Raw genomic sequence first — 274,667 nt, forward strand, 5'->3', positions numbered from 1 at the left:
TAATTCAGAATAGTCTCCCCATCTCAAGATTCTTAATTTAATCACACCTGCAAAGTTCTTTTTTGTTATGAAAGGTAACATATTCACAGGCTCCAGGGTTTAGGAGAATGTGGACTTACTGGGCGATAAGTATTCTGCCATTGCACTTATTAATTCATTTTAAAACAACAATTATAAGGACTTCTCTGGCAGTCCAGTGGTTAAGAATCTGTGCTTCCACTGCAGGGGCACAGGTTTGATCCCTGATAGGGGAACTAAGATCCCGCATGCTGGCGTGGTGCAGAAAAAAAAAAAAAAAAAAAGACCTATTACATATTAACACAGATATTTTTATTAAAAATAACTATTTCAAAATTTAAAAAAATTAGCGAGAAGAGTGGCATTGTTTAACCTTTTTGCAAATCTCTAAGGTCTGGCTTAATAGAAAGCTGGATTCTAAAATTTGCTTATGCATTCAATTTGTTGTGGTATCACTTGTCATGTAGTCTCTGGGAAAACTCTACAATTATGTATAATGAGTAAAAACAGCAAATAATATCTTAATATTACAAAGGTTGTTTTGATTTTTAAAAATATATTTATTTGGCTGTGTCGGGTCTTAGTTGCAGCACGCAGGATGTTCTTTGTGGCAAGCAGGATCTTTTAGCTGCGACCCGTTGGCTCTCTAGTTGTGTCCTGCGGGCTCTAGAGCGCACATGGGTTCAGTTGCCCCGTGGCATGTGGGATCTTAGTGCAGTGCCCCAACCAGGGATCAACGCATCCCTTGCATTGGAAGGAGGATTCTTAACCACTGGACCACCAGGGAAGTCCCATATGAAGGTTGTTTTGATTTTATGGACCCTCTGAAAGGGTCTCAGGCTCACCAGGGGTCCCATACCACACTTTGAGAACCACTGAGTTGGTTCTATTTCAGTTTCTCCGAGTTTTAGGGTAGACAAGTGGGTGATGAGCTTGAACCACTATTGTTGCTATCTTGATCTCCCATCTATGGTGGCCACTTTGAGCCATAAAACATGCACACAGGCTGGAAAAGTGCTCTGAGATGTTTCTTAAGGGTCTTTGAATTGCCAGTGGGAGTCACTGCCATGTGGCATGTTTTTGAACAAGAGAGTGATTTAAACTTCTGAGTTACTTTAGGAGAGTCCATTTTAAAGCAAAAGCAAAAAAAAAAATCTTAAACCGCACGTGGAAGATGAGGATTAAGGACTTGGTCAAACGAGAGGTCAGGAAACTACAGAAATTAATTTTGGAGTTTGAAATCTTGAAGCTGGAGAAGTTGCTAATGCTGTTCAGGTTCAAGGCATACATGGCTGGAGAGACTGAAAATGTTCACTGGCCTTGAAAGGTTTATGGTCAAGGTTTTTGAAAAGTCATCACCCAGCATGACAGCAGTGGGCAGGGATGAGATGGGGGGTAGGGAGACTGCAGTTCAATAATTAAAATTACTAAAAAAGATGGGAGACTGTTCTGAAGGCTGTTAAGCGATGGCGATATGAAATACAGAGTGTAATGTAATTACAAAATACCCTGAAAAGCACTGAACCTATATAAACATAAGTAATTATTTCATTTTAGATAATTTCAAACCTATTTCTCTACTTAACAAGTGGGATTTAGTAGCATTGTGTACCTCTAGGGAGAACACCATACTACAATAGAGTACCTAGTTGAGACTTGAAAGTACTCCGCAAACGCAAGAGACACACAAGTTATTTAGTTTCTACGATATATTGACGGTAAGATCATTATTAGTACTTAATAGCATTGAATACGGTGTTCAGTATTTAACGTGTGTTACCTTGATTACAGACTCAGTGGAATACTTTGAAACAGTGTTTCTGCACTGACCTCATCTTCCCATCCATCCCACAGATTGCGACCAAAATTATCTTCCTAAAATAAAAACTTGATGAAGAAAGCGGTGTGGTTTAATATGGAAGGAGTAGAAGCTGTGGCACCCGAAGAATCAGGGTTTCTATTCCTGCTGTGCTATTTATTAGATTCGTGAACGACACATTCTGCACAAAAATCTCCCCAATGTTCTTTCACCCCGTCTCCCATAAGCAGGATGACTCCCGGAAGGGCTGCCAAACGAACAGAACGCGCAAACCGAGACAACACCATTGTTTACGTAACTCTGGGCAAATCCATTCCTTTCTACGAAATATCCAGCTGACAGAAACAGCTGAGGTGCTTTCTTGCTTGAATTCTCCGGAGTCACACCTGCCCGGTTTCCGCGCGGACCAGAGCCCGAGGTCCTGAGGCACTGCTACGCCTCTCTAACATCTAGAAACCCGAGCTTGGGGTAACAGCCAAGAACCCCGAGCGCGACCCGGAAGGAGAAATCGCCCTTTCCGGCTAAGCAGGGCCCACCCTCTCCCAGCGGCCTGGACTCAGGCGAGAGGGAGCTGCGCGTGCGCAGTGGCGTTGGCTGCCCTTCCGGTACGCCCGGCGCGGGGAGGCGGCACGGACGCAAGCACGCACGGACGCAAGGTTTTCCCTACTTGCGCTGCCGCCCTAGCTCCCACTTACACCTGCAGCGCGGTCAGTCCTGCAGAGATGCTGCGAGCCTGTCAGATATCCGGCGTGACCTCCACCGCCCAGGTGAGGACGCGGGCGCCGGGAGAGAGCGCGTGGTGAAACTGACTCTCGGCAACCGGCGGAAAATAAGGGAGGCTTTGGCTCTGCCTAGGCCAGGGGACAGAGGCGTGTCTCAGGGCCGCCCTTATCGCCAGAGTCCCGGGTGAGCCCTAGAGGCAGTTAATTCGGTAGTTCGATGGACTGGGATGACTTGAGGGTTATTGCTGAATAGGGATGGGGCGTGGAGAAGAGAAGGTGGCGGGGAGGCGGGCGTAGGACGGGAGGCACGGCTTCGGGGACATGCCATCCAATCAGCCCCGTGCAGCCCCAGTCTAGGACCAATTGAGGCTCCTGGCGCCCGGGTCGCCGGTTGGGCGCTTGATAGGTTTCGCGCAGCCAGTGGTTGAAGGTCGACGGGGGAAAACTGCAGTTCCCAGCAGGACGTGCATAGCCTTGGCTTGTTGCATCTTAATAAGGAGGTTCCTGGACTGCTAGAGTCCGCGTTTTAGGGGGTCAAGGTTGTAATTAATCAGGAGGGGCTGCCTTTTCGTAGCGGAGAACACTTCTTGAGCTATTCTTACTCTGAACAAAAATGAAAGATTGTTATTTATGGAGCTCGAACACCTGGTACTGGAGGAAGGTTAGGCGTCATGACCTTGTGCTCATTTCTGAGATTAGCCTGAGGATGTGTGTCTTTAGGTGCTGGGACAACTTTGGCAGACATTCAAGGAGCCCAGACACCCAGTTATTTTTATTCCTGCATAATTATCAAAGTAATTTTCTGAAATTAAAAATATAAAAGGAAACCTATTCCCATTGCTCACAATTTAAAGAAAATTGGTATTTTGGCAAAATGTGGTATTTGCAAAACAAGGACTGTGACTCAGGCAATTGAGCAGAATCCCTGGACACAGCGAGTTAGAAATAAAAGTCAAGCTTTTTTTTTTTTTCAAGTTTGCTTATCTCCCCTTTCGTTTCCAGGGTAGGAGAAGCAGCCTCTTCTGTAGGAAACTGCGGGGTAGTGTTAGTTTTCTATTGCTTTATAACAGGTGCCACAGATTGAGTAGCTTAAAACAACACATTATCTTACTGTTTCTGGACATGAATGGTCGGGGTTCTCTGCTCGCTGTCACACAAGGATGCAAAGTGTTTTCCCTGCTGTGGTTCTCATTTGTAGCTTCTCTTCTAAGCTCCTTCAGTTTGTTGGCAGAATTCAGTCCCTTGCAGCTGTAGGGCTGAAGTCCCTGTTTTCTTGCTAGCTCTCACCTCACCCTTCCTGGGGGCTGCCTGAAGTTCCTTGCTGCAAGGCCCTCAGAGGCAGTTTGTAACACAGATGTTTACTTTCTTGCAGGCTACCAGGAGCTTGTCTCTCAGACTTCAAAATCTCTCTTAACTTCCCCGTTTATTATCTCCAGACCCAGATTTAAACGGCTTATGTGATTAGGCCAGGCCCACCTGGGTTAACTCCCTTTTGATCAATTCAAGTCAACTGATTAGAAATCTAATTACATCTGCAAAATCCCTTTTGCCATACAACGCTAATCATGGGCTTAACGGCAGGGGGCAGAGATCATGGGAGCCGTCATAGAATCTGGCCTATCATACTGCCCAGGTGAGGCTAGGAGGTTGGAGGAAGCATAACTGCCTTTCAGGGCAGAACTGGTGAGGTATGTTTTTGGACCCCTCCTTTCAGGCCCAGTCTTGTCACATCATGGTTGTCTTTGTCTGCCCTGAATTCCAAAATTACTTTTTCCTTCCTTGCCTTTATCAAAATATTTTCCACTTAATGGGATCCCAATTAGGAAATTAGGAGAAAACTGGTTAAAACTTCACATTAAAATATGAACCCTTTTCTAGCCTGCAACCAAGATTTCTTACCTTCCTAAAACTGCTGTCTTGAAAAATTCATTGGTTTATTCTTATCTCCTCATTCATTCTATAGTATTTGCTCCTGTTACTTTGTGAAACTCTTTTTGCTCTTCTCATGTAGTATCTTGGTCCCATTTTACCCTTCATCTCTTTTATTTTCCTTCGTTGAGTCGACGACTTATTGTACCTCTAGGAACTCTAGTACCCCAATGAGCTTTCCCCCTCTTCCCCTTTCTCTTTTCATTTAAGACATTTTTTCAGAGCAGTTTTAGATTCACAGCAAACTGGAGGGCATTCCCCATATACCCTGTGCCTCCCTCTGTATTAACATCTGCCACCGGAGTGTTACATTTGTTACAATTGATGAACCTACATTGACATATCATAATCACCCAACATCCATTGTTGGGATGACACTAGCATTCACTTTTGATGTTGTACGTTCTGTGGATTAAGACACATGTATGATGATATGTATCCATCACTATGGTATCATATAGAGTATTTTCACTGTCCGAGAAACCCTCTGTGCTCCACCTCTTCATCACTTGCCTATCCCCACCTCCTGGCAACCACCAATCTCTTTACTCTCTCCATAGTTTTGCTTTTTTCAGAATGTCATATAGATGGAATCATACAGAATGTAGCCTTTTCAGATTGGTTTCTTTCACTTAGTATATTTAAGGTTCCTCCATGTGTTTTCATGAGCACAGGCTCCGGACGCGCAGGCTCAGCGGCCACGGCTCACGGGCCCAGCCGGTCCGCAGCATGTGGGATCTTCCTGGACCGGGGCACGAGCCCGTGTCCCCTGCATCGGCAGGCGGACTCCCAACCACTGCGCCACCAGAGAAGCCCCAGACCATTTTGAAATACATTTTACATCATAACTTAGAACAGTAGATTGAGAGTATATAGGTAATATACATTTTCACACATATATGCACAGAAAACTAGAGAAATACCACCTTCCTGTTTTTGCCATATTGATGAATATCTGCTATTTCCTTGTCATAACTGAAGAGCACTTTTTCTCCTATAGAATATGTTTTTACTGGGAAATAATACTGCTTTCATGCCACACTTAATTGGATTTGTGTATGTGATATATTTTTAACCTTAATGCATGATGCCTATAAAATATTTTTAGTCAACTATAGAAAGAGTTGTTGGATAGTAATCTGTAATTCAGATGTAGAACTTGCCATTAACTTCTGGATACCTTTTGTTTGTGTGGGAGGAATCCTTATGACAAATCTCAAAACCTAAATGTCAGTTACAGCAAACAGCCACATCTAGAAGGGAAACCTGCAACCTCCAGATAGGGTTCATATGAGGGGACTAGTATTATAGTCTCTGTTTGCAGGATTGTGGTTTCTTTTTATATGTTTACTTTAATTTGGAAGAGCTAAGGAATAAGTGGTCTTTGCAAGAACATTACATGGGAATTGTGTGTTTTAACTCGCTTTTTGGGGTTTTGTTTGTTAAAATCATGTTTCTATAGGTTGGAAGCAGCAATGCTAACCTTATAACATTTATTACAAGGCTATATGTCAAGGCAAATTGTTTTGAAACAGTATTGTCTTTTCTGCATTGTTGGTTATTATTAATAAAAAGGTATTCCAGAACTAAGAAGTGTCCAATATTTTGTGTGTTAAAGTTAAGACGTTTAGTTTATATAAATAAAGAGAGAGTTTAGTTTGGTGCTTAAGAAAGAGAGTTCTGAAGGTAGACCTTGGATTTGGCAGTGGTTTCTTACACGTGACACCAAAAGACTCAAGATAAATTGGATTTCACAAAATTAAAAAATGTTTTGGGGCTTCCCTGGTGGTGCAGTGGTTAAGAATCCACCTGCCAATGTAGAGCCAGAAAGTAGATAGTGGCTGACAGGAGCTGGGGAGAAGGGGAAATGGGGAGACTGCTTAGTTGGTACAGGAATTTCCTTTTGGAGTGATGAAACTGTTCTGGAACTAGATAGTGGTGATGGTTGTACAGCGTTGTGGCTGTACTAGATGCCACTGAATGTACACTTTAAAATGGTGAATTTTATAAGCAAATTTTACCACACAGAAAAAAACAAAACACTTAACAACAGGCAGTTGTAGATGGCCTGATATATACAGAGCTAGACTTAAATATATATATAAAATTAAAGTAATATAAAATAATATATAATAAACTTGAAGTAGCATCCATTAGCCAAAAATGGGACAATTTGAGTTTTCAAAGGATAACAGTTGCAACTGGTTTAAGTTCATCAAAAGTGTTTAAATCCATGAGTTGATAAAGACCCTGTTTTGGTTTGCTAAGGCACGTTGAGCTTGGGATAAGAGATTTATGTACTGCCTCCCTCAGTTCTGGGGGTTTCCTGGCCTCAGCTGGGCATTTTGTGTCCCTCGTGAGGTCGTAGTCAGGCCGTGGCTGGGGCTAGAGTCATCTCAAAGGCTTCCTCACTCCCGTGTCTGGCAGTTGATACTGGCTGCAGCTGAGACCTCAGCTGGGACCGTTGGCTGGAACACCTACATGTGTGTCTGGGTTTCCTCCCAGTTTGGTGACTGTGCTCCAAGAGCAAGTGTGATGAGAGGCAGAGCCAGGCAGAAGCCGTATTCCCTTTATGTCTTGGTCTCAGAAGTCACAGAGCCTCACTTTCACTGCCCTCTATTAGTAAATCAGTAACTAAGGTGTGCCCTTGTTCCACGGAAGGGCTCAGTTTGCTGGAGGAGTAGCAAGTTTCTGGAAGAGCATGTGTTACAGGAAATACTGTTGTAGTCAGTTTTGGACAATACAGTCTGCCTTGTAGCCACAACAACTTGTGTTCCTCCCACATGTAAATACATTCACAGCCTTCCTCATAACCCTCCAAACCCTCATCCCATCACAGCATCAGGCTTGGACTAATGGACCGACCGGGATCTTGCCATCAAATCAGATCCCTTTGCAGGTAAGATATCTTGAATGTGGTCTGTTGGGTACAGTTCCTTAAGTGCTTTTCCTTTCAGTCTAAAGACCTGTGAACTAAAGAGACAAGTTATCTGTTCCCCATATACCGTACACACAATATAGTGTGACACTCCCATCCAGAGAGGCACACAGCAGTCGCTGTTGATAACAAATGTCAAATCCAACTTGCACGTGTTGCTGCTTGCTTAATTAGGACTTAGTCCTCTTGCTTGGGAATGTTTCTCCATAGCTCTTTTTTTTTGGCTGCACTGCGCAGCGTGCGGGATCTTAGTTCCCCAAACCCGAGCCCCCTGCCGTGGAAGCGCTTAGTATTAACCACTGGACCGCCAGGGAAGTCCCTCTCCGCAGCTCTTGGTTCTACCCTCTGGGCTTCAGGTTTCACCCTTTGAATCATCCTTCCTTTTCTTTTTTAAATTAATTAATTAATTTTTGGCCACGCTGGGTCTTGGTTGCTGTGCGCGGACTTTCTCTAGTTGCTGTTAGTGGGGGCTACTCTTCACTGTGGTACGTGGGCTTCTCAATTGCGGCGGCTTCTCTTGTTGCAGAGCACGGGCTCTAGGCGCGTGGGCTCAGTAGTTGTGGCTCGCGGGCTCTAGAGCGCAGGCTCAGTAGTTGTGGCGCACGGGCTTAGTTGCTCCGTGGCATGTGGGATCTTCCCGGACCAGGGCTCGAGCCCATGTCTCCTGCATTGGCAGGTGGATTCTTAACCACTGTGCTACCACGGAAGCCCCATCCTTCCTTTTCCAGATATGTCGCCTGTTGGCAGCTGAATCGTTTTCTCAGATTGCTTTCTGTCTGTAGAAGTTCTAGAGGCCCCAAACCTCTATTTGTTTTATACTCTTCACCTTTAAATACAGGATGGCCTGTTTTTCATCTTTGTGGGTTTTTTGTGGGTCTTACTGGGGTGTTCTCCATTAGACAAGAGCCACACCCACAAATCTGATCAGAATAAGCTCTTCTCCAATTTTGGGCTCCCTGTGAGGCTGCTGTGGTCTCAACCCCCTAAGATTCTCAGTTGCCGTGTTGTTTAATAAAAAGAATATGGGATGCATACTCTTAAGATCCTTAGTGGGCCTTTTCTCAGTATAAAAAGTTCTGTGAGGAGCACCTCCTGAGATCTTTCTGAGGTCTTAAAGGATCGTTGCTAACTGGAGAGGCTGAGAATGAGAAACAGTCTTATTTTTTAACCCACCAAGTACTGGCTCCTTTATATTTCCTTCACATTTTGCTTGGAAGCTAAACAGGTTATTTTGGTTTGTTTGTGTTTCAGAAGCTCGGCTCTATCCTTATCATACTCTGCTAAAAGGAAGCAGTTGGCACTTGTGAATGTGCTGCTTAGTACTGTCTTTAGCTAAATCCATCAGTTCATTAGGTATGGCTATACCTAATTTTCTATTTTCCATGTCTTACCACGGGTGACAATTTTGATAAACTTCTGCCACTGCATACAAAGATCCCTTTTTCCTCCAGGTTCCAAAAATATTTTTCTCACTTTTCTTAAGCCCTCGCCAAAACAGCTTCTGTGAAGGCCATTGGGCTTCTGCTAACAGTCTCCTCAAGGCCCTTCCACCTTTCACTCTCCACCCCCCAGTCCCAAAGTCATTAACACGTGCTTTATGTTTTATAGTAGCACCCTATTTCCAGGTACAAGCATCTGTTTGGTTATAGCTGTAAAACAGATCGCCCCAAACCTAGTCCTTATTTATTCTTTTACAGTAAATAATATTTATTATTATACAGATAAAAATTATATTGTATATACGTATAAGGAAATAACATAAGTAAATATCTTTCATTTCTAAGGAGGTTCCATTAGGAGGTTCTTGGGGGTCTCATGAGCTTGCAAGGTTCTGGGGAAGTGGCAAGGTTCTAGAAAAGAATGTGAGATGTGAAATATGGCAGTTTTGGGAAAATACAATCTGTCACAATTAATAAATGAAAACCAAAAAACCGCCCATTGTTCATCATAAGAGGATAACTGGATAAAAGGATAAAAAGAATCAACCATTTATCCTCCTTTCCTCTGTGAACTGTACTATTGAGTAATCAAATTGTAGATGAAGGGAAGCATCTCTTTATAAAATACGTCAAATTATAAATGAAAAATAGAATTAGAGACCCACTTTTTGCAGCTTCCAATAAATTAATGGATCTAGACATTGTACATAAGCATAGTTGATAACAGCACAAAAAAAGAGGCAAGCAGACGTTGTGTACCTCCCAATGAAAGAAAACACCACCCCCTAAAGTCTTGCCAAAGAGAGTAAACCTGAGTCTGATCAAGTGTCTGGTTCCAGCTCTAGCTTGCAGGAAATACAGAGGACAGGAATGTGTTAAATTGCACCTTGAACAAAATCCAGTCTCTGGAAAATTCTGCAGGTTGAACAAGCAGATTTCTTCAACAGAATAATTACTGGAGGGAACACCTATAGAGTAAAAGACCTATGGATTAATAGACTTAGAAGATATCCATATTTTTTAATAGGCAAGACTAAACTTTGTATCTAGGGATTCATACTTGCGTGGTAAAACCATAAAAAACTTAAATTTTTTGACTCTTAAAGCTCTGTTTGGAATATGAAATGCAACATAGACTATGACGTAGCCTAATGAATAGGATACTTAAATTTTTTAAACCAGGAGCCACTATTTCAGACAAAAGCCTGTTTATTTGCGTCAGGATACAATCAATTTTCTTTCTTTCTTTTTTTTTTTTTTTTTTTTTTTTGGCGGTACGCGGGCCTCTCACTGTTGTGGCCTCTCCCGTCTTGGAGCACAAGCTCCGGACGCGCAGGCTCAGCGGCCATGCGTTCCCTGCATCGGCAGGCGGTCTCTCAACCACTGCGCCACCAGGGAAGCCCCAATTTTCTTTTTTTTTGGTACAGAAGTATGAAACTTTTTTAAAATTAATTTTTCGGCTGCGTTGGGTCTTCATTGCTGTGAATGGGCTTTCTCTAGTTGCGGCGAGTGGAGGCTACTCTTTGTTGTAGTGCGCAGGCTTCTCATTGCGGTGCCTTCTCTTGTTGCGGGGTGTGGGCTCTAGGTGTGCAGGCTTCAGTAGTTGCAGCGCGTGGGCTCAGTAGTTGTGGCTCGCGGGCTCTAGAGCACAGACTCAGTAGTTGTGGCACATGGGCTTAGCTGCTCCACGGCATGTGGGATCTTTCTGGACCAGGGATCAAACCCCTGTCCCCTGCATTGGCAGATGAATTCTTAACCCCTGCGCCACCAGGGAAGTCCCAAGTGTGAAACCTTTTATTGCTACTATTTTTTGGTCATAAAAGATAAATTTTTTCACGTTTTATCCCTTCTTAAATCAGGGTGCATATTACAGTTGGTGCATTTTACAATTGTTTAATTGAAGGCTCAGCTTTCAGAAACAAAAACAAAAGCAAGAATATCCAGAAAAATTCTGAAAAAGAATAGTACTAGAAGAGAGGATTAGCTCTACCAGGTTAAAACCTAATTCTAAGATGCAGTAGTTAAAACATTATGGTATTAGTCTATGAATAGAAGTGTGTGAATGGGTGGAACAGTGAAACAGATTAGGAAATCTAAATGTATCAAGGAATTGAGTATATTTTAAGGTGGCATTTCAAATTGTTGGGGAAAAAAATGGATTATTCAGTCTGTGATTTAGGGATAACTGATTAGACATTTAGGAAAAAATAAAGTTGAATCCATGCCGTATACTTTACACTGGATTCAAAGATTTAAATATAAAAAAGATGAAACCATGAGAGTAAAACCATGGAAGACTTATCATCGGAGGGTGGCTTTCTAAGAATAGGAGAAAACCCAGAAATCATAAAAGATGGACACTTGGCTATAAAAGTATCACAAACTGATTAAAACCATTTGCAAGTAGCCCGGACATGGCTAATTTTTCTTCATATGTAAAGAACACTTAGAACATGAAGATGATCAATCTTATTTAAAAGTGGTCAAAGGATACACTCTGATAGTTCATAGGAAAAGAAGTAAAATAGATAATAAATATATTAAAAGATGCACAGTCATAACAAAGGAAACTGTGATTAAAACTGCACTGCAAGGCTGTTGGAGAGGCTGTGGGAACCCCCATCCCCTGCACTGGCAGGTGGACCCTTAACCGCTGTGCCACTAGGGACGCCCCTAATACAGCAATATTTACCAACATTTCAGATTTTACTTTTAGGAATACTTTTAGGAACTGACCCCAAATGATGTATGTTTCTCATTGTTTATTATAATAAAAATTTAAACAAAACCTCAGTCACCATCAAAAAGAGGCTGGTTAAATATATTAAGTGACAACTGTTGGAGGCCAGAGAGAAGGAAATGTTCCCACCAAACTGAGAGCATCTTGAGACCAAAACACAAGGCAGGCAGCTCCACATAATCAACAGATCAGTTTATTATAGGGTAACTTACAGGGTGGGATCCGGCAGGCAGTGATCCAGAAGCGTTCACAACTGCACTCCGCATGTCTGAGGGGCTATTGGGACGATTTTATAGTTAACCTAGAGTACAGGGGTACGTGCTTGGGAACAGACTGAATCAAATCCAGTAGGAAGATTTTCATGTGCTGATATAGAATGAGCTCAAGTGTATATTGTTGAGTGAACTTTAGTACAGGACTGGGTGTACATTATGGTATCATTTGTGTAAAGGGGGCGTGCCCGGAATTCTCCGTCACAAAATATCTGAATATATAAGAAACAGATAGCATTGGTTGCCTATGGAGAGGGAATCTAAGTGGCTGGAAGACAGAAGTATGAGGGAGACTTCACTCTGTATGTAACTAAACATTTTGAATTTTGATTTTGAATTTCAGATTTTAAATTTACTTAATGCTAGGAACTATAAACTTACAATCACATCAGATATATCTGTCAAAGGGAGGGAAGAGGGGCAAGGTAAAAGGAGAAGATGGATAAAGGAACAGGTTAAAAAATATATATTGCTGTGAATTACAGTGTTCTCAAATTCTAGTGTTGAATTTGGCTCTGTATTACACAGAATCAAGTATCCATTATTATGTTTGCTACTTGACATTCCAATTAGCTAATTATCCACCATTAACAGTGCCTTAATTTTTGACTCGAATACCTTTTTATACCCATTGAGGTAAAAAAATGCTTTCTTAAACAAAATACAACTTAAATGGTTTCCTAATATTTCATCCCTAAGTGAACAAAATGGAGTTGTTGATAGATGAAAATAGATGCAATTCTGTTTGAAATTTCATGCTACCTGCTTTATAGAACAGTAGAAAAACACCCATTTCTTGTAATTTCAGTTGAGAATTCTACACTAAAGGTAATAATTGAAATACTTTAAAAACACCAATTATAGCTGCTTTACACATTGTAAAACACAGTTTTTCCTCCCCCAAATGTATTAATATGTTAATTTGATGTTTACCTCTAGGCTTTGGCAAATAGAATGTAAATGCAACTATAATTCTAGAGTAAATTCATGTGCTCTCTGATCATGTGATACATTTTCTTAAAATTTAAGATACTTTTAAAAGGAAGTTTGTGTTTTTCTGTTATTCCTTAGATGCAGTTTCATCAGGGAACCTAGGGAAAACATTTTTTTTTCCCTTGCTGCTGTTTGATTTCCTACTTGGTATAAAGAAAGATTTTATTTCTGGATACAGTAAGTTTGAAGTTTCAAATTGATAGCTATGAATGGCCTTACGTTTATCAAAACCCTCCCCAAATAGTATTTAGATGCCCATTTATTTGTTTTATTTAAGGGATCTACATTTTGTTAAGACACGTTTGATGTTATGTGCTTTACTTTGATTAAAACAAATCACACAGCATTGTCTTGATCATTTGATTTTGTGTCAAGGTAGACAACTTATATGGAGATAAGTATTTACATGAACATTTATGACATTAGTAAAATTAGTTTTCTTTCTTAAAACTATTGACTTTTAGTCTAATTATACATTAGGAGAAACCAAAATGAACTTTTAGATTTAGATGAATGCCTGTTGGAATTGACTAGCCACATAATCATCGTAGAGATGGGAAACTTGGTTTTCTGGGTAGATTAAGCTAAGGTTGCATCTCTGCCCTGAGCGGATTCATATGTATCTTATAGTGCAGTGTTGTTTGCTAGACTCTGTAGGTGATTTTTCAGACGTCTGCGTTTACAAAGTGAAAAGAGATATTTTATACTTTGTTTTGTTTTTTCTTGCCAATTAAGAAAACACGGTGCTTCCCTGGTGTCGCAGTGGTTAAAAACCTGCCTGCCAACGCAGGGGACACGGGTTCAAGCCCTGGTCTGGGAAAATCCCACATGCCGCAGAGCAACTAAGCCCGTGCACCATAACTACCGAGCCTGCGCTCTAGAGCCTGCGTGCCACAACTGCTGAAGCCCGCCCGCCTAGAGCCCATGCTCCGCAACAAGAGAAGCCACCACAATGAAGAGTAGCCCCCGCTCACTGCAACTAGAGAAAGCCTACGCACAGCAACAAAGACCCAATGCGGCCAAAAATAAATAAATAAATTTATAAAAAAGAAAACATGGCAAATTGTCTCTAAGAAACAATTAGCATACATAACATTAAAAGGGCTAAATGGCACCCCAGTGTCATAGCATCAGTATTTACAATAGCCAAGAGATGGAAGCAACCTAAGTGTCCATCAACAGATGAGCGGATGAAGAAGATGTGTGTGTCTGTGTGTGTGTAAAATGGAATACTACTCAGCCATAAACAAGAATGAAATTTTGCCATTTGACCAACATGGATGGACTCGGAGGGCATTATGCTAAGTGAAATAAAGTAGACAAAGACAAGTACTGTATGATATCACTTATACGTAGAATCTAAAAAATACAACAAACTAGTGAATATAACAGAAACAGACTCACAGATACAGAGAACAAATCAGTGCTTATCAGTGGGGAGAGGGAAGTGGGGAGAGGCAGGACGGGGTAGGGGATTAAGAGATACAAACTGCCATTTGTAAAATAAGCTACAAGGATATATTGTACAACACAGGAAGTATAGCCAGTATTTTATAATAACTATAAATAGAATATAACCTTTAAAAATTGTGAATCACTGTGTTGTACACCTGAAACTTATACTGTACATCAACTATATCTCAATTTTTAAAAATGCTAATTGGGCTTCCCTGGTGGCACAGTCGTTGACAGTCTGCCTGCTAATGTGGGGGACATGGGTTTGAGCCCTGGTCTGGGGGGATCCCACATGCCGCGGAGCAACTGGGCCCGTGGACCACAACTACCGAGCCTGCGCGTCTGGAGCCTGTGCTCTGCAACAAGAGAGGCCGCAATAGTGAGAGGCCTGCGCACCGCGATGAAGAGTGGCCCCCGCTTGCCACAACTAGAGAAAGCCCTTGCACAGAAACGAAGACCGCGCACCGTGATGAAGAGTGGCCCCCGCTTGCCACAACTAGAGAAAGCCCTCGCACAGAAACGAAGACCCAGCACAGCAAAAATTAATTAATTAATGTTTTTTAAAAATGCTAATTGATCATGGTCTCATAGTCCCTTTTTTTTGAAATCTTAAAAGTAGTTTTATATGAGCCTTGGGGCACAGGAAGCATCACTGTATTTAAGGGTTTGTAAATATGTTTCATGGTAAGTTGGTTTCTGAAAGTAAAATAAATTTTTGTTTAATGAAGACGTTTGTATTTGTAATAAAAGTACTACTACTGAGTTCCCAACCCTAAAGTCCTCCCAGATTCTTATAACTATTGGTTGTGGTGTTTTCTCCTTTTTCTCTAGAGCTGTCTTTGTGGGAAGTTTGTACTCCGTCCGTTGCGACCATGCCGTAGATACTCCACTCCAGGCAGTTCTCGGTATGTAGCATGTTTCCCTGTAAATAAATAGGCTTTTAACTGTATGCTGAGGGGCGTGTGTGTGTGTGTTCGTTCTTTGGATATGAGAACATCTGCTTAAAGTCTTTTTTTTTTTAAGGGGTGCAAACACTGGAGCTTTGCCGTAATATCTTTGGAGCATTATTTATTTGTAGGCGAAAATTCGTTAGGTGCTCCTTTTGGTTCTTTGGTGACCGGATGACATCCAAGATAGACCCCCCCCACCCCTTTATGGCAAATAGATATACTTCCAGAACTCAGCATGTTGGAACTTAAAAAGTATTTGTTCTACTTGACATTTTGTTTTATTGTATTTACGGAAATGTTTAAGGGAGAGGACTGTTGAAAATTAGTGATACTTGTTTTTTGGGTTCAAAGGAAAACCTCATGATTGTGAACATGCCAAGGTTTTTTTTTTTTTTTTTTTTTTGATGTGAACCATTTTTAAAGTCTATTGAATTTGTTACAGTATTGCTTCTGTTTTATGTTTTGGTTTTTTGGCCCGGAGGCATGTGGGATCTTAGCTCCCTGACCAGGTATCAAACCTGCACCCCCTGCATTGGAAGGCGGATTCTTAACCACTGGACCGCCAGGGAAGTCCCTGAACGTGCTAAGTTTTAAGTGTTAAAGGGCAAATTGCTTTGTTCTTCCTATCCTAGATATTACTGTGTTAAAAAATTATCCACAAAGAAATACTATTTTTTGTTGTGAACATATTAAAAAACAAAGGGAAAAGTGATGTGCAGCTGTGGTGATAAACTGGGCTGCTGTGATCTGAATCAGTGGTAGAGAAGTAGAGGCTTGAGGTCTTTGAGACTCTTACATTAGTCTAGGGAAGTAGGTTTAGGAGAGCCAAAAAATAAAAATGTGTTTCCTATTTCTTTCACTTAGGTTGTCTCCTAGCAAAATTGCCGGAGCTGGCATCTTGTTTGTTGGTGGCGGTATTGGTGGCACTATCCTGTATGCCAAATGGGATTCCCATTTCCGGAAGAATGTAGAGAAAACCATACCTTACTCAGACAAACTCTTTGAGATGGTTCTTGGTTCCTCACCATATACTGTTCCATTGCCAAAGAAGCCGGTAAGAGTTTTAAGCACAATTTCAGTTTATCCTAGAGAATGCTTTGGAAAGCAGGCTGTTTTCATCTTGAAAATATTTTGCCAGGTATAGGTTTTCATTTTTTAAGAAATTGAAGTAATATTATGTAGAGCTGGATTTTTATCCCTTTGGAGTCCCGTAAGTGCTCTCATTTAGTCCACATCGTATAGAAAATAATTATGTGGCACACGAGGCTAAATGGAAGGGGCAGTTCGGGCAGAAGTAACCCCAGCTGCCCTGTGGATGGAGGGGGTTCTGTGTCAGCCTACAGCATTGCAGCTCTCAAACTCTGACTTTCGGGCTTCTCTGGTGGCGCAGTGGTTGAGAATCCGCCTGCTGATGCAGGGGACACGGGTTCGTGCCCTGGTCCGGGAGGATCCCACATGCTGCGGAGCGACTGAGCCCGTGAGCCAGGGCCGCTAGGCCTGCGCGTCCGGAGCCTGTGCTCCGCAATGGGAGAGGCCACAACAGTGAGAGGCCCGCATACCGGAAAAAAAACAAACAAAAAAAAAACAAAAAAAAAAAAAAAAAAAAAAAAAAAACAAAAACAAAAACAAAAACTCTGACTTTGAAGACTAAAAACATAAACGTAGAATGGCCATGACACAGGACCCACGTGTCATAGTTAGTAATGGCTCCTTTTAGACCTCAAAACAGCCACACAATTTTCAGCTACATACTGATTCTGTAACGGAAATACCTTCTAGTATTCCTGGAACTTTGTGCATATTCTTCAGTTTCACCCTTTTTTCCCCCATTAGGCTTACAAATTTTTTTTAAACATGTTAACATATTTCTTCTTTCAAACGGGTGCTTGAAAAAAATGTCTAAAAGAGAGCATGAATTTTTGCTGATTTGGTATTGGATATTTCTTTATGCTGTGAGGCTGGACATGGCTGACCAGTTCTTTGTTAGAAACTGGGTAGACATCTGTTCTCCAGTCTCTAACATGGTCTCGAGACCAATCCTATGACAGAGTTACTCTGTGGAAAAGCAGGTGTCCTCTGACTTCTCTCACCTCCACCTCAAATGACTCAACATGTTCTTGGTCTTCTACGTCATTTATTCTTCCATCTGAACTTTAAAATGTCCATGTGGGCTGAGGGAGGTAGTGTTGCAGCTTCAGTAGTCAAGGAGCAGAATCCTATGGCGTCATTCTAAAGTCCTGGGCCTATTTTAAGCTCCATGACCTGGGAGAAAGAGCTGGAAGCAATTTCAGGAGCATCCAGTCAGGCTGAACAGTTCAGAGTAGTGTTCTCTTCTCCCTTGACATGACTTCAGGTGTCATTCTCAATAGCCTTAGCCTCTTCTTGCTCCACTTCCCCTACCCTGCTGAACATTGCCACTTGTGAACTTTGCATGTCTGTACTCCACCACCTCAAAACTTGCACTCTTCCTGATTTGCTTTTTATGTATTAAAGATTGTACCATGCTGTCAAGTAGCTCAGTTAGAATTCTTGGATTCATCTTCACAGTTGCCCCTATTTTTGTAGCTATCCTATCTTTTTTTTTTTTTTAATGTCATTCATTTCTTTTTTTAAAGAAATTCATTTATTTATTTATTTTTTAAATTAATTTTTGGCTGCATTGGGTCTTTGTAGCTGCGCATGGGCTTTCTCTACTTGTGGCAAGCGGGGGCTACTCTTCGTTGTGGTGCGGGCTTCTCATTGCAGTGGCTTCTCTTGTTGTGGAGCACGGGCTCTAGGTGCGTGGGCTTCAGTAGTTGTGGTGTGCGGGCTCGGTAGTTGTGGCTCTCAGGTTGTAGAGTGCAGGCTCAGTAGTTGTGGCGCACAGGCTTCTTTGCTCCGCGGCATGTGGGATCTTCGCGGACCAGGGCTCAAACCCATGTCCCCTGCATTGGCAGGCGGGTTCTCAACCACTGTGCCACCAGGGAAGTCCTAGCTATCCCATCTTGTTAGATCTCTAATGTTTATTCTTTTTCTTTCCACCATCTTTATCTCATTTCTGACCTTTATCACTTTGTATTTAAATTAGCCCTGTTCCTCTCCCCTGACACACAGCCTTTCCCACTTCCTCCCAGTCTCCAACCCCCCATTCTCTCTTCCTAACGTGACCTAGGCCATCCTTATATCAGTATCAGTATCTTCTAGAATAAGTGCTGTGATGTTTTCATGATATTTTCATCATATCACTTAATCAAGAACTTTGATTCCTATTGTTTTAAAGACAGAAGAGAGATTGTCTCATGTTCTGAATAAGGAAAGTGAAGCCAGGAGTGGTTAAATGTTAACCTAGGAGCTGGCTATTGGTTCCTTTATTTCTGTAGTTTATGGCTTTTGCTGGTTCTTAAGTTGACATTTAGTACCCTTGGCATTCTGGCTCTCATTTACATTTCCAGTCTTATCTCTGTATGGTCCTGCCCATAAATACTTAGTTTTATACTTGTTTACCTTATAAATATGCCTTGTGCTTTTCATTCATTCATTTACTCAAATGTCAGTCAAGTGATTAGTATGTACCAGGCATTGTTCCAAGGTCCTTGGTAAACTAGAGAACTAAAGAGTGATCCTTTCCATTTGTACAACTCTACTCATGTTTGTCTTCTACTCAGAATGACTTCCTTTCTTTTGTCTTTCAGTGTTCTCTTCAAGGCCTGCATCCTTCACTACACAGCTGAATTCCAATAGCAATTAATTTTTTTATTTTTTAATTTGTACCATTTATTCAGCACTCTGTACTGTTGTGCATTCTTACAAACTTGTTTCTTTTAGAAACTATGCATTTTATTTCATGGTAACCCTTTTAGTGTCAACATGGTTATTTATGCATAGACAGTAAATACTGAGAGAAGATAAACCTAAAATCTTTTTGATGGACATAGAATAAGACCTGTCTAAATGGTGACACATGTTATGTTCCTGGATGGGATGTAATATAAAAATGTCATTTCTCTTAAATATGTGCATTTCTCTCAAATCTCTCTTAAATATGTATATATTTGAGAGAAATAATGTTTTTGTGATGTGTGTGTATGTGTACATAAATACACACAAAGACATCTAATATGAATTCTAATTGATTTTTCCAGAGGGTGAAGAACCAGACAAGATGATTTTAAAGTTCATGTGGAGGAATTAGTAATGTATAAGACTAGTCAAGGACATTTTTTAAAAGTGTTGGGGTAGGGAGTCAGAGGTCACTTGCTTTTCCAGATACTGACTGTTATAATCCTACTTTCATAAAACAATAAGATTTGACATAGGAATAGAAATTAGAGGAACAGAACAACGGAGTCTGGAAATAGCGCATATTTGTACACATACACACACATTTGTTGTGAGAGTGTGAGTTGCCAGAACCTTATGTGAAAGTGATAATATCTTAAAAATATTATAAGCCCTCTGACCCGGCACTCCCTCCTCTGGCAGCTGTCCTGCAGATGTCACACTGTAGTGCTTTTCAGTTGTCTGTGGACAAGAATGCTTAACAAAAATCGGGAAACAACTTGAATGCCCATAAGTAGGGGAGTAATTGACCAAATTATGGGATTTGCCACTCCATTAGGATATACAATTAAATTAGGATATTATTCAACTAAAAAGAATTTCTTGACCAGAAGTGAATGTCCATAATATGTTGTTAAATGAAAAAAAGCAGGTTACATGATAATTTGTATAATATAAAATTAACTATTTTAGTTTGTTTAAAGAAATGAACAATTGTATATGTATATGTACCTGAACTCATGGGTGGAAGGAAGATTTCAGGGCATTAGCAGTGGCTCCCTGAGAGTGCTGGAAGGAGCAATGGAGGGGCAAACTAAAACAGTGATGTATCTTGATGTATGTTATTTTGCTTGTTATATAGTGAGCATGCATTTCATTTCATGAGTTAAAAAATAACAAAATTTTAATAATAAGAAAATGGATATATTTCTGATTTCTGGTAGTGACAAAATTCAGAAGCATTTTTGTTATGTTTGGGTAGTCATCTTAGGGATATCTGAGTCCCATTGCCAAGTTCTGGCAAAAAGGGGGACAACATAGGTGGTAAATGAAAATATTTCTGATACTCAGTAATTTTCTGTGGCACATCACCGGCAGTCCTGTTAAGGAGTGGTGCCTTAAACTTAAGGCAGGTGGTTATTGAGAAAGAGAAAAACAGGCATTACTCACAATTGGATCATATATCTTACTTAGTGTGCAGGTACAGGAATCTTGGCGATTAAAGAGAAAAAAGATGAATTTTCATTTTTACTCAGAGCCTTCTAAAAAAAACATTTGTTTTTAACTGAATTTATTTAGAAGACACCATAACAGGATTTAGAATGAGAATGGAAATAGCCGCCTCATTGTTGTATATATAAAAGGAATGGTGTTTAAAGGGAAGGTCTTATATCATGTACTTTATTAATTGCCCTAAGAGAAGTCTTTGTTACTATTAAAATATAGACTAGTCATTTGGAATGACGTTTTTGGACTGCGTTTTTCTAGTACGATGGCTTCTCTTACTATGGTTAATAAAATACATTGTTTTGGCACATATATACAATGGAATATTACTCAGCCATAAAAAGAAACGAAATTGAGTTATTTGTAGTGAGGTGGATGGACCTTCACTCTGTCATACAGAGTGAAGTAAGTCAGAAAGAGAAACAAATACTGTATGCTAACACATATATATGGAATCTTAAAGCAAAAAATGGTTCTGATGAACCTAGGGGCAGGACAGGAATAAAGACGCAGACGTAGAGAATGGACTTGAGAACATGGGGAGGGGGAAGGGTAAGCTGGGACGAAGTGAGAGAGTGGCATGGACATATAGACACTACCAAATGTAAGATAGATAGCTAGTGGGAAGCAGCTGCATAGCACAGGGAGATCAGCTCGGTGCTTTGTGACCACCTAGAGGGGTGGGATAGGGAGGGTGGGAGGGAGATGCAAGAGGGAGGGGATATGGTGATATAGGTATATATGTAGCTGATTCACTTTGTCATACAGCAAAAACTAACACAACATTGTAAAGGAATTATACTCCAATGAAGAAGTTTTAAAAAAATTAAAAAATAAAATACATTGTTGTAAATTGTTGATACCTTTATGTTAAAAGCCTGAAAAACTTGACTTTTAAAATAATACAAGATACTTTGTGCTGCCTGTTTTTAAGAACACGTATCATATCTGAAATGTTAAATGTTTTTCATTTCCAAGATTCAGTCTGGTCCACTAAAAATCTCTAGTGTATCTGAGGCAATGAAAGAATCTAAACAGCCTGCTTCACAACTCCAAAAACAAAAGGGAGACACTTCAGCTTCAACAACAGGTACCTATATTTAGAATCATTCTTTTAAAATTATAGGTAAATGAATTGTTTTAATGTATTTGTACCCATGGTCAGGAGGGGGGGCCCGTCCGCATGAAGGACTCTTCCCTCACCTTGGGGAGGGAGTATTCTCACCTGTCATCTTGGCTCTCATTTTAAGGGTTGAGTGGGATGTGAAATTGGGCTTTATTGTGAACAGCTACTAAGTAATGGTAACAAGAATTATCTTGCCTGCAGCACACTTATTTTTCTGTTACTTTTTCCTTTTCTCTGACTCCTAGCTTTCCCTCTCTTTAGATTTTAAGATTTGTTCTCTTTCCACACCTCTTTCTTCTACCTGTTCACCAACTCTTTCTTCTCTCTTCTTTCTTAGTGATGAAGTGTCTTGATCTAGTTTTGATCTGCAGATTTTTTTTTCCCTTGATGATTGTAATCCCACACTAATTTATAGCACTTCCTAGTCCTAACCTGGTCTGCATGCATTTGAGTTTATTATGTTTCTCCTTTCACTTCTGTCCTTGATTAAATCACCTGAGTTTTACTCAGTAAATACTGAGTATCTACTGTGTGCCAAGTGCTGGGTGTCTTTTAGGCACTGGGGTCATAGCAGTGAACAAAACAGTAAAAACAAACACACAAATGCTGTGAAGATTCCTTAGTGGGATGAGGGGAGGGAAGTCGCGTATAAATATACCAGTTAATTATGTATAGGATGTCATACAGTGGTAAGTGTGGGAGGGAATACTGCAATTTTAAATGGAGTGGGTAAGGAAAGCTTCCTCTGGCAGGTGTCACTTGGGCAGAGACTAGAAAGAGATGAGGGAGTCGGTCATGTAAAGGGCTGGTGGGGAAGAGCACCCAGGCAGAAGGACTAGCTAGTGCAAAGGCTTGGCGTAGTCTAGCAAGGAGCAAATGAAACCCGGGTAGAGTAGGAGGAGAGTGACAGCAATAGTAGAGAGAGAGGGCGGAAAGCCTATAGTGGCAGTCTTCGGAGGCCGATGTAAGAGTTTTGTTTTCTAGTCTGAGTAAGATGGGACGCTGTTGGGAGGATTATGAGTCGGGGTTGATAGCTGACTTTTAATAAGATTACTGGCTATTGTGGAGAATAGATAAAAGGAACCAGGGACAGAGCAAGGAGACCAGTTAATGGGCTTTGTGATAATCCAACTATAACTCTTAAATGGGACCTTCAGGTTATTAAAAATTTTTTTTTTCCATTTTGTTGCTCCCCACCCCACCATCTATTCCACCTTAAGAATTACTCATTTCTCTTCCATCAACACTTTTGTTTATAATTTATAAGCTCTTGATTTTTCAACCTTCTTTTCTTTAGAAATATGTCTGTGAAGTAATTTTTTAAACTGAGTCCTGTCCTTTACTCACTCACCGTCTAAACTGTGAACTTTTCTTCTTTGTGTTTAAAATTGCCATCCTGTTCTTGCCCACACGTCTTTCATCTCTGCCACTCTTCAAAGCAATTAAAAAATAGTTTTTGGTTACTTTCTTTTATCAACCTTCTGCATTACAGGCTCTTTTCTCATTTGTTATTATTCTTCCATGTTATGTAAATCTTATGTCCCCTTCTCATGGTAAGATTTAGTACCACTTAGTACTGTTATTAGAAGGCTTGCCTGAGAATAATGGTTAAAATGCAGGTGGATGCTGACCAGACTCTTTTCTCTTGTGCTTTCCCAGCCATTGCTCATTGTGTGTGGGTTTGTGCAGTGGACAGCGCCCCTGACTGTTTGTGTGTATGAGTAGTGGCAGCACATGCGTTTGTGTCTTTAAGGAGTCAGATGTGAAGTGGGAGGTAGTAGTAGTGGATTCCTGTGTGTTTCTCTGTTAACCCAGGAGACTGTAAATACCATGTGTAACATATATTTATAGCACCCACAGAGGCAGCTCAAATTATTTCTGCAGCAGGTGACACACTGTCCGTCCCAGCGCCTGTGGTTCAGCATGAGGAATCTACAGAAACTGATCGCCCTGAAACTGGTGAAGGAAAACCCAAGCCTGCAACTTCAGGTAGTTAAATTATCTGTATTTGTGGTTATGTAAATGATATGCTCATCAAAACTATGCAATGTCTAGGCATTCCCTAAATTTCAAAGTCTGAATAAATCTTTGAAAACAAGGGGTTTAAGAGCTGACCCTTTATTTCTTCATGTTGGAATCATTGATTTTAGAATCTTTGTCACAAAAATGCCCTCAAGTTGATACATCTGGCAAGCACAAATGATGGTGTTTTTATGTCCCCATTAGCTGTTGAAATTCTGTGCTGAAATTTGGTTTCCTCTCATTTAGCTTTAGCGCGAGAGGAAGCATCCTCAACTTCTGTAAGGGAGCGGCCACCTGAAGAAGTTGCAGCTCGGCTTGCGCAACAGGAGAAGCAAGAACAAGTTAAGATTGAGTGTATGTAAACCTGACGCTTCTTAAGTACTTGGGTCATCTCTCTCGGTTGCTCTCTTCTTCAGCTGTCACACGTTTCTCATCTGTCAGCTCTTTGTGGTTTCTTTAGTGGTGTTGCTCTATTCACCATCTTTATTTTATCATTTGTGTTCTTTCCATCTAAACTTCTACCCACGTGACAAGAGCTATTCTAATACACTTAAATTCAAGTGATTCACGTACTTTGTCCTTTTGTTTTTATCATAGTTAGGGCTGAAGATTCTTTATACTCTGCGGAACAGAAATTATTTATGTTTTGGCCACTTGCCTAAGAGTCTTCTAACTGTTACACTCATACATTTATTTGTGCAGGTTGGAATGGCTCCCACTCTGGTTTATTACCTGGCCTCTGGACTCAGTCTAGCCACCCCCTTATCTGACATCATTGGGGGATGGAATGTCCCACATATTGCTGGTTTCCACCTAACCGAAGCATATTCCTTTTTAAACTTCAATTTTACGTTAGGTTTTTTGATGGCTTAAAGAAAGATGTTAGTGGGACTTCCTGGCGGTCCAGTGGTTAGGACTCTGTGCCAAGGGCCCAGGTGTGATCCCTGGTCGGGGAACTAAGAGCCCGCCTGCCACAGGGCCAAAAAAACCACAGATATTAGTTATCTAAAAATGTATTTTCCTGTCTTAAATGAGGTACCTGGAACATAATTTATTGTACTGTGCTGCAATATATTGATGTCCCTGGAGGTAGTGTGCATGTAGCTTTTTGCTGGACTAAGAGATGTTAGTTTTAAATTCTTAGGACAGCTGTTTATAGTTTTGTTTTGTTTTGTTTTGTTTTTTTGTCTCCATCACGTTTTTCTGTTGTTTTTTTTTTTGTCCTGAGTGGTTCTTGTTTTCCTTGAACTTGCTGGCTCTGTCCTACTCCTAGGAGGCAGGTTTGTTAGAATTGTGTACAGAGTAGAAGGGCCAGAATGAACACAGATGTCGGGCATTCGTTTGATTACTTGGATTTGGTTTTTGGTCTTAGCTGTGTGAGTTTATTTGGGGGCTCTTTATTCTGTTCCATGGATCCATATGTCTCTTTTTCTTTCAGTACCACACTGTTTTGATTACTGAGCTTTGTAGTGTTGCCTGAAGTCTGGGAGGGTTATCTTTTGTTCTTTTTCCTCAGGATTGTTTTGGCTATTCTGGGTCTTTTCTGGTTCCATATAAATTTTAGGATTATTTGTTCTAGTTCTGTGAATAATGTCATGGGTCTTTTGGTATGGATTGCATTAAATCTGTAGGTTGCTTTGAGTACTGTGGACATTTTAACAATGTTAATTCTTCCAGTCTAAGAACATGGGATATCTTTCCATTTCTTAGAATCATCTTCAGTTTCCTTTATCAGTGTATCGGTCTTTCACCTCCTTGGTTAGGTTTATTTGTAGGTATTTTATTTTTTGGTGTGACTTTAAATGGGAATTGTTTCTTTACTTTCTCTCTGATGTTTCATTGTTAGTGTAAATAAATGCAACAGATTTCTTTATATTAATCTTGTATCCTGTCACCTTGCTGAATTCATTTATCAGTTCTACTAGTTTTTGTGTGGAATCTTTAGGGTTTTCTATATAGAGTGTCATGTCATCTGCATATAATGACAGTTTTACCTCTTCCCTTCCAATTTGGATACTTTTAATTTTTCTTGTCTGATTCCTGTGGCTAGGACTATCCAGTACTACGTTGAATAGAAGTGGTGAGAGTGGGCATCCTTGTCTTGTTCCACAATTTAGTGGAAAGGCTTTCAGCTTTTCACTGTTGAATATTATATTGGCTGTGGGTTTGCCATAAATGGCTTTTATTATTATGTTCTCCCACATTGCTAAGAGTTTTTATCATGAATCGGTGTTGAATTTTATCAAATGCTTTTTCTGCATCTGTCAAGATGATCATGTGGTTTTTGTCTTTTCTTTTGTTGCTGTGGTGTATCACAGTGATGGATTTGCATATGTTGAACCATCCTTGTGACCCTGGAATGAATCCAACTTGATCATGGTTGATCCTTTTTATATGTTGTTGTATTCGGTTTGATAATATTTTGTTGATGATTTTGACATCTCCATTCATCAAAGATATTGGCCTGTAATTTTCCTTTTTATTTTGTAGTGTCTTTGTCTGGTTTTGGTATCAGGGTGATATTGGCTTATAGAATGACCTTGGGAGTATTCCCTCCTCTTCAGTCTTTTGGAAGAATTTGAGAAGGATAGGTATAAGTTCTTTGTATATTGTTGTAGAATTCCCCATTGAAGCCATCTGATCCTGGATTTTTGTTTGCAGGGAGTTTTTTTAAATTATAGATTCTATTTCACTTCTAGTGATCAGTCTATACAAATTATGTTTCTTCTTGATTCAGTTTTGGCCAGCTGTATGTTTCTAGAAACTTGTCCATTTCTTCAAGGTTGTCCACTTGGTTGGCATATAATTGTTCATAGTATTTTCTTCGTAATGATATCTTTTGTATTTCTGTGGTATTAGTTGTTATTTCTCCTCTTTTCATTTCTTATTTTGTTTATTTGGGTCCTCTCCTTGGTGAGCCTGCATAAGAGGTTTGTCGATTTTGTTTACCCTTTCAAAAAACCAGCTCTTGCTATGATTTTTTTTCTATTTTTAAAATCTCTGTTATTTATTTCATCTCTAATTTTTATTGTTTCCTTCCTCCTGCTGAATTTAGGTTTTGTTTGTTCTTTTTCTAATTCTTTTAGGTGGTAGGTTAGGTTATTTATTTGAGTTTTATTTTTTGTTTTTGAGGAAGGCCTTTATTGCTATCAATGTTCCTCTTAGGACTGCTTTTGTTGCCTTCCATAGATTTTTGTATGGTTGTGTTTTCATTGTTGTTTGTCTCAAGGTATTTTTTGATTTCTCTTTGATTTCCTCGTTGACCTATTATTGGTTTTTCAGTAGCATGTTGTTTAGTCCCTATGTAATAGGTTTTTTCTCATTTTTCTTTCTGTGGTTGATTTCTAGTTTCATGCCTTTATGGTTGGAAAAGATGCTTGAAATAATTACTATCTTTAATTACATCTCCTCAATTTGTTGGGCTTGTTTTGTGTTCTAGTATGTGGTCTGTCCTAGAGAATGTTCCATGCGCGCTTGAAAAGAATGTGTATTCTGGTTTTTTGGGTATAGTGTCACTGTAGATAGCAATTAAGTCTAACTGTTTTATTGCATCATTTAGGATCTCTTTTGCCTTGTTGATGTTTTGTCTGAAAGACCTGTCTGATGTCAGTGGGATGTTAGTCTCCTATTAATTTGTTCCCATCAGTTTCTCCCTTTATGTCTGTTAGTATTTGTTTTATGTGTTTAGATGCTCCTATATTGAGTGCACATAAGTTAATGAGTGTAATATCCTCTTTTTGTATTGATCCTTTTATCATTATATAGTGTCCATCTTTGTCTGTCTTGTCTTTCTCCATGGTCTTTATTTTAAAATGTATTTTTTCTGGTACGAGTATTGCTGCCCCTGCTTTCTTATTGTTTCCATTTGCATGAAATATCTTTTTCCATCCACTCATTTTTCAGTCTGTGTGTGTCTTTCGCCCTAATGTCGGTCTTTTGTAGGCAGCATATTGTAGGTTCTTGTTTTATTATCTAATCTGCCACTCTGTGTCTTTTGATTGGAGCATTTAGTCTATTGACATTTAAGGTAAATATTGATAGGTATGCATTTTTTTGCCATTTAAAGTCTTGTTAACCAATTAATGTCTTCTTTGGTCCTTTCTTCTTCTTTTTATTTTTCCTTTTGTGGTTTGTTGGTTTTCATTTGTATTATGCTTGAATTCCTTCTTTTTTGGTTTTTGTGAATCTGTAGTGTGTTTTGATTTGTGGTCACCCTTGTTTTCAAGTGTGTCAACCCGTTGTTATATCTGCTTGCTTTAGACTGGTAGTCATATAAGCTCAAACACATTGTAAAAGATCTACATTTTCTTATTCCCCTCCCCCACATTTTGTGATTTTGATGTCCTATTTTATATCTTCATGTTTATCCTTTTGCTGTTCACTGTAGTTATAATCGCTTTCACAAAATTTTTTTGATTGTTTCGTAAACTATATACTGGCTTAAGTCATCTTCAATCCTTTTATATATTTGCCTTTCCTATTGCAATTTTCCCTTTCATATAGAAAACCCAAAACATGTTTTATTTTGAAAAAATTCAGGTATACATAAAAGTAAAAATAGTGTAATGAACCCACATAGATTCACCATCTGGATTCAATAATTATTAATGTTTTATCATACTTTTAAGTGAAATTTTGATTTGCTAAATCTGTATTTTGTTTGTTTTGAGGGGAAAATGCAATGCAAGACTCAACAGGTGAAGAGGGAAAGAGTAAAGTAATTTGGCAGGAGGGATCTAGTTTTTAACTTTTTTTTTTTTTTTTTTTTTTTTTTAACTTCAGCACTAGCCAAGAGCTTAGAAGATGCTGTGAGCCAAACTGCTTGCATTACTCAGCAGGCTATTGTGGCTCAGAATGCTGCGGTCCAGGCTGTCACTGCCCACGCCAACATACTGAAAACAGCCATGGACGATTCTGAGGTGGGCCAAAGAATGTTAGACATGATTTCTTCCTTCTAAGTTGGGCTTTCTCTCACTAAGTGAAAATGAACTAGAATGATTGTCTTTTTAGAAAAACAAACAAAAATGAAAAAAAAAATTTCAGGTGCCCTTTTTAATGAATTTTATATATGGTGCTTTATCTCACAACGGTCATATGGTATAAGAATTAGTTCAGATTTGCTTTCATATCTTAGTAGTGCTTGAATATATTTGTTGTTTGCCTTTTTTCTTTTGCTTTAAAATCCCCAGCCATTTTTTAATAAACTTTTTTTGTGAGATACTTTTAGATTGACACACAGTTAAAAGAATAATACAGAGATCCCAGGTACCCCAAAACACCAGCTACTTTAAATGTTTATGTTGAGGGGGCTTCCCTGGTGGCGCAGTGGTTGAGGGCCTGCCTGCCGATGCAGGGGACACGGGTTCGTGCCCCGGACCGGGAAGATCCCACATGCCGTGGAGCCTGTGCTCCACAACGGGAGAGGCCACAACAGTGAGAGGCCTGTGTAACGCAAAAAAAAAAAAAAATGTTTATGTTGATTATTTAACTTACATTGGACACTTCAAAGAATAAAGTAATTACACTAATTAAAATGTAATACTGGGACTCAGGGCTTCCCTGGTGGCGCAGTAGTTAAGAACCCACCTGCCAGTGCAGGAGACCCGGGTTTGAGCCCTGGTCCGGGAAGATCCCACATGCCATGGAGCAACTAAGCCCATGCGCAACAACTACTGAGCCTATACTCTAGAGCCCGTGAGCCACAACTACTGAGCCCGTGTGCCACAACTACTGAAACCCGTCCACCTAGAGCCCGTGCTCCCAATGAAAGAATCCACCACAGCAAGAAGCCCGCGCACCGCAACAAAGAGGAGCCCCCACTCGCCGCAACTAGAGAAAGACTGTGCACAGCAACGAAGGCCCAATACATCCAAAAATAAATAGATAAATAAATACATTTATTTTTAAAAAAGTAATACTGGGACTTAAGAAATTTCCTTTATAATTACATTCAGTTATTCAGTATATAAAAATGTATCTTGACACCAAGTCATTTAAAGAATAAAATGAAATAGAGAACCTATAAATCTCAGGAATCAGGATCATGCATGATCCGTAAAGTTACTTTGCCACCATGAGTTTTTAAAAAATTTAAATACACTTCAGATTGCTTTAGTTGTATGTACGTGCATCACGAAGGAGTTAAATTAGACCTCTGATGCAAACAGTCAAGAAACTACAACCTTTGAAAAATTAAAAGAAAATTCTGTTTTGTTCAAAGTCCACAAGAAAAATTTAAATCTTAGTCAGAGTTCAGTCAGGAAAGTAGAAACCACACAGGAAATATTTACTATGCTGGTTATACACATGTATAGAGAAAGCTGGAAGTTGCATGATATCAGGAAGTTGAGTTCAAACCCAAGTAGGTTCTTTCCGAAGGACAGTGATTAGAAGCTTCAGATGTCCATGGTCCTGCTTTGGTGGAGGCTGCATAAGAGGGTATTTCCTCTTCCCACTGAACACATAACATGTAGTGCATGTGGATTAGACAGTATGAGATCGTTTACAATAAAGATGTTACAACTAAAGGATACTTTTTAGTAGGACAGTTAACCAGATTAGGGAATATTAGCTGGTGTTAACAAAATAATCAGAAAAATGTATTGAACACAAGTTTTGAAATGTTAAAACTTGATCCCAGCTCAGTTTCTTGTAGTAAAAGAAGCTGTAGGTGCACATGGGCTTGTTCTATAATATATACTGGGTTGATTTCTCAAAGCATTGTTTGTAAACAGTTGGACCAGGCTTCATCGTAGGGGAATCTGATGTCTGTTTTACAGGACAGCTTATCCTTGGACCTCTATAAACAGGATTACCTTTAATAGAGGGAGACACATTTTGGCCCCCAGATATGTCATTGACATTTAAATGATTCATGAGTCTATTTGGGTTAGTTATGAAGAGTTATCTTGATACACTACCAGGGTCTTGTAACAGCATATGATAACGTCTTGGAAAATTTTTTATACAGGATACTGATATGGCCCAAACCAGCAACATATTTTGATGTATTTTATTTTGCAAGATGGCTGAAGTGGCAGTTCACTGAATCTTCAACTTGATTATTCACACCATGAAATTAATTGGTTTTGTCACTTTTCAACAATCTGTAGAACATAAAAATTAGAAAAGTGAGATACAAAGATAGAAAAGAAGTACCAACTATATTTCTTCTAAAAGCAGGGGTTCTTAACCTAGCGTTGGGTCTGTGGATAGAATTCAGGGGCTCGCTGAACTTGGATAGAAAACATCTTTATTTTCCCTAGCCTCAAAAGCTTTTCCTTCAATTACGAATAGTGACAGCAAAAGCAGTAGTGTTAGTAGTATCCATAACTTTATTAACAAGAGAAAGCACAGGTATTTTCATATTACGTTATGGTACTTGCAGATCTCTTGAAGTATCATTTATGCTCATCACTACTTCTGGATTAGGGTATTTATTAGTTCTACTACTAGATCTTGGTTTCTATTTCACAAAATTTAAAAATGTATATTTTATGACCATATTTCAATGTAACTGGGCTTCTCTGAAATCTAATAGTTTCGTTTTAAGCATTTAAAAGTGTTACCCTGAGAGGCTTCCTCAGACTGCCACAGTGGTCCGGTGGCAGGGTTAAATCCTGCCTTAAGGAACTTGTTTGTTTAAACTTTCCATTGATAATGGATGCACCTTTAAAATCGAGATCACACTAGATATCAGTAGGAACATAATGTGGAGAATTGCTTGTGAATGACCCAAACCAGAGGCATTACTTTTGCTGAGCCCTGTTCCCCTTAAAGTAGCAGGTCTAGGGCTGCAGAGGCAAAACCACTTCTGTTTCTAACAAGGGAAGATAGGGGTTGGGCATCCAAGCAAGGCCCAGGACACTGCACTGAGATTGCACTCATGTTTTAGGTGTGCAGCAGCCCCTGTAGTGGCCCTCTTTGGGCGACTTGAAATATAATTATTGAACCAATTCAGTCATTTTTTTCTTTGATAAAAAATATTTCATTCTTTGGTAATTTAGTATGTTCCTATTCCTCTCTAAGGTCCTAGCATAGTATATAGTTACCCCTCAGTATCTCCAGGGGGTTGGTTTCAGGACCCGCCACGGATACCAAAATTCACGGATGCTCAAGTCCTGTAGTTGGCCCTCCTGCATCTGTGGATTCAGCCAACTTCAGATTGTGCAGTACTGTGTTGAAAAAAATCTTTGTATAAGCGGACCCATGCAGTTCAAACCTGTGTTGTTATAAGGTCAACTGTACTTTAAAGAGAAGCCATAAGGTGGTTTTTGCTTCATATCTACACATAATATACTACTTTAAACTGTATGTACTTGGCAAAAGAAAAGGGAGGGGAAAAAAGTCATTTAAAATAGTTAATAACTAATTTTAAAAATAGTTTTAGGGCTTCCCTGGTGGCGCAGTGGTTGAGAGTCCGCCTGCCGATGCAGGAGACACGGGTTCGTGCCCTGGTCCGGGAAGATCCCACATGCCGCGGAGCAACTGGGCCCGTGAGCCATGGCCGCTGGGCCTGCGCGTCCGGAGCCTGTGCTCCGCAATGGGAGAGGCCACAACAGTGAGAGGTCCGCATACCGCCAAAAAAAAAAAAAAAAAAAAAAAAAAAAAAAAATAGTTTTAAAGAGTTGAAACAGTTCCAAATAACATTCCGCTCATTGTTTATATGATGCAAAGTGAGAGGGCGATGCATGCTGGACTCGCCTATACCACGCCTTCAGTGATCGGCTTTCTTACACCTCTTTTGTGTGAGCATCTTGCTGCACTGAGTGTGATTATAGTGTTAGAGGTGGTTTTTGTCTTTGGTGTGATATATCCCCTAAGTATTAGCCAACTCCGCTCAGTTGAAGAAGTGGCAGTCAGTTCCAGTGCTGGAGCAAAACATGTTAGACCTGCCTAAAGAATTTTCAAGGGAGACATATATATATATATATATATATATATATATATATATATAAAGATAAAATTCACGTTCTGTAGAAGTCAGCTCAAGGTGGAGTGGGGTTCTTGACAGTAGTTGATTTTATCCTTAAAAATTATGGAGGGTCATTCTTTAGGGTAATGTTTTGGAGGAGTAAGGACCCTACAAATGTGTAAACTTTCTACTTATTCTTACTATGATTTCAGTAGACCTGCAAATAAGAAAATTTTAAGCATCGGTGCTTCATTGAAGAATGATTTAATCAACAAACAATTCATGACAAGTTATTGTTCTTAACTGATCTTTTCTGCTTCATATCTCCTTTTGAGACTCTGATAAAAAATATCATGTCTCCTTAGAGAATGCTTGTGCGCTGGAGCACAGTCTTTTACAGTTGTGGTGCGGGTGGTTGATGGGAGATGGTTCATGGATTTCTTTGAGCCTGTCCGTGAACATTAGATTAAGAGTTCCTCTTCCGGAGAAATAGTGTATATAACTTTTTACCTTTGACTTTCATGTCACTACTTTCTGCATTTAGTCATGTTATTGTGACAATAATAGCAGTTATTCGTGTTTACATAATTAAAACTTTTTGTTCAGATTGCAGGTGACAAGAAGTCAGCTCAGTGGCGCACAGTGGAGGGCGCATTGAAGGAACGCAGAAAGGCAGTAGATGAGGCTGCCGATGCCCTTCTCAAAGCCAAGTAATTACTCATGGACTTTAACAAGTAATTAGGGCCTCCTGGTGGCTTTCTTTGTACTGTCTGCATAGAAAGAGGAGGCAGAGAAACCCTTCCCTCCCCTCTCCGCCTGTACTGTATGGGTGATAGGAGCACGGAAGCTTAACAGGGAGAGAGGGAATAAAATATTGATATATAATCCAGCCAAAATAAACTTGGCAGAAGCCTATATAAAAGATCTTGTATAAAAATCAAGTTTTTCTTTGGATTATTATTTAGGTGATATGTGTTCTACAGATTTACTGAGGCTCTGCCATCATTTCAAGATTTCTCTGGGATGGCTTGAGCAGTTTTATTAGAAATTAAAGAGTATGTCACAGTCTCTTTTCCTTAACTACCAGAGTAGTTAGTGTATAATGAGTCTAGTTTTATGCCACCTTGACCTTTCCTGGAAGTTGGCTAAAACTAGGATCAAGCAAGCAAACCAAGTACAAGATCAGCCTCTGACAATGGGAGCCTACATTTGAATAAAGGGCTCTCATCAACATTATGGAATTGTTATTGGGCGGGCCAAAAAGTGCCTTCGGTTTTTTAAGTAAAAATGAAAAACATTTTTCATTTTCTCCAAGAACTTTATTGAACAATGTTTTCACCCTTTTGTTCCACTACCTTCTGCCATTTTTCAGGCAACTTCATAATTCCATCTTCCCAAAACTTTTTATCTTTTTGAGCAAAGAACTGTTCAAGGTGCCTTTTACAGTCTTCCCGGGAATAGAAATTTTTCCATTAAAAGAATTATGTAAAGACCAAAATAAATGAAAATCCGAAGGTGCAATCAATGTGTGGTGAATACGGTGGGTGGATCAGAACTTCCCAGCCAGGCTGTAACAGTTTTTGCCTGGGCATCAAACATGCAGTGTTGCATTATCCTGATGGAAGATTATGCGTTTTCTGTTGACTAATTCTGGACGCTTTTCGTCGAGTGCCGCTTTCAGTTGGTCTGATTGGCAGCAGTACTTGTTGGAATTAATCTTTTGGTTTTCCGGAAGGAGCTCATAATAGAGGAGTCCCTTCCAGTCCTACCAGAAACACATCACCTTCTTTGGATGAAGACCGGCCTTGGGTGTGGTTGGTGGTGGTGTATTTCTCTTGCCCCGTTATCTCTTCCATTCCACATTATTGTACAGTATCCACTTTTCATTGCCCATCACAAATTTGTTTTAAAAATGGAATGTTTTCATTACATTTCAGTAGAGAATCACAGGCGGAAATATGGTCAAGAAGGTTTTTTTCCGCTTAACTTACGTGGAACACAAACATCAAAGCAATTCACATAACCAGGCTGGGGCAAATGATTTTCAGTGCTTGATTTGGATATTTTGAGCATGTTGGCTATCTCCCATGTGGTGTAACATGGATTGTTCTCAATTATTGTTTCGATTTGATCACTATCGACTTCAACTGGTCTACCTGACCATGGAGCATCGTCCAGCGAGAAATCTCCAGCACGAAAGTTCGCAAACCACTTTTGACACGTTCGATCAGTCATAACACCTTCTCCATACACTGCACAAATCTTTTTGTGAGTTTCAGTTGCTTTTTTTTTACCTTTCTTGAAATAAAGTGTAATATGCTGAAAATGTTGCTTTTTTTCTTCCACCTTCAGTATTAAAATGGCCACACAAAAAATTCACCAATTTTGATCATTCCTTTTTTAAATGCATGCTGATACGACAGCTGTCACATACAATCTAATAAAACTGTTTAAGTGCTACTAAAGCCATCTTATGGAAAAAACCGAACAAACCTTTTGGCCCACCCAGTCAATATTTGTCATTCAAAATATTGCTGTCTTCTTAGCAAAATATTTAGAGAAAGAGAAGCCTTCTAATAAAGCCAGCATATCTTTTAGGATATTGAAGGCATTATGCTCACATCAGTAGACCATGAGTCAGGGCTCTGAGTTCTGTGTTTTGTGGCTGGGTAGCCCATAGTCCATCCAGCCTGAATCGTGAGGGCTCTTGAAGACCCAGCTATTTGCTTAGCGAGCTCTTAGGCCTCCTCCCTTGCCTTTGCTCTCCTCCAGCTCTCATTGGCAGGGGAGTCAACCTAATCCTTGCAAAAGCTGCCATTTATTGAGTGCCCCTGATGTAGCAGGCACTGTGTAAGGTACTTAGCATGAATTACCTCTACTCCCTGTATAAGAGTGAGCAGCAAAGGAGAGGCTGGTCTGGGAGCTGAATCCAAGTCTCTCTGGTTCTGAAGCCTGTGTGTTTTCCTGTACACCATGCTACTCGTCTGGTTCACTCTAAAAGTCTAGCTTCTCACCAAGGTGTTTTCAGTTGTTGGTGAGGAAAGGTTCTCTGCCTGTTGACTGAAAAAGCATTGAGTAGTATTTTCCAAATTAAATTTTTCATAGACTTAACAATTGTCATATTCTTTAATAAAGTTGATAAGGACTAATACTAAACCTTTGTTTTGTTTTATTGGTTTCCAGAGAAGAGTTAGAGAAGATGAAACGTGTAATTGAAAATGCAAAGAAAGAAGAGGTTGCTGGGGCCAAATCTTATATAACTGTTGCAGAGGGGAAACTTCACAACATGATAGTTGATCTGGATAATGTGGTCCAAAAGGTGTGTTTCTTAGATCTTGTACAAGTATTTTTTATTTTTAAATGTAATTGTTTTGTCAAAGGATTTTTAAGAATTCTGGAAAGTAGTAAGATTCCTATCATCTTTCTCTTTTCCCTTGAAAAGAATATTAGTTGTAACTAATTATAAAAATTTGCTTTGGACACAAAGTGGATTCTTCAGTATTGTTGTTACTTTTTATAATAGGTAAATATTTGCTCATGGTCATTACCACTTATGGAAATTTCACAAGTCTGCATTTGTGATGTATATGGGTAGTTTCCTGTGACCCAGGGAAAGGGACGGACGGGCACAGTGAGATGCGACAGGGCCTGTCCATGGCATTTGAATAGAATTAGAAGGAAACAAAGACAAGACTTACATTCCTTTTTCTGAGCTTGAGATTTTCTTTCTATATATTGCTTATATATTCACAACATTTTGGAATGTTTATGGTACTTTTTGTTCACTTTCACCACATACCTCTTGTATCTGTTCAGGTTAAAGCAGCTCAGTCTGAGGCTAAGGTTGTGTCTCAGTATCATGAGCTGGTAGTCCAAGCCCGGGATGACTTTAAACGAGAACTGGACAGTATTACTCCGGAAGTCTTGCCAGGGTGGAAAGGGATGAGTAAGTACAACTGAAGTGTTGGTACTTTCCCTTTTTTTTTTTTTTTTTTAACAACTGATCTAAACTTGCTTCAGCTCCATTCTCTAGTCTAAACCCCTCTGGCATGCATATCTCATCTGATATGCAGTATCATGTTTTCAACATTTTATTTCAGTCACACCTGTGACAGGTGACACACCTGGTTTAGCCATGGTGGACACAAGTTCCAGCCAGTGTAATTTGGAATCTAAGTGAGTGAAGTGACATAACCTTGACTCTGTTAGCATATTATATCTAGGTAAAATTATTCAAAACCTTTGTTACTTTAAAAATACTCATAATGAATTACTTAAGGCACTCCTTATGACTGCTCTGTGACAGCACTGTGGTTGAGAACTCACCCAGGGGTGCTGGGCGGAAAGGAAGTCTGCTGTGTGGCCTTCAACTTGCAGACAGCTCAGGCTGCATGGAACTTTGACGGCTCAACAATTACACGTTGTAACTGCAGGGAATAGTCACATTTCCCTGAAGCTCTGTGAGAGTAGTAAGAATCACGGAGATTACCAGTCTCAACAAAATCAAAACAGTACTTCTTAAATGCCAGCGTCTGTTAGAAACTGAACATCAGGTAGCACCTGAAGAACTGGCATTGTAGACCTCTCTGGGGTGAAGGTGTCAAGGCTGCATCACAGAACCGTGGCTGGTCTAAGGAGCTCAGGTAATAAAGACAGTGCAGGAATTTTACCAGCATCGTAGCCAACCAAGGAGATGTCATGGCAAGAAGTAGAGTCAAGGCGGTTATTAACTCAGATATGTAGATAGTTTTTTTTAATGTAGTTGACTCACTTAAGAGGGAGATAGATACCAGATTCTTGTCAAAGCAAAAAATAAACGCAGGATTTGTAAGAGAGGGGTAAATGGAGAATCACACAAAGTTCAGTGTGGGAACAGTGAGTCAGTCTTATTTGAACATTGTTGGTTAAACTTGTTTGAACTGCCTAGCAGCAGAGGGGACAGTGTGGACAGCGTGTCCTGGAGCAGGCTCGCTTCAGCCACATCTGTACCGTTTCCCTCACCAGAATCTTTCAAGGGCTGGGCTTCATTGAGGTTACAGCTGAGACAGATGTGATTATCCCAGAGACATCCTCCTCCACAAGTCACTCTACCACGTTACCTATTTTTTAATCCTTCTGAAATACTTACTCACTGGTTTTTGTTTGTTGTGTGTGTATCTCTGTCCATTGGATGTGAGCTCCTTGGCTTAAACCTGACGTTGGTAGATAGTAGGGAGTCTAGGTTGGCTGCAGTAAAGTAAATAAGGTTGAAAGGGCAGGTCAGGCTTTGTCTATGGAGAGTTAGTTATGAGTGCCATCCCTAGAAATTGCATTCTCTCATCTAAAATACTTGTCTTTGGTCTTCCCAGTAGGCTAAATCCTACTAATTTTTCCATGCCAGCCTGTGAAGTTTTTAGCTTAAAAAATTTGGGGGCCTGGGTCGGGGGGACTTCGTTGGTGGTCCTGTGGTCAGGACTCCGTGTTTTCACTGCCGAGGGCGCAGGTTCCATCCCTGGTCAGGGAACTAAGATCCTGCAAGCTGCGTGGTGCGGCCAAGATTAAAAAAAATAAAAAATAAAAAAATTTTTTTTTTGGCTGATGAGACAAATGCCCATTGTAAAGCATGAAAACATAAAAGCAGGTGTTCTCAGCTCAGGGCATTTTTGCCCCCAGAGAATTTGGCAGTGTCTGGAGACAGACTTGTCACATTGGGGGGGTTCTACTGGCATCTAGGGGGCCAGAGGTGCTGCTCAGCACCCTGCAGTGCACAGAACAGCCCCTCCAGCTAATAATTATCTGGCCCAGAATGTCAGTAGTACCAAGGTTGAAAAACCCAGCATTAAAGAAACGTATCATATGGAAAGGGAAAATCCTCTGCAGTGTAATCTTTGGATTATTTTTTAGAGGGAGGAAGGCAACCTCCATTTAATTTCTTATTTTTAAAATAGATTGAAAGGTACAAATGGCACCTGCTGAAGTTTTTCCCTTCCAGCCATGCCTACAGCTGCAGAGTTTTCCTGCCAGTGCTACTGATTTCTTGTGTCCCTCTGGAGATAGTGACTTATTCCATGATTACCTCAGCCCTCAATATATGTTCTCGCTTCTGAAATCTGAACTCTTTTAAGACCTATACTAAGCTCATTAGTACTGATTTGTGTTACCAGTTATTTTTCTCTTATTAGTCTTATTTCCCTAAGTTATAAGTATCCTGGTGATACTCATCTGTCTAGTACTTTTTCTGTGTTCTCCATAGCTGAGCACAGTGGCAAACATACAATATTTAGCTAACATTGTTGAGCATTATTTTACGTCTAGCACTGTGTTCTGAGTGCTTCACATGTAGTAACTTTTTAAAAATTCATAACAGTCCTTTGAGGTAAGTTTTATTATTATGCCCGTTTTATAGATGAGAAAACTGAGACACAGAGGGCTTAAGTAGTTTGTCCACGTTTGGGGTTAGGGCCAGGATCTCATTCTTACCTACTAGCCTCACTGTTCTCTGGCTGATTGATTCGTATTGGCAGCACAGGACCCCCTTTTGAGCTTTTGAGAAGAGGAGTGATGTGATTATAGTAAGTAGGAAAATTCATTTTTATGAGCTTGAGGGTGAGTTTGGCGTAAGGAGGGATGCCTCAGGGTAAGGAAGCTATTCAAAGCTGCAGGAGTAATCTGAGGGCGACGTGATATGGGTCACCCAGTGTGTATGCCAAGGGCACTGAAAATGAGGAGTAGAAAAGCGAGTTAGAAGTGATCATTCACCAATTATTTTGTTTTGTTTTTGGCTGCACCGGTGCGTCTTGTGGGATCTTAGCTCCCCAACCAGGGATCGAATCCAGGCCCCTGTCAGTGAAAGTGCCCAGTCCTAACCACTGGACTGCCAGGGAATTCCCAGCAATCGGTTTGTTGAACCATAACTTGTATCTAGTGAAGTTGACAATGTATGTACTCCCGATCCAACAGTTCAATTCCTAGGTATGAGTTCAGGAAGACTCACACACAGGTGCTCAGGAAGATTCATTAAAATGTTTATAGCAGCACTGTTTGTAAGAGCAGAAAAATCAAAGACAGTTAAATACCACACATATGGCAGTGCAAATGAATGACCCAGACCATTTCTCTTGAACATAAATGTTAAGGAAAAGCAAAAAGTTGCAGAAGAATATGTAAAATAGGACACCGCTTACATGAAGCTTAAGAACATGTAAAATGAAACTATATATTGTTTAAGGATGCATGCATATGTCAAGTATAACAAAATGAATGATAAACACTATATTCAAATAGCGGATACCACTGTGGGAGGAGGGAGGAGGAGCCTCTAGGAAGTGTGCACATGGGTGTTGCCAGGATGAGAGAATGAGGTGCAATTTGTAGGTTGTCAGTATTCCTGAGGGACATTTCCTTTATTGCTAATAGACTAGTATATATAGCCATACTTACGTGCCAATGTTGAGACTGACCTATTATCTCTTAACCTTGTCTTCTTTTTTTTTTTTTTTTTTTTTTTTTTTTTTTTTTTTTTTGTGGTACGCGGGCCTCTCACTGTTGTGGCCTCTCCCGTTGCGGAGCAGAGGCTCCGGACGCGCAGGCCCAGCGGCCACGGCTCACGGGCCCAGCCGCTGCGCGGCACGTGGGATCTTCCCGGACCGGGGCACGAACCCGCGTCCCCTGCATCGGCAGGCGGACTCTCAACCACTGCGCCACCAGGGAAGCCCTTGTCCATCTTTTGCCGGTTTTTCCTGCAGCATTGGGACAGATCCCTGTGTCTTTGGTTGAATACCAGATTAAGTAGTTGAACTTTTTAGAGCCATTTTGGATGAAAAATACTTGTCTTTGAACTTGTTGAATCCAAGGGTCATACCCAGGATGTTAAGAAGCTTATTCTGAGAGACAGGAGACTGGCTGCGGGTCCCCTGCTGTCAGGTGTTCACGCAGTGGTACTTGTGATCATGGTGGGGAGCATCATCCAAACTCTTCAGAATGTTATTATCTTTTCCTTACCGCCACGTCAGGCAGTCATAGTTCTTAGTTTAATTTGCACACATTAAGCACAAATTTAATGTGAGTTTACTGTTTTCAAATTTCCAAAGAAGAAAAATTAATTTCTTAAGTATTTGCAATGTTAGGAGAGGCGTGGTATTGAGACCACAGTCAGGACTGTGAATTTGTGAAATAGTCTATGAACTAATGCAAACGGGATAAACAAGAATTGTAGTTTCTATGTAAAAACTAAGTTGATTGCTTTACAAAAGTAGTTAGAGAAGAGTCCCCAGAAACCAAGACTACTTTAGTATCATTGACTCTCTTATTTTCTGAAATGTTAGAATTTACCTTAATTTATATAATGTTTTCTGATCCTTTAAAAAATTTTTAGGAAATAAACTCATCATTTTGCTTTCCAGTACTAAAATATGCTTTTTCTACTACTAGCTTCTGGTTCCTTCTTGCTTTCTTTTGGATATTCCTATTTAATGATTAATAACTGAAACATGTACTTACTTTTTTTCAAACTTATTCTTTTTCTTTGTAGGTATTTCTGATCTAGGTGAGTAATAATTATGTGTATTTTATGTTTAAAGGCTTTGAAGCGTTTTGAGTCTTAAAAGACTCAAGTCTTTTTGTTTTGCCTATGATTCTTAAACTCAACCGTCTAAATTAATCTAAAGTAGAATTATGTTGCATGTGATAAATCTGATTTGTATATTTTTGTCATCCATGTGCTCTCAGGAACAAAAATGTTTTCACTATGTGATTGGAAACCTGTAGATGTGATAGATATATATATTTTTTTTTAATTTTTTTTTTTTTTTTTTGTGGTACGCGGGCCTCTCACTGTTGTGGCCTCTCCCGTTGCGGAGCACAGGCTCCGGACGCGCAGGCTCAGCGGCCATGGCTCACAGGCCCAGCTGCTCCGCAGCATGTGGGATCTTCCCGGACCGGGGCACGAACCTGTGTCCCCTGCATCGGCAGGCGGATTCCCAACCACTGCGCCACCAGGGAAGCCCAGATACATATTTTTTTAAGTTTTTATTTTGTAAAATTTGAAACATTAAAAAGTAAGAAAACTATAATGAACTCCTGTTTACCCATCACCCAACTTTAGCAGTTACCAACATATGGCTGGTTTTGTCTCATTTATTCCCCCAACTTACGTTGAAGCAGATCCCAAACATTATATCCTTCAGCTGGTAAAAACTTTCAGTATGTTTTTTAAAAAATGTGATCACCATACCATTGTCCAAGATATCTCTTAAGTGTTCAAATATCCCTAATCACTTTATAGAATGAGTTTTTTTAGTTTTGTCCAAATCAGTATCCAAACGAGCTACATACACATGGTGAATTTGGTCAATAAATCTGTCATCCTCACTTCGTTTTTTGCTTTTCAATCTACGTATTGTGGAATTGAATTGTTTATCATAATATTTCCCATATTCTTTATTTTGCTGTTAGAGCCATAATTCTTAACCTGTGGTAATATATCAGAACACTTCTGGAGTGTGAGGTTGGGGAAAGAAAAGAAACATCAGAATTAGAATCTTTGGGTATGATTATTTTTAAAAGCTCTACAAGTGATTCTGATGCACAGCTCTGGCTGCAGATCACTGTCCTGGATAATATTATTTGTGTAAGAATAAGTAGAAAACTCTTATTAGGGAGAAGTCTGAGAGAATTTGGATTTGATTCAAGTTTTAGCAGAAAATGTAGAAGTGAGTACATTTGTAAACTTTGTCCTTAGAGGCAAAATTATGGTGAGTTATAAAGCCAATTTATAATCAGTTCAGATTGGAAGTACTACTAATTTGGGTTCCTGGAAAACAACTGATTCTATACTTGGAGGCCTCCCTGAATTATTTTGCTTGGGATTGAAAATGCTCAGTTGCTGGCCATGAGCTGTGAATTTCTGATTACACGGCAGCCTCTACATCTCTTTTTAAATGTCAGCTCCTCTTGGCTTTTCTTCCTAGCTTTTTAAATTACAGTCAGTTGAGGCAAGTTACCTTGTAGATGTCTGATTTTGGTGAAATCATTAACATTTTCATGTGGTTTTGTTTAGCTGACAGGCTGTCCGCCGACGACCTAAACGCCCTGATAGCTCACGCGCACCGCCGCATCGACCAGCTGAACAGAGCGCTGGCCGAACAGAAAGCCACGGAGAAGCAACACATTGCCTTAGCCTTGGAGAAACAGAAGCTGGAGGAAAAGCGGGCGTTTGACTCTGCAGTGGCAAAAGCATTAGAACATCACAGAAGTGAGATACAGGCTGAACAGGACAGAAAGGTAAAGAAATGAGCAAAACTGCCTAATGTTTAACGTGAATCTAACTTGTTTGCTTCTAGAGGTAATACCAGCAGTCACTGACTTTAAAATACTAGCTGTAAGTCAGGCCAACCCCCCTCTTGAATGGAACTTTGGCCCTTGTTCTAGTCAGAACTTCTAGGGAAGGATTGGTCTAGCAGAGAGCCTTTATGTTGAACTGATGGAGGAGTGTCAGAAAGAAACGAGCTGCTGGCATCCAAGATTATCTAGGTTGCCTTTTCCCAGTGGAGCCTCTGTCCCCTTAAGCAGTGCTGAAAGAGTCTCTTGGATTCCGAGTATATTTTTCTCCTCAAGTGTTTGTTTTGTTTCTTTGTTTGTTTATTTGGGGTTTCTTTGGATGCAACACATGGCCTGCAGGATCTAGTTCCCTGATCAGGAATTGAACCCGCGCCCCCTGCAGTGGAAGTGCTGAGCCCCAACCGCTGGACCGCCAGGGACGTCCCTCTCGGCAAGCGTTTCTAAGTAGTTAGTGGTGAAGCATGGATGAAATTGCAGTAGTCTTCTGTCTGAGCACATCATGTATTAAGTAGGTGTCTACAGGCTGATTTGGGAACCTGACTACTCATCCTACCTTTGCGTTTTCCCAGCTGCACAGTTGACCATTCCCTCCTCCTTTTTTTAAAAAAATTAATTTATTTATTTTTGGTTGCGTTGGGTCTTCGTTGCGGTGCGCGGCCTTCTCATTGCGGCGGCTTCTCTTGTTGCGGATCACGGGCTCTGGGCACGCGGGCTCAGTAGTTGTGGCGCACGGGCTTAGTTCTCTGCGGCATGTGGGATCTTCCCGGACCAGGGATTGAACCCATGTCCCCTGCACTGGCAGGTGGATTCCTAACCACTGTGCCACCAGGGAAGCCCACTTCCTCCTCCTTGAAGTTCTTTCTTCCCTAGGCTGCCAGACCCCACATTTGCTGGCCCTTCCCCCGCCTTGCTGACGCTCCTTGGCTTCCTCTGCTCAGCCTCTCAAATATCGGCGTGCTCTGGCATTGTTCTGAAACCTTTTAGCCATCTAAGCTGCCTCCAGGTGCTCTTCACTAGTCCTGTGGCCTTGAAGTTTAAATACCGTCTGTTACTGACACTTATATTGCTGGCCCTGACCTCTGCCTTGGCTTCCAGGGCTGTCCAGCAGCTGACTTGATGTCTTCAGCTGGATTTTCAGTAGTCATTTCAAACTCAACATGTTCAAAACCGATTTCTTGGTTCTCTCCAAACTCTCCCAGCCCCTCAGCTGTTTTCTCTAAGTCAACCTCCATCCACTCAGTTGATCAAGCTAGAAATCACGCTCAGTTGTTCCTCCATCAGTTTTTGCATCCAGACCATTGACAGAGTCTGCCAGCTCTGCATTCAGAATAAATCCCTAAACGTTCCACTTTTCTCTCTTTGTCACCACCACCTTAGTTCAGAGTATCATCTTAACAGGGTACCTGTTTGCATACCCCTCTTTCTATGTCTATTTACACAGGCAAGTGGTCCTTATAAAATGTATTCTCATCAGACACTATGCTGCTGAAAATTCTCCACTGACTGCCGACTGTATTTAATATAAAATCCGAATTCTTAACTTATACCAAAGAAGCCCCTTGATCTCATTCCTGTTTTCTGTGAGCCAGGCTTCCCTTACTTCCCTAATGTACCAGGTACCTTGGGGTTTTTTTGTTGTTGTTTTGGTGCCTTGACTACATCCTTTTCCCTGGGGTAGCCCTGTCCTGTTCCCTTCAATCTAGAGTCTCTGTATTACTTTCTCTCATATTGCCCTATCTATCTTCTTAAAAACAAGTGCCACAGTCTGAGATGTCCATTTTGCCTGTCACTGATCCCTCTCTTGAAATGTATGCTGCAAAAGAGCAAGAAGTTTGTCTGCCTTGAGCACCGTTGCATCCAAGCTTATAGTAGTAGGCACTGCCTGGCACAGGGCTGGCACTTCATAAATATTTATGCACTGACTGAGTGGATTCATTTATTAACTATATTGTTTCTGAGAAAGGAAGTTATGATTTCCAGGTAATTAGTATTAAATAATTTGTAATATGACCCACAGCTAATTGTTAGGCCCGACATTATAGGCTTTTCATAGTTTTGGCTTGATTTGGCCTGTGTTGAATCTAAATTCATATTAAAATAAGCAGTTTCAGAGGAGCTTTCTTTGTTGAGAGAAACCGTGTTCAGTAACTGTCAGATATTTGTTACTTTTCTTAACAGTTCTGCATGGTAGGCATTAGTATTCACAGACAAGAAAATGGAGACTTAGAAGATGAATAATTTCCCTAAGGTCACACAGATGGTTGCGGTGAAGCTGTGTTTGATCCCAAGTCTTTGTAGTTATTTCTGTGGTCTCGGATTTCTTGATTCTCAGGGGAGTACGTGATTCAGGAAATGACAGTGTTTGCCTTGTACAGGAGGCCGCGTGGTGATACGGAAGAAACTCAAGTCTGGGGGTTAGAGAGACCCCTGTTTGAAATCTGATTTCGCCACAGCCATGCGACATCATTGTTTGAGTCACCTTCCAACATTCAGCTTTCTGATTCATATGAGAATTCGAAATAAGAATGTGTTCCCATGCACGGCTCATCGTAAGGGGTTCTGGACGTGCAAGCTGCCATCATTGTGGTTACTGGTCTTTCTCTTTTGCTAAAAGCGTATGTGGAGAATTGAGAATTCCTCATTGCTGTGCTTGGCTTCACAGGTAGAGGAGGTCAGAGATGCCATGGAGAATGAAATGAGAACCCAGCTTCGCCGCCAGGCTGCTGCCCACACCGATCACTTACGAGATGTCCTTAGGGTCCAAGAACAGGAACTGAAATACGAGTTTGAGCAGGTGAGGACCTGTCGTAAAGCATCGTCTCCCCTTCAACCTCCTTTTCCCCTTTACATTACAAACAGTCTCTGCTTTCATTCTAATGTGCTCCATGTCATTCAGTCTGAGAGTGTGGAAGAATGGGGAGAGATTTCTAATGGTGCCTATCCTTGCTGGAGGGGGACTTTTGTATATTTCACATCTGCTCCTTTTTTTTTTTTTTTTTTTTTTTGCGGTATGCGGGCCTCTCACTGTTGTGGCCTCTCCCGTTGCGGAGCACAGGCTCCGGACGCGCAGGCCTAGCGGCCATGGCTCACGGGCTTAGTTGCTCCGCGGCATGTGGGATCTTCCCGGACCAGGGCACGAACCCGTGTCTCCTGCATCGGCAGGCGGATTCTCAACCACTGCGCCACCAGGGAAGCCCATATCTGCTCCTTTTTACATAAAGGTGTACCTCTGTGTTACTGATCAGATGTGTTTTGTATTTATGTCCTCGTCATTTGGAGCCTTCAAAGCTTTAAGGACGGTTGGTACAGGGGGTTTTCAGGAATGCAGGTAATAATACTTGACACATGTATCGCCTGCTTTATCTCCACAAACTCTTGTGGATTATGTGGTAGTTCTGAGATTTTTATATTTGAGGAAACATCCCGGAGAGGTTAAGTTTGGAAACTACAGCAAACCATCAGGATACCTTTAATCATAATTAGTTTCTACTCAGCAAGTCATTTATAATATATTATTATTTTGTCTCACAAGAAGGGAATGAGGTTTTCCAAGTAAGGGAATCTTCCGGAAAATTGAAATTTATACCAGTATGAAAAGGTATATTACTTTGAATTCTCTTTGATGAGTATTTTGAGAAAAATGAACTCTTAAAGTGGAAGATATTGAATACAATTTAATGTCTGGGTGGCCATACAGTTACTTTATTTTCTAAAGTTGTCATTTTCTCATTTTAATAGACTTCTTTCTTCCCCTCCTGGTCTTCTTCCTCTAATATTAGGTTCCACCAGTAAATTTGTAGAAGATGAAACATCACATATGCTTTAGGAAACTTTTGAAACCTTACACATAATGTAGGAGTTTCATGACACCTGTTTTGAGATGTTAAAGGCCCTCTTTACTTTTGGAGGCCGCAGTTACTGGAAGACTTAGTGGCCCGACAAGTGACATGCACTGAGGTAGCATCACTTTTCTCTGCACTATTTACCATTTCAGGACCTGTCTGAGAAACTCGCTGAACAAGAATTACAGTTTCGTCGGCTCAGTCAAGAGCAAGTTGACAACTATACTCTGGATATAAACACTGCCTATGCCAGACTGAGAGGAATCGAGCAGGCCGTTCAGAGTAAGCACATGGACCTCTTACAGCTGATTTCATTCAGCCCGACTTCTTAGGGTAAATTCTTGCTATGAGGATGTGGTATACATGCATTGACATTAGGGAATAAAGATGCCGAAGTCTCTCTAATAAATTTTATTCATTTCCTAGAAAATTAGCCCCAGATTTGGTAAGTTTGTAGTATAGAGAGTTGTGAGAAGAAATTTAAAAGGATCTAAAAATTAAACCTAAGTACCTTGAAGTTTTACTCCTTACGTGACCGGCACGAGATCACCATTTACCAGGCAGTTTACCCAACACGCTGTGTTGTGTCTCACGTGCCCTGCGTGGAGAAAGAGGTCAGTGTGCTGCACGTTCGCCCTCCAGGCTCTGCCGTTGGAGGGTTACCTGGAGGTGGTGATTTGCTGGTTCCACCCACCAAATGGATGGTAGTTACGCTGAGGCCTCCATGTGCCGCACTGGAAGGGAAATGTCCTGCCAGTGAGGATTTTATTAATAAAATGGGTTTCTGTGGATGCGATGGAATCTTTTTTGTCAGATAAGCATAGCAGTAAGCTAAGTACTCATGAAATTTCAGGATCCAGTAGTCTTCCGTTCCTTTGTAGAAAGTTTCTGATGTCCTTAATGTAAGTCTTGGCTTGATTTAAATATCACATTTCTTTCGCAAACATTTCTAAAGATAAATGTATCTGAATTAGATACCTTGCATTCTCCTAGATGTCACAGGAAGAAAGAAGGGAGACTCATCTGTGCACATCCACCCTCCCAGCTTTCTCCATGGCTACACTAAAAACGAGTCCTCAGCAGATTATGTCGTGCCTTGTTGCCTCATGTGAAGAGGCCAGCTAGGAAAGAACGCACCGTAAATAAGCGGTGGGATGGGCTTGGAAGAGGCTCTCTCCAGCCCCGTCTTCCACTTCTGTGGAAGGTGCACCAGTTCTCTGTGTGTATGAGGACATAGTCAGGTGGAGAAAAAAAGTCTGTCTTTGCCTTTTTTTTTTTTTTTTTTTTTTTTAATAGGTCACGCAGTTGCTGAAGAGGAGGCCAGAAAAGCCCACCAGCTCTGGCTCTCGGTGGAGGCATTAAAGTACCACATGAAGACGGCATCTGCAGACCTGCCCACTGTTCCCCTGGGTAGCGCAGTGGAGGCCATCAGAGTCAACTGTTCCGATAGTGAATTTGCCCAGGCTCTAAGCGCAGCCCTCCCTCCAGAGTCCCTGACCCGTGGGGTGTACAGTGAAGAGACCCTTAGAGTCCGTTTCTATGCCATCCAGAAGCTGGCCCACAGGGTAGCCATGATCGATGAGACCAGGAATAGCTTATACCAGTACTTCCTCTCCTACGTACAGTCCCTGCTGCTGTTCCCACCTCAGCAGCTGAAGCCACCGGCAGAGCTCTGCCCCGAGGATACAAGCACATTTAAGTTACTGTCATATGCCTCCTACTGCATTGAGCATGGTGACCTGGAGCTGGCAGCAAAGTTTGTCAATCAGCTGAAAGGGGAGTCCAGACGAGTGGCACAGGACTGGCTGAAGGAAGCCCGAATGACCCTAGAAACTAAGCAGATAGTGGAGATCCTGACAGCGTATGCCAGCGCCGTGGGAATAGGAACCACTCAGGTGCAGCAAGAGTAAGGTCTAGGAAGAGTCTTGTAAAGTCACATTTCATGTCAGAGGAAATCGGCAGTAACATATGAAGGGTTTGCAGCAGGGTCTCAGAATTGCCTAGAAATGAGCAGGTTACAGGTACTGTTCTAAATGTTAACACCTGTTGCGTTTATATTATTCCTTCTTGCTGTCATGTCAGTCAACTCCAGGAGCACTTTATTTGCAACTTGTGTAACATTTTCTGTTTTTCAGGTTTTACTGATCAGGTTTGTGAGCCAATCAAGATAATGTTTGTGATCACTGTTACTATTGGTTTTGCCCTTGGAGCAAACTGAATAAAACGGAAGTTGAAAACTGAGTAGCTTATCCGTTTTCAAAAAGTATCATTTCTAGTTTGTTGCGTATATGGAAAATTTCCTTGAGAAGCAGAAGTAGCAACTCCTGGGCGCTCAGAGTTTCCAGGCTGTGAAGCGGGTTTCAGAAGCCCTAGGCCTGTTCTTGGCTTTGAAGTTCCTAGTGAACTGATTCCTGCTGGTCAAACTCAAGAGTGATGTAAATATAAGCCAAAATGCCAATATATTTATAATTGGAGATGTATCATTCCAGTGATTCAAAGGCACTAGAAATAGTGTGTATCTCAAACTTCGATTGCTACCACAGGGAAAAATTACATTTTATACTGGGATCCAATACACCCTTATATGAATGTATACATGAAAGTTTCTGGAACCATTGCTTCTCCTTTCTACTTGTACTGTGTTCTGGTCTGTGGCATTAGAAAAATGTTGGTGTCTTGTCTACCCACAACTTAATTCCACAGCCCTCAGAAAAGTTCATGGCTCCCAGTTCTGGAACACACTGGTAGTTGACCCTTCTGGTATGTGGACTGTGAATCTCTCCATCGAAGTGGGGGTGGTGAGCCTGGAATCTTACAGGGATTCAGTAATTTTGTGGTATATTTGAACTGGATTGCTGTAAAACCCAGAGAACTTGCTTACATAGTTCACTTCTCTGAAGATTAGAACAGTTGCCATATTGGGTAAACATTAACCAGTGTTTCACCTTTCATTTTTTACTTCATGAAGTTACCGTCAACTTATTTTTTCAAAATCATGATTTTTTTATTGAGGTTTTTTTTTCTTTTTTATGAATTTATTTATCTTATTTTTGGGTGCGTTGGGTCTTCATTGCTGCGCACGGGCTTTTCTCTAGTTGGGGCGAGCGGGGGCTACTCTTTGTTGCAGCGCGCAGGCTTCTCATTGCGGTGGCTTCTCTTGTTGTGGAGCATGGGCTCTAGTGCACGGGCTTCAGTAGTTGTGGCATGCGGGCTCAGTAGTTGTGGCCCACGGGCTCTAGAGTGCAGGCTCAGTAGTTGTGGTGCTCGGGCTTAGTTGCTCTGCAGCATGTGGGATCTTCCCGGACCAGGGCTCGAACCCGTGTCCCCTGCATTGGTAGGCGGACTCTCAACCACTGCGCCACCAGGTAAGTCCTTTTTGTTGAGGTTTATGTGTTCATAAACAGATTATTGAAGAGGCATTTTTATCTGAGCAACATATCTGGAAATCATGAAAAAAAGAGGGTTGTCTATATATTTCTGCAGGCGCATCCCAGCTCCTGATTGTTACATTCAAGTCTGCATGGCACTTGACGTTGTCCTTTGATTTGGGGACCCAGTGGTTCGTTAGGCATTATTAACGGTCCTTATGTTCCTCCCTAAGTGGATTCTTAATTCAACACAATACATCTAGTTTCTCTGACTGGAACACACACGTTGCGTGATGTCCTTAATCTCTGCAGGTAGAGGTACTCTCGGCACCTGTGGCCCATTAAGCTTTTACTAGAAGATAACGAGGCTGTTCTAAATTAAGCCTTTCTTCCCTTTGGAATAGCATGACATTGTAGGATACATTAACTTGCAAAGCTGACTAACTTATTTGTCATGTTAGAAGTGTTCATAATTTTTATTTTACTCAGGAAATGTGTAAAACATTACAGATTAGAAGGAGATAAATTTCTCTAGGAGCCCAGGAGTAACTTCCTTGGGATGTGATTATGTGAGCTCACAGGAAGCAAGCAATACTGAGCGGTTGGTGTTAGCTCTCTAAATCAAAATAACAAAAGCCACTGGCTTTCAACTTTAGTATTCCTTTAGCAAACCTCCCCAACCCTCAGTGCATGTTGAGAAACAAGATGATGTTGAAAGGGGACTCTGCTTGTCCAGACCCTGATTTTTCTTCCTCGTGCCCAGTAAGATTCACATCTTCCTGAGCTATCACTCAACAACCCCTTAGGTGAAAAGGGCCTTCACTTGGGCCTAAAGAGCCTTTATGTGGGTTCTCAGTTATACCTTCAAGGAGGTGGAATCATTAAAACTGTTATTTGCCTTAATGTTGTTTAAAGTTTCTAAATCAATAAAGTAAGTAAAATGTAAACTTAGGCAGTCTCTTTTTTGAAGGCACGGTATTTCTGTGTTCCTTAGTATTGACTTAAACCCTCTGCTTTCTTAACAGGTTCTGCATAAAAGCAGTCTCCAAGTCCCAAGTTAGTTGTCCCACCACTTTTAAAGTAATTTGAACTCAGTGCAGAACAGATAATTTAACATAAATGGGAAATAAAGTGTGATTACATTTCAGGCAAATCACTCATCAGGTCCAATGGGCACCATTTACCTGAACCAGGGCTCGGCTCAGCTCCCCTGGTCTCCTCCCTGCGGGTGCATTCAGGGGCTGGGGGGTCTGAGAAAGCAGAGGGAGCGTTGAGGAGGAGGGGCTTTGCCTGGCCACTCCACCCTTTTCCACAGGGGGTGGTGCCACGGTTTCACTTGTTGGTCCCGGTTCACTGTATGGACGCTGCCCTGGGGTCTCAGGAAGAAAGAGGAGGGGCTCTGGAGGGATGGGGCACAAGCCAGCAAAGGCGCTGCTCTGCTGTCGTGGGAAAAGATGGCGCTGGTATTGGCAAAGCTTAGGCTTTCCTGGGGATGAATTCTTTTGTGACCTTCACTTCTCTCGGACGTTCTCAGTTTTCAAGAGTAAAGTCTTGCTGAGCTCTGTAAACTTGGGTTTGATCTCCAGTGTTCCTTCTAAAATCTATAAAGTCCACGGCTATGCAGGTCGGCTAGACAACTTTTTAAAAATAAATTTATTTTACTTATTGATTTTTGGCTGTGTTGGGTCTTTGTTGCTGCGTGCGGGCTTTCTCTAGTTGTGGCGAGCAGGGGCTATTCTTCGTTGTGGTGCGCGGGCTTCTCACTGCGGTGGCTTCTCGTTGTGGAGCGTGGGCTCTAGGTGCGTGGGCTTCAGTAGTTGTGGCTCGCGGGCTCAGTGCTTGTGGCGCACGAGCCTAGCCGCTCCGCAGCATGTAGGATCTTCCTGGACCAGGGCTCGAACCCATGTCCCCTGCATTGGCGGGCAGGTTCTTAACCACAGTGCCACCAGGGAAGTCCAAGGACAATATCTTGATGTTGAAGGTGATCATATGGATGATGGTTACTTTGCCCAGGGAAGGCCCTAGACAACATTCTTTTACAGGTTAGGCTCCTTCCTGGGCCAGGCTGGAGACTCCTTCACCCCCCACCCTTTGTGTACCTTACATTTGCCCGCTCCATGTCCTAGCACACTGCCTTAATCAGCCGAACAAAATATGCCCATTTCTCGGGTAAACTGCCACTCTACCACTGAGATCTAATCTAAATGATTCTGTAAATCTTGCCCTGCCCATCCACACTCCTGGTGACTGCTATCCCACAACATGTCCTTTTACGAGCAGTAAAATAATTTACATCGCCACCAGGTACACTTATACGTGTTTATCAATATGCGTGTATCTGTGGTGCTGTAAGAATGTCACAAAACTTTAACATATGCAATGTACTTAATTTTCTAATCCATTTCATTAAAATATTCTAGTCATCATCTGCAAAAGTTGACTTCAAACCCTGCAGTTTGAAAGATGTAAGACAATCCATTTGATTAAGAGTACTCAAATGTTCTATTGAACCAAAACCAAAACTGATAGGTTATTAACTTTGGCATAGATAAACAGAACACCTTATACTATTAGAGGCTAAAGAGAGAATGGAGACCAATCCTACAGGACTTCCTTAGTTTTTTTCTGAAAAGCTGGAAGCAGTTATTTTGCCCAGAATGGGAATCTGGAATGTCTGTAGCACAGAGTTAAGACCACATGGCCACAACACCACCCACTTGGAAAGTCCACTACAAACTCATGTGCCATCAGCCCAGATGGACCTTTCCCCCATCAGCGCCATAGCTGCAAAGCACGATGCCGAGGACTGTTCTCTGACAGGATTCCCTGGCAATGGAAGTGTTCTGCATCTGTAAGGACTGCACTCAATGCATACTCAGCCCAGAAGAATCAGCTGTTTCCAGGTGCTGATGAACCAGAGGGAAAGGGAGGGGCCGAGTTTACAGAAGCTTCCAGGTAGCCAAGTTCTCTTTGCAGGTTTTCAGGCAAGATCAGAGGCTAATCTGCCCTACCTACCCCTTTTGCTCATTTGCTGTGTCAAGGGGCTACTGGGGCCGTGCACATGAATACTTAAGTAGCTAGTTGCTGTCACTTCCCCTGCCCTCTTTGTCTCTCACTTAGATGTCTTAAATTCTGGTGATCTAGGAGAAAGCATGAGTCAATACTTAGGTTTCTGAGGATGTATGCCTGGGTCCTGGCCGATGCTGGCCAGAGGATACAAATGGAGATGGGGACAGACACACGTGCAATACAGTAGCCCATAAATGGCAACCCCGGCAGGGTAAGGATGAAGCGGCTCATCCGAGAACTGGGATGCCTGGGCAAACCTGGCAATCAGATTGTGAGCTAAGCGGCCTGCGCTAGAAACCCTTGTGAAGCTCCTGCAGGCGTCACGAGTTCCTGTTTGCTTCCCATACCACTTGCAAGTCATGAGAGAGGCTGGAGTAGAGGTTCTTGACCTACTCGATTACCAGCAATACACAATCATGTCAGGAAGACACTTCAATCCTCTTGTCATCACAGACATTTAGACCACGTGAAGTACAGCACAACTGAAGAAGGTGCCGGCACTCACACAGAGAGAGAGAGAAAGGGAGAGATGAAACCCTCTTGTGCAAGCCCCAAGCCTAGTGGGAGACTATGGGCCATTTTATAAAAATAATGGAAATGCGCACATACGTACCTTACAGTATTTATTTACAGTCTTCATCTCCCCAGCTGTGCAGCCTCAACTCCTGACGTTGTTTAATCAGTTCTAAGGTTAATAATTTCCCACATATAAATATCCCTGAACTTGGTACTACTGACCCAGTATCAACTGTGATGTTAATTGTACAAAAACTTCCTTTAGAGGCTTTCTGAGTTGGAGGAAGTGTCAGGTCATAGCGTCAGCCAACAAAGGCTACAGTCCCCAATGCGGGAGGGGCAAACCACCCTGACATCAGCTGACAAACACTGCAGTTGTGCGGAGCTTAAGAACATCACAACGTGTGTCCGAAGAAATGAAAATGGTAGTACCCCTTCTGTTCACATGGTAACGCTGGCATGGATGGTTTAGTTCAGGAATTCAGCGTAAATAAGTAAGCGCTCTTATCAAGATTCACCATATCTGTATTCCCTTGTTTTCTTCACATTACAACTAAATACTAGCATCTCAGTTCTCAAGTGTAATCACAACCGTCATGCCAGGCCACAGTGGCTCCTGATTCGACCACTTTTATTTGCCTTCACCGATGTCACTGTCACTGCTGCTGTCGCTGTCACTGTCGCTGTCACTGGTCGATGCAGTTAGGTCTCCCAGGGCTTCCCTGTAAGACAAATAAATGGGAGGGTTACACTGCAACTCAGGCTTGGGGCTGGGGGACTCTGCAGCTGCACTACAGCAACAAAGGAAAAGGTTCCAACCGGCAAATAAACCTATAGGCCTCCCTGACTTTTATGACAAACGAAAAATATCATTAAACCAATAAATACATCCTGACTTTCTGCAAGGAAAGGAAATTCAGGGGGTAGAAAGCTACAAACATCTGAATGGGCAGACAAACGGTCTGCTCCATTTTCCTAACTTTCCTTGATGGTGGTGACACAGGACCCACTTACTTCTGCTCCTGGCTGAGGGTGAAGTCAGCCGTTAATCTCTGGGCGAGGCTCTCACAAATAGGTAAGCTGAAGGCACCTGCCAGCTTCACTATCTCAATGGCCTGGGCAGGGCTGCCGGATGCTTTTGCACTGTCCATAAACTCATTCAACAACTCATTCCTGTAAAAGGCAAAAATGTCAACATTCCCCAACTAAACCCCTCAAAGATTTACGTACAAAATCTAGTAGCTTATAAAGAGCAGTCATAAAATCCTCAACCGTAGCTTTGCAGACAGTTACACGAAGTCTAACTTTAAAGGGCCATATAGACAATGAACACTGATTGGTTCGTTGTACCTTCACTGAGGATCTAGGCAGTGTATCGCCAGCGTGCTGCGATCACCGAGCACAGACTGAAAACAACAGTGCTCGCCTCAGGATGCCTGAGATGGTAGGACTGACCATCACCTACCTGCCTAACACCAAAGTGCCCAATTGCCATGGCCGAGGTATGTGAGGAAATTCCAACCCCCTTCCCCCAATAAGAGTTAAACGCATGTGGCTAATCCAGGATGTACCCAGGCAGCCCTGTTAACTTGAACTTACCGAGGGATCTTATTATGTCTCCTGAAAAGCCCCAGCATTTTCCTGTTCAAGAAGAGATAGGAAAAGATTATGAATGCTAATAGAACAGAAGGCAATCGAATGACCACAGCTTGTCTCCTGGACTCAGAGACCAAGTGTCCTTCCCGACAACCAGAGGGGAAGCTCCTGAAGGCACACGTCTGTGAGCCCCACCGGCTCCCAGCCCTGTCCTCCCATCAGTGTCACCCCAGGTGCCTCAACCCCCCTCTCCCAGACTTCATATATGCACATTACATTACAAATTGCAAAGGCAAATCTGCTTTGTTGCCAGTGTTGAGAACTGCTGGGGTACATCCTCCTCCAGAGGGTCACTTCAGCCCCCCCGGGAGGGAATGCATGATATTATGTGGGCAGAGTGGGAAGAGAGGGACGCAAATAGGATTTGATCCCTTTTCTCTTGCAATCCAGTGTGAGTTCGGTGTGTCCTAAAATGACGCTATGAAGAGCAGGCTCAGATCAAGGCATCAGTCTCGTGTAGGTGCTTGCCGTCATCCTGCCACACGCAGGACGAAGGAGAAACACATACACTCAGCTCCCACGATCAGCTGAGGTCCGTACCCCTGCGCCAATCATCACAGCCTGACTCATAACAAGCGTGTGGCGGCCTGCCCTAGGCGACGAGTCCAAGCATCAAATGTTTGTCAGCAGCGGTGTAGCCGGATGTGTGATTCGCCACCAGTTACGATCAGAGGAGGCAGCAAAGCCTTTCGCAGCCTTTCCTGGAGAGAGCAAACACCCACACCGTGGACTGACCGTCACGTTCAAATTAAGGTCCTCTCTCGTGAACAGCCGGGCACAACAACCCGTCACTGGCTCTTAACACCAACACACGGTTACATCCAAAACAATACACATCGGAACCACCCCACGGTGACCGCCCCGAGCAAGGACTCTCTGACTGACTCCTCCGCTTTTGGAAAAACGACGACGCATAAGGTCTCTATTCACAGTTAAACACCAGAAATTAGTATGTGAGTGAAGTGCTGACGGACACACAGAACTAGAATACAGTGGCACAAACCAAAGACGGGTTCTAGTCAAGGCCAGGTTTAGTAAACACTGGTAAAATGCCAGTTTCCGGAAGTCCCAGTACACAGCCCACATTTTAAGCTGGGGGGTGGGGGGGAGAAGCGTCCACGAGATGACTTGAGTAAACCAAATGACCAAAACATTTTCAAAATTAAGATTCTCCGATCACTTTGTTCTACTTAAGTGAACGGAGAAGTGACCTGCCCACGAATACAGAAAACAAAAACGGCAACAGAATGAGCCCACAACCACACATTCTCTTAAACACGTCATGTATCAGTATACAAACTTCCCCAAGTTTGCTTTTTTAGTTGGTATTTGGAAATTCCTGGAGAAAACTCAGTACGCAGAAAACTCGTTTGTCCCCTGATAAACTACACAGTATACAGCCAAACTAGAGAAACTCTAATGACCAGGGTAAAAGTTCTCTGAGATCCAAGTACAGATGCTCCCAGTGACACGTGCGGCATGTACTGTACTCACCAGGCTTCCTGGGTTCTCCCGGCCCTTAAGAAGAGGATGGCTATGTAGTTCAGAGAGCTGGCCGGCCAACTGGGAGCCGTCTGTCTGGCGTCCTGGCTTTCGTAAGTCGACTTGATATCTGCAGCACAGTCAGCAAACGCCACCTGCAGCTGAGACGCTCTGAGAGTCAGCAGAAATGCCCAACTGGTTTTATGAGAATTTGAGTTCGGGAGACTCCATAGGACCATTAAACATTTTTAAGCAATGCATTTTACCGTTGGAACACATCACATGTACAGCACACAGTAATACAGTATTTAAAAAAAAAAAAAAAAAAAAAAAAAAAAAAAAAGCAAAGCACTCTGCCCTGGGGTAATAATGGGATCAGCCACATATTTCAAATCCAACTACGGTTTTTCTTTTTAGAGAGAAATTTAAAAGGCGGCAAAAGCTGCTCTTAATCGTCAGGATTGAGAGGATCCATTTTCACGCTGCTTGCTTTGGACCAGAGGAGTAAGAGTGACTTCGGGTGGCAGAATTCCCCACAATGATAGGTAAAACCAGGGAAATGGCCCTCACCGGCTGTCAGTACTAGAGGACACACTGGTTAGTATACATCTAATAACGACAGCAAAACCTGAGCGTCAACACAAGCCTACCTCTGGTGGGTGCCGATCCCTTGCCATGAGCGTCAGCATCTCTTCTTTCAGTTCGTGGCGAAAAGTGTGACCATATTCTTTACTATCTTGAAACAAAACAGAACAGAGTGAGAAGTGATCACTGCCATGTAAAACCAAGACTCTTTGGCTGACCTTGGTCCACTGTCAGCAGTCACTCGTATTTTTTTGGAGGGGTGAAGATACATTGCGGACATGTATTCCAGGATTCCCGAAAACTAGCAGGATGATTCATGCTAGGCAAGGACAAAGGAGCAGCGAAAGCCAGCACCAGTAACGAGCTCCCAGGCAAGCGTTAACACGGCACGTGCACCACACTCCAGCAGCCGCCAGCTCTACGTGGTTTTACAGCACGTGGGAATCGTCAGTAGTCCTTGGACACGATCCTTAGAGCAGCCTTGTAAGGTAGCAGGGCAGGGCTATAGTCTCTGTCTCAAGGCAACGTGAGGCAGAGAGAAACTGATGTTATGATCAGTCACCTAGTGGATGAGACACAGCATCTCCTGCAGCCAATTTACACACATAACCACACACACAGAAACCCAAAGTCATGGCTGTTTCTTAGAAACCTGAGTATCACTGACTGGTTAGCATTTTTTAAAAAAAATTTATTTATTTAATTTATTTTTAAATTTTTGGCTGCGTTGGGTCTTGGTTGCTGCGTGCGGGCTTTCTCTAGCTGCAGCGAGCAGGGGCTGCTCTTCCTTGCGGTGTGCGGGCTTCTCATTGCAGTGGCTTCTCTTGTTGCAGAGCACGGGCTCTAGGTGCTTGGGCTTCAGCAGCTGTGGCACGCGGGCTCTAGAGCGCAGGCTCAACAGTTGTGGTGCACAGGCTTACTTGCTCTGCGGCACGTGGGTTCTTCCCGGACCAGGGATTGAACCCGTGTCCCCTGCACTGGCAGGCGGATTCTTAACCACTGCGCCACCAGAGAAGCCCCTGGTTAGCTATTGAAGCACAGTGATGCAACATGGTATAGAGGAACGAACGGGCACAGGCTTCGGGGGTTGATATTTTGGGTGTCCCAGGTAATTAACACTGATGTCACACAAGTGCACAAAACCCAGACTTTTCTTGTCACAAAGGAACCGGTTTAGGTCTTTTCCACTACACTGTCACTCATGCAATCCAATATGTAACATGAGCAAATGACCCTGAAGTAGACCTCAACGATTGCATTCAATTTAGTCAAAAATGGGTTTTTGGGACTTCCCTGGTGGCACAGTGGTTAAGAATCCGCCTGCCAATGAAGGCGACACAGGTTTGAGCCCTGGTCTGGGAAGATCTCACATGCCGCGGAGCAACTAAGCCCGTGCGCCACAACTACCGAGCCTGCGCTCTAGGGCGCACGTGCCACAACTACTAAAGCCCGCGTGCCTAGAGCCCAAGCTCCGCAACAGGAGAAGCCACTGCAATGAGAAGACCGCGCACCGCAACGAAGAACAGCCCCCTCTCGCTGCAACTAGAGAAAGCCTGCGCGCAGCAAGGAAGACCCAAACAAAGCCAAAACATAAATAAAGAGTAGTAATAAAAAAAAAAAGGAAGTTTTCTTCCCTAACAGTGTTAACATGCTTGTTGACCAAAACATAAGACAAAATGAGATGGGTCGGGACACATAAGCTGAAACTGACCTTTCCAGATCTGAGGAATCAATTCTAGCCGATTGGCCACATCTAATGCTTGGAGAAGATCTATCAGTGTTTGGGAATGTGGAAAGAATACCTGATTCAGAAAAATACAAATACATTTTTCAAGTATTACTCAGCAAAGACACCCAACCCACAAACATCTACAATGATAAATGGTAAGTAATGAGTCATCTTACTGAAGGTATCAGGTCCTTATACCACTTCAAGGTGACATCAATTTGTTCCATCAGACAAAGCAAACCAAAGAACTTGGAACTGTAATGGAGAAAGAAAGCATGTTTAGTTTAAAATCCATGCTTAATAGGGGAATGATTAAATTACAGCACAGTCATACAATGACATGTTACACAGAATTTAAAGACAATAAGTTACACACAATTTCAAGTTACACAGGCCAATGCTTGACCCAAGAAGTGCTGCTAACTGTGCTTTCTGGACTTCCCAGTTAACACCTTCTAATCCTTAACCGGTCACTGAGGCCACCTCCTGGTTATACTCTCAGCTCATGGTGAGGAGAGAGGGGATGTCCTATTCATTTTAAAAGCGTTCAGTGTAAAGCGAGGATTTGGACCACACAGAAGAGTACCACCACACACCTATTAACAGGCTGCCTCCTTAAGTTCTTGTTTTTGTCTGCTTAAACACAAACCCATTTTAGGAGTCTCTTTGGGCTCCAACATGTTCATCTTCAAAAACAAATGAGGCTGAGATGAAATCTTTAGGGACCCACCCTCCTATGAATTAAAAAACATAAAATAGGAGCGTTTACAGGGAAAAGATATATGGATTTAAAGTGTTACAGGGACGTCCCTGGCAGTCCAGTGGTTAAGAATCCACGCTTCCACTGCAGGGGTTGCGGGATAGATCCCTGGTCATGGAACTAACATCCTGCACACTGTGCGGTGAAAAAAACAAAACAACAAACAAAAACAACAACAAAAAACCCCAAAGTGTCACAAATAAAAACAGCTTAAAAGATACACAGCAGACATCTCAGTCTGACAAATCAGTTTTACCACCGCTTGACTCTTCAAGTGTTCAATTAACTTACATTGTTAAGTCAGGGTCAAGCTGCCTAAAATCAGGCCGCCAACAGCCTCCCACTCGCAGAACTGACTACTGGTTGCATACAGGTGCTCCGTTACTGCAGAAGGATACATTTCCGATACACTTACTAGTAGAAATTACGCCGATGATCGGGTCCAATGAATTTCCGGTTGTCTCCAGTGTTTAAAAGGTCATGGACCCGGTAAGCAAGTTCTAGATCTCTGAGAGATGAGCACTGAAAGTTTACAAGTAGTAAATAAGCATCATTCTGCGATCCTTATCAGTCAAACAGTGGCTCATTACATAAAGAGCTCATTATATAAAGAAAGTAAGTACAGTTGCCTGCGGAAACATCTATGCTGATTTAACGTTATTAGGGGTTGACAGCAAATGAATTACAAGAAAATGGGGGGGGGAGGGAGGAATCAAAACAAATCACCAAGTTCTGTGAAATTTAAAACAAAATAACCTTAATCTAGTGAATTATACCTGTATTTAGTAACTATATGAAAACACCTGGTTGCCATGCACAAGACAGCTGGAGTGCTCGCTCCAACAACACTATACTGGCAAAAAACCCATGAAATAAACTCCAAAACCCACCCACAGGAGAAGTCCTTCCCTCCTGTGAAATAACTGTACTGATGTCAACAAACAAGATAACATGGAAATGAGTCTGGATGTGCATGTCTGAATAACCAAAGGAGAAAACCTGGAAGGACACACACTAAAATGTAAAGCAATTATCCTTAGGGAATAGGATATGCTAATTCATTCTGAAACTGCTTGAAAATTTTTCCTATGATTAGCATGATAAGATGAAAAACCAAACTTAAAAACCATCAATTTAAAAAGTTACCGATAGGCAAATATGAAATACTACTTTCTTTAGAAAGGTATGAGAAAAGAAAATGTATACAATAAACACAGGGCAGGAATGTTGTGATTTTGTAGAGATTTTAGAGGAATGAAAAATTAGAACTAAAGACATGAATATAAGTAAGAGTCAGGAAGTGAAAGAATCAAGGAGAATCCCCCCACCTCCCCAATGATGAATTTCGGAGATGGATAAAAGAAAAAAGGAAAACAAAAGTTAAGCAAGAAATTGTACTTACAACCCTCATGGCTGACTGGAAAAACATATCTGAAAATCAAAGTTCACAAGAGCCTTGGTTACTGTGGATAAAACGTTTTCAAGTCAGTAACATTAATAAAAATCCTGGCAACAAACTGGTAACGTGTAAGACAAACCTAACGGCGTAAAAACTCAGGAGAGGAAGCAGAGGAAGCACACAGCTTCCAAAAGTTACTAAGCTAAATTAAACCCTGTCTTCGTCACAAGGCTCTAAAACCCGGCAGTCAGGAAAACAGGGCTCTCTGTCTTATACAAGCAATTTCTGTACATACCGTCATCCGGGTCCTTTGGAGAAAACTTCTTTCCCGTTAATTTGTTCATGATGTCGTAGATGATGAGGGACGATCCTTTTGAAGGGCTTTCTGCAGAACAAGAGGGCAACTGGGTTTTCGCATGAGTCCACTTCCTGTACAATCACCGGGTGTGCAGAACTAGTCCTAAGGCCGCATTTCTCCTTCCTCCACCCAAGGCACGGAGCTGGCCGGGCACATCCCTGCTACAGCAACGAGTGCACCCTCTGCACAAAGTGCAGCTCTCCCCAAGACCTGGGACAGTTACAGGGGCTCCCAACAGACACTCCACCCTTCCTTCTTCGGCTCCTCACAAGGTCGACTTGCATTGAAACGGGAGACGGACAGACCCTCACTAAGCCTGCATACTTAGAAAACAAACACGTTTTTGCTAATAAACACTTGCACTCCTTTTAAATATAACCAGGATGAGAGCCAAGAAAAAGAAAACTGTAGAATTAAAATGCACCTATGACATTTCCAGTTAAACATTTTACGTTATTAATCCACATCCCTTCCCCACCTTATCCATATGCAAGTGATAATATACTTTCCATGACAGCACAGATGTACTTTTGAAGTTCCTCAAGCATGTTTTTCATTTGTTAGCAATCCTAATTATTCTGTTAGTTTTATAACAACCTATTTTATATGTATCATTTCTTCATTATTTTAGGCTTTCTCCTTTGGGTAAATTCCTAGAAATTATTATTACAGGCAGACAATGTACATCCCTCAGACACACCGACACTCCTCGCCTCACGGCCCTGGGTATTACTTAGGAAGCACAAGTACCAATGACTTTAGTTAGCAACGAAACCGAAGTGATATGTGATGTTGAGGAGAAATGGAATAGGCTTCGGGGTCAGAAATAATAGTTTCAGCAAAATGACACCAAAGTTGAGTAAAATTTTGGAAGACAGAATTACCATGGAAACTGTTTACCTGTTTTCAAGATAAAGTCAGTTAACTGCCCTTACTTCCCTCCCGACAGGTGAGAATGTGAATTTTGTGAAACTAGCCCTCCAAAACAGATAATCAAGGTTTTCTGTTGTTTTCACACATAAAGTCTACCACACGAGAGAAGAACCAGAATTGTCATTTCTGAACCCAGAGGTTCTTTCTCAGGTTGGGGCAAATGGGTAAGAACCAACAGACTGTAAGTGCCTACTACCTGCCTTCCAAGCACAGGACAGGGCATTGTGCGTAATTATTTCATCATTACACAGTGATGGCATCACTCAAGTAAGGTATCCAGTTCCTTCTGACACAGGTGGTAAATGGTAGAGATGAAATTTCAACTCAGGTGTGCCTTGCTCCAAAGTCCATTCAATAGAGCACAGCTGACCTAAAACTAGGGGACAAACAGAGCCTCAAGGTTCTCCCATGAGGTTTCAAAATAAAATTAAGGTTACTATGGAGTAGCACTGTCCAACAGCTTCCTGCAAGAATGGAAACGTTCTGTACCTGCATCGCTGAACATGTAGCCAGCAGCTACAAGTGGCTACGGAGCACTAATGCAATGAAGGAATTTTTAATTTTATTTAATTTTAATTAAATAGCCATGTGTGGCTAAGTGGCTACTGTATTGGACAGCACAGCTCTGGAGAGCAAAAGGAACTCCAGACTAGTTTCTCCTGACCAAAACTGTACACCATCCTTTCTTTTTTAAAAAAAATTAATTAATTAATTAATCCTGGCTGCACTGGATCTTTGTTGCTGTGCGCGGCTTTCTCTAGGTGCGGCGAGTGGGGTGCTACTCTTCATTGCGGTGCACAGGCTTCTCATTGCAGTGGCTTCTCTTGTTGTGGAGCTCGGGCTCTAGGCACATGGGTTCAGTAGTTGTGGCTTGCGAGCTCTAGAGTGCAGGCTCAGTAGTTGTGGCGCACGGGCCTAGTTGCTCGCGGCTGTGGGACCTTCCCGGACCAGGGCTCGAACCCGTGTCCCCTGCACTGGCAGGCAGGTTCTTAACCACTGTGCAACCAGGGAAGCCCCACCATCCTTGTTAGTACATTTAATGACCTCCCTCCCCTCCAGCTCAAGTTTTACATCACAAACAAGATGTTACTCCCCTCTAGAATAACGTTTTGCTCAGACTGTAGACAATGTTATTTTGTGAACTGTCTAGTCTTAATTCACAAGCAGTGAAGTTAGCCTAATTTCTACATAAATTAGTAGCATAATGACATACATACCATGTTGATAAAACAGCTGAATAATATAGTGATACGTGGCAAGCGAGGGTTCTTATATTACCAGGTACATAGAGGAAAAAAATAAAATAAAAATAAGTCAAACACAGCTATACGAAATACAGCTTACTGAGGCACACTGAACTAAAAACATATTAATGTTGGTATTTAAGTAAAAGATACATTTCTGTTCCTCTGAACAAAGATATTTGCTAGCTCATATGATTAATGTAAAGGTGGAAAGGTGTCACAGAGATTGAATCCCTCTTAGAAAGTCCAGACACCTATTACAGCCAATGCACAATGAGTTTCATTTAAGAAAACTAAAGCATACCAAAGTGAATTGATTCCCCAAACATCCTTCAATAAAGTAATCACTGAAAAATATACAACACACTAGCACACAATTGGGTTCAAATACTTAATTATGCTAGAAAATGTCACGAGTTTAAAACCAGCCAACTGTAGGAGAACAATTCTCCCTAGAATTAAGAAATCCATTAAAAAGTACCTAAAATACTAAAAGAATGTAACTTCCTATAAACAACACAAAGATGATAAAAGAGCTCCCATCATAGTAAACAGTAAATACATGTAATTAAAATCTGCCAAATGGTGGAAAGGAAATTCCCAACATACTAAGTAAACAGCAAGAGTTTACAGTCTCTTTTTTGCTTGTCTGGACCTGAAACCTCTCATCAGCACTATCTTCAGTGAGGGACACTAGGACACATCCTCACCTATTCCAATGGCTTTCATTTCCCGTAAGGTCTGTAAGGCTGGCAATTTTCCAAATGCGTAAAATCGTCGGAGACATTTCAGAATAGTATTAAAAGTCTGTAGATTGGGTTTCACATTCTGTGCAACCATTTGTTTCAGCAGGTCCTAGAGTTGAATCAAAAGCCGGAAGTAATTTTTACGCCTGGTAGGTAATTTATCCAATAAACTAATGTAACATACTAAAAAAGACTTGGGCTCTCTGCCTATGTTTAAAGTAGATTAATAAATACATCCCCAATTTCAGAATTATCTAGTTAACTAGCAGGACCAGTAACTCTGCCCCTTAGAGAAGCCCCTCCATCAGTTACCCCGACCCCATGCGATCAAGGTGTCCAGCTGTCTTTAGCGGCCTAGTTAGTTTGAGAATGAAGAAAAGAGAGCAGACTAGAATGGATTGCATTTTTTCCTTTTTTACATGCGCAGTATAACACGGTTTCTATTCCTGTCACTTCAATCCAGTGATTTCAATCTTTTTAAAAAATTAATTTTATTTTTCGCTGCGTTGGGTCTTTGTTGCTGCCGCAGGCTTTCTTTAGTTTTGGAAAGCGGGGGCTACTCTTCGTTGCAGCGCGCAGGTTTCTCATTGCAGTGGCCTCTCTTGTTGCGGAACACAGGCTCTAGGCACGCGGGCTTCAGCAGCTGTGGCACGTGGACTCAGTAGTTGTGGCTCGAGGGTTCTATGGCACAGGCTCAGTAGTTGTGGTGCACGGGCTTAGTTGCTCTGCAGCATGTGGGATCTTCCCGACCAGGGCTCGGACCTGTGTGCCCTACATTGGCAGGCGGAGTCTTAACCATTGCGCCACCGGGGAAGCCCCTCAATTTTTTAAAACTTAGCTGATAAATTTTTTCAATAAATGCGTCTCATTTTAATGAAAAGAACATTATGAGAAATAAGTGAATAAAGCAACCCAGGTCTTCCTGGATTCGAGCTGTATGCTTGGGTCACATGTCAGACACACCTAGGTAAACTACGGGGCTGTTGGAAGGGTGTGAACAGGTCACCATGAGCTGGGCGCCCAGCACAGTGACTGCCGTGAAGATGCTCAGTGAATGCCGTCTCCAACCCACGTAATCCTAGCAAAGGATGTTTTAGGCCTATTAGAAGACAAAGTAAGGGTTCCTCCTTACCAATATATTATTCCATTTTTCTTCAAATTTCTCATTCACCACCAACGCTGTTGCTTCAATCAACGAATTGAAGGTGTGTACATCAGCTATAAAAGAAGAAAACCACTTTAACAAAATTTGGGGTTGAAGATTAAAGGCAAAGTGGTCATGCACACCTGTCTACAAAACTAGAAAACTATTCTTTTCTCTGGCTCTGGACTCCCGCTTCAATCACCAATACCACAGGAAAAGATTAAGAATGAACAAATGATTGAGGTAAAATCCTGAGATTTTATAGATGCCTGAGAGAAGGAAAGAAAAGGAAGGACAGAGGGGAATCCTCCAAACACACTTACCACGAAGTCTGTTGTTTAATAATTCAGTGTACAAATTTAATGCCTGCGTAGGAGCTCGGTGCTGGAAAAGGGAAAGTATGAAAATTAAGGATCATCAAATTTGTTCATTTGAGAAATATGTGCGTATCAACTGCTCTAGGGTTTGGGAACACAGTAGTAAACAGACATGGTCTCATTCTCAAGAAACGTATCCTCCGTGCAGCAGTTCTCTACTGGGGCAATGCTGCTTCCCAGGAGACATGCAGTAATGCTTGGAGACAGTTTTGGTTGTCACAGCTGGGGTGGGAAGGATGGACCACCGGCATGCAGTGGATAGAAGCAGCTCCTCAACGCCCTTCAAGGCACTGGACAGCTCCACAACAACAGATTATCTGGCCCAACTGTGAATCTGAGGTTGAGAAGCGCTGATTTAGGGGAAGATAAAGATATATAAAACAAACGTTACCTTCACCATTCCTCGGATCATTGTGCAGTAGGAGTGTGCGTTTTTCTCTGGCATTAGAGCAAAGATTCTCTCAGCATTGTTTTTTGCTCTAGACACAAGAAAGTAAATGTGAACCAGAGGAAACAGGAGAAACCAGTAAAAGCCACCAACTTACCATGTTCCAGGCACTGTGCTAAGCATCTTGTGCGTATAATTTCAAGTAATTCCTGCCACCCAGACAGGAAGACATGGTTATCATCATGTTGAAAACAAGAAAAACTGAGGTTCAAAGACCTCAAGTTATCCAAGGCTTTACAGGCTAAGTGGCAGAACCAGGACTTAAAAGGTATAATATATACTCAAGGTATTAAACAAAAAGCAAACTGCACGGCAGGGTGCATAGTGACGTTTCCCCACCCCGTTTCAATTGGATACAATTCCCCAGAGGCAACCACAGACAAGTGGTGTCTCTAGAATCCTTTGTCCTATTCTAGCCTATCAATGTGCTATGTTATACAAATCATGCTGTACCTTGATTCTCCCTGTTACCAATATGTCTTGGAATTCAGACAGAACCAGGATTTGGGCCAAAATGGTACTCCAAAGTCAATGCTCTTAACCACTAAGAGAAATTATTAATATCTACTGAAGAAATTTAATTTTTGATTCTATTCATTTTAATCACTTCAAAAAAGACTTTAAATATTAATGGGTAGCTTCCCTTTTTCAGACATCCATATGAAATACCTTTCTTTTATTCAGACGCTTCTACTCAGTTAATTTAATTCTGAAATGTTAAATGATATTCACCTTTTGTTCAGAAGTGAATACTTCTGTTTGCTGGCCACTCGTCTGAACTTAGAACTATGCTCCAGCATATGTGTATTCTAACATAATAAAAAATCGTGAATCTTTCAGAATTAGAGGTATATATTGCAAGGTAGGACTACTGATTAAACTACCAAAGAACCATACCATGAAGGTTGCATGGAGTTAGATGGAAAAAGAGAAGTCAGGTGTCAACCTTGTGTTGCCAGTTGGAGGTAAAGATCTAATGAAAACTGGTCCAAACACATATGAAAACCAACTGAGGCATTTATACTGCACACTGAAAACAAACTGCATGTTAGAATATTCCAGAATCGTATCTTCTTCAGGGGCTGATGGGGAACATCCCACGCAATGTACGGAGCCGTAACACAAAGCTCTAATCACACTATAACATACCGCCAGGTAACTCCAAGCCGATGACCAGCCTTCGTCTTGGATTTCTTGTTACCTCCCTGTGTGGCCTCTTCCTGAAATGAACCATCACCAACAGATACAAAACAAAATATGACAATGGAATGCATTCTCTGAGGAAACTTCAGAAAAGCAAAGGAAATACAGATCCAGTAGAAGGCAAAAAGGAAACGCAGTGTTTATTAAGAAATATTAATTTCTAAAGTGTAGAGTAGGCTCGCTCCTCTCTGCCTACCTACATATGAATTTTTGAGGGGGCTGGGGCCAGGGGCTCCCCCCCCCGCCGCATCCCTTACACATCATACTATCACTTTAGGTAACAACAACAAAGGGGCCTATCCAAACATTTCTGGTCAAAGGTTTGCCGCATGTGGCGGGCAAGATCAAACTATTTTTAAGGACGGAACCAGGGCAAAACAACTGTTAAAATCCGTCTCCTTCTGCACATTTTTGTCCAGGCTACGTACTATGCCACACCACACCTCAGAACAAATCTCTTTGACCCTAACGCACGGCACGAGAACCTGCCTTAGTCTGAGGAGGGGTTACTACCAAAAGCAACTTTAAAAATCACTGCCAAAGCCATTACCAACTCTTCTGCTTGCTCCCGTTGTTGAAAATTGTAATTAGTTGAGGGCTCTTGGTTACCATAGTAACATAATAAATCCAAGAGACTGTTAGTTGTTTCCAGAGATACGCTGGTTCCTGTGGGTAGGAGAAAAAAAGGGAAAGAAACCTTGAAACATCAAAGAACTAAAGCCTATTAGATTAAAATTCTTCACTTATTCTATGAGCTGTGGCCTTCCTGGCTACATATTCAGTCTCATCCGTCACTTTCTTGATGGATGAGTGTGCACTCCACATCAGCTTAAACACCTGGAGTGATGCAGACAGGACACAATCCCTAACAGTGCTGTGTGACAGGAAAGAAAAAATACGAGATCAAGTTTGACCCTGTGCTCATTTATTTTATGTACGCACACCCCCAGAGAAATTATCTCACGGTTCTAACTATCATCTTCAAACTGAACCCTCTGCAAATGATGGCCACGTTGTCCCCTGGGGCCAGTTCCATTTTTACAAATGCAAACAGAACTGTTCCACTTGGATCCAGGCCCTTACTGAAATACTTGCCTAGAAATACTAGCATAAATGCCTAATTATAGTAGCCTTTAAAAAATTATTGCTCAAAACATTATGTTCCCATCTTGACTCTTATGAAGGGGGAGAAAAGGGGACAGGAAGAAGTATGAAATATAATTTAGTGCTTTAAAAGAAAACCAACTGCATTTTTCTAAAGAAAATATACTGATAATTCAAATGCCCATCAGGAAATTTAAAAGCCCAGAAAAGACAGTATGGCAGAGTGGAGGGGACACCAGTGATGGAGTGTAACTTGACTGGGTTTTACCATCTCAAAGCTGTGTAACCCTAAAGATTACTTGTAATCAGTTTCCTTTATAAAATGACTATATAAGCACACCAACTCATAAGGTGTTGTATAATTAAATGCCTAGCAAAGTGTTTGGCACTTATTAGGGCCTTGATAATAAAATTTTGTTTCCTCTCCCAGTATGTTGCCTCATTCCATTACTCTGAATGAGTCGAGTGTTACGGGTTTGACACACTGTCTTTAGTGACGCTTACGGAGCATCTGCATGTGCCTACACCACACAGTGTGTAAAACAAAGGAAGACAAGTCTTAGTACTAAGATGTTTATCATACTCAACAAGCAGAAAGGAAAAGCCTCCCTAAATGATAACCTGCATCAGCAATTCATTTGTACAACCGAAGCCTTAACAGGCTACACACCAAAATTCTCAAATCAAACACAGCTTTCTGCAAATGTTTCTTGTTGTGTTTAAGACTGTATTGAGTGATCCGTCCAGTGTCTACCTCTTGCATGTTTGGCTGATTTTTCTCCTAAATCACTGAACAGCACTCGGGATTCTAAAACTTAATGCTGCTGCCTTCCATGTTACTACACGTACATTCTCATGACAGCTTACAAGCCAAGCCCTGCCACCTAGATCTACAGCCCTGGAGGTTCATCCAGATCAAATTCAGAGAGCCGCAGGATTTGACAGAAGTGACTTTTCAAGGCCACAGTGCTAACTGGTGCCAGAACCTATCCAAACCTCTGATCCCGCGGCTTAGCGCTCTTTCCTTTTTAAATATTTCTTTTATGTCTGCTTTATGCCTTCCAAGCATACCTAAACAATATAGGAAATGTGAATAGAATATGTGTACACCTGATGTGAAAAACAGAAGCTAAGGAAGAATGGCTGTATAATTTGTCTACCTGTGACACAGCACAAGAGGACAACATACTACCAAAGATGCAACTCTACCCCACCCACAGTTTTAAAATGGTGCTCAAGCAGAACATGAAATATGACATATTAAACTATAAAAAACACAAATATAGCCACTGAACAGAGGAAGTAGCACAGCACTTGTAACTTATACTCATAACTTATCTGGATCACATGCGTAACTGTGGCCCACTTCCAAGCCCATGTTCCCAGAGAGGCTTCAAATGAACTGAGTCACCTGCTTGCAAGAGCTGATCGAACATGTCCACAGAAGCTTTGACTTTTCTGAGCTTGATTCGTTCCTGCAGAGCAGCCTCACTTATATCTTCAAGCTGAGGTTCAAAGTACTCAGGCATAAAACACTAGGAAAAAAAGATGGCTAAAGTTACTGCCAACAGGGCAAAGTGAAAAGTAACTGAGCAGGACAAAATTTTGATCACCAACACACCAAAATAAAACTTCACCGCTCCGATTCATGCTCCATGCACCAGATACTATTTTTTTTAACAAGAATACCTCTGTACGGAATATAACTTATTTCAAGAAACCTCTCCAGTCTCCAAAGCAAGATTTCTTAGCGATCTCCGAGCTTGGGGTGGAGAATTTAAAAGCACCCAAACAGAAACATTTAATCCATATCTGAAGAATCTAATTTCCAACCAAACTTCCCAATTTCAAGGTGAACTTATTTTTCCCTTGCTAAAACCATCCTTCCTACTTTCCCCCCAATCTTGGTTAAAAGTGCCACAGCATACCCAGTTTGCAAAGACAGAAACCTTTCATCCTTGATACTTCTTTTGCTCTAAACGTTTAGTACTACCAAGGTACGTTGATTTTACCTCACTCACCAATGTACCCAAATATTTATTGAAGGCCTACTACTTGAGGCCAGGCACCAAGCTAGACACTGGGGATACGCAGACGGCAGTCATTCTCTACCCTCAAGATGCTCACAGTCTAACGGAGAAGGCAAATAAGGAACTAATTATGGTACAGCGTGAATGATAAATGATGTAAGAGGTCTCAGAGGTATGGGAATGCTGCCCGCCATGGGGGCAGGGGCGCCACGGACGGCTTTAAGCAGAAGTGAGCTAAGCACAGAAGAGTAACTGTTAGTCAGAAACATAACGGGGAAAGGAGAGCCAACAAATGATCATTCCACTGCTGCCACTGTCTTGTTCAGGATTCTAATATTTTTCTGGACACAATCACACTGACTAATTTGTCCCCAAGAGTCCCTGCTTGAGAAGCACAAGAGGGTGTCTCTGGGGGTGTGTGTGTGTGTGCTTTGGGAAGTAGGGAGATGTGAGAGGGAGCAGTTTTAGACATAACGAATGCGTCTGAGTTAGCCTTTCCTCTAATAAACTCAGGAGGGCAGAGCCCATGTTTCGCTCACCACCGTATGACACGCTAAGCACAATGCCTAACACACAGCAGGCCCCACACGCTCCTCATGACTACAGAACAGAGGTAGCTGGAAATACAATCTGGAGTTCAAAGTGGAGATACCTAGGCCAGATATACAAGAATGCCAAATGGAGTACAGGGGTCACTGAAGCAGGAAGATTTTGGACAGAGAAAAGAGAAAGTGACTGAGCATGGAATCCTAAGAAAAAGACACCAAGGCTTAAGGAATAGATAGAAAAGCTACTGAGGGAAACTAAAAAGGAACAGTCACACAGGTAAAGATCTAAGAGTCTGGTGTCACAGAAGCCAAATGGGGAAAATAAAATGAAGAGCAAATGCATACAGTTTAATAAAGGTTAGTTTTGTAAGCAAACATAACCATAAACATTAAAAGACTTTTCACCCAAATACTGTAAGCATTCAAATGGCTACTTAAACATTAGCCATGATAACTTAGTTTAAGTTACAATTACATAGTATTATCTGAAAATTGCAATTACCTCTCCTTACCGGTATATGAGGTTCAGCTATGTCTTTCTGAAAATATTTGGGATATGAATTAATAATAAACTTTGCTGCATTCTCCCCGGACTTCTTTGCCAACAAAAATGAATGCTATATAAAAAAAAAAGATTTAGATGTAAGTTGATATTACCTGTAATTTAAACTCAAGAGATCAAAGTCACACCCTCAGCAAAAATTATTCTGCCCCCCTAAAAAAAAAAAAAAAAGAGAATACAGTGATACACAGAATCCCAGTTAGAAGTTAAACTACATAATTATTACTTATCTACCTCTGCTGAGTGTGACATAATTTCAGGTCACATCTTATATACAGCTTGAGGTATACAAAAGCAATGTGCTTAAACTGAGTGGATTGCTCTATAGTGGGAAAGAGCCCTAAGTATTAAAAACCCAAACCAAATACCCTCTCCACAGGCAATCTCTAAAACTTTCTGATAAAAGTAGTAAAAGATTCAGAAAATCTACCAATTTATCTATCAGCATCTGTACACTTTTCAAAAGTTTCTACAACTAAGCTAAGTTATACAGGTACTCTTGTACCCAAACCAACAAGATGAACATAATACTAGAAAAGTTTCATAAAAATACTCACAGATTCCATAGAAGATGTTGGTATGAGATAAGGATCATCTTGAAATTCATAAGGGGCAGCTGTAGAATCCTGTGGAGAAGACACAGAAGTCTCTTTAGCTAGATTTTTATTAAGAGGACCTTGCGGGTTTTGGTGATGACTAAAAACTCTGTATGTAAAGTAAGTTTTAACTATACATGTATCACAGAAGCAGAAATATATATGTTTGCAGACACTAATACCTACACTGTACCCGTGGCTCCGTAGAGTTGGTTGTAATTATGCACAACTTAAAAGCAAACAATGGCTCAAACCCCCATGACTGCTTTTTAATTGAAGGCTGCTATCACCAGGGACAACTGCTGTTTTAAACTCAAGGTCAAGAGCTTCTGAATTAACTAGCCTGGGCACCAGCTTCCTGCACTAAGGTTTCCTACAAATGGAGGACAGTAGTTACTGGGCCCTCTCAGGAGGCGGGAACAGCAGCTTCTCCCGCCTCCTGTTGCCCAAGGTTCTATACTTCTTTAAATTGTTCTAGGTAGAATCCTGAGCAAAATTAACTCTCCAGCACCACTAGAGGCTCACTAAGAACGGCCCTCAAATTACTTCTTCTAGCCTTCTCCTATCCCTTGGAGCCCCCTTCCCCAGGCCTTCTGGCATCTTTGTTCCACAGGAAAAACTCAACTTACATCCTGAATCTCTCCTGTCCCCTTGATGCCTTGTCTTACTGACCTGGATTCTCCAGGGGAGAGGCTCCCTGCAGCTCTCACAGGAAGGACGCTCATACCTAGGGCGCAGAGGCAGTACTCTTGGGGGTCCTCGCTTCCTGATGCCTGATGCTGTATTCCTTTTATACTCATTTGAGGCTCCTTTCATCTGGTTATACCACTCTCTACCAAGATGTGGTGGGTATGTAATGGCAACCCAGAGGAAGCAGTTCTAGAGTAGCTGCCCTGGACTATTACTCCCTGATTACCAACTGTTGCTTGGCTCTGTCCTGTCCACCATCCTTATCAAATACCTGTTTGGGGCCCCTAGTTTTGTGACATGCTGTTCTTCCCTTACTAGACTTACTCTTCCTATTTGCTTCCTGCATTTTCCTTCGTCAATGATTTCCAAGCCCTTCATGGTTTCTGAGAAACTTCTCTACTCTGGTCCTGTAGCTCAGATGCCTTACACTAAATTTATCCCCAGCTGAACTTCCCTGACAGAGCTACTTCTCCCTCCTATCTTCTCTATCTCAGCGTATGGTACCAAGCACTCTGCAATCCAAGCCAAAGATCCTCTCCTACTACTTCCATTCAACTAACCTGTCACCAGGTGTGGTCAACTCGAGCTCCTTAACATCCCCTACCTACTCCACTGTCCCTTATCCCCACTGCCACTGCCTTAGTTCAGTACCTTCCTTATTTCATTCATTCCATACTTACCGAGCACCTCGTACGTGCCAGGCATTATTCTAGCTACCAAGGAGACAATAAAATCTTATCCCCCACAGAGCTCACAATTTAGTGGGGGAAAAAAAATCTCCAGAAAACAAAAATAAATAAAACATATAGTAATTTTAAAGGCAATAACTGCTATGAGAAAGAAAGAAAGGGAGGGAGGGAGAACGAACTATCAGAGAAAAGAACCATACATTTATTTTTTTTATTCTTTTTAAAAAAATTAATTAATTTATTTTTGGCTGTGCTGGGTCTTGGTTGCTGCGCAGAGGCTTTCTCTAGTTGTGGCGAGCAGGGGCTAACTCTTCGTTGTGGTGCATGGGCTTCTCTTGCTGCGGAGCACAGACTCTAGGCACGTGGGCTTCAGAAGTTGTGGCACACGGGCTCAGTAGTTGTGGATTGCAGGCTCTAGAGTGCAGGCTCAGTAGTTGTGGCGCACGGGCTTAGCTGCTCTGCGGCGTGTGGGATCTTCCCGGACCAGGGCTCGAACCCATGTCCCCTGCATTGGCAGGTGGATTCTTAACCACTGTGCCACCAGGGAAGTCCCCAAAACATACAATTTTAAATGGTGTGGTTGAGGGACGCCTCAATGAAAAGGCTTAAAGAGATGAAGGAGGTGGGCTTCCCTGGTGGCGCAGTGGTTGAGAGTCCGCCTGCCGATGCAGGAGACACGGGTTCGTGCCCTGGTCCGGGAAGATCCCACATGCCGCGGAGCAACTAAACCCGTGAGCCATGGCCACTGGGCCTGCGCGTCCGGAGCCTGTGCCCCGCAACGGGAGAGGCCACGACAGTGAGAGGCCCGCATACCGCAAAAAAAAAAAAAAAAAAAAAAGAGATGAAGGAGGAAATTATGTGGATAACTCAGGGGAAAATACTCCAGGCAGAATAAACAGCAAACATTAAAGCCCTGAAGCAGACCTGGGCCTACTGAGAAACTGAGAATTAGCCAGGAGGCCACGGAGAGCAGAGCCAGCAAGGAAGACAGTAGGAGATGTGGTCAAAGTGGCAGTGGGGGTGGTGGCTGAACGCGTGGGGCCTTGAGTGCCCTCAGATGTACTTCAGCTTTTATTTGAATTATGAAAAATGAGAAGCCATTTTATGATAAATGAGAAGACAAATGAATTCTGAGTAGAAGAGCGATGTCATTCAACATTTTAGCAGGTCGCTACGACTGCTTAGTTGAGAACAGTGTGTAGGGGGCAGAGGAGGAGAAGAGGACAGAGGCTGCTGTAATTAATCGAGGACGCTAAGAGACGATGGTGGCCTGTGTGACCAAGGCGACCATGGTGATGACGAGTGCTCAGGATTTGGATGCTGCGCAGGAAAAAAAGTTACCAGGCTTGAAACTGCTTTTCTTAGAAAGGCCTGCTTACCAGGCCTGGTGGGCATCTGGGAACTTGGATTTGGGAGGGTCCCCACCATAAACTGTACTATGTGGTTTATGCTGAACTCCTGCTTTCCTCCTGGGAGTGTGGAATTTTGGTACGTGCCAGGCATAGACTCTGGGCACTAAGTCTCTAAAGAGCTTTCCTGGTAGACTTTTCCACGTGTTGTCACAACTCTGCTGGAGGAATTAAGTGTGTCCTTTGTGACTCCACTGGGAAAACACTCTTGGAAGCTTTCTCCTGGTTTCCTTTGGACTTTACCCCACATGCCCTCTTCTTTTACTGATTCTGCTTTGCGTCCTTTCGTTGTAATAAAACATAGCTGTAGGACCATATGCTGAGTCCTGTGAATCCTAGCAAACCACTGAGCCTGGGCGTGGTCTTTGCGACTCCGTACACAAATATTCTGATGGAAGAAACAGAGGATTTACTGAAGTGCAGCACATGAAAAAGAGGAGCAACTAGAAGGACGGAGCTGCCATTAATGAGATGGCAAAGAATGTGTGAGTTTTAGAGAGAAAGGGGTTGGGTTTTGGACATGTTAAGATCATTATTATACATTTGAGAGGAAAGGTTTCCCGTATCCACATTGCTGTCTTTTCTAAAATTTGACTAACTATGTCACACCACTGATTAAAGTCTCTCAGGGGACTTGAATAAAAATCAGAAGTCCCTAGCATAGCATTCATGCTCTTGCCTCACCTCTCATTGCTCCACCCCCCAAATTCTTGCTTCCCCCATACAACCTACTCATTCTCTGCCTTTGTGCCTCTGCTCCTGGTGCTGCCTCTGCTAGGAATGCTCTTTCCCACTATCCTGGCTTCTCATCTTCCAAGCATCGATCTGCTATCAGCTCTTCTGGAAGTCCTTTCCCCGTCTGGGTTATGCACCCTCTCCTCCGTGCTCCTTCAGCCTCCCTCTCTAGAAACTAAGCAAGGACCCTGTCTTAATTCTACAACCAGCACAGTGCCTGGTAAGCAGAGTTAAGGGCAGGATGTGTGGTTACTGAATGAACGAATGGCTATCCCTTGGATTTTAAGTTCCCAAACCCAGACAAGTCAGACAACTGTACACATAATTCTATAACTTCTTTGACTTGAAGGGGCCCTGGGCCATTCTCATTAAAAAACTGAGAACAGTCTCAGAGGCCTATTTCACGAGTTTACATTTCAGGTGCCTATTTATGGATAAGTGAGCTGAAAATCTCAATGTCTTGCTAGTGTGGAGATGCAGTATTTTAAAACCCGTCCTCAGAAACTTCTAGGGTGTATCAGTGCATGTTTGGCCCGACAGCCTATAAGTGTAACATCTACAATAGAAGAAAAGTTCTGGAAATCTGTGATAACGGTCTCAGGGAGGGTCAGAATCCACACAGACATTGCAGCAAAGAGAAAGGACTTAATTACTTTAGACATTTCCCCCACAGCTGAAATCGAAAGTACAGTTTGCAGCTAATGAAAAATACAATCAATCAGAAAGTTCCATTTCTAAGGCATTTACTAGGGTTTCAGTTTATCTTTCAGGACTACAGACTCTATTCTTGAACTGTCAAGAGAGCAAATTATTCACAAATAAATCACCAAGATAGCTGGAGCAATAATGAAATAGCTAGCACTTATCGAGCATGTCCTTTGTGTTAGGCACTGTCCTAAACCCTTTCAAGTGTACAAACCTCAAGGTTTGGTGCTAATAATAATAATTAAATCCCCGTTCTATAGATAAGGAAACAGAAGCATCAAGAGAAAAGGTAACCTTGTGATAAAGATGAAACAAAACATTCGGCTCCAGGACCCAGATTCTTAATCACTGAATTACTTCCAGCATGGGGGGTACACTGTTCTCAAAGTTGGTCTACAGATCACTTGCATTAGAGTATCACACCCAAACCCTTCCCCAGGAACATGCATTTCAACAAGCTCTTCAGGAGGTTAAGTTTAAAAATCACTGGCACAGTATAAAAACACTGCATTTGGAGAAAAAAGACATGGTACTAAGTCAGGGTTTTAATATCCTAAGTAGCCCTGGGCCAATCACTTTAAAGGCTTTTAGTTTTCTCATTTGTCACACGAAGGGACTGAACTAGATATTTCTAAGAAACTCTCTAGATCGACAACAGCTTAATTGTGAACCATGCAGAGATATGAACATTACATTTATTATTAGCTGAGTTAGATACAAAACCCTAAAATTCCTACTTACCCTGTGTACCGTGGATGCAAGTGCCTGAAGAACAGCCACTTTATCCCTAAGAATGAGAATCACAAGTTAACCCTCAGGAGGGCTTTTCACACTCGGAAAGCGAACAAGCGATCCTACTCTCAGAACGGACTGGCCAACAACAAAGCTCAGTCTCAAGTAAAGCCAGTTCTGATCTCTCAAGATCACTAGAATAATAAGTTAGAAACTGAGAACACTGTTTAGTTCTTTTGCCCAAAGGTGGTTAGTGCACGTTCCAGGCTACACTCTCTGGCCTGGTCCCTATAACCAGCCCCAGGGCTAGCAATTTTCACCCTCCTCTCATAAAACTGCTTAAGCTGAATCTTACCTCCTCCTACCCATTTTCCTATGCATGCTTACTGTAGCTTTCTGTAATATTCTTGCCTTTATTATCCAAACTGGTGGCTCTTAATTCAGCTATGTATGAGAATAAATCACAAGCCGCACTCTGGACTTTTGAATCGGGACCCCCAGGTTCTATGGAGAACTGTCACATTCATTCTTACTGAATTCCCAGATGATTCGAGTTTAGAACCTCTCAACTATATAACCTTTATAAGAAGTTCAGGCCAGCCACCCACCGGGACTATGGGTAGAGACATTCACTAACTACTGAAAAGAGGAGGTTTCACTGGAATAATTGACAAACAAAATAATTTGGTTTCAAATGTATTTTTACTTGTGTCAGATTTTATGTGTTTCATTTCAAAAAGGGAAATTAAGAATAAACTTAATAAACCAAATGTATTTTTCTAAATAAAGTTTGGGGAAATAAGAATAAACTTAGTAAACCAAATGTATTTTTCTAAATAACGTTTGGGGAAATAAGAATAAACTTAGTTTCTAAATAAAGTTTGGGGAAATAAGAATAAACTTAATAAACCAAATGTATTTTTCTAAATAAAGTTTAAACATACACTCATAATGTAAGTCATTTGAAAAAAAAGAAAACACAAAGGAAATGTTGACATAGTAATGTCAAGACTAATTCCCTGACAGGCACAACATCTCCTGGATTTCCCAAAATCACACTTACATAATTTCAGCGAGAAAGATATTCTTTCATCTCTCAGTATTCCCTAACTAAATCCTGCGTTATCATATTTAAGTCGTATCAAGTGAGTACATCTTTACAACATATTGAACAAATGTAAGTGAAAAAATTATGAACATTCAGATCACTCACTAAAAATAACCTCAATGAATATATTATACTTAAAAAAAACCACAAAAAACTAGACTATTGTACCTGGTGTCACTTTGTGACCCCCCTCCTCCTCTACTGTAAGTTTGGTGTTTATACTTCCAGAACTTTAAAGGGTACTTTTACACACAAACCACCATAAAACTAAATCGAAAACATATACTGTCATTCTGGATACGTGCTTCCATAAGTTTGACTGTATTACCCATGTTACTATGTGTAAATCTAATTAATTCCTTAAGTGTTATATTGTATGATAACTGCTTTTTATTATCCCCTTACACATGGGCATTTGGGCTATTTCAACTTGTTCTTATTCCCAAGTTGTAAAGAACATCGTCATCCACGTCTCTCTGGGCGTATTTGCAGGGGTTCCTCCAGAACGGCTAACCGATAAGGTGGGCATATTATAGGTCACATTTTAGGTCGTGGTTCTGCCAACTTTCCCTGCAAAGTGTTGTTCCAACTGACTGCCCAAAAGCAACAAGTGTATCTGGGCATCCATTTCTCCACATCCTCTTCTGGCCGATCTGGTAAGTTTCAACATCCATTCCTTTAATGAGCCCAGTTACCTATGCACTGATCATAATTGGGCTCCCTGCCCTCTCGACAGTAACTACACCATCCAGATTAGCATGCTCAGAATACTCTATCCTGTCACATTCCTATATGAAAACTCACAGTGACTCTCTACAATTTGTTAGTCTTCTATGGCATCTGTGATCTGGGAAAGATGCCTTAAAAGCATCTTAACAGCCTTAAAAGATGCTTCATCTCTCAAATAAGGCAACAGGAATTTGTAGTCTTTATGGCTTCTTCTAGGTCTAAAAGCACAAATTCCTGAGCCTGGAAAGCAGAGGCTCTCTATCAGAGAGCCTCTATCAATCGCTTTGTCTGGAAAGGGACAGACAGTTCAGTATTTTCGGCTTTATGGGCCGTGAGGACTGTTGCAACCACCCAGCTCTGCCTTTGGAGCATAAAAGTAGGCACAGATAGTAAGTTAACAAATGAGTGACGCTGTGTTCCAAAAAGAAATTTAACTGACACGGAAATCTGAATTTCACATAATTTTCACGTGTAATAGTCTTCTTCTTTCAACTATAAAAAACGTAAAAACCATTCTTACCTCATGGGCTGTAAATAAATAGGCCTCAGTTTGCTCTCTATCCACTACCTTATTTCTCCTATCCTAATAGAGCATTTTTCACAGGCCTGCCTGCATGGTCTCCTACTACCACCAGACAGATCATGATCATGTCCCACCCTACCTTACTGTTTTCTATATCTGTGGGGCTTATACTTCAGGGTTTATAAGCATTACCTGCAGGAATATGTATTCTAAACAAAATTCCCTGGTTGTTCTGATGCCAATAAAATCATCTGACCCATTTTAAGGTACAGCTAAACTATGTTTTCAATAAAACTCACCTCGATTACTGCAATACAACCACTCTTCATTCGATCATATCCCGTGTAGCCCCTAGTCATGTGTAAACAGTTATGTACACATGTAAAGTGGGTGTAAGATATGAAGTATAAAATATGCACACAACTCAGCTAGACTGTGGTCCATCTGAACACACCCTCAATACACTCCTCCCTCTCTTGTATTCCCTGTGGTACCTTTGTCAGGGATAGAGGCACAGTGGGCTGCTCAAGTGCACTGGACTGGAACGTCATTCAAGAAATGCCTCATTCACGATATGTATACTCCTACTCTTATCTTGGTTCTGATTCTCAGTCCAGGGAAGACAAAAATGACCCTGAATATAACCATATAGTAAAATACTACGTAATCATTCAAAATTTAAAACAGAGTGTAGAACGGTACATGTAACAAATCAATTCTGCTCAACTAAATGTATACGTACAACTTCAAATGTTATATCCCCAAACTTTAAAATAATAGGTATCACCTATTGAGATCTGATTATGTGGCAGGAATTAATCCTGAGGCAGGTACTGTATTACCCATTTTCTACTATGGCACAGACAGACTAGGTAACTTGCCTCTGAGGACAGTGATTGTGGGTAATTTTAGTTCCTTTCTGCATGTTCAATTTATCCCACTGAACAATAACCATTAGTTAGTTACCTTACTAATTAATGGCAATAACCATTAGTTACTTTAGTAATTTAAGAAAGTTTGTTTTTTTTTTAAATGAGCCTGAATCTTCAGGTCATACTCAAAAAACACCTGGCTTTTTGAAGGATCTTTAAATGTATTTAATAATATCATTACTATACAAACTTTCGTAAGTTTTACTTCTTATATATTCCACAAATGTTTACTGTATAAGGCAATTTGTTCAAGGATCTATCAAGTGAGTTAAAAAAGCTAAATTTTGCAGTGTGCACCATTTGTTTTATCTTACCTCAGTAAAGACCATAAAGATAATATTTTTTTAATCTCCCAACAACGTGAAAACTTCCTTTAAAAAAATAAATTACTTTAACAATGATGCTCATAATTGACCATCACTACGTAAACACTAACCCAAATTTAGTTCAGAAGGTCTTTTAACTCTTAAGTAAATCTCATTCCCCATTCACTCACTATTCTCTACCTTCCTCTTCTATGTTCTTTCAGACCCCTAAGCTTTTCTCTCAATGGTTCCCTCCCCAAGAATGCTCTCCCATTGCTATATTCCCGTCACTAGCTTCTTTCCTAACAATGTTTCGCTCACAATAAGCATTTAACCACTTGCTGAATGAACATTGATCGAATACTCACCAAGTTTTCTTTTTTGGAATGACCACTTCTTCAGTCCCTTAATGTGAAAAATAAAACAAAGTGAATCAGTTTCCCAATACTACTACTATAAAGAAGTATAATGCATTAATATAAAAATGGAGTTATTTCAATATATTTTTATATACCTGTTGCATCAGCTCCTTCAACCTCTGGGATGGCTGCACTTCCAGAATAAAATCTACAAAAAAAAAAAGCCCTAAAGCTAATACTCATTAATGAACTTCCCACCTCACCTCCACTTATGTGCAACTCAGCCAAAATTTTCCAATTATCACGGATCAAACCAACTGGATAATTCATGTCAACGTATGCTAAGAAGACATGATCACGGTCTCAATGGCAAGTTCAAAATGATTACAAAATATGTACCAGATATAGACATCATATTGCCAAAAAATTTTTTAAATCAGGCCATCTCATTAAATAAAATCAGGGAAAAAAGGAAAAATTTAGTAGCACTTGAACATTTGAGCAGCTTATCTGAAATATAAGGAACTTTCACCTTTAAGAACCCCAAACACTGAGGCTAAAAGGGATAATGTAATGAGCTCCTGATTTTACATGGATGATGCCCTGATGACAATAAAAGGTTATCCCACTTAAAGCAATTTTGACAAATTATGAAACTAAGATCACCACAGCCTTTCATTCCACTTCCTTCAACAATCAGGAATCTACCAAATATATGTGTCCTAATTTAAACTTGGAACAATTTATATGATTTTTTTAACCCAAAATATAGAATCACTGACCCATGGATGAGTTTGAAAACGTTCTGATCATGCTAAAAAATACAGTCAATATACCACACAGATAATGTACACTACCTTGTAAGTATTTCCTTCCTAAATAGCATTGGTACCATTCAGAAAATTGTCAAGATGTGATTAAATGAAGAATTACTTCCTCTACTAGTATCTAGTCTCGGGCATCATCTTAAAACAGTACCTCTGCTAGGGATCAACTTGAGAAAGGGATCAATTCTTTCAAATCATGCTGTTTCTCGTGACATGTATGTCACATACACCACTCTTGCCTTGTGGGTGAAGGCTGAGAGAGAGACGCTTCTGCCAAATCAAAGGAAATGGGTAGAAAAACAACACTGGGCACCACCGGGAAAAGGACTGGGATTGAACAGCAGCATTAAGGCTTCTGCAATACCAGGTGGAGCGTCTTCTCTTTTGCGAGGATTGAGGGAAGGTGTTACATATAAGATGTATATTGTAAATTACACACCTCACGTATTACTCACAATTTTCTGATGGCTACTACTAGGTCCAGTATACACCTAAGGGAATTTGTCTACTATCACCTCACAAAGGAAATGGCAAACATCGAATCCAAAATTAGGTTATTCCCAAATGTTCACAACAAATTCCTGCCTATCATACTTCCACAACGCGAGTATGTACCGAGTGAAAAAAACCACACAAATGATACATGCGCCACGTTTTAACAATCACAGCAATCCTATTGAGATTGTGTTCAGATCTTTTAGACTTTCCTGTTTTTATGAACACCTGGATAATTTCTTTGGCCAAACATCCCCACAACACCCAGCATACAGTGGAACTCGTAAACTGCCTTTAATTTGGGATTTTCCCCCCTTCCTCCGGTGGGTGAAAACGGGTAAGAGCGGATACAATTTTTCTTTCTTTTAAAACTTGGGGAGGGGTTGCCAATAGCCACACTTACTAGAATGCAAGATCCACAACAGCAGGATCCTAAATCTTGCCAAGAGTTCTAACCCCGGGGTAGGCGAGCCCCAGCAATAAATATCCCCCTAACCAGAGCGTCTGGAGCCCTTCTTCAAGTACGCGGACTCCGCGTGCCAGCTTTCCGGGGCACGCAGCCGCGAGCGCACGCACGCACGCGCCTTCCACTCCACCGTACCTAGTTCCCCAGCTCTCCGGCGGTAAAGAGATACATATGGCCCAGGTGATCCTGGGGTCTTTCTCATGGATTCTCCAAGCTTCTCTTACCTGCTACTGGGGGCCCGTCCGCAGAGACCTGCCCGCCGACCCGTCAGCGGTAGGCAAAGCCCGCGGCGGACCCTCAGCCAGCGAGCCGAAAATACGGCCGCCATCTTTGGCGTCTTCGCAAAGCACACGGGAGAAGCGTGCCCTCCACCTTAAAGCTGGGGGTGGGGGAGGTGGGCGTGGGATAGCTCGGCTATTGGCTGAGACGGAACAAGACGAAAGCAATCATGACATAGGAGGTTACAGTCCCATGGTTTGAAAGATTTTGCTTCGGAAGTCCAAGGCTCAGTACACCTCATCTGCCTCAAAGATATTTCCTAAAATATTATTTTAATGTATTATATATATTCGATTATTTTCAAAATAAAAGGGCGAGTGAGAGTCGTGAAATTATTTTCCTTCCCCCCTAGATCGGAAATGTTTTCGTCCACGTAAATCTTCCCGTGAGCCTTTCTCGCGCGCGCAAGCGCAGTTTAAATCACATGGTGGCTGCGGGCCGGAGGCAGCGTTAAAAGTATACCCGTGGTGACTGGAATTTTTCTCTGGGTGTCAGAGCTCGGAACTGACCTGGAGGATGTTGGGCTCAAAGAACATGCCCTGGCGGCGGCTGCAGGGCATTTCCTTCGGGATGTATTCGGCCGAAGAGCTCAAGTAAGGAGTTGGTGGGAAGCATGCAGAGCTTCTTGGGGTCGGGGCCGCAAACTACCGTTCCCAGAAGGTCTGGCGCCCAGGTTCTCAGAGTCCATGGCTGTCTGGCGCATGGCCTGCTGGGACCCGTAGTTCCGGGAACGTCCTGGGCTGGTCACCTGAAACCCAGTGGGACTGGGGAAGAGTTTGACCTTGGGAAGGTGGGGGTACCCAGATTGCAGCGTTATCATCCGCCAGTCTCCTCGTTAATTAGCCTGCGTTTGTGTACTTACTATAATGTCTCTGACGTGGTTTATTAAGCTCATGGTTAGTCCCTTGTCTATAAAAGGATGGTCGTTCGAGACTCAATTCATGCGACAGCTTCTTGCTAGGACAGCTTATATTCTCTGCCTAATTACTAAATCAAAGGGGCCCTCTTCCGTCCTAATTTTGATCACCGTAGCATTTGACAGTCTTTCTCTTTTCCAGTACCTTATTTATTGTTTTCAGGTTCTTTTCTGTGACAGGTACTACTTCTTTCTTCCCTTTATCAACCTACAAACATTTATCCATCATCCAGTTTTTGCCCGGCACTAAGCTAAGCATTCGTGACACATTGGCGAACAGGGTCCTTGCATTCGTGGTTTATATTCGAATTCGTCTCAGGCTCCTTAGCTGATTCCTCTTTTACTTAAATCTTGCTGTTCCTTGAGATTCTATTCTGGTCATACATGCTGCTTTTCTTGTCCTAAATGTCCTCCCTAGACAGTTTCACCACTTTCATGAGTGATACTCTCAAATTTAAATCTCCAGACCAATTTTTGTTTCCTGATTTTTCAGACTCATTTTTTTCAGCTGTTTTGGACACCTCTATTTGAATTTCACACCGAGTTCTTAAACTCCTATACCAAAAACTCAACAACTACTTCCCCTAAAGGGAGAGGGAACTTGCCCCTCCAAAATGGTGTACCTAGTCTAGTGCAAAATGGTCAATATTTTGTGACAGGACAAATATTCTAGACCTATTTCTCCTGACATCTCATTTACTTATTGGGCTCTTACTGTGTGTCACCTACATGTCTATTCGTTCTATAACCTCCCTTTCAACACTACTGTTACTATCTTAGATCAGACCCTTATCTCTTGTTTGAATTGTCTTTTTCTTCTGCCTCCCCCACCCTTACACCAGTCCAGTGCATGCTCTACATTGCTGTTAAAATTATTCTTCCAAAGTGCAGATGTGATGCTGCTGCTCTCACCCTTAAAACCCTCTAGAGGCTTTCCATTTCCTTCAGGTAAATGATACTTTCTTAGCTTAGCCTACAAGTTTACCCACGATCAGGCCAATGCTCATTTTTACTAAAGCATCATCCCTTCTCTAGCCCTACTAAACCACTTGCACATTCCATAAAGTGCCATCAGGTTTCAACGTCTGGGCCTTACCTCAAGCTCTCTCCTCTGCATGTCCTCTCTGCCAGAGGGATCTGCTTCTCTGCCCTTGACCCCGACCCCCAGCAGACACCAGGAGAGCATCTCTCCCCCTATTAAGGCTCAGCTCAACCTCCCTCATTTTCTGAGGTCTTTCCACACCTAGTACAGCTGTCTACTATGGTGCCTCAATTCTTTTTTTTGCTTGTTTATATTTCCGCCTCTCTCCACTAGCCTTGAGCTTCCTCATTCCTTTCTTTTATCCTCAACTCTGGTCGAACGACTGGATGAATAAACTTAGCTACAACGGTATGCTGGCCCAGAAATTTCAATTATATCATCACTAGCCATACATACTATTTCATCCAAAAGCAAAAGAATTGAATTTTTACAAGTTAATTGCGGACTTTTTAGACAGGGAACTGCATAAGCAAATTTATACCCGTTACTAGCATTGTAGACCTATTTGAGTCTGGGGTTGACAAATATCAATCATTATGCTACCTTTTATTTTGTTAAGTTCTAATAGCTTCCTAGGTCACTTGGAGTAAAAGCCAAGTCCTTAAAATGCCTTGGAAAGGTCATTCTGGCCCCTGCTACTTCTCTGAACTTACCTCTGTACTCACCCTGGCCTCCTTGCTGTTCCCGGAGCACCAAAGTCACACATCCACCTCAGGGCCTTATTATTTTTTTAATTAAGTAAAGGACCTTTACTTGGCCTTTAAAACAAAACATAATAAAAAGATGAATTAATGTGACAGGGAAGCAGGTGGGTGGGATGCTGAGTCGCTTTGCTGTACAGCAGAAAGTAATGCAACATTGTAAAGCAACTATACTCCAATAACAATTTTTAAACAATTTAAAGAAAAGATATATCCTAATTTCTGTTAAAAAAAATTTAACGTCACAGTGGGTAGCATTTTTTCACCTTAAATTTGGAAAGTTTTTAAGTGCTAAGACTCAGTGCTGGTGAGGACAGACAGACAATCTACTTACTGTTAGCCCATCTTTTCTGGAATGCAAGATGGCAGAATATATCAAGAGCTTCAAAACAGTTCACCCTGGGACTTCCCTGGCATTCCAGTGGTTAGGACTCCAAGCTTCCACTGCAGGGGCCCTGGGTTCAATTCCTGGTCAGGGAACTAAGATCCTGCAAGCCTCGCGGGAGGCCACAAAACAAAACAAAACAGTTTGCCCCCTTTGATTCAAGGATTTCCCTTCACCAAGGAACTAATTATATTTTTAGGAAATAGTTAAAAGTTTGAATTATGCTATGCAAAAATCTTTATGCAGATAGTTGGCATGAGCTTACTTATAGTGGAGTTTGACTAAATGAATTATATTAATTGACGTATAATGAAAGATTTGGTTATTATTTTTTAATTTATTTTTGGCTGCGTTGGGTCTTCGTTGCGGTGTGCAGGCTTCTCATTGCGGTGGCTTCTCTTGCTGCAGAGCTCGGGCTGTAGGCGCTCGGGCTTCAGTAGTTGTGGCTCATGGGCTCAAGAGTGCAGGCTCAGTAGTTGTGGCACACGGGCTTAGTTGCTCCGCGGCATGTGGGATCTTCCCGGACCAGGGCTCGAACCCGTGTCCCCTGCATTAGCAGGTGGATTCTTAACCACTGTGCTACCAGGGAAGTCCCTGGTAATTCTTTTTTCTTTTTTTAAAATTATTTTAAAAAAATTTTTATTTATTTTGGGCTGCGTTGGGCATTCATTGCTGCATGTGGGCTTTCTGTAGTTGCGGTGAGCGGGGGCTACTCTTCGTTGAGGTGTGCAGGCTTCTCATTGCGGGGGCTTCTCGTTGCAGAGCATGGGCTCTAGGCGCGTGGGCTTCAGTAGTTGTGGCACGCGGACTCAGTAGTTGTGGCTCACGGGCTCTAGAGCGCAGGCTCAGTAGTTGTGGCGCACGGGCTTAGTTGCTCCGCGGCATGTGGGATCTTCCCGGACCAAGGCTTGAATCAGTGTGCCCTGCATCGGCAGGCGGATTCTTAACCACTGTGCTACCAGGGAAGTCCCTGGTGATTCTTTTTTTTTTTTTTTGTGGTATGCGGGCCTCACTGTTGTGGCCTCTCCCGTTGCGGAGCACAGGCTCCGGACGCGCAGGCTCAGCAGCCTTGGCTCACGGGCCCAGCCGCTCTGCGGCATGTGGGATCTTCCCGGACCGGGGCACAAACCCGTGTCCCCTGCATCGGCAGGCGGATTCTCAACCACTGCGCCACCAGGGAAGCCCCCTGGTGATTCTTAATTACAGAATCTTCCCAAAGAATTTTTAGTGACCTGAAAACACTTAATGCTCAATGAAAATGACAGAGGCAATGCTAGAAATAGCAAATGATCCCAGTTACAGTTTTTAAAAATGTATACGTAGAAAGAAGTCTATTAGCAGTTTTCTCTACATTGTGAGATTTGGATTTCATTATCTTTACTTTCTAATTTACAAAAAAAGAAAGTTTAAAAGCAAACTTGGCATGAACGTAATTTTGGTAAAAGTAGTTAGGTGTCCTATGGGAGCCCGCTTTCAACCAAACATAAAATACTGCAATGAAACCTTTAGTAAAGCAGGTTATACTTCTCAAAGGTTTGCATATTCATGTTTAACTTTTCTCAATTCACTATTCCTACATACTGGGATTATTCCCTTTCTTGAACTCTGGGTTTGGGGTTAGGTCTGGTCCATATCTCACCACACCCCCACCATTCTGGGCTTTGTCACCTGAATTAAATCACTAACCACTCTGAGCCTGTTTCCTCCTCTGAAGAACGCATATAGTGATGCCCATCTCAGAGGATTCAAGTCAGACTAAATGCTGCTTATGACACGTTGGCGTGTAAGTCGGTACTGCTTTGTATAAAGTCGGCCGGTGTGTTCGGTTAGCTCAAGATTTGCACTAAATCTGGGTTTTAAAGATGTTACCACTCACTGCTCTTCGTTCAGCACAGATTCATTGAGCACCTGTTGAGTGCAGGCTCTGGGCTGAGTGCTGAGCTGCAGTGGGGAGCAAGGCAGACACCGAGTCTGCCCTCTGGAGCCGTCTGCACGTCTGAAGACACAGACATGAAACCACCCCTTTGTAAGTGCCGAAGACGAAATGTCCTAGAAGTTGGGTAACCTTGTCTCACCTGGTCTTTTTTATCTCCCTAGGAAATTAAGCGTTAAGTCCATTACAAACCCTCGGTACCTAGATAGCCTGGGGAACCCGTCGGTGAACGGCCTGTACGATCTAGCTCTGGGCCCCGCAGACTCCAAAGAGGTGTGTTCCACCTGCGTGCAGGACTTCAGCAACTGCTCCGGGCACCTGGGCCACATCGAGCTCCCGCTCACTGTGTACAACCCTCTCCTCTTTGAGGTATGTTCTGGCCTGGGCCACCCTGGCCTCGTGGGTCTCAGGGCGTGGGTGGGATTTGTGAGTGCCACCCCTCTCCCCAGGGCAGGTGTCTCAGGAGGTCAGCTCCTGACACGTTGAGTGAAAGTGCTGTTTACTTGGCGATTTAAAACCTTGAGGAGTGAAATTCAGTACATTCAACTTGGCCTCTAGCCCTACCTAAAGGAACTTCAGTTTGATTCCCATTGAGAAGAGCCACAGCTGGATTCTGTTTACACAGAGGGGAAAGCGTTCAGATCCATCCCTAGACCTTTTGTTCTAAGGGCTTTATGTCTTTTAGAAATGTGGGTGGGGCTTCCCTGGCAATAGAGGACTTTGGAATTCTCCAGGCCTCCCTGAGCCCTTCAGGTGGATTTGTAGACTCTTGCTTAGTGGCAGGAAGAGCAGAGCTCCAGAAGGCCCAGCACTGAGCTGAGAATGAAGTTACTGTTCAGTCCTACTTGAACACTTTCGGCTTCTTACATTAGTTAACCCAGCCTCCGGGGTTTGTTTTAAGCAACACAGATGATAGTGTACATGGACATGATTTTTGTCTGTTAATCGTATTAGGGGAAGAGGATTGTCTTAGTTAAATACTAAACATTTGAAACATTGTTTTAAATGAAACATTCTAATTAAAAGTTTTCAATAGTTAGGACTTCCCTGGTGGTCCAGTGGGTAAGACTCCGCAGTCCCAATGCAGGGGGCCCCTGTTTGAACCCTGATCAAGGAACTAGATCCCACATGCTGCAACTAAAGACCCTGCCTGCTGCAACTAAACATGAAGCAGTGAAGATCCCACCTGCCGCAACTAAGACCTGGTGTAACCTGAATAAATAAATATTAAAAAAAAATAATGTGTTCAGTATTTAAATGAGTACTAAATTTAGTATTTAAATAAAATAAAGGTAGTTCCCGACCTCAGACCCAAAGTAAATTTCTAGTGTTAATGGATTAAAATGAAACCATAAGAGAAAATATAGAGGAATATTTATCGAGTTTGTTTTTTTTTTGCGGTACGCGGGCCTCTCACTGTTGTGGCCTCTCCCGTTGCGGAGCACAGGCTCAGCGGCCATGGCTCACGGGCCCAGCCGCTCTGCGGCATGTGGGATCTTCCCGGACCGGGGCACGAACCCGTGTTCCCTGCATTGGTAGGCGGACTCTCAATCACTGCACCACCAGGGAAGCCCTATCGAGTTCTTAAGGTGAAGAAGGGCTTTCCCGGTACATGGGGTGAAGTGGAATTCTTAAAGGAATAAACTGACAACATAAAAACAAAAATCAGAAGTATGTATTACGTTGAAAATCACTTTGACTGCTATGTCACTTTCTAATATCCTGTCTCTTTTTTTCCCTCTCTTCAGAAACTCTACCTGCTGCTCCGGGGTTCCTGTTTAAACTGTCACATGCTGACTTGCCCCCGGGCTGTGGTTCACCTGCTGCTCTGCCAGCTGAAAGTTCTGGAAGTCGGGGCCCTACAAGCAGTGTATGAGCTGGAGAGAATGCTGTACAGGGTAAGTAGGTAGTGGCTGTCATGGTGATCAGACAAGCCAGAGTGGTGGGTACAAGAGCTATTTGTGTGTGGCCCCTAAGAATAGTCACCAGAATGCTTGAGCTTTAAGTCTTGTGACTGGGTACAAATAGCTAGGTGTGAAAACATGAAGCCATAAGAATAATTAAAGGACTTCCCTGGTAGCACAGTGGTTAAGAACCCGCCTGCCAATGCAGGAGACACGGGTTCAAGCCCTGGTCCGGGAAGATCCCACATGCCGCAGAGCAAGTAAGCCCGTGCGCCACAACTACTGAGCCTGCACTCTAGAGCCTGCAAGCCACAACTACTGAAGTCTGCGTGCTTAGAGACTTTGCTCCGCAACAAGAGAAGCCACCACAATGAGAAGGCCATGCACCGCAGTGAAGTGTAGCCCCCGCTTGCCGCAACTAGAGAAAGCCCGCGCACGGCAGTGAAGACCCTATACAGCCATAAATAAATAAATAAATAATTTTTTTTAGGAAGATCTTGTCCTTGTCTCCAGGAACTCCCTCTCTTTATCCTCGTGTGCTTATTTTTGACAGTTGGTTATTGTACTTAGCACATTCTTTGTAGGAATAATTTGAGGTCTGGGATGCTGGCTGCCTTCCTCCAGAGAGGGTTCTTACTGCTTTTGCCATATGCTTGGTGGCCTGGGACCATCGTCGTCCATGTTCAAGGCTGGGCTGCACTGCAGGCTATGGGAAGCCGGGTGGTTCTGTTCCAGGGCTGGTCTAGCTCCCAAAGACATAGCCCTTAGGGTGCCCAGCCTCCTGTGTTTGTGGGGTGCAATATGGCAGGAAGATATCCTGTGGGATTCCTGTCCTTGCACTAACTCTAAGCTTTCATTTCTCTCCGCTTTATCATTTAAGACCTTCAGAATGAAAAGTTCAAAATTTGGGGGTTGTAGAATGTTTCCAAGGCCAGGCTAACGTGTTGTGCAGCTCCAGGGAGCATCACAGGTCTGTCAGCATCTTCCCCGGAGGGACATAACTACCCTGAGGGTTGCCGCAGAGCTGTGCAGTGCGGCATCCCTGCCTCAGAGCAGCCACGGCCCCTGTGCTCTTTTTTTTTTTTTTTTTTTTTTTTTTTTTTGCGGTATGCGGGCCTCTCACTGTTGTGGCCTCTCCCGTTGCGGAGCACAGGCTCCGGACGCGCAGGCTCAGCGGCCATGGCTCACGGGCTCAGTTGCTCCGCGGCACGTGGGATCTTCCCGGACCGGGGCACGAACCCGTGTCTCCTGCATCGGCAGGCGGATTCTCAACCACTGCGCCACCAGGGAAGCCCAGCCCCTGTGCTCTTTGACCTGGATTCCCATTTTCCCTTCAGTTTGGCCTTGGTTATCCCTCACTGTCCTGTCGGTTCTTTGGAGCTTTACATTTTTTAAGATATTTTATCCCGTCTTGGTTCTTTTCGCTTTTCGGTTTGGTCTGCATAATCTAGCCGACCACTACTGGAAGCAGAATAGTCTAAATTTTTATTTAAATGTTTTAACAGCAGTGTGGTCAAACTCTCTCCCCTCAAACGAAACTCTCCCATCCTTGGAGAGGCCGCCCCCTTGGTGCTGCTCATGATACACTCGCTTTACTTCGATCATACAGTTTTTTTCTTTGTTTTCCAGTTTCTGGAAGAAAATGCTGATCCAACTGCCTTCGAAATTCAGGAGGAGTTAGAACGATACACAACCAAAATCCTACAGAACAACCTCCTGGGGTCCCACGGCGCACGTGTGAGTTATCCTCTCCCTGTTTCCCAAACACTCGGTTTTTAGCAGAATTATCACAGTTGGCCTCCGCACTGTCTTTTGCGTATCCTTTAGCTTCCCAAAGTTTGAATCCGAGCTCTGTCTCTCGTGAGGCCTCTGACCTTGTAAGTTACATAACCGCCCCTGAGCCACCGGGTCCTCATCTTGAATGCCTGCCTGCAGGACTGTGGAGAAGGTTAGGTGAAATTAGTGGCTTGGGTACAGCATCCAGTGAGGCTTATGCTCTGGCTTACGGTCTCACTTGGAGAATAAGGCCCACGCCCTGTTCTTCTTTCTCCTTCCCACACTGCTAAATGACTGCTGCCTCCCTGTCCCCGCCATCGCACCTGTGTAGGTGTTAATTTGTTCAGGGAATGAGTGGTCTAGGTAATCAACCTGCAGGGCTAATCTTGAGATCTGATTCACCTCATGCCCAAGTTTCACACCAGAGATTCTGATTTAATTGTTCTAGGGTAGGGCCCCAGGGGAGGGTACAAAAGCCCCCCTGGTGGATCTCATTTGCAGCCAGTTCAGAACCACTAGTGTAGCTTAACGGTGGATGTGCCTTCCCTCGGAACTTTGAGGTCCGTTCAGGGGAGGCAGCAGCTGCATCCAGAGAGGTTTCTTTCTTTTTTAAAAAAATATTTATTTGGCTGTGCCATGTCTTAGTTGCGGCACGTGGGATCTTTAGTTGTGGCATGCAGGATCTTTAGTTGCGGCACGCGGAGTTTTAGTTGTGGCATGCAAACTCTTAGTCGCGGCATGTGGGATCTAGATCCCTGACCCCTGCATTGGGAGCACAGAACCTTAGGCACTGGACCACCACGGAAGTCCCCAGAGAGGTTTGTTTTATTTATTTATTTATTTTTAATTAATTTATTTTTTATTTTTGGCTGTGTTGGGTCTTCGTTGCTGCGCGTGGGCCCCCTCCAGTTGCGGCGAGTGAGGGCCACTCTTTGTTGCGGTGCACGGGCTTCTCATTGCGGTGGTTTCTCCTGCTGCGGAGCACGGGCTCCAGGCATGTGGGCTTCAGCAGTCGTGGCCCGTGGGCTCTAGAGCACAGGCTCAGTAGTTGTGGCGCACGGGCTTAGTTGCTCCACGGCATGTGGGATCCTCCCGGACCAGGGCTCGAACCTGTGTCCCGTGCACTGGCAGGTAGATTCCCAACCACTGTGTCACCAGGGAAGTCCAGGTTTGTTTTAAATTAAAGTAGCATTTATTGATCCTTGCTGTATTCCAAGCCCCCCCACTGCATTCATGATGTCTTCATCTTAGTAACAGCTTGGTAAGGTGGTTATTATTCTCATTCCCATATTATGAATGAGGAAACTTAAGGAAAGAAGTCACTCAGTGACTGGTAGCATTTGGCTGTATTAGGGTTCTGTGGGAAATTTTAAGAAAGGGGTGGCTTCCTCTGGTTTTTCAACAAAAGGTGAAAACCAGAAAATGAATACCTACTGGGTTGTCTTCAGAATGGCACTCTGAGTTTCCTTGCCTTTTTTTTAATAGGTAAAAAATGTCTGTGAGAGCAGGAGCAAACTCATTGCTTTCTTCTGGAAGGCACATATGACTGCTAAACGGTGTCCCCACTGCAAGTGAGTACCTGCCCCTCTGTTGTTTTTTTAAATTTTATTAGAGTATAGTTGATTTACAATGTTGTATTAACTTCTGCTTTAACAGCAAAGTGATTCAGTTATACATATATATATATATATATTCCTTTTCGTATTTCTTCCATCATGGTTTATTCCTTTTCGTATTTCTTCCATCATGGTTTATTCCTTTTCGTATTTCTTCCATTATGGTTTATTCCTTTTCGTATTTCTTCCATCATGGTTTATTCCTTTTCGTATTTCTTCCATCATGGTTTATTCCTTTTCGTATTTCTTCCATCATGGTTTATTCCTTTTCGTATTTCTTCCATTATGGTTTATCACAGGTTATTGAATATAGTTCCCTGTGCTGTTGACCCATCCTATCTATAATAGTTTGCATGTGCTCATCCCAAACTCCCAACCCTTCCCTCCCCCACCTGCCATCCCCCTTGGCAACCACAAGCCTTGTTCTCTGTATCTGTGAGTCTGCTTCTGTTTCATAGATACGTTCGTTTGTGTCGTATCTTAGATTTCACATTGTTTCGTTTTTTTTCTCTTCCTCAAAACCGTCCTCACGTCTAGAACCGGGCGGTCAGTTGTCCGAAAGGAGCACAACAGCAAACTGACGATCACATACCCGGCCGTGGTGCACAGGAGAGCTGACCAGAAGGACACTGAGCCCCAGGGTGAGCAGGCCGGGCCCCGGGAGGCCCTCGGCACGTCTTTCGTGTGTGGCCCTCAGACGTGTCCCGAGCCTTGGGGATCCTTGGTCCTCCTCACCGCATGTCTCTCCGCTGCACATTTGTGGTGGGCCAGCGGATGGTAGGCGTCCAGGCTCTCAGGGCCAGTGGGCATCCTGGTGAGCTCCCAGCCCCGGCCTCTCGCGCAGAACTGGCGGCTGGGCTGCGGGGCGAGGCGCCTCCTCGCAGAGGCTGAGTGACGCACCTCTTGCCACGGGTGGTTGGTTTTCCGAAAGGCTTTTGAGGAAGAAGTTAAGAAATCTACCTGGCAAATACTTCACACCATTTTGTTGTCAAACAAATGTGGGTTTAGTTTGAAGTAAAATGTAGGTGAATTTTAAAGAAAAGCTGTGAGCAGCCAGAGAACGTTAGCGCCTCCTGCAGCCCGCCGTGACTGTCCTCTCAGATCCCTGGAGTAGCTCTGCTCTGCCCTTGGGGGTACCTGGGAAGAAACTTGAGAGACATGGTACTCCTGCTTTTTCATTTTTGTAATTGTAAGTTTGTTTAAAGATGGCTTTTTGTTTTTTCTTTTGAAGTGACGATTGAAGAAGGTGTTCCATTTGAAGTACTGAGACCAGTGCCTGCCATGTCTTATGGGCTCTGTAGATGTTGACCGTTTGTTCTTTGTTATACAGTCAGTGTGCCAGGACGGGAAAAGCATCACCTGTGATGGACACCTCACTCTGCTGCTTATTCTGAGGGGCTTAGAGAAGGTCACTTCTTGGGCCTTGGTTTTCCAACTCTATATAGTGGCAGCGACGGCACTTCTTGCCCAGAGTTGGGGAAATTTCACGTGCAAAAGTCTGTAGCATATTGTTTCTAAACCTTATTCCAGAGTTCAAGAACACAGAATAGGCAAGGAAATAAGTTCTCTTCCTGGAGTTGCATAAACTGGCTTTTGCATTGAGGACTATGGCAAGGCCTGGAGTAAGTAGCTGCCTTACCCGTTTGGGCCGCTGTTACAAAAGTGCCATAAACCAAGTGGTGTTTATAAACAACAGACATTTATTTCTCACAGTTCTGGAGGCTGGGTAGTCCAGGGTTGCTGTGCTGGCACATTCGGTGTCTGGTGAGGGCCCACTTCCTCAATGACAGCCAACTACTCCCTGTAACCTCACATGGTGGAAAGAGGCAAGGGAGCTCTGTTGGGGTCTTTTCATAAGGGCACCAGTCCCAGTCACGAGAATTCCACCTTCATGACCTAATCACCTCCCAAAGGTCCAACCTCCTGACACATCACCATTTGGGGGGTTAGGATTTCAACACATGAAACTTGAGGGAATACAGACATTGAGACCATAGCAATAGCAAACGTGTTTATTATTACTTTTTAAATAAACCTTCTACTTTAGACTAATTTTAGACGTATAGAAGGGTTGCAGACATGGTACAGAGAGTTACTGTGTACTCTTTACTCAGTTTGCCCTAACGTAACATCTTAGATGACCATGGTGCATTTGTCAAAACCAAGAAATTAACATTGGTACACTATTAACTGAACTACAGACTTCATTTGAATTGTACCAGTTTATCCAGCAATGCCCTTTTTATGTTCCAGGATCCAATCCAGTATGCCACAGTGCATTTAGAAAGCCTGTTTAATGGTTAACCATAAACAACCACAAGGGTGGATTTTTCTACACTATATATAGCCCTTAAAATAATTTTTAAGGTTGGAAACTGCTGCTCTAGCCCTTAGGGCATCTTAGAAAATGTTCATAGATTGAGAACAAAGATGGTCAGAAATCTAGAGGATAACTATTTCTTTGGGGCAAATATCTAAAAGTTAGGTAGCCTTTGTCAAATCCATTCTTTGAAGTAATCTTCACTGCAGCTATGAGAATATGATGGTGCCACCCAAAATTCTGTGCATTAGAAACAAGTCAGCCGTAGTCTTGATAGTTTGGGGGTTGGGTTTTTAGTATTTAGCACACAGACATTTACCTGTTGGGCACTCAGCCTCGTGCCCAGGACCCGGCCTCTGGCCGAGTCCAGTGCCAAAGTGGAGACCTGACCTTGTGGCCTCTGCTCTTGGGGGAGGCTGTGGGTGACGCAGGTCAGCAACTCCAGGGAGAGGTGATGTGGAGGCAGGTGAGCATTAGGAGCAAGGATCTGGCCACGATCCCCGTATCGAAGGGGGCCCTGCAGTGAGGCCTGTGCCTCAATGATCCCCATGTACTACTGGCGATCCCATGAGGGGCACCGTAAGCTTGTGAAATTCACGTTCACTCCAGAGTGTTCCTCAAGCCCCAAGATGATAGCATTTTCAAATGAGAATTCTTAAAGCCGAGATACTCCACCCACTGTGATCTAGTCTTCCCCAAGTTATTTGACTTCCCGGCATTTGTTTTTTTTTGTTTTTTTGGTTTTTTGTTTTTGTGGTACGCGGGCCTCTCACTGTTGTGGCCTCTCCCGTTGCGGAGCACAGGCTCCGGACGCGCAGGCTCAGCGGCCATGGCTCACGGGCCCAGCTGCTCCGCGGCATGTGGGATCTTCCCGGACCGGGGCACGAACCCGTGTCCCCTGCATCGGCGGGCGGCCTCTCAACCACTGCGCCACCAGGGAAGCCCTCGACATTGGTTTTTGACACGGCAGCTCTTAGAGCTAAACGAAACACACATGAGGACCGTTCTCAGGTCCCATCGAGGCAGATTTCATTTTCTGCAGGCTGCAAAAGTGTCCCGTTAGGAAGGGTGCGGTCCATGGGAGGAGGTGGCATCCCACAGGTCTCTTCTGACTCAAACCCAGTGAGTGAACAACCCCAATCTGCTTTAGTCTGTGACTAAACTTTGGTGGGGTCACTTCCTGCACTGGCAGCTCTGGGTCAGGAGCTGGAGAGCACTGCCAGATGCAGCTCATCTTCCTCAGCTCATCAAGCCCGTTTAGTAAGAGAGGGGTTCTTTCCAGAAGTGTCCGCAAAGTGGTTCTTTAGGTTGATGGGGTCTTTTCTCCCCACTGAACGCATGTAGCTTTCTAACTCTGTGCTTTATCCCTGGAGGTCAGAGCCTCTGTTCATTGCATTCCCCACACTTCCTTCAACTGCATTAATTGGTTGAAATGTTTTGCTTTTATAGGAATCAAAATCTTAGACGTGTAAACTCTTGACCTAGCAATTCCACTTTAATGATTTTATCCTAAGAATTAGGCATGCCCACAGTATTAAGTCATTTAAAATTGGAAATGACTTCGGTGCCTGTTAATAGAGAGTAATTAAATTATGGTACATCTATTAATTGTTAGCCAAGTTACAGACTTCTGTAAAAACTTTCAGTGACGTGTCTTCTGCAGTTAGTAAAGAAACCAACTAGAGAATTGGAGGTGGAATGAAGCTGGGTTTTACAAATGTGGAAAAAAGCAGAAGAGTAGGGTTTTTAAAATATAGATTATCTTATGATATTTTGAACATGTGTATTCAAGCCAGTGAAAATTTAGTATCTGCTGGGTCCTAGATACTGTTCGGTGTTAGGAACACAGACAAGACACAGTTCCTGCGCTGATAAGTGCATAAAAAAAGAATACTGAGCAATTTAAAAAAATTTGGGGGGGCACCCCGTGCAGGTTGTGGGATCTTAGTTCCCTGACCAGGGATCGAACCTGGGCCCTCAGTGAGAGTGCAGGGAGTCCTAACCACTGGACCTCCAGGGAATTCCCAAGCAATATTTAATTTCAGTGAATGTATTCCAAAAGAAGTTGATGGCTTTGAACCTAGACTGTCACATTACTTACTTCTCTTTGTTAATCATCTCAGTGCTTGGGGCCACACCTGAATGGCAGCCCCAAGTGTGATTTTTCTGTCTTACTCTGGGTATAGCTGATAAACATTATCCCAGAGTGATCTTGCTTAATCTGAGAAACCAAAATCAAACTACTTCTTACACACCAGCAAGATATTTGTAAGAAGAAATTGAATATACGTTTACCCATAAAAGTGTTCATCCTCATTTATCCATAATTCTGCTGTGAAACTTTCTGGTAAAAGCCATGTGCATAAAGCTATTAATCACAGTGTAACTTATAATAGTAAAAAGATTGGGATCAACTCAGATATCCAACTATTACAGTGTGGTTCAGTCACTCAGGAAAACATCCTCTCAGAGGGATATCACACAGCCATTAAAAATGATGGTGATTGGCCTGTCTAGTGCCCTGGGCCAGAGCTTCATCTTCATGACAGTTGCGTATTTTGGTCCCCTGACCTGCTCCATGATCACCACAGCTCGAAAGTTCTTCACCATTTTGGCCTCCGTTATCCTCTTCACCAACCCCATCAGCCCCATGCAGTGGGTGGGCACTGTGCTTGTGTTCTTGGGGTCTGGGTCTCAATGCCAAGTTTGGGAAAGGAGCCAAGAAGACATCCCACTAGGAAGAGAGAGACTACCTCCACTCCAAGAATATTTAAGTTATTTTCTGGAACAGTGACATCTCTTGGGAAAATAGACAAAATAGAGATAAAGGACTAGGTTTCAGTCTGGATTAAAAAAAAAAAAAAAAATGATGGTGAGACAAAAGCTATAGGGCAACATGCAGAAATGCTCACAAGGTGGCACTAAATGAGCAAAGTAGTACAAAATAAATCCACACCTGAGATTATAATGATCTAAAACCATATAAGCCAAAGGACCAGAAAAGAATATATAAAAGTGGTAATAGTGTTAACATGAAATGGTGGATGATTTTTTTTTTTCCCCTTTGGCTCTACTTTTTTAGATTTCGTACACTAGTTATATGGTTTTCATTACTTTAGAAATTAGATTAAGGGGGAAAAAATTCAGAGCAGAGAATATGCTGTCCTAGAGATTGATTTTTGTGGTCAGATTGCAGGCTTGGCAGGGTGGGGAAAAGAATTGATAAATCCCATTAAGGAGGGAGTGCCTGTAATTAACTTACCGTGCTCTGATCCCCCTCTTCGGCTCTAGGAATTGAGGAAGCTCAGTTGGGAAAACGAGGATACTTGACACCCACCAGCGCTCAAGAACATCTCACGGCTCTTTGGAAGAATGAAGGTTCTGTACCAGCCTAAAGAATTTGCCCTTTGCTTTCCTAGACTCAATTTACCTTGCCTTTTTATTTTTATGTTTTCACAATTGTGATTCTTGTAGAGCTCTCCTGAAATCGAACAGTAGATTTGGGGCAGGCTTCAGGGTACATTGTTGTTGATGCCTTATAGTGTGGGGAAGGCATGAACTTGACAGTTACTGTAACTGAGCCTGGTCATTAAATGACAGCTGCAGGTGGGCATCGTTTAGTACAGTTTGACATATGTCTCGAAGGTTTGGTGTAACTCACTTTATTTTAAATGCCCATGAATAAAAGTCGGGTTTTTTGTTTTCTTAAGGTTTCTATGGGAATTCCTTCTGTGAATCAAAAAATGAACTCTGTTTTGTATTAAATTAGGATTCTCATACATTTTAATTCCCTACAAATAGGAAAGTCTTCCATTAGTCTTTGAGTTTATAAGAAAAGCCCACATATCACCCACCCTCTGAGAGTGTGTTCTGGAACACTGAATGTAACTGCTGTGTAATGACAAGCACTTAAAAATGAAAATCTTGGGCTTCCCTGGTGGCGCAGTGGTTGAGAATCCGCCTGCCGATGCAGGGGACACGGGTTTGTGCCCCGGTCCGGGAAGATCCCACATGCCGCGGAGCGGCTGGGCCCGTGAGCCATGGCTGTTGAGCCTGCGCGTCCGGAGCCTGTGCTCTGCAACGGGAGAGGCCACAACAGTGAGAGGCCCGCGTACTGAAAAAAAAAAAAAAAAAAAGAAAGAAAATCTTGCTAAAGGGATAAGTGATGTCAGAAAAAAAATAGCACTCAAGTTAGTATGAGTGTTGTTGGCCCTGACATGTTTTGTTCATTCTCTCTGTAGCTTTTCGGGTTACCAGACGCTTGAAACACAGCTTTGATCCATAGACGATCTTGGTAGCATCTACGTGGAGGGTTTTTAATTTTGTTTCCTTTTGTTGTTGTTGTTATTTTTTTTTTAATTGGGGTATAGTTGCTTTACAATGTTGTGTTAGTTTCTGCTGCACAATGAATTGAAACAGCTATATGTGTACGTATATCCCCTACCTCTTGGACCTACCCCCCCCTTCCCACCCATCTTAAGAAGACTAGCTGTTTTCTGATTTGATTTTTGTTCGTTTATTTCAAAAACATTTTCTTATAAATAACCAAAGTAATAACTGTGTGTGTGCACGCGGGCGTGTGAGTCTCATGATCCAGGAACGTAACCAGAAGCACGTGAAAAAGTTTTTGTTTCCCATCCTTGCCCGTCTCAGCCCCTGGACTAATCTCTGTTATCCCTGTAGCACCCGTCTTTAAACCCATCATCTCCCCTGTGTGTAGGCTCACAGCACCCAGAGACTGTTTTTTTGCTCATTAGTTTTTATAAAGACAAACGTGATCTTACTCTGCTTATTGTCTTACATTCTGGGTTGTTGTTGTTTTTTTCCACTCAGTAAAATTTCCGTGGTCATCCTTCTATGCTCTTACATATAGATTTAAATGATCCTTTTGGTTTATTTCAAACACAGGATTCTTTCTGAATTACCTTTTTTTGGGACTGGAAGATGTTGGCATGGAGTCCAGATTCAATCCCAGTATGTTCTTTCTGGATTTCTTGGTGGTGCCGCCCTCAAGGTAATGCCCTTTCATTGGCTTTATTTCACCTGACAAAGGTTTCTGGAACAATTGAATAATGACCTCTGGGAGAGGATGATGGAAGGGTCAAGGGCACTGAGAAGTAGCGCATCTGTTCCACTCCCAGGTGGCAGGTGGTAGGAGCGCTTTTCCTTTGCATTCTTCCTGAGTGCAGGAAGAATGTGGGTTTCTTTCTGAGTGTGGGGGTGAAGTAGGGGTGGGTGAGAGGCTGAGGAACACGCCCTTCATGCTGAGCACCCACTGATGCCACGCGTCCTCCTGCAGGTATCGCCCTGTCAGCCGCCTCGGGGACCAGATGTTCACCAACGGCCAGACGGTGAACCTGCAGGCTGTCATGAAGGATGTGGTTCTGATCCGAAAGCTTCTGGCCCTGATGGCCCAAGAACAGGAGCTGCCAAGTGAGGTGGCAGCACCCGCCGCAAATGAGGTCAGGGCCGCCTTGGAGCTGGTGTCATAGTTCTGACTCCCTATGCTCTGGGTCCTGGGAGATGCCTGTTAGCAGTTCTGTACAGCTGTGTGTGAGCCGTGGGTTTGGGAGGACCAGGCAAGGTCTGGGGGAAAGCGTGGTTCTGAGCGTGGCCCCAGCGATCACGCCCGGGGTGACCGTGGTTGAGTTGCTTTAACTTCTTAGTCTTGTCTCCACTATAAAATGCATGTGTTCTGGGCCACCTGCTCTCCCTGGCAGCTCTAGAAAGACCGGTCTGCTGCCCTCAGCTCGAAGAATGTCCCTCCTGGGTTATGGTACCAGAGCCCATGCCACCCAGCTCCGGTTTTGGCTCAGGAAGGTCTCCAGCATTGGGGTCAGGAAGGCAGTGTTGTCATTTGTAGGAATTTCCCAGAATAGGACTGTCAGATTTGGGGCCTCAGCTTCCTCTCCAGTAAATGGTGGAGCTGAATTCAGTTTTCCTGTTTCAGCAGACATTTCCCGAGCCCCTTCAGTGGGCCAGGTCCTCCTCGGTGGGTATAAAGATGAGTCAGGCACTCAGGAAGTTTGCTGAGATCACTGACATCCTTCCCAGCTCTAAGATGCTCTCTGGATGTAAGTAGGGAGGACTGTCTCGGCCTTGAGTAGATAGTCAGGGCTTCCAGGCTCCCTTCCCCTGCTGGGACAGGCCTGTCACCAGGTGGCGCCACTGTCTGTCCCAGACACCCATGCTCTGGGTTACTCGGCCTTTCTGCTTGGGGTTTCTTTGGTTTTGCTTAAGTTTTCTGATCTGCTGGGGCAAATGTGCTTTTAAAAATCCCCAGTATTAGAGAAATCTGCCATCTGCAGGTCCTAGTTGAGTTTCAGAGGGAAGGCCTTAGGATATCCAGCCGGCTCCAGTGACCAGGGCTAAGGATTTTACGTTGATATCCCTTGAAACTAGGGCAGCCTTTTGTCCAAGAGAAAAAGCTAAATCTCTGCAGAAATGAACGGTATCCTCTCTGATTCCTGAGGTCCTTGCTACCTGAAGTCACAGTGCCCTCTTTCCATCTGATTAATAGGGTGTGTTTTTCTTCCCACGCTTGCTCCCAACACCCCATCCCCATGGCGGCCCTCTCACGAATCGTGAATGCCTTGTGTGGGTGGGCTGGCGCCGCTCCAGGCACAGAGAATATACAAGTGAGACAGGGTCTCACTCATTTCACAAGTAGTCACATGGCCCTGAGTCAGGTGATGCCATAAGAAGTGAGTTAGTCTGACAGGGCCTCTGTCATCATGTAGGTGACCATCTCTCCCTGTGAGGTTCCTTCTGCCAGAACAGAGAGTATACCTGTCCTCTCTGTAACTGAGAAGACCCCTTCTATTCCTCAGGATTGAGGACAAGCCCACTTTATCACTAATGGGTTCCAAGACATTCTCGTTTACTGGGTCTTCTCCCACCCTCTGCTTTCCCTCCTCTCAGTGCTGGCAGCTTTCTTCTCTCATCTGACCCACACTGGGCCAAAGGACTGTATGTCTCTCTCCTGGGTCGTACCCAGCCCCATGAGACCAGACAGTGTCAGTAGGTGGTGCTCTAGGGCAGCTTACTGCCTTAAGGCCTGTCACCTGGGCAGGTGTGGGAGAAGTGAAAGAGGCAGAGCCAGGGACAGAAATATTGAAAGGACTGGTTAAATATTGCAGTGAGGCCTGGAGATCAGCCAGTAACTTGACATAGCCTTCATCTTAATTGATGGCACAGGAAATCATAAGATTTCATAAAAGAAATCATAAGAAATCATAAACATTTTTCCTTTTAAGAAATTACTTCATCTGCATTTTTATGAGTGCTTTGGATGAAGTTTTTCCAAAACCATAAATAAAGCTGAAACTCCATATGAGAATCAGTTATCTCACAGGGTAACAGAGCTACATAAGAAGAGTATTGATACGGGAAGAATTTCTAGGGTTGCCTTAAGAATTAGATACTAAGGGACTTCAGCTGCTGCTAGCAGACACATCCATTACCTTCTTGGCTTGCACACTTTGAGGGAATAAGCTACCGTGTTGGAGAAGCCCGTGCAGCAAATAATTGAAGGTGGCTTCTGGCCAACAACCAACTAGAAACTGAGGCCCTTGGCCCAGTAGTCCTCAAGGAACTGAATCCTGCCAACAGCCCTGTCAGCTTCGAAGTGGGTCCTCCCCCAGTTGAACCTTCAGGTGAGACCCTAGCCCTGGCCGACTCCTTTATTGTGGCCTGGGGAAGACTGAAGCAGAGAACCCAGTTAAGCTGTGCCCAGATTCCTGACTCTCAGAAACTGTGAGATAATAATTGTGTGTCAATTTAAAAGGAAAGGAGGGAGACTTCTTAGAAATTTGAGTTCATTTTACTCCCAGAAAGAGAAGGGCTGGTAAATAGGTCGTGGGGCTGATGTTTTGTTGATGCGTACGGACAAGAGATTTAGGAGCACTTTTGCCGCTGATCCGTCAAGTTCAAAAGACATAAAGGCAGGCTCCAGAGCTCATCATTCGTCAGAGCTCTAGTAAGAAAGAAAGATGGAACCGGGCCTGGCCTTTTTGAGGTTCTGCCATCACGCCTGCTCTCTTGGTTGTGTCTTGGCCAGGAAAGAGAGCCTTCGATTGCTGTGGACCAGTCGTTTTTGAGTCTACTTCCAGGCCAGTCCCTCACAGACAAACTTTACAACATTTGGATTCGCCTTCAGAGCCACGTCAATATTGTGTTTGACAGCGAGATGGACAAATTAATGATGGAAAAGTACCCTGGCATTAGACAGGTGAGCAGCGAGTTGGATCCCCGTTGCTAGCCAAAGGGGTTAAATAATAAACAGGTTTGTCTTGAAGGAAGAAAATGATAAACATACTTGATTTTTTTTTTTTTTTTTTAATGCTTTCTGTGGACTCTTTTCCCCATAAAGATCCTGGAGAAGAAGGATGGTTTATTCCGGAAGCACATGATGGGAAAGCGAGTAGACTATGCGGCCCGCTCAGTCATCTGCCCGGACATGTACATCGACACCAATGAAATTGGAATTCCCATGGTGTGTGCTGTTAGGTGGCGGTTGGGAGTGGCGAGGAGGGCTGGGGAGAAGGCATGTGGCCGACTGCAGTGGCTTGCGTGGGGACGAGCTGTTCGGAGGGGACCCTGAGGCCGTGGGGTAGCGTTGCTCTCACTCCCTGCCAGGTCTCCAAATACCCTCTACCCACAAGGAAGACCCACCTCCCGGGCCACCAGGGAGCAGACAGCAGGGTGCACATCCCTCCCGCCTGGCTTCTTCCTGCCTGTCTTGGCCTAATCTTTAAGCCTTCCTAGTGAGATTGAACGCCTGACAGAGATGAGGAGGAGGGAAGCGGGGGGGGGCGGGGGTGGTGGTGTCTCCATCCCGTGTACTTGCCGGCATCAGGAGTCAGGCCGTGGAGGAGCCCCAGAGAGCAGCCTTCGCCCGTCCTCCCGGACCTGCAGGGGTAGGTGGTTTGCCCCAGCCACCCATTAGTGTTTCCTCGAGGAGCCAGCCTCCTTTTCTCAACGCCCCCCCCCCCCCCGCCACCACGTCAAGCTGTGGTGCTCGTTAGCAGCGGCCCCTTAATCGGCTTCCCCCTGAATGGGCCTTGAGGTCAGCGCTAGAAGATGGTTTAATTCCCTCCGTGGAGAGGCTCATCTTGTGCACAGTCGCCCTGCTGCTCTGCGGGGAGGACTGGTGAGGAGCAGAGAGCAGAGCTCAAGTGTTCCGATGGCCTCCCGCCTGCTGCCGCCTCCTCCCTCGGGTACACGTGGGCTTCCTGGGTAAGGGCTCTTGTGGGAGGGGACAAGAGTCAGAGGACGCCCAGTCCAGTGCCCGTGGCCTCCTGGGAACCAGGGGTCTTTGCATCTGGAAGCTGGGTTGGGTGGCAGGGAAAAGCACTGGGAAGTTCCTGAGTCTGAGGCCCCGGGAGGAGACCTGTTCGTTGCTCTCTTTGGACAGAGGGCAGGGGCTGCCCCTTTTGGCTCTGGCCTCGTGGTGCCTCCAGGGTCCCCGGCTGTGGGAGAGACCTTTAGTGTTCCTCCTCCTTCCACCTTCAAAGGTCCTCTCTTTCTTGGATCTGGGCTCATTTGGTAATGGGGGGACTCTGAATTTCCCCTCTGCCTGTCTCCAGCCTGCCCCAAGCCTCAGGGCCATGGTGGCCTGGGGTATTACTCGCAGGATAGCCGCGAGGAGCAGGGTGTGTGAACTGCCTCTTGGTCCCTTGTGGCACGCCCTTCCCATCCTGCATTGTGGACAGGTGTAAACAGAAGCAGAGGAGGCGAAGTCTGGGAAGTAAGCTAGAGACCCAGCAGGGAACCAGACAGACTTAGCGTGTCCCCTATGAGGCTTATGTTCCAGCAGTGGAGACGCATCAACAGATACACAAGTATAAGTCTCCCTCGACTTGTGATGGGGTTATATCCCTGTAAACCCATCGTAAGTTGAAAATGCCGTAGGTCGAAAATGCATTTAACGGACCTAGCCTACTGAACAGCATAGCTTAGGTCTAACCTACCTTAAATGTGCTCGGAACGCTTATGTTAGCCTACAGTTGGGCAAAATCATCTAATGAAAAGCCAATTTTATAATGAAGTGTTGAATATCTCTTGTTAAGTTATTGAATACTGTCCTGAAAGTGAACAACAGGATGGCTCTGAGTGTATGGGTTCTTTACCCTCGTGATCACGGGGCCGACTGCCAGCTGCAGCTTGCTGCCCCTCCCTGCTTCAGGAGAGTATCATATAACATTTCAGTAGCCCAGGAAGAGACCTAAATTCAAAATGGGGAGTACAGGGCTTCCCTGGTGGCGCAGTGGTTGAGAGTCCGCCTGCCGATGCAGGGGACACGGGTTCGTGCCCCGGTCCGGGAGGATCCCGCATGCCGCGGAGCGGCTGGGCCCGTGAGCCATGGCCGCTGGGCCTGTGCGTCCGGAGCCTGTGCTCAGCAACGGGGGAGGCCACAACAGTGAGGCCCGCATACCACAAAAAAAAAAAAAAAAAAAAAATGGGGAGTACAATTTCTACTGAACACGTGTTGCTTTTGCACCATCGTAAAGCCCCCAGGATCCTAAGTCGGGCACGGTCTGTACATATACACTCTGTCAGGCAGTGGTCAGTGCATTGGCAGGGTGGAGTGGGCAACGGGGCGGGGAGGGCCTCTCACACAGAGCCACTCACATCGAGACCTGGCCGGCATTTAGCAAGTTCCTTTACCTGGGACTACTCAGAGTTGCTCACGTAGTTATACGTGCCTTTTGAAGCATCAAAGGGTTTTAATATTCAGTAGCTCAGAACTCGCTTAAACCAGGGAGTTTGTTTTTCTTGGAGTGTGGTGCAGGTCCGGTGTGTCAGATGGAGCACTGGGTTTTCTCATGTATCAGGAGACCAAATCAGTTTCATCTCAGGCCAAGTAAAGAGATTTGGATGGCATGTCTGGGCTCAGGGCATGGGCCCCCATCAATTAGAGATGGCTGCTGGGGGCGTGGGGGGAGTGTTGGCGGGAGAAGATGGTAGTTGAGGGCTGGTATCTGCTGTCTCTCTCAAGCTAGCGTTCCATGCTATTTTCTGTCTTTTGGGACTAAATGAGTGTATTGGCAGACCAGGAAATGGTGAAATTTTTAAATGGGTTAAACAAAATTCTACTGTGTAAACTGCAATGCTCCGATTACTCTCTTCGAGTAGACTCTGCTAGAAAAGGAGACCCAATCTCTTTCCTTAAGGGAGCGAGTCTGAAAGAATGTGGAAAAGACGGGGAGGATGCTGCTTTACTTGCTGAAGGCAAGTACTCTGATGGCTCAGAGAGCACCTCTGCATCTCAGGGAAGAAGTAACACGGCCTGCTGAGTCGAATCTGGGGGTCCTTGTAACCTTTCTGCCCACCCCGAATTTTCACATCCACCCCTTGTTTCCAGGTGTTTGCCACAAAGCTGACCTACCCACAGCCAGTCACCCCCTGGAACGTTCAGGAACTGAGGCAGGCGGTCATCAACGGCCCCAGCGTGCACCCAGGAGCCTCCATGGTCATCAATGAGGATGGTAGCCGCACGGCCCTGAGCGCCTCGAACCTAACCCAGCGGGAAGCCGTGGCCAAACAGCTCCTGACGCCAGCCATGGGGGCACCTAAGCCCCAGGGGACAAAGATTGTGAGTAATGGGCAGATTTGGCCGGGGGCCTGGCCAGCTCCTGTTGGCTGCCCATGACTGCGGCTGTCTGTCGGCTGTGGCCTCAGTGAGTGCAGATGCAGGAGTGCTGTGAGAGCAGTTCCTGCCCCCCTCCCCCCATCCCAGAGGAAGCTGCCCCCAGACGTGGGTGTTCCCTAGGACCTGAAAACCAGGAATAAAACTTCACTTGGCCATCCCATGCATGCAGCGCAATTCTGGGTACATGTCGGGGCTTGAAAAACGCTCTTTAATTGTAACTCCATTGTGATTTGCCGCCCTTGAACAGGGCTGCTCCAAGGGTGGTCCTCAGAGCAGCAGCATCCCTGAAGCTGGCAGGAAATGCACATTCGTTCCTTCCCCTCTCCCTCCCCCCAACCCCTGAATTAGTCTCGCTGCGAGTGGAGCCTAGGAATCTGTATACTAATAAGTTCTGCAGAGGGTTCCTGTGCATGCTAAAGTTTGAGAACTGCCCTAAAGGAAGGGAACATTCTGTGTCTGGCAACTGAAAACTGACAGGTTTCAACGGATACTTCACTTTCGGGGGACTGCTAGCTCTTGCCTGTGGAACTGTGTTAAGGGATCCTGAGGCTTTATCTGGCCTTCACCGGAAAGAGTATAATGATGGATTAGCAATGTCTGCTGAGGACAGATGGCTGGGTGGAATCACTTGCGTCTGTGTCAAATAATAACCATTCCTGCTGGGAGGGGGATAGCAAATAACGCCTAACCAGGCAACAGTGGCGGAAGTTGCTAGAGTGAAATGGACTAGATTTGGGATTAATTTATGGTGACTGCCCAGAGTCAGGGGATGACTGAGTGTGTCTTCCGCACCCACTTGCACGTTTTTTAGACCGCCTCTTGCCCTGTGACACATCCGGACCCAGTGGCCGATTAGGTCTTCTTTGTAGTGGGTTTGAGTTCTACAGAGGACCATTGGTCCTCGAAGGAACTTTGGTTGGAGGACAGAGGGGGAGAGGAAGCCTTGTCGCTGTGACCATTGGTCCCCACTGCTCTTCACCACGGCCTGTCCTCTTGCTTCCTGTCCATTCTCACCGCTGTCCTGAGGTCAAGCAGTAACAGGCCATGCGTTTTCTGGTTTGGTGGCCGGGGGCACATGCAGACACAAATCTAGTCACCTGTTTTGGTTTTTTTCTCGTGCATTAAGTGAGGTTTCTGTTCAGGCTCACGGGATTATTCTGCCATTTTTAAGTGCCTAGTGTTTTGCTAGGAGCTGTGAGAAAGATGCAGGAGAAATCAAGGTGTGTTTTTCATAGTTTATGGTGAAGCAAGGCAAACACTGGTAATCTTCATACTAACTCAAGTCGAGCATGTGAAACAGTCTCACAGTAGGACATTCTGAGAAAAAAATTGAGAGAAGAGAGCAGAGTGGGGTGAGGTGGTGCCGTGCTGCACTTTGCCTGGCACCGTGGATGAGATCCTGCTGGCTCGGGGTGGATGGCCTGGTAGGGGCACCCCCAGGGAATGAGGCCATAAATGTGTCACCACTGCTGAGTGGGGTGGTGGACACGAGGGAACAGCGACGGGGGACGGTGACTTTACCCACATGAAGCTGGAGAAGAGAAGAGGGCCGTGGGCGGGGTGGGCGTGCAGGGCGAGTTTGGAGTCATCAGGAGGCAGTTGAGGGCCAGTCTGGGGGCTGCAGGGGAACCGAGGGTGAAAGCAGGGTATGTTTCAAGGGGACCTTGAAGTAGGGGGGCTTGGCTGTAGGCTGGGTGTCAGGGCTGTAAAAGAGAGAAGGTGAGAAATCAAGCGTGGTTTCCAGTGCCCTGGAAGCAGGTGTGTCTGGGTCCTTCTGAACTGAGGTCATGGTGGAGAATCTAAGGGCTAGCTAGTCTCCCGTAAAAGGTAGAAATGTGGCACTTAGGTTAGGGGGCATAGAGTTAAGGAATGAAATTATCAGGAATTCCCTGCCAGCCCAGTAGTTAAGACTCCGAGCTTCTACTGCGGGGCGGGGGTGGGGGGGCAGGGCACGTGTTCCATCCCTGGTCGGGTAACTGAGATCGCGCAAGTCCTGTGGTGCAGTCAAAAAAAAAAAAGAAATGATCAGAGTTAAACTCTTTGAGCACAAAGTACAGCAGAGAGAAAATGCGGGGGAGGGTGGAAACCTCTGGAAGCAGGAGGCAGGTAGGGGAGGACGCCGAGGGAGAGAGGGCCGGCCGGGCTCGCTCCCAGTATCAGCATCTGTCTCCCACCTGTGCTGGTGGCGGTGGGGGGGTGGGGGGGGTTCTTCCCGGTCAAGACCAGCCCCAGAGTATCTTTGCATCTCCCAGAGGCACTTAGTAGGTGTTTGTGGAGTTAAATATGAAGTTTAAGAAGAGTGAGGAAACGGAAGGAAGATGCAGATTTGTCCACATGAAGGTCACGTGTGACCCAGGAGAGCCGTTTGAACAAAGTGGGGGGAGCTGGGCTTCAGGGCCTTTGTGATGAGGCAGCGAAGCAGTAGCTTCATCTATGACTGGAGCAAAAGCAAAAGGATACGGGGGTTTCTGACATTATTGGGGAGTGAGGATGGGCAGACGTGCAGGGGAGCTTCCTTCCCGTGGCCTTGTTACGTCTGTGGGGCTGGGGCTGGGCTTAGCAGAGGGCAGGCTGGCCTCACGGCACACTCAGGTCAGCCCGTGGGAAGCGACGGAAATGAGTTCTCAGCAGCCGGGAGGTTGAGTGGGGGTGGCCCAGTCACCTGTCCCCCAGCCTAAGTTCACATCCCGAGCACACTGTCCCTGCCTTGCCTCCCAGCCCCACCTCGGCGTCCCAGCGATGTGGGCCTCTTTCTCCCCTTCAGGCCTTGAACTTGCCATCCCTGCCGGGAATACTCTGTCCTCCCCGACACTCGCCAGCCGTGGCCCGCTCGTCCTGCTAAGCCTTCGTTCCTCTAGGTCAGGGGTCCACAGCCTCTTTCAGCCAAGGGCCAGCTAGTACATATCTTAGGCTTTGCGGGCCACACGGTCTCTGTTACAGCTGCTCAGCCCCGCCTGTGTAGCATGAAAGCCGCCACGGCAGTACAAAGTGAATGGGCATGGCCGTGTTGCAAAAAACTCTAGTTACAAAAATAGGTGGCTTGGGACTTCCCTGGTGGCGCAGTGGTTAAGAATCCTCCTGCCAGTGCAAGGGACACGGGTTCGAGCCCTGGTCCAGGAAGATCCCACATGCCGCGGAGCAACTAAGCCCGTGCGCCACAACTACTGAGCCTGCACTCTAGAGCCCGTGAGCCACAACTACTGAAGCCCGCGTGCCTAGAGCCTGTGCCCCGCAACAAGAGAAGCCCATGCAACGAAGAGTAGCCCCCGCTCTCCACAACTAGAGAAAGCCAGTGTGCAGCAATAAAGACCCAGTGCAGCCAAAAATAAATTAATTAATTAAAAAAAAAAAAAAAATAGGTGGCCTGCAGTTTGCCACTTTTACAACGTGAATGGGGTCCATCCCCCCCCATGTGTCCCACCTCACCCCCCCACCCTCATTGCATTATGTTGTCACTCTAGGTCCCCCCATCTGTCTGACCTCGAGTTCCTAAACCCCGTGAAGACGGGGCAGGGTGTTCGGCCCTCCACTCTCCCCAGCACCCAGCATGTAGGGGGCACTTGGGAAACCTCTGTGGACTGGACGGGTCCAGGACGAGGTGCAGGAGGCTCTGAGGTGTGAGGGCCACATCTGACCTGAGGATGTGGCCCTGGGGCAAAGACAGGAAGGGAACTTACGAAACAAAAGTGGTCCTTATATTGGGACCTGGGGTCTAAAGGTGATTATCTTTAGTTTCCAAAATCTCAGTGATGTCATATGTAATGTTGATATATGTCGTCAGATACGTGTGCATTTACAGTTCATTTGTAATTTGTAAAGTAATGTTTTGGTTAATGTGTTCCATATAGATCAGGACCTGGGCCAAAGGGCCGGGTGACGTGACTGGGAGGGACAGACCCAGGTCCAGGAAAGGACAAACGGCAGGTTAGATGAGAAGGGGGAGGGGTGAGTGGAAGAAGCCATTTCCCCTGGGAGAGGTGAAGTCTCTGCCCCTTCTCCTGGGCCCTGTAAATGGAGTAGGAAGTGGCCAGGACAGCCAAGCCTCATTTCCTGGCCCAGCAGTCAGCCAGGAGCAGCTCTTTGGCTCCGGCTCTGCCTCTGGGAACTCTGACCCGGGCATTGGGGCACACTAATTTTCGCTGCGGTATTTATTTAGAGACAAGAGAAAGGAAGGGCCTCAGGTTTGGGTTGGCGAGGGGAGCACCCCGTGCTCCAGGGCTTCTGTTTGGATTGGCTGGTGCCTGCTGGCCAGGCCTGCGAGCCTTCCCAGCTGTGGGGTTTGCTTACGCTGGAGGATGTCTCGAATTTTTGAGACTCAGATCCGAGGCGAGCCCGGGGTTTGGGACCCAAGCCACAGTTCCCGGCAGTTTCTTCCTTGGGAAGCTAAAGAAATAGACCTTGTAAGTCAGTTCAGGCTCCGTGACGTGCCCTAGGCAGCCACTCATGGGAATCCTCAGAATCCAGGTCTCCTTGGAAACACGGACATGGGGGGTAGGGGGAGGATGGGTTTGAATTCCTCGGGGAGCAGAAAGACTGCCTCCCCGCTAGCTGCTTTTAGGACTGCCTTTTAGAATTTGAGGGGTTTGCTCCCTGCTTCCCTGAGTTAGTTGGAGGACGCTTTCAGCCCAGCCGAACAGGGATGCGGGGAGGGGGGTGGGGAGCGTCTCTTGTTGACCTCTAGTCTCTTTCTGTAGCCAGCTTTCTGATACAACTTCATAAGGTGGACAACATAAGAAGAAACTAGACTTGGAGTAATTTGTTTCCCCCCAAACGGTTATCTGCTGGACAATTTAGGGGAGACTTGGGGTTGGGGGGAGGCCTCACTGAGTCTCCATAATTCCTCTGGGCTGCTAAGGACAGCCTGCAGAATGATTGGGGTAGCAGTTGCCTCATGCATTTGTTTTTTAATTTTTATTTTATTATTTAAAAAAATTTTTAGGCCATGCCGCAAGGCTTGTGGGGTCTTAGTTCCCCGACCAGGGATTGAACCCAGACCCCCACAGTGAGAGCATGGAGTCCTAGCCACTGGACCGCCAGGGAATTCCCATGCATTTGTTTTTTTTTTTTTTTTTTTTTTTTAACATCTTTATTGGAGTATAATTGTTTTACAATAGTGTGTTAGTTTTCCCTCTACAACAAACTAAATCAGTTATACATACACACATGCTCCCACATCTCCTCCCTCTCCATGCATTTGTTTTTTAAAGTGGCATCTCTGTTCATCATTTGGGAAGCCCAGTAATTAATATAGCATAAGATTAAGGGCCTTATACTAAAGTCAGCATGGTGGGAGGAGGTGTTCTGTCAGGAGGACGTGACCAGTGGCACATTGGTATTGGTAAGGAACAAAAAAGCGTGAGCGTTGGTTGTCTTTAAGGAGTAAAGTTACTTGTGGTTTTCATTCTCTTCTTTAAGTTTGTCTGTATTTTCCCCCACAGTAAGCATCACTTGTGCAGTTTTTCTTGCTTTCTTTAGAAATAGTTGAAGATCTTTTGAAGAATTTCATAGAACTAGTACACGCTCGTCATAACACGAACATCACTAAGACGTATAAAGATAAAGGTGATGATCTGTGCCTTACTCTTCCTCCCGTGTGTCCTTGCCTCAAGGAGAGCATAGAAACAGCTCAGTGAGGATCTAAGTACCCTTTTCCCTCGTGTATATAAACCCGTAGAGTTGGGTTGGGTTTTATTTATTTATTTTTTTATTTTTTGGCCATGCTGCGTGGCATGTGGGATCTTAGTTCCCTCAGAACCCACGCACCCTGCAGTGGAAGCCTGGAGTCTTTTAACCACTGGACCGCCAGGGGAGTCCCCTGGGTTGGGTTTTAAATTGCCTCATCCTATCACCTTAGATGGCACTGGATTGTTTTTCTTTTACTGGAATATATTGTTGCCATCACTTCAGGACTGTTACAGGGTAAGTCATCCTTTTTCATCATTACGTAATATTCCATAGTGCATACCATGATTTAGCCACCAATGCCCCTTCTGTGGGGCAGCCAGCTTTTTCCCATTTCTTGCCACCGTTAACACTGCTGCATAAACCTACACGTTCTTGCGTTGACACCTTTTTTGTTCTGAAAGGCCAAAAGGAAATAAGCTTTAAATGTTTTAAAATCTATTGTGAAGTTGCTTTCCCAGAAGACCATGCAATTGAAACTTATTATTAATTTTTAAGTGCAATAAAACATTTGCAGAGAGCATTGAACTGGGAATCAGGAACCCTGTGTTTCAGTCCTGGCTCTGCTGGATGAGGTTGGGCAAGTTTTTCTAGAACGTGGAATCCACATTTCGAATAACGCACTCAGATGTGGCCCTGGCGGGGTTTCTAGAGGTCTGCCAGATCTAGAAGGATCTGGCAGACCAGGAGTTGTATGGTTATATGTAGATATGCTGTCTTCAGATGTGTCTGTTTCTTTCTTCAGGTTAATTCGCAGAGGAATTCAAACTCCGGAAAGGTCATGCATCTCTGAAGAAGACAGAGATTACGGGACAGGGGCCTGTAGCCTCATTGGCTTATGCCTCTGTGCCCAGAGCCAGGACAGGACTATGCTGGGCTAGCACCTATTTCTCAGAGTACCAGAGGGGCTTAGTAGCTATTTCTCAAAGATTCCTAGGGTTTCAGTCCAGACTAAAAGTTCTCCTTTTATTTAGCTGAATAAAACCCGAGACAGACAGAAGGCACGCTCAGCCCAGGCCCAGGTGAGCCCTTGGAATAGTAGCGACGTTGCCCAAGTTCCCGCTGCTCACCCCGTTCTCTCGTCCGCCCCCCAGGTGTGCCGGCACGTGAAGAATGGGGACATTCTCCTCCTGAACCGACAGCCCACCCTGCACAGGCCCTCCATCCAGGCGCATCGCGCCCGCATCCTGCCCGAGGAGAAAGTCCTGCGGCTCCACTATGCCAACTGCAAGGCCTACAACGCCGACTTTGATGGAGACGAGATGAACGCCCACTTCCCTCAGAGTGAACTGGGCCGGGCCGAGGCCTACGTCCTGGCCTGCACGGATCAGCAGTACCTTGTTCCCAAGGTAGGTCTGACCTTGAGGCCATTCCGTGCTCATCGCCAGCACAACTTGGCAGTCCAGGTCCGGGCGCTTGCCAGCTCCTGGGGTCAGTGGGTGGCTGTAGGGCAGGGGCATGTGGAACAGAAGGTCTTGGCTTCTTCTGGGTGGGGTCATCAGCTCTCTAGTGGCTAGAGGCAGGGAAAGGGTTCTCTCTTGCTGCCCCTTAAGGTGGCAGGAGAGAAGCTGTAACAGTCATCCCAGAACGCTGAGTTTAGTAGCTGCATAATAGGTCTTGTCTTCCAGTCTGTTTGGGTTCTACAACTTAGTAGCCTCTGGCAAGCATTAGCATCCCAGCTGTGAGGGTCCCCAAGGTCCACAGATGACTCTGATCCTTTGAGTCTGGACAAGCAGGAGTTTTTTAAGAGACAACGTAACCCCAAGGGTCCAGATGAAATTGCCCTCCAGCCCACGAGGAATCTCCTCTGTGAATCCCTTCCTTTGTAAGCCGTTTGCGTCACAGTGATTCACAATGACACATCATTCATTTGGGCTACAGCGTGGAGTAGTAATAATAATAAAGAACTATGGCTGCCGTTCGCCAAACACTTTTTCAGTGTCAGACACTACAAAGCACGTTGGAGGCCTCTCCTTTCTTCCTCCCCGCACTCCTTGGGGTAGGTACTACTAACACGTTTACACGTGAAGAAACAGTGTAGGGAATTCCCTTTCGGTCCAGTGGTTAAGACTCCTTGCTTGCATTGCAACAGGCGCAGGTTGCATCTCTGGTTGGGGAACTAAGATCCCACATGCAGCGCGGCGCAGCAAAAAAAAAAAAAAAAAGGTGTAACTTACCAAAGGACACAGAGCTGAGGAGGAGGAGGAAGGGCCAGGAACTCCCAGATCCTTGTGGCCTGTTCTTTTCCGCTCTGCGGGCCCTGCTGCCCTTCCACAGAAGAGAGGGAGACCCCTCTGCACCCAGGAAGCACCAGAGGCTGCTCGGAGATGTCCCTCATTGATGAGTAACCGCTCCTCCTGGGAACTTCTCTTCCCCAGTCAGTCCCACCTGGGGAATCGGGCAGGTGGCCAGGGTCCTAGCGTCCCAGCCTCGTTGCCTACCAGACACACCACTGTGGCTTCCTCCTGGACTCAGTTATTTGAATATAACTTTCTTTCCCGTCTCCACCCACCTTGGCTGGCTGTTGATGAGTGAAGGGGCTGACAATAGGCAGGAGGGGTTTAAAGGCCCACTCAGGTCCCCCAGAGATTAGAAGAAATAATTTGATTAATTTTTACTAATAATTTTACTAGTAATGAGTAATAATTTTACTAATAATTAGAAGAAAAAGAAGAAAGAATCAGAAGGAAATAATTTGACTAATTTGAAAATTGGCTTTTTGTCTTTTTATGTAAGTAATATCCGTGGTAGCTCTGATGGTGGTGGCATTAAAAGCCACCGTCTGCCGAGCACTCCCTGTGCGTCAGGCGCTGCCGCGAGCAGTTTGCCGACATTCTCACTTAGTCCTCACGACAGCCTTAGGAGGCGGGTGCGATTTTCAGATGAGGAAACACCGGTGAGTGACTTGCCAGCCGGTGACGAAGCTGGGACTTGAACCCAGCACCGTTGACCCCCCCCAAGCCTGTGTGCTCAGCCTCGTGTGTGATTAGCCCTGTTGACAGGCGAGGCTGGGCCTGGGCGAGGGCACGTGGCAGTGAGTGGCTCCCAGGACTGAAGCGGCCCGCCTGGCTCTCTGAAGGGAGCGTCACATTTCACCACGGGGGTGATACTGCCAGCGAGCAAGCAGATCGTTCATTTTTTGCCGGCAGAGGGACCTCTGGACTTGAGCCGCATGGGGAGTTGGGGGTGCTCCGAAGTTCTCGGGCCAATGAATTTGAATGTGCTCTACTTGATTTTGATTGAATAAGGTAGAATAGGCAGCCTCATTGCTTACAGCATGTCCTGCGAAGGGCTGGACTGTTTAAAGTCCAGATGTGACTCATCGTATGCTCACCTGCCTGTGAGTTTTAGGTCAGGAGACAGGGAGGACACAGATAAGTAAGCTTACAACAGTAAACTACATTCTTAAAGAGTAAAAACAAAACACTTCTAGGGGGGCCTCCCTGGTGGCGCAGTGGTTGAGAATCCGCCTGCCGATGCAGGGGACACAGGTTTGTGCCCCGGTCCGGGAAGATCCCACGTGCCGCGGAGCAGCTGGGCCCGTGAGCCATGGCCGCTGAGCCTGGGCGTCCGGAGCCTTGCTCCGCAACGGGAGAGGCCACAACAGTGAGAGGCCCGCGTACCACCAAAAAAAAAAAAAAACACTTCTAGGGGATGACCTGAGGGTTTACTTTCAGACAAATTTTTTTTTTTTTTTTTTTTTTTTGGCCAGCCTGCACAGTTTGTTGGGATCTTAGCTCCCCAACCAGGGATTGAACCCGTGTCCTCAGCAGTGAAAATGCAGAGTCCTAACCTCTGGACTGCCAGGGAATTCCCTCAGACAATTTCTTTTGTCAGAGGTAAAGAGCTTTTTGGGGAACGTGCTAAACCATTCGTAGATGACCTGCTTCTGGGTCGGGGTTTCTTACGTAGCAGAGCAGCTCCCTCACTGCGATCTGTTGAAAGTCAGCCCCTCGACACAAGGGTTTGTAAAAAGAAAAGAGAAAAAAGTAAAAAAGAAAAAAAAAAACCAGAGGTAAAGAGCTTTTGATTCTTGATAAATTTTGTTTAGTCCTCAGTGTGAATGCTGAGGTGGAATCGTTATTTCTTTGCTAACGGTTATAAAAATGAAACATGTACTTTGGTGGCAAAGTCCTAAAAGGGCAAGAGCTGGTTTTCCTAAGCCATTTTTGGGTAATTTTTCCTGGTGTGTCTTTATTTCCCTTTGTTTCTCTCTGTTCATTATTCTGTTTCTTCTCTATTTCTAGGTTCTCTTCCTTGACTAACCATAGTACCCGATTTAAGTTCATTTTATTGTTGGTTATGTGTGTTTAACAGGGTTGGAGGTTGTCTTCTTACTTAAAACAGGAGGCGAATGGAACTTTAGCTGTTTCTTTTCCAAGAAAACAGTCACACTTTTCATTTACATGTTTCTTTGTGGTTTCTTTTTTTTTTCTTCTGTTTGTTGTATCTTTCGAGGGCCAATGCTTCATGGAAGTTTTTTTTAACAAGCTTTGAGACATAGTTTACAGACTTTGACTTAGCTATGAAATTCAAGTCACAGAATACCCTAATTCTCAAAGCGTCCTGACCAAAGACATCAATTGTAATGTCATTTTGCTGTGATATTAAGTGGAATAGGATAGCTGACAATTACCTGGGTTTCTGATTCAGAGATGGTCTTTCTGATCCTAAGCAGATTTAGGAAATTCAGAATTATAAATAGACCCTTAGTAAGTTGCTTTAATCAGTATTCCTCCCTAGAATTCATGATTATTGCATTGAAAGCAATTTAGCCATTAAGGAATTTTCTAGTCATGGAAAAGTCTGGATGGAGAGAGAGAAGGCACTGACTAGATCCCATAACTTATAATTATGTTCTTTAAAGGAAAAAAGCAAAAGGGAAAATCTGTATCTGCCCCCAAAGACTGTGGGATGAGTCAAATGCCTAATACTGTTTTGGGTTTTTCCTCTAAGCAAAATAAGACCTTGTCTTTGGAATAAGACACAGAGTGTTATTTTTATTCACGTTCATAACTCAGAGCCTTCGTAAGAAGGGCTGTGTGCCCCATCTGTCTGCACCACCTATTCAGCTCATCTGTAATAATTACCTTGAGTTTACGTAAAGCCCGTTGCCACAGTGTTTTTTTTTTTTTTTTTTTTTTTTTTTTTTGCGGTATGCGGGCCTTTCACTGTTGTGGCCTCTCCCGTTGCGGAGCACAGGCTCCGGACGCACAGGCCTGGCGGCCATGGCTCACGGGCTTAGTTACTCCGTGGCATGTGGGATCTTCCCGGACCAGGGCACGAACCCGTGTCTCCTGCATCGGCAGGCGGATTCTCAACCACTGCGCCACCAGGGAAGCCCCCTGCCACAGTGTTGAGACTGTTTGACGAGCACCCTTTTTTAGCCTTTGAATTAGTGCATGTGGTTAAATTCCTGGCGCTTCTCCACGGCTGCATTTGTGAGTTCCTTAGTTATGAAACATGGACATAATATTGGACAGTATTTAACAAATAAGCAAATGATAACAATCTGTAGATCCAAGGCACAGATTTCTCTCAAGTTCCCATAAACATTGAAAAGGTTGCAAAAACTGCTTCTTAGAGAATGTCAGTGGGCACAGCTATTTTTACTTCAGTGTGTCTTATGTTGCCCTGAATGCAGACCTGCAGATAGGGTTCAGGAGACTGGGGGTCAGAAAGGCTGTGGAAAGATGAATGTACCCACCCAACTGGGGCCTTTATAAAGGCCCTTGTTTTGACATCTGGTAAATAACAGCCTACCATGAATATGTGCTACATCATGAAGAGATGCTGACAGCAGGCATTCTTTCCTTCTGCAGTCACACACGTCAGAGCCCTCCACAACCCTCTCGAGGAGCCTCTGCCCAAACCCCACCCTCCCTGCGCTGGCCCACTCCAAGTCGCTCCTCAGGCCAAGCTGCAGTACTTCCCCTCAGAGAGACCATTCCTGACCATCCTCCTCGCCCCAAATCTGTGTGGTGACCCATGCTGTTATTTTCCTCCAGTATTTAAAACTCTTTGTGATAATGTCCAGTCATTTGTTTACTGTCTAGCTGTTTCTCATCGTGAAGGATCGTGTCTGCTTGGGCCACTGGAGTGGATTAAAGGTCTAACCCAGCGCCTAGGGATACAGTAGGCTCTCAATAAATATTTGTTGAATGGATGACTGATTTAGAGGAGAAACCAGGCCAGAAATGTGTGAAAAATACCAAAGCGTAAAACCAAAATAGAAAAACAAGGACACAGCTAACAGCAGCCAGACCAAATTTATGCATAAATGCCAGAAATATGCTGGAGTAACTAGAAACAGATAGGATTATGGAGAGAAGGCTAGGGGGAGCCTGGATGAATTTGTAGCAGTTTTGGTACAGAACAGTGGGCAAAAGGCAAAGGTGGGAGCCGGTCAGGAAGCCCTGGTCATGTGCCGTAGTAGGCAGTTTGCTCTCAAGATGGGAAGCCCAAGCACCGTCCTGGTGCGGCTCAGAGACAGGACAGTACGGGGATGTAAAGGAGGGCTGTTGCTAGCGGGCGGCTCCCAAGCACAGGATGAGGAATTAGAATGCGACTGCAGTTTTTTCTTTGTTCTTCTCTTACCTGTTTTGCTTTGTAGGACGGCCAGCCATTGGCAGGGCTGATCCAAGATCACATGGTTTCGGGTGCAAACATGACCACTCGAGGCTGCTTTTTCAGCCGGGAGCAGTATATGGAGATGGTGTACCGAGGACTCACAGACAGAGTGGGGCGTGTGAAGCTCTTTCCTCCTGCCATCCTGAAGCCCTGTCCGCTGTGGACAGGAAAGCAGGTAATTGGGAGAAAACAAATGGTGACTATAAAAAAAGGAAACAGGCCACTCAGTAAAGAGGTTTTTGTTCCCAGGAGAGCCCAGGCCAGAAACAGAAATGGCAAATCAAACAATAGTCTGACTCTCTCTTTGATGGGGTTTTTGGGTGTACATGGTTTCAGGGGAGTGTCTGCTAAGCGTAAGCTGCATAGTTTCTGTCCTTTGCTTCTAACTTAAACTCGGTGTCCTCAGAACCCACATATGGTGGTAGTAGGCAGTGGTGCTGATGGTAGCGGTAGTTAAGGTTTGTTGGGAGTGCTTCAAATATGTTATCTTACTTAACCCTCACAACCAACCTGCGATGCAGAAACCATCCTTATCACCATTTAGCAGATGAGGATAATGAAGTTTGGAGAAGCTGTTACATGCCCAAGTCCATAGGAGACAGAGTTGGGATTCAAACCCAGGACTTTGTAACACCCAGACCATCATACTATACTTAATGAGTTATGTGATCTTGGCTCTGTCAGCCTCAGTTCTTCATTTATAAAACAAAAGGGTTCAGGCTGATGAGCTCTAAGGTCTCTCCCAGCTCTGCAGTTCTTTAACTCTGTGGACCTGGGACTTGACTGCTTTTTAGTTACTAAGCCGACTTGTATTCCTGAGGTAAACCTTACTTGGTTATGGGGCAGTAAGTATTTGCTAAACTTTTGTGTAGAATTTTTTGCCTCTGTGTACATGAGGGATTTTGATCGGTGGTTTTCTTTTCTTGTCATATGTTTGCCTGGTTTTGGTATCAGGGTAACATTGGCTTCATAGGATGAGTTGGGAAGTATTTACTCTTCTTCGGTTTTCTGTAAGAGTTTGTATAGTATTTTTTTAAAAAGAAATTTATTTACTTATTTTTGGCTGCATTGGGTCTTCATTGCTGCTCACGGGCTTTCTCTAGTTGCGGCGATCGAGGGCAACTCTTCGTTGCGGTGCGCGGGCTTCTCATTGCAGTGGCTTCTCTTGCTGCGGAGCACAGGCTCTAGGCACACGGGCTTCGGTAGTTGTGACACTCAGGCTCAGTAGTTGTGGCTCGCGGGCTCTAGAGTGCAGGCTCAGTAGTTGTGGCTTGCGGGCTTAGCTGCTTCACAGCATGTGGGACCTTCCCGGACCAGCACTCGAACCCGTGTCCCCTACATTGGCAGGCGGATTCTTAACCACTGCGCCGCCAGGGAGGTCCCCAGAGTTTGTGTAGTATTGATATTAATTTTCCTTAAATGTTTGGTGGAATTCACCAGTGAAGCCATCTGGAGTTTTCTCTTTAGGAAGGTTTGTTTAACTAAAATTTCTGTTTCTCTAATACATAGAGGGCTATTTAGGTTATCTCTTTCTTCTTGGAGGAACTTTACTGCTTTGTTTTTTCAAGGAATTTCATCTAAGTTATTGAATTTATAGGCGTAAAGTTATTCATCATATTCCTTTACTTTCCTTTTCTATTTGTAGAATCTGAAGGTGGGTCCCCTGTCTCATTTCTGATAGTGGTAATTTGTGTCTTCTCTCTTTTTCCTGCTCAGTTTGCTTAGAGGTCTGTCAGTTTTATTGTTCACAGAGAACCAGCTTTTATTGACTTTCTCTATTTTTCTGTTTTCTGTTTCATTGATTTCACTTTGATCTTTATTTCCTTTCTTCTGTTTACTTTGGGTTTGATTGGCTTTTCTTTTTTAGTTACTTAAGGTTGAAACAGAAGTCACTAATTTGCAACTATTTTCCTTTTTTTAATTTTGGCATTTTATATATAAAATTTCCCCTAAGCATGTTGTATTTTCACTTAACATTCACTTCAGAATACTTGCTAATTTCTCTTTTTTTGACCCCTGAGTTATTTAGAAGTATATGATTTAGTTTCCAAATATTTAGGAGTTTTCCAGATATCTGTATTACTGATTGCAAATTTAACTCCACTGTGGCCAGAGAACATACCTTGGATAACTTGAATCCTTCAAGTTATGACTTCAAATACAGTCTGTCTTGGTAAATGGTCTGTGTGTCCTTAAAAATAATATGTATTCTGCTGTTGTTGGATGGAGTGCTCTGTAAATGTCAGTTAGGTTCAGGTGATAAGATAGTTCAGGTGTACTATATCCTTACTGATCCCTGTCCTTCATTTCCTAAGGTCACTGTATTGAAAACCTTTGTTTTATATTCATGTTTCATGTTCATGTCTGCTTTTGTTGTTATTGTTTTTGTTTCTAGTGGATGTGAAATCAGGTCACCATTGTTCTAACCTGGCCAGAAACAGAAGTTGATGTAACAGAATAGATGGGGAATTTTGCAGTTAAGTTTAGTTCAGGGATTGGTGAGCTTTTTCTGTAAAATCCAGATAGAAAATATTTTAGGCTTTGTTGGTCATACAGTCTCTGAGTTACAGCTACTCAGCTCTGCCATTGTAACGTGAAAGCAGACATAGACAAGGCTTAAATGAATGAGCATGACTGCGATTCAATTTAACTTTATTTACAAAAACAGACGGTGGGCCAGATTTGGCCTATAGGCTGTAGTTTGCTAGCCCCCAGTTTAGCTGGTTATATGTATTTGTCCACTTACATTCTTTTTATTATTTCTTCTTTATGTGTCTTTATTTTGTAAGTCATCTCAGGTTATCTTGGACATAAAGCGATTTTAATTCTTAAGTAAGTGTCCAGAGTTTATTAGGATTTTGTTTAAACATAAGCAGTGAGTTCAAAATAGAACCAAATAGTGGACAAAGACTGTATATCTAGAGCTACGAATATGTTCATTCCCTTCAATCTGAGAATCCAGCCTAAGGAAATCATCTGAAGTATAGTAAAAGATAACTGGAAAAAAGCAGTCCATGACATCGTGGTTTATAGTGGTGGAAATTAGAAAAATCTAGATACTCAGCAATGGGGCTAAGTAAATTGTGGGACATCCATTTGTTAGATATTATGTAGTTGTTTTAAAAAGTTATGTAACCGTCTGGAAAATCTTGTTCATCTTTCATTAGATTCATTCCTAGGTATTGCTATTATAGATGATATTATGTTTTAAATTTCCTAATTGTTTATGGTTGGCATATAGAAATACGATTAATTTTTGTATATTGTCCTTGATCAGCAACCTTGCTGATTTCATTTATTAGATCTCCGCCCTTTAAATTCTTTTTAACTGTAGAAGTAATGTAAGTTTTTCGTTAAATAAAGAGACAGTAGGGCTTCCTTGGTGGCGCAGTGGTTAAGAATCCACCTGCCAATGCAGGGGACACGGCTTTGAGCCCTGGTCCGGGAAGATCCCACATGCCGCGGAGCAGCTAAGCCCATTCGCCACAATTACTGAGCCTGCCCTCTAGAGCCCGCGAGCCACAGCTGCTGAAGCCCACGCGCCTAGAGCCCGTGCTCCGCAACAAGAGAAGCCACTGCAGTGAGAAGCCCACACGCTGCAACAAAGGGTAGCCCCCTCTCTCCGCAACCAGAGAAAGCCCGCGGCAACAATGAAGACCCAATGCAACCAAAAATAATAAATAAATTAAATAAATAAATTTATAAAAATAAATAAAGAGACAGTAATATGAAAGGAAAAAGGAAAAATTTCCTCTCTGTCCAATCCCATTCTTCATGTATGTGCATACTCTCATAGAAAAGAAATAAAAGTGGAATCATATTATACCTACTCAGGAGAACCATGAACCATGATTAAATTTGACATTCAATTTTGAGCTTGTATTTAAGAGCACTTCTTTATCCATGATATTCTGGTGGCTGAGGCGTGCACTTACCTCATCCTCAGGCACGTCAACCTCAGTTGTAACTGGTCTGTAAGACGGCTCACGGCCCTCCAAAGGGAATCCCATGATTTCAGGCAGTTTGTATTTTTAATTTGAACCACCCTAACACACTCCAAATGTAGCATGAAGTTTATTTAACTGTTTTCATGTTCTAGGTTGACAGAACCTTTCTTGTAATTGCCTTGTGACATATTTAGTTCACTTAATGATGTATCGTGGGGTTCATTCTGTGTCTGTACGTGTAGATTGACTTCATTCTTCTTAACCCATTCTGTGTTGTACCCCATAATATGGATATATATAATTGATTTACCTGTCTCTCCATTGGCAGACATTTAATGGGTGTCCAGTTTTTTTGCTGTTGTGGTTTTTTTGTTTTGTTCTGTTTTTGGCCACGCTGAGTGGCTTGTGGGATCTTAGTTCCCTGACCAGGGATCGAATCCAGGGCCCCAGTAGCGAGAGCGCTGAGTCCTAATCTCTGGACCGCCAGGGAATTTCGTACTGGCAGACATGTAGATTGTTACCTGGTTTTTTACTATTCTGAACAGTGCTGTGGTGGACACCCACTTATATCTATACTAGTGTACTTTTCGTTGGTATATATTTTAAATGAATTCCTAGAATTGTGATTGCTGGCTTAAAGGGTATACACATTTCAAAACATTTTTTGAAAAGAAGTCCATGGGCTTCCCTGGTGGCGCAGTGGTTGAGAATCCGCCTGCGGATGCAGGGGACACGGGTTCGTGCCCCGGTCCGGGAAGATCCCACATGCCTCGGAGCGGCTGGGCCCGTGAGCCATGGCCGCTGAGCCTGCGCGTCCGGAGCCTGTGCTCCGCAACAGGAGAGGCCACAGCAGTGAGAGGCCCGCGTACCGCAAAAAAAAAAAAAAAAAAAAAAAAAGTCCATTTAATTCTTAGAGCATTTTTTAAAGTTCAATACAGCCTTCATATAAATAATTTAAATAATAAATAATTATAATTCTTGTAGATTTTGCCTCCCTTCACAGTTTAAAAGAATGTTGCAGGTATGATCTTTCCTCCCTTGCATAGTTTATGACCAGAAAGTAAATTATGCACTTCAAGAATGTTAGCGAAAAAAAAAAATAATAATAAAAAAATTAAAAAAATTTAAAAAAAAAGAACGTTAGCGTAGGTAAGGACCTCAAATCATCTTGTCTGGCGTCCTTGTTTTTTTAATTGAAATGTAATTCATACTTACCAGAAAAGTTACCATTTTTGGTAAGTATATAATTCAGTGATTTTTTTTTCGGTGTATTCTTTACGTCATACGATCATCACCACTAATTCCAGAACATTTCCATAACCCCCAAAAGAAACTCAGTACCTATTGGCAGTCAGCCCTGATTCCTCCTTCCCCCATTCCCTGGCAATCACTTTCTGTCTCTGTTGATTTGCCTATTTTGGACATTTCATATACATGGTATCATACCAGTTAGGTACGCTTTTGTGGCTTGTTACTTTTACTTAACATAATGTCTTCAAGATTCATCCATGTCATAGCATGAACAGTACCTCATTCCTTTTCGTGGCTGAATAGTATTCCATTGCATGGTTATACCACATTTTGTTTATTCATTTGTCAGTTGATAAGTGGAATATTTGGCTCGTTTCCACTTTTTGGCTGTTATAAATAAGGCTGCATTGAGTATTCGTGCACCAGTTTTTATATGAATGTGTACTTTCAATTGTCTTGAATATATAGCTAAGAGTGAAATTGCTGGGTCATATGGTAATTCTATGTTTAACTTTTTTGAGGAACTACCAAACGTTTTTCCAAAGCAGCTATACAATTTTACATTTCCACCAGCAATGTATGAGGGTTCCAATTTCTCCACATCCACACTAACACTTATTTGTCTTTCATTTTTTAAATAACCATATTAGTGGGTGCCAAGTGGTGTTTCGTTGTGGTTTTCATTTGCCTTTCCCTAATGATTAATAATATTGAGCATGTTTTCATATGCTTACTGGCCATTTATAATATCATCTTTGGAGATATGTCTATTCAAGCCCTCTGCCCATTTATTAATTGGGTTGTTTATCTTTTTAATTGTTGAGTTCTAACAGTTCTTTATATATTGTGGCTATTAGATCTGTATCACATATATGACACACAAATATTTTATACCATTGTATGGGTTGTTTTTTCACCTTCTTGATAGTGCCCTTTAACATACAAATATTAATTTTGATGAAGTCCTATTTATTGACTTTTTCTTTCGTTGCCTGTGCTTTTGGTGTCACATCTGAGAATCTGTTGCCTAATCCAAGGGTACACAGATTTAAGAGTTTTATGGGTTTAGCCCTTACATGTAGGTCTTTGATCCATTTTGAGTTAATTTTTCTATGTGGTGTGAGGTAGGGGTCCAGCTTCATTCTTTTTCCAGTAGATATGCAGTTGTCTTGGCACCATTTGTTGACAAGACTGTTCTTTCTCCATTGAATGTTCTTAGCACCCTTGTTAAAAATCAGTTAACCACAGATGTATGGGTTTATTTTTAGACTCTCATTTCTAGTCTATTAATCAATATGTCTATTTTTATGCCAATATCATGTCCTAATTACTGTAGCTTTGACATAAGTTTTAAAATCTGGAAATGCGAGTCCTCCAGCTTTGTTCTTTCTCAAGATTGTTTTGGCTATTTGGGGTTCCTTGCATTTCCATATGAATTGTAGGGTCAGCTTGTCACTTATGTAAAACTGGCAGTTGGAATTTTAATAGGGATTGCATTGAATCTGTAGATCAATGTGGGTAGTGTTGCCATCTTAACAATATGAAGTCTTCCAATCCATGATGTCTCTCCGTTTACTTAGAGCTTCTTTAATTTCTTTAAATAGTATGTTATTGTTTTCCACTTAGAAGTTTTGGACTTCTTTGGTTAAATTTATTCCTGAGTATTTTATTCTTCGTGATGTTATTGTACATGGAATTGTTTTCCTAATTTCATTTTCAGAGTGTTCATTGTTAATGTGTAGAAATATGGTTGATTTTTTAAAAAACAAATTTATTTGTTTATTTATTTAGGGCTGAGTTGGGTCTTTGCTGCTGCGCAAGGGCTTTCTCTAGTTGCAGCGAGCGGGGGCTACTCTTCGTTGCAGTGTGCGGGCTTTGCATTGCAGTGGCTTCTCTTGTTGCAGAGCATGGTCTCTAGGCATGCAGGCTTCAGTAGTTGTGGCACGCAGGCTCAGTAGTTATGGCTCTTGGGTTCTGGAGCACAGGCTCAGTAGTTGTGGCACACGGGCTTAGTTGCTCTGCGGCATGTGGGATCTTCCCGGACCAGGGCTTGAACCCATGTCCCTTGCATTGGCAGGAGGATTCTTAACCACTGCACCACCAGAGAAGCCCCACTGTTGGTTTTTGAATGTTGATCTTATATCCTTTAGCTTTGCTGAAGTCATTTAGTAGCTCTAATAATTTTTTGTGGATTCCTTCGGGTTCTCTCTACATAAGGTTATGTCATCTGCAATTAGAGGTAGTTTTCATTCTTACTCTCCAAGCTGAAAGCAGGTTTATTCTTCCCATGCCTGATTGCCCTGGCTAGAACCTCTAGAACATTGTTGAATAGAGTGGCAAGAGCACACATTCTTTTCCTGTTCCTGCTCTTAGGCAGAAAGCGTCGTCTTTGTTCGCTGAGGACGGTAGATGTGGGTTTTTCATTGATGCCTCCCCTTCATTAGGTTGATGATGTTCCTTCCCATTCCTAGTCTGTTGAGTGTTTTTATCATGAAAGGGTATTGAGATTGTCAAATGCTTTTACTGCCCCCTTGATTTTACAGATGAGGGGGCAGGTCACATCTCCCTGTCCTTAGATGGTTGGATACATATGTTACCTTTCTCTCAGACTTTCCATCCTGACTGCCCAGCTGGCGGTCCCCACTGGGCATGTGGCCCTGTGGTTGAAGTGCAGCTTGTGGTCAGCACCCCAGGGAAGTGACCCTCCTGCCTTTACTCCTCACCCCCTCTCCTGGCGGTGCCAGCCTTGGGAAGAACGGGGGCCATGACCTTCCCGGTCATTTTCTGAGGAATAACAAGGACTGTTGTCTGCTTTCTTTAACGGTGCTGTCGCCAGTTGTCCCTGGTTCCCGGAGCACACGCGTGAAAAGACAGCTGCCCTCGTAGCCGCCCCGACCCCACTGTGCACGTATAGATACTTCTTTGTGGGGCACAGGCGCACCAAGAGCTGTTGATGCCAGCTGACGGCTCCCAGCCCCTCCTCAGCCGTGGGCCTGTCTGTCCGGTCTGCCTGCCCCCAGCCTGCCGTGTCTCTGGGAATGCGTGCTCTTGGCCTCCGTGGAGCTGACCCGTGGTCATCTCCAGGTACGGCTGTCCCCGTGTGGCTTCTCTGTGGAGCGGCTGTTTGTGAAATCGCCTCTCCTGGCCTCCTGCTGGCAGCCGTGTGTTGAGTGGATGGCCGTACTGACGGGCCCGGTTGGGCCGGGGAAGGACTCCGCCGCCTTTCAGCAGCCATAATTGATCCCGGTCAAATAAATGCATTCCTGGTATTAGCTGTGTAGAAGCGAATTGTGTGGGAGCCATGGGCTGGCCGAGCAGTCACGTCACCAGCGCGCCCTGTGATAGGCCTCACACAGAGTCAGCGTCCCACGTGCTCCCCACTCAGGACGCCTCAATAACTGCTTCTAAAGTGCCCATCCTTCTTGTCAGTGTCACTTGGGAGGCTTATTCTTTGCAGCATTTATTTAGCTTCAAAGTCCAGACCAGGAATGTATTTGGAACAGGTGATCCTGCTAAAAGTTAAATCCCGAGCATGTCACTCCTTTGATCAAAACTTTCCAATTACCTTTCCTTCTCGCTCAGACGAAAAGCCTTCCGCCAAAGCGCGTGATCTGATCTCTGCAGGGCTCCCTTCTCCTTCGCGGTGAGGCTCTCCCTGCCTATGTTCTGTAAAACCCCAGATACTCTCTCCCCCTGCTCTACTCTGGGTCCTCCTTCCCCATTTTATTTTCCTCCAAAGCGTGGGTCCCCTCGGGATCGGAGGCTCCACTGAGGGCAGAGACTGTTTTATTCATGACTCCCTCAGCTCCTGGCTCAAAGTAAGCACTCGATGTACACTCGCTCAATGAATGAACGGATCTCATCTCTGTGCTACACATGAGCAACGCCAAGGCTAAGAGAACGTAACCGTTTGCCCCCCAGCCCACGACCAGTCAGTGATGGAGTGGACCCTGGGACACCCCCTTATCCCCGAAGCTTCACTGCAGCCCGCTTCTCAGTCACATACCTCGGGCCTCCTCTGTGAAGCTCTTCAGAGGGAAAACTCGGGATTCTTAGTCTGTATATCCTTTCCTCCTTGGTGCCCACCAGAAAGTCAGCACGGTTCTGCGGGAGGACGTTACGAACTGTATGTGATAATTGTCATCTGTTTTGATGTGGCCTGAAAATGAGAGGATGCCTCTGCCGAGTGTTCTTGGACCTTTGCCTCAGTCCTGGGGCTCACGTGTCAGAGCTACCTTTCCCTGGCAGAGGGCAGTGTTACGAGCCCCGCCATCTCTCTCAACCCTGATGTCTTTGTTTTCCTTTTTTTTTTTTTTTTTTTTTTTAACCACATACAAATTTAAATCTTTCTCTGCTGTGATCCCACAGCAGTTTATTTTCCTTTTCTTCCTTTGGTCTATTCAGGAACTTAATTTCAAGTCTAGGGGATTGTTCACTCTAAGAAGAAGTGAAGTTCTTAGTGGTGTGTGTTTGTTTCCAATCCTAAACTCCCTCCTCAGTCATGGAAGCAGAAAAGTAAAAACTGAGTTCTTGTCCCACAGACCAGAAACTGTCCCTTTTTTGTTGGTGGTGGGTTTTTTTTTTTATTATTTGTTGTTGTTTTCTGCTTCACCTACAGCTCATCAGAATGGAACTGTCTGCCTTTCAGGATGAAGAGGGACAGGAGGTCCTAAAAGGGAACGTCTCAGCTTTTCCTCCCGCCATCAGCTTTTTCTTCTTTTTCTTGCCAGGTTGTGTCTACGCTGCTCATCAACATAATCCCAGAGGATCACGTCCCTCTGAACTTGTCCGGAAAGGCGAAGATTGGCGGGAAGGCCTGGGTGAAGGAGTCTCCTCGGCCCGTTCCCGGCTTTAACCCGGACTCCATGTGTGAGTCCCAGGTATGGCTGCCCAGCTGTATGGGTTGGAGGCTTCTAGGGCCGGGTTTAGGCAGCTTGATTTAAAATCAAGACAGAGAAGTGGAGAACACATGCACAGAAAGAGGAGTCGTGCCCGAAGGGAAGGAGTTGTACCCAAACTGTTGCGACTTCGGTTTTGGAAAGAGGAAGAGTTGACCGTTAGCATTTGACTCTCGGCATAAAACTCATAACCAGCACGGAAAGGCTCCTCTGGCAGAAGCCCTCTGAACTTGACTCAGCAAAGCTTGGAAATGCAGACCCTGTGTTTTTCCCTGAGACCCCCGAGAGGCTGAAGATCCTTACGCTGCTGTGAGGTTTCACACCTCCCAGCTCTGTGCTTAGGAGCCAGGCCTCGGGGGCAGCCCCAGGGCAGCCAAACCCCAGGGGCACGGTGCTGCGGCAGGAGAGAGACACACTAAAGATTGCCAAGGCCTGTGTGTGCTCTTGGTGGCGGAGTATCGCCAAGGCCCCAGCTCGCGAGTGCTTTGTCACAGAGTCTAACACACATTGCGGTTGGAACCCACGCTGCCCCTCTTCTCTCCCTTCATAGATTATATGCTCGATGTGTGTGGCGCTGTGCAACTGGAAGTCCTTCCTTGAATTAGCTTCTAATGCTTGAACCCAACTTTATGGAAGTATAAATTCAGGCCTTAAATGATATTAAAAAGCTTGTGTTTTTCTTATTCCCAGGGTACAAGGAAGGGAGTAGTACCTAGGCCAAGGTCACGGTTATGAAGTTTAGACGCTAGGTGTTCTCATTTCCAGTCACAAGGTTTTTGTCAAGGATCCTTGACTTTTAAGTCAGTACGGACGTGGGTGGAGGGAGCAGGGGGGCATAAGAACACACTGAAGTATCTGTGTGCCCGTGTGCGTGTGCGTGTGTGTGCGCGTGCGCGTGCGCGTGCGTCGTCGTCTTTGTATCGAGGGCTTGCGGCAGGTACAGTAAGGTTAACGAGACACGAGGTGGGGTGGGGTGGGGTTGGCGTTGCCTCCAACCCAGCGTTGGTGGCCGTCCCTCTGCAGGTGATCATCAGGGCAGGGGAGCTGCTCTGCGGGGTGCTGGACAAGGCGCATTACGGGAGCTCCGCCTACGGCCTGGTCCACTGCTGCTACGAGATCTACGGCGGGGAGACCAGCGGCAAGGTTCTCACCTGCCTGGCCCGCCTCTTCACCGCCTACCTGCAGCTCTACAGAGGCTTCACTTTGGGTGAGTGTGGCCGGGTGGCCCTGGGGCTCCCTCCCCTGGCCAGCAGGCCCACCAGCGTGTCTCCCCGGCTCTACTAGCAGCCTGCAGGGGAACAGCCGGGCTCCTTCTACAGGGGCATCCTCACTCGGCCTCCAGCGACACTTCACAGCCTTACTCGTTCTCAGTGTTTCCCCTGCCCCCCCCAGCCCCACGTTTCTTCACACAGTGCAGAGCGACACCCCCCTGCACCCCCATCTCCATTTCCATTCTGTCCCTTTCTCAACCTCAGCCTTGCTGGTTTTCGGTCCCCGAGACCGACGTTTTCACACTCACCTCCATTCTCTCTTGCAAGTGCCCTTCCAGAACCCTCCAGTGCCGAACCCTCCACACTCCATCTAGGGTCCTCCCTGTTGTCAGAACTGCCTACGCCTCCCGGTGCAGCAGGTGAGGTTGGAGACACCGTGTTGGGGCAGACCTGTCAGGTGATCCTAAGATAGAAAGAGGAACTCTCCGGTTACCTCCCTGGCAATGAGAGCCCGCTGTTTTAGGAAGCTGGCCTTGGTAAAGAAAACAAGTGTGCAGATACTTTCTGTGCCCTGAGCTCATTCAGGGCAGCGTGTCTCCAGGCGCGCAGAGCGGAGCGCGAGCCCTTCGGCGGTTTCCTGGGAGGAGTGGGTGACGGGCTGCGCGCTGAGCAGGAGCCCCAGCGAGCGTGGGAGTCGTCCAGCCGACAAGACCAGCAGTGGTGGGACTGAGACTCTGTGTCCGTGGACTGGCTGGCGTGTAGACGTAGGGCCGGTGAGCCTGCCGCGGCTGGAGTTTGCTCGTCGGCCTGCAGCGGGGCCTGCATAATTGTTTAATTTATATTAATTGTGGAAAAGTCAAAATAATGTAGTACAGGTGTGAAAATAATTTAAAATCACCCAGCATTCAACTGCCAGAGACAACCAGCAATGTCTATTTGATGTGTGTCTTTCTAGACTTGCCAAGTGCAAACACATTCAGAAAAAAGGGGATCCGACGCTACCTAGTGTTTTGTAATCTGTTCCCCTCCCTCCATTTGCAGATGTGTTTTATACATGTCCTCTTGGGTGAGCAAATATAAACCGACATCCTCAGGTCTGTGGCTACAGACTCTTCTCCTTGTGTAGATGTACCGTAGCTTATTTAACCAGTTCCTGTTATTAGACAGTTAAGCTCTTTCCTGGTTTTCACGATATTGCTGGGATGAGCACCCTTGAACAAATAACTTTAAAAGCAAAAAGTAGAGGAAGATCCCACTGCCAGACAGTGACGAGGACCAAACCTAACAAGCAGCTCTGCTTAGCACATGGTACGAGGAGAAACTGGCCAAAGTGCAAAGACCATCTGGTGCCGAGAGACTGAGAGGGCGCAGGGCCAAGCTGGGCGTTGAGCTCGGAGGGGAGGCCGGGCTAGCCGTGGTGCCTTCTAGCCCTCGCAGCCGGAGGTCACTGGAGGGACGGCAAGGCCTTCTGGAGCTGACCCCATGGAAGGGCCCACTTTCATGGTTGTGGCTTCCTCACAGAGGGGCAGTTTCTTTCCCCTCCTGCTCACACAAGTTCTTTAGAGGCTCTTCAGAGGCTCAAGCTTGCAGGACGTTGCATGTGGGAGTCCCAGCCATCTTAGCCCAGTTTTGGAACCGTGCAGCCTTTGTCCCCCTTCCCATTCAGACCTTGGCCGAGGGACTTTGGAGTCCAGTAGCTCTCAGATATAGACAGAAAATAGTTCATTGAGAGAGAAAGTAGGAAGACTTCTTGCCCAAGGTGAGGAATTCCTCAGCCCTTTGAAGCCAGAAGGACAGGCTTAACTGAAGTGACCCAGGCTTTCCTCCTTCCAGTGCAATGAAAGGGACCCTGCGGTGGTGGTCCCTGTCACCCGGGCTTGGGCATGTCTGTGTGTGTGCCTTCACACGCATTCTCACAACCATATAGGCTGGTCCCTACGAAGTGTGACTTCTGGGAGTCAAAACTAGGATGTCCTCTCCCTCCCTCTCTTCTTTCTTCAAACTCAGTTTTTCACCCAAAACGTCATCTTCACCTCTAGCCCATCCATCCAACATGTTTTTGTTGAATGGAGGGAGTATAGCTGGTGGCTAAGAGCACAAGTTTGGGACATGGGCTTGGATTGACTTTCTGCCCCTGTAACTCTGGGCTCAGGTTCGAGCCTTAGTTTTGTCATTTGTAAAATGGTAAGCCCTTAAGAGATGGTAGCAGTCTCTTAATGGTGATGTGAATGTCACCATCATTATTTTTTTTTTTTTTTGCGGTACGCGGGCCTCTCACTGCTGCGGCCTCTCCCATTGCGGAGCACAGGCCCCGGAAGCGCAGGCCCAGTGGCCACGGCCCACGGGCCCAGCCGCTCCGCGGCACGCGGTATCCTCCCAGACCGGGCCACGAACCCGCGACCCCTGCATCGGCAGGTGGACTCTCAACCACTGCGCCACCAGGGAAGCCCCACCATCATTATTCAGGTGCTCCCTGCATGCGTGGCACCGTGCTCCGTGCCCTGACCTCACCAAGTTCACGGCCTGGTGAGAAGTCAGGCCCAGTCGCCTCCAAGGTTGTCTGTTTCACTTCACAGGCGTGGAAGACATTTTGGTCAAGCCGAAGGCAGATGTCAGGAGACACAGGATCATTGAAGAGTCCAGCCACTGTGGGCCCCGGGTGAGGAGGGCCTGGGCGGCTACTGCCTGCCGCAGAGGGTTGGCTGGGCTCCAGCGGGATGAAGCCCACACCCTCCTCACTTGGCCGCAGCCTCCGACGTTCTCCTTTTCTCATTCTAGGCTGTCAGGGCTGCGTTAAACCTTCCAGAAGCAGCATTGTGTGATGAGGTCCGAGGGAAGTGGCAGGATGCCCATCTGGGCAAAGACCAGAGGGATTTTAACATGATTGATCTGAAGTTCAAGGAGGAAGTGAACCATTACAGCAATGAAATTAACAAGGTTAGTCCATCAGTGTGTGCACGTACCACCACCATTTTCTTTTTTTTTTTTTTTTTTTTTTTTTTGCGGTACGCGGGCCTCTCACTGTTGTGGCCTCTCCCATTGCGGAGCACAGGCTCCGGACGCACAGGCCCAGCGGCCATGGCTCACGGGCCCAGCCGCTCCGCAGCATGTGGGATCTTCCCGGACCGGGGCACGAACCCGTGTCTCCTGCATCGGCAGGCGGACTCTCAACCACTGCGCCACCAGGGAAGCCCCACCACCACCATTTTGAATGCTGGTTTTTTTAAAAAGTACATTTTGATTCTCTCTCTGGGCTCTTTGGCAGTTTGGCTGTTTAATAGCTGACTAGGTGAGACGTGAGGTGGGGCGAGTAGAATTGATCGTTTTGACAAGCCAAGGGCTTCATTCCCTCACCCCATTGGGGTCTGGAATGGTCTTTGATTAATGCTGAGAAAGAAGGAATTGCACTATTTTTCTTTTTTCCTTTTTTGGTGTTTTTTTTTTTTTGACCACGCACAGCTTGTAGGATCTTAGTTCCCCGACCAGGGATTGAACTCAGGTCCTTGAGTGAAAACACCGAGTCCCAACTACTGGACCACCAGGGAATTCCCCACTATTTTTAATTTTAAATGTTGGTATTTTGGGGTAACTGCATTAAAGGGGACAGAAGAGAATCTTTCCCAGGGGCCACTGCAGGGTGGAGGGGCAGAATGAACCGGTGCTGCTTGTGTGGGGGACCCGGGGGTGAAGGCCTGGGTTCGAAGCCCGGCTCTGCCGCGGACTTGCTGTGAGATCTCGGGCCTCGTGTGATGCGAGCGGTCTGAGCCACGTGTCCTCCCCCAGGGGGGTGGGGATGGGAAGAGCACCTGCCTGTGGGCTTGCAGGGAGGGTCCAGGAGCTAATCCGCACAGTGCCCTGGCTGAGGTGAGCGCCCTGCCAGTCCTCCAGAGCCCCTTCCTGCGCAGCCGAGAAAGGAGAGGGACGTCCCCGCACAAGCCAGGGTGGCAGACCCCGTTCTCTCGCCTTCTCAGCCCAGAGCTGGGGCTCCCAATCCTGCGGCTTGAAGGAGCCCACCTGGCCCTCACCCTGCCTCCTGGGCCTTGAGGCCCCACCTGAGGAGGAGGAAGGGAGGCGTGGCCAGTGCCCAGCAGAAGTCAGTGTTTGCTCGTGGAGTCCCCTGACTGGCTGTCAGCATCCCCTCAGCTGCCAAGAATGCAGACCCTGTTGGTATAGTTCGTTCCATCCTTGAGAGGCGTGGTTCAGAGGAGCCCTCCAGCACCGCATGAAAAGCAGGAGGCTCAGCTTCTAGGGCCGACTGGGGATGCTGCAGGTGGGGCGTTGTCTCAGAAGCATCTTAGGGTTATTTCTTGTTCCTGCATCTGTTCCCATACACTCTCCCTCTCCTGTGTGGGGCTGGGTCTCTGCAACCCTAGGCAGAAGCTTAGGTGGACTCAGAGCTCCCCCCACCTCAGCATCTCCCTGGTCCCCCTGGGGGCTTTGCCCGCTTCCGCTGGCCCAGGAGCCAAGGTGAGCCTCCTGCTTGGTACTTGGGCAGCACGTTGGGAAACGTGAATGTGACACAGACATTGGTCATCATTGCTACTGTCCAGGGCCAGGCCATGCTCTGCTGGACAGGTTCCCAAGGGCACCCCCTTAGGTTTTATTTTTAACCAGCTGCTTTTCAGAATCACGGACTGGAGATGCTGGCCCCTCTGCATCTCCTTTCCAGCTTCCTGGCAGAGGTGTCAAGAGAACGCAGCACCCTGGGCCATCCTCTTTTTTTTTTAGTTTTTATTGGAGTATAGTTGATTTAAAATGTTGTGTAAGTTTCTGCTGTACTGGGCCATCCTTTAGACTTCTGCCTATGGCTTCTAGCCAAAGGGTTGATGCCGGATGAGACTTCTTCCCCCGCATGGGATCTGGCACTTCTCTCTAGGTAAATAGTCTGTGTTGGCTACTGTGTCCTGGATTTACCTTCTGAACCTGGGATTCCCAAGAGGGTGAGTCACTGACCAGTGCGTGTGTTCCACCTGCAGGCATGCATGCCTTTCGGCCTGCACAGACAGTTCCCAGAGAACAACTTGCAGATGATGGTGCAGTCGGGAGCCAAAGGTTCAACTGTGAATACCATGCAGGTGTGATCCAAGGCGGGTGCTGGCTGGTTTGCAGGAGGGTGGGGTAGTTGCAGGAGGCACTTGTGATTTGTTTCTATTTTAAAAAGGATCCACATTCCGTACAAAATGTGGCAAGTACTGAAAAATACAAAAGTGTGTCGAAATCAGTGGAGGTGCTAACCACTGTTAAGTGTTCTAGACAGATACCGATACAAGTATCCAGATACTGAAGTGTATCAAACAGATACATACTGTAAACTTACATACTGTATTATTATACATAGTCACATTATATATAAACACGGTGTGTGTGTATTTATAATCTTAGCTGAGATCCTGAAATTTTGCATGATCTGCTTTTTTCATTTAGCGTTACATTGTAGGCTTTGTCCTAGAGGTTTCTTAACCTTTAATTTTTGGCTCATTATCTCCTCCAATTACTGCAGCGCTATCCCAGCATTTTCACAAAGTTTAGCAACTTTTTAAAAAATTCTTGATGGCCTTGAGAGGGTCTTAAGGACCATCTCATTATCTGGTGAGTAGAGAGCAACAGGAATGGGCTTAAAAGATGGAGGCCATCGGGAAGCCCTTTTTTTTTTTTTTTTTTTTTTTTTTTTTTTTTTTTTTTTTGTGGTATGCGGGCCTCTCACTGTTGTGGCCTCTCCCGTTGCGGAGCACAGGCTCCGGACGCACAGGCCTAGCGGCCATGGCTCACGGGCTTAGTTGCTCCGCGGCATGTGGGATCTTCCCGGACCAGGGCACGAACCCGTGTCTCCTGCATCGGCAGGCGGATTCTCAACCACTGCGCCACCAGGGAAGCCCGGGAAGCCCTTTTGACTAAGTAAAGTCCAGACCCGCTGCTCTTTTCCCCCCAGAAACATTAATAGGCAGTTTTGTTCTCTTTTGACCTGAGAACGTTGAAGATCACAGTAAACTACTTTTTCTGCTAGTCTCAGTTTTCCCTGTTAGGACCTGGGGGTCCTGTCCAAGTGTAACGTGATGCTTCTGAAACACGGCTGCTTTTCCAAACACCGTCCATTTCAACCAAGTCCAAATGCGAAAGTTGCCGTCATGGAAAGGAAGACATAGTTATCTTCCTGAAAGGTCAGCCTTCTTGGCTCACTTAGCGATCGAGGTTGGCCTTCAGGAGCTTGGATCCCATGCGCAGTTTCTCTGGAAGAGCAGTTCCCCCCCCCATCCCCTGCTGGGACAGAGCATCATTTAACAAGCGTGTGGGTCTTCAGTTGCCTTTGGCTTTCCTTTCTCCCAGATCTCGTGCCTGCTGGGCCAGATCGAACTGGAAGGTCGGAGACCCCCGCTGATGGCATCTGGCAAGTCACTGCCCTGCTTCGAGCCTTATGAGTTCAGCCCCAGGGCTGGCGGCTTCGTCACTGGCAGATTCCTCACCGGCATCCGGCCTGCTGTGTGTATTTTGCTTTTTCCTTTGGGCTGTTCTCCTCACCCCTTGAGCGCAACAGTAAGAGGCCTATGACCTCCACCAGCAGCTTTCAGCAAAGACAGCCAGGTAGTACGTGCCAGGCTCTCCCTGCTCACCCACTAGACCCCGGGGCCTGCACGGACCAAAAGGACACAGCCATGTCGTGTTCGCCATCGCAGTGCCAGGGCCCGGCACGGTGCCTGGCACGTCGTGGGTGCTCGGGAAGGGTTGCTGATGAATGGGCAGGGGAATGAGATCAGTCCCAGCTCTACCTCCTCCTGCTGTGTGCCCTTTCTCAACCGGTTCTCCCCTGCATCTGAGGGCAGCTGGGGGCGGGGAGGCCCCTCACTAGGGCGCCCTCTTGTTACCAAAAGGAGCATCACAGACGTTTATTTCACAAAGCTTCCCTAAGAGAACCTCCCCTGGCTCCTCCTTGACCTTGGGAAAATTGACCAGCTGTAGCAAATGTCTAGTGTTTCCTCAGTCAGCAACACAACTCTCCCTTAAGAGAAAGGTTTCCTCCTCGCACTTGGCGGAAATGGATTGTCAACTGTTAGTACCTTCTGATCCCCTGGTCTAGTGCGTCTCTCTGCAAGGACGCCTCTTGTGGTCAGACAGCTAAGTCCAGGTTGTGAACAGGACCGACCCTTTGTGTGAGGGCCACCGGCTGCTCCCAGGGCTCCTCCCTCAGCCCCACACGGACTCTCCAGTGGGCATCCGTGGCCTCTGGCAAAGGGTGGTGGAGAGCTGACGTAGACCAGAGAGTTCTGAGCTCTGGTTGCGACCCCTTAGTGAATCATGCAGTGATTGACTTCATGGAATGAAACAGAGTAGGGTGGTAAAGAGAGCATCAGGGTGAGGGATGGGGTCATTTCATAGAGTTTTAGCTCGAGTCGTGTTATCTTTATCGGCACATGTGTGTGTACGTACGTACGTACGTGTTTGCTGATTACTGTTTTAAACCCATTTCTCGTTGGTGGAATTTTGGAAGACACTACATGATGAGGCACCAGTGCCATTTCTGTTTGGAAAATGGGGTGCGTGTGGAGTGTGGGACATGGCGCTGAGGACGGACTCCTGGGAACGGGAGCTGGCCCTTCTGTTCTCTTGGTCCCTTCTGCGCTCAGGCAGAATAAGACAGAGGCAACCCCAGGGGAGGGCGGAAGTCCCGGGGGCCGTGGGAGACGTCAGAGCTGCCAGGGGCACTGGCTTGAGCCACCCTTTAGGAAGCACACTGTCCTCAATGCCACCCCTGGGACCTGGGTCCCCACTTCTCCCACAGGAGTTCTTCTTCCACTGCATGGCCGGGCGAGAGGGTCTGGTGGACACCGCTGTGAAGACCAGCCGCTCCGGCTACCTCCAAAGGTAAAGAGCACCTGCTCTGCCACCTTTGGGTGGCATCAGCATCACACGTCCATTCACCTCTGTCCTCTTTTTCACGTTTTCATTGACAATTCACTTAAGATCCCTTTGGATGAAGAAACTTCTAGAAAAAAATGTCCATGGGTGGCCCAAGACAGAAAATAGCAGATATCCTTCCCCTGCTAGAGGATCGGTAAAGTGTGAGCTCAGAGGTTTATAGGAAGGGCCCGTGCATCAGCGTGTGTGCCTTTCCCTGGGGGAAGGTCCCGGGTGGTGGGGAACTGGCCCTCCCCCCGAGAAGGGCTCTGCGGTTGGGGCAGAGAGGATTCCAGGCCCCTTGAGTCCGGCGCTCAGAGCCAGGCCGGTCCCAGTTTTGAGCTTCAACCTCCCACGTGCCCAAACAAGCCAGTCAGAGAAGCTACGTGCTCCCTTTCCTCCCAGAGAGGCGATTAGACAAGCAGGTCTGGGCTGGGGCGCCCTGAGTTCCTGCATCCGGCGTGGATTACAGGGCCAGATCCACCTGTGAGCAGGGCTTACGCCCCGCCTCCATCCTCTTAAATCATTCATGCATACCTGTGGAGTGCAGAAAAAGCTAGGAAACGAGTGATCACATAAGCCTGGGGGTGGGGGATCTGTCGGGGGCCATCTGAATGCAGGGCACGGAAGAGGAGGGTGTCAGGGATCCCGGCTGGAATTAAGAGCAGCAGCCACTGGGGCAAAGGGCACGGGGGTCCGCAGGACCCCTCTGCCGGCGGAGGGTCACGGCAGAAAGGGCGAGTGCCTTCCTTCAGACAGGAGGGGCCGTAGGTTGGAAGGCTGCCTCTTTTGTCGGTGGCGGTGGAAAGGGAGAGGCCGACGCGGCGAAGACGTGCGGCAACCGGCTGAAACGCACAAGAGGCAGGAGGCGTCAGGCCTGAGAGGCAGCGCGGTGGCACGGCGGACGGAAGGCAAGACGCTGCAGAGGGGAGAGAGAACGTGTGGCTGGCGTGAGGGGGCAGCGGCAGGATAAGCAAGGGGACACGGTCCAGGGAGGGGCCTGAAGCTCGGGAGAGGCCTGGAGACGCAGCCTCCGGGGCCGTGGCTGGGGCCGAGAGCTGCAGCCCTGGGAGGTGCCTGGCACCTCAGCATCTTCAGCAAAGGGGACATGGATGCTCAGCTCCAGCCTTGCCAGGCCCTGGGCTGGGTGCCAAGAAGATAGTGCCGAGCTCTGTCCTTGGAGCTCAGGGGAACAGCGGCTGCTAGGAAACCCCCTCTGAAGGTGGCGGGAGGAGAAACCAAGGCAGGGTGGCCAGAGAAGTACTCTAAGGCCAGCACCAGGGCAGCAGAGGGGGCAGGTTGAGGGCGGCAGCTGACTGCTGCGAGCTCTGAGGAAGAAAGGCACCGGGTCAGGGCCGTCGCATCAGCATTTAGTTCCTGAGGTCCCCTTTGTCCCTGACAGTCTCTGGACCAATGGCGTGAGAGAGGCGTCGGATGGGGAGACAGCCCCGCTGCTTTGCCTGCCTCCTGGGTCTAAGGACACTGGTCCCTGGGGAGCCGGTCCGTGGCAGGGAGTGACACAGCAGGCAGTGGTCCCAGCAGCTGGGGCTGGCTGTGGGGGCCGGGGTCGAGCGGGGCGGCCAGCCGCCTCAGACACGTGGCTGCAGCCCCTGGCCGCGAGGCGCTATAGCTCAGAGCCTGGGGCAGGGGAGCCAGCCTGTCCTGGGGGCTTGCCTGGCTGCAGAGCAGCAGTCCCCTTTTCTGCCCTCCATCCGCTCCATCAGAGGCTGCCCTGGGAGGTGGCGAGCCCGGTGGGCGCTGAGCCAGTGGTCCCTGTACAGGTGCATCATCAAGCACCTGGAGGGGCTGGTCGTCCAGTACGACCTGACGGTCCGCGACAGTGACGGCAGCGTGGTGCAGTTCCTGTACGGGGAGGACGGCCTGGACATCCCCAAGACACAGTTCCTGCAGCCCAAGCAGTTCCCCTTCCTCGCCAGCAACTATGAGGTAGTGTGCCGGCCCCCGGCGCCTGTGGGTCGTGGGGCGGGGGCCGTGCGGTGGGCCTCCGGCCCTGAGCCTTGCCACTCAGAGTGGCCGCTGAAAACTAGAGTGGGAAGAGTTCGAAAGCACCAGGAGATGCCTTGGAACGCCTGACATTGTCAGAGCCCCTCCCTCTGTGTGCTTCCTCCCGTGAGATGGCAGAGAGGCACGCATACGTCTAGAAAAACTGCACTGTGTGGGGCATTTGCCTTGTGTTGGGCCCGAAACTAGAGCGCACCATAGCTGCTGTCTCCCTTCCTCCTCACTGCAGCCTGGTGACGCAGGTGGCCCTCTGCCCATTTTACAGCCAAGGCAGCTGAGTGTCGGGGTTTAAGTGACGAGCTGGTGAGCGGCAGGGCTTGTGTCTGCACCCAGGCCCTCTGACGCACAAGCCTGCGGATTTCATACCACACCTTACTGCCCCAAGAGCGATCGTCACCATTGGCTCAGCAGTCACCCCGTTTTACAGATTGGGAAACTGAAACTGACATGGCCTGTCCAAGCTCATGAAGCAGGTGGTCGAGTTGAAGGTTTTGCTCCGGGGTTGGCTCCTTTCCATCCTTGGCGCCATGTTCTGGAGAGACTCTTAAGTGTCACGGTCTCTCCCCCGTGACCTCAGCTCCTGAGACCGCCAGCTCCCAAGTCTGGTTGGCACAGAGTGAGGGCCCTGGTTAGCAGTGGGTGCTCAGACCCCCCAGGGGCATCGTGAGGGCTCCACACGGGCCACCTCCGTCCTGTGCAGTTGTGTGACGTGGCCCTTGTGTTACGCCCTCACCTCTTTGGTTTTGTCTGTGTGGTCTGTTTGTCTAGGTGATAATGAAGTCGAAGCACCTCCATGAAGTTTTATCCAGAGCAGATCCCCAGAAAGCTCTCCGCCACTTCAAAGCCATCAAAAAATGGCAAAGCAAGCATTCCAACACCCTGCTGAGAAAAGGCGCCTTCTTGAATTATTCCCAGAAAATTCAAGCATCTGTGAAAGCCTTGAACCTCGAGGGCGCGAACCAGAACGGCCGCAGCCCCGAGACTCACCAGGTAATGCTGGGGTTGGGGATGTGGGGGGAGTGGGCGATCAGTCAGGGGTTGAGGGGATGAGGAGGAGTTGTTTTCCCGGTGGAAGGTACAGTCATGAAATCTGGCTTCATTCAGTGCTGGTCGGGACGCATGGCACTCCAATAGGGATTTAAGGAAGGGCACCTTTACAGAGGTGTGGACAGGGCTCCAGGAAACTAACACCCGCCCCCCACAGGCATGAACAGTCACCGGGAGTGGAGAGGGTGGCCATGGGCAGAGGCCACCTGACGGGAGCCCTCAGTAAAGAGTTCTGGGCTCCGAGATCCGTTAGAGAGGGCGGGGGATGGATGCCCAGCCTCGCTCTCCTCCCACGTGCCCTTCTGCTTCTGGGACCTCCCATCAGCCAAGCACGGCTGGGAGCCAGGAGGCAGCGGAGCGCTCTGAAGCAGTTGCCGTGGGACAGCTTGGAGGCGTCGACCGTGTGAAAGCCTGGGTGGGGGACAAACAGGGATCCAGCACAGTCACCTGGCTTGTGGTGACTGTGTCCTTGTTGACCCGAGACAGCCCTGGCTTTGCCTCTCATCCCAGTATTATTATTAATAGTGCCCCATTTTATGCTACAAGACACTCGGTTTGCACAGTAACTTAAGTGGTCACCCTGCCTGTGCTTGAAGGGCCAGGACGACTCGCTTGTAGAGTCATGGTCAAGCAGCGCGCCCCGGGATGGATTCGGTTTCTCCGCGTTTCAGATGTCAAGATGGCTTTCTCATTGCCGTCAGGTTTCTGTCTCTTTCCCCTGTTCTCATTTGAAGCCAGTGCCTTTTTGTTGTTGTTGTTGTTGTTTTGCGGTACGCGGGCCTCTCACCGCTGTGGCCTCTCCCGTTGCGGAGCACAGACTCCGGACGCGCAGGCTCAGCGGCCATGGCTCACGGGCCCAGCCGCTCCGCGGCACGTGGGATCCTCCCGGACCGGGGCATGAACCCGCGTCCCCTGCATCGGCAGGCGGACTCCCAGCCACTGCGCCACCAGGGAAACCCTGAAGCCAGTGCCTTTGATTCTCCTTATCCTACTGGACATCCCAGGAAGAGAAGCCTATTCCTGGTGTCCTCCAGCATAGCTGAGGCCCATCCTTCCTTTCAGATGTTGAGGATGTGGGCTGAGTTAGATGAGCAAAGCCGGAGGAAATACCAGAAGAAGGCGGCTCCTTGTCCTGACCCCAGTCTGTCTGTCTGGCGCCCAGACATCTACTTTGCATCAGTGTCAGAAACATTTGAAAGGAAGGTGGATGACTACAGTCGCGAGTGGGCAGCTCAAGCAGAGGAGAGTTACGAGAAATCGGAGCTCTCGCTGGACAGGTGATGACATTGATTTATTGCACAGCACACGCAGAGTGAGAATCTGCTTCTCAGGCCCTTCCCTGCCCACTCTGGCAGCCTCCTGCGTTCAGGACTCCAGCAAGAAGGAGGGAAGTGAAACAGAGGGCGCCTTGCAGGCCCTGAGGCCTGTGGGACGGATGAGAGCAGGTAGGCAGGAGTGCACCCCCCATCTGGGCCACAGTGGAGAAGAGCGCTCTGCGGGGACAGAGCCCTGCACAGGTGGCCCCTCTCTTGAGTGTGGTGTGGTGGGCACAGTTACGTGAGAATCAGGGAATCTGGTCAGCAGCTGCCAACCCTGTGACCTGGGACAGACCATTCTCTCCCCTGTGACACCACAGCTCAGCCTTCCCTAAGGAGTTTAGTCTGAATATTCCAGCGGTCCTTTGGGTTTTGGGTTTCAAAGCCTCAAGGAAGAAGGACCACATGGAATCCTGAGCTCAGACTTAATTCACAAAGAAATAAAGCAGGAAAAAGAAATCTCGTGGCCTAGGCAAGTGGGAAGCCAGGCATGGACCAGCACTGAGCCACAGAGGGTCAGTGAGTTAAAACATCAAAACTGCCCCCAGGGAATGCCTGCTGGGGCGTCGGCCTCGGAGCAGTCATCCAGGGATCCTCCCCACTCAGCTCACTAAGCCTGGCCTGCAGAGCCGGAAGCCTGAGATCATCCGCTGTAGCCTGGCTGCTCGTCCTGCACCCCAGGAAACCCAGCCAGGTGCCCGGAGAGGCTGAGGATCCAGGGAGTAGGACTGCAGCAGGGGCACGAGCAAAGAAAAACACCTGGGCGGAGGGCCTGGAGGGGAGAGACAGGGCTCTTACTTTTTATCCTTTGAAGTACTTTCTCCAACCAGGCCTCAGAGATTCGAAGATGGAGTAAATCATGCCGGGTTGTGATTTAGCTACCAGCCGGGCTTTCCCTAAAAGAGCAAGACCCTGCTCCCCAGCGCCCCTCACCTGCCTCCCTACAGCTCAGGATGCTGCCCTTTACCTTCAGAAGGACCATGTGGGTCCTCCCTCCGGCTGTGCCGCATCAGGAGCGGGACGAGCTTGGCCCTGGCGAGCAGCACGTGGGTTCAGAGGGCCGAGACAGGGAGGCAGCGTATGCTTCAGTGGCTCTCACGGGGGACCTGTTAGCAAGCAGCAAGCTCTGGGTGCAACTCCAAATTTCTGGAGGCATTTGAAGGTTTCTCCTGTCAGGAATACTGGTAGGCACTCAAACCTCACTGGTTTGAAGTAATAGGGAGAGAAGACACATCAGGTCAGCAGAAAGTCTGACTTTTGAGAAGAACTTGCATAGAAATGTAGTTTTATTACCTTCCTCTGTGTTCAAACGTAATGTCCCATTTAGTCTCTGTTTGTTGAGCCGCTTCCTTGTCCTGTGTTCTGGGGTAATACAGTGTTCCTTGGCTGTTCTAAAAGGGCTGGCATTCATAGGAAGAAGGGTTAGTGAATTACAAAATTGTAGAGTGTGCACATTTCCGATGTGGCCTGTAGCCATTTGCGGTAATTAAGAAAGTAAGCACCCCCTTCCCACCTCCCCCCTCATATCCCCATAATTGCTCAGTGAACCTCTTCCTCGTTTGTACAGAGGGAGGTTTAAGTCCTCTTCAAGCTGTCACAACTAGTGGGCAAAAAAGAATTAACAAAGGGAAACGTGAATAGTGAGCTCACTAGTTCCATGACATTCTCAGGGTGAACGTACGTGAACAGTCGAGCATGGACATCTAGAGCTCCAGCTACCCAGCTGGGCTCTGTGCTGTGTCATTTAGGACTTTTCAGGGTCACTGGCCGGAATTTAAGGCTTAGAAGGACCATTTGCTTAGGAAAACACAAGCCCAGAAAGAGGGAGAGGTAACAGGTCCACGTACCCTGCTTGCGGGTGGCATCGACAGCTCCTCACGGGCAGGCGGTGTCTGTGCCCCTGACTCCGGCTGTCCCCCGCCCCATCTCCAGGTTGAGGACTCTTCTGCAGCTGAAGTGGCAGCGCTCGCTGTGTGACCCGGGAGAGGCCGTGGGCCTGCTGGCCGCACAGAGCATCGGGGAGCCCTCCACCCAGATGACCCTGAACACCTTCCACTTTGCCGGCAGAGGCGAGATGAACGTCACCTTGGGCATTCCCAGGTGGGGGACTGCAAGGGTGCAGGGGCTGGGTCTGTCCTAGCCCGCTCCTGGGGAGGAAGTCATTTCATTAGAGAGAGAGAGAGTGTGGGGGGGGTGGGGGGGGTGGGGGGGGGCAGGATCTCATCAAAGTGCAGGGGTCAGGGTTGGAATTTCCAGAGCCCTCTTAGCATCTCCATTTATCTCTCCACCAACTCCTGTATCCAAGTTACCTGGGATGCTTGTGAAACTACATACTCCCGGGGTCAGGCTGTCTGGTTGCCCACCTTCGGGGGCACCACTCACCTAGAACACGACGCAGAGGGGCCCTGGCCCTTCGGGTAAAAGTATGCACCTTGCAGGATGACAGCCGCTGGGTGAGAGGGAAGAACAGAGATCAGGCTCAGCTGCCCGGCCCGGCTACTTTTTAGCAGAGTGACTCAGGCTCCTCAGCTTCCTGTGGGAGGGAGGGGGACGGGCTGCACCGTGCAGTCGGGCCGTGCAGGCTGACTGAGCCATGGCCCGAGGTCTAGCCGCGGTCCCTGTGCCTAGTGGGAGCGCCGCAGACGCCGCTTCCCTTCCCTGCGTCTCTTATTCGTTCAGTAAGCACCCGCGCTGTAACGCGAGGCACAGGTGATAGGAAAACAGGAAGAAGACACAGGCCTGTCCTTGAGGAGCTTGTGCTCCAGTGGAGGAAGCTGACAGAAGAGTCCCTTGCTGTCACGCACGGGGCCAGAGCTGGGACTCCCCGATCGGCACATCTCCCCCGCGAGACCCTGTGGTCTCTCGCAGATCCCGAAAGAAGTGTGACATCTTTACGAGAAAGGCCTCGCCAAAATAGAGACTCCGGGTGCCTCTTACGATCAGATGTGCCCTTGTTCTGTGACAGATTGAGGGAGATTCTCATGGTGGCCAGCGCCAACATCAAGACGCCCATGATGAGCGTGCCTGTGTTCAACACCAAGAAAGCGCTGAAGAAAGTGAAAAGCCTGAAGAAGCAGCTCACCAGGGTGTGCCTCGGGGAGGTAATTGTCTCCCTGGGAGCCAGTGCAGGCTGGCTGCGGGCATTTTCCTGCACCCTCCCATCCATCCTCCCAACTAGTCTCCTCCCATCCGGGCAGAACAGCCTTTGTCAGCTGTTCAGACCCTGGCTCAGACCCCACCCAGTGAGAGGGAGGCCTTCTCTGCCAGGTGCTAAGCAGGGATGGATCAGGAAGCTTTCAAGGTACTCACTGGTCTGCCGCATTCTTCCATGCCTTAAGAATAAGGACACTTTCTGGGTCAGCTTACCAGACCCGCTGGAGCCTGCCGCCTACAGCCTCAGGCCATTCTCTGGAGGTGTGCCTACAGGGTGGGCGGGTCTCTCACACACATACACACACATACACACCCCCCCACCCGCGAGGGATCTACACCAGCAGAGCTTGTTGGAGTTTCTCTGGGATTTTGGCCTGTGGTCCCAGCCCCGTTCCTGCAAACGCTCAGTTTTCCCATAACCCACTTGTAATGCTCAGTCCCAGGCTTTGGGCAGATTGGTTTCTGCCTGTCAATCTGGTTCTAGGTGTTGGAGAAAATTGATGTCCAGGAGTCCTTCTCTACGGGGGAGAAACAGAACAAGTTCCGGGTGTACCAGCTGCGGTTTCAGTTCCTGCCACACGCGTACTACCAGCAGGAAAAGTGCCTGAGACCCGAGGACATCCTGCATTTCATGGAAACAAGGTCAGGACTCAGGCCGTGCTTACTGCTTGACTTTGTCATGGACCTTGAGGGCTTCTGGCCACAGGACTCCCGGAGACTGGGTGCTTTTGCCCAAATGATTCCTTTAAAGGAGGTGTTTAGAAAAAGAACTGGTCCTGCAGCCTAATCTGGCTTGTGGGTGTGACTGCATTAACTACATTCCCATCTCTGCCCCCTGTTTTTCCTCTCTGGCCTATGAGTCTTAATGTACTCGGGTTTGGAGGCTTTAAGATGGAGGAGTTCGTGTACCATAAAGAGAACAGAGCCCCGCAGCAGTGGCGCTGCTGTGATGTCAGACCAGCACGTGGTGTTAATTTCTGTCATGATGTGGTTCCTGATACATTTGTGTTCTGTTAGGAAGGAGCAGTGTACTGACAGCATGCTGCTCTTAAACACGGGTCTATAACTGGGGTTACCTTCAGCTTCTTAGAGAAATTCTGGTTCCCTTCTGGTGGGGAGAAGGGACATCCATCTTCTCTCCAGTTCGAGTCACTGCTGGACATTGGAAAGCACGGGCCACAGTGCTGAGAGCACACGAGCAGGAAGGTGGTCATACTGGGGCTGGGGAAGCCAGGAAGAGCCGGCGAAGCGCTTCTGACTGGCCCCCTGACCCCGGATCGTGGTGCGCGCACTCAGATGCCTGCGGGGCCGGCAGGTGAGAAGGCCGGTGAGGCAGGTGGGGGGCCCCCATCCGGCTGGAGAGCGCACCACCGGCCTCAAGCGGGCGGGGATGTGGGCCAGGGTGGCCAGACCTTCTGATTCAGAAAAATAATAAGAAGAAAACCGCCTCTCTTTTCTCTTTCTTTGGCTGTTTGCTTGCTTTTACTTTTTATAGATAAATCTTCTCTAATTTGTAAGCATTGGCAACTAATCCATATCTTTTTAAAAGCCTGGTGAGGGGACTTCCTGGTGGTCCAGTGGTTAAGACTCTCCACTTCCAATGCAGGGGCCACAGGTTCGATCCCTGGTCAGCGAACTAAGATCCCACATGCCACACAGCACAGCCAAAAAACTAACTAACTAAATTAATTTTTTTTTTAAAAAAAAAAAGCCTGGTGAGGCTGAAATAGATCCCATATGTCAGCAGGATTTGGCCACGGACCACTAACCACTGTCTTCAGTCTAGAACGGCCCTCAGGTTTTCCGGAGCTGCTTGGAAGTAGAGAGCTGATGGCAGAGTCGAGGCAGGACGTCCGCGCACTCAGTCATCCCACAAATATTTACTGAGTGATGCCCACTCACAGGCTAGGCCCCCAGTGCAGCTGGGAGGGAGTGACTGTCCTGCCATGGGCCCTGTTCTGCCCTCACCTGAAGATGTGGACTGGCTTCAGCCTGGCCCCCTAAGCAGGTGGCGTGTAGCATGGCGGGTGTTGTGGTAGATGAGCTTGAGTGTGATCTCAGCCCTTTGGACGGGGGAGCTTGCTGGGCCTCGGAAGCACCTGTGTCACTTTTCGCCGGGGTGGAGGAGGCTCGTTTTATCGGGCAGGCCCAGTGCCCTCGGGGTGCTGGGTCACATCGCAGGAGACCTGTCTGTGCCCCAGCTGCCGGCTCCGTTAATTAACCGGGAGGAACATCACTCCCAGGCGTGCAGCTGTTTGTGCTGGCCAGGCGGCCCTTTTCTGAGAAATAGGAATTCGGATCACGTGGCCTCCCGAGAATTACCAAGAGCAGGCGGGGGTCTGCGATCTGCCCCATTTCTGTGCATCTCAGGTGTAGGCCTGCCAAGCAGGTAGGTCGCCTGAGGCGTGCCCCAGGCTGTGCTCAAGAGTTCTTTCTCTTTACATTGCCTTGGGGAATTGAAAATTCATCACTTTTAAAAAATTTCTTCTCGGTAAGGAAGAGCCCTGGCTTCTTCCCAGTGGTGAAAGACTTACTTAGTCAGCTCCTTCTTTGTATTTGGCTTGTGCCCTTGAAAAGCTGTGATGAACAAAGCCACGTGCGGTCACGCTTGGTGGAGCTGCCCTGTGACTTGGGCAGGGGGGCCCGAGAGGGAGCAGCACGTGGAAGGGGTTGTGGTCTGGCTGCCTTTACCAGGCCTGGGCAGCGAAGCAGCCTCACGCAGGCCCCCTGGAGACCACAGGGCGATGGGGGTGTGCCTTCAGAAGAGGGGACACACACACACACCCTCCCCCGCCGCCGCCGGGAGCGTTTTCTTTTTCCTTTCTCCCTTCCTTTTCCCCTCCCTCCCCTCTCATCTCCACCCCCCTTTTCTCTCTCTTCCCTTTTTCCCTCCCTTTCTTCCCTTCTTCTGTCCCAGCTGTGGGATCTTGAGACTCTTTTGACACAGATTGGAGAAAAAAAAAAATAGAGATACAGAGGCGCCTCCCTAGATGGAGGTACCTAAGCCGTGAAGCTCCCCTCAGTCTCTGTCCGGGCGCCCATCCCTCTGGATATGTGTGTAAATGATCTGGAAGGTGGGCCGGGGTGCTGAGGTGGCAGGAGTACCCCGCTAGGAGGCAGGGGTGTGAGTTCCAGCCTCCCGTCCCCAGCCATGTAACACCGAGCCGGCAGTCTGTCTGCGGCGAGAGCTTCTGTGAGTCTGACTCTGCAAACAGCAGGTGGTGGAGCTGTTGGCAGGCACTTTCGGAAACAGCTGAGGGTCATGTTCCCTGCTGGTAATTATTTATATGGGACGGAGGTTTCTCTGCAGCTGCCCCCCTCCGGTCCCTCCTCAGTTGCCACATTCTGACAAACAGCACGACCTTCACCCACCAATCACTGTGGGCCTCCGGTTTCCTGGCTCTGGGCAAGATCACAGAAGGGCAGACTCTCTGCACCCCCGGGAGAACTTCTGGCACACAGGTGACATGCCTGCCACTTACCGTTCAGGGGGTTATTCTCCTTTGCCACCTTCTGTCACGTTCTGCACTGGTCCTGTTCATCAGAAGAGGCAGGCGGGGTAGAAAGGATTTGTACCGGGGGTGGGGGGTGGGGGGCGATTAGGGAAGGTCTCTTGGGGGGTTCCATCTGCGCTTAGACCCCACTGTGGGCGTGGGCACGGCTCCAGCAGGTCGATGGGAGGCTGGGGAAATTGATGGCGGCACACGTGGCCCGGACAGAAGCCCCACGAGGCACGTGCAGGGGTGGGAGCAGGTGGGGGATTGGGGTTGAGGCCAGTTGCGAGGAGTGAAGTGCTGGTGGGGGAGCCTCAGAGGGGTGATGTCACCTGAAGGGACAGGCCGGGCGCCAGCCCCACAGCAGAGGGCGGCGACAGGCAGCTTCCGTGTGCGGCGGCAGCCCAGCTTCACGCCCCGTCCGTGTCATTTCGCGCCCTGCAGTCCGCGCTGCAGGCTCAGGCGTGGGGGCAGGGGCAGTCCCAACGCTTACAGATGGGGTCAAGGCCCTCGTCTGTCTCCGTCTCCAGACTCTGGCAGAACAGAGACTTGAACCAGAGCCTGTCCTTTCGGAAACATCTCTTCCGCCCCCTCCTCCCGGGTGGACCGTATCTTTCTAAAGTCAAGCCAGGCTTCCCCCCTGCCTGGCCCTCTGGTCCCCGTCCACAGCACCTGGTGACCAGGCTCTTCCTTGGATCGGCGACGAGGAGGCTTTTTTCTGCCAAGGGTAGAAACTCAGCCAAAAACTCTGTACAACTTTAAAACGTTGGGGGGAAGAAAAATAGTGGGGAGGGAGAGTAGCAGTCTTTTGTTTTTAATGAACAGAATAGTCAACATCTGACCTGCCTGCTTCTCCAGTTAAAGCTCTAAGTGCCTGTCTTTTCATCCTTGCTTTGCCCTCAGGGTTGTTACATGGTGGGCCCATCGTAGGCTCTTGGAGAACACAGGAGGGCTGGCTGGGCAGATGAGGAACTGATACTTTATATAATTAAAAGAAGGCTGTTTGATGTGCTGCTATGGCCTGATGCAGAAGACAGGCAAGAAGTTATATGAAGAAAGGAGCAGGGGGCGGGAGACAGGGTGAGGCCCAGAGGAAGCAATAAATAGACAACTGAGGAGGAAGGGCCCAGGGGCCAGGAAAGGTCCTCTGGGCTCTGCCTCAAGTTGGTCCTTTTAAATTGGTCTCGTTCTAACCTGTCGACATGATTTACTGCCACAAAGTAAGTTATCACCACCTTGGAGATCGCGATAAGCTCCTCCACATCTTAGTTCTCTCATCAAATTGTCGGGGGTCCCACACCGAGGAGACAGGAGTTGCCAGGCCCGAACAGTGCCACTTCCTGGAGATGCGGTAGGCGGCAGGCTGGGGGCGGCCCTCGTCCCGGCCTGGACTCCCCTCTCCCGCTGTAGGCCCTGCCACCCTAGTTAGACGGCCACCACACCCCACCAAAAACTGTCACTTACTGAGCAGCCAGCCTGCCAAGGCCCCATGACAGGTATCGGATGTGGGGTTGTTTCTAATCCCTAAAGCGAGACTGCGTGGTATCTATTAATACCCGCGTTTCCCGGACGAGAGAGGTAAAGCGTGGTAGACCATCTGTGGTGATCGAGGCCTCGCACCCTGGGAGTGGCAGGGCACGTATTCAGTCCAGGCCTATTGGGTGTGGAGCAGTGTTCCTTCCGATGCGCCATATACCACCCAGAAACAGCAGGAGGGGGGAAAGTGAGCTGAAGGGAGAGGCAGGGTCTCCGTCTCCCGTAGAAGACCCCAACATCACCTCAGGTGGGTGTGAGATCCTTAGAGCGTCCTGTCCCCACGGTGAGGGGAGAATGGAGGTGCTGGTACTGAACGGGGCTGCGTGGCTTTCTTCTCGTTTCAGATTCTTTAAAATTCTGATGGAGTCCATCAGAAAGAAGAATAGTAAAGCATCAGCTTTCAGAAGCGTAAACACGCGGAGAGCCACCCAGCGGGATCTAGACAACGCAGGCGAGTCGGAGAGGAGTCGGGTGAGCGAGTCCCCTGAGGGCCCCTTGGGGAGGGTCCAGGGCTGGGAAGCACATCGGGTGGCGGCTCACCGAGTCAGTTCCCCTAGGACGGCTCTGTGACCATCCGCGGTGCTCCTCGAGCCCCCTCCTGCTGTTGGCCCATCTCTCCACTTACCTTAGCATTTATCCACGGTTCTGAGAGAGCCGGAAAGCAACATTTCCTTCTGGAGTGTGGCGGGCCACGTCGGGCAGCACAGTCTGCCTGGCCCTGGGTGAGGGCCCCAGGTCATCCATCTCTCTGCTCTCAGGGACCCCTCTGTCGGTGATTTTTTTTTCTCCTGAGGTTAGACTCAGAGTAATGGTACCCACCGAGGTCTTGGAAGTTCTTTTTCTGGTTTCGTTCACTCTGCCTTTGACTTACGTAGGCCAGATGAATTGAGGCCCACGGAGTACTAGGCAAGGACCAGAGAGGCATTTTGAAGCTGGGAGGTTGGGCTACAGTGACAAAAAAGGATAGAGCCAGGGAAAAACCACTGGAGGCCAAACAGTCCAGGAATGATGGCACCTCATCTGCCAAGAGGCCCAGGAGCGGTGTGGGGCAGGTCCCGGGGTGTCATCTGAGCCGGCAGTTGGTAGGGCTGTGCTGTGCTTGGACAGGGCCACAACGAAGACTGGTCCTGTCCCTTCCCGGCTCGGTGACCTCAGCTATGTCACCTCCTCTCTCTGGGCCTGTCTCCTCATCCCTAAAATGAGGGCCTGGCCTACCTAGACAGAGAGAGTGCCAGGTCTCCTGCCCCGGGGTCTACCAGTTGGCTAACTCAAGCACAGGGGTGGGCACGGGGTGTCTTTGAAAGGCTGCCCAGTCTTAATTCTCAAATCACCCAGAAGGAGACTATAGGGAACTAGGGGCCAAGGCCAGGAGAAAGGTATAAATATTTGGCTTTTAAAATACCAAGATAACTCTTTGTCTTCATCTCCACCCATAACAATACTTGGAATAACACTAGCACCATCTTCTTTTAATGACTTGAAAAGCCTTGGCACTTTCTTTCTTTTTTAAATTTTTTTATTTTTTTTTAAATGCAAGATTTTGCGAGTGGTACGTGTAAAGATGTAGGGTGTAAAGATGTAGGGTGCAGAGAAGGAAGCGTGGAATCCGGGGGTGGGTAGGGGGGTGGGAGGTAGCTAGATGGATAGTTGGGAAGGTGATAGGTGGCTGAACAATGAGTGGATGGGTGGGTGGGCTGGTGGGTGGCTGGGTGAGTAAGGAGAAAGGCAGGTGGGTGGGCGAGTGTGGTGGGTGGAGAGATGGATTCACCAAGCACTGGGTATTAGAGCTCGTCTTTCTCTTTCTTGTCCCCAAACCCCAGGGAGAGCAGGAAGGCGACGAGGAAGAGGAGGGGCACGTTGTGGACGCCGAAGCTGAGGAGGGAGACGCTGATGCTTCAGACGCCAAACGCAAGGAGAAACAAGAGGAGGAGGTGAGGGGACTCTGAGGTGACACCTTTGTCACAGATGAGGGGCTCACCCCCTGGTGCATGAGGCCACGCCTCTGTGTCGTGCTGGAACCATCAGGAGCCTTGAAGCAAGGCAGTCTGCCCAGCGCACCCGTCGATTGAGAAGGCGGTGTTCATGCGGAGGCAGGTGGGCAAGGGCTGGCTGTCCCCGCCTCTGAATCAGATTCGAGGACCCAGAGGCCTTTGGCAGGGAGAGGAAATCAGGCCACCTCCTCTCTTTGCCATGAAAATACCTCCTTCTCCTGCCCATTACTGGTCCTCCACTGCCATGATTGCTGCCAGGACAGAGGGCAGTGGGGCAGGGCTGAGCGGCTTCACGGGTGAGAGAGCTAGAGGCGGGGGTGGGGGTGGGGTTCAGCTCCGAGGAGGGGGCCCTGGGGCTGAGGGGCTGAGAGGCTGGCATCCCCAGTGGAAGAGAGGAGGACGGCGGCCGGGCCGACGGAGCAGGCGGGGCCGGGGTCAGCCAGCAGCTGAGGCCTCTGCAGGGGCGCCTGTTGTGCAGGCCAAGTCCAAACGGCTGGTGGGGCCCGAGTGACGCGGCCTGCGCTCCCCCTCACCCCTGCCAGGTCGATTACGAGAGTGAGGAGGAGGAGGACGAGGACGCCGAGGACCTGCAGGAGGAAGGGACCGCCCTTGGGGAAGGCATTCCCCAGGCGCAGGCGCAGGAGGAGGAGGGGGGCTCAGGCCCCGAGGAGGACTCGCTCCCCGCCGCCCCCCTGACGCAGCCGTGGAAGCCCACCCGCAGCCGGGAGCCCCAGGGCGCCGAGGAGGTGGAGCGCCGGGTGCGGGCCGTGCGCGAGTGCCACCCGTTCGTAGAGGACTACCAGTACGACACCCAGGGCGGCCTGTGGTGCCAGGTCAGTGCCGGGGCGGCCGCCGGCTGCTCTCGTCTCCACCCCAGGTCCCTTCAAGAGGCTGGTGACAGCTGCGCACCTGCCGCCCCTGGTCATGGCCTCGCCCGTCTGACTTTCACACCCTCGTGGGCCAGTCCTCTCGCTGCGCGGGGATCTGAGCCGCCAGACCCTACGGGTGCTTTCACGTTGTACTTCAGGCCTCGGCACAACACGCGTGTTAACGTGTATCGGTTGTCATGGAGACCGGCAGAGGCACTTCACTCCTCACACCGTCTGTGTTCCGGGTCCGCAACTTCAGCATTGCAGTGTTCCCTGAGAGACTCGGTGGCTTGGATGCCTGGACGTCTGCACACAGACTGGCTTTTTAGTCCTTTCCTTCGGTCCGATTCATTGGTTCTTAGGTGGTAGCGTGGGTACGAAGCCCTGACCGGGGTTGCACACACGAAAGGACACGTGTTGTGCTTTGTGGTGACCGAAAGGATATCAAGGGTGGTGTGAGTGGATGTGATTTTCACCGTTCTCACCGACATCCGTGAAAACGTTGCTCTGCTGTTTTCTCCTCAGCCTGTGTGACTGGAGGTGGCTGCCGTGTGACCGCGGAGGCACCCAGCGTTCACAGGCCCGGCCCGCCACACACACGGCCCAGTACGGCCGCGGTGTTCCCTAGTGGGGCTCCGGAGGCGTCTCCCGGGGAGCCCGGGCGGTGGGTCCGGGGTGGCCCTCTCCCCGGCCCCAGCTCTCCCTCCTCTTGCAGGTGACAGTGAAACTCCCTCTCATCAAGGTCAACTTTGACATGAGCTCCCTGGTAGTGTCCCTGGCCCAAGGCGCCGTCGTCTACGCGACCAAGGGCATCACGAGGTGCCTCCTGAACGAAACCACCAACAGTAAGAACGAGAAGGAGCTCGTCTTAAACACAGAAGGCATCAACCTCCCGGAGCTGTTCAAGTACGCCGAGGTGCGTGGCCCCGCTCCCTCCTGGGCCGTTCGTGCTCCCAGCCCCGGGTCCCCAAACCGAGTCTGCACCTCCCGGGCCACCTCTCGGGGATCCCCGATGCACGTGAGCCTGGTGAGGCTTGCAGTATGGAACCGGCTTAACTTTACGGAACCCAGAGTTTCCCAAGTCACTTTGAGTACAGTTTCTTCTCCTTGAAATTAAAACCTTCCCGAAGTAGACTCGTAAGAAGTCGTTTTCTGAGTCGCTGGCCTGGGGGCTGCTCACTTTACCGGGTGAAGGAGGCCCCGGGTGCGGAGGAGGCCCGTGCACCCTGTTCCGCCTGCTCCCCCGCCCTCTCTGGACTCTCTCCTGCTTCCCTCCCCCCGCTTTACTGGGCCTCCCAGAACCTTCCGAGGTGCTCTCGACCCGTGGGCGTGAGTTTTCCCCACAGAATTCTGAGTTGCCGGGACCAGCTCGCTCTTCCCTAGTCCGCGCGCACCAAGCTGGCGAGGCTCTCCGGCCTCACATGCCCCTCCCCGCCCCGCCCCCCGCCCCTGCACAGCACTGCCCCACGAAGGCCCCTTCTGCCCGGGAGCCTCTCACAGGCTGCTTTCCCCGAGGACGGAGCAGGCAGGGCTCATGCCTCCCGAGAGCCAGCCACTGACAGGCCAAGCTCCGTGTCGTGCTCGTGGGATTTGTCCAGACGAGGCCAGGCAGGCCACCAGGGTCTCTGCTGTTGCCTCTGGGGGTGACCTGCCACAGTGCAGAGCCACCGTGGGCCCCCCCGGGGCAGCCGACCTGGAGCCCCAGGCCCCTGATGGGGCCCGGCTGACCCGCATGCAGCGGGCCCAGCCCGGCTCCCCGTGCCTGGGGGAGGTGTTTGGGTTTCTGCTGGGGAACTTGCCTCGCCTACCAGGGGAAGCCTCCATCCTAGGAAACAGGTCTCTCTGTTAAATAGACAGACACCTTTCTTCCTGTTGACTGTGAAGTGGGTACCAAGTCATCCTCTAGCCCTGGTGATGATGAGACAGACCTTGGGGCCCGGCCAGCGTGCTGTTGGCAGCTCTGCCTACACTGTTTCCTTTGGCTAATCCTGGGCCACCTCGTGACCACTTTGTCATCAGCTGCGCTTGAGCGCCAGCCAAGGAGGGGGGGCCGCCTGGGCTGGGTGTGTCCGCCGGAAGGGGCAGGAGGCCAGGCCCTCCAGACCAACCCCTCCCGCCTCCCCCAGGTCCTGGATTTGCGCCGCCTCTATTCCAATGACATCCATGCCATGGCCAGCACGTACGGCATCGAGGCTGCGCTGCGGGTGATCGAGAAGGAGATCAAGGATGTGTTCGCCGTGTACGGTAAGAGGGGCTTGGGTGGCGCTCGGGAGGTCCCGGGGTGTCAATCCAGCTCCACAGGGAACTGAAATAGGGGAACGGTGAGCATGGAACCCGGAGGGGATCCTCAGAGCCACTGCGGAGAGGGAGTCCCTTGTGGGTCCGTCTTGTCAGTCCCGTCCCCGAGGCCTCCTAGCGTGTTTCTCATCTGCTGGCCTCTGAGGGAGAGTCTGCTTCCTCATCCTGCCTTCAGGGTTTCAGTTCCCAAGTGCAAACAGTGCTTTAGGGTCTCGTGTCCTGCAAGGCTGCTTCCCGCGCTGCTGGATGGAAGTGGAGAGAGATGTAGTAATGGTGACCGGGGAGGGAGGGCTGCCCGCCGAGGTTGGGGCTTAGGGAGCTGAGTGAGTAGGTGACGGAGCTGGAGGGGGGCACCCTTGTGTCAGGTGATGCTGCTCCCACCGTCCCCTCGTCACTGCTTAACCCTCGCTTCGGTGGCCGCCCATGTGACAGGCATCGCCGTCGACCCCCGCCATCTCTCCCTGGTCGCTGACTACATGTGCTTCGAGGGTGTTTACAAGCCACTGAACCGCTTTGGGATCCGGTCGAACTCCTCCCCACTGCAGCAGATGACGTTTGAGACCAGCTTCCAGTTTCTGAAGCAGGCCACCATGATGGGTCAGTCGTGGGCAGGTGCCCTTGGCCTCCCCTCTCCTGAGTCTGCTCTGGGCATACGGGCTCATCCCTCAGGCACCTCTCCACACGCCTCGCATGCAGGGGAGATCTTGGTACCTCACTGCGGGAAGCAGCTGGCAGGGGCGGGCAGCAGATGGGAGAGCTGCCTCTGCCTTTTGGAGGAGAGGGAGAGGGTCTTCCTCTCTTTGAAACGCAGGAGCAGCGCGGCCCCTCGTTCCCATCAGACCCCGAGCCTCAGCACCACCCCTTGTGGCCTCGGAGGTGCCCCACCCGCCCGGCCTCAGTGTTGAGTGCCGCCCCCCATCGCCTTCCACCACCCCCGACTTCTCCCTCAGCCACCTAACGAGCACTCTTGTGTCTCTCCCAGGATCCCACGATGAGCTGAGGTCCCCGTCAGCCTGCCTCGTGGTCGGGAAGGTCGTCAAGGGCGGGACGGGCCTCTTCGAGCTCAAGCAGCCCCTGAGATAGCAGCCCCTGGGCCCTGGCCACCTGGCCTGCCCGTCACAGGAGAGGACCGGGAGACCGGAGTCCCGGGCAGTTCATGGTGACGGTGCAGAGCCCGGCAGTGACTTCGGGGGGTCCAAAAAGCAGCCGGCCTCTGGGCTGGACCGGCTTCAACTGGAAGGTGGCTGCATTGCTCATCCTTGCCCCTCCCCATCTCAGGATGCGCACGAGGTTCGCCAAGTCCCCGGAGCCCCTCCGAGGCGGCCGGACCTCCCCCTGTGCTGCAGGAGGCCTTGGAGGTGGAACCCCCAGCCCCACCCCGGGGTAGGGGCGCGAGGTCTCGGCGCTGTGGACGGTGACTGCAGGCAGGCTTCCTGCGGGCTCACGGTGCGCAGGAGCACTGCTGCTCCGGGGCCTGCTCCTTCTGGCTGCACCAGCCCCAGGGACAGAGTTCCCAAAGAGTCCCCCGCTAAGGCTGTTTCTCTGGAGCAAGCACAGGATGGTGGCGACCTCTACCCACCCAGCTTCCGTGCCTGGGGCAGAGCCCTGGCCCTGCTGGCATGTGGCTACGTGTCCTTCTGAACCAGATCGGCCCTGAGTCCGGGGCTGGTCTCTTCGGGGCCCCAGCGGCTCACCCCCAGACATAAAACCCTGGATCCCCAGCCAGGCTGTACCGCTTGAGCGAGTTGCCCGGCTGTCTTTCCCTAGCTCTGTTCTCAAGCCAGCACTGGGGCCTGCGTCCCCGTGCAGGCTCTGTCCCATCCGGGGTCATCCGGGCTCCCTTGACCTCTGGGTCAGCAAGCAAGGGGCCCTGGCGTGGACAGAAAAGTCAGAGGACTTGTACCGAGGCTTTGTAAAACCGGAGGCTGTTGCTATTTTTGTCTAATGTTATTCCAACTCAGGCTGAGTAATAAACATCACTGGAACTAGCTGTTGGGAGGAAAAAAGTCTAAAACTGCGGGCTTTTTGGTTTTGTTCTGTGCTCTTTGGTTTGTGGTTTCTACATCTGTGACTTGAGAGCCTGGGACTGGAATTACTCAGCGCAGTCACATCTCGGATTCCTCTTCCTGGTTTTTTGGCAGAGGACGTGGAAGGAGAGCTCAGCCCTGGCAGCCTCCCACTCTGACCCCAGCCTGGCCCTGTGGTGTCCCTCTTCCACAGCCAGCTTCTGGCCCTGGGGCCAGGAGAGCAGGAGCCAGTGGGAAGGAGCTAGCTCTGCGTGTCCGGGCTGCTGGGAAGGGAGGCCTCGCCTGGGGAGATTCACCATACTGCCCCCTCCAGGTACGTGATGACGGGACCCAACCTGTGCGTCCTGTGCCCACGCTGGAGAAAACCTGGCAGAAACAGGGTTCACCTGGGACTTCCCTGGCGGTCCAGTGGTTAGGACTCCGCGCTACCACTGCAGGGGGCGCAGGTTCTCTCCCTGGTTGGGGAACTAAGATCCCGAGTGCTGCACAGCGCGGCCAAAAAAAAAAAAAAAAAGAAGAAGAAGAAGAAATAGGGTTCAACCAGGGCTTGGGTACAGAGGATTATGGACAGCTTCTGAGGGGCGCAGGAAGAAGGGTCAGGATGGAATCCACACCACAGGTGAAGATGTGCTCTCTGGGTGTTAAAGGACCAATTTATAACCTGATGATTTCCACTCATCCTGGACTGTGGGAGAGGGTCTTCAGAGGAGGTCACAAGGTACCCATTGGACAAATAAGCATGCGGTTACTTGGCCCTAGGGCTCAGCATGAGCACTTGAGCGTCATGGCTCAGCCCCACCTGGGAACTGAGGGTGCGGAGGTGAAGAAGCGAGCCCCAGACGTGGGCAGGGCTGAGGTGCTTGCTGAAATCAGACCCCTGACCTGCGTTGGGAGGGGGGTGACGGCCCCCTGCCCTTCCTGCCCGACCATCCGTGCGTGTCCTGGGCAGCTCCGTTCTATGCGTGTTTCTCTCCTGGGAGACCTACCCCTGGTTTGTAAGCAGACATTCCAGGCTTGCATATCTCGGCAGACTAGGACTCCCTTTCTCCCCTATGGGATTTACACGCTTACTTCAGTGCCACTCTTTGTTCAGAAGCCTCTAGGGGTGGCCTCCTTTGCCATTTAAGATGGCATGTCCTTTGGAATATTCTCAGTATTGTAAAGGCTCCTCTCTGAGGGCAAAGTTGATTTTTGGAGAGAGCCACAAGTAGGTCCACGTCAAATCTGATGAGGAGAGTAGATCAAGCTGCATGATTTTTTAAAAAAAATATTTACCAACTTCATTTTAAAATTTTTATTATTTTTTAAATTTTTTTATTATTTTGGCTGTGCCACGCGGCTTATGGGATCTTAGTTTCACACCCAGGGATTGCACCCACCCCCTCAGCGGTGAAAGCACAGTGTCCTAACCACTGGCCCGCCAGGGAATTCCCTTGAATGATCTTTTTTTTTTTTTTAATCAAAGTGGAATGGATTGTGATTGGCAGGGTTCCCAGACTTCACAGAAGCTGCGGGTTCTTGCAGAACCCCAAGGTGCTGGACCAGACACTGCTCCTGGATGTCCTCCCCACCCTGCCCCTTCAGGTATCAATTCCTACCTACTTGCTTGCTTCTAACAACAGTTAAAATTTTTTAAAAATCTCCCCTTTCTAGATTCTCATCAAAACCACTACCAGCATTCCCACAGGTACCCCAGTGAGTCTCTGAGACATTTTCTACCTGAATCGAGAAGAAAACCAAGGAATGGATAAAGCCCCCCGCGTCCCATTCCCAGTCTGTCCCCTTCCCCCAAAATACAGGTACCAAAATACATGTAGGTTCCCCTGGGCCTCCCCGGTCCTTTCAGGGCTGTTAACTGGCCATTACTCTGATACACCACTTCTGGTGAAAATGTGGGCTCCTTCCTGTGTGCCCACCCCAGAACTAGGCTGTGGGTTTTTGCTTTTGTTTTTTTAACTTTGGTAAAAATAACATAAAATTGACCATTTTAACCATTTTTAAGTGTGCAGTGCAGTGACATTAAGTAGTTTCATTGTTGCATAATCACCACAGTTAGCTTCATCACAAAACTAGAACTGTACCCATTCAGTGATAACTCCCCATCCCTCCCTCCCGCCAACCCTCCATAACCACCATCCTACTTTCTGCCTCTGAATTTGACTAGTGCCTGATATAGGCGGGATGATAAGAGTATTTGTCCTTCTGTGATTGGCTTACTTCACATAATATCCACAGTGTTCATCTATGTTGTAGCATGTGTCAGAATTTCCCTCTTTTTAAGGCTGACTAATACTCCGTTGCATGTATGCACCATATTTTGTTTATCCGCTTACCTGTCAGTGGACTTTGGGGTTGCTTCCACCTTTTGGCTCTTATGAATGATGCTGCTACGAACATAGGTGTACAAAGATCTGTTAAAGTACCTGCTTTCAGTTATTTTGGGTTTAGACCCGGAAGTAGAATGGTTGAATCACACAGCAATTCTATTTTAGTATTTTGAAGAGCTGCCGTACTATTTTTCACAGTGACTGAACCGTTTCACATTCCTACCAGCGGTGTGCAAGGGTTCTCCACACCCTTGCCAATACTTCTTATTTCCTGTTTTGTTTTATATACATAATAAAAACCATGATGAAATATATATATATACATAATAAAATCCATGATGAAATGTATATATAAAATAAAATCCATGATGAAATATCTATATATATATAATAAAATCCATGATGAAATGTATATATAAAATAAAATCCATGATGAAATATATATATATATAATAAAATCCATGATGAAATGTATATATAAAATAAAATCCATGATGAAATATATATATATATAATAAAATCCATGATGAAATATATATATACACATAATAAAATCCATGATGAAATATCTCTATATATAGGCCATCCTGATGGGTGTGAGGTGGCATTTCATGGTGGATTTGATTTGGGTTGCGGGACCCAATCAGACGTTGGGGCCCTTAGGTGGTCCGCACCTACAGAGAGTTAGGAACCACTTAAGAAGTGTCTCTTTGTTGCTTGCCAACCCTACACTTTTGAGTTTATGATTGATTTGGGGGCTGTAGGAGTCCAGAGAATGCTCTTGAAATAGGAAAGACCGGTCCTCAAAAGCTGGTTAGGTGACAAGTCGTGCATCAGCGACTTCTCTGCCCTGTGACTTCACCCACTCATGAGTGAGTGGCACTGGACCGCAGCATGAGCGAACCAGTTGCCGCTCATGTTTGCGGCCATGCAGTTCAGGTGACGGATTTGCTGGACTCTGCAGGTAGCCCAAACCTGGTGTGATTTTCTTTCTCCTGCCTCGCTTACATAGGGCTCTTAATTCAGTCACAAGCGCCAAAATAGCTACAGTCCAAAATTTCAATATTTCTACACCATCAAGCCCCCCTTTTGCCGAAGTCCACTTAGAACAGAGGTCCTCAACTCTGCGCATTGGAAACACCTGGAGAGCTTATAAAACCTGTGATCACAGGACCACTGTCCCAGAGATTCTGATTTAATGAGCCTGGGGCACGAGTCTAATGTGAGCAGGGTTGAGAATCACCGACTTAGAATAAGCCCTAAGTGGTGCCGAGTCACAGCCACCATCCCCTCCTATTAGTGTGTTGACTTCTCGACAAGTGAGTCATGGAGGCCGGGTTGCTCCACAAAGATCTTAAGGTCTGATCCCTGTCCTCAGAAAGCAGGAGTGCGTGTGTGTGGTAACGTTTTCATGGTGCCAATAGTACAGTGGGGTTCAAAGGACGCCTTGATCAGCTCTACCTGGGGCCTCAGCAAAGCTGCTTCCCAGCCCAGCACATGAGGACAACTGCTTTTTCAACGTACACGTTCCTACCAGCAGGGGACCTGCAGGGGCAGGAGGAGGGGACACAACCAGCAAGTGTTTTCTAGAAGCAGCTCCAAGAGAAGTTTCCGTTTAAAAAGCTAAGCTTGAATTATTGAATGAGGATCATCCCTCAAGTTCTTTAAGCAGCTCTTCTCTCCTCCCAGGAGAGGTAACCAGGAGCTCTGTTCAGTTGAAAACTCACAGCTCTCCTTTGTTCGCAGGTCCAGGGAAAGGCCAGAACCTAGTCCCAGGGGACAGAGCTGAGCACCTCAGCTCACCAGGGCTTGGCTTGGGTGTCACTGGAGCTGCACAGCCCTTGAACAGCTGCCCCTCCTCCACCTCCTTGCCTCATCCTGCACCCACCCAGTCTTGATGCCCACTGCACCAGACCCCCAAGGATGCAGGAACTACCCAGGCTCTGCCTTCACAGAGCTCATGGTCTAGGGCCCCAAACAGACGAGCCAACGGGAAATTCAGCCCATTGTGACCCGGCCAAAGGTTGAGGAAGCCACCAGGCGTCACGTGAGCACGCACCCGCCCACCTCCCCTGCCGCTCCGGGTAGGGCTGTTACCCACCCAAGCTGGCTGTGGCGGGGCTTTGGGGAGACAGCAGTGTGCGGAGAACAGCGAGGAGACACTTGGGTGCTCAGAGGCCAGAAGGGAGGGAAGTGAGAAAGAATCAGGAGTCCAGTCATCACCACCCTCCTCCTCCACCTTCCCCCACCTCGTGGTTCAGCCTCTAGGCCTTTCTTTGCAAATGGCGTTCAGCCCTGCTCAGAGGTCAGGCGGCCCTGCTGGCTGATGCTTTTTGGCCTGGCCACCCAGCACTGTCATCTCAGGGAGCCAAGGCAGCCCTGGGGCTGTGGCCTCATATGTGACGGTTTCAGACACCACACGCCCGGGCCCCCCTTCCCTGACCCGTGGTTCTTGCCTGGAAACGTGAATCTGAAGTCCCGGTACATTCAACCAGTCAAACCTCAAAAATGTAGTTGAGCAGCACGGCTGCATTTCAGGCAAGAAACTGAGCTATGAAATCAGACTCCTCTTGGACTCTCGGGTCCTCAGCTGACAGTTACTTGGCATCTGGGTGCCTCAGTTTCCTTATCTGTAAAATAGTGATTAAAATTAAATAAGTGTTCATTCAAGCATACGCAGCTGTAAATGTTTACCTATGTACCAAGTAGTTTCCAAGCAGAGGTGGGGGACAGTTTTGCCCCCTGGATATTTGGCAGTGTCATCCTTGGTCATCACAACTGGAGAGCAGGAGGTGTGCTACTGTCATCTAGTGGGTAGAGGCCAGAGATGCTGCTACATACCCTACGATACAGGGACAGCCCCTGCAATCAAGAATTGTCCCCTCCTTTCCCCTGCTGGCAGTGCGGAGGCCCCATGACACCTGGAGTTACTGTAAAAGACGAGAACCAGGCGGGAGTTCCTCAGAGCTCTGGCAGCCTTCCTCAGCAAGTCCGGGAAGCTTGAAAGGGCCTGAATGGGTGGACACTGTCAAGCTGGCCAAGCACAAAGAGCTCACGCCCTGTGGTTCTACACACGAGCTGCTCCCACAGCACTGCACCTGTACCTCGGGCGTGGCGCTGGGGCAGCTCCATGACCGAGATCTCTGGGGGGACGGTAGAGAAAGTGTCCTGCCCAGCCATTTCAGCACAGGCTCCAGGAGCGGGGCCCGCCGCATCCTCTGAGCCCCAGAGGGGCTGAAGGTGGTGGGAAAGGGCCAAGATGGGGGCTGCAAACTGACATGTTCGGGGCAGAGGGATCTGGACAGAATCGCTGGACAGGTGGCAGCTGCCAACAAGAAGCATCACAACAAATGATGCTGGGTTAATAAGCTGCCTTATTCATTAAGAAAAAAAAAAAAAAAAGGAATTATCTGGCCCTAAATGTCAGTCGTGCCAGAGTTGAGAAAACGCTGCCACATACCACATCTATGGGGGCCGGGGGTTGGGGTGGGGGAGGGGAGGACACTGTTTCTTTTACAAAATGGAATCATTGAAATTTTAGCCACTCCGAGAGGTAAACAACGCCTCTCATTGTTACTTTAATTTGCAATTCCCTGTTCATAATTCTGAGCCTCTTTTCAGACATGTATTGGCTAGTCTGATTTGCACTTAAACGAGAATTGTCTACTTGTATCCTTTGCCCATTTTCTCTTGGTTGGTTTCTATTGACCTTTACTGTCAATTTTTAAGAGCTCTTATTTCTTACAGATATAGACGACCTTTTGTCATCTGCATTAAATACTTCCACCCCTTCCCAAATTAAATGAGATACTACAGGCCAAAAATGCAGTGCAGAGCCCACACTGTGGTTAAGGAGGTTCGCTGCTGGCCGCGCAGGGCCCTGCTCACCCCTAGACTCTGGTTAGGGCAACTGGGCACCTTCTGAGGTACGGAGATTGACTGACAAAGCAAGCTCCCCCTTGTGAGGGACCAACAGGAGGTCTGCACACGGCATCTCCATAGTGCTGGAGGGACCGCGGTAACAGCAGGAAGTTCCCGAGGTCAGGAGCAGAGCACGGAGAGGAGCCCTGCACTCCTGCATGGCTGTTCTTAGCTGGGTTCCAGGTGCGGACACCCACCCTCCCCTGCTGCTCACCCAGGGCAGTGAGGGATACGGTTAAGCTCCTCCTTCCCTGGGAACACGTGGACACAGTCCACATGTGGAGGTACGAGGATCTGCAGCCCGACTGCGGGCTCCAGAGCCCGGACTCCCAGTCTCCACACTGTGCCCACCCCCTCTGCTCAGACCCCAAGGAAGGGGTTTTCGCATCAGAAGCTGCCTCCATGGAGTGCGGCTGGCAGACGGGAGGGTACCAGATGCCTCCCCCGGCCAGGGAGCACCCCTTCTGAGTGTGCCTTGCAGAGGTAAGACGGGACAGCCAGGTACGGAGAGGGGGGTCCTGTGCTTTGCCTGGCTGGGGAGCTGGCAGCTCACGAGAGATGAAACTGGAACAAATAAACAGCAAGCAGACACCTTAAGGATCTGAGAACCCCAACCTATGGCCCCGATCAAAGCAGAGGTAAATTTTGAAGAGTTTGAGAAATATGTCATGTGTGTTACCAGAAAGAATCTCAGAATCTGGGGGCCAGCCCTTGGCTGCAGAGGAGAGAGGTACCAGTTACCCAGAATTCCTGTGATACTGGCTGGTATGGTCGCCACAGCCCTTCAGCACTCGTCCTATTGGCCCCACTTCCTGATTGAAGAAATAGGTCTGGAGAAGGTGAAATCAAGTTCCAGGGAAGATGCCCGGGTTTGGTGTCCCTCTTGGAGCTGAGCCTCTGCAGTTCATCTGGAGCTTTTGTTGGGTTCTAATGATGGACACAGGGGACCATATTAGGTTCCATGGATCGGATTGCTTTGTGATCTCCTTTGAAACTAGAAAAGGGGGCCATGAGGAATGAGACCCTGGTCTGTTAGGGAGGAGAGGGAAGATCCAGGGAAGCCTGATGGATGAGTCTCTGGGAAGGTGGACTGCAGGGTCCACCATGGGTCACGGGGTGGGACACAAGGACGCTGGAGCCTTCAAAGAAAAATGTCACAACCTGGCCATCTAAGCGCCAAGGGCTGGCTGCCCCTAGTGCCCGTGGACCTCTGCCCCTACTCACTGAGCCTCGCAGCCTGCTTGCCAGCCCTCAGTCTGTGGGATCTGTTAGTTCCCCAACCAGGGATTGAACCTGTGCCCCTGCAGTGGAAGCGTGGAGTCCTAACCACTGGACCGCCAGGGAATTCCTCCAGCCCTGCCTCGGAAGGCCTAGCCTGGCAAGCGCCTTAGGGCTGGGCTGCCAGGCCTGGCACGGCACCATATCAGGTGCCTCTCCCAAGACCAGCTCCTCACCCAGTGTCCTGCTGTGTGGGCACCACCTGACCCCGGGGAAAGGCTGCCCCGGCCTTGCACAGTGCCCTGGGCTCTTGCAGGGCCTGGAAGGCTGCCTGGCCCCTTGCCCAGAACATGGTATTTTCCCTCCCCACAGCAGCCTGACTCACGCAGACTCCTCTGCATCCGGTCACAGCACAGGCCTCGGGCCGCCAAAGACCATCTGGTCAACCCAGGCCAGACTCTGTGCTCTAATAATAAATGTTGGACAAAGGAGGAAGGAAAGTAACAAGAAAGGGAGGGGAGAGGAAAAGAGGGGTGGAGGGAACTCATGTGTCCGTGGTCTTCAAAATAAGCATCTTTTTTCCTCCATTTTCTAGAGCCGTGGTTCTCAGAATGCGGTTGCCAGATCAGCAGCCTCAGAACTTGTAGGAGAGCAAATTCTTGGGGCCCACCCTAGCCTTCCTGAATCAGAAACTCTGGGGTGGGTCCGTTCTCTGTGTTAACAAGCCCTCTGGGGGATTCTTAGGCATGTTCTAATTTGCAAACCACTGCCCCAGAACTGTCTTGAGGAAGTGATCTTACTGAGCTGTCCTCTTTTTAGCTATTTCAGCCCCGGGGTCTCTTCCGGCCTTGTGGAAGCAGCCTCAGCCTTTGCAGACCGTCACCCCAGCAGTGCCCCTGTTTGGCCCATCAAAAAGGGTGCGTGGTGGGCAGCCCGGGAGCTGGGGTTGGGTCTCCAGCAGGAAGCAGCATCTCCGTGTCCCTCAGGTCCATTAGTTCATTTGAACCTCCTGACAATCTGTGAGGTAGGTGGGCCAATACCAGCACCTCAGTTTTATAGCCAAGAAAAGAGAGGCTTAGAGAGGTAAAGGACTGTTCTCCCTGAAGAAATTCCTACCTCCTTGGGGGACAAGATCTATGCCTGAAAAACAGTTAAATAACCGGGCAGAGAGACTTTCTGCACCTGGGTGGGTGGGTCGGGGCTCCCACAGCCCCACCTCCTCCTGCAACAGGTGAGGGGTGCCTAGCCAGGACATCCTGTCGGGGGGGTGGGGAGCAGTGATGAGCCTGGGGGGTCTTGGGCCTCCTCCTACAGTGCTGGTGGACAGCATTTTCCCCTGGACCCCAACGAAGCCCACCAGCACCCCTGACCCCAATAAAGTCCTTTATGTTAAAAATTCCTCTGGACACAGCAGTCCCACTCCTGGGTATATACACAAAAGAATTCAGAGCAGGGACTCCAAGAGATATTTGCATACCCATGTTCATAGCGGCATTAGTCACAATAGCCCAAAGGTGGAGACAACCCAAATATCCATCAATGGATGAATGAATAAACAAAATGGGGTTCATGCATGCAATGGAATATTATTGAGCTATAAAAAGGAATGATGTTTCAATACATGGTACAACATGGATGAACAGTGAAGACATTATGCTAAGTGAAATAAGCCAGACACACAAGGACAAATACTGTATGATTCCACTTATATGCAATAGAGTCGTCAGCGTCATAGAGACAGAAAGTAGAACCGTGGTTGCCAGAGGCTGGTGGGAGGGGTATTGGGGAGTGAGTGTTTCATGGGTACAGGGTTTCGGTTTTGCAAGGTGAGAAAGCTCCAGAGATGCATGGTGGCGATGGTGCCCAACAACGTGAACGTACTTAATGCCACTGAACTGTACACTTAAAAATGGTAAGTTTCATGTCATGTATATTTAACCACAATAAAAATTGCTATCCGTTAATGAGCTCCACTGTCCCCACCCCCCAAATCCTCTGGATGTTGGAACCGGTTTCCAGGAAACAGCAGCACACAGATAGATCATTCTGCAAATCTCCTACACAGCCATACAACCTCCCTGACACCACAGTGACAAGGGTAAGAAAGCCCTGGACATTGGGTTCAATTTCCTGAGCTCCCATGTTCTGGCGCTGTGACCTGATCTCAAACTCGCAGTCTCCTCTTTCATGAAACAGACCAATACTATCTCGGGGTTCTTGTGAGGACTAAGAAGGAAGCGATCTGAAAGCTTCTAGCACATAACCAGTGCTCCATCAATGGTAGTTAATTTATGGTGCTTCCTCAGCCTGGAATGTTCTCCTCCTTCTCTGCAGGGTAAGCTCCTGTTCATCCTTCAAAGCCCAGCCAGCTGAAATCCCACTGCTTCTATGAAGCCTGTGGTAGCCCACAGGATCATTCACCAAAGCAGCTCCTCCTCCCTGTCTGACGTCTGATATCGGGCACAGCCATGCAACTCGAAGGAGCCAGATGGTGCTTTGCCGTGACTTCTCTCCCTCTGCTCTGGCCACCTGGTTCCTGGGAGCAAAGCCCCAGCAACTCACAGTCGACAGGTCACATGAGTAAGAAACAAGCCTTTGTCACTTAAGCTTCTGAGATTTGGGAGTTGCTTGTTTCCTCAGTGTAACCCAGCTCAGGGCCACTCAAAGCGTGGTTTCGCTTCCTCAGCCTTGGCGACCCCTGGGCGCTGGTTAGAGATGCAAATTCTTGGGCCCCACCCCCGACCTACTGAACCAAATTCTGTGTAAAGCACTAAGCATGGCTTCTCTCCCATAAAGGTGTTCAGTGTTTGTTATTCCCCCCCCACCCACGTGAGACTTCCACAGAAGACTCTGCTAGTGGCCTCCTCAAAGCCGTGCTCCCCTTCTCCCTACTGAGAATTCAGGTTTTTGAGGGGATGACGATGTGCACAGGTGAAAACATTCAGTTTCCCAGACTCCCTTGCAGCTAAGGGTGTTCACGTGACCTGGGTTCTTTTCTGGCCCAGAGGAAGTCAGAGCAGGGCTTCAGGGAGAGCTTGTCAAAGACCACAGGCCCAGGTGGCAGGTGCCTCTGGCTTTGGGCCCTGTCCTTCCCCTTCCTTCCTGCCTGTTACTTGGGCGTGGTGGCAGATTGTTACACAGTGGCTCCAAGGAATCACACCTCCCTGTATTCACACTCTTGGGCAATCCCCACCCCCACTGAATCTGGGCTGGCCTGAGCCTAACTCTGACCAATAGCATACGGCCTCAGTGACTTGTGCTCTCAACCTGGGGCCTGCCTACAGGAGATCTCCCCATAGGAGATCACATTCCTGTCAAAGGGAGGGACATCCATCCAACCCATTGTCCAAACCTGAAAGCCAGGACTCACCTCACCTCTTCCTCTTAGTCTGCAACCAATTGGTCACCAAGCCTGTCCTCTCACATGGCTCAGGTCCATCCCAGGCTTGATCCATGGGGCAGCTACCTACTGACCTCCCGCCTCCATCCCTGCCTCCCTGCTATCAAGCCTGCACATAGATGGATTGTCGTCAGATTGATTTCTTTTTTCTTTTTTATTTATTTATTTTTGGCTGCGTTGGGTCTCCGTTGCTGTGTGTGGGCTTTCTCTAGTCGCGGCGAGTGGGGGCTACTCTTTGTTGTGGTGCACAGGCCTCTCATTGCAGTGGCTTCTCTTGTTGCAGAGCACGGGCTTTAGGCACACGAGCTTCAGTAGTTGTGGCATGCAGGCTCAGTAGTTGTGGCTCGCAAACTTAGCTACTCCATGGCACGTGGGACCTCCCCCCAGACCAGGGCACGAACCCGTGTCCCCTGCATTGGCAGGCGGATTCCCAACCACTGCGCCACCAGGGAAGTCCCAGATTGATCTTTCGAAATGCGGACCTGAAGATCATTCCCCAATGCTTTTAGGGTAAGTCCCAAGGCCCTGGCACGGCCTACTCATCCACATGTGCTATGGTGGCTTGTCGCTCTCCAGTCCCATCTCTGTCACTCCCCTCTCTAAACATCATGGGCCCTGGACATACCATGCTGCTCCCTGTTTCTGATACCAACTTCACCTATCAATACCTCCATGTCTTTGCCCCAGGAATGACAAACATCATCCTTCATGTTGACTCAGTGTCTTGGTCTGCTCAGGCTGCTATAACAGAATACCACAGACTGGGTAGTTTGAACAACAGAAATTTATTTTCACAGTTCTGGAGGCTGGAAGTCCAAGATCAAGGTGCCTACAAGGTAGGTTTCATTCTGAGGCTTCTTTTCTTGGCTTGTAGGCAGCTGCCATCTTGCTATGTGCTCACATGATGTGTGAGGACAGGGAGAGAGGGAGTGAGCTCTCTGTCATCTCTTCTTATAAGGACACTAATCCTATAAGATCAGGACCCCACCCTTAGGACTGCATTTAATCATAATTGCTCCGTAGGGGCCCAATCTCTAAATACAGCCACGCTGGAGGTTAGGACTTCAATATATGAACTTGGGAGGGGAAACAAATATTCAATCCATAACATTCAATTAGGAGTAGCTGCCTAGAGAACTGTGTTGAGAAGAATTCTGAGGTCCTTCCCAGGTTCTGTGATAAAGAGAGCTATGCTTGATTAGTCATATCTGCCTGGGGCTTAGAAAAGAGGGATTGTGGTAGCTCATGTTTGTTTATTTTCTTTCTCTGTTTTGTGTGTTTATCTTTTCTACCCTCTCTCTTCGCTCAAGCACAATGCCTGAGACATTCTAGGCTCTCAACACATTTTCGATGAATGGGTCAACCAACAAGTGAGTAGTTGTCTCAAAGCGCATTTCACATCCATGATCTCATTGGAGTTTCACAGCCGACTGTGAGGTAGGGCAGAACGATTGAAGATTCTTGGAAATCTCCTTGAAAGTGTTCACCCCTGTCTCTCTTACCCCATACTGGAGATGCTACATTTTTCCTAGAGGCTACATGGATGCCTGGACCAGGGTCTGTCCAGATCACAAGGTGGCTCTTGCTGACATTGTCTCCTACAGTTGCTGAGGCCTTTGCCCTTCCTGCTGCCCCACTACCCCTGCACCTCCACTTATCCCAGCACTGCCAACCCCATCATCTGGCTGACGTCACTTTGAATGAAAAGCAAATACATTCTGTGGCCTCCAAGCCCAGTAGAGCAAGGGAGGGATTGATTTGTCTTCTGATGGGAGACGAGGGGCGTGTGTTAACCATTGCTGTGACACAGGAAATCGGGAGCAGGTAAGGGTGTATGTGATGGGGAGAGGGTGCCACGGTTAAAGGGGAAATGGATTCAAGTCTCCAGTATACCTGTTAGAACACAGCTCATGTAATTGTGAGTATGCATCTGAGTGTGTGTGTGTTGGTGGGCTGCCTCTCCCCTGCCTGTCACCCCTGTTCCCAGGCTCAGCTGTGCTGCCCCTGCCATGTGCCACGTGCTTGAGCCCCTTGAGGGCTGAAGATGGACCCATTGCCCTGGCCCTGCTCCTGCTCTGTCTGCTGTGGCCTCTCCCCACTGAGCACTAGTTCTCAGCAAGCGCCGTGCTTAGCCCTGTGAAACGTGCTCCAGCCCATGAGGAGCTCGTGGCCTGTGTCAGCAGCAGGACCACCGTGGGCCGTGTGTTGGGAAGGCCAGAGGCCGTGCCCCCATCTCGTTGGCTGGGGAAGGCAGCTGAGCAGGTGCAGGGCTGGGCGGGCAGGTTTAGGCCAGTGCATCCCTCTGTTTGCCTGCAGTCAAAGTGGGGAGCACGGGGTTGAGGAGAGGAGACCATATCAGGAAGGATTGCTGGAGCCACACTGGACAGCGAAGAGCTAGCACCAATGTCTGCTCTCTGGGCCTCACAGCCTCAAGAACAAAGCCAGGACTTCCTGCAGCTGGTTCACTCCGGGTTCTGTCTCCTCACCGTGGCCACTGTCTCATGTAGTTACTGCTGGGAGAGAAGGAGGTTGAGCCCAGCTCTGCTTAAGGCCCAAGGGGGGCCCAGGACCCAGCTCTCAACCGGGTCCTGGCCTCCAGTGAGTTTCCCAAGGCTGGATCAAGCCTGTGATCATTTCCCAGGACCCTCACAGGCCTTCCCAGGAGACCCACCCAGAGGGCGCTGGCCTTTCCACTTCCTCAGCATCTTCCTGGACGTCCCATGAGTCCAGCCAAGAAGGCAGTCGAGTCCCTGGGGATGGAGTCACAGGGAGAAGGTGAGGCATCTGTGCTCTGGGAGAGCGACCTCCCTGCTAAGTGCTCGGCGCCCTCAGAAGCGCTTTGAGAAGGTCTCTGTTCGAAGCCCACCTGTGGACAAACCCAAGTCCCATGACAAGAATCCTGGGTGGCTCACTCTCTACGAGGCTCCTTACTCCCCAGCAAAGTTGTTTGATGTTTATTGCATTGTAAAAATGGAATCTTTTCACAGCCATTTTCTCGTATGTTGTGTCTTCTACTGTGGGCCCCCAGAAGGGGGCCAGGGCTGTGTACTCTCGGCCCCTGCTTCCCTTACTAAGAGAGCCCCACTTTCAATCAGGCTGCAGTACACCCAGCCTCTGATTAGTCTAAGCCAAGAGTAACCCCATCCCCTTTGCTCTTGACCCTGGCCTACAATGACAAGTAAGTGGCTTCTGGGAAGATCCATGTTTTCCATATACGGAGGAGGGCTGTCCTCGTCCTTCCCTTCCTGCTGTGCATGGTCCTGCGAGGGTACAGAGCTGAGGCAGACATCTGCTGCCACTGGGAAGACCAAGGAACCCCTGGGAAGTGGCCAGAGGGCCACTTCTGGCTGACATGGCAGAGCCTGTTTTCGTAACCAAGCAGGACCCTATTGGGCCTTCCTGGGACAGACCCCTCCCCCATATCCTCTACTGTAGCTCCTCTCTGAAGTTCCTAGATAATAGTATCTGATGCACATTTTTAGAGTTGCTTTACAGATGCTAAAATGCCAATCAAATGGAAGAAATTAACTAATTGATGACCATGAGCACATAGGCCTGGACCTACTGGTGCCTAAGTGTTGATAATGTTAACCCCTGTGACACCACCCTGTTACCTCACCATCAGCCAATCAGAGAATTGTGTGCGAGCTGATCACAGACCCTGGGAGGCCCCTCCCTCACCTGGCCTTTAAAAATTCTTTGCTGAAACCCTTCAGGGAGTTTAGGGCTTTTGAGCATGAGCCACCCGTTCTCCTTGCTTAACACCTTACAATAAACGCTGCACTTTCCTTCACCACAACCTGGTGTCAGTAGATTGGCTTTACTACATGTGGGCTAGTGGACCCAAGTTTGGTTCAGTAACACTGTGACCAATTTCAATTCTGCATTGTATTTTAAATTTCATCTATTGTCATCAGTCTTACATTTTACAAAGAGGACCATGCCTTTCACTGTTTTCCTAATTTTAAGAAAATCTGCACAGTTTTCCTATGTAAGTTGAGTAAATGAGAATGAGATCAATGAGGTTAAGGGAAGTTCACTGTCACCTCACCTGGACGAGTGGATAAGATCAAAGGCCTAGTCAAATAGAATTTGCAACTATACGTGAACAAACTCAGTTTTCTACAACAAACATCCTGGTAAATGTTACTGGAACAGACATATTCTGGTTTCAAGGTTTTTTCATTTAAATTAATTAATTTGGCTGGTCAGGTCTTAGTTGCAACACGTGGAAGCTTTTGTTGCGGAGCGTGGGCTCTCAGCTTGTGGCCCAAGTGGGCTCAGTAGTTGTGGCACTTGGGCTTAGTTGCCCCACGGCATGTGGGATCTTAGTTCCCCTACCAGGGATTGAACCTGTGTCCCCTGCATTGGAAGGTGGATTCTTAACCACTGGACCAGAGGCTGGATTCGGCTCCGCTATGTGAGTGAGAGGAGGAGAGATAGATAGAATCTTTGTGCACAGCGCTAATGACTATCTCAGCTACTATGAGGGGCTTCATTATCTGCCAGTGGAAACCAATGCACTTCGCCTAGCATTCTTTGACTCTTATCTCTTTAGGAGTTCTCTCATCTATCAGCCTGGTGACTCTACAAAGAAAGAATATGAAATTAGTTTGGCATGACTTATTCCTTATTCCAACTTACACTGGCTCATGGGACTTCCCTGGTGGTCCAGTGGTTAAGATGCTGTGCTTCCAATGCAGGGGGTGCAGGTTCAAACCCAGGTTGGGGCACAAGGATCCCACGTGGTGCATGGCCAAAAAAAAAAAAAGAAACGCTCACACTGGCTCCAAGGACAAGTATTTTCTCTACCTTGTTTTTAAACTTAAAAAATATTCCAATTTAAATTCTTTTTATTGGGATGATATAAATTATTTAGTCCTGCTTAATTTTTATCTTTATCCTGAATATGTTATTTTGAAGATCACAGATCTAGGATTGGTGATGCCTGGTGATGACATGAGACCACTAGTGAATGAGCTTAATGCTCTTAAAAAAAGCTAATACACAATGTCACCAGGATAAGGACATAGGAGACTCCTGAATTTCCCTCCTCACATGGACACACCGAATATACAGCTACACACGGAGCAATTCCCCATAACGAAAATCCAGAAACTGTCAACCTGTCTTCCAAAGTGTTGTACATTTTGCATTCCCGCCAGCGATGAATGAGAACTTCTGCTGCTACACATCCTCACCAGCATTTGGCATTGTCTTATTCTGTACTTTGGCCATTCGAATAGGTGAGTAGTGGCGATATTTAAATTCTTTTTGTTTCCAATCTGTATTCTAAGTCAGCCATCCCCAACCTTTCTGGCACAAGGGACCGGTTTCATGGAAGACAATCTTTCCATGGATGGGGTGGGGGGGGGCAGGGATGGTTCAGGCCGTAATGCGAGCGATGGGGAGCGGTGGGGAGCAGCAGATGAAGCTTCGCTCACTCTCCCGCCGCTCCCCTCCTGCCGTGCAGCCCGGTTCCGAACAGGCTGCAGACCCTGTTCTAAGTGATGACAATCTAATGTGTAGCTGATTGTTCTGGCATTCTCTCAGGGATAAACGAAACTTACAAATCTATGGTTTCTTAAGTCATGCATAATCAATTGCCAAAAAAGTAATTGCACGATATTCACTGTTACAGTGTTGTAAAGGCCTTTTTTATACAGTCAAGGCAATTACAAAGTCTGGAATGAATGATCAAAAGTATTATGGGGGCTTCCCTGGTGGCGCAGTGGTTGAGAGTCCGCCTGCCGATGCAGGGGACACGGGTTTGTGCCCCGGTCCGGGAAGATCCCACATGTCGCGGAGCGGCTGGGCCCCGTGAGCCATGGCCGCTGAGCCTGCGCGTCCGGAGCCTGTGCTCCGCAACGGGAGAGGCCACAACAGTGAGAGGCCTGCGTACCGCAAAAAAAAAAAAAAAAAAAAAAAAAAGTATTATGGATACTCAAAGCTCTCTGTGTGTGTAACCAAAGATGGTTGAAACCAACTGAGGCTTAACCTCAAATGCAACAGAAGACTTGGGTTGTCTGAGAAGACATGGGGTGTCCTGGCATTGACAGGCCAGGAGGTTGGGACACCCCATCTGAAGATAAGCAGAATGTGCTGTGAATGCACCTCCCGGGGGAAGCTCTTCCTGGTACTTGCTTAAGATTCCCAGTGAGCTCAGAGCAGCCCAGTGTCCAGGAATCCACAAGACTCTGACGTAACCTTTGACCCAAGCATTTAAATGAGACAACCAGGGGTCCCAGGACTGTCTGTGAAGAGAGAGGCAACTAACACCACCACGTGATGGAACCAGAGAGTGAAATCAGAGAATGGAGAGGCCTGAAGAGGCGATGACACCAAAGGGTCATCCCCTCAGCTCCTCTGGGACAGAGTTAGCTCAAGGGGAGGCACACACAGGGTCCCCTGAGTGACCACGAGTGATATCCAAGGGGGCAAGCTCAGACTCTCTAAATAGCCTGAACTCAGCTATCCTTCCCTCAACCCTTCCTCCTGGACTCTCAGGAGTCCTCTTTGGAATGGTAGGAGTTCAACGTGAACAGTCACCTGTGGCTGAGAGGGCAGGGCAGGCCTTACCTGGAAGTGGGATTTGGACCGCGCATTTATTATTATTATTACTGGTATTTTTGGCTGCATCGGGTCTTTAGTTGAGACGCACAGGCCCTTCGTTGTGGAGCACAGGCTTCTCTCTAGTTGTGGCGTGCAGGTGTGTTTTTTTTTTTTTTTTTTTTTAATTCTCTCTCTAGTTGTGGCACACAGTCTCCAGAGTGCGTGGGCTCTGTAGTTTGTGGCACGTGCGGGCTTAGTTGCCCCGCGGCATGTGGGATCTTAGTTCCCTGACCAGGGATCAAACTGGCATCCCCTGCACTGTGAGGTGAATTCTTTACCATCGGACCAGCAGGGAAGTCCCTGGACTGCATATCGATGAAAAGATGGAGCGGGTGGGGAACTGGCAGGTCAGTGAAGAACCTGATTCATCAGGAGCGGGAAGTTCCTGGAAAGGGAGTTAGGCCAGAAATTTGAGCTGGGGACCAACTGCAGAGGCCTTGAATGTCGTCAGGCTGAAGCTTTCAGATGTTTCACCAGGAAGCCATGGAATGCTTCTGATGTGGGACTTGACATGCACAGGCCTGCGTGAAGCCAATACAGATCTGACAGTGAGCCGTGGAACTGACTGGGCAAGAGAGACTGGAGACAGGGAGGTCTGACCTAGGCTACGGTCATGGTCAAAGCCCAAAGTGAGATGTGCATGGGTCAAACTGGAGAAGGAAAGGAAAAGACAGAGATTCTGGTGACCAATCCAATGAACTTGGGAGTGAAAAATTCAGAGAAGTTGACAATTTAAAAATACCCTCTGGGGCTTCCCTGGTGACGCAGTGGTTGAGAGTCCACCTGCCGATGCAGGGGACACGGGTTCGTGCCCCGGTCCGGGAGGAGCCCACATGCCGTGGAACGGCTGGGCCCGTGGGCCATGGCCGCTGAGCCTGCGGGTCCGGAGCCTGTGCTCCGCAACGGGAGAGGCCACAACAGTGAGAGGCCCGCGTAATGCAAAAAACAAATAAATAAAGAAAAATACCCTCTGTTCACAACCTGTATGATGCTCGCTTGTAGACAGCTGTGCCCCAAGAAAGAGAAAGGGCCCTAACTGAATTGGTAGCGTATTCCTATTTCCAACTCTTTTATGTGGGTCACACTCTCCCAGGGAAATGGAGAGTTTCTTTCAAAAGAAGTAACTCCCCCCGACCAGTGCACATGTATTATTTTTTCCTGCCAAAAGAATCCCGGCTATCTTCTTGGTTCTGGGTCTTATTTATAATTTTTATCTCAAAGGCCTTCTAGTTCTTTCTCCACTTCCTGGAGGAGACAGAGTGGGAGGTGGAACAGGGAGACCAGCTTCTCTGTTGATCTCATTGAATCACCAGAGTTCCAGCAGGAGAGAGACAGCAACAAAGTTACAGCCTTGTTACCAGAGAGAACATAATAAATGGACGATGTGTAGACACTTTTACAGAGATGTGGACAAGATGAAAGGAAACCAACCAAGATGGTAGAGCACCTCCGGGATAGTAACATGGAGAGCCATCAGCACGGTCAGCTTGAAGGGACCAGGAGAGGAAGTAGTTATGAGAACCCAGAGAGGCCTGTAGCTGAAGGATGGGGTCGCTGGAAAGCTGCTGTGGCCTTCAGTGTAGGAACCAGACACACAGCTGCCAGCCCACCGCCACTGGCAAGGCGCTACAACAATCAACGCCCTGCAGGCTCTTTCCTCCTGCCCTCCTATTTCCTGCTGGTGTCTACTATGGGCTGAAGTCAGCCAGAACCCAGTAGGGGAGGGGAGCCCCAGGGACAGTTCACACAGGTCAGCCCCTGGGGACAGAGCAAGATGGAGGAGAAAGTGGAGCAGATCTGGAGGGACAATTGGAATATTCAGCAAGTTAATATTGACATACAAATCAAAGCAACACGGTAGAAACTGGCCTGTCCTTTACAGAGCACAAACTATGGATCTAGCTTGAGGAAATGATGTAAAGTCAAGGCTTTACTTGGTGAGTGAAGGGGTCTTTCTCTTTGGAAGCTGGTCTGCAGGGCGAGGAGATGAGCTGAGGCCCCAAGAAGCAGGCACCCAAGAGCACGTGGAGACAGGACAGGATGAGGGACACTGCAAATCCCTTTTCAGGGTCCTGGTTTTCCGAGAGGACTGGTGGCCTGTTTTCATGAAAGCCCCTTAATTTTAACCATAGAAAAAAATTCCCCTTTTACAAAGAGCAGCTTGTGGAAGTTTCCGTGTGTTACAACCAAAGAACTTGAGGTCCGCATCACTTGAAACAAAGGAACCTTGAGCACACGATCTCATTTAATCCACGTAACAGCCCTGATGGGAGGTAGACCCCCTTATCCCCATTCTATTTTATTTTATTTTTATTATTACTACTTTTCTGGCCACGCGGCTTGCGGGATCTTAGTTCCCCGACCAGGGACTGAACCCAGGCCCCGGCAGCGAAAGCGCGGAGTCCTAACCGCTGGACCGCCAGGGAAGTCCTCCCTTATCCCCATTTTAAAGATGAGGTTATTCGAGTTCTGAGTCAGATCAGGCAATCTTTGTCTATGGGTCTGGGACTCACACACTCGGGTCTGCCTCCAACGCTCTGGAATTTTCAAGGACTCTGCAAGCCGCCAAGCCTGGCCAAAAACAATTTCCAAAACCAGAAGGAAACTCCGCCTTTGACCAAGGCACCCCACGGGGACGCTGGCCTCTCCGTCAGTTTGCCAGCTGAAGCAGCTGGAATTCTGGGAGGAGCCAGCAGGTACAGCCACCCAGCGCCCAAATGTTTGAAAGGGACCAAACTTGGACTTGGAAAACTGCAGCCGAGTTTTTTGTCAAGTACTCCTGGGAAAGCAGTGTATTTGCAAATGCCGTAATCCCTCAGCTAAATACCAAGGATGGGGCCGATTGCATGTGGGAACATCCCCGCATCCCCCAATTCCAGAACCCCCAGCCCCAGAGGTAGACCGACTTGTTGGAGGAGGGTGGTCTGCTCACTCCGGCCCCCAGGAGCCCGGGGTGGGGCTCTCAGCCCCCCATCTCATCCCACCCCCCAGGCGCGCTCCCTGTCAGCTGCCCCGCCTCAGAGCCGGAAGGTGAAGTGAGGTAATGTCTCCACAGACCAGCGGTGGCCAGGAGATGAAAAGAATCTCAGAAACACTGTGTTAAATTTAAAGCAGACCCACCTGCCTTAGCCAGGCTGCAATTTCACTCAGAATAACCGGTTTGTTTTTCTTGGACATTCCAGGAACTAACTGGCCACCCCGTGCAAAACCTCAACAGGAATGTTAGAGGGGGGCCCCTTGCAACTCAAACATTTGCTTCCTCGTGCTTCCTCAGGCCAGGGACTCCTGCCTCAGGCGGGGTCGGGCCTCTCTGGGGGTCCCTTGAGGGCTCTCCCTTTACTCCCTGTGGCTCCTTTATCCCCGAGAGCCTGACTTGGTGCCCAGAGTTGTGGGGAAAGTTTGTCAAATGGGTAATAGCAGCACCTGATTCGTTCATCCAGCGCTCTCTCCGCACCCTGCTAAACGCGTCAGTTTACTGTCCTGTCCAGTCCTTAACACATCCCAGGAAGGTGTGTGGAAAGTGTTTACTGCTCCCTTTTTACAGATGGTAAAGCTGAGGCTCGGGGAGGTTACCTAACTTCTCCCAGGTCTCCCAGCTGGGACTGAAGCCCCCCCAGCGCTGGTCCGAAGCCCAGGTTCCTCTGGCTGCCCGTCTGGTCACCCCACCCCTCCCCCAGCCTGCGGGGCTTGGCTGAAAGGCGGTGGTGTCCTTGTTGGTTACATTGTTGCTAAGGGAGCGCCCTGGGGACACCTGGATGACAGCTGGTGAGAGGCGGTGCTGCAATCACAAGCCCTGCCTTCTGGTTTTGACACCCTCACTTTGGATTGGGTTGACTTGGGGCCTTCCAGCCCCTGGGGGTTTTGCTGCTTCCGGGATCTGTTGAACCCCTGGCTCCCAGCAGGGCTAAGTGGCCCACGTGGTGAAACGGGCGTGGGCAGGGCCCGGCCTCTCTCCAGCCTCAGCTTCCTCTCTGTAAAATGGTAAGTGGGGATGGAGAGGGGGAGGGGCGTGGGCTCAGATGTCTCCGGCCTCTGTTTGCACCAGGATTCCTGCAGCTAGGCAGGGCCAACAGGGGGAAAGCGGGTGCCTCTGGTGGGGTGGGGAGGCTGGAGCTGAGGCCTGGCAGGGGGACAGTGATAAGGGCCTTCTGAGGGGGGCCAGCTCAGGGGACAATGGGCTTAGTGTGGGAGGCCTGGGCTGTTGCTTTCCCTCTCTGCTCCCAAGAGAGGTTTCCATGGCACCCAGACCCAACTTGGACACAAGTGTCAATGGAGACATTGTGTGGGAGTCCTTGACTCCCAGCCCCTCTCTGGGGGGTGGGAGTGGGGGGGGGGAGAACCCGCCCTAGGCCTGCAAATGGCCCCTAGCACGCTACCCCTGGTGCAGAGGGACGGTCTCTCCCACCCAGGAAAATGGAGAAGATGTTGGGGGTTTTCCTGGGAGGGGACGGTGTGAGGTCTCCATTGAGGCCTGCTCATCCAGGGAAGGGGGGGCAACCAGGTGCATTTTTCCCAAACCTAAGCTAATAAAAGAACTCTCCCTTCTACTGACTCATCTGTAGGAATGATACATTTTGGTGCCAAGTTTGGAGAAACGGGAGGCATTTTACAAATTACCAAGCCATGAGGACATGCCACTCATTTTTTTTTTCTCTTAAAGAAAGAAGCATTGTAGGTAGTTAACCTACTTAAGCCTTAGCACACACGGCAGCTAATGGCAAATGCTATCATTAATGTACAAACGAAATGCTGCGACAGTGGCCTGGGGGATTCTAGGAAGGTTTTGTAGAAGAGCTGGTATAGAGGAGCTGGGCCCCAGCAGGTACAGTCAGTAGGGGCAAAGGTGAAGAGGTGGGAATGTTTAGGGAATCTCGGGGCAGGCGAGTGAGTAATGGAATATTTCCTGCCATTTCAGTAAACAAAGGATGTCACAGTCATCAGCCATTGCAGCCACCACTGGTGAGCTGGTGAGCCCTGAGGGAACTCAGAAAGGAAAAGAGTACCTGCCATCTAGCAGCCATCAGACTGCAGCTGCTCCCCACTGTGAGCCCCGAGGAAACTCAGGATGCGAAAAAAACAGGATACTGGCCCCAGATAGCAGAGGTGCAAAAATCAAAGGAATGATTTAGGCGAGCCCAGATTCTTGCATCTTTCCATACATAGAAAAGCACGAAATTCCTTAACCGACATATCTAGTTTTCTTTTTTTTTTTTCATTTATCAGAGAATGGATAATTGGATTATATATATATTTTTTAACATCTTTATTTGAGTATAACTGTTTTACAATAGTGTGTTAGTTTCTCCTTTACAACAAAGTGAATTAGTTATACATATACATATGTTCCCATATCTCTTCCCTCTTGCGTCACCCTCCCTCCCACCCTCCCTATCCCACCCCTCCAGGTGGTCACAAAGCACAGAGGTGAACTCCCTGTGCTATGCGGCAGCTTCCCACTAGCTATCTAATTTACATTTGGTAATCTTTTCTTCCTACTTCCTGCCCTTTGTTGCAAAACTGCTATATTTCCTAGCTCCCTCCTCGGAGCAGTTCTCTCAGGGTTACTTGAGATACTGCCTCCCGGGCTTGAAGTCCTAAAAGTTCCCACCAAATAAAACATAACTCTCAACTTTTAGGTTGTGCATATATTCTTTTAGTCGACACGCACGTGGTACCAGGTAATGGGAGATGAGGTTCCCACAGATCACATGACCCACCCTGGATTGGGCTCGCGAGTCTAGACTTTGCTGGGCAGGTTGGCGAGACACTATTTAATTAAAATGGGTCTTCACAGAAATAACCCCACGCACCTGTGGTCAGTTAATCTACGACAAAGGAGGCAAGACTATACAATGGAGGAAAGACAGTCTCTTCAATAAATGGTGCTGGGAAAACTGGACAGCTATGTGTAAAAAAATGAAATTAGAACATTCTCTAACATCATACATAAAAATAAACTCAAAATGGATTAAAGACCTAAATGTGAGACCAGATACTATAAAACTCTTAGAGGAAATCATAGGCAGAACACACTTTGACATAAATCGCAGCAATATCTTTTTTGAGCTGTCTCCTAGCGTAATGGAAATTTAAAAAAAAAATAAACAAATGGGACCTAATCAAACTCAAGAGCTTTTGCACAGCAAAGGAAACCATAAACAACATGAAAAGACAACCCACAGAATGGGAGAAAATATTTGCAAGCGATGTGACTGACAAGAGATTAGTCTCCAAAATTTACAAACAGCTCATGCGGCTCAATATCAAAAAACCCCCAAATAACCCAATCCAACAATGGGCAGAAGACCTAAATAGACATTTCTCCAAAGAAGACATACAGATGGCCAAGAGGCACATGAAACGATGCTCAACATCACTAATTATTAGAGAAATACAAATTAAAACTACAATGAGGTATCACCTCACACTGGTCAGAAAGGCCATCATCAAAAAATCTACAAACAATATATGCTGGAGAGGATGTGGAGAAAAGGGAACCCTCTTGCACTGTTGGTGGGAATGTAAATTGGTGCAGCCACTATGGAGAACAGTATGGAGGTTCCTTAAAAAACTAAAAATAGAGGGACTTCCCTGTTGGTGGGTAAGACTTCACACTCCCAATTCACGGGACCCAGGTTCGATCCCTGGTCGGGGAACCAGATCACACATGCATGCTGCAACTAAGAGTCCACATGCATAGCTAAGAAGTCCGCATTCCGCAATGAAGATCTGCATGCCACAACTAAGACCCAGCTCAGCCAAAATAGATAAATAAGTAAATAAGTATTTTAAAAAACCAAAAACAAACAACAAAACTAAAAATAGAGCTATCATATGATCCAGCAATCCCACTCTTGGACATATATCGGAAGAAAACCATGGTTCGAAAGGATACGTGCAACCCAATGTTCATTGCAGCACTGTTTACAATAGCCAAGACATGGAAGCAACCTAAATGTCCATTGACAGATGAATGGATAAAGAACATGTGGTACATATTTGAATGGAATATTACTCAGCCATTAAAAAGAATGAAATAATGCCATTTGCAGCAACATGGATGGACCTGGAGATTAGCATACTAAGTGAAGTAAGTCAGACAGAGAATGACAAATATCATATGATATTGCTTATACATGGGATCTAAAACAATGATATAAATTAACTTATTTACAAAACAGAAACAGACTCACAAACTTAAAGAATGAACTTTTTAGCACAAATTCATGTGCCTGATACACAGTGAGGCCAAACAAACCAAAACGTTGGAGTCTAGAACAGAGGAAGGTTTATTGCAGGGCAATGCAAAGAGATGGGTGGCTCATGCTCTAAAAACCCCGAGCTCCCTGAAGCGTTCTGGCAAAGCATTTATTTTTTTTTTGTACTTGATATTTACTTTTATTCTGATTGTATAAGCATTGATTTTTGTTTTTTCAAAAAATATGGAACGCCTCACGAATTTGCGTGTCATCCTCATGCAGGGGCCATGCTAATCTTCTCTGTATCATTCCAGTTTTAGTATATGTGCTGCCGAAGTGAGCACTGGCAAAGCATTTTTAAAAGCCAGGTTCGGGGCAGGGGGCAGGTTGCAGGGTATGTGATCAGCTCATGCACAATTCTCTGATTGGCTGATGGTGAGGTAACAGGGTGGTGTCACAGGGGTTAACATTACCAGTCCTTAGGCTCCAGGAGGCCTGGGGCTCTGTGCTCATGGCCAACAAGTAGTTAATATCTTCCATTTGGTGGGGGGTTTTCTCATCTGTAAAACAACTCAGGAAATGTGCATCAAATACTGTTATCTATGTACTTCAGAGAGGAGCTAAAGCAGAGGATATGGGGGAAGGCCTGTCCCTGGAAGGCCCCATAAGGTCCAGCTTGGTTACAAACTTATGATTACCAGTGGGGGGGAAGGGACAGATTGGGAGTTTGGGATTGACATGTACACACGGCTATATTTAAAATAGGGAACCAAAAAGGACCTACTGTATAGCAGAGGGAACTCTACTCTATACTCTATAATAACCTAAATGGAAACAAACACATTTCTTTTTTTTTTTTTTTGGCTACATGGCACACAAGATCTTGGTTTCCTGACCAGGGATTGAAACCACATCCCCTGCAGTGGAAGCACAGAGTCTTAACCACTGAACTGACCGTCAGGGAAGTCCCCTAACCCAACATTTCTAATCAACTATGCTCCGATATAAAATTTTTTTTTTTTTTTTTTTTTTTTGCGGTATGCGGGCCTCTCACTGTTGTGGCCTCTCCCGTTGCGGAGCACAGGCTCCAGACGCGCAGGCCTAGCGGCCATGGCTCACGGGCTCAGCCGCTCCGCGGCATGTGGGATCCTCCCAGACCAGGGCACGAACCCGTGTCTCCTGCATCGGCAGGCGGATTCTCAACCACTGCGCCACCAGGGAAGCCCCAATATAAAATTTTTTAAAAATTTTTTAATGGGGCTTCGGAGAGCCCGCTCTGCTAAAGAGCTCTGATCAGGAACAATGCTCTCACATAATTGTCATGAAATGGCTAACTGTGAAAGCAGTCATCAATCCCATTTTCCCCAGTAAAATGTCCACCCCATATGAACCCGTGCCATGCTGTATCACCTCAACAGCACTGGTGAGTGCTGTTGGGTGCAGTGTAGAGGGTGGATTTGGACCAGGGAAGAGACAAATCTGACCCCATATTGGATCTGTTTCTTTTAGGCTAACCTTTGCTTTTCGTTGCTTTTCTTATTATAATCATACATAATGGCCTGCCACAGAGAACCCTGCCCCTCTGCCTGAATGGTAAACTAAAGCGCCTTTGTTCAGCTCACAGGGAGGCATTCTGACCCTGCCCACGTGTGAATGGCTGCAGGAAAGAAGAAATTAACACATCCCCTCCCCCATGCAGGCCATGCAAGATGCTTTGCAAGACTGATGGCCTTTTTACTTTACTTCCTGCCCTCCCCCTCCCCCTCCCCCAGTTCTATAAAAGAATCTGGCATCCAGACCACGTAAGACGGTTATTTGGGGACCTCAGTGCACCATCTTCTCGGTCCACTGGCTTTCTGAATAAAGTCACTACTCCTTGTCTCAACACCTCATCTCCTGATTTATTGCCCTGTCGTGTGGCAAGCGGAGTGAGCTTGGACTCGGTAACAGATTGGGGAGGGGAGACCAAATAAGGGAGGTGGAAGTAGGGACCATGGAAGGACATGGAGGGTGATAGGAAAGACACAGGGGGTGCAGTGACCTTGGCAAAGGCCTATTTTACAAATGAAGAAACTAAAGCTCAGATAGGTAACACTAGATCCGGCCTTGCCTCTCTGCAAAACTTGTTTTTTTCCTTTGGAGACGCTGAGTGTCAGGTAAGCAATTCTCCAGGAGGACAGATGTGCAGGAGCATGGTGGCGGGGGCATGTAGGAGAGGTGGGCGAGCTTCTTTCCCCCCACCCCCCAACCCCACTGAAGAAGATACAGGGCTCAGCAGGGTCAGAAGGGAAAGACCTGGGGGGCACACTTGATTCTTCTCCATCATCCTTTCTTTCCACCTGTGGCAGAGTGGTCCCCCAGGAGACAGACTCTGAGGTGGAGGTTAGTGGGCAGGAAGTTTATTGTGCTGTTCCCTGGGGTTAATGCCCCTGGGACGGGGAGGTGGCGGCATGGTGGGGCGAGGCAGAAGTGAGCAATAGGAGAAACTGGGCGGCCAAGAGGGCTCAACAAGGGCCTCAGCCCAAGCCACAAGGTGCTCTGGAGCTGGGATGGCCTCTAAGAGCTGTCCTGAGTTGGGACAAGAAGGCTGGCAGCTGGGGAAATAGCCACCTCAGTCCTGGAGGAGGATCTGAGGAGTACTACACACAGTCCAAGCAGGACCAATGTCTCCAGCAAATGCAACTTCCCTCTGAGTTCGAGAGGTCACATTCCTGAGACAGAGAATGTGACTGACCCAGTTTGTTTTTCGGAGCCAGGATACACAGGTCAAAGGCTACTGACCAGCCCATGGACTGGCTGTGTTTGGGTAAGCCATGCAAGATTCTCAAAACTAGAATTTCTTTCTTCCTTTTTTTAAAAACAAGTATGTACCACAGGAACTAACACAGTATTGTGAGGCAATTATACTCCAATAAAGATCTATTAGAAAGAAATGAGTATGTGTAAGTTTTGTAGTCAGGAAAAAAAAATACATTTACGTTGTAAACAGTGGACTTTTATTTGTGCATTTATACAGCTTTGTGTTGTGAGGGAGGAAGGCGAGAGATAACTGCATGGTCTAGGAAGGGACAAGCAGGAATAGGCTTGTGTGGCCACATGCAAACCTGTGAACACCCAGAAGCCCTACGCTTAGTCTCAGCCGGAGAGAGGAATCTTGCAGATGCTATGTTGAGCAAGAGATGCCAAAAGAGTACATCCTGCATGATTCCATGTATATGAAATTCAAAAACAGGCAAAACTAATCTATGGTGACAGAAATCAGAATGGTGCTTACCTTGGAGGGGAGGATTTGACCTGGGAGGGAACAGAAGGAGACTTCTGGGGAGATAGAAGTAGTCTGTGGTGATCTGGATGGTGCTAACCTGGGGACATCTGTCTATCTATCATCTGTCTATCTATCTATTTATCTATCCAACATCATCTATCTATGTAATAAGTCATTAGGCCATACTCTTAAGTTGTATGCTCTTTATTACACATGTTACATTGGAATTTTTTTAAAAAACAATAAAAGAGCAATTTTCTACTCAGCCATAAAAAGAAACGAAATAGTGCCATTTGCAGAGACGTGGATGGACCTAGAGATTGTCATACAGAGTGAAATAAGTCAGAAAGAGAAAAACAAATATCGTATAATATCACACATGTGGAATCTAGAAAAATGGTACAGATGAACTTATTGGCAAAGCAGAAATAGAGTCACAGATGTAGAGAACAAACTTATGGCTACCAAGGGGGGGAAGGGAGGGTGGGATAAACTGGGTGATTGGGATTGACTTGTATAAACTACTGGGTATAAAATAGATAACTAATGAGAACCTACTGTTTAGCACAGGGAAACCTACTCAATGATTTGTGGTGACCTAAGGGGAAGGAAATCTAAAAAAGAGTACATATATGTATATGTATAACTGATTCACTTTGCTGTACCGTAGAAACTAACGTAACATTGTATAGCAACTATACTCCAATAAAAATTTTTAAAAATAAAAATAAAATAAATAAAAAAGAGCAATTTTCTCATGAAGTTATTTGCACTAAAGTTCAGTGGGGATCTAGGCCAAAAAAGACATTGGCTCTAATGATAGAATGTTACATTTTTCTAGAGGGCCAATGGAACCTTGAAGACACCTTCTAGGCTGTGGGATTCCATTTTCGTCAGCTCTCTAAATTCTGCCTCTGAATCTCCTGGTTCCCAGGCCACTAATATCCTGCCCCACATGATAGGGACTATTTTTAGAGATGATTCAAGAAAAACTTCCTCTGGACTCAGCACGACTCCTATCTCATGCCTGCAGAAGTGGATGCTGGCTGAGTGCAGGGCTCCTTGGGGTGGTCTGGGCTTCCTGAAAAACTGGGTGGCCCCTGGGCCCTCTGCTTACTCTTAAAGACTCTATTCCAACAACATATCCAACACGTTAAACACAACCTGCACTGACTATGATAGATGTATGTATATATACATATAACATACTCACATATATGTGTGTGTATATATATTTTTTATTGCCAAGGATTTTTAACTGGCTTTAATAATTTTGCTTTTTAAAATAATAGGATATGAACAAACAACACATGTTATGTCTGGGCGATCTCCACGCACTCTTGCAGAGAAGAAAATGTTACTTTCAATTCATTTTTCAAATGTAACGAAATTATCATAAATACTAAATTTACCAATTAATGTAGCTGACATAATGGTCCACTTTGTAGACATTTAATTAAACATGTATTCATTTTGATTATGCAGTTTTTCTTTGTATATTTTGGAGCAAATTAATTTTTTCCCTGGAACTCAAACTTTTCCTGTGTGGATAGCGGTCAGTGGCTAAACTGGGTCTGCCTGGGCTTACCTTTTGGGCCAGGTGGGTGGGCCTGGTCAGGCGCATAAGGATCAACAGCAGACCCCACAGCTGGGGTGGGCAGACAGGTTGTGGGTTGTGGGCAGTGAGCATGGGATGGTCTCAGAGAAGAGTCGGCCATTTCCCAAGAGTTGGTGAAAGTCGTCTTTTATGTCCTGTGGTGACGGGGAGAAAATCAAGTTTAGCAGACCCTCGGAATCATGGTGTTCTATTGAGTCTGACCAAAAATATGAGTCTGATGAATCATTTTATCTATTTATTTATTCATATAACCGAGGCTCGCGGCATGCGGGGTCCTAGTTCCCTGACCAGGGATCGAACCCTCGCCCCCTGCTGTGGAAGTGCGGAGTCCCAACCACTGGACCGCCAGGGAAGTCCCCTGATGAATCATTTTAAAAAGTCCTCTCACATGGTAGATCTTTATGAGCTGATGTGAAAATATGTCCAAGGCAAGCCAAGTGAAAGAGGCAAATCTTAGCACAGTGAGTAGTAGCATCCTACTGTGTGTGTGTGTGTGTGTGTGTGTGTGTGTGTGGACACACAAGCACAGACAAATCTGGAAGAATGTACCAAGGAATAGAAACACTGATTATATCTAGAAAGCATAATTATGGGGGAAATTTCACTTTCTAAGTCACCCATATCTGTGTTGTTTGAATTTTCACAATGAACATGTTGATTTATGTGATAAGTCCTGAAATATGTCAGTTTACTCAAGATGCTTACCTCGAAATTTCAAAATAAAAAAATCAAGAACACTAGTGATATATTCCAGTAGGTTGAAAACAGCATGCCAGGAATGTCCTTTTTTGTCATTCATTAAACATAGACAGAAAATTACCCAAATAAACATATATTAATGATTATTCAAGAAATAAAAAAGGCCACCTGGCAAAGAGGGCACCTGCGGCAGTGAAGCTGCAGGTGGTGGCTTTGGCCTATAACCATTAAGAATGTGTTTCTCCTTTTTCTCCATTTTTGAAAACCTTGCTTCCAAAGTGTTTGCTGTGAGTGACATTTCTGGATGTCCACGTTTCCATTGGTTGATTTGCTTATTCATTCATTCAGCATTGGCTGCCCCTAAAGGAAGGGCTGATGGAGGCTGATGCAGCAAGTAGAGTGGACATGTAGACAAGCCATATATGATGGTAAAGAACTCACAGTCTGGTATTTCCCAAACTCTGAGCACCATGGTTGCATTTTTTGCCATATCTGAGTACCACATGTACTATCGTTTACTTAAGATTTTTCTTTAGAGCAACTGATATTTTTTAGTTCAGTAAATTTGTTTCTAAGGGAGTCTATGTATCTATTATGGACACTTTGTGTCCCTCCAAAATTCTTATGTTAAAAACCTAACCCCCATGTGATGGTATTAGGAGGTGGGACTTTTGGGAGATAATTAGGTCATGAGGGTGGAGCCCTCATGGATGGGATTAGTGCCCTCATAAAAGGGACCCCAGAGAGCTCTCTTTCTTATCAAGTGAGGATATACTGAGAAGGTGGCCCTTGGCAACCTGGAAGAGGGCTCTCACCAGAACCCTGATCTCACACTTCCCCCTTCCAGAACTGTGAGTAATAAATTTCTGTTGTTGGTAAGCCACCCATTTTAAGGTGTTTTGTTATAGCAGCCTGAACTAAGAGAGTACCACTGTGAAATACAGATTGAATGTGATAGTCATAATTTTTCTAATATACATTAAAATAAATATAAACTATTAAAATGGCAGCATGGCACATGGGATCTTAGTTCCCCAACCTGCACCCCTTGCAGTGGAACCGCAGAGTCTTAGCCACTAGACCACCAGGGAAGTCCCTAAAATGTTTTAAATACCTGCTCACATATCACCTAAAGACATCTTGATTATCACCCACGGAGTGAGCAGCAGTCAGGGAAACATTGACTTTGTAGAGGAGATTGGACATACACAATAGGCATTAATAATCATAACTTAAAACAGGGCCCAGTTCATGGGTGTGAGACCAGGGCAGTCACACAGGCCCCATGGTCAGAAAGGCCCTGCATTTGAGGTTTAACGCTCTGTGGGCATTGTCTTGAAGTTTTGTTGGTTTTCAAAAAAATAAATTTATTTTATTTATTTAATTTTGGCTGCGTTGGGTCTTCCTTGCAGTACACGGGCTTCTCATTGCGGTGGCTTCTCTTGTTGCAGAGCACAGACTCTAGGTTCATGGGCTTCAGTAGTTGTGACTCGCAGGCTCAGTAGCTGTGGCACGCGGACTTAGTTGCTCCGGGGCATGTGGGATCTTCCCGGAACAGGGCTTGAATCCATGTCCCCTGCATTGGCAGGCGGATTCTTAACCACTGCACCACCAGGGAAGCCCTGTCTTGAAGTTTTTAATTACTTTTTAAATTGAGATATAATTGACATATAACAGTATATTAGTTTCAGGTGATTCACGTTAGTTTCATAATGATTCTATATTTGTATATATTGCAGAATGATCACCACAATAAGTCTAGTTAACATCAGTCACCATTCATAGTTACAAAGTATTTTTTCTTGTGAATCTTAAGATCTACTCACTTAACAACTTTCAAATATGCAGTACAGTAGTATTAACTATAGTCACTATGCTGTATATTACACCCCCATGACGTATTTATTTTGTAACTGGAAGCTTATAACTTTTGACCACCTTTACCCATTCCTACCATCCACATCACCAATCCACCCCCTCACCGCCCTACCTCTGGCTACTTCCAGTCTGTTCTCTGTATCTATGAGCTCAGTTTTGTCAGGTTTTTTTTTTTTTTTGGTTTAGATTACACATGTAAGTAAGATCATATAGTGTTTGTCTTTCTCTATCCAACTCATTTCACTTGGCCAAATGCCCTCAAGGTCCATCCATGTTGTTGTAAATGGCAAGATTTCATTCTTTTTTATGGCCAAATAATATTCCATTGTATATATATCTATGGATGGATAGATATATAGATAGATAGATAAATAGATAGATGGATAGATAGATAGATAGATAGATACATACATACATACATACCATATTTTCTTTATCTATTCATCTGTTGATGGACACTTAGGTTGTTTTCATATCTTGGCTATTGTGAATAATGCTGCAATGAACATGAGGGTGCATGAAGCTTTTAATAATTTTATCTTTGAGTTTGTATTTTCTTTTATTTTTTTAATTTTTAATTTTTAAAAATGGGATCTTAGTTCCCTGACCAGGGATCAGGTCTGAGCCCCCTGCTTTTGAAGCTCACAGAGTCTTAACCACTGGACGGCCAGGGAAATCCCTTTGAGTTTGTATTTTGTAAGTGAAGTCTGATGGGACAGTGAAGCATGTCCTGGTGGCTTGGAGCCTTGGCTCACACACCATGCTGTCTTCCTTCACTTCCCTGGGATGTGGTCTTGCCTGCCCACTCCCCTGACCCACAGTGTCCCAAGGTCTCCCAGCTCCCCTCCTTGCTGCTGCCCAGAAACCACTGCCCCTCTTAGCCCTGGCTGGAGGGGCCCGGGCACACGGGCCCTGCTGTGTCTTGGGACAGGGTATGGTGGCAGCCATCTCTGCCCTGGGCTGGTACTCAGCAGGGGCAGACCTCTTGGTCTCCCCTGATCCAGGTACCTAGTGCATCCCCTTGGGGATTGCCCATCTGCCATGGGTTGGGACACAGGCCCACGGGAAGGGAGACGCCTGGCTCTGCATGCTGATCCAGCAGCCGTGGTGGGAGGGGACTCAGTCAACCAGTGATGGGTGAGCATCCAGTTGCAGAGAGCAGGGGTGGCTGGATGCCTGTGAGAGTCTGCCATCAGTATCACCATGCCTGAGGGACCACCAACACTAAATAGAAAACAAAAACACCATGACAGGTCGAGAGAGCTTTCGGAAGTAAGGAAAAAGCTTTATTTTTTAGTACTTTTATTTATTTATTTATTTTTTGCAGTACGCGGGCCTCTCACTGTTGTGGCCTCTCCCGTTGCAGAGCACAGGCTCCGGACGCGCAGGCTCAGCGGCCATGGCTCACGGACCCAGCCGCTCCGCGGCATGTGGGATCTTCCAGGACCGGGTCACGAGCCCGTGTCCCCTGCATCGGCAGGCGGACTCTCAACCACTGCGCCACCAGGGAAGCCCTATTTTAGTACTTTTAATGGAACCTTTTCTTTTTCTTCTTCTTTTTTTTTTGAATAGAGGCCCCTGTATTTTCCTTTTGTACTGAGCTCACAAATGATGTAGCCGCTCCTGACCCAAAGCAGCACCTGAGAAGTCTCACTGGGGCTGTGCAGGTAGTTTCCAGGGGGCACCGGAGGATGTTTCCTGGTGGCTGGAGGCTCCAGGGAAGCGCCGCTGCTTTGGGAGTCAGATGGGATTTAGACCTGCAGGGCTGAGACAAGGCACACTTTGAGAAAAGGAACAGAGGTGGGAACTCAGGGTCTGCCAGGGGACTGCAAAGGTGAGGTCTGGCTGGAGCACAGGTCAGGGAACAGGAACTGTGGGAAATGACTCAGAAAGTGGGTTGACTCAGGTCAACTGATCCAGGAAACTGGTTGTAGTCTGGGACTGCAGACAGGAAGACCCTGATAGCTGCTGACCAGGGAAGCAACAGGTGTGAGACTATGATGGTGGTGATGGCAAAAGGCCTAGGAGAGGAAATCCAAGTCTGGGAAAGGGGTGAGATTGGGTGCCTTGACATGATTATACAAGTAAGCAAGTCACCCTTTTCTTTATAAACCTTGAGAGGTCAGGAACTGAATTGCAGCAAGAGGTAACTGTGAGGAAAGAACGAGCCTAAAGGCAGGGTGGGGCATGGGGAGAGTCCAGAGAGGAAAGAGGCTAGATATGTGTTATCCAGGCCAAGAAGAAAAGATCTATCACAAATGTCTCCAAACTTTTTGGATCACACACCCATAAGGTATTTTTGAGCACACACCCTAAGATATATATCTTACTTATGTATAAATTATGCACATGCACAATTCTATTATGGTTGTTATGAAACGAAAGCAAAACCAACTTTTAAAAGGATAACTAGGGAATTCCCTGGCTGTCCAGTGGTTAGGATTCCGGGTTTTCACTGCCGGGGATCCAGGTTTGATCCCCGGTCGGGGAACTAAGATCCTGAAAGCCTCGAGGTGTGGCCAAAAATTAAAAAAATAAAATAAAATAAAAGGATAACTAAAAATGAGGATAAAAAGACGTTCTGATGTCCTCTTTCACCCTGAAGTGGGCTGCCATCTTGTCCCCGTTGGACCTCTGGAGCCTGGTATTTTGCCTGGAGGCCTCTTGCCCAGTTCTATGTCCCCAGTGGCAGTTCAAGACTGTCTCCCCAGATCTTGTCAAGTAAAAGGGGGCTGGGCTTCTGGGCAGTTTGCATTGTACATGTGTGTGGAGTGAGTTGTGTGCAGAGCTGTGCAGAAGTGTCGGGGGTTGGGGCAGCAGATGCTGACTTAGTCGAGTGTCTGGGAAATTCCTTCAGACCCGGGTCTGGCTGACTCCAGAGCCCATGTCTGCCCCACTGGGCTGCACCACCTCCTCTGGTCAACTTTGGGTCGGGTCTGTGTTTCTGGGGAGGAGTAAGTTGTTGGGTTTTGCTCCATTGCCGGAGCAGGGCTGGGTGTTGGGAGGGGAAGGCCACTGCAGAAGACCCTGCCAGCACCCTGCCCACACTTGCCAAGGGTGTCCACCTGCAGGCTGCGATCCCCATCCCAGGGTTTTGTCCTGGGGTGCACTGGAAGTTGAGGGGCATTGGAGGAAATCTCCCCCCTCCGTCTCCTCTCAGGTGGGACAGTTCTGAGGGGTGGTCCCCACTCTCTCCCAGAGGAGCCCCAGCAGAGCCTCGGATGCTCTTAGAGGCGACCTACTTAGTAAGGCACCCTGCTTGGGCTCCCTCCCCTTTCCTTCCATCCCTTCCCTGTTTCAATCCCTGTTCCTGGTATCTTTTCTTTCCTTTCTTTCTTTCTTTTTTTTGGACCGAGCCACACAGCATGTGGGATCTTAATGCCCCAAACCAGTTATCGAACCCGTGCCCCCTGCAGTGGCAGCACGGAGTCTTAATCACTGACTGGACCATCAAGGAAGTCCCCTGGTATCAATTCTTGAACAAACTGCTTGCACAAGAGTCCTTGTCTGGAGTCTGCTTCTGAGGAAGCCAATCTCAGCAAGCCCATCGGGAAGGAGCCTTGTCTCAGGGGATATAATTTACCTGTCCCATTCCCTATGCCTAGGCCTTGGCAGACATTGCCAATCGATCACGGCCTTCCACTCTATAAGCCCAGACCTCTCCACGGGGCATCTCAGGACACTATTAACAATCGGCTGGAATTAACGAGTGAGGTGGAATCTGCTTGCCAGAGACAGAGCCTAAGTGGGGATCACCACGGGGGAATATACCTCTTTGCTTCCAGCCCTTAGTGCAGGGAAAACCCACGACCAGGTTAGCAGAAGGGGAGGGGGTGAAGTGGAGAGAAGGGGCTTCTCCCCTACCACAGAGCACCCTCCCCATACAGCTTTGGTGACAAGTCCCAGAAACCATAGGAATGGAGAATACAGTTAGAGGTGAAGTTAGTGCCATTTATCAAGCGCCTGCACCCTTTACAACATCACTGCTATCCTCACCTGCAACCCAGGCCTCACTAGGCATCAGGTGCAAGTGCAGGGCCTGTTGCTGGCAAGGCCTGTCTTCTATCCCACCCTGTGCTGCCCTGCACACAGCACAGGGCCTCCCAATTCAGCCCCCAATTGAGCAGCTCGTTATTCCTTGCCATCACGCACGTGGCGAACGTACATCCCAGTTTGTCCAAGGCGGTCTGGCTCTCTCAGCCCTGTACTCTTTTCATTCCAGTGTTCAAGCCAGGAAGGGTAGAGCCAGCCTTTGCCAGACTTCTATATAATACAGATTACCGATATATTATAATATGTACGTAAATACAATTGCAAATCCGAAGACATTTGTCAGACTACGTGTCCTGGTTACTTTAATTTGGAGACCCTGATTGTTGCTGTGTCTGGGCCAAACCTCCAGAGAGACTGGGGTGCCAGAGAAGGGCAGCGTCAAGGGGGTGTCATTTCTGAGCCACGGGCCTCAGTAAGGTCTCTGAGTTGGGCTTCCTTCTTTGGAAGGTGGCAATATCTAGGCCTTGGCCTTGGGAACAGAGCACTGCTTCCTTTCTGGAATGTGTTATTGAAACACCCAGCACATTTGCATGTTTTTTCTCTGCATCTTCAACATTTCTGGGAACTGCTACAACTTTATTTTTTCTTTTAAAAATATTTCTTAAACTAAGGTGTCAGGCCTCTGCATTTCCATACAATTTGAATTCATTTGCATTCAGCACAGGTTGTAAGAAGCCCTTTTTCTCTTGGAGCTTCCTGTGCTTGGGATATGCACTTGGGCAGGCGAGACTCCTGGGAGAAGCTGCTGGCATTCGCCAGAAGTTTACCCTGGAAGCTTTTGCTCAGTGTCCCCTCCTGTCCCCCAGCAGGACAACCCAGCTCTGGGTAGACCCAGCTTTTGCCTTTTTAAGGACAAGAAATCTTTCCTTGCATGCCCCATTTAAGACACATTACTTCAACACCTCCTGGAAGGGTGACAGAAGGCTCAAGCTGGGTGTCCCCGAAGGCTGAGGGACAGGAAGGCCCTAGGCTCCCAGAAAGCCAAGTTCCTTCTCATCTGCTGCACCAGTTCCCCTAGGTAATGTCCCCCCAGCTCCCTCCCGTCTCTTCTTCCATCTGACTCCTAGTCCGAGATGACGGTGTTTAAAGTCCTGGCTTTACCTTTAGGGAAGTCTGAGTTTTACCTCTTCTATAAAGTGAGAACTCCACCCTCTTCCTCCTAGAGTAGATGTGGGATTAAATGAAACGTGAGAGAGAGCCTGGGAGAACTCTCACCGTGAGGCCTGCGCGGGTACCCCAGAAGGGGTACGTGTTTACTGCTTCAGGGTCCATATCTGTAAATGGTGATGGTTACATTTCACTCACAAGGGATTCCTGTGACATGGAAATAAAATATTCCATGTAGAAACTCCCACCCAATAAGTGGTGGTAATTAGTTCCCCATTGCTGACAATTGCTCATGAAGCCTCTGTCGTCCCACCTGACCCCGGAACTATGTGAACGATGAGATTTCTGAGCCAACCATTCTTAGGAAAATCAATGGATACTGAGCGCCAACCCAGTGCCAAGTACTGGGGATCAGACATGGAGGTGAGAGATGAGACACCATGGCATCTTAAAGGAGCTTGCACACAGACCAGAGGAGGGAGACAGACTGGTCCCCGCTATCGACAAATGTTAGGAGAAGGTGCATAAAGCAGAGCGGAGGCACAGGTGAGGGGGCATGTCTGACCTGCTGGGAGCTGGGGGAGCTCCCCAAGGGAGATCCTGGCACTGGAGTGATGGGATTCCCAGGCGTGGGGAAGAAAGTGACGGATACCTGAGCAGGAAGTCATCTGGAGAGGTGTGGGGAAGCTGGGTGGCTTGGAACATAAGACAAGAGGTGAAGCTGGAAAGGGGCCAGGGTTTGGCTTTTGTTCCAGCATCACGGATAGAACATCAAAGTCCCTGCCATTCCCTGTTCTCTCTCTGTCTAGTGTCTGGGAGTTGCCTCTCTAAGAAGAAAGAATAAGGCAGGTCTTGAAGGGGACAGGGAGACGGGGGTGGGGGTAGGTTTGACACTTGATACAAGGTGATCAGAGAAGTCCTCTTTGATAAGATGACATCAAAAGTAAAGGAGCATGTGGGACTTCCCTGCTGGTCCAGTGGTTAAGACTCTGTGCTTCCAATGCAGGGGGCCTGGGTTCAATCCCTGGTCAGGGAACTAGATCCTGCATGCCGCAACTAAGAGCCCGCGTGCCACAACTAAAGATCCCGCATGCCGCAAAGATGATCCCACACGTGTCAACTAAGACCCGCGTGCCGTAACTAAGACCCAGCACAGCCAAATAAATGAATTAATTTTTTTTTTAAAGTAAAAGAGCATGTGACTATCCAGGGGAAATTGTCCCAGGAAGAAGGAGCAGGAAAGTGCAAAAATCCTAAGGTAAGAATGTGCTCAGTGCATCCAACAGGGGCCAGTGAAGCTGAAGCAGAGTGATGTGGGGAGGAAGTAGGAGATCAGGTGATCAGATAATATAAGGTGTGTGGGCCATTGTAAGGACTTGGGCTTTTGCTCTGTATGAGATGAGAAGTCACAGGACGGTTTTGAGCAAAGGAGCAATTTGATCTGACTTGAGTTTTAAAAGGTTTACTCCAGTTGCTTAAGTGGATGTAAGGATGAGGGCAGAGTCAGGGAGACCGTTTAGGAGGTTACAGCGATAATTCTGGCAAGAGATGGTGGTGGCTTGGACCACGTTAGAAGCAGTGGAAAGAAGCACTGGGTTCTGATGTATTATATTTTGAAGGTAAGCCAACATGATTTACTAATTATTGCATGTAGGGCATGAGAGGAAGAAAGGAATCAAGGATGACTTCCAAGATCTTTTTTTTTTTTGGCCTGAGCAACGGGAATTGTCATTTTCTGGGATGAATAAGATCAGAAGGAACACTTTGGAGGGATAGGAGATGGTAAGTTGGGGATGTCCTTAGACATCCAAGTAGAGAGGTCAAGTTGTAAGTTGCAGATAGAAGTTTGGAGTTTGGGGGAAAGATCTGGGCTGGAGATCTAACTCTGGGAGTCATTCAGTCCTTGAGACTCTGGATGAGGTCAGTGAGGAGTGGTAGTAGGAAGGTCCAAGGCCTGAATCCTGGTGCACACACCCCCCCCTCCACAACGTTTAGGGTCGGAGAGGTGTGAACAAGAAGCCAATGAAGTCGAAGGAGATCCAAGGGGAGAGCATGTCCACACCAGGAATGTGTCAGGAAGGTGGAGGTAGCTGTTCCATCAAAGGGTCAAACAAGATGAGGTCAAAGAATCGCCCATTAGATTTGGCAACAAAAGGTCCTCAGAGGTCTTGACACAAACTCTTTCAGTGGAGTGAGGTGACAGAGCCAGTGAGGGTGGAACCAGAAAGAAGGGGAGAAGAGGAATTTGTGATAGGAATTGGACAACTCATAAGGAGTTCTGTCTAAGGGGAGCAGAGAGGGGAAATAATATCTGAAGTGGGATGAGAGATAAAGGGGGAGACATCTGTTGTCTCTTTGTTTCTCCATCTTGTCATTGATTAGGCCAACTGTGCTGAGGTTCTGCCAGGCAAATACAACAGAGGATGTGGGTATGGGCAAGAAATTCTGTAACGATGAGCTGTGAACTCTAAGTTGGGTCAAGAAGGGAATGAGGCAATGAAGGGACTAATTACCAGTGAAAACATGGTTGAGTCATAGATCGTAAGTCCCAACTGGAAGAAGAATTATTGCAGTCTGAGTAAGGGAAGGAGTGAGCTGGAGAGACAGAGCAGAGTGGCTGGAGAGCAGATCACTAGAAACGGAGATAACGGAGAGCTGTAGTCGGTGGTGGTGACGGGTCCCAGGGTATGACCATGGGAGGGAGTGCTCAGGGTGGATGTGTCAAGGTCATGAGTGGAGAGTAGGTCATGAACTGCAACGCTGAGTGCTATAGACTGAATGCTTGTGTCCCCCTCAAATTCTTACGTTGAAACCTAATCTCCAATGTGATGGTATTAGGAGGTGGAGGCTTTGGGAGGTGATTAGGTCATGAGGGTGGAGCCCTCATGAATGAGATTAGCATCCATATAAAAGAGACCCCAGAGCATTCTCTTGCCCCTTCCACCAGGTGAGGACACAGCAAAAAGATTGTCATTTAGGGACCAGGAAATCGGTTCTTACCAGACACCTGGTCTATGGATGCCTTGGTGATCTTGGACTTCCCAGTCTCCAGAACTGTGAGAAATAAATTTCTGTTGTTTATAAGCCACCCTGTCTGTGATCCTCTGTTATAGCAGCCCAAATGGACTAAGACACTGAGACATGGGGAGGATCTTCTATGTGGATATTGAAATACCCATGAGATAAAACAAAAGTAGTGCTGGAGAGAGTGAGTGTGAACCCAAAATCCTCAAGGAGCCTGGGGTCAGCGGATGCTGGCAACAAACAAGGGGTCAGCTGTATACTTTGATGAGATTCAAAGGGAGATTCAACCGGGTGGTTTTTTAGGAAGGAAGGAAGGAGGGAAAAGGGTTTGGCAGCAGCACCGAGGAATGAAGATGATACGGACCCTCCCTCCCCTAGGACCTGAGGTCTGAGAGCCGGAAGGCCAGCAGCCCCACTATTGGCTGCAGGAAAGTAACAGCTTCATAGAAGCACTTTCTGAGCCTCTGAAAGGCTCTACCTATCATTTTCACATCACCTCAAGTGCCTGAAAGACAGTACTTTCTGAACCCACATGTGATGCTGACACTGGAAATTTTAACCCAAACCACAATTACCCATTCACATAACATTAGGACAGTTTTTCTCCTCCATTTACCCGGTAGGTATATATATCTGTCATCTTCAGAGCTTTTTAAAGGTATTTTTAAATGACCTTTAAAATCCCGGTTTACGAAAACATGCAGCTCTTTTCTTTGTGAGGTCTTATCTCCAGGGAGACTTACTAAATTTGTGTTTAAAGTTTTTGGCCTATGTTTTTCACCAGTGTCATCAGATGACCTTTATAAACATACAAACAAGCACTGGTTGAGGTCATTTCAGGCTAAAGCATCTTCCCCAGACAGTTGTCATAACTTAAGAGGAAGGAAGGGAGGGAGGGAGGGAGGGAGGGAATGAAGAAAGGGATGGGGTGGAAGGAAGAAAGCAAGGACTCCCATGTAAGACTACTTGGAGTTAGTCTTTTCTGGGGGGATCATTTTCAGAGAAAAACAGTGCCAAGAAATATTTGTGGAATGAATTAACTGACTGCTATTGCCTCCTAGTCCTAGCAAGGATTCCTTCTTGGCCTTTAGGACCGTGGGCCTGTGGTCCTAAGAAAAACAGCTTCCCCTCCTATGCCCACCCCACGCTCTAGGTTTGCTCAGCTACTGAGCTCTAACTTGCTTCTTTTCTCCTCCAACATGTGTGTTCAGAAGCTCTTTGGCTTTTATTAAATGCAACTCTACTGCTAATACATTACAGAACATAATCTTGTGCCAGCCACACCCTGGCACTGGACCCGGCTGGGTAGGGGGCCAGATGTGGAATACAGTTCTCCCTGCCAGTGATCAAGTTTGGTTAAGAGGTGGGATATTCACTTCCAGAGACAAAAACCCCAGAATGTTTTTCCATCTGCATTGAGGACTCTGGTGATGGAGTTTAGAGGTACTCGGAACTGGGAGTGTTGCAAGGCAGGAGCTATAAGAGAAAGATGTAAATAAAACAGAGGTGAGGACAGTAGGGGGAGCTGGGTCTGGCCTGGAGGAGAAAATAAACTATGTTGCTACAAGCCTCTTCAATCTTTTACACCCCTAACCCCATCTCTCTCCAGGAAACCTGTCGATGAAAATTATATTAACTATCAAGTTAAGAAGAAAAAAATTTTATTTGAACCAAACTGAGGATTATCAGCCAGGAAGCAGATTCTCAGAAATGTCTGAGAAATGTTCCGCCTGTTAGAATTTGAAGCCACAGTCATATACATTTTTGAGACAAAGGATCATACATCAAAATGACATATTGACATTTTACATAAAGTTCATCAAGGATACCTAGGGAACTAGATCCCACATGCATGCCACAACTAAGGAGCTCACATGCTGCAGCTAAGGAGCCCAACTGCCGCAACTAAGACCCGGTGCAACCAAACAAATAAGTAAATATTTTTTTATAAAAAGAATACTATTCTTTTAAGAAGTTGCTTTGCTAACATCACAAGAAAGGAAAACTTTATCTTTACGGTAGAGCAGGCATTCCCATCTTTGAGGAGCTCTGGTTAATGGGTAATGCAGATGGCACACTGCACATTAGGGAGGAAGGAGGCCCAAACAAACACACACACAGAGAAGTTTATGTTTAATTTTTTTCTTGGCCTGCCTTAAAATAGCAATTTTATTTCATCAAGTCATTGTCTAGACCAGAGTTGGCTTTGAGAGTTCTGAGAGTGGACATTTTGATAACACATGGTGAGTTTCTAGACCAAAGCATGTTGAGATGGTTGTCTTCGAGAAAATGCATAGTTCATTTTGCAGTCTCTTGTGGGGTCAGGTAGCTTTGTTTGGTTCCACCAAGCACTATTTCAGCCACAAGGGCACAGGGCCATGGTTTGGGGAAGGGTCCTCACAAAACATCCACTTGGCTCTTGAGTATACGACAGAATCCTCATTTGATGACCCAAGTCCTTATGCGCTCCAGTGAGATGAAAAGGAAAAACTTCCAGAGTGAGGCTCTACACATACCTTTGAGGATGCTCCAGGTGAAACATCAGTCACTCGTAATGTCATGGAGAGTCACGTGTCCTTCCCACCTCTGCATCCTGGAGCCTGGAAATTCCTGAGACCTTCACAATGCAACTCAAGGCTAGGAAGGAGACAAATATAATTTTAACATAAAAAGGTAGAGCAGAAATGCTAGCAGGAGGTTTATTCTTCTAACCCTATAGATGCACTGCCCCAAAGCTGATCATCACAGATCGAATCAAACCCACCATTCCACCTCTTACCTCTCCCTGCCCATTAACCAGCCATGGTTAAACAAACATGGCTGAGAAGGACCCGCCATCCATACTGGAGGCCAGGAGCAGGGGTAGCACATAAAAAAGACCAAGGGGCTGGAGGAGCAGAGAGAGCAGGAAGGAGAGGCTCCAGGGGCAGGGAGGGTTGGTCTTTGCTCATCAAGGTGGTGGCCACATCAAGTGCCCTGAGTTTTCCATACTGGGCCACAGCCCTAGAGATCCATTCAGTGGTTTGGAGGAGTCACACCAAACCCCTACTCTGTGGCTTCCCTGGGAGAGACCTGAAGCAGGGGACCCTGAGCACCCCCTGTGTGCTGGAGGCCAGTGAAAAGATGGCTTGTCTTGAGCCCTGTGCTGTCCCTCTCTTCACAGCAAGGGCTTGAGGTGTGGTTACTGTGACCTGTGTTGAGGTTGCCTCCTCCGTACCAGTTACTTTAACACACGTAGTTCCCTCAGCTGAGAAAAGCCACGTCCCCTGTCCAAGGTCCCACAGCGAGTGAGTGAGAACAGGGTAGAAGCTGAAGGCTAATACGTGCATCACAAATGAGGCAGCCTTTTTCTTCTTTCTTTCTCTCTCTCTCTTTTTTTTTTTTTTTTGAGCTGTCCTGCGTAGCTTGTGGGATTTTAGTTACTTCCCCCACCAGGGATTGAACCTGGGCCCTCGGCAGTGAGAGCTCGGAATCCTAACCACTGGACTACCAACTACCAAGGAATTCCTTTTTTTTTTTTTTTTTTTTCTTTTTAAAGCACACACTGAGGCCCACCTCCAGTCCGAAACCCTGCTACACCAGCCAAGGTCCTCCAGCTGCGCTGCTTTCCTGACTGGTTTGGTCCTATCTGATGTGAACCCATTGCACACCCTTCTCTGATTTGTTCTAGGCTGTCAAACATAACCACACCCATCATGTTCATTTTGGTATTTTGTTGAAAGTGAAAAAAACATGTTGGACGAAAGCTGGGAGAGTAACAAAAAGGAGGAACCACATTCTTGATGCAATTTCTTCTTTTCAGTCCTATTTTCTCCCTGGCGAAGACCCTCAGCACAGATCAGCGCTCGCATCTTGGGGAAAGCCAAGATGACAGAGACTGTCCACGCCTCTGTCTTCTTATTGGTCCCCCAGCATAGACGTTCTCAAACCTTGTTGTGCTGAAGTAGCGCTTGCAGAGCTTGCTAAAACACATTGCCGCCCCCCACCTCCAGAGACTGAAGTTTCAGTAGGTCTGGGTGGAGCTGGGGCAGAATCATCATTTTTTTTTCTTTCTTTTTTCTTTTGGCCGCACTGCACGGCATGCGGGATTTTAATTCCCCAACCAAGGATCGAACCCATGCTCCCTGTAGTGGATGCGTGGAGTCCTCACCACTGGACCACCAGGGAATCCCCAGAATCATCATTTCTGACAAGCTCCCGGATGTTGGAGATGATACCCCAAAATATGGCGCTTTGACATATCGAATGTCTTAAGCTGAAGGAGTTTGAGAAAATGGCAGAAGCAGGAAGGTCATTCTGATCACTGCCTGCTTCTTCCCTGAAACAAGTCATGGAACTCCCATGTGAAAGGTGCCCTCCCTGTACCAGGAGGAAGGAATACATTCTCATCACCAGAGACGGGGAACTGGGGCCAAGAAATCTGTACAAACAAACATTGTTAAACTAACCCTTATCTTCCTAGCTAATTCTTCACCACTTACTGCCCCTAGTCCCAACCCCTTTATTTTGTCAACTCTTCAAAAACGGATTATTTCTGGGCTTCCCTGGTGGCGCAGTAGTTGAGAGTCCGCCTGCCGATGCAGGGGACACGGGTTCGTGCCCCGGTCCGGGAAGATGCCACGTGCCGCGGAGCGGCTGGGCCCGTGAGCCATGGCCGCTGAGCCTGCGCGTCCGGAGCCTGTGCTCCGCAACGGGAGAGGCCACAACAGTGAGAGGCCCGCATACCGCAAAATAAAATAAAATAAAATAAAAATTTTAAAAAAGGATTATTTATTTGTCTAAAGTTATAAAAGCTTCCTGTTCTGGTCACTTCTTTGGCTCTTCATGCTCTTGTGAAATCTCCATGTACCTCTAAAAATTCCATAAAATTTGTAGGCTTTTCTCCTGTTACTCTGTCTTTGTCAGATTAATTTTCACACCCAGCCAGGGACCCTTAGAGGATTCAGGAAAACTTTTTCCTCCCCCGCACATAGGCTCTTAGTCAGCAAATGCATTGAGTGGCACTGCCTTAAGGATGACACAAGTGGATCTTCTCATGTCCTGGATGGATTTATCTGCCAGTGCTGGGAGAATGGAGAACTTTCTAGATTGCCCCGAGGGCTCCTGGGAAATGTGGTTCCTTAGGGTGTTACTCTTACCCAGGAATATCAGGCTGTCCCCAACTTTCTCTTCCTCACACCAACTTGGTGGGGAGAGGTTTGGAAAGAGATAGAGCAGACAGCAAAATAAACTTTGCTGGGTGGTAATTTTGCTGAGACCATATCTGCCAAGAGGTTTATTCGAAAACATAGTTGTGTTTGATCCAGATCTGAAGACTTGAGGTTGGACATGCATATCAGTTTCCTTATTTGTAAAATACAGAAAATACTACTACCTCGGGGATTGTTATGATTAAAGTCACAAAAAATAACTCTTGCACCAGAGCCAAAATCTGGTTTCTCAGAATTTCAGAGCAGTGCACGTATTAGTAACAACAGTATTAGCGGTACCCATGGAGTGAGTGCTTACTAGGGTCCAGGCAATGTGCTAACTGCTCCATAGACAATTTTCCATTTAAATCTCACAATACCCCAGGGAGCAAGATACTATTATTCTTACCGTATCTCTGAGGATGCCCAAGCTGAGAGATTATGTAACTTGCCCACAGTCTCAGAGCGAGGGCTGGAACCCAGTTCCCACCCACAATGAGGCTGTTACCACCTCACGAATCCCAGGAATCTTCCCACCAGTGACTCTCAATAAACTATCAGATTGGCTGCATCCCAAACAGGGCTGGGAGCGGGGAGACTTGGGACACAGTACTGACTCTGCTATAACAGAGCTGTGTGGGCATGGGCAAGCCACTTCCCCTGTCTGGATCTGTTTCCTTACCTGTAAGGTAGTGTCTAAGGCCCCTTCCAGTGCTAACATGTCTGCACTCTACTACTTTTTTATTAGGGCTTGGGAACCAAGTTGGGTTCCAGAACTTTCTCACATTGCCCTGGAACCTCCAGGTTTCTAGCAATAAACCAGGTCCCAGGAGACTACTTAGATGCCTGTAATTCCCCCCAGCTTGTAGAGAAGGGGCCTCTATGTTAATTAAAAATTTTAAAGTCTAGATCAAAATACAGAATTTTCTAGGAAAATACAAATTACCAAAATTTATACAAAAGGACATAGAAAACCTGAATACGCCAATAAACACAGAAGAAATTAGAACTATTGTCAAAGTCCTTTCCCTTAAAACCAAACCAAACCAAACCACAGGCTCAGATGGTCTTATTGGTGAACTACATCTAATTTTCAAGGACCTGATCATTTCTAGGATACATAAATTCTTCCAGAGTGTAGAAAATGAACAAGGCTTTATACCAAGGTGGCAAGGTTAGCATGTGTGTCATCTGCGGGCTCTGGGAAGCACATGCTGGTTGGAGTTGGGCATACGGACAGTTTATTGTGGAGTAACACCTGTGAAAGGGAAAGGGCAGAATCCAGACAGGGCAGGGAAAGCTGTCAGACCAAGATGCAGGTCTGACCAAGTCTTTGCCAACCCAATGAGAAGCTCCAGAGCAAAGACTGCATTAGAGGATCCTACAGAAATGGTCAGGCACTTGTACCTTCTTTATAGTCTTGCTTAGTCATTACCTGGAAGCCTCCTGAGAAAAGTGTGACCTTGGCTCACCAAATCCCATTAAGGAAGGATAGAAGGAAAGAAAGAGGATAGAAGGGAGAAAGGAAGGAAGGGAGGGAGGAAGGAAACTGTAGGCTAATTGTACTAAAAACTTAAAGGCAAAAATTCTAAATAGACTATTAGCAAATGAAATCCAATGGTATTTTTAAAGGATTACATGTAGGGACTTCCCTGGTGGTTCAATCAGTAAGACTCTGAGCTCCCAGTGCAGCAGGCCCGGGTTCGATCCCTGGTCGGGGAACTAGATCCCACATGCATGCCGCAACTAGAGATCCTGCATGCCACAAGGAAGACCCGGTGCAGCCAAAATAAATAAATAAATGTTAAAGAAAAAGAAAAAGGATTATATGTAAAGAACCCAAAGATGGTTTTCAGCAGAGAATCTATTAATTTGCTACAGGACTAGATTAAAAGGGAGAGAAGACATTCCCATTACAATAAATGCTTTGATGAATGAATCTGAGAACTTATCAACAGATGCCTACTTCTAAATAAGAACATAAAATTCTTGGCAAGCTGAGGTGGAAGGAATCTTTCTTACCTTGATGAAGTCTAACTACCAAAAACCGTTAGTAAATGTCCTATTCAGTGGTGAAAAATCAGACATTCCAGAAAAATCAGGAAGGAGACGAGGGTGACCATAATCACCAGCACGATGTAACAGTCTACTCGTGACACTAACCAATTCAATAAGGGGGAAAAAAAATTTTTTTTTAATTGCCATGCATTGTTTTTCAGTTGATTTTGGTGGGGTTGCACATTCTGTGAATATGCTAAAGAAACATTGAATTGTACCCTTTAAATAGGAAAATGGTATGGTATATAAATTATATCTCCTTCTAAATTATATTAGAAAAATCATTATCTTCTCTATTACAAGATTTTACTATTTAGAAGCTACTTCTCTATATAGAAAACGAAAGAGAATAAACTTAAAAACTAGTAAAACTGAGAGTTTAGAAAGGTGACTAAGTCCAGTCAACATACACAAATCATGTTCTAATAAACAAACAGTAGACAATTTCAAAACATCGCAGAAAAAGAATCCTATTGACTATACACAAAGCTAAGAATAGACCTAATAAGAAATGTGGAAGACTTAAATTTAAAAACAATACAATTTTTTACTGCTGGCAACACACTGGTATAAAGCATGGTCGCCACACATTCCCTGAGCCTCAGCCCCCCATTCAGGAATGGCTGGGGGGGAGTTCTTTTCAGAAGTGCCTCTGCACATCACAGGGACCATGAAGAATGTGACACATGAACGATATTAAACTCCTGGCACAAAGTCTGGCGAATAGTGGGCATTCTACAAATGTTAATTATGTTTCCAGATTCCACGTACAGCTAGAACTCAGGATCACAGAAATGGAAAACTGAACTTGATTCAGTGCCGTTGGCGGATTGGCTGGGATGGTAGAAATGCTCAGGAAGGAGCGTGACGTTTCTTTGAACGAAATATGCCCCTGAGATGAGCGGATCTGACTGGATACAAGAGCTCCTGGGAAGATGAATCATTATAGTTCAGAGACAAGACTCACTCGGTGTTTGTGTTTGGGGGTGGGGAGAGCTGTCTTACTTGTGGTAACCAGATCATGAGACAGTGGGGCGCCCTTATCCCCAAACTCCCCGCCACCCCAAACCCAACAGCCAGCACCTGCCCCTCATTCTCAAAGGGCTACCCTGAGGCTACAGAGACATGGACCCCCTGGAAATTTACTTTCCCCCAACAATTAATAGGGTGCTACAGCTGACCTCTGTTCTAATAGGTTGGGGGCCTGAATTCATTAGGGTAAAGTGAGCTGCTGTAACACAAAATGTAGAGTGACTCAAGGGTGAACACAGCTTATTTTTCAGATAACGTCTAAAATGGAGATTCCTGATTTCTGGGTGGGTCTCTGCTAGGTAGGCATCTGGGGCCCCGCCTCCTCCTCTCTGCACTTTGCCCTCTGAGCGCATGTCTTCCAGAGTCACTGTTCGTGAAAGATTTGGGGGCGGGGCCGGGAAATGGCACACATCTCTTCTAATCATAAGGAGGCTGGGGGAGCTGGTCTAGCTGCCGACCCAAGGAGAAAAGGGAACTCATTAGGTAAGCAGCTAAGCAGTCTCGGCCACTGTACCTGTGCCACCTTCGTGGTTAACTATTTTGGATGCCAATCCCGGTCAGAGGACGTGGATCTGAGGCCCGGCTTAAATCGTAACTGAGAGACCTTCAACAAGATTTTTAACCTCTCTGAACCTCAGTTTTCTTTCTTTTTTTTTTTTTTTTGGTGGTATGCGGGCCTCTCACTGTTGTGGCCTCTCCGGTTTCGGAGCACAGGCTCCGGACGCGCAGGCGCAGCGGCCATGGCTCACGGGCCCAGCCGCTCCGCGGCACGTGGGATCCTCCCGGACCGGGGCACGAACCCGTGTCCCCTGCATCGGCAGGCGGACTCTCAACCACTGCGCCACCAGGGAAGCCCCTCAGTTTTCTTTAACCTAAAACAGTGATGATAATAATGATAATAACAACCCCTTCAGGGTGATTTAGAATTATACAGAAGGTTGTTTGTTAAAGGCCCTTATAAACGACAAAGTCCCCTGGAAATGCTCTTCACTCACCTACCTGGAACGCGCTGCCTTTCCCCGCCTTTATTTAGTTTCTATCCCCCGTTCAGAGGCTGCGTCTAATTCCTTGTGAAGAGTTCCAGAGTCCCCTATTCTAGCAACTGTAGCCCTTTGGGGTCCTGGCACCACTTTGAAGTAGTTTGGGAATTTTTATTACCTGGGAAACCTGAGAGCAATTCTGACCACGGCAGCACTTACTTCTTTTTTTTTTTTTTTTTTTTCCAGGAGTATATATTTCTTTATTTTATATTAATTTATTTATTTTATTTTATTTTTTTAACATCTTTATTTGAGTATAACTGTTTTACAACAGTGTGTTCGTTTCTCCTTTACAACAAAGTGAATCAGTTATACATATACATATGTTCCCATATCTCTTCCCTCTTGCGTCTCCCTCCCTCCCACCCTCCCTATCCCACCCCTCTAGGTGGTCACAAAGCACAGAGGTGAACTCCCTGTGCTATGCGGCAGCTTCCCACTAGCTATCTAATTTACATTTGGTAGTGTGTATATGTCCCTGCCACTCTCTCACTTCGTCACAGCCCACCCTTCCCCCTCCCCATATCCTCAAGTCCATGCTCTAGTAGGTCTGTGTTTTATTCCCGTCCTACCACTAATCTCTTCATGACATCTTTTTTTCTTAGATTCCATATATATGTGTTAGCATACGGTATTTGTTTTTCTCCTTCTGACTTAATTCACTCTGTATGACAGACTCCAGGTCTATCCACCTCATTACAAATAACTCAGCTTCATTTCTTTTTATGGCTGAGTAATATTCCATTGTATATATGTGCCACATCTTCTTTATTCATTCATCTGTTGATGGACACTTAGGTTGCTTCCATGTCCTGGCTATCGTAAATAGAGCTGCAATGAACATTGTGGTACATGACTCTTTTTGAATTATGGTTTTCTCAGGGTATATGCCTAGTAGTGGGATTGCGGGGTCATATGGTAGTTCTATTTGTAGTTTTTTAAGGAACCTCCATACTGTTCTCCATACTGGCTGTATCAATTTACATTCCCACCAGCAGTGCAAGAGTGTTCCCTTTTCTCCACACCCTCTCCAGCATTTATTGTTTCTAGAGTTTTTGATGATGGCCAATCTGACCGGTGTGAGATGATATCTCATTGTAGTTTTGATTTGCATTTCTCTAATGGCCAAAAGACAACCCTCAGAATGGGAGAAAATATTTGCAAATGAAGCAACTGACAAAGGATTAATATCCAAAATTTATAAGCAACTCAGGCAGCTCAATAACAAAAAAAACAAACAACCCAATCCAAAAATGGGCAGAAGAACTAAATAGACATTTCTCCAAAGAAGATACACAGATTGCCAACAAACACATGAAAGAATGCTCAACATCATTAATCATTAGAGCACTTACTTCTAATTCAGAAATGTTTGTTTCCTCTCCTGGTGAGCTTTTGGCAATTTGTGACATTCCTCCCCAAAGCGCTATGGATTCTTGGCCAGTGAGTAGCCAAATCCAACAATCAAAAAGGTGAATAACTCAGTGTAAGAGAAAAGTGTATAGAAAAGAGGCTAGAGACTTATTCGTGCTTCCTATTAGAAAAGCTGTGACTTCAGATTCCCCCAAATGTAAGTGGGGAGCCCTGGGTTGCTCTCTAATCCTCATCAATGTCCCCTTAACAACTACCTCTTTTATAAAACATTCTCAAATGTTACCAGCTCAAATTAGGCTCCACTTTCCCCCAAGGGATTGCATTTCCTAAATGCCACATGACAGAGCTCCCACACTTCAATTCAAATCCTTTCCTTGTTAGTTTTGCCTCTCACACAGATTAAGTTACTGGAGATCAGGGACTGTGTCTTTTGATTCCACACTAAAGATATGCAGAGATCAGTAAAAATGTGTTAATCAAGGACACTCCATGGGGAGTGGCATTCCTGGAATGGGATAGTTGTGTTCTGATCCTAAACCCACAAAATAACGGTTAGGTTATCTGGATCCTTGAAACGTGATGTTCTTGGGCATTTATCGACGCAGTTTAGCACTGCCCCATGGCACTGCTCAGAACTGAACAGAGAAAGGGTGGATCATAGAAGGCTTTTCATTCACTCCATTCGTTCTTTCATTCAACAGATAATTACGGGTTTCTAAACTGTTCTTAGCACCAGTAAGGAGCTTAAAGAGAAAAGGGAGATAAAGACTCATTTTCCAGTCTAGGAGAGTGAGACCAGGACAGAGCAGACCAATAAAGTTGGACAAAGGACCAGGCAAGCAATTTAGAAGCAAGGTTGGGGGTAGGTAACTTTAGGGGCAGGCATGCGGGAACGTGACCCAGAAAGAGGCCCGGAATGGAACAGATTTCAACAGCTGTCTTCGCTTTTCAGACTGGCGAACATTTAAAGATTGACAACACCAGGTGCTGCTGGGGTGTGCAGAGCTGACTCACACAGATCGCTGGGATGGTGTAAATTTGGGTCAACCTCACAAAATGTGCCCATGTTTAAATCGCACATACATATGACTCAGCTATTCCAAATCAGCCATTTATCCTGGACAAATGAATGACTGGACAAATGGAAGAAGATGTCACTATCAGTATAGCATATTCATTGCGTCATTACTTGAAGAGGGGAAAGTTGTAGGCATTGGATTGGGTCACACGCTCATCCGTGAACGAATCACAATAGCCAGAGGTATCAGGTCCTCTGATTGGCTGAACTTTAGTCATGCATCTCTCCTGTGTTGCCAGGGTATGGAGGAGAGCCTCATGGCTCTCCAGGCAAGGATTGGGACCAGGGGAAGGGAAGTTGCCCAAAGGGAAAAAAAGAAGAGCATTCTTACCGGAAGACTGGGGATGAGAAAGACTATTGAGTAAACAAAATCTAGAGCTGCTTCCATCCACTATAGCAGGAGTAGCTGGGGCAGAGGTAGGGATGTTTCATGTAGAGAGAATAGATTATCCTTAATTAATTAATCCTCAGGGAGCCTTTATAGTCTGTGATGAAGCTCCTTGTCCTGAGAGGATGAGAAGGGACATTGGGGAAGATCAGCCCTTTGGAAGGAGAGCCAGACTGATAAATCCAGACACATGAATAACTGAATAACTTGAAAGATGTGGTTGAGACTGGGGGAGGGGGAAGTTTTAAGAAAAACATAAACAGGACAGTTGAGAATGCTATGAGTGAGACCAGGAAAGTTTCTGACCCTGGATGGGCCCCTGTCATGTCCACATATGTCAGTGTAACATTGGCCAGCACTGTCTGGTGACATTGGACAGATGACTCAATCTCTCAAAACCTCAGTTTCCTTATCTCTAAAACTGAACGAAGAAACCAACCTCATGGGTTTCCTGGGAGAATTTCATGAGACTGTGTAGATGAAAACCCCTAACACAATGTGAGTTGAATCTAAGGAGAAGGACAGGCCAGAAGGAACCCTCAAATTTAGACAAAAAGAAAAACAATTTGCATGGAAGACATTAAGTACGGTGGCCCCAGGGAGTCTGAAAGGCAGAGCTTTGTTCTAGGGCAAAGGGAGCCCTGGAGTTTAACTCGGGGACAGTAACGAGGGTTACAATCCTACTTTGTAACCTGAAACTATGTTGAAAAACCAGAACTTGGCCTTCTGCAAGCTCTTAAGCGTGTACAAATGGAACAACTGTTTACTCTTACGTTTTTATTTTTCATGTGCACTTTTGCTGGCTGATGAAACACTTGAGAACGGGAGCTACTTAAACTCCCTGAGGCACCCAAGCCCCACCACCCTGTTGCTTCTCTTTGCCCTGTGCCCAGGGTACCTCGGGCTTTGCTTCTGCCTCACGTGCCTCTTCTCAGGATGGAGGATGGACCACTCATACAAAGGCTGCCTTGAATTTCCTTTGCCTCAAGCTCAGAACCAGTGAGTCTTCTGCCAACAGGGTGCCCTGTTCAGGAAGGAAGGAGAGGGCACGCCCCTGGGAAGGAGTGAGTGGGGAGAGAGCCCAGATGCTCCCACAACTCCTGACCCCAAAGTGGTCCAGTCTGTGTGCAAAGAGCCTTGAACCAGGAGCCCAGACGCCACTCTGTGTGGTACTGGACAAGGCCTGGCCTCTCCAAGCCCCTTTTTTTTTTTTTTCCCCTCCAGGAAATATTTTATTTTATTAAAAAAAATCTTTATTGGAGTATACTTGCTTTACAATGTGTTAGTTTCTGCTGTACAGCAAAGTGAATCAGCTATATGTATAAATGTATCCCCTCTTTTTTGGATTTCCTTCCCATTTAGGTCACCACAGAGCACTGAGTAGAGTTCCCTGTGCTGTACAGTAGGTTCTCATTAGTTCTCTATTTTATATAGAATATCAATAGTGTATATATGTCCAGCCCAATCTCCCAATTCACCCCACCCCTCCAAACCCCTTTCTTCACTCTTAAAATGGTGGCAATGCTATCTCAGAGGACAGCCGTGGAGAATGGGAGAAACCCTGCGATGACAGAGCCTCATAAACCGCGGGGCCCTGAGCAGGTGCCTGTTATTATCACCCTTCCACATCTCACGGGGTTTACAGGACATCGGAGCTGCGGTCTGTGTCCCAGGGTGAGAAGTGGGTGGTCCATCTGGGTCACATTACCAGGCACAAAATCGAAGCCAAGAATCAGCAGTCATTTCTGAGAGCCTGTCTTGGGTTTTTGTATGGGATCCAAAGCAGTGCTGTTGCCATGGACACCAGGAGTTCCTTGCCCGTGTCCGGAGGGAGAACTGATGTGGCGGCCAGGAACTCTCAGAGCTGTTTGTGGATCAGGACGGAAGCAGCTCCGTTGCACACACGGAAGTGTGTGTCCATGGAGAGTAGAAGGGAACAGAACAGGAAACAAGGAAGGAAGCAGAAGCGAACTTTCTCTCCCTTCCTCAGCACCTCATCACACGTCCCGGGGCTTAACCAGCCCTGGCATCAGAGCCCAGCCACCAGCAAATGGCTTCAGCCCACCACCAAGCGGTGGGCTCTCCCTAGAGGTGAGGTAAGGGCGCCACCAAAACAGATGGTAGCTCTCTGAGGCAAACACGGCCTTCCAAACAGCACGCGTGAGACAGTTCCTACATGCCTGCCCTCTGCTTGGTGCTTTGGGAAGAAACCAAAGACACAAAAGGACCTGTTGCCACAAGATGCTTACGAAGAACAGCTGTTTTTGTACAGCCATCCCGGAGGAGGGACCTCCCTAGGTCTAAGCCACCAAGTAACATAGGTGCCATTAAGCTCACCTTCAGGTACATCACTGGTCACTGGTGTCTGGTGTCCAGAGGGACGGCCTGAGGGACGAGAGGGTGGGGTTCGCTGGAGTGTCGTATGGCCCACGGCCAACATGGAAGGGGCCCCCTGGAAGTTAGGTCCGGTTACTTGGCTTGAGAGAAAAGACCAGATCAGGGCAGGGCAAATCCAGCAGAAGGAAGGCTGTGCCATCAAAGGGTGGCAAAAGCTCTATCAGGAACAAGAGTGCCAGGCAGGCCAGGTGTGCTTAGGTGATGAGGGGAGGGCCCCTGCTCATGAGGAGGAAGCCCTCTTCTTTCCCTCCCCTCGCCCTTCTTCTCCCCCTTTTCCTTCTTTCCTTTGATTCAGCGGCTTTGGACTTGATTATTTCCCAAACAGCTGGATGTCTTGGAGATTTTACTGCTCTCACGGCCACTGAGAATCTGAAAGCTGCCCCGATGGTTCCAGCTCTTCAATATTCCTTAGTTGTCCGAAAACATTTCTTCTGAGGGAAAGGAGTAGCTGCACCTCCCGGGCTTATGTAGATGTTTTTTTAAATTTTATTTATTTATTTATTTATTTATTTATGGCTGCGTTGGGTCTTCGTTGCTGCACGCAGTCTTTCTCTAGTTGCTGCGAGCAGGGGCTACTCTTTGTTGCGGTGCAGGGGCTTCTCATTGCAGTGGCTTCTCGTTGCCCAGCACAGGCTCTATGCGAATGGGCTTCAGTAGTTGTGGCACACAGGCTCAGTAGTTGCGGCTCTCGGGCTCTAGAGCGCAGGCTCAGTAGTTGTGGCACACTGGCTTAGTTGCTCCGTGACATGTGGGATCTAGTTCCCTGACCAGGGATCGAACCCGTTTCTCCTAGCCTTGGCAGGCGGATTCTTAACCACTGCGCCACCAGGGAAGTTCTTTCTGTAGATCTTTTGTCAGTTAACTTCTAGCCCAGGGTCTGGTGAAACTTTGGGGGAACACATTCTGCTGCAGGAAACCGCTTGTCTCATCAGCAATACACAGCCGTCTCTCAGGTGGATCATTTCCTCAGAAGGTCACATACTTTATCCAACTCTCTGGAGTGTTGCTCTGAAGCTCAGGGCCACGTGTATTCAGGCCTTGGGCCTCTCTTAGCATGTAGGTTCTTTCTTGGGCCATCACACCCTCACAGGGTGAACTGAAGTGGATGGAACATGCCTAGAGCTTGTGCTTGGCCTCCCCTGGTGGAACCTTCCCTATTTCCACCACGGGCACACTCAGGCCATCTAGCTTCTGTGGAACACATGCCCCAGCATGTTGAGATCTGAATGGAATCTTTCTAGATGACAGATGCCAGCAGTCTCCCTTAGCCCCCAGACCACCCCCAGGCTGGCCAGAACGATTTAAAATGCCAATCTGAGCCATCCCTCCAGGTGAAGACCATCTCTGATCTTCACGATTACATCTCCAGCCCAATCGCCCTTTATTCTGCCCCAATAAACTGCTCAGAACGACTCTACCCCCGCCTCCTGCCAGTACCCACTGCTCACCACCAGCTCCTGATAACGCCCTGTTGCCATGGCGCACACACCATGCCTCTCCCGGAAAATCGGTCCCCATTCTCCTACATCCGGAGCTGCACCATGCACCTTCTCCTCCCACGGGCATGCTGTCATTCTGTTCTCAGAAGCTGGCTGTGCCACCCACATGGGATAATGGTACCTCAGCTGTTCAGCATCTGTCCCCACCCCCTCTACCAGGGCAGCTTGAAGGCAGGGGCTGAGCTTAGCACCTGATAGGTGCTTCTTACTTATCTACTGCTGCAGATAAGACAGATGCTAGAAGCTCTAATTGGAGAAGAATAATAGTGCATCATTGAGTATGTACAACGTGCCAGACATTATTTAAGCTCAGTTAATTCTCACAACAACCCTATGGGACAAGTACTATTACAGTCCTTATTTTACCGTTAAAGAAGCAAAGAATGGTTAAGTAACGTACACAAAATCTCTCAGCTACTAAATAATAAAGCCAGGATTTGAACGCACAGTTTCCACTCTTAACCACTAACTTGTAATGCTTTTCAAACTAAGTAAGAATGGTCAAGAACTCAGTTTTAGAAGTTAAGAGGCCTCAGCATCAAATGGACCAGGATACAAACTTTGACTCTGACCTTGACCTTACTCAACCAGGCTGAACCTCATTTTCCTCAAATGTAAAATGAGCACAAGAATAGTATTTTGCCCTATCTACTGTTTGGTTGATTTTAAAACTGTACATATCTGCTATAATCTACAACTGCAATGCAGAGGTGTGGTGGCCTTGCGAGGCTTTTAGATTTGAATTACTGCTGCCAACTCTAATCTCAACCCTCACAGAGAATTTCCTGGAGAATATGTAGGGTATCTCCTTTAGATTTGATGGAGCCAGATTATCAAAGGCTGTGCACTTGAACTCCTTTTTTTGGACCCTGATTTTCCCTCAAACGATCCTACTTGCTTCCATGATCATTGCCCTTGGGTGCAGGGCCCTCACTGAGTACCTGAGACGATTGGGTTTCTCGTGGGCATTGGTGGTAGACACCCTGAATGTGATACAGTGTTCCTTGCATGAGGGTCATAGGGACACTTCTCTAACATGAGTATTGTCTTCATCACAGGCACAATGCTAAAAGGAGGGGAACTGTTTTGATCTTTAATTGCTGTTATTTCTTAGGCAGGAAATAGTGCCTGTTTGGGAAAATATTTTCATAAGCTGTGAGACTTGGGAGTAGGAGCCCAAGATCTGCATGTTTCCTTAAGTCAAGCAACTCAAGATAAGGCACAGACTGCTCTGTCTGAGATAAGGAGAGGAGTTTGACCCCTGAGAAGGAGGAGAGGAAATTCAGGGAGGTCCGGTGAGAAGTGGGTAGGGATCCCTGTGAGATGGTGTGTGCGGTGAAGGCCAGTGGCAGAGGTGCTATATTAATGTGCTGGGGCTGCCATAATAAAGTACTGCAGGCTGGGTGGCTTAAACAAAAGAAATTTAATTTTTTCACAGTTCTGGAGGCTAGAAGTCTGAGATCAAGGTGTCAGCAGGGTTGATTTCCTGGTCCTGTAGGTGGCTGCCTTCTCCCTGTGTCCTCACATGATCTTTCCTCTGTACATGTCTGTGTCCTAATCTCCTCTTCTTATAAGGACGCCAGTCATATTGGATTAGGGCCCATCCTAATGACATCATTTTTAACTTCATCTTTAATGACCCTATCTCTAAGGACTTCCCTGGCGGTCCAGTGGTTAAGACTTCACGCTCCCAATGCAGGGGGCCTTGGTTGGATCCCTGATCCGGGAATTAGATCCCGCATGCTGCAACTAAGTCCTGGAGCAGCCGAAAGAAAGAGAGAAAGAAAGAAAGACCCTGTCTCTAAACACAGTCACATTCTGAGGGTCTGGGGGTTAGGACTTCAACATATAAGTTTTGGGGGGAGCAAAATTCAACCTATAATAGGAGCCAAAGAACATTTGAAGACCACCCCCCCATCCTCCCTCCTTACCTTCCTGTGTAAATCTTCACTAGCTGCTTTGTGTGAGTGGAATCTTTTGTAGAGGTCAAAGTAAAGGTAAGCCTCACATCTGGGAGCCATGTGGTGTGGAAGAGAGGTACCCCTTGTGGGATCAAGAACTGTGAGAAAGGAAGCCTCCAGGGAAACAGAAGGAAACTTGGGACATTCTTTGGACCTCCCGGGGGCCTGGAGACCTTGGCTAGCATCTGGTTTGTATCACTGATCATGTTTCCTTCTCGGCTTTCATCGTCAGGAAACTCAGAGTCATATTGGAAGTCCCTTATAAGAAATGTTTGGGAATTTATGCAGAGTCACTGCCCAAGCCGTATCCTACTATTTGGCCTTCATTTTCTCTTGCCCCTCGATTGTGAACCTTTCTTGTCTTTGTCTACCCAGCATCCCTTCTTTTGAAGCATTTCACTCCCCTCCATATAGTCCCTTCAAAGCTCCAATCATAACTCCCGATGGGGAGTCTTCCCCTACACACTACTGAGCGGTGGCCTCAGAAATCCCTAGTCAAGGGGGTCCTTGCAATTAGTAGGAAAGGGGGCAGTTGGTTTGGCTGCACCAGACACTGACTGCATTGCCTGGGCTGTCCCTCTTTCTGCTCTGCAGAGCATGGAGTATCCTAGGAGCACTCTGCATGGTTTTTCCTTCTCTCTGTTACCAAATGGGAGACTTATTGCAGTGTTTCTGTTGTCTCTTTGTCACTGGGTGCTGGGTATATTGGAGGTGGTGGGGATGGTGGTTAAACTTATCTTTTAGCTATAGGCTGCCAAATCCATGAAAGGCCACTTTGGAACCTGATGGGAGAGGAAAACCCCTCAACCAGAAATTATGGTCTTGAGACTGAATGTGGCAACTAAACATGATCTTGGTTTTTAGTGTTTGTTTATAGAGGAGTATTTATAAAACTGTATTTATGGGAAGAGGATGATTTTGTTTGTCAAGCTTCCTTCCCAGGAAGGACCATTTTTCTGACCCCATGTGGTCTTGAAGGGTCTAGGAGTCAAGACACTCCCTTCCCTATTTCCATCTCCACAAAGACGGAACCTAGCCCAGGCTGGTCAATCAGAGAACACCATCTCTCTATCTATAGTGATTGGTTCAATTATGGACACATGATCTAAGCAAGGCCAATCATGATTGACAGATGAGCATTAGATAAGAGAGGTCCTCTTTACCCAGAGAAAGCTGAAGAAGTAAAAGTGGCTTCAAAGTCAGCATTTTCTGAAAGGTTCTCCAGTCATTCTATCATCAGAGGTTTTTCCCTAGCAGTTTCACCTTGTAAAAGTTTGGAACCACAGACCGTCAGTTTTTCTTTGACCCATGGCATGAATTATTTAGATGATATGTTTTAATTTACAAATCTATAGATTTTTTGTTGCTACTGACTAAATTCATTGTTTTTGTTAGAGAATGAGATCTGTATGAATCTGTATGTGATAAGTGTGTTCAGTTCTTTGAACTTTATTTAGACTTGTTTTATGTACTAGTGTGTGGCCAAGTTTTGTAGAACATATCTTGGGTGATTGAAAAAAACGTTTTCCTAAATTGATGAGTGCAGAGTTCTATGTAAGTCAAGCATTTTTGCGTTGTGCAAATCATCAATATTCCTACTGATTTTTATTTGGTATTTTTATCTACTTAGTCTGTAAATTACAAAGAGGTGTATTAAAATCTCCTATTATGGGCTTCCCTGGTGGCGCAGTGGTTGAGAGTCCGCCTGCCGATGCAGGGGACACAGGTTTGTGCCCCGGTCTGGGAGGATCCCACATGCCATGGAGCGGCTGGGCCCGTGAGCCATGGCCACTGGGCCTGCGTGTCTGGATCCTGTGTTCTACAACGGGAGAGGTCACAACGGTGAGAGGCCCGCCTACAGCAAAAAAAAAAAAAAAAAAAAAAAAAAAAAATCTCCTATTATGATGACAGAGAAGTCAATTTCCCCTTGTTATTCTAATTTTTGTCTTCTATTTTTTAAAAACAACAACTTTTTTAGAGCAGTTTTAAGTTCACAGCTAAATTGAGCAGAAGGTACAGAGATTTCCTGTCTACCCACTGTCCCCACACATGCATAGCCTCCTCCACTATCAATATCCCCCACCAGAGTAGTACATTTGTTACAACTGATGAATTTACATTGACACATCATCACTCAAGGTCCATAGTTTACATTAGTGCACACTTGGTGTTGTATGTTCTATGGGTTTGGACAAATGTATAATGATATGTATCCACCATTATAATATCATACAGGATTGTTTCACTGTCCTGAAAATCCTCTATGCTCTACCTGTTCATACCTCCATCAACGCTAATCCCTGGCAACCACTGATTTTTTTATTTATTAATTAATTAATTTTTGGCTGCATTGTGTCTTCGCTGATCTGCACGGGCTTTCTCTAGATGCGGCGAACGGGAGTTAGTCTTTGTTGTGGTGCGCGGGCTTCTCACTGCGGCTTCTCTTGTTGCGGAGCATGGGCTGTAGGGCGTGCAGGCCTCAGTAGTTGTGGCTCGTGGGCTCTAGCGCTCAGGCTCAGTAGTTGTGGCGCACGGGCTTAGTTGCTCTGCAGCATGTGGGATCTTCCTGGACCAGGGCTCAAACCCATGTGCCCTGCATTAACAGGCGGATTCTTAACCACCAGCAAAGTCCAACCACTGATCTTCTTACTGGCTCCGTAGTTTTGCCTTTTCCAGAATGTCATAAATTTGGAATCATACAGTATGTAGCCTTTTCCAATTGTCTTCTTTCACTTAGTAATGTACACTTAAGGTTGCTCCATGTGTGAACATAAATCTTCAACTCCTTTGGGTAAGTACCAAGGAGCACAATTGCTGGATCCCGTGGTAAAACTATGTTTACATTTTGTAAGAAACCACCTAGCTCTTTTCCAAAGTGGCAGCTCTATTTGGAATTCTCACCAGCATGTATGAAGAGTTTCTGTTGCCCGACAACCTTGCCAGCATTTAGTGTTGTCAGTGTTCTGGATTTTGAACGTTTTAATATATGTCCAGGAATATCTCACTGTTGTTTTAATTTGCATTTCCCTGATGACTTGTGATGTGAAGCATCTTTTCATATTTTTATTTGACATCTGTATTTCTTCTTTGGTGAGGTGTCTGTTAAGGTGTTTGACCCATTTTTTTAAAATTAATTTTTATTGGAGTATAGTTACTTTACAATGTTGTGTTAGTTTCTGCTGTACTCTCTGACCCATTTTAAAATCAGGTTATTTTCTAACTGTTGAGTTTTAAGAGTTCTTTGTATATTTTGAATAATAGTCCCTTATCAGATGTGTCTTTTGCAAATAGGTACTTTCAGTCTGTGAATTGTCTTTACATTCTTTTGACAGTGACTTTCCAAGAGAGCAGAAAGTTTTAATTTTAATGAAATCCAGCTTAACAATTTTTTCTTTCATGTGTGTCATGCCTTTGCTGTCATATCTAAAAAGTCATCACCAAATCCAGGGTCATCTAGATTTTCTCCTATGGTATTTTCTAGAAGTTTCATAATTTTGCATTTAACATTTAGGTCTATGATATAATTTTTTTTTTTTTTTTTTTTTTTTTTGCGGTACGCGGGCCTCTCACCGTTGTGACCTCTCCCGTTGCAGAGCACAGGATCCGGACGCGCAGGCCCAGTTAGAATCAACTTGTCAATATCTACAAAATAACTTTCTGGGATTTTGACTGAGATTGCACTGAAACTGTAGATTAAATTGGGAAGGACTAACATCTTGACAATCTTGAGTCTTCCTTTCCATGAACATGGAATAACCTCGTCTTTAGTTCTTCTGTGATTTCTTTCAACAGAGTTTTGTACTTTTCCTTGTACATATGTTCTTGTACATATTTTGTTAAATTTGTACCTAAGTATTTCATTTCGGAAAATGATAACGTAAATGGTATTATATTTTTAATTTCACATTTTACTTGTTCTTTTTTTTTTTTTTTTTTTTTTTTTTGGCGGTACGCAGGCCTCTCACTATTGTGGCCTCTCCCGTTGCGGAGCACAGGCTCAGGACGCGCAGGCCCAGCGGCCATGGCTCACGGGCCCAGCCGCTCCACGGCATGTGGGATCCTCCCAGATTGGGGCACGAACCCGTGTCCCCTGCATCGGCAGGTGGACTCTCAACCGCTGTGCCACTAGGGAAGCCCTACTTGTTCATTTTTAGTATATGAGAAAGCAATTAACTTTTGTATATTAACCTTGTATCTTGCAAACTTGCTATAATCTCCTATAGTTCCAGGAGGTTTTTTTGTTTTTCTTTCTTTTGAATATTCTGTAGATAATCATGTCATCTTTGAACAAAAACAGTTTTATTTCTTGCTCTCAAACAGTATACCTTTCATTTCCTTTTATTATCTTATTGCATTAGTTAGAATTTCTAGTATGATGCTGAAAAAGGGCAGTGAAAGAGGACATCCTACCTGTTTCTGATCCTAGGGGGAAAGATTCTAATTTCTCACCATTAAGTATGACATGATTTTTTTTCTCAGGTTGAGGAAGTTGCCTGTATTTCTAGTTCACTCAGAGTTTGTTGTTGTGTTTTTTTTGTTTTGTTTTGTTTTGTGGTATGTGAGCCTCTCACTGTTGTGGCCTCTCCCGTTGCAGAGCACAGGCTCTGGACGCACAGGCTCAGCAGCCATGGCTCACGGGCCTAGCCTCTCCATGGCATGTGAGACCTTCCCGGACTAGGGCACGAACCTGTGTCCCCTACATTGGCAGGTGGACTCTCAACCACTGCACCACCAGGGAAGCCCTCACTCAGAGTTTTGATCATGAGTGGGTGTTGGATTTTGTCAAATGCTTTTTCTGCATCTATTGATATGATTTTTCTTCTTTAGCCTGTTGATGTTCTGGGTTACATTAATTGATTTTCAAATGCTGAACCAGCCTTGCATAGCTGGGATAAATCTCCTTTGGTTGTAGTGTATAATTGTTTTTATACATTGTTGGATTCAATTTGCTAATGTTTTGTTGAAGATTTTTGCATCTGTGTTCATGAGAGATATTAGTCTATAGTTTACTTTTCTTGTAATGTTTTTGTCTGACTTTGGTATTAGGGTGATACTGGCCTTATAGAATGAGTTAGGAAGTATTCCCTCTGTTTCTATCTTCTGAAAGAGATTGTATAGAATTGATAAAAATTTCTTCCTTAAATGTTTGGTGGAATTCACCAGTGAACCCTCTGGGTCTGGTGCCTTCTGTTTTGGAAGGTTACTAATTATCAATTCAATTTCTTTATAAATATAGGCCTATTTAGATTGTCTATTTCTTCTTCTGCCTTTTGTGATTTTAAATGAGCATATTGTGTCTTTCAAGGAACTGGTCCGGTTCATCTGTGTCATCAAATTTGTGAGCATAGTGTTGTTCATAGGATTCCTTTATTATCTTTTTAACATCCAAAGTATCTGTAATGATGTGTTTTCATCTCTCTTCTTACAGTGCTCATCTGTTCTTGCATGCTGAATATTTTATCCTTAGAGACCTTAACATATTAATCATAGTTATTTTAAGTTCCCTGTCTGATAATTCCAACATCCAAAGTCTGGTTCGAATGCTTGATCTATCTCTTCAAACTGTTTCTTTTTCCTTGTAATTTTTTCTTGATAGCTGGGCATGATGTAGTGGGTAAATGGATCAGTTGTAAACAGGACTTTAGTGATGTGCTGGCAAGTCTAAGGAAAGGGGAAGCATTCTATATAGTCCTATGATTAGATTGCAGTCTTTTGGTGAGCCTACGTCTCTGGACTATGAACTTCACAGTGTTTTCAGTTTTTTTCTGCCCCTCAGGTGGGACAGGAAGAGTAGAGTGGGCTGGAATTGGGTATTTCCCTTCCTCCAGGTCAGTTAGATTTCTGATAAAACCCAGCAGGTTAGGCTTTGGTTAACTAGTTTCTTCTAAGGGCAGATCTTGTTAAGAATAACAGAGTGCTCTTGTATATTTAAAAGTAGTTCCTCCCCCATCCCACACCCTGCTCAGAGCACAAGGGGATTTTTTTTTCTTGATATTTACTGTGAGGACCAGGTAGAGCTCTTAGAGGTAAAACTCACAAAGCACACTCTTGCCCCTCCCCCCATAAATTTTAACTCTCAAATTTGTCCAGCAATTCATCAATTATAAATTTGCCCTACCCCATGCTTGTTCCTGCATAGACTTCTGCTCTGGTGTGTTATGATTCTCTTTAACCACTTATCTGTTTCTCCATCTTGGGGACCAGAAGATTGTCCTGTGACCTTACTTCTCTCACAGATCTAAAAAGAATTGTTAATTTTTCAGTTTGTCCAGCTTTTTACTTGTTGTTAGGATGGAGTGGTGACGTCTAAGCTCCTTATATGCAGAAACTGGAAATCACTCTCTATATTTGGAAGATGTGTTAGTAGATGTTTGCAAGTCTGGAATTATTAAATCTTCCTGTGAAATAAATTTTGTATCAATATGTGTAACTCTTCATAACTAGTAATATTTTAAACCTTAAAGTCTATTTCAGCTATTATCAGTCTAGCTGCCCCAGCCTTCTTTCAATAGAATTTGCCTGATATATCATTTTCCATGCTTTTAATGTCAACCTTTAATGTTCTTATGTTTTACCCTTGAGCTTAAAGACAACATATAGCTATAATATAAAAAGAATCAAGCTGTTAATCTTTGCCTTTCAACTGGAGATTTTTGCCCATTTACATTTATTACAGATTAAAAAAAAATTTTTTTGGCCATCTTGCATGGCATGTGGGATCTTAGTGCCTGACCAGGGATCAAACCAGCACCCCCTGCAGTGGAAGTGCAGAGTCTTAACCACTGGACTGCCAGGGAAGTCCTTATTGCACATATATTTGAATGAATTTTCATTTCTCCTTTTATGCTATTTGTGTTACTTTTGTTTTTTCTTATTTCCCATCCTTTTTTTTTTTTTTTTTTTTTTGTGGTACGTGGGCCTCTCACTGTTGTGGCCTCTCCCGTTGCGGAGCACAGGCTCTGGATGCGCAGGCTCAGCAGCCGTGGCTCCCGGGCCCAGCCGCTCCGCGGCATGTGGGATCCTCCAGGACCGGGGCACGAACCCGCGTCCCCTGCATCGGCAGGCGGACTCTCAACCACTGCGCCACCAGGGAAGTGCTTCCCATCCTTTCCTGACTTCACTTTAACTGATTGGATTTTTTCCTCTCTTTCCATTTCTTTTTCTTACTATTTTTTAAATGGCTATTTGAGAAATTTTAACACAAATATTTAACAAAGTCCAAAGTTAGAATGCATGCTAGTTTGGGTTCCCTCAGAAGCAGACCTTGAGGTAAGAATTTGAGTGAAATAGTTTATTGGGGAGATGGCTTGAGTAAACACTGATAAGGGAAAAGGGAGATGAGACAGGGAAGGGAAGGACACCAATCAAGGGTCTCTATTTATGTTACCAACGTGACCAACTAGAGCTAAACCCCACTAGGAAGCTCAAGGAGACAGTGTAGAATGTGTGCCAAGGAATGCAGGAGCTGGAGTATTTATCAGCTAACTCCCATCAGTTCCTAGTTGAGGGCTTCTTTTGGAGACGTTAATTCTTCAGCACTTCCAGCTTGTCCTGCCCATGTACAGAGGACCTGTAATGGCCAGAAGAAGCCCTCAGGAAAAGTTTCAAATGTTTCCAGTTATAAGTTAAGCTAGAGTCCAGATATGGTAAAGCCCAAGGCTATACAGGCAGGGCATTGATAGCATCTGCACAGTTACTATCTTTACCTTCCTCTCCAAAATACAAAGGCCTTAGAATGCTTTAACTCAAACTACTCTCTCCCAAATTATATGCTATTGCTGTCCAGAATTTTAGTTCTTTTTAACCACACAAATTAGAGATGACGATGATGATTTTATATGGTCGAGTGTTTATTTAGATTTCTCCACATGGTTATAATTTTTATTGCTCATTTTTCATTTCTAACACCTTTGATTGTTCTTCTGAGGTAATTTTTATTTTTCCTGAAGTATATCTTCTGAAGTTCTATCAGTTAAGGGTCTGTGGGTGTAAGTCCTGTCTGACATGTCTTTATTTTGCTCTTGTTTTCAAATGAGAATTTCCCCAGATATAAAATTCTACACTGACAGTTATTTTCTCTTCATATTTTGAAGATATCATTGAACTGTTTATTGGCCTCTGTTTGTGTATTGAGAAGTCATTCCCAATTCAGTTTGTCATTCTTGAATTTAGTCACATGACCACACCTAGCTATAAGTGAGGCTGGGAATTATAGAACTTTAGTAGGTTGAATTACCTTCCCATTTATTTATTTATTTGCTTTTTTATTTGTTTGTTTGTTTGACTAGCAGAAAGACAACCTTCCTGTTTAATCATGCAGTTTGAAGATACCCTACTATTCCAATACTGATAAATCACTCACAGCTACGTCACACTAGGAGGAAACAGCTGACCCACTGGCTCTTTGTACACCCAAGATGAATGTGTCTTTAAGACAGAAAGGACCCCCAGTCGGCCCCACCCCTCCTCCAAGCAGTGTGTGCAGAGGACCTGATCACGACAGCCAGCCAAGGGGAGAACTCTGGGAATTAGCAAAAACCAGACACGATCTCATCAGGTTACACTGGGTGGTTAGCACTAGGTTGGAAATTACTCAGACACACAGAGCCAGATCAAGTGACAACTGTCAGATGAGATCATTTCAGTGAGGATTAAGAGGTAAGCTTCTGAGAACTGATTTTTTTTTTTTCCAATCCCTGGCTGAGTATTATGGTCTGGGGAAAAAATAGCAACCACTGATCACCACCGTGCATGTGGGAAAGGCCCACTCTTGCGTTCCTGACACCGACTGGCAAGACGGCTGACTCCACAGGGCTCCACTGACCTGTGGCAAATCAAGGACAGGTCCAGCCCAACCAGAAGTTGGTATACATTCATCTATATGTACTTCTGAACATTAAATTAGCTGGTGGAATAATCACTATTTCCTTGTCAACCTCCCAAATTTAAAGGCTGGATACATTTCAGGAACGACAGGTTAATAACTTGGCAGTTCAAGTGATTATTAACTCCAGTGTCCACAGATTGATTTGCTTATTGTGTATTTTGTTGAACTTCCTCAAAGGATTTTCCTTGTCAGACCAGGTGCCATGATTAGCTGCATCTGTGCCTCATTTAAGAGATGTGCACCATATTTCTCAGCTCTATCCCACGCTCAACCGTTCAGAACTAAGGAAGGAAAATTACAGCATCAAAAGGGATTAAAACAAGCGATTTGCTGTTGGAGCCTTTCAAAAAGATCTGGAACACCTATGATTCAGCAAATGGAGAATAACTTTAAGAAATAAAAAATCATTTAGTTGCCAGGGCAATGTGCTCCCTAAAAGTAAATGCTCTATGGAAACCCATTTCCTAAAGGGTGCCTCCAGGTAATGAAGGCTTAATATATTCTCTTCCATTCCTGTGTTCATATGCCATTTTTATATTCCGACTCGGGCCTGTCTACTACTTCTTTCCATGCCCTTTGTGGGGTTGGACTAGAGAGGTAGGGTGTTAATGGGGGACTTGATGAAGACTGAAAACCCACTTTCTCCCCTCTGGAGACCAGCCTGATCTGAACAAATCGAGGAGAACAAAGCAGCCCTTCTGTGTCCTTGGGAGGAAACCTGTTCTGTGTCCGTTTCTGCAGCCAGGTCTGCTCCTCCCAGGGAGGGATGGGGAGTAGTCCACAGGGATCCCGGCTCGGGGAGGACACGGTTCCTGCGCCATCTGGGCCCACCCGCATCACTCCCCACCTGCGCCACCTTTTTTGGTGCTGCTGGATGGCTGAGTACGAGTTGGAGCCTGGGCTGGAAGGCAGGAGTTGCCGCTGGGGGCCTACAGGACGTGTGAGTCGAGCTGCTGACTTGGCCAGGCTGGTGTCCCCTGTCCCCAATTCCTCACTGTTTTCCTCCTTCTGGCTGTTCTGTTGCTCAGGACACTCAAAGTGGATGTAGTGGAACACCTCGTTTGCAGTGTTGTGTGTTCCAACGATTCGGATGAAGGAGGCCGGCTGTCTTTTAAAAGTTACTCATTGCCAGGACCTGCAGGCGACTTTAGTTCTTTCGGCTACCATGGTCCACTACTGCCGGTTGGTGGAAACCTCAACGTAATAGCTGTAGCTCTGATCTTCACAGTCCCACAGTAATAACCACATTGACTCGATCATGTACGGCTGTGCCAGTTGAGCCACAACTGTACCACTTCCCAGCTGATGGCACGGATAGCCAGAATCCCAATCATAGTTCTTGGTGTCCTCGTTCAGCAAGGTATTTTGGCTCCGACCGACCCCTTCAATCACACTGGCACAATCAGCAATTGTTGCAATGTTCTCCGTGGGCACTATTAGCCCCTCCTCCAGAGTGAAGGTTTTGTTTGTAAACACACGTTCGAGAGCCACAACGTGAAAAATCTTATTCACTGTGTCATGAGTCCCAACTATTTGAATATACCTGCTGACATGGGCTGGAAGATATAACTTTTGCCAAGAACGACCCAGATATTGTGAATGATCAATCACTCTGATGCAATCAAGTTCATCCATTGACACTTCAATGGAATATGAATGAGACCGGCTATCTCGGTCCAACAGGAGTATCCGAATATGATTGCTAATGGACCGCTGACACAGCTTAATCTCGATGGCAGAAGGGCAGTCATCATCAATCAGATGCCTAGAAAATCTATGATCCAAATCATAATTTTGAGTGTCACCATCTGATAAGGCAGACTTCATCTGCCCTTTTACCACCTGGGCTCCATACTTCATAGTTGCAATGTTTTCTTCTGGTATGAGCATGCTTCTATAATTGAGGTCCATGTCCCGGCTCTCTGACTGAACTTTAATAGCATCCAGAATGGCATCAGGGGACAATAGTCCCAAAGGCCTCACATCATTCAGAAGTTCAGTGAGGCTCATCAAAGGCAAACACACAGCCTGCATGATTTCAGCACGGTTCTCCTTTGAATTATGCTTACACGACTTGAACAAGGCTAGGAAAACATCTTTTTCGGGAGCTGCAAATGAATCTTGTAATACGATGTTTGAAAGTGCTGTTTTAGAAAGGGAGAGGAAGCCTTGGCTTGAAAGTACCTCCTGAGCATTTCTGTCCATAAACATGCTGCACATGCAAGTTAACTTGGGAAGTGAGTAGAGACTGGCAACATCAAAAGTCATACAGACATTCTGCATGTTAAGTATGGTGCGGAGGTACTCAGAGGTAGAGTCCTCCAGTTCTGGAAATCCATATTATAGCCAAGCTCAAAAAGTCCAGCAGCACCTCCTCCTTATCTGTCAGCCTCACCTGCCTACTGTATTGAATAGATGTACGTAAGTAGCATTGCGAATGCTTCTGCAGTGGTGTCCTGGAGAGGGATTTTTTTTTTTTTTTTTTTTTTCTGGAGAGGGATTTTGACGTCAGGCTGAGATTGTCACATTCCACCATATAGTAATGCTCGAAAATATTGGCACCTGACTCCTAAAATTACCCTGTGGGCAAGAAAACCTTTCTTTTCCACAACCAATGTGACATAGCCAAATTCTTCCCCAATCAACAAGGCACACATATGTTCAGACAAATGCACACATGATCAATTTCCCCCACTTCAGTAAAGCGGCAAAGAGGGTGGCTGTTACCCATCTTGTAGAACAGAGGATAGTTGTGGATTCCCACGATGCTCCTCTGAGACCGCACCGCCCTCACAGATGCCTCTTGCACCCATTCCGCACGCCTGACCGTAGCCACGGCCCCCTCCTCCGCCGTCCTCGCCGCCCCTGCCTACCTTCCCATTTAAGTTTGTGGTTCTGACATAAGGAAAAGGAGGACAGTGGCTCCTGGCATAGGCAAGTAGCAAATCTCTATCACAGTCTGTCTTCCGGCTGTTAAACATCCATTTTATACTCCCTTCCCACATCTAGAACACACTCATCTTCCAAAGGAGAAACTTCGAAAGTCTCACCCTCTGACATCTAGCTCAAAGTCCTTGTTTTCAGGCTCAGATGTGACTCTTCATGTTCCAGTGTCCTATAAACTAAATGACAACCCATCTGCTGAACGATGATTGAGAATAGGTTTTAGTGGTTAAAACTCTTATTCAAAAAAGGGGGGAATGGGCAGCACGCGGCAGTCACTGGTCTGTAGCCATCACCAAGCGCAGTTGGGTAGGATAGCGGAGACCTCCAGCCCTGGCAGTAGGGTCTGCTGACTGGTTCACTGCCAAGTTCGCTGGGTCTTTTATCTCATCACCCCACTGCTGTATAGCCCATGGTTTCCTTTCTCAAGGTCCAAGGTGGCTTCTGGAGCTCCAGCCCTCACACCTACATACCAGTCAGTTGGATGGGACAAGGAAGGGAGAGACGCTATAGGACATAAAGGTCCTCTGTGGCTGTGGCTCTGCCTTCTCAGTTTCTTCCCTGTCTCCCGTCCTCCATGACCACATCTGTGTGGGCACTGGAAGGTCTGCTTCTCAGAGCCTCATTGCCTTCAGTCTGCTTCTACTGGTGCAGACTTGGGTTTAGAGTGTACTTTGGAGTGGGTTGAATTAACTCTCACAGGTTATATCAGGCTAGTCTTGGGATTTTTTTGGCAGTAAAGTTCCATTGAAAACTTAGTAGACTTCCAGACTTTTTTGCTTTCACTTGGAACCAAGACTGTTTCTTTTAAGCCTCAAGACCATCATCTTTCAGTTACTATCTCTGTGCTGTCCAAACTTCTCCCTTTGAAATACTCTATTTCATTGCCTCCAAGGCACAAATTTCTTTCTTTTCATTTTTATTGCAATGTAACATATTTACATAAAAGTGTGCAATTTACAGTATACAGCTTGACAATTTTCACAAACTGATGACTCCTATGTGACTGACACTCAGCTCAATAAACAAAACATTACCCAGAGTATAAACCTTCTAGCTACTACTTCCCTCAAGGGTAACCACTATCCTGACTTCTAACATCATAGATTTGCTTTGTTTTGCCTATTTTTAAATTGATAAAAATTATGTATAAATGGAATAATCAATATATGTTTTTTGTGTCTGGATTCTGTTGTTCAAAGCCCTACATGTTTGTGGGTATCATCCATATTATGTTGTGTGGCCATAATTTGTTTATCTTATTGTTGTGTAGTATTCCACTGTGTGAATATACCACAGATTATTCATCTATTCCACTACTGATAGGAATTTTGAGGTAGTCACCAGTTTGGAGCTAGTACAAATAGTGCTTCTATGAATATCCTTGTGTTTATATTTTGGTGAATTTATATACATATTTCTGTTAGGTATTGTCTCAGTTACCTATGGCTGCATGACAGTCTCATTTTAGTATACTCATTGGTTCTGTGGGTAAAGAATTTGGATACGATACAGAAGGTACAATTTGTACTCTGCTCTATCTTGTCTGGGGCCTCAGCTGGGATAACACAAATGGCTGGGGGTGATTCAATGGCCAGGGGCTGGAATCTTGTGGAGACTTCTTCGCTCACTTATCTGGTGTCTGGGCTGGGATAACTCAAAGACTGGGCTAAACTGGAACTAGACTTCAGGGTACTTGTCCACAGTCTCTCCGTGTGGCTGATGAGGCTTCCTTACAGCATGGGAGCCTCATGTAGTCAGACTTCTTACCTGGAGACTGGGAGCTCTAAGAGAAAGTATTCTAGCAATCGAAATGGAAGCTGTAAGAACTTTTATGATCTGGCTTCAAAAGTCGCACAGTTGGGCTTCCCTGGTGGCGCAGTGGTTGAGAATCCGCCTGCCGATGCAGGAGACACGGGTTCGTGCCCTGGTCCGGGAAGATCCCACATGCCGCGGAGCAACTAAGCCCGTGAGCCATGGCCGCTGAGCCTGTGCGTCCGGAGCCTGTGCTCCGCAACGGGAGAGGCCACAACAGTGAGAGGCCCGCATACCGCAAAAAAAAAAAAAAAAAGTCGCACAGTGTCGGAACTTCCCTGGTGGTCCAGTGGGTAAGACTCTGTGCTCCCAATTCAGGGGGCCCGGGTTCGATCCCTGGTTGGGGAACTAGATCCCACATGCATGCCGCAACTAAGAAGTCCAAGTGACGCAGCTAAAGATCCCGCACGCCACAACAAAAATCCCACTTGCCACAACTAAGATCCGGTGCAGCCAAAATAAATAAATAAATATTTTTTTTAAAAAATCACACAGTGTCACCAACACCACACTTTATTGGTCAAAACAGTCATACACCCTCCGTGATTCAAAGGCAGTGGATATAGACATCTGTTTTTTGATAAAAGGAGTGTCAAAGCATTTGCAGCTGTGTTTTAAAACTGCCACATACCTTGGACTAGAATTTTGGGGTCTTAGGGCTTGCTTATGCTTAGCTTTTAGTACTGCCACCCAGTTATGAGACATAGATGTAGCAATTTATTACATGAGCAACGTATGAGAGTTCTGGTGGCTCCACATTTCTGCCAACACTTGATGTCACCTTTTTCATTTTAGTTACTCTGGTGGTTGTAAAGTAACAGCATGTTGTGATCTTCATTTGCATTTCCCTGACAACAAATGGTACAAGATTGCGTGGGCTGAATGGTGCCCTCAAAAGACATCAGGTCCTAATTCCTGGAAGCTGTGAATATTATCTTATATAGTAAAGTTTTTGCAGATGTGATTGAATTAAGGATGAGATGAAGAGATTATCTTGGATTATCTAGTGGGCCCTAAATGCTCTAACAGGTGTCTTCATAATAGAGAGGCACAGAGGAGGAGGTGGAGGGAAGATGGAGGTAGAGATTGGAATTATGCAGCCTCAAGCCAAGGAATGCCAGCAACCACCAGAGACCAGAAAAGGCAAGGGATGGATGTTCCCTCAGAGCTTCCAGAAAGAGTGTGACCTTGCCAGTAGCTTGATTTCAGACTTTTATCCCCCAGAATTGTAAGAAAATAAATACCTGTAGCTTTAAACCACCAAGGTTATGGGAATTTGTTATAGCAATCCCAGGAAACTAATATAAGAACATTTTCATTTATTTATTGACCATTAGGATATTCTCTTTTATGAAGTGCCTATTCATATACGTTGCCTATTTTTCTATTGGGTTGTCTGCCACTTTATTTGTTGATGTGAAGCGGTTCTTTTAATGTATTCTGGATATAAATTGAACTGATTTGAGTTCTCTGGGAAGCAGAGACTGAGGTGGAGTAAGTAGTATAAAAAGCTTATGGTGGAGTAGCACCAATGAAAGAAAAGGAGAGAAAGCAGGATTGGGAGGGGGTCATCAGACTACAGTGTAGACCTGAAGCTCTCTGACAGCCCAACAGGGAGCTCTGGAGCAAAGGCTGCCCATTAGAGGAGTCCCACGGTGGGGTGGAAACAGCTAGGACCTTGTACGAATGCCTTGTTTATCTTTGGTTGAGGAACACCTTGCAAAGAGCATGGTTGGTTATCAGTGCCTTTCTCAGTCATTGGTCAAGAGCCACCACAAGAAGAACATGACCTGGACTCCAAAGCTGATGTGGACCTGAAGGAGCTAACAGCAGGTGGTTGTTAAGTTAACCACACTCCTCACAGGTCTGCAGTGAGTCCTCTCTTGAAGAGGGATCTGAATTGTGCATCCCAGCATGCCATGTGAGTCCTTTATTGTAAATATCTTCTCCCACTCTGTGCTTGCTTTTTCACACTTTTAATGGTGTCTTTTGATGAACAGAAGTCTTTGATCTGAACATAGTCCAATGTATCATTTTTTTCCTTTATAACTCGTTATTTTGTGTCATGGTGAGAAACATTTGCCTACCTCAAGTTTTATCCTAAAAGATTAGTTTTTTAACCTTTCACATTTAGACCTATAATTTACCTAGGATTGATTTTCATGAGTGAGGTAGGGAGTCAAGATTTATTTTATCTCTTTGGCTATTCAATTGCCTTAGAAAAGAACATCTTTTCCCCTTTTCCCCACTGTACTACTGCAGGTGTTGCCTTTGTCATCAATCAGGTGAACATATATGTTGATTTGCATTTCCCTTATGACTAATGATATTGAGCATCTTTTCATGTGCTTATTGACCATTTGTATATCTTCTTTGGAGAAATATCTATTCACGTTCTTTGCCCATGTAAAAAATTGGGTTATTTGTCATATTATTATTGAGTTGTAGGATCTCTTTATATATTCTAGACACAATTCATTTACCAAATATATTATTTGCAAAATTTTTCTCCCGTTGTGTCATTGTCTTCTTATTTTCTTGATCATGTCCTTTGAGGTACAAAAGTTTCAAATTTTGATAAAGTCTAATTTTTCTCTCTTTTTTTTGTACTTGTGTTTTTAGTGTCATATCTAATTGAAGATCATGAAGATTTACACCTATCTTTTCTTCTAAGAACTTTATGGTTTAGGCTCTAATATTTCAGTCTTTGACAATTTTGAGTTATGTTTTGTATATGGTGTGAGATAGGGGTCTAGAATGATTCTTTTGTATGTGAATATCCAGTTGTCCCAACACAATTTGCTGAAAAGATTTTTCTATTCCCCATTGAACTGGTTTGGCACTCGTTGAAAATCAGTTGACTCTAAATGTGAGAGTTTATTTTTGGACTTTACGGTACACGGGCTTCTCACTGTTGTGGCCTCTCCCGTTGTGGAGCACAGGCTCCGGACATGCAGGCTCAGTGGCCACGGCTCACGGGCCCATATTTTTGGACTTTAAATCCTATTCCATTGATATATATGTCTGTCCTTATGCCAGTACCACACAGCCTTGATTACTTTAGCTTTGTAGTAAGATTTTTAGAATTGAAATACAGTTGATGTACAATATTATGTTAGTTTCAGGTATACTGTATAGTGACTTGACATTTGCATACATTATGAAAGGATCACCATGATAATTCTAGTAACCATTGGTCCCCAAATAAAGTTATTACAATGTTATTGACCATATTCTTTATGCTGTATATTACATCCAGTGGATTATTTAGTTTATAACTGGAGGTTTGTATTTCTTAACCCCCTTCACCTATGTCACCCCCCCACCCCCAGCAACCACCCATTCATTTTCTGTATTTATGAGTCTGTTTCAGTTTGTATTGTTTGTTTCTTTTGTTTTGTTTTTTAGATTCCAGAAATAAAGGAGATCATATGGTATTTCTCTTTCTCTGTATGACTTATTTCACCTAGTGTAATATCCTCTAGGTCCACCGATGTTGTCATAAATAGCAAGATTTATATTTTTCATTGCTCAGTGATATTTTGTTGTATATATACACCATATCTTCTTTATCCATTCATCTATTGATAGACACTTAAGTTGCTTTCCTATCTTGGCTTTGTAAATAATGCTGCAATGAACTTTGGTGTACATATATCTTCTCAAATTAGTGTTTTTGTTTTCTTTGGGTAAATACGCAAAAGTGAAATTGCTGGATCATATGGCAGTTCTATTTTGAAGTTTTTGAGGAACCTCCATACTATTTTCCATAGTGGCTGCACCAATTTACACTCCCACCAACAGTGCATAAGGATTCCCCACATCCTTGCCAACACTTGTTATTTGTTGTCTTTGGGATGATAGCCATTCTGACAAGTGTGAGATGGTATCTCATTCTGGTTTTTATTTGCATTTTCCTGATGATTAGTGATGTTGAGCAGCTTTTCATGTGTCTGTTGGCCATCGGTATGTTTTCTTTAGAAAAATGTCTATTCAAGTCCTCTGCCCATTTTTAAATTGGGTTGTTTGTTTTTTTGATGTTGAGTTGTATGAGTTCTTCGTATATTTTGGGTATTAGCCCCTTATTAAATATATCATTTGCAAATATCTTCTCTCATTCAATAGGTTGCCTTTTCACTTTGTTGATAGTTTCCTTCACTGTGCAAAAGTTTTTTAGTTTGAAGTAGTCCCATTTGTTTAATTTTGCTTTTATTTCCCTTCAGTGAGGAGACAGATCCAAAAAAATGTTGCTAAGTCTGATGTCAGAGAGCATACTGTCTATATTTTCTTGTAAAAGTTTTATGGTTTCAGGTCTTACATTTAAGTCTGTAATCCATTTTGAGTAATTGTGTATATAGTGTCAGAAAGTAGTCCAGTTTGATTCTTTTGTACGTAGAGGTCCAGTTTTCCCATTTTTTGAAAAGACACCATTTAGTGAAGAGACTCTCTTCCCCATTGTATATTGTTACTTCCTTTTTTTTTTTTTTGGTGGGGGGGCTGCACCATGTGGCATGGGCTCAACCAGGGATCAAACCACATGCCCTGCAGTGGAAGTATGGAGTCTTAACTGCTGGACTGCCAGGGAAGTCCCTATGCTTTCTTCTTTTGTCATAGATTAATTGATTATATAAGTGTGTATTTATTTCTAAGCTCTCTATTCTGTTCCATTGACCTATGTGTCTGTTTTTGTGCTGGTATCGTACTGTTTTGATTCCCGTAGGTTTGTAGTATAGTTTGAAATCAGGGAGCATAATACCTCCAGCTTTGTTCTTTCTCAAGACTGCTTTGGCTATTTGAGGTCTTTTAGAATTACTTGTTCTAGTTCTGTGAAAAATACCTTTGTTATTTTGATAGGGATTGAGTTGAATCTGTAGATTGCTTTAGGTAGTATGGTCATTTTAACAATATTAATTATTCTAATCCATGAGCTTGGTACATCTTTCCATTTGTTTGTGTCATTTTCAACTGAAGAAAGTCATCAATACCTTATAGTTTTCAGGGTACAAGCCTTTTACCTATTTGGTTAGATTTATTCCTAGGTATTTTATTCTTTTTGATGCAATTATAAATAGAATTATTTTCTCAATTTCTCTTTCTGATAGTTTGTCATTAGTGTATAGAAATGCAATAGATTTCTGCATATTAATTTTGTATCCTGCAACTTTACTAAATTCATTGATAATATCTAGTAGTTTCCTGGTAGCACCTTTAGAATTTTCTATATATAGTATCATGTCATCTGCAGACAGTGACAGTTTTACTTCTTCCTTTCCAATTTGGATTCCTTTTATTTCTTTTTCTTGTCTGATTGCTGTGGCTAGGACTTCTGATATTATATTCAATAAAAGTAGTGCTAGCGGGTATCTTTGTCTTATTCCTGATCTTAGAGGAAATGCTTTCAACTTTTCATCATTGAACATGATGTTGGCTGTGGATTTGTCATATATGACCTTTATTTTATTCAGGCATGTTCCCTCTATACCCACTTTGTTGAGAGTTTTTATCATAAATAAACATTGACTTTTGTCAAAAGCCTTTTCTCCATTTATTGATCATTTAATTTTTATTCTTCAGGTTATTAATGTGATGTATCACAATGACTGATTTGTGGATATTAAACCACCCTTGCATCCCTGGGATAAATCCCACTTGATCATGGTGTATGAACCTTTTAACGTATTGTTGAATTCCGTTTGCCATTATTTTGTTTAGGATTTTTGCATCTATGTTCATGAGTGATATTGGTTTGTAATTTTCTTTTTGTGCTGTTTTTTCTGGTCTTGGTATCAGGGTGGTGCTGGCCTCATAGAATGAGTTCAGAAGCATTCCTTCCTCTACAATTTTCTGAAATAATTTGAGAAGCATAGGGGTTAATTCTTCTTTGAATGTTTTGTAGAATTCACCCGTGAGGTCATCTGGTCCTGGACTTTTGTTTGCTTGGAGATTTTTAAATTTAATTAATTAATTAACTAAGGCTGTGTTGGGTCTTTGTTGCTGTGCGTGGCCTTTCTCTAATTGCAGCTAGTGGGGGCTACTCTTTGTTGCAGTGTGCAGGCTTCTCATCGCAGTGGCTTCTCTTGTTGCGGAGCATGGGCTCTAGGCACACAGGCTTCAGTAGTTGTGACATGCAGGCTCAGTAGTTGTGGCTCACAGGCTCTAGAGTGCAGGCTCAGTAGCTGTAGCACACGAGCTTAGTTGCTCCACGGCATGTGAAATCTTCCCGGACCAGGGCTCGAACCCATGTTCCCTGCATTGGCAGGCAGATTCTTAACCACTGCACCACCAGGGAAGCCCGCTTGGAGATTTTTAAATTACTGATTCAGTTTACTTACTGGTAATCTGTCTGTTCATATTTTCTATTTCTTCCAGATTCAGTCTTGGGAGAATTTATCCATTTCTTCTAGTTTGTCCATTTAATTGGCATATAATGGTTCATAGTCATCTCTTATTATATTTTGTATTTCTATGGTGTCAGTTGTAACTTCTCCTCTTTCATTTCTTTCTTTTTTTTTTTTTTTTTCAGAGACATCAGTGGTTTAATGGATGGGGGAGCTTACACATCTGAAGAAAGGTCCTGGAGCAAAACCCCACCATGTGCAGCAGACAGTGGACAGGACATGGTGACAGTCTTTACTCTCATTTCTGATTTTATTTATATGGACCCTCTCTTTTTTCTTGATGAGTCTGGCTAAAGGTTTATCTTTTTTTTTTTTTCAGAGAAGCAGCTCTTAGCTTCATTAATGTTTTCTATTGTTTTTCAGTCTCTATTTCATTTATTTCCACTCTAATATTTATTATTTCTTTTCTTCTACTAACTGTGTTTTGTTTGTTCTTCTTTTCCTAATTCCTTAAGCTGTAAGATTAGGTTGCTATTTGAGGTTTTTCTTGTTTCCTGAGGTAGGCTTGTATATATATATATAAATTCCCATGTGCCTAATTTTTCATTAAAGCTAGTGTTTCCTTATTGGTTTTCTGTCTGGATATCCATTGATGTGAGGTGTTAAATCCCCTACTGCTATTGCATTACTTTCAATTTCAATGGGAGTAATCTCCCATTACTTTCAATTTCTCCCTTTATGTTTGTTAAATTTGCTTTATGTATTTAAGCGATCCTATTTGGGGTGCATGTTTATTTATAATCATTATATTTTTTGTCAGATTAATCCCTTTATCATTATGTAATGTTTTTCTTTGTCTCTTATTACAATATTTGTTTTAAACTTTATTTTCTCTGATATAAGTATTGGGTTTGTTTGCTTTTTTTTTTTTTTTTTTTTTCAGTATGCGGGCCTTTCACCATTGTGGCCTCTCCCATTGTGGAGCACAGGCTCCAGACGTGCAGGCTCAGCGGCCACGGCTCACAGGCCTAGCCGCTCTGTGGCATGTGGGATCTTCCTGGACCAGGGCACTAGCATGTGTCCCCTGCATCGGCAGGTGGACTCTCAACCACTGTGCCATCAGGGGAGCCCTGATATAAGTATTGTTGCCTCAGCTTTCTTTTTCTTTTTTTGGTTGTGCCACCCAGCTTTCAGGATCTCAGTGCCCTGACCAGGGATTGAAACTTGGCCACAGCAATGAAAGCCCAGGATCCTAATCTCTAGGTCATTAGAGAACTCCTTCCCAGGTTTCTTTTTCTGTTTGCGTGAAATACCTTTTTTCATCCCCTAACTTTCAGTCTGTGTGTGTCTTTAGATCTGAAGTGAGTCTCTTGTAGGCAGCATATATATGGGTCTTGTTTTTGTATCCATTCAGCCACTGTATATGATTGGAGTGTTTAGTCCATTTATATTTAAAGCAGTTATTGATATATATTTACTTATTGCCATTTTGTTAATTTTTGGAGTTTTTTTAATAATTCTTTTTTGTTCTTTTCTTCTTTTGCTCCCTTTACTTCTGATCTGATGACTATCATTAGTGTTATGCTTGGATACCTTTCACTTTCTTGTGTGTGTATCTATTATAGGTTTTTGGTTTGTGGTTACAATGAGGTTCATAAATAACAACATGTGTGTATGTGTGTGTGTATATATATATATATATATACATATATATAAAATCATATATATGTTATTATTTTAAGTTAATGATCTCTTTTTAAAATAAATTTATTTATTTATTTATATTTTAATTTTTGGAGGGTTGCATTGGGTCTTTGTTACTGCCCACGGGCTTTCTCTAGTTGTGGCGAGAGGAGCTACTCTTCGTTGCAGTGTGCGGGTTTCTCATTGCAGTGGCTTCTCTTGTTGCGGAGCATGGGCTCTCGGCACAGGCTTCAGTAGTTGTGGCGCTCAGGCTCAGTAGTTGTAGCACATGGGCTTAGTTGTCCCATGGCATATGGGATCTTCCCAGATCAGGGCTCGAACCCATGTCCCCTGAATTGGCAGGTGGATTCTTAACCACTGTGCCACCAGGGAAGTCCAAGTTGATGATCTCTTAAGTTTAAATGTATTCTAACCACCCTATATTATTACTCCCCCACCACATTTAATGTTTTTGACATCATATTTTACATCTTTTTGTTTTGTGTACCCCTTAACTACTTATTGTGAATATAGGTGATTTTATTACCTTTGTCTTTTAACCTTCCTACTAGCTTTATAAGCAATTGATCTACTACCTTTGCTGTATATTTTCCTTTACCGGTGATAATTTTCCCTTCATAATTTTCATATTTCTAGTTGTGGCCTTTTCTTTTCCATGTTGAGAAGTCTCTTTAACATTTCTTATAAAGCTGGTTTAGTGGTGCTGAACTCTTTTAGCTTTTGCTTGTCTGTAAGACTGTCTCTCCTTCAAATCTGAATGATAATCTTGCTGGGTAAAATGTTCTTACCTGTACATCTTCTCCTTTTATCGCTTTAAATACATCAGGCCACTCCCTTCTGACCTGCAGAGTTTCTGCTGAAAAGTCAGCTGAGAGTCTTATGGGAGTTCCCTTGTATGTAACTAGTTGCTTTTCTCCTGCTGCTTTTAGGATTCCCTATTTATCTTTATTTTTTGCCATTTTAATGATAATGTATCTGGGTATGGACCTCTTTGGGTTCATGTTGTTTGGGACTCTCTGTAATTCTTGGATGTGAGGTTTGTTTCTTTCCCCAGGATAGGAAAGTTTTCAACTATTATTTCTTGAAATAAGTAATCTGCCTCTCTCTCTCTCTCTCTCTCTCTCTCTCTCTCATCTCCTTCTGGGACCACTATAATGTGAGTGTTAGTATGCTTGATGTTGTTTCAGAGGTCTCTTAAACTATCCTCATTTTTTAAAATTTCTTTTTTTTCTATTCGGCTTGGTTGATTTCCACTACTCTATCTTCCAGATCACTGATCTGTTCCTCTGTATCATTTAATCTACTCTTCATTACTTCTAATGTACGTTTAATTTCAGTTATTGTATTCTTCAGCTCTGTTTGGTTCTTCTTTATCTTTTCTAACTCTTTGTTGAAATACTCACTCTGTTAATCCATTCTTCTCCCAAGTTCAGTGAGCATGTTTATGATCATTACCTTGAACTCTTTATTGGGTAGATTGCTTATCTCCATGTCATTTAGTTCTTCTTCTCTGAGGTCATATATTTTTCCTTTGTTTGGAATATATTCCTATGTCTCCTCATTGTGCCCAATTCTCTGTGTTTATTTCTATGTATTAGGTAATTTGGTTATGTTTCCCAGTCTTGGAGAATTGACCTTATGTAGGAGATGTTGTATAGGGCCCAGAAGCATGCTACCCTCTGGTGACCTGAGATATATGCTCTAGGGATGACTCTTATGTGGGGTGCATGAGCCCTTCTGTTGTGGCAGGGCTTAATACTGTGGGTGTGCTGGTAGGTGGGGCTGGCCCCAGCCCAATTGGCTGTGAGGCCCTGCCTCAAGCAGTGGCTGCAGGCCTATTGAAGGTGTGGGGGGGTAGGCCTCTCACCCAGTTGGCTGTGCCCAGGGCATCGAGGGGCTGATGACAGCCTGCTGCAGGGAAGGGCCAGGTCCCTGTATGCTGGTCGCACAGCCCTGTGGGACTTGGGGTTGGTGCCAATGTGCTGGAGTTTTTTAATTCATACTCCATAAGGAGTATGAATTTCAGCTCCTAAAACAAATGTAAATAGGCTTATGATTAGGGATTATTAGAAGAGATCTTTTTTCCATTGCACTCAGAGCCAAGGCCTAGACAACACTTTGAGGGTTGAAGCTTTTTTCTAGTTCACCAACCGAGACTGTTACCTTTCAGAGGAACTGGCTTGATGAAAGAGCCTCTAATCCTACTTCCCAGCCCACATACATCCCAGAGTTTGCGCCTGTTACCAGTACACAAGACCTAACACAGTACACAAGCTCTAGGCCCCCAGGGATTGGCAAGTATCTTCTGGATGAGTTGTAACTTCGTCATTTGCTTACCTCTGTATTTGTGTTTGCTCATCTTGGGCCTCTATAGATTTCTCTTACTTTCCCTCTACTTTAACCCTATATTTTTAAAGATATTTTTAAAAATATTGTATCCAACATTTCTGAGTAGTCTACATTGGCAGGGTTTCTCTGGCACCTTTGCTGGGAATGATCAAGTCTAGATGGCTGCTGCTGACAAATTCAGCTCCAGGTTGACCTGAGCATGTCCAAACCTATCAGGTGACCAGAGCTGAAACAAAAGGCCTATCGCATAACAGATTTTCTTCTTTATAAGGCAGTTGTAATTGATTATAGAATTTGATCCTTTCTGTTACAGTTCATACAGACGATTTGGAAATGATCAGCTGCTCTCAACTGGGGGCAATTTTGCAACTTCCCTACAGGAGACATTTTGCAGTATCTGAAGATCTTTTTGGTTGTCACAACTGAGAAGGGGGTGCTATTGGCATCTAGTGGGTAGAGGCCAGGATGTTGCTAAACAACCTACAATACACAGGATAGATCCCCTGTAACAAAGATGATCTCCCCCCAAATGTCAAAAGTTCCATGATTGAGAAACTTTGGATAGTAATCAAAATCTTTTAAAAACCCTCCTACAGGAATCTTGAGTACAAGTGTGACTGTCAACTGTCTCTTCTAACTCCTTTGGCTTAGATATAAAAGTTGAAAATGTTTACTTGTCTAAAATAGATGAAGGAGGATGAACATTGTTACCATCGATGGAGCACCTTTTCTGCTTCAGGCATGGTGCTAACTGTGTTAATGAAGATGGTACCATTCATTTCATCATTTTCTCCAGAACTTGGTGCTTTGTGTCAAAGGTTGACATAAAGCTTTCAGAGCAAATGACAGGTAGTCTGCAATTCTCAAGTAACTTATGCAATTCAAAGCAGAAAAAATTTCAGTTGAGTTTCTAGGTATGAAAACATGTGGCATTTTGAAGTTACATTATATTAGGTCAGCATATCATAGTGTGATTGACCACAATAACTTTCCTCTGACTTTTGGAAAAGTTAGAGACACAGAAACAAGCCTGATTTAGCAGCATTGTGAGTCAGGCTGCAGGTAAGAAACGTTCCTAGAATCACTTCCCTGCCCTCCATGACCCTACCTGTATCAGCCTGCGTGGTCTTCCTTGCAGGACCTCCCTTTCAGGGAAGGGGGAATTGAATAATGACTCGAAAACCTGATCAGCAGCATCAAGCCCACCTGACTGGTTAGAAAGAAAAAAAAAAGATAACAAATATTCTCACAAATATAGCGCCATTTGACTTGCAAAGTCCCACAGGATAGTCCAGGGATCAGGGCAATGGACAGGGATGGACCAAGCAGCTATAAATAAAAAATGGAATAAAGGTTTTATCTTGATTAGGGAGGACAGTGTAGGGTGCTGAGAATGATCCTGAGGCAGTGTCCAAATCCAATGGGAAAGAGTACAGTCATCATCAACTCATGGTAATTGGTTTATGCCATATTAGCTATGCCTGCTTTAATGTCCTGCTTTCATCTGAGGAAGGCATGACCAATCAGGAAAAGTTATGGGCTGTCTCAATTATGCCATTTATATGGGGTTCGGGGCAGGGTCATCCCACCCTTATTAGCATACACCATAGACAGGGTACAAATCCAGCCGAGTGTAGGCTCATGCCATCAAATTCATCCAAGCTTCCCCATTGTCTTATAACAATTTCTGGCTCTCATCTTTCCTGGACCTAGAATTGGTGGGTTACAGGGGATGCACATTTACTATCTTGGTAGAGATTGCCAGCTACCCTACAGCAGTATCACTCCATTTTTTTTTGCTCCCATCAGCAGTAGATGATAGTGCCTGTTGCCTCACATCTTGCCAAATTTGGGTGTCATCATTCTTCTTTTTTTTTTTTGCGGTACGCGGGCCTCTCACTGCTGTGGCCTCTCCCATTGCGGAGCACAGGCTCCGGACACGCAGGCTTAGTGGCCATGGCTCACGGGCCCAGCCGCTCCGCGACATGTGGGATCCTCCCGGACCGCGGCACGAACCCGTGTCCCCTGCACCGGCAGGCGGACTCTCAACCACTGCGCCACCAGGGAAGCCCCATTCTTCTTAATATATGCCAATCTGATAGTTGAAGATAGCTGCTGATTTTGATCCACTCTTGTTGGCTCACCTTTCAGTCTTGTGTTCCCATATTTCTGCCCCTAACATTACTGTAATTACTCCATAGTCTAACTTTTACCTAGCCCTTGGGCCCAGTGGTTGGGTCTCTACCACTAGAAACAGATCTTGGAGGTCAGGATTCTTATATTTCAAAATTTTATTTCCTTTTCCAGGGCCTTAAGTATTTTGGGAGGGTACAGGATAGCCCCCAAAATGCTTGCTGACATGAGTGGATTTAGGCCAATGTCCACGTGGAGGAAGAGTGGAATGTTGGCTCCTGAATGGTTGGGAATTGGGTGTGATCAGCAGATTTAGGATGCACATCTCCCAAAGACCCTTCACTTGGGAAGTGCTCTGCACCCCTCCAGAAAAAGCAGCAGCCTGAGTGGCCATATTTTCTTGGGAGACTCACCCTTGGTCATAGCCGATTGGACCACAGGGAAGAACTGATCCATCCTGAGCCAATTAGATTCTCGGGCATTCAAAGTAAGAGACACAGAAACCAATCTATTGTGTTGCACTGTGGGCCACTGGAGTTGTAAGGTCATGGAAGGCTGAAGCTGTTTGGGGTAGAATGGTAACTGAAAACAATGAATTATTATTACAAAGCAGGAGATATTCAAAGCCTGAAGCAAAAGCTAAGAGAAGAAGAGATGAAGGAACTCAGGGAGGGAGGGATTGAGAGAGAGAGAGAGAGAGGGTGGAGAAAAAAGCCACCAGATCCTGTGAATACTAGCTCCTGCAGGTGTGTTCCCTGAGGTTACCTTGTATCCTTACAATAAATTCTCCTTGTACTAACCCATCCTTGACCAAAGCTATGAAATTATTGCATAAGTCCAACTCTTTTTGCTCATTTTTTTACAGTTTCCAAACAACCCTCTGAGAACTGCCCTTGACATCACAATACAGGAAAACACACCTGTCAGTGTATGTTTGCACATTATAAATGTGTGATTACAAAGGGGTTATTGAGTAACCTCATGTGTCTGGTGCTATACTGGGGGCCAGGTACGCACCAGAAAAGTAGAGGACATAATCCCTCACTCCAAGGAGTTAAGGTGGGAGATAAAACTAATATATGAAAGAATTACATCCCCATTTATCCTAAGGGCTGGACCAAGAATGTCGTTCCTTGAGAAGACTGCTGAGATCAGATTGACACGTACCAGACACAGCTGGAAGGCGCGAGGGGCAGCTGCTGGGTCAGGGGCAGCTCTAAAGAGGAGACATCAGGTTGTAGTTGGAGGGACTATCCTTCATGCGTCCACCCACCACACAGCCGTGTCCTGGCAACTTGGGGACCTCCCAGGAGGCTGATATGCCCTCTGGGGAACAGCCCTAAGGGCCAGTAGGTGTGCCTACAGTAATGTTGCCCTACAAGCTGTCCTTTGAAAGGGGCGAACTGTTGTCCTTGTTTTGGACTTTGCACAGAGGCAGGGGGAATGGGAGGAGGCATCGAGCTTACCAGCCCAGGTGGGATGGAGGGGTCGGAGGACCTGGCCCACTCCAGACCCTGGACTCTCCAGGTGAAAAACCTCCATCTCCTTTTCTCTAAAAAGAAGGACACTTTGCTTCCTTCACAGGATGAGTTTTAAGACTTCAAGAAGCCAATGGGTGGAAATTACATGGCAACTTTTAAAATGCTATTTGAAAGAGAACTGTGGCTATCCTGGCGATTGTAACACTGAATGTTTTGTTTTGTTTTGTTTTGTTTTGTTGACATTGAGCATTTCTTTTAAGGTAGCAGCCAGTTGATTCATTGTAAGCCCAGGCCTGCAGGCCCAGCCTGCCCCCTTTGCTGGACCCACTCCTGACTTGGGGTTTAGGGGCCCAATTATGGCTGATGTGAGTGGACACATCGCATGCCACGTAGTTCTAGGTGTGTCACATGCATTATCTGTCTCCATCCTCCAGAAGTGAGAGCTGCAACGATTCTACTGAGGTCGAGAGGTCAAAAGACCTTCCCAAGGCCACACAGCTAAGGAGTGGCAAAGTCAACATTCAGCCCAGGCTGGCTTATCTCGGAGCCCTTGCTCTTGACTCAGTCTGTTGCCCTTGGAAACCTGCCCGCCCAGGTGCTTTCCTCCGGATCCATGCCAGCACCGCGGGCCACCCCTTCCCCTGTGTGCTCCAAGCATCCTTTCCACTCTTTGAATAAACCCATTTCTCTCTTGCCTCGGGGTCTCTGCACTGGCTGCTCATTCCTCTCCATCCTTCTTTACTTGAACGATTTTACATATTGTTAGGGTCTCAGCTTAGACCACATGCCCTCGGGCAAAGCACTTCCTGAATGCCCTGGCTCTGAATTAGTGTCGCAACTCTGGGCTCCTGCAGAACTTCCCCTATAGTAGGGCTCATCGCTTTGGATTGGAATTGCCTTTTCATGTCGCTGTCTACCCAGCTGTTAGCATAAGGGCTGCATTCGTTTCCCCCCACCCGCCAGGGTTCATCTTGCTCCCTGAACACCCCGAGAGGTTTGCACAGTGCCTGGCACATAGGTGCCCATACATACTTGATGGAGAATTCCCTCACTGTCTCCACCTTGGACCGTGTGCGCGCTCTCTGGGCTCGCGCGAGCCCTTCTCAGCATGTGCTCGCCTGGCAGCGGGGCCCAATCTTGCATGGTGCTGACTGCGGACCCAGAGCCCGCCCTCCAGACCCACTGTTTGTCTGCTGGACTGGATGCCCTCGCGGTCCCCCACGTCTGCCCCACCTGGAGAGCAGGTCTGGCTGGTCTAACTCTCTCCTGGGACTCTCTTCCCACTGCTACCCACTGGGCCATGTCCTGCTGAGTATCCACCTATGGCCCCATTCACAGAGATGGGCTTAATCCATATTTAGACAACATAAATTTGACCATCATAAAAGACCTCAAAGCAGGCAAAGCTACCTTTCACCCATTCCCTGAGGACAGGAATGACAGTCAAAATACAGATAACAGGTATATCAGGGACCCCCGTTGATCACAACCAAAGGACCAGAATCGGGTCTGGTCCTTGATATGTAAAGCAGTAACCCTTTATTATGGAATCTGGGGCGTGTGGGCTTCAGGGGCCTAGGGACAGCAGGTGTGTACAAATTGATACAGAATTATTTCAAACAACTGATAATAGCACCTTGGTGTGTTCTAGCTGAGCGCGCGTTGTTTCTGATACGGAATTGGAGCGACTGGGCTGAAAGACTGGAAAGGCAACTTGTCTGCTGTTGCCTAAAATAGCATCATCAGTGCGTATCAGCAAATTATTCATGGTCAAGATGGGGAGACAGACAATCGGCCCCTGGTGACATTTCCCTGTGACCTGGGGATTGAGAAGCACACTGGAGACGGTGGAAGGACAAAAGCTGGTTCTAACTCAGTTCCTTCCCAGAGCAAGCGTTGACAAGAGTCAAGTGAGTGAACATGTGTGTGTGGTGTCTAGATATGCACTATATGTGTGTGATGTGTGTTTATGTGTGGTCTGTATGTGTGTGTGGGGGTGGGGTAGTATAAGAATGGTGGCTGGGAGAAAAAAGAATGGAGGGGGCCCTCCATTCTTGGCTTAGCCAAGCCCTTGAAGTACATTGTACGCCATCATCCCAGGAGGCCGGGAGACCAGGAGACTGGCTGGGACCGACCAGCAATCGGCAGCACTCAGCAATGGTCTCCCCGGATTGGGAGGTTCTTCTCACCTTTGCAGGGTGGGAAGCGAACCGCATTCCAAAGACAATTTGACAAAAAGGGAAAGAAAGGACTTTCCAGCTTCCTCTGCAGCTTCTACACTGTTTTTTGTTGGTATGTCATTTTTTTCGGTATAGCACTTTGCCAAAAGAACTTGCCCTACTGAGCCTGCTGGGGAAAATTTATGACCTGAGTCGGTCTCAGGCCACATCAAACAAAGCAAAGCCTTCAGCCCAGAGGAGATTTCCACCTTTCCTGGCAGTGACAGTAGCATAGGGATTATAAAGGATTTCAGTCAAGGGAGTGTCATAATGAACAACTGTTCTAGAAGCCTGAGGCCCTGGATAGATTGGAGCAGAGGTAACGAACGCCTTGTCCAAGGTCACTGCACTGTTTCTTTCTGGCTGGATGTCAGCATGGCTGGGGATGGCTTTTTCTTTTTTTTGCCTTGTTTTGTTTTGTTTTTTACTTTTTATTTTATATTGGAGTACAGCTGATTACCAATGTGTGTTAGTTTCAGGTGTACAGCAAAGTGATTCAGTTATACATATACATGTATCTATTCTTTTTCAGTTTCTTTTGGGGATGGATTTATTGGTCAGTGTAGGTTATTGGAAGAACAAAATCTCACTCCAGGCACCCTGACCCCCAGCTAACAGGATCCTTCAATTCTGTGGCACCTTCAGAATCTCATGATTCACGTGGGGCTGTGACCAAAATGTCACCATCTCTCCAGTCCCCAGGTCTGAGGGACTGGACAAGCCCTGCTCCTCAGCAAGGGAGCATCAGCAAGGGACCCTGACATAACAGTCACCAGTAATGACATTTTGAGTTTACTGAGCAGAACCTGAGAGCCACTTGTAAAATTATTTTAAGAACCTAACTGGGGGGATTTCCCTGGTGGCACAGTGGATAAGACTCTGCCCTCCCAGTGCAGAGGGCCCGGGTTCAATCCCTGGTCAGGGAACTAGACCCCACATTCATGCTGCAACTAAGGGTTTGCATGCCACAACTAGAGAGCAACTAAGGAGCCTACCTGTCACAACTAACACCAGGTGCAATCAAATAAATAAATAATTTTTTTAAAAGAACCTAATTGGATGGACCTCATTCTCCATTTTCAGAAACGCTTTCACAAATGATTAACTGATGATACGAAATGAAACCGTTTCCAGTTGGCTGCTGACCACATGTTCCCCATCTGCCTCTCCAGCTGGAAGGTCATCGATGTTTCCATTAATGTTCAGGACACAGATCTCCTAAGTTTGCTCTTAGACCATTTGAGGAAATAGCCTGATTTTTTAAAAATATTTTTTTTGAGGTATAATTTACACACAGTGAAATGCTCAGCTCTAACCTACAGAGTTTGGTGAGTTTTGACAAATATTTACAAGGTGGGACCACTACTCCAATCGACACATAAAACATTTCTATCACCTGGAAATTTCCTTCTTGTTCTTTTCCAATCAATCCCAACTCTTCTTTCACCGTAGATTGGTTTTGTCTTTTCTTGAGTGTCTGTTATGGGCTGAATGTTTGTGTCCCTCCAAAATTCATATGTTGATGGTATTAGGAGGAGGCCTTTGGGAAATGATCAGGTCATGAAGGTGGAGCCCTTATAGGTTCCCTTATAAAAGGAATCCTGGAGAGATCCCTCACCCCGTCTACTATGTTAGACACAGTGAGAAGATGGAAACTCTATGAACCAGGAGGAAAGCCCTCACCAGACACTGAAACTGCTGGTGTCTTGACCTTGGACTTCCCAGCCTCCAAACTGTAAGAAATAAATTTCTGCTGTTTATAAGTCACGCAGTCTATGGTATTCTGTTATAGCAGCCCAGATGAACTAAGACTGTATCTTATAAATGGAATCATACAGTATGTAGTCTTCTGTGTCTGGTTTCCTTCACTCAGCGTGTCTGTGAGATTCATCTGTGTTGTTTTGTATATTGGTAATCCTTGACTTTTTATTGCAGAAGAGTTTTCCATTGTATGTGTAGGCCACCATTTGTCTCTCCATTCATCTGCTGATGGACCATTGGGTTTTTCCAGCATTTGGCTACTAAGAATAAAGCTGCTATAAACCTTTATGTCGATTTCTTTGTGGGGGTTAGATATAGGTTTCATTTGTCTAAGGTAAACGTATCTAGGAGCAGAACTCCTGGGCCATAAAATAGGTGGATGTTTAACCTGACAAGAAACATGTGGCTTGTTTTTTAGATTACCTTTCTGAAAGGACGTTTATAAATCGGCTTGCAAAGACCACACCAAAAAAATCTCCACAGGAAGAAGGTGGTAGCAGAGAGGTCACAGCCTTTATTGAAAATGGCTGTCTTAACCAACTCCTGAGTACATGCTAACTTTGGGCTGTACCCCAGAAAATGCTATTCGCATTTACTAATGGAAATGGACTAAGGAGAGTGGCAATGCTGAAATACACAGAAGGTTATTTATGCCAAAAGTTGGACCAAACCTTTCGGAATTTTGCCTCAATCAGTTACAATTTAGCAGGTTGATTTATTGAGAATGTAAACTATGGAAAGGTCACCCTTTGAAAAGCTAATCTGAGTTCCGAATTTTCACTTCCGTAGACTCCGTCTTACCCCGGGAAGGATAAACAGGCTTTTCTGTGATTAGAGGGCCTGGCTAACTGGGCCTTCACTGTCAGCCAGATGTATCAGCAACCCTTATTCTATGAGAAAGCAGCACAAGAAAGCTTTTGTGTTTGGGGGACTGAACACGAGAAACGGATCTTACCTTGGCTGGACCCCTGGGCACTGCAGTAATGGAAAATGGCAGCCTGGTCCCACGTGCAGGAGTCCTGAATCTCGTGGAGACCCTGCTTCTCTTGGCGAGACCTCTGAGGAAATGGTGACAGGGTGGCTGGTGAGTCCGGGAACTGGGAATTGTGGCCTAGAAAGCTTATATGGGAGGCTGGGCTAGCCTTGTTCTCCCACCTAGAAAATGGGGCCATCAGAAGTGGGAAGCTAGAGCAGGAGACTGCAGTTAAAGAAACAGCACATCAGTAGGCTCCTGGGAGGTCTTAGGGGACCAGAACCACGGATACTGCATTTCCTGGCAAAGTTGGTTGTTCTCTGTCATAGGATGAATCATTGTTTACCATTTTTCAGACCCTTCCTGAATTAGAATTTTACTCTCACAGTCTTTGACATGTGACTTTTCAGTAGTACGCATTAGTGTGAATGGACTATACCTCTGCCTTTGATGTTGGCATGGCCACGTGACCTGCTTTAATCAATGGAGTGTGGGCAAGAGGTTCTCAAGAGGACTCAGGAGGGGCTTCCCTGGTGGCACAGTGGTTGAGAGTCCGCGTGCCGATGCAGGGGATACGGGTTCGTGCCCCGGTCCGGGAGGATCCCACATGCCACAGAGCTGCTAGGGCCCGTGAGCCATGGCCGCTGAGCCTGCGTGTCCAGAGCCTGTGCTCCGCAACGGGAGAGGCTACAACAGTGAGAGGCCTGCGTACCGAAAAAAAAAAAAAAGAGACTCAGGAGGCATCATGTGTCTCTGCTCAACTTCCTGGGCTCCTGCCATTTGCCATAAAAGGAACATGCCCTAGTAGGGCTGGTCATAGGAAAATATGGAGGAAGGTAGACGAGAGCCAATTTGAAGCCTTCATCCTAACCCAGGAGATTTGTAGCCTCAAGCAGAGCTTTCCCAGCCCAACTACAGACCTGAGAGCAAGAAAGGTCCATGCTCATTGTTGTATGCCATTGAATTTTGTGTGACTTGTTATGCAGAATAATTACAGCATTTGCTGACTGATACATACACCAATACTGTTCTCCTCTTCTTTCATAATAATGCAAATCCCAGTTTTCATTGGCTCTTTGGAATAAGGCTAAAATACCCCAGCCTTCCTTGCAGCTCTGTGTGGCCGTATAACTGAGTTCTGGTCAATGAGATGTTAGTAGAAGTGTTGTGTGGTAGCTTCTGAGACTCTTCCTTCAAGGCCAGCGTCATGCAATGTTCATCCCTTTCTGCATCCTGCTATCTGGAACAAGGATATGATGGCTGGAGCTCCAGTTGACATTTCAGATCCTGAGGAAGAAGGCCGTATCCTAGAGAAGATGGACGGTGAGCTGCCTGGAGTTACCTGGGCTATTCTATGAGACAGAAAGAAACTGTGGTCTTTAAGCTTTCTTCTCTTAAAAATTCCCCTGCTGAGCTTACTCCTGACACAGTTCTCAAGACAGTTTTTACTAAATCTGATACATACTTGTGATATTATTTAGAAGCAGACTATTGTGCAGCAACAACCGTTACTACTAACCAACTGTTTGATAGAAATCAAAATGGGTACAACATTAAACAGTCTAAAAATAAGTCTCTTGGGAGGGAGAATGGGGCGTGACTGATAATGGATGTGGGCCCCTTTAGGGGTCATAAAATTGTTCTCATATGAGATAGTGGTGATGGCTGCACAACTCTGAATACACGAAAAACAATGAAAGTTTATCCTTTCAAAGGGTGAACTTTACACTCTGTGAATTATAGCTCAATAACCTGTTAAAAAAAAAATCACTCACTTGTTCACTGTTTCCACCCTCGTGAGGCAGGTGCTATCATTATCCCGTACATCTCGGCACCCAAAAAGAAGTCTCAGAGAGCTGAAGTGACTCTCTCAGTTTGTCTACCTCATAAATGTCAGAGACTAGACTGGAACTTAGGTCTGACACCAGCGCCCATGCAGCTCCCACCCCAATCCCCCCGATGTGGTTCCCACCCCCACCTTAGGGCTGCAGGGAAACCGGACTCAGGGGCGATTTAGACAACACTGAATGGTGAGTAAAGCTCATTTTCCGCTCTCCCTTCTAGCACTTTCTCCTCTGGCACCCTCTTCCCCCCAGCCACTCTCTCTTATGTCAACGGCCCTAGTGATTCAACATCCCTGCCCACTCTATTTTACAAGCATTCTTGTCAAGAAATGTAAGAAGATACTTGACTGATAGAACTCAACATACGATGTAATCGCAAGTAATTTTTCCCAACTTGCCAGGTACCTCGACTCCCAAGTGCCCCTCCCCCACCACTCAGGGTGGATGGAGGGGGAGCGCCTTTTCCTTTGGGGCTCCGTCATCTGCGGGGCTTTCAGTTGACAGCGACACACCTTTAGGGGAAGTCTCCTATGAACCGGCGATTTGGATGAATGCTTAAATGCATTCTGACTTGAATTTCCCTACAATCCATAGAGTATGTGCATTCACGAGCCCATTTTACAGATAAGGAAACTGAAGCTCAGAGAGGTTAGGGAACCTACCCAATTCTCGCAGAGAGTGAGTGACCAAAGCAGGGTCCCAACCCAGGTCTCCCAATTTGAAGTCCCACAGCCTTTTCCTTATTTTGTATAAGCATTTGTTCCTCAGTATCCCCATGGGGTCTACCGCAGGCCTGGAGCAGAAGAGGTGTTCAGAAAGGGGGTGACAAGGAAGTGAATGAAAGCCAACCTTTGCCAGGTTGCTCAAAGGCCTTTCTTCTTCAAGCAAGATTTATGAATCGGTCCTCACCCCCAGCACACACGTACGTGTGTCAGGAAGACTCACCCTGGGGTTTTCATTTCCAAAAGGAGAAGAGTACCAACGGCCCTGCATTGAGTTGGGGCATAAAATGGGCAGGAGGATGGGGGTGGGGAGAAAGGCAGGAGGGGTATTGCCTCCTCTTTTGAGAGGCAACAAGCGCTGCCTAAACATCTGCTGAGGAGATGGAGGGTAGGCAGCCTGAGAGAGGAACCCCTTGGGAGAGGCTTAAGGAGATTGAGTGCCAGGGAAACTCAGAAACTACAGAAGGAAAGGGAATGTTGGAAAAGGCACAGGCTGGCAAGGCGCAGAAACTCTCTGGCAAAACTAACATCCTATAACGTCATCTGTGATACCTTGCCTCTTTCAAAATGGATTGTAGGCAGCTAGATGCTGGGCCCTGTGCTTGCACTGTGGCCACTGCTGGCCCGGGTACCTCCGATGTCACCAGACACTGGACGCCTTAGCCATCAGCCCCGTCAAAAGGAATTCCAATTATATTGTTCAGTCTGTGTAGAAACTCTCAGGTGAGAATCTGATTGGCTGTACTTAGTTCATGTGTCTGTGCTCTTGCTGCCGGAGATCAAGGGGAGTTTTCATCCTTTCAGGCTTCAGACCCAGAAAGGGCTTACGCAAGGACAGACTCCCCACAGTCAGGAAGCAGGCTCAGAGGCTACACGAACTATTAATCACCACTCTATAATTCTCTCCAGCACCAAGTGTCTGGGACAAACCACCGAGGGGCTGCCAGCTACCGTTGTTGTGGACAAAGCCTTTGCAAACCTCGGGAGTCAGTTCATTTAAAGCTGCCATCTTTTCCACATTTTTGTTTGCTGGGGTGGTTTGCATTTTATGCAATTGGTTTAAGATCAGTTTTTTCTTTCCCCTTGCCTAGGAAGAGTGGCTGAAATAAATGAGAAATAAGTGATAAGATGCCGAAGATGGATGGGGTGGAGCAAAGTGCTTTACTGGGTCATGGTAGATTTGCCATGACACAGCCTGGCAGGAGACAGGCTTTAACCATCAGTTTTCCATTAATTCTTGGAACCAGACCCTCCCTGGCACAGTGGTTAGGAAGGCAAGGTTGATTTTATGCTCAAAAATGTTGGGACTGGAAATTCCCTGGTAGTGCAGTGGTTAGGACTCTGTGCTTTCACTACCAAAGGCCCGGATTCAATCCCTGGTTGGGGAATTAAGTTACCGCAAGCTGTGCGGTACAGCCAAAAAAAAAAAAAAAAAATGTTGGGACTGGAAGGGACCTTAGAATTACCTAGTCCAGTTGTTGTCAAGCATTTTTAAAGCCATGGAATCCATGCTTTAAAGGAAATCTTCACGAAAGCCCAAATTCTAAAAATAGATCAAACAGGAGCTACTCTGGCTAAAGTGAGACTGGGGGCCCAGGGCAGTTTAAGAATCACTGAGTCCACACAGACATAGAAAACAGACTTATGGTTACCAAAGGGGAAAAAGGTGGGGGGAACAAATCAGGAGTTTGGGATCAGCAGATACAAACTACTATATATAAAATAGATAAGCAACAGGTCCTACCGTATAGCACAGGTAACTATATTCAATATCTTGTAATAAGCTATAATGAAAAAGAATATGAAGAAAATATATATATATATAACTGAATCACTTTGCTGCACACCAGAAACTAACATAACATTATAAATCAACTATATTTCTATTTAAAAAAGAACGATAAATGAAAATGACCAACACACACACACACACAAAGAACACTAAGTCCAACCCCTGTGCTACAGGTGAGGAAACTGAGGCCTAAAAGTGAGAATGACTTGTCCAAGGGCACACAGCCATTTAGTGGCATAGCGAGCTCCCAGACCCAGACCTCTCAGGTTCCTTCAGCCTCATGCAGGTCAAAAAAGAGCTATTTCTAAAATTCTAGAAGACACTGGAACACGAACAGTACATTCCTGAGGCCCCTCTAACAGAGTGACACAGAGCAGGCAGAGATGTTCCCTCCCACACCGACATAGGAACTGTGTCAGCTCTACTTAAATAGGACCGAGTAGAATTATTGGTCATGCTCCAGGGGAGGTGGGATGGCCCCAAGGATGTATATACGGTGGAAACAGCAGCAGTGACTATGTGATCAGGGTCCTAAAAGGAAGCAAATGGCATCTCAAACTAAGGAGAGTTTGAAGAAGGACCATTTACAGAGATGTGAGCTGTGAAGGGAAACCTATAAGGGGTTGGAAAGCATCCCAGGGCTAACAGCAGCAGGAAGGCTTTACCTCTCCTAGACCTGAGGGCACAAGCAAGGAAGTGGCCACCTCGTCAGAGCTGCAGCCTTTGTTAAGGGAATCAGCCAACTCACTGCAGGAGGGAACAGGCAATGAACACCCTGCCCTCAGTGCCTTCCACTGGCTGAACCTAACCAGAGGCCAAGACAGAGTAGCCTTGGATGAGGCAATTCATAAAGGTCAGGTTTGCAGGACACTGAGCATGGCAGGGAGGGTGGGGAGGGAGTCTGGAGGGGCAAGTAGAAGATATCCACCACAGTGTGGTCTGGTGGAAGCAGCAGTGTCCAGCAGACCTCAGAAACAGCTGACTCTGCGTGTTCATGAGAATACCCCCAAGTACTCCCAGAAATTCTCATGGGGCATAGGCACTTCACAGGGGTGGATGTAGGGAATAACTTGAGAAACAAGGTCATGAATGTGACCTCATTTGTACCTATGGGGCCTGGGGAAATTGCATACTTCATTACTGAAGTTCAGCTCCTCTGACGTTGTCAATGGAGGAACATACCCCAGTTGCAAAGGCAGGTTAGGTCTGCAAAGGTCCGTTTTGCCCCTGGAGATCTCCTCAGCTCCAGCACTTGCTACCATGGCAGCCTCAGGGGAGCGTGGCTTCCTCTTTGCCTTTCACATCTGCATTCCTGCAATGCAATTCTGAACCTAACTACTCAGGGTAAGTGCAGACTCCACAGGCTAAGGGCACAGTCGCCAGTAAGACCGCCTTCGTGCCACATGCCAGCCACAAGTTCAGGGGTCCCTGAGCCACCCAGACTTCTGACCAACTGGTTACAAATTTGGGGGTTCCCACTACCCCCACAGGTTGATAATTCACTAGAATGACTCTCAGAACTCAGGAAAGTGCTAGACTTACAATTTCAATTTTGTTATAAAAGATACAAATCAGGACCAGCCAAGTGAAGAGGCTCATAGGGAAACGTCTGGGAGGGTCCTGAACTCGGAGCTTCCATGACCTCTCCATGTGGAATCTAGAGCACATCATCCACCCAGCACTTTTATGTGTTCACTGGGAGTTCACCCGAGCCTCAGTGTCCAGAGTTTTTCTTGGGGTTTCATTACACAGGCTTGATTAATTGAATCACTAGAAGTGTGATTGCACTCAATCTTCAGCCCCCCCACCCTTCCAGACCAATATCACCTGACTCAAAACCCCAACTTTGTGGTCACATGGTTGGTCTTTCTGGCTTGACGAACCCTCATCCTGAAACTCCAGGGCCCACCAGGAGTCACCTCGTTAACATGAGCTCAGATGTGGTCCCAGGGCCCACTGTGAATAATAAAGACACTCCTAACATTCAGGAAATTCCAAGAGTTTAGAAGACCCATCCCAGGAATCCAGGACAAAGACTGAATAAATTATTATACAACAATATCCCATAACATGGCTATCATAGGCTGAAATATTTAAGTTGGACCTGACTAAAGGCAAGCATTGGGATGGCTAGGATTTTTCTCGGGTCCCAACCTACAATGATTTTAGTGACTGCCTACAGTGCTGGGTGTGGAGGGAGGGCAGATTCTGAGACCACATCCAGGATCAACTGGAAAGAGTGATATGATTAGCCAGCCATGACAGACTTAGCATAGAAGTGGATTAGAAGGGGAGGGTGAGAGCATGCATGTTTGGTACTTACTAACACTGTGCTAAGGGATAAAGTTTTTTTAAAAAGGAATAACTACCATATGACCCAGCAATCCCACTACTGGGCATATACCCTGAGAAAACCATAATTTAAAAAGAGACATGTACCTAAATGTTCATTGCAGCACTATTTACGATAGCCAGGACATGGAAGCAACCTAAATGTCCATCGACAGACGAATGGATAAAGAAGATGTGGCACATATATACAATGGAATATTACTCCGCCATAAAAAGAAACAAAACTGAGTTATTTGTAGTGAGGTGGATGGATCTAGAGTCTGTCATACAGGGTGAAGTCAGTTAGAAAGAGAAAAACAAATACCGTATGCTAACACATATATATGGAATCTAAAAAAAAAAAATGGTACTGATGAACCTAGTGGCAGGGCAGGAATAAAGATGCAGACGTAGAGAACAGATTTGAGGACATGGTGGGAGGAGGGGGAAGCTGGGGTGAAGTGAGAGAAGCATCGACATATATACACTACAAAATGTAAAGTAGATAGCTAGTGGGAAGCAGCCGCATAGCACAGGGAGATCAGCTCTGTGCTTTGTGACCACCTAGAGGGGTGGGATAGGGAGGGTGGGAGGGAGACACAAGAGGGAGGGGACATGGGGATATACATATGCATATGGCTGATACACTTTGTTGTACAACAGAAACTACACAGCATTGTGAAGCAATTATACTCCAATAAAGATGTATTAAAAAAAAAAAAAAGGAAGGCTTCCCTGGTGGCGCAGTGGTTAAGAATCCACCTGCCAATGCAGGGGACATGGGTTCGAGCTCTGGTCTGGGAAGATCCCACATGCTGTGGAGCAACTAAGCCCGTGCGCCACAACTACTGAGTCCACGTGCCACAACTACTGAAGCCCGCGCGCCTAGAGCCTGTGCTCCGCAATAAGAGAGGCCACCACAATGAGAAGCCCATGCACTGCAACAAAGACCCAACACAGCCAAAAATAACTTTAAAAATTTTAAAAAGGAATAAACTTGGAGTAATAAAAATGATGATACTGTTTGCAAAGACTGCTCATTAGAACATATAAGACCCATCCCACTTCATTTCCGATCCTAATGCCATGTAGCAAGTACCATGTTTAACCCTCGCCAGCCAGGAGGTCATATCTTTTTATTTCTCCTCCTTAAAATCTAGACTCATGAAAGGAAGACTCAGAAAGAGATGGGAGTGGCTCACCTGGCCTCTGAATTCTGATTTCCAAGCTAAGGAATCACTTCTACCCCAAATGACTGTCCTAGTGAATGTGGGTCCTTTTATGGACTATCACGTCAACCCACATCCGGGCTGATATGCACTAGTTGCCATACCAACTGTTAAGTTAATCGAAACGCTTCATACAGGTTGGTTAAAAAAAAATTGCTGCTCCCTATTTCTGGAATGCACTTCTACCATGCTGACTTTCTACCCCATTCATGTGGGTAGAATGCACTTCTACCCACCCTCCGCTGGGACCAGGATGGCTACCTACAATAATTTTTAGAGCCCTGTGTGAAATAAAAAGGCAAGACTCCTTGTTTAAAAATTGTTGAGAATTTCAAGACAGTGTCAGCTGAGCATTAAACCAAGCACAAGACCCACCTGCACAAGTCACACAGCCATGAACCCAGCCTTGCCCAGGACCCCTCCACACCTCCTCACAATCTAAGGAAAGGGCTGATCCTGGCACAGATGGGGCCTCCAGGACCTCGTCCAGCTGCATGGCCAGCATCCTTGTGATGAATTGTAGCTGACAGAACACGTCTCTTGCTTTTATCCCCTCCCCACCAATGCAGGAGGAGCAGGGAGCATGAGCAAAAAATAAATCTGTTTTAAAGATACGAATGGGGGCTTCCCTCATGGCGCAGTGGTTGAGAGTCCGCCTGCCGATGTGGGGGACACAGGTTCGTGCCCCAGTCCAGGAAGATCCCACATGTCACGGAGCACCTGGGCCAGTGAGCTATGGCCGCTGAGCCTGAGCGTCTGGAGCCTGTGCTCCGCAACGGGAGAGGCCACGACAGTGAAAGGCCCGCGTACCACAAAAAAAAAAAAAAAAAAAAAAAAAAAAAAAAAAAAGATGCTAATGGAAGGTTGATTGTTACTGCAGCATAACTCAGTGCATCCTGACTAATACATACCGATACCCTACAAATTCTTATATGTTTTGACAGTCACCCTGCCCGTGTGGTTGTCTCCTTGATGCCCAAACAGGACAAGCAGAGTTGTTTTCTTGGAAGGAACATGACTTGACTCTGTTATCAGAAACCCACAGAATTATACAAGGCACAGCTATATTACCCAACAGGATTTTTAACATGTGAACTTTGCCAGTAAACTCGTTTCAATATGTCACCACAAAGTTAAAGGACTTATGTTTTCATTGGAAGGTTTCCTCCTTAAGAAAGTGCCAACTTCCTCTCACTGCGGGATCTGAGGGGAGGCAGCCCAAGAAGGAGGAAGGGAAGGAAAGCAGACAGGTTCAACTTTTATTGATTTGTGAGGATAATCTGCTTCACGGAGGGGTATTAGGTGAGCAGAAGAAAAGAACAAAGCTGAGAAATGCTGGCCTCCCCTGGAAGCTCCCAGCCTCTCCAGTCCCTCCCCACTCCTACTCCACCCCAGCGAGGAGGAACATTTGGGATTTAAAACTAAGCATAGGGTTTCCCTGGTGGCGCAGTGGTTGAGAGTCCGCCTGCCGATGCGGGGGACACAGGTTCGTGCCCCGGTCCGGGAAGATCCCACATGCCGCGGAGCGGCTGGGCCCGTGAGCCATGGCCGCTGAGCCTGCGCGTCCGGAGCCTGTGCTCCGCAACGGGAGAGGCCACGACGGTGAGGGGCCCGCGTACTGCAAAAAAAAAAAAAGAAAACAAAAAAAAAAAAAAAAAAAAAGTATATTAGAGGAAATGCTTCTGTCTGCTATTATTACTCTTTCTCAGGCAGACATGTCCTAACCAACAGACTAGAAAGATAAAGAGGAGATTTTGTTGTGAGCTCAGGAGAAAGGCCAAAAGGTGGCCTTGGATCCAAGGCCACCGTGTACAACTGCCCAAGGCACCTTGTGCCACTGCACAAGGGCACCACATCAAAGAAGGAACGTTGTCCTTGTTGACATTAGAGCTTTGTGTACTTATTATGCAAAATCCAAGAGGTACATTTCCCTGTTTTGCTCAAGGCTAGTAGTAGCCCTTTCTAGGCCCTAAACCTTTCCAAGGTGAAGAGGTGGGCCGTGGGGCCCAACCTTGCTGACCTACCTGGAGGCAGCTTCGGGGCTTGGGGAATAAAAACCTTCCTGCATTTACCTTTCTTCAGAACTTTGAGGTGTGGCAGGTCGTGGGGAGACCTGTGCGTGGGAAGCCAAGAATCGGACATAAACGCAGAATCTGAAGCCCCGTCACCCAGGTGCGGAGAAGGAGAGATTTCCCAGGGCTGGTTCGGCCACAAGGTCAGGAGGAGCTGAGTAGTGCTGCTTCCTGAATGGCAGAACTAATGTCACATATGAGAGCATAAGTGGCTTCGGGCTGCTGACATGGCTGGAGGTGTAAAAGGCTGAGCGCCCGCAGCTCTTACCTCCTCCACCCAGGTTGCGGAGAGCACCGAGTTTCATGCCAGCCCACCGGAGATACGAAGGGGAGTTGCGCCCATCCATTCATCACCACCTTTTACACGGCTGTCTCGAGAGCAAGGCCAAGGAGGCACCCTGAACACACACATGCCTGTCCTCTGGACTTGACTTAAGGTGTGGCCTCGGGCAGGAGACGTGCAGTTTGGCTGTGGCAGCTCAGGTGCGTGGGCAGCTCTCTCCATATAGATAAATGTCTCTTAGCCCACTAGCATACCTACAGGGATGCTTTGTAGGAAAGAATTTTAGGAGGAGACAATAGCAACACCATTTTGGAAGCGGGCAAGCAAACCAAGGAGGAATAACTGGCCGAGCAGTCTTTGGAGCCCAATCCCAAGTCTGACTTGCAAAAGGATAGGGCAAATGTTTCACACCACAGACTCCTCAGATGGAGGAAACGGGAGCCCCAGGGACTTCTGGATCTGACAGGCAGATCATGTGTCATTAGGTGAGGACTAGGAGAAGGGCTGTTTGAGGAGTGGACAATGTATGTAAATATATGTTAATATATGCAAACAAAGCTAGAATATGTAAATTACCATGGACTTACCGTGAAGCAGCGTTTGCACTTGGTAAGCCATCTCTGAGTGTCTGCTGTTACTACATTTCCTAGGTCCCTTGAGACCCTTTTTATTCCACTGGGCACCTACCCCCCTCTCGCCACGGCAGAAATCTGGAGTTTTACTCTCTGGAGAGGGTAACAGAGTGGGCCTCTGGGTTGAGGACCAAGGCACAGTGCAGTGTGGGGTGCAGAACAGAAGGGCAGAGGACTCACGCCATTAATTTCTTCCACTCCACCCCCAGGCTGTGCTGCGTGGCTTGTGGGATCTTAGTTCCCCGACCAGTGATCAAACCTGCGCCCTCCTGTGCCTCGGCAGCAAAAGTGCGGAGTCCTAACCACTGGACGGCCAGGGAATTCCCTCATGCCATTAATTTCTAAATTCAGGGAGTCCCAGCTCTTCTTGCTGCTCGGGGTCCAGACATGCTGGCAGCCTGACCCCACCTTCCAGGAAGACTCCTCTCTGGGGAGTCTGTGCAGCTCTGGGCTGCGTGGGAAACAACCCACCCAGATCCCCTACAATATGATCAAGCTCCATCTATACATGCTTGATTGACGAGGAAGTGCCATCTGAGATGGGTCTTAGGAGGCTTTAAGAGGGAAGTTAAAGAAATTGGGGTGGAAGGAATAGTCAAACAAGTGTGCAGATACGGGATAAGTTGAGGCCTTTGAGAGAGGCAGTGAGAGGGTGCTGGGCTAGGGAGGGCAGGGAGGAGGGAGAATTAGGAGATGAGTTTGGAAAGGGTGTCTGGGGCCAACAGGTGTCTGACAAAGGCACCGGGGTGAGCAGGGCAATGGGGCTCACCTGCAGTTCAAATGTCCCTTTCTGAGCCTTGCGCCCCAACCTGGGGCTGCATCAGCCAGTGGAAACAGTGCGTCTGGCTTTGGGTCTGTGCTGGCTGTTGTCTTGGGGACCAGATGGAAGAAAGCTGAGCTCAGGGGATGGAAGCTATTTCAGTAGATAATGAGGAGCCTGATGAGAGTTTGGAAACAGGAGAGTGACATACAGAATTGAGTTAGACTTGAGAGGAGAATTAATTTATGAGCCAGATGCTGAGAAAGGCGATGCGGGACTCCACCAAGGTGAACTGGAAAACTCTGATGAATCAGTGTCCATATTTATAGGATAAAGAAGAGATCAGGGACTAGAAAACGGAAATCACTCAAAAAGGAATTGAGCCCTTTGGGTAGGGAACAAGAACTCTGATGGAATGCAGGAGGAAGGATTGAGCAAGAGAGAAAGAAAGCAGCTGCCAGCCTATCCCATGAAAACAAACACCTTGAACTTGACAGGCGACTTCAAACGTTACTAAACTTTTTGGCAGTTTTCTCCCCCTTAACCAGCCTAACACAGGAATGCAAGGAGAGAATTATTTCCCTTTCCCACTGCTGTGGTGTTTTCAGCTTTCCAACTGAAAACAGCCTCATGGAAGCATCAGCGTGTTCCAAGCAGCTGACAAATGGAAGAAGTTTGGGAAGCTGGGTTTCCCAGCGGGTGTCTTGTCCTTGGAAATTCTTTTCCCCTCAGTCTTCTGCACAAGAACTTCCCTGATGATGTAGATAACAAGGTCCGTCCTTTCATGAGGAGAGAGATGGCAATGCCAGCAAAGTCTTCCGTGAAGGAAGCAGGACCCTCTGACTCAGAAGCCCCTCTTCTCTACCTGCCTGCAAACTTGACATTAATTCCCTACTCTTTCCTCTGAATAAAGACATGGGAGGTCTTGGTTACAAATACAAATAATTGTCCAGAAACGGAAATGAAAATTTTGTTACTGACCATTCACACGTTGGTTCATGTAGCAGGGCCCGAAGGAAGGAAGGGGCTCCAGAGTAAATATTAGTAGTATAGACTGATCAAGCTTTAGAGTAAATTGAAGACGTTCACACTTATCAACTCGACCCTCAAAGTCACACCGAGGACCTTATAGGATTATTATCTCCCTCTGACAGCTGAGGGAGTCAAGACCCAGAGAAATTAAGTGACTTGCCCAAGAATACACAAGTAGTTGGTGTTGGGAGAATTAGGACTTGAGGTCCCGACGTCCAGTTTGGAGCCCTTTCCCACGTGTGGAGGTGGTAGGAGCTGTGACAGTCTGGGTTATGTGTGGTGGAAGGGTCCAGAAGACCTTGGACACACCACCACCTGCTAGGGTTGAAGCCACAGTTAGGGTCCTCTACATTTCGCCCATTGCCGAGGCCTCTTCCTTCAGCTCTGAGTGAGACACGGTAAAGAGAAAAGAAGAATAGGCAGTAAAACCCTGACCACACATCAATCCCCAAACCCAACCCTCCAACCCAGTTCTCTCCCTCTAAAGGAGACAGTCCTGGAGAGCCAGCCCTACATTCACTACACGCTCCAGATTTCCCTGCCGGCGCCGATATTGCTGTCTAAGAACTTGGCCCCTTTGGGGAGACTCTGTCCTCCTGACATGTGACAACTTTAACTCACAGTCCAAGGTCCCTGCGGTGCTCAGAGCAGGGAGATGACTTCCCGTGGGTCAGCCCACTATCAATGGTAAACAGGGAGGCGCCTCTGGATGCCCTCCAGAAAGGATTTTGCCCCCCAAGCTCAGGCCCTGGACAGATACTCACAGGAACTATGTCTGAAAGAGGCAATAACATGGCTATGACTCTGGTTTCAAACACCTAGATCCCAAATAAGCTGCCTCTGAGGCCAACACTACCCTTCCTCAAGGCCCCTGTGGGAGATCCATACAGACAGGAAAAGCCCAGCAAGAACAGTTGATAACTTGCGGGGGCTTTGACCCAAGCTCAGATGTGGAGCTCAGCAAGGCCTCCTTCCTCTTCAAGGCCAATGAAAGGAGACAGGGAGGCCAAAGTGTTCTTTGGAGCTGAGTCTCTCTGGGAATTCAAGGAAAGCTCTGAGGCTCCTCCCCGACCCTCCCCCACCCCATTCCCCAAGGTGCACACTCACTCAACAGTTTGCACATGATTACTGGGGTTTATAGGGCCGATGCTGCCCATCTAAGGACCTCAGTCAGAGGACCCCGGACCCATAATGAAACTGGATGACCACTTCCTTGTGCCTTTCCCTCAGGCCTCACAGGGGAAGAAGGAGAGAACGGGAAGAGGCTCCCCCGGGATCCCACCCTTGACTGACACCATCTTATCAATGTATCATTTGAAAATAAATAATCATTAAAAATGACCAGGATAGGCATTCACCTTTGACCCATCAGAACATCTTTCACGCTTTAATGCTCTTGATGGGCCCAATGAATGCAATTTATTTTGACATAGCACCATAAAGGGGCTATCTGAGTCAGAAAGAGAAATCCAGCGAGATCATTCATAGAAGCAGTCATAGTGTCGTCAGGAAAACACATACACAACTAGTGACCATTCAGGCCAGTGTCAAGTTAGAGTTTTGGGAGAACAGGGGAGGCATGATTCTTTCTGGATAGAGGAGAAAAGTTAGGCAGCGAGCATATATAGAGGAAGAGGTGCTTGGGTCAGGCCTTTGGACCTCCCCTGGGAAGGCCTCCTGACCAAAACAGGGAGGTGAAATGCAGGCGTGTCTGAGAACAGGCAAGTACTCTGGGAGGGCAGATGCAGCACACACGTGAGTGTTGGGTTAGGGGAAGGAAGGAAGGAGCCAGCTATGATCCAGGTAAATCTGGGGCCCAGCAACAAATGGAGCAGGACAGGGAAGGGAGTGTCAGAGAGAGATTACTAAGGGGACTTGCAATACAGTAAGTCCCCTGCATACGAACGAGTTCCATCCCAAGAGCACGTTCATTAAGTCCAATTTGTCCGTAAGTCCAACAAAGATAACCTAGGTACCCAGCTAACACAATCGGCTCTATAGTACTGTACTGTAGTAGGTTTATAATACTTTTCACACAAATAATACATAAAAAACAGACAAAAAATAAAGAAAACATTTTTAATCTTACAGTACCTTGAAAAGTACAGTAGTACAGTCCAACAGCTGGCATGCCAGGGCTGGCATCGAGTGAACAGATAAGAAGAGCTACTGGCTGGAGGAGGGAAAGGAGGTGGGGGGTGGTAGAGCTGAGGCCTCGTCAGCAACAGGAGACGGAGGACGAGCTGCAATTCCACTCACGCCTCGCGTCGATAGCACGGGTTCTGGTTCCTTTCTGGAACCAGCTGCACATTCCCATCTTTGTGGGTTTTTTTTGTTTGTTTTTTTGTGGGTTTTTTTTGCGGTACGCGGGCCTCTCACTGCTGTGGCCTCTCCCGTTGCGGAGCACAGGCTCCGGACGCGCAGGCCCAGCGGCCATGGCTCACGGGCCCAGCCGCTATGAGGCACGTGGGATCTTCCCGGACCGGGACACGAACCCGCGTCCCCTGCATCGGTAGGCGGCCTCGCAACCACTGCGCCACCAGGGAAGCCCGCACATTCGCATCTTTGAAAGTTCGCAACTTGGAGGTTCATATGTAGGGGACTTATTGTATTGAACACTCGGGCACTGTTACCAGAACTGACCAGTTTCTCCCCTGAGAAGTAACATTTACGGTGAGAAGTGCACTGAATCAGGGAGACCATTCCTAGCTCGGGCACTCCCAGCTGGGGGACCTTGGATGAGTGTGTTCCCTCCTGGGTATCAGCCAGCACCTGTACAGGGGGAAGGAAGGGATGCCTACCATTGGTGATGTTCGACATTGCATTCCTCCTAGCAGGAAGCAGATGGCCCCAGGAAAAGGAGGAGTTGAGGAGGGCTCAGGGAAGGGATTGTTGACAAAGGAATGGGCATAATTAAGGGTGCCAACAGCAGATGGTAAAATGACAGGGACTTGCAACATCTGGAAGTCATGACCACTCCTCGACCTGAAGGGATGTGTTGAGAAGCTAGAAGCTGGTGTCTTGAATTAAGAATATGCCGCTTATGGGGCTCCCCTGGTGGCGCAGTGGTTGAGAATCCGCCTGCCAATGCAGGGGACACGGGTTTGAGCCCTGGTCCGGGAAGATGCCACATGCCGAGGAGCCAGTAAGCCCGTGCGCCACAACAACTGAGCCTGCACTCTAGAGCCCGTGCGCCACAACAAGAGAAACAGCCACAGTGAGAAGCCCGTGCACCTCAACGAGGAATAGCCCCAGCTCGCCGCAACTAGAGAAAAGCTTGCACGCAGCAATGAAGACCTAATGCAGCCCCAAATAATAAATAACTAAAAATAAATTAATTTTTTAAAAAAGAATATGCCGACTATGACCTGCTGAATGAGGAGACAGAGCCACTCCTGCAGGGGGCTTGGCCCAGAGCTCCCTCAGCTCCAAGCTCCCATTTCAAGGAAATGAAACCCGTGGGGTCAGCTTGATTGAAGGCACAGTTCTAATATACCCACACAAAGGAAATAGAGTCATAAGATTTATTATTCACAAAATTCTAGAGGCTGGGGAAGGGCAGTCCTACATCCCAGGACAGAGAGAGCAGGGTAGCAAGCTGGGGTGGAGGTCACTAGGCTTTCCGGGGCTTAACTCTAAACGGTTATTTTAAAGCTGCCTCTGGGAATTCCTTGGCGATACAGTGATTAGGACTTCGTACCTCCACCACTGTGGGTCTGGGTTCAACCCCTGGTCGGGGAACTAAGATCCCACAAGCCATGCTGCATGGACAAAAAACAAAAACAAACAAAAAAACTGCCTCGCAAAACGGGAACTTAGGGCAGGCAACCTAAACTCAAGTCCATCACTAAAATGTCCAGACTCTGGGTGTGAGCAAGGTTATACTGTAAAATGCCTAGGCAGTAACTCAGAAAAAACAAAAGTGGTTTTTCTCATCACAAGGGTCAAGAAGATGAAACTATTAGCTGTGAGAGAGGGTCTGCCTGACCAGATCTCCAGCCTTTGATAGAGAATGTGGCCACTGCCAACTGGGGAAGGGCAGGGCAGAGGCCAGGGACATGAATATCCTGACCTCTAGCTACCCTCCAACGCCTCGCTGCTGAACACACGCAAAAGCTGGAAGGCAAGGGATCTGCTTGAGGCGGTCTGCAGCGGTCAGCTTCCCAGACAGAGCAAGGCGGGGATGGATCAAAAGGAGACACAGAGAATATATCACACAGGAAGCAGGCTGACAAATTTATTTAAATAGTTATGTGCTTATTTTTAAAAAATAACTGTCTCATGTTCGAAGAGGAGGTTATTTGAAACTGTAGTCTTTCTTTTTAAGCTTTTTTAAAAATTATATTTTTATTTATTTTGGGGCTGCGTTGGGTCTTAGTTGGAGCATGCAGCATCTTTCATTGAGGCACGCGGGCTCTTCGTTGCAGGACGTAGGCTTCTCTCTAGTTGTGGCGTGCGGGCTTCTCTCTCTCTAGTTGTGACATGCAGGCTTAGTTGCCCGGTGGCATGTGGGATCTTGGTTCCCCTACCAGGGATCAAACCGGCGTCCCCTGCATTGCAAGACAGATTCTTAACCACTGGACCACCAGGAAAGTCCCCATGTGTTTATTTTAATGTGTCATAGAAAGAACATAGCTAGCACATCAAAGCTATCTGTTCACAGCTGTCATTGTTTAAGGTAAGGCTGAAGCAGATCTTTAAATGATAAAAAGCTAGACGGGGGAAAGAAAAATATTAAGTGATGGTAAGGTGGTACAAGAATATGGCAAAAATCACAGCAATGGCATTTGTACAGTTGAAGTTTGGGCAATTCTGGGCTGGATGATATGTAAGATTTCTTCCATCTCTGACTCTCATTGAGTTTCTAAGTGTCTCCACGTAGCTATACTGAGTACAAGAACTATCTCAGATCATCTAGGGTTGGTAAAATGTTATGATCACAAGTGACAGTGTGGGATGACAGCGGGACTCCTAGTGACTTCACTACTCTCTTAAGATTGTTCTTCCTCTTCTTGAAGGTTAAAAAAAGGCACGAGGCCACCAAAACACATGAATAAGGCCATTTGCAGCATCACTATTTGTTATCGTTTCAAATTTGAAACAACCCAAATGTCAATCAAAGGGATAAAAAAATTGTCATATATCCACACTAGGCAGCAATGAAAATGAACAAGTTTAAGCTGCATTCGGTAACACAGATGAAACTCACCAACCCAACATTGAATGAAAGGAACCAGACACAGAGTCCATACAGTGGGATTTCTTTTGTATAAAGTTCAAAAACAGGCTAAACAAATCTATGAGGTAGAAATCAGAAGAGTGGCTACCATTGCAGAGGGGAGGGTGAAGGTGGGGACCCGAAGGAGCCGTGAGGCAGGCTTTGGGAATGTAGGCTATGTTCTCTTTCTTGACATGGTATCTTCACTGAGTCAGAATTCACTGAGCTGTACAGTTGTGATTTTTGAACTTCTTGGTTGGTATCCTATACTTCAGTAAAAATTTTAATTTTAGGTGGATAGAAAATAGAAAAGCTGTGATTATTCCCTTGTTGATCCTAGTAAAATGGCCACAGAGGACGAATTGTTCCCTCTGGGATAAGCAGAGGTGACATGACCCTGATGGTCAAAGGAAATTTATGGGAATTGTCTTAGGCTTGGCTCTAAAAAGCATGTCTCTAGAGGTGATTTTCTTCTTACAGGGATATGAGAGAACTACCAACCTAGGACCACTTTAAAAGGTTTTTGGTTCCAAAGGTGATATGAACTCCAGCCCCAAATCTGTATGTATTGCTGCTCACCTCTCTGTGGTCACATTTTTCCATTGTTTCTGCCTCAGAGGGGCAGCTCAGCCTTCCTACAAAAACATGCCTTTGATAGTTTCCTCAGCATCTCAAGGATTTTTTAAAATAAATTTATTTATTTAATTAATTTATTTTTGGCTGCGTTGGGTCTTCATTGCTGCCCATGGGTTTTCTCTAGTTGCAGTGAGCGGGGGCTACTCTTCGTTTGCGGTGCGCGGGCTTCTCATTGACGTGGCTTCTCTTGTTGCGGAGCACGGGCTCTAGGTGAGCAGGCTTTAGTAGTTGTGGCACACGGGCTCAGTAGTTGTGGCTCGTGGGCTCTAGGGCGCAAGCTCAGTAGTTGTGGCGCATGGGCTACGTTGCTCCGTGGCATGTGAGATCTTCTCAGCCCAGTGCTTGAACCTGTGTCCCTGCATTGGCAGGCGGATTCTTAACCATTGCACCACCAGGGAAGCCCCCAGCATCTTAAGGATTTTTGACTTGGCAGATTTCTCCAGAATTTAGCCTGCCATGTTGCTAGAAACATGGCATTCACTTTTCTATTTTCATTCTCCAACGGTCTCTCGGAATCCTTTGCTAATCCTACTTCCTCTTCTTGAATTGATCTTCCTCATCTTCTCCATTTGCTAAATCCTACTGTGGTAGGCAGAATTCTAAGATGGCTCCCCAAATCCCAAGCCTCTGGTGTACACACACTTTCTCCTGGTTATTAAATCAAACACGAATCTAGGTGTTGCTGTGAAGGGATTTTCCAAATGTAATTATTTCCCAAATCAGTTAATCTTTTTTTTTAAAAAAAAAAATTTATTTATTTATTTGGCTATGCCAGGTCTTAGTTGCAACACGTGGGATCTTCATTGGCACATGTAAGATCTTCTTTGAGGCATGCGGGATCTAGTTCCCTGACCAGGGATTGAACCCGGGCCCCCTGCATTGGGAGCACAGAGTCTCAACCGCTGGACCACCAGGGAAGTCCTCCAAATAAGCTGATCTTAAAATAAGGAGATTTTTCTGGGTGGGCCTGACTTAATTACATGAGATTCTTTTTAAGCAGAGAGTTTATCTGACTGGTAGCAGAAGAGATAGTCAAGGAGCTGTGCTCTGGCTGGCCTGGAAGAAAGCAAACATCCGTGTTGTGAACTTCCTATGGGGCCACAAAGCAAGGAACTTAGGGCGGCCCCTAGGAGATGAGGGTGGTCCTTGGTCCACAGCTAGCAAAAAACAGGAGGACCACAACCCCGGAACTGCAAGGAAATAAGTAAAGCCAAATATCAGTGAACTTGACTGAGGACACGGAGCCCACATGAGGACTGCAGTCAAGGCCAACACCTTGATTTCAGTCACGTGAGATCCTGAGCAGAGAATCCAGTCACACTGTACCTGAACTTAAAGTGTGAGATAATAAATTGGTGCTGTTTTTTTGTTTGTTTGTTTTTTTGCGGTACACGGGCCTCTCACTGTTGTGGCCTCTCCCGTCGCGGAGCACAGGCTCCGGACGCGCAGGCTCAGCGGCCACGGCTCACGGGCCCAGCCGCTCCGAGGCATGTGGGATCTTCCCGGACCGGGGCACGAACCCACGTCCCCCGCATCGGCAGGTGGATTCTCAACCACTGCGCCACCAGGGAAGCCCTTGGTGCTGTTTTAATCCGCTAAATTTGTGGCAATTTACGCAGCAACAGAAAATGAATACAGCCCCAAATGAATGTACCTGCCAGTCTACCTACCCTACCTTTCGATGCCAAATTCAAGTTTCACCCCTCCAAGAGATGTCCTTGAGATCTGAGGCAGATCCAGCCATGTCCCCTTGATGCTCCCTTGGTGCTTTGTTCATTGTCTTTCTCTTATATCTCGTGGCATGACTGGTTTTGTTTGTTCATTTGTTTTTCAAGTGTCTTTCTCTTTAGTTAGACCATTTGGTCCTGAAGGTCCTGAGGTGCTGAAGGGCAAGGACCATGTCTTAGGTGGGCTCTGGAGTCTGATAGCCTGGGTTCAAATCCTGACTTTGCTACTTCTTAGCCATGTGATCTCGTGCAGGTTATTTCCTTTCCCCAAGTTTCCCCAGGCCTCAACTTCCTTAGATAAGACATCCCTCACCTCAAAGGGGAGTTGTGAAGATAAAACACAGCCCTGACCAACACCTTGATTAGCATAATACCATATACTACTAATAATTATGGCACATAATAGGCACTTGGCAAATGTTTGTGCAATGAACATAGGGGTGGAGGATGGACGGAATGAGGGCCTGCTTGAATCTCTGTGTGTGAAGACATGTCCCACAGCTTCCAAAAGGATTCAGTCTGGGCAGAACTGTTTCCTCAATAAGCCACCCTCTGCCAACAGACAGCCTCTCCTGATGTTTTTGTAACGTCTCTTTCCCTCCCTTGTGTTTTACTTCTGCTTCACCCTTGATTGTTCACAGGAAACATTCCTAGTAAAACCGCAAGGGACCAACTTTCTTTGTGCTTTGGGGCAGCAGAGAGAGTCTGTGTTGTTTTGGCTGCAGCCGTGCTCCAGCCCCTTGGGGCTGAGGGAGGCACAGCACCTCCGGAGGACTCGGATCGGGGTCGAACAGAAGGTGAAGCGCACCAGGGGGAAAAGACAAAGACAGAACCCTCACTTCACCCTCATTCTCAGTCTTGGCTGCTACTACTTCCTTCCCGTCTTTCCTTCTGGCCGCTTACAAAAGAGTCGCCTCAGCACCACCACTCACAGCTTCAAGGATGCCAGGCCCTGGGGAAGGCACAGCTTCTGTCTTGCTGTCAGATGAGAGCCTTTTGGCAGGTGAAAAGAAACAGGCCATCTGGAGAGGCCTCTGAGACCTCGGTAATTTGAACCAATGACTCCCTGCATTTTTATTTATTGTAAAAAACAACATTTAGCAACATGGAAGGACAGTCCTTAAAAAGGAAGAAAAGATTATTCATGATCTCACCACCCTAATGCCACAACTGGTTTCTTTTTCCAAGTTATCTTCCAGTTTGGGGCCACATGATAGAAATTTGCATACAATCTGCATCCTCTTTTTGTTGTTGTTGTTTTCACTTAAGCTCTGTCTTAAGCCTTTTCCAGTGTTGGAACAATCTTCACATTTGTCTCTCTCCCTCTCTCTCTCTCTCTCTCTCTCTCTCCCTCTCTCTCTCCCTCCCTCCCTCCCCCCCCCCTCCCTCCCTCCCTCCCTCCCTCCCTCTCTCTCTCTCTCTCTCTCTCTCTCTCTCTGTTTTTTAACTGCAAATATTCCAGCCAATTTGATTGAGGCATAATTAATGATTCCTTAACCCTTCGGGATGTTGTTCATTCCCTTGACTCTTTGAAGTTGACTCCTGGCAAAGCTGGAAATGAAAGGAAGTTTGTTTCCTAGGCCCATCTGCATGCCTTACAGATCTTCTTACTTCCCTGCTAGCAATTTTAGCCCAAGAGTTCTCTCGCTGTGGAAGCAATCTGCTCTCCAATCCCAACCTGCAAAGTCTTGCCCCCATTCGATGGGCTATTTAAAAAATAAGCATATAGTTCTGTTTTTTTTTTTTCTCAACATAAAAGTGATACATGCTCATGTTATCCAATCTGAGAATACATAAAAACAAAAGAAAATAAAAATCTGCTATAGGGCTTCCCTGGTGGCGCAGTGGTTGAGAGTCCGCCTGCCGATGAAGGGGACGCGGGCTCGTGCCCCGGTCCGGGAGGATCCCACGTGCCACGGAGCAGCTGGGCCCGTGAGCGATGACCGCTGAGCCTGCGCATCCGGAGCCTTTGCTCCGCAACGGGAGAGACCACAACACAGAGAGGCCCGCGTACCGCAAAAAATAAAATAAAGTAAAATAATCTGCTATAATCTTCCTATTCAAGATCAGATGCCACTGTTCCTTGTTCCTCTCAAAAATGTTGTTGGCACTTTTGACGCCACTCATCTGTGCTAGGTTCCTTTCCTCCCAGACCCTGCTCTGCCTTCCAAGTTCACTTTAGAAGCTAATTTGTGCTGCAGTGATGAGGACTGAATGAGTAAACCCTAGAAAGTATATTATCCTGAGGCTTGAGGCACCTGTTGAGGAAAAAAAGAAATACACACAAACAGGTACATAAGGCATCAGTTGCGGCACCTGAGGTGGGCTAGTTTAACCACAGTGGAATTCGTTGGCTCATAAAACTGGAATGTGTAGAAGTAGGATGGGCTGCAGGTCTGGTTTGATCAAGTGGCTCAAAATGTCAAAAAGGAAATGGTTTCTTTCTAACCTCTCTCTCTCTGCTTTCTCCACAACATTATTTTCTTCTTAAGGTAAGTTCTTCTTACTTGGCTGCCTTATCAGCAATTTCTAAGACTACGTATTGCCCGGCTCCTGTCTAGCAGGATGTGAGAGCATCTCTTTCTCACCACTTGATAAATTCCTGGGATCTCCTCTGATTGGATCAGTCTTGTTCCTATGGCCACCCATAAACCAATCCTAGTGGCAAGGAGGATGAGACAACTATGAGTGGTTGAAACCAGTAGGTCTTAAACTATAGTCTCAGAACCCCTTTATACTCACAGAAATTAACGAGGAGACCAACGAATCTTTTTAATGGAGATTTTATCTATTGATACTTGCCAAATTAGAAATTAAATTCATCGACACCGAAGAAATACAAAGGATCATAAGAGATTAAAATGAACAGTTTTATGCCAATAAAATGGACAACCTAGAAGGAATAGACAAATTCCTAGAAATGTACAATCTCCCAAGGCCAAACCAGGAAGAAATAGAAAATATGAACAGACCAATTTCCAGCAATGACATTGAATCATTAATCAAAAAATTCCCAACAAACAAAAGTCTAGGACCAGACAGCTTCATGCGTAAATTCTACAAAACATTTAGAGAAGAGTTAACACCTATCCTTCTCAAACTATTCCAAAAAATTGCAGAGCAAGGAATACTTCTGAACTCTTTCTGTGAGGCCAGCATCACCCTGATACTAAAACCAGAGAAAGATACCACACAAAAAAGAAAATTACAGGCCAATATCACTGATGGGCATAGATGCAAAAATCCTCAACAAGATGTTAGCAAACTAAACGCAACAATACATTAAAAGTATTATACATTATGATCAGGTGGGATTTATCCCAAAGGTACAAGGATAGTTCAATATCCACAAATCAATCAGTGTGATTCACCACATTAACAAATTGAAGAATAAAAATCATACGATCACCTCAATAGAGGCAGAATAAACTTCTGATGAAATTCAGCATCGATTTTTGATAAAAACTGTCAACAAAGTGGGTATAGAGGGACCATACCTGAACATAATAAAGACCATATATGACAAGCCCACAGCTAACATTATACTAAATGGTGAAGGCTGCTGCTCTGTTGGCCAGCCTTGGCCAACACACTGGATTTAGATCTCCTAGTGACAACTTTTCCTCAAACATTTTAAAATGCTCATGTGTCTTCAAATTAAAATAATCCAGAAACATTTTTACTACAAAATCCCTTTGAAAGGTGTGAAGGCAGAGTCCTTCCACCCCTTTCTCTCCGAGATTTCCCTCCTGATTTTGTTACCCAGATACCACAATTTATTTTTCCCCAGCACCCCTACCCCACCGGGGGAAGAACACAGCTCCAAACAGAGCTTGGAGCTATACAAACCGTGTGCAAGCCGTTGCACAAAAAGAGTGACAAGACTCTCGGTGTACGCAAATATATTTTGCTCCGTGTCTAGGATCTTCTTTTTCAAATGGGAACTGAAACCGGTATCACAGGCACACAACTGCGATGCTCTGTGCTCAGCAACCCGAAAGGAAATTATCAGAGCAGATCAACTTCACTGACTTTACTTAAGAGTCAACAATTCCTACGGCACAGAAGTGTCCCAGGCGCATTATACACACCTGCCTGTGTTAAAGAAATGACATATCCGTGCTTTCAAGTCCTCTTAATTCCTGAATTTGGGGATTCACTAATACTCACACTTTAAAAAATTGTATGACACTTCTGCTCCAGAATCTAGGGGAGACTCCAGAGTTATGGAAATGGGCGCTCCAAGCACAGGTTCTGATCCTGGCTCTGCCACTAAATGCCCTAATGATTTAGGGTGACTCACTTCTGCTTTCTGGGTCTCAATTACCCATCTGTGAAAC

At 46.0% G+C, this 274,667-nt stretch overlaps 3 protein-coding genes, 2 non-coding genes and 1 pseudogene across 23 annotated transcripts; 2 read left to right on the forward strand and 4 right to left on the reverse strand.

Annotated features, from left to right (window-relative positions):
• Positions 1-2,379: 2,379 nt before the first annotated feature.
• IMMT (inner membrane mitochondrial protein) lies at positions 2,380-49,002 on the forward strand. 18 transcript variants are annotated; one of them, XM_059079350.2, is made up of 15 exons: positions 2,396-2,604; positions 15,157-15,230; positions 16,140-16,329; positions 21,519-21,630; positions 23,518-23,655; positions 23,935-24,042; positions 28,471-28,607; positions 33,209-33,312; positions 35,786-35,921; positions 36,419-36,548; positions 41,112-41,126; positions 42,639-42,862; positions 45,582-45,713; positions 46,914-47,043; positions 48,058-49,002. In XM_059079350.2, exons 1-15 carry the CDS (start codon positions 2,560-2,562, stop codon positions 48,669-48,671), a joined length of 2,289 nt encoding a protein of 762 aa, XP_058935333.1. In that variant the 5' UTR covers positions 2,396-2,559; the 3' UTR covers positions 48,672-49,002. The 18 variants fall into 18 exon arrangements, 16 of the variants coding, with proteins under 16 accessions (XP_066863356.1, XP_058935333.1, XP_058935336.1 ...); XM_059079353.2 differs by having other exon boundaries at positions 23,551-23,655; XM_067007262.1 differs by having other exon boundaries at positions 23,554-23,655.
• A 4,802-nt stretch (positions 49,003-53,804) lies between these two features.
• On the reverse strand, positions 53,805-83,715 carry PTCD3 (pentatricopeptide repeat domain 3). Of its 2 annotated transcripts, none has more exons than XM_059078360.2 (24): positions 83,547-83,715; positions 81,690-81,742; positions 81,544-81,580; positions 77,588-77,633; positions 72,580-72,648; positions 71,973-72,077; positions 70,294-70,417; positions 68,329-68,444; positions 67,725-67,795; positions 66,519-66,606; positions 66,074-66,134; positions 65,739-65,824; positions 64,571-64,715; positions 63,834-63,884; positions 61,621-61,710; positions 61,329-61,357; positions 60,342-60,448; positions 59,343-59,421; positions 59,149-59,239; positions 57,503-57,588; positions 56,865-57,013; positions 55,314-55,355; positions 54,729-54,887; positions 53,805-54,436 (listed from the first exon to the last, which is right to left on the reverse strand). In XM_059078360.2, exons 1-24 carry the CDS (start codon positions 83,648-83,650, stop codon positions 54,346-54,348), a joined length of 2,079 nt encoding a protein of 692 aa, XP_058934343.1. In that variant the 5' UTR covers positions 83,651-83,715; the 3' UTR covers positions 53,805-54,345. The 2 variants fall into 2 exon arrangements, with proteins under 2 accessions (XP_058934343.1, XP_066863364.1); XM_067007263.1 differs by having other exon boundaries at positions 83,458-83,674.
• Positions 55,799-55,934, reverse strand: LOC131766082 (small nucleolar RNA SNORD94). Its single transcript, XR_009338383.1, has one exon. It is a non-coding gene; the product is annotated as a small nucleolar RNA SNORD94 (small nucleolar RNA).
• Positions 83,716-84,012: 297 nt separating the features above from the next.
• On the forward strand, positions 84,013-159,099 carry POLR1A (RNA polymerase I subunit A). The gene is made up of 34 exons (XM_059078358.2): positions 84,013-84,194; positions 88,743-88,947; positions 90,327-90,476; positions 92,112-92,219; positions 93,744-93,829; positions 94,412-94,515; positions 99,486-99,572; positions 101,103-101,208; positions 101,494-101,656; positions 104,254-104,424; positions 104,566-104,688; positions 107,560-107,790; positions 114,624-114,878; positions 120,143-120,334; positions 130,088-130,237; positions 131,279-131,462; positions 134,043-134,125; positions 134,245-134,403; positions 136,443-136,541; positions 137,791-137,943; positions 139,241-139,323; positions 141,138-141,303; positions 142,147-142,368; positions 143,488-143,702; positions 145,674-145,841; positions 146,707-146,842; positions 147,379-147,536; positions 152,269-152,395; positions 153,745-153,855; positions 154,458-154,748; positions 155,500-155,700; positions 156,911-157,028; positions 157,515-157,679; positions 158,065-159,099. Exons 1-34 carry the CDS (start codon positions 84,118-84,120, stop codon positions 158,163-158,165), a joined length of 5,148 nt encoding a protein of 1,715 aa, XP_058934341.1. The 5' UTR covers positions 84,013-84,117; the 3' UTR covers positions 158,166-159,099.
• Positions 159,100-184,023: 24,924 nt separating this feature from the next.
• On the reverse strand, positions 184,024-184,130 carry LOC131766037 (U6 spliceosomal RNA). Its single transcript, XR_009338340.1, has one exon. It is a non-coding gene; the product is annotated as a U6 spliceosomal RNA (small nuclear RNA).
• Positions 184,131-224,970: 40,840 nt separating this feature from the next.
• LOC131765771 (BTB/POZ domain-containing protein 9 pseudogene) lies at positions 224,971-229,064 on the reverse strand (annotated as a pseudogene).
• Between the last annotated feature and the right edge of the window lie 45,603 nt (positions 229,065-274,667).

Source organism: Kogia breviceps, chromosome 11 (genome assembly GCF_026419965.1).
Source record: "Kogia breviceps isolate mKogBre1 chromosome 11, mKogBre1 haplotype 1, whole genome shotgun sequence".
Classification (NCBI taxonomy): Eukaryota; Metazoa; Chordata; class Mammalia; order Artiodactyla; family Physeteridae; genus Kogia; species Kogia breviceps.

Coding starts and splice junctions, on each gene's coding strand:
- IMMT (XM_059079350.2), top strand. CDS start 2,560: ATGCTGCGAGCCTGTCAGATATCCGGCGTGACCTCCACCGCCCAG. Junction 16,330..21,518: donor TTCCATTGCCAAAGAAGCCG/GTAAGAGTTTTA, acceptor TTCATTTCCAAG/ATTCAGTCTGGTCCACTAAA. Junction 33,313..35,785: donor GATGCCCTTCTCAAAGCCAA/GTAATTACTCAT, acceptor ATTGGTTTCCAG/AGAAGAGTTAGAGAAGATGA.
- PTCD3 (XM_059078360.2), bottom strand. CDS start 83,650: ATGGCGGCCGTATTTTCGGCTCGCTGGCTGAGGGTCCGCCGCGGGCTT. Junction 72,078..72,579: donor CAACATCTTCTATGGAATCT/GTGAGTATTTTT, acceptor TTTTTTATATAG/CATTCATTTTTGTTGGCAAA. Junction 55,356..56,864: donor GGGAGAACCCAGGAAGCCTG/GTGAGTACAGTA, acceptor CTTCTTGAACAG/GAAAATGCTGGGGCTTTTCA.
- POLR1A (XM_059078358.2), top strand. CDS start 84,118: ATGTTGGGCTCAAAGAACATGCCCTGGCGGCGGCTGCAGGGCATTTCC. Junction 101,209..101,493: donor TTGGTGGTGCCGCCCTCAAG/GTAATGCCCTTT, acceptor GTCCTCCTGCAG/GTATCGCCCTGTCAGCCGCC. Junction 136,542..137,790: donor CAACTGTGAATACCATGCAG/GTGTGATCCAAG, acceptor CCTTTCTCCCAG/ATCTCGTGCCTGCTGGGCCA.